General features: G+C 42.0%; 6 protein-coding genes and 3 long non-coding RNA genes across 26 annotated transcripts; 4 read left to right on the top strand and 5 right to left on the bottom strand.

Annotated features, from left to right (window-relative positions):
• Nucleotides 1-2,750: 2,750 nt before the first annotated feature.
• On the bottom strand, nucleotides 2,751-71,467 carry LOC110524948 (CUGBP Elav-like family member 2). 14 transcript variants are annotated; one of them, XR_005052076.1, is made up of 15 exons: nucleotides 71,317-71,467; nucleotides 41,340-41,539; nucleotides 32,254-32,336; nucleotides 25,451-25,499; nucleotides 24,534-24,668; nucleotides 19,979-20,058; nucleotides 14,431-14,592; nucleotides 13,959-14,022; nucleotides 13,341-13,466; nucleotides 12,827-12,985; nucleotides 12,136-12,312; nucleotides 11,770-11,787; nucleotides 11,144-11,287; nucleotides 9,327-9,507; nucleotides 2,751-8,262 (listed from the first exon to the last, which is right to left on the bottom strand). XR_005052076.1 is itself a non-coding variant. In XM_021604911.2 (14 exons), the coding sequence occupies exons 1-14, from the start codon at nucleotides 71,436-71,438 to the stop codon at nucleotides 9,380-9,382; spliced, it is 1,647 nt and encodes a 548-aa protein (XP_021460586.1). In that variant the 5' UTR covers nucleotides 71,439-71,467; the 3' UTR covers nucleotides 2,751-9,379. The 14 variants fall into 14 exon arrangements, 2 of the variants coding, with proteins under 2 accessions (XP_021460586.1, XP_021460596.1); XR_005052078.1 differs by having other exon boundaries at nucleotides 12,842-12,985; XR_005052077.1 differs by having other exon boundaries at nucleotides 12,827-12,982.
• On the top strand, nucleotides 67,717-74,782 carry LOC110524998. Its single transcript, XR_005052089.1, has 3 exons — nucleotides 67,717-67,849; nucleotides 70,839-71,474; nucleotides 72,364-74,782. It is a non-coding gene; the product is annotated as an uncharacterized LOC110524998 (long non-coding RNA).
• A 4,909-nt stretch (nucleotides 74,783-79,691) lies between these two features.
• Nucleotides 79,692-92,487, bottom strand: LOC110524927 (transcription initiation factor TFIID subunit 3). The gene is made up of 7 exons (XM_021604891.2): nucleotides 92,116-92,487; nucleotides 90,815-91,066; nucleotides 86,125-88,022; nucleotides 85,958-86,040; nucleotides 83,982-84,210; nucleotides 81,050-81,156; nucleotides 79,692-80,814 (listed from the first exon to the last, which is right to left on the bottom strand). Exons 1-7 carry the CDS (start codon nucleotides 92,279-92,281, stop codon nucleotides 80,700-80,702), a joined length of 2,850 nt encoding a protein of 949 aa, XP_021460566.2. The 5' UTR covers nucleotides 92,282-92,487; the 3' UTR covers nucleotides 79,692-80,699.
• A 6-nt stretch (nucleotides 92,488-92,493) lies between these two features.
• On the top strand, nucleotides 92,494-104,700 carry LOC110524937 (rab GDP dissociation inhibitor beta). Its single transcript, XM_021604901.2, has 11 exons — nucleotides 92,494-92,700; nucleotides 93,185-93,292; nucleotides 93,718-93,817; nucleotides 94,325-94,459; nucleotides 98,373-98,571; nucleotides 99,002-99,133; nucleotides 99,359-99,458; nucleotides 100,818-100,989; nucleotides 101,309-101,453; nucleotides 103,134-103,188; nucleotides 104,150-104,700. Exons 1-11 carry the CDS (start codon nucleotides 92,497-92,499, stop codon nucleotides 104,303-104,305), a joined length of 1,506 nt encoding a protein of 501 aa, XP_021460576.2. The 5' UTR covers nucleotides 92,494-92,496; the 3' UTR covers nucleotides 104,306-104,700.
• A 54-nt stretch (nucleotides 104,701-104,754) lies between these two features.
• Nucleotides 104,755-144,456, bottom strand: LOC110524916. Of its 4 annotated transcripts, XM_036979960.1 has the most exons (23): nucleotides 143,672-144,456; nucleotides 141,831-141,979; nucleotides 141,418-141,513; nucleotides 141,110-141,182; nucleotides 130,439-130,530; nucleotides 130,043-130,180; nucleotides 129,578-129,711; nucleotides 129,439-129,455; nucleotides 129,177-129,276; nucleotides 128,862-128,956; nucleotides 117,901-118,004; nucleotides 117,636-117,708; nucleotides 117,470-117,541; nucleotides 114,532-117,312; nucleotides 113,088-113,925; nucleotides 111,341-111,821; nucleotides 110,565-111,231; nucleotides 107,083-110,522; nucleotides 106,753-106,878; nucleotides 106,461-106,614; nucleotides 106,121-106,226; nucleotides 105,787-105,968; nucleotides 104,755-105,604 (listed from the first exon to the last, which is right to left on the bottom strand). In XM_036979960.1, the coding sequence occupies exons 1-23, from the start codon at nucleotides 143,697-143,699 to the stop codon at nucleotides 105,504-105,506; spliced, it is 10,047 nt and encodes a 3,348-aa protein (XP_036835855.1). In that variant the 5' UTR covers nucleotides 143,700-144,456; the 3' UTR covers nucleotides 104,755-105,503. The 4 variants fall into 4 exon arrangements, with proteins under 4 accessions (XP_036835855.1, XP_036835849.1, XP_036835860.1 ...); XM_036979954.1 differs by having other exon boundaries at nucleotides 107,083-111,231; XM_036979965.1 differs by having other exon boundaries at nucleotides 107,083-111,231; nucleotides 113,088-113,415.
• Nucleotides 132,321-142,472, top strand: LOC118964864. The gene is made up of 3 exons (XR_005052075.1): nucleotides 132,321-132,394; nucleotides 141,439-141,534; nucleotides 141,765-142,472. It is a non-coding gene; the product is annotated as an uncharacterized LOC118964864 (long non-coding RNA).
• Nucleotides 144,457-167,190: 22,734 nt separating the features above from the next.
• Nucleotides 167,191-172,785, bottom strand: LOC118964862. The gene is made up of 2 exons (XR_005052073.1): nucleotides 171,917-172,785; nucleotides 167,191-167,488 (listed from the first exon to the last, which is right to left on the bottom strand). It is a non-coding gene; the product is annotated as an uncharacterized LOC118964862 (long non-coding RNA).
• A 16,822-nt stretch (nucleotides 172,786-189,607) lies between these two features.
• LOC110524905 (UDP-xylose and UDP-N-acetylglucosamine transporter) lies at nucleotides 189,608-196,637 on the bottom strand. The gene is made up of 10 exons (XM_021604872.2): nucleotides 196,137-196,637; nucleotides 195,789-195,902; nucleotides 194,255-194,357; nucleotides 194,071-194,120; nucleotides 193,712-193,793; nucleotides 193,420-193,480; nucleotides 192,757-192,866; nucleotides 192,382-192,457; nucleotides 191,964-192,039; nucleotides 189,608-190,838 (listed from the first exon to the last, which is right to left on the bottom strand). The coding sequence occupies exons 1-10, from the start codon at nucleotides 196,262-196,264 to the stop codon at nucleotides 190,589-190,591; spliced, it is 1,050 nt and encodes a 349-aa protein (XP_021460547.2). The 5' UTR covers nucleotides 196,265-196,637; the 3' UTR covers nucleotides 189,608-190,588.
• Nucleotides 196,638-196,723: 86 nt separating this feature from the next.
• On the top strand, nucleotides 196,724-208,580 carry LOC110524896 (vesicle transport protein GOT1B). 2 transcript variants are annotated; one of them, XM_021604861.2, is made up of 5 exons: nucleotides 196,724-196,968; nucleotides 200,440-200,531; nucleotides 206,705-206,883; nucleotides 207,156-207,237; nucleotides 207,534-208,580. In XM_021604861.2, exons 1-5 carry the CDS (start codon nucleotides 196,944-196,946, stop codon nucleotides 207,570-207,572), a joined length of 417 nt encoding a protein of 138 aa, XP_021460536.2. In that variant the 5' UTR covers nucleotides 196,724-196,943; the 3' UTR covers nucleotides 207,573-208,580. The 2 variants fall into 2 exon arrangements, with proteins under 2 accessions (XP_021460536.2, XP_036835838.1); XM_036979943.1 differs by lacking the exons at nucleotides 196,724-196,968; nucleotides 200,440-200,531 and adding an exon at nucleotides 204,821-205,296.
• The last annotated feature ends 6,455 nt before the right edge of the window (nucleotides 208,581-215,035 follow it).

Raw genomic sequence — 215,035 nt, 5'->3', positions numbered from 1 at the left:
AGTATTTTACTTGGTGACTTTCACTTGAGTCATTTTCAGTTTAAAACTTCTTATTGCTGCAGGGGCAGTATTGAGTAGCTTGGATGAAAGGTACCCAGAGGTGCCCAGAGTCAACGGCCTGCTCCTCAGTCCCAGTTGCTAATATATGCATATTATTATTAGTATTGGATAGAAAACACTCTGAAGTTTCTAAAACTATTTGAATGATGTCTGAGTATAACAGAACTCATATGGCAGGCAAAAACCTGAGAAGAAATCCAAACAGGAAGTGAGAAATCTGAGGTTGGTCGATTTTCAACCCAGCCCCTATTGAATTCACAGTGGGATATGGATGAAGTTGCACTTCCTAGGGCTTCCACTAGATGTCAACCATCTTTAGAAACTTGAATGAGTGGGGTGTCTGGCAGAGAGCCAAGGGCTGGTCACACGCAATTCACATGATAGCGATCTGCGTTCCATGGCTTCTCTACACACAAAGGAATTCTCCGGTTGGAACTTTATTGAAGATTTATGATAACAACACCCTAAAGATTGATTCTATACTTAGTTTGACAAGTTTCTTCGACCTGTAATATAACTTTTTGAAGTTTTCGTCCGACGTTCGGATGGACCTGCACGAGCATTTGGAGCTGTGTACTAAACGCGCTAACAAAAGTAGCTACTTGGACATAAATAATGGACATTATCGAACAAATCAAGCATTTATTGTGGAACTAGTATTCCTGGGAGTGAATTCCAATGAAGATCATCAAAGGTATAATTTATAATGTGATTTCTGATTTGTGTTGACTCCAACATGGCGGATAATTGTATTTATTTTCTGAGCGCCCTCTCAGATTATTGCATGGTTTGCTTTTCCCGTAAAGTTTTTGGGAAATCTGACACAGCGGTTGCATTAAGGACAGGTATATCTATAATTCCATGTGTATAACTTGTATTTTCATCTACATTTATGATGAGAATTTCTGTTGAATTGATGTGGCTATGCAAAATCACTGGATGTTTTTGGAACTCGTGAACGTACGCACCAATATAAACTCAGATTTTTTTTATATAAATATGAACTTTATCAAACAAAACACATGTATTGTGTAACATGAAGTCCTATGAGTGTCATCTGATGAAGATCATCAAAGGTTAGTGATTAATTTGATCTCTATTTGTGCTTTTTGTGACTCTTCTCTTTGGCTGGAAAAATGGCTGGGTTTTTCTGTGAGTTGGTGGTCACCTATCATAATCGTTTGTGGTGCTTTCGCTGTAAAGCCTATTTGAAATTGGACACTGTGGTGGGATTAACAACAAGATTACCTTTAAAACGGTATAAAATACATGTATGTTTGAGGAATTTTAATTATGAGATTTCTGTTGTTTTGAATTTGGCGCCCTGCACTTTCACTGGCTGTTGTCATATCATCCCGTTAATGGGATCAAGTATGACAATTGAGGGCTTTTTACACTACTGCAGTTGTCCTGCATTTGGGTATTTTAAATGTGGTTACCCTACCCGGGGGCTGCCGTTTCAAAACGAATGCAATCAACTCTAACCAGGTTCACCCGGGGTATAGGCCCATGGCATTAATCGAATCCCACGTGGCTCGATAGCGTTATGTTGAATATATCATGGGGCATTTGTATTCTGTAGAGTGTAGTGTATAACTTTCACGTTCGTGCTGATCACTTATGATTTACCTCCCAGATTATGCGCAACACTTGTCTTCTCCGTCATGCACGTCTTCTAAACCCTCCCATTTTGCCCAAAGGCCACTTTCACAAGCAGTCACTGACATGCGCTTAGAAGCAAGCACATATTGCAGTAATAGGACCACAGTAGAAACACAGATATTTGGCCAGTAATTCCCTTTTTATGATTGAAATGTATGTTTTGCATGTGATGCTGTTCTAAAAGCCTGACGATAATTATAGGCCTAACCCCTCAAAAATGCACTAAAAACGCATTGATACGTCAAGTAATTAGAAACGCTACTTTTTATAATTATGAAAAACAATGAGTGTCTGGGTTTTCTACGTGATAACAGATCAACTGTCCCTCTTATTCAGTAGCATGTCGTTATGATTCTTGCATCAATGAATAACTGTATATGAAATGTAGTTACACTAGTGAGCACTAGATGGTGCCACTGCAGCTTATTTTGCCTCAGTCTTTCTAAGTGATGTATAAACACAATAACCTTTTTCAATAGTGTGGCAAAGGGGACTTCAGCTGTTCCTGGCCATCAGTAGTACTTACACTGATGTTCTTGCAGTTCAGTTGTTAGTAAACATCTTGACACCAAGAAATTTGGTAGCATCCTCAGAACCGGTCCCAAATCTGAACCTGCAATGTTCCTTTTCAGACAGAGTACTTACACTACCGGTGGTGCTTCTTTTGATCAAAATCAAAACACAAAAATAATCACACACTCATAACCTGCAAAAAACTAATGTGTATACAGGCTTCTGTATATTAGACAATTAATATACTAGTAAACCTTTCATCCATAAACTACAGCAGCTTCTTTCATTACAACCCGCAAATCCATGGTGTGCAATTAGGCTATTGTATATTAGAAAATCAATATACCAATAACCTCAAATTATATCAGCTATTGATTGCTTGAAAGAAAATAAATAAGCGAAGAGAACGACAATGGAGAGAAACAAGTTAGGGAGACAGACACTGGGGAGTTTGTAAATGTCTTCACAACACTGGACAGGTACTGGGACTACACAACAGACAAAGACACATTCAATATTAGGGGAAAATGGTTTAATTTTGGAGACAGAGGCAAAGAAACACCACACATGAACAAACATTTACCAAATAAAACATCGACTTGGCTTTCCAACTACACACCACTCATTCTATGGCAAAAACAGAAAAATCTAACGACACAGGTAAAAAGCAAAAAGCCCAGAACTAAAACAACAAATAATTAACTTTCTATTAAACTAATACATTTATTTATCCATCCACACAAGTTGCCTATAATCAATCCGGATGGTAATTTATAATAACCATGTGGACAGAGCACAATACTACTAACACAATACTACCCCCCCCCCCCCCCCCCCCCCAAAAAAAGTGAATAACAAAGTGAGGAACACGTAGAGAGCAAGTTGATGAAATCAAAATTAAGGTTATTTTAAGAAATAAAACATACTACCAAAACTGTTCTCATTGACGACCACCAAGAAGCCTAACTCAGGACCCACATTCAAGGCGAGGCCTTATAGAGAGGCCAGACATTTTTTTCCAATATAGATTTTTTTTCTTTAATTATTTCCAATATAAAAAAGCTTCACTGGTACAAAATACATATGAACAACCAGTATTGTAGAAATTGGAAAGAGCCTGTTTTTGTAATTTTGTTATTTTCAAATCCCACCCAAGTTTTAAAAAAGTTTGTTAATTAAAACAGAAAATCACTACTGTAATAATGCTTTACAGATCAGATAACATCAAGATGCACCGCGACTTTGGTTTTTCTCAAGACAACACAAACATCTATCAAATCATTTATGTGGAGAAGAACATGAACAAAGAATTCATATCAATTATTAATCAGACAATAAAAATGGTACATGACGAGGACAGATAGATTGTTGACCAAGACAATATCTAAGAGACGCAAAGCTACCACATACCTTTGTCAAATAGCACTTCAGAGTATGAGAGAGCAGTGAGCAGTGACAGAAATACTGAGACTACATCCAATATGGCACCCTATTCCCTATCTGCCCTGGTCAAAATTAGTGCACTATGCAGGGAGTAGGGTGCAATTTGGAACGCACTCCAAAAATGGTGGTTGTGACGGAAGCCCCCGAAGTGAGTCTCAAGTTCCTATACCCTGACCCATGTGTGATTTTATATTGTGCTTATATTTCAACATTTTCAGTAACACTTCTTTTAACAATAGTTTTAGAACTAACTACCTGTTATAATCAATTCAATATTAACTAACATTGGTTATCAGTTTGTTGTAGCCTACATACTAAATTATTTTTTAGAAAACTGTCATAAAGACAAATCAATGTTTATAATATGGCACACTTCCCAGGTTTTGGTTGATGCAAAAAATGATATTTCTATTATAATCAATAAATCAATATACAACCACTACCATTTTGCCAAATAACAAGCATTCATAATATACATCGTCTGTAACCGTACCGTAAAGTACTCAACTCTGTCACTCACCAACAAGGGGATTTGTCTTCAAAAGTTAAGGGTTGTTTCTTGTATAATCATTTTTAAAAATTACTTGCCAATGTGTTCAAATTCACACATCACATTAGAACCAATAACTCGACACAAAGTGGGGGAAAAAAACAGAGGGTGATTTAGCCTTAATGACACACTGGTATCAATATAATAACAAGCATGCCAAAATAAAAAATAAAAGAGCGTTACCTAACTTCAGCAATCTCTAATAATAACAACCAAGGCCTAATAGTATCTGTGTAGGCAGTTTCTAGACATATAATATGGCACTTTGATTATTGTATTGCATTTGGATATAAAAACACACTGCAAAAAGCACATGCTCCATCATATTGAACGCAAAATATTTTTTTATTAGTAGTACCTTGGTAGTTCTGGGAAGTGCCACCAACCCATGCTTCAAAGACAAAAAGATTAGCAAAAAAGTGAACATTTCCCCTAATATTTCTGCTAATAACTGACATAAACCACTCCCATTCAACAAACAAAACTCCAAACTCCTCTCAACAAGTGCTGCTAGAACTCCCAAGCTAAAACTGGTGCCATCTGTGGTGATATAAAAAAATAAATGAAAGTGTTTAAAATGGCAACAATTGTGCATTTTGTGTCTTGTTAATCCCAAATCTGTTGCGAAAGACACCTTACGCAGTGCTTGCATCTTCCACACAGAGCTGAATCTCAAACACAAAGGACCCTGAGTTGACAACCCTTGTTTAGAACCATTTGGGTCGTGGTCAATAGGGCACACCGTAGCAAACCGGAAAATGAAAACAAGCAGATTTTATTGGGCAAGTTCAGATAGTCTCCCATGCTTGATTCTGTTTTGTGCCTAGTGAATACAACCCCGGTACACTTTTTTTCTTTTTGGGGAACCTTTCTTTGGGGGGCTGGATGTAAATGATTTGAGCTGACCCATCAGCTTCGCAGTTCAACTGACAGAAAGTAGGCTAGTCCATTATCACCCCTATAAAAGACACACTTCTGTTTGGAGTAGTAAACTTTTATGCTGAAACATGGAATGCTTTTGTAAACCAACACTGTTTTGGTGGGGGTGAGTTGAGCAGTGTTAACACATAGATACTGTGCGTAAGTTTTGAATAGAAAAGTTTTTTTAATGTGTGATAAACTAATATCTTATCACCAACAAAGAAATTCAGTGTGTGTGTGTGTGACCAAATAAAAATTCTCGCTCACATTCAGGGGCTCCGAGTGTTTTTACTGTCACAAAACAAAGTGTGTGTGTGTGTGAGAAAATGGGCACCGTCACATATTGTAAGAGGTTAAAATACTGTGTGTGTGTGAGTTTGACACATGGGCACTTTAAAAACAAAAAAGCATCATCTGTCTTCTGTGTTAAGAGACATTATCTTTCAATACAAGGCATCTACACTAAACAAAAACTCAAACATCCATTTATCAAATAAATTCTCATCAAGAAGAAGAAGTACCTTAAGTAAGAATTTAATACTAAGTTTTAATCGTTCTCTTTTTTTAAAGTAGGAAAAAACAAATTCAGTCTATATACTCCCCAAGATGACACAATGACAATCTATTATCTGATGTATCCAAAAAAAGCTAATAATCCATAAAGGAATTCTGACAATACAGTGACTTCAGAAAGTATTCACACCCCTTGACTTTTCCCAAATGTTGTTTTGTTACAGCTTGAATTTCAAAATGGATTAAATATAGATTATCTTGGTCCATTGCCTACCCACAATACCCCATAATGTCAAAGTGGACGCGGACATTATTAGAAATTGACAAATTAATAAAAAAATATATAAATCTGAGTATTCAACCCTTTTGTTATGGCAAGCATAAATACGTTCATAAAATAAGTTGCATGGACTCACTCAGTGTGCAAAGTGTTTAACATGAATTTTGAATGACTCTCTCTGTACCCCACACATACAATTATCTGTAAGGTCCCTCAATTGAGCAGTGAAGTACAAACACAGATTCAGCACAAAGACCAGGGAGATTTTCCAATGCCTTGCAAAGAAGGGCACCTATTGGTAGATGGGGCAAAAACAATAGACATTGAATATCCCTTTGAGCATGGTGAAGTTATTAATTACACATTGTATGGTATATCAATACACCCAGACACCACAACTCAGTTGCCGGAGAGGAAGGAAACCGCTCAGGGATTTCCCCATGAGGCCAATGGTGACTTTAAAACAGTTACATTTTAATGGTTGTGATAGGAGAAAACTGTAGTTACGCAACAATACTAACCTACTAATTGAAAGAGTGAAAAGGAAGCCTGTACAGAAAAATAATATTCCAAAACATGCATAATGTTTGCAACAAGGCACTAAATGAATACTGAAAAAAATTGGCAAAGCAAATCGTTAAGGACTGAGGAGTTTTTCAGGATAAAAAAAACAGACAGAATGGTGCTAAACACAGGCTAAATCCTAGAGGATAACCTGGTTCAGTCTGCTTTCCACCAGACACTGGCCGATGAATTCACCTTTCAACCTCACACACAAGGCCAAAGGTGCTTCTACAAAGTATTGAATCGGGTGTGAATACTTACTTAAATTATATATTTTTGTATTTAATTTGTGCCAACATTTCTGAAACCATGTTTTTCACAGTCATCTTATGGGACATTGTGTGTAGATGAGTGAGGAAAAAAATCTAGTCATCCATTGTGAATTCAGACTGTGGAATAAGTCAAGGGGTATGAGAACTTTCTGAAGGCACTGTACATGTAAATAAGTAGGAATTACATCACCACTCGTAATGACATTTATTTTTTCGAATGGTTGTGTTGATCGAGCAAACAGTTGTTTTTTTAATCCTCTTTAAAAACTTGAAACACTTAGACCCTAGCAGATGACATTACAACATAATCTACAAAATAACCCCAAAGTTAACCTAAACATCTATAGATTCAATGGTATAAAATATAGGTAATCTAAGTGTGCATTTAAACCACAGATTGTCTATTTGTGAATCGGTTCTAAAAAGTTCATGTAGGTAGTCATAGCAAATCTACCTTTTAATTGTGCCGTAAATATTTTTTGGAATAAAGAATAAAGCTAAATAAACTGTTATATTTTCATTAATGAAAACCAAGTCACCAACAGCCTTAGCGAGAAAATTGAAAATCTTTACAATGCCTTCTTGAATATTAAATGTGAAAAGCCATAACAACGCACTGAGGGGAATTCTGGTTGATAATCAGACTTGTTTTGAAAATTGTTTTGCTAGTCGAGTGGTCTTAGTGTGCAGCCGAAATGGCACCCTATTCCCTACATAGTGCACTACACTTTTGACTAGAGCCCTGGCGGCAAATACAAATCTGTGCACTAAATAGGGAATAGGGTGTCATTTCAGACACAACCTTATAGTATGTTGTTTCAGAAGCCAGCATATTGCTAAATGGCACAAAGTAGCACTGTGCCGTGCTAGTCCCTGTATTAAAACTTTCAAGTGAACTTTAGACCGAGAGAAGAGGTTAAAAGAAACAACATAAAAACAAGCAAATTACAAAATTTAAAAAAGAAAGAATAAACTATCCCACAGGCTTTTAAAACAATGTTTTTTTCTGCATTTGCTAAATAGTCTCTTAAATGAAATAAGCGCAGGTAAGATTTCACATTGATTTTGCTTGTCCTCCCTCCCTTCCCTCCCATTACATTTATACAGAAAAACTAGAGAAAAATGAAGTTACATGCAAAAGAAATTGGACTTATCCAAAATGGCAGCATATTCCCTATATAGTGCAGCACCTAGCACTGATCAAAAAGGCTTTGGTCAAAAGTAGTGCACTATACAGGGTGCCATTTTGGATACAACCAATCAGGTTGAGCTATGGTCAAATTTCATATGTCAAAGGTCAGTGGGGGGGGGGTGTGTGGTCAGGTAGCCTATTGGTCAGGCGAGCTTTAGCGAGACATCAGAGACAACAATGGTGGGAGGATGATGAGGAGTAGCCGGGAGGAAGAGGAGGAGTTTTGGGTTGGCTTTCAACACCATGAGGACATGCTAGGCTAACGATGAGCAAACAGGCATGGAGATTTTTTCTAAAAAAGGGAAGAAAAAACACGAAAGGAGAGAGGTAGAGAGAGCGAGAGAGAGAGAGAGAGACAGAGAGGGAGAAAGAAGTTAGCCACAGCACAATAACCTTTCAAACATGAGGCACCAACAACAACGACAAACAATGCCAACCACCACATATAACATAATGACAATTGGGGATGTTTCCCCACACACACACACACACAAAACAATACAGTTTGATACAGGAAATGACATCATCAGATTAGAAAATGACATCACTAGACGTATGTTAGACAGTCAGACATGCACATACACTTGGCACTCAAAGTGATCCATCTCTAACCAGTCAGTCCCTTCAGGAGAGACATGGATGGATGGAATGATTGGAAGAAGTTAATTATGAAAAGAAGTGAGCAGAGGTAGCCCCAGCAGCTTGACATTGCTTGGTTTTAAGAAAGAAAAATAATGAGAGATGGAAGCAGAGAGAAAAAGTGAAAGAGCTTCACATATTAAGATGCAACAGACTGAAGCCCAAGAGCTCTGATAGTCTGACAGGATGAGGCGTGTGTCTGATCCTTAGTCAACCCGTCTATTTTAAACCTAGTAAGTTGATATAATGAAATGGTACAGAAATAATCAAACCTGGTGTTCCCTCTTATATATCACAACACAAAATACCCTTTTGAACACTGGCTCTAGTGATAGCTATAAATAATCATATAAATTAACACACTTTATACCACTCTTAAAAATTACATGATGAAACTGTAAAAGGAATGGATGCAGTAATAATAGACATGTAAAGAACATAACCGGTTTAAGATAACAAGACCCCAGTGGAGTGAGTCTGAATGACACCCACGATAGTAGTACGGCGCCCCTGGGGCCAATTAGGGTTAAGCGCCTTGCTCAAGGGCACATCGGCAGATTTGTGACATTGTCGGCTTGGGTATTCGAACCAGCGACCTTTCGGTTACTGGCCCAACGCTCTAACCTCTAGGCTACCTGCCACCCTTTTAATTAAGTCTCTGCTGTGGTGATCAGATGGCCTTGGCTTTAGTCGTGGGTTGGGTAGACTTAGACTTACCCGTGTAATGCTAACATTGAGCCTGGGGAAAATGGCCCCTGCCCTGGGTAAGATCAGTAGGGTTTGCTGTCGTTCTTAGAGCGCTTCAGCTGCACCTTGAGCCTCTTCATGCCGATCTGGAAGCCGTTCATGGCCTGGATGGCGGCCTGTGCCGACACCGGATTGTCGTAGCTGACAAACCCTGAGGAATGGAGGAAGGAAATTAGGGCTAGTGATATACCAAACTCAAACCAATGAGGCAAAAAAAACAAGTCTTCAGAGATTTCCATGACATACCAGGGGGCTGTGATCAATGAGTTCGACAGATAACAGTCCTAAATAACCCTAATCTTTTCCAGAAATACAGACTCCAAATCGGAATGGTATAATTGGTTTGACAACCAATAACGCATATTCAATAAAGAAAATCAAGCGATGACTGTTTATCAAAATGTACAGTGCATCCAGAAAGTATTCAGACCCCTTGCCTTTTCCACATTTTGTTAAGCTAAGCCTTATTCTAAAATCGATTAAATAGTATTTTTTTCCTCATCAATACCCCATAATAACAAAGCGAAAAACAGGTTTAGAAATGTTTGCAAATGTATAAAAAAAAAAACTTATTTACATAAGTATTCAGACCCTTTGCTATGAGACTCGAAATGGAGCTCCGATGCATCCTGTTTCCATTGATCTTCTTTGAGATGTTTCTACCAAGCCATGAGGTCGAAATAATTGTCCGTAGAGCTCCGAGACAGGATTGTATCGAGGCACAGATTTGGGGAAGGGTACCCCAAAAAAATCTGCAGCATTGAATGTCTCCAAGAACACAGTGGCCTCTATCATTCTTAAATGGAACAAGATTGGAACCACCAAGACTCTTCCTAGAGTTGGCCACCCGGCCAAACTGAGCAATCAGGGGAGAAGGGCCTTGGTCAGGGAGGTGACCAAGAACCCGATGGTTACTCTGACAGAGCTCCAGAGGTCCTCTGTGGGGATGGGAGAACCTTCCAGAAGGACAACCATCTCTGCAGCACTCCACCAATCAGGCTTATATGGTAGAGTGGCCAGACTGAAGCTACAACTCAGTAAAAGGCACATGACAGTCCGCTTGGAGTTTGCCAAACGGCACCTAAAGACTCTGAACATGAGAAACAAGATTATCTGGTCTGATGAAACCAAGATGGAACTCTCCTGCTCCAGAGTGCTCAGGACCTCAGACTGTGGCGAAGGTTCACCTTCCAACAGGACAAAGACCCTAAGCACACAGCCAAGTCAACACAGGAGTGGCTCCGGGACTCTGAATGTCCTTGAGTGGCCCAGACAGAGCCCGATCTAACATCTCTGGAGACCTGAAAATAACTGTGCAGGGACACTCCCGATCCAACCTGACAGAGCTTGAGAGGATCTGCAGAGAAGAATGGGAGAAACTCCCCAAATACAGGTGTGCCAAGCTTGTAGCGTCATACCCAAGAAGACTCGAGGATGTAAAAAAAAATGCCACTGCCAAACATCCTTCAAAAGAGTACTGAGTAAAAGTTCTGAATACTTACGTAAATGTAATTACATTTTTTATGTTTTTTTATTTTATTACAAATTAGCAAAAATGTCTAAAAACCTGTTTTGCTTTGTCATTATGAGATATTGTGTGTAGATTGATGAGGGGAAAAAACGATTTAATACATTTTAGAATAAGGCTGTAATGTAACAAAATGTGGAAAAAGTCAAGGGGTCTGAATACTTTCCGAATGCACTGTAGCTGGTTAATGATCCTGCTTTCTACCCCAGCGGCCATTGAGCCAGTTATTTCTCATGTTTGGAGGCAGCAGACTACATACCGAAGCACTTGCTCAGATTGGTCTGTTTGTCGATGAAGACTTTGGCAGAGACGACACTTCCAAAAGGCATGAACATCTGCAGGACATCCTGGTCTCCAAACTCCTGGGGCAGGTGGTAAATGAACAGGTTGGCTCCCTCAGGACCTGAGGGAGAGAAAGCAGAAAGAGCAGGAGGGGAGAGGATCGCAGGGGAGGAGAGAAGAAAAGGAGAGGTAGAGAGAAGACAGATAGACAGATCAACAGATCAAAAAACATAATCATGTGGCATAACGCACAGCTGTGGCCAGCAGACTGACCTGGGTTTAAAATTGTATTTGAAATCTTTCCAATACTCAATCTGTGCTTGATTGAGCTCGCCTGGAACCAATGGAATAGTCCCAAGAGCACCAAAGCCTGCCAATCTGGCACTTGAGGGCCCTGAAGTTCCCCTTAGGTGCAGATCTAGGATCAGCTTCTCCCCTCCCACAATCCTAACCACTACGAAACTGACCCAAGATCAGCTTCCAGGCCGGGGCAACTCATCTTATTCCCACTAGTGGCAAGCTCAAGCAAATGCTCAAAGTATTTGAAAGAAAACCAATACTACCTGACCACACATTGTGGTTAGTGTGTGGACTGAGACTCACCCTCCCTCTGGCTCCCAGCTGAAGGAGCAATGAAGGAGAGGAGAGGATGGAGTTTTAGATTTGTTTTTTGAGAAAGAGAGATACTGGTACTAAGTAAACATATGACACTGCGCCCTATGGTTAGTCGATTATTTTCTTTCAATGTCATACATCGTTTACTTGCAAAGCCCATTTGGGCTTACAAGAAACTAGTTGAGACACACATGGCCAAAACATTGATATTTGCATGACATTTTTGGTAATTTAGCAGACTTACAGTCAATGCATTCCACTTAAGGTAGCTAGGTAAGGCAACTATATATCACAATCAATGTAAGTTAACAAGACAACATTTGCAGCCTAACTGGTGTGTGGACTGAGACTCACCCTCCTTCTGGCTCCCGCCGGCTGCTCCCTGCAGTAGGGACTGGCTGTAGAGGGAAGGCAGGGCGGAGGCCGTGTACTGCTGCATCCCTGAGTAGGCCTGAGTCAGTGCGTCCATGGAACTCGCCCCCGAGCCATTCGCCATCGAGGCCCCCAGCCCTCCGTTCATAGCCGCCATTCCTAACACAGTAGACGTAAAGATATCATTTATTTTGACAATTCAAAAATACAGATTACATCCATGCAACTGGATACAACAGCCAGAAGAAAGGCCTCGACACCTAAAGTTCTCTCTACCATACAGACTCAAATCAAATCAAATTTTATTTTGTCAAATTTTATTTGTCACATACACATGGTTAGCAGATGTTAATGCGAGTGTAGCGAAATGCTTGTGCTTCTAGACTGGCATACACTTGGGATTAAAATGACACTAGTCTAATCCTAAACTAAATAGCTATTTCAATGGATATTCTCCCAAGCATTCTTTTCAGTCCAAACCAGGCAATGTGTCCGTAAAACCAGCCGTTACTCCAACATTTGACAATCATGGACTACCATACAGGTAAAGAAGCCTGAACATCACCAGAACACAGCGGCTTCATCAACACAATTAAGGTATGATTTGTGTGGCCGAAAACAAAAAAGGTTGAAGAAAAGGTAGTGAAGTCATTGTTTTTAGTGCAGTACTCACGGTTGGAGTACTCACCGCTGACACCCCCAGTGAGGGCGTTGAGGTTGTTGAGACCCATGGAGGTCCCCGTCAGGCCCCCGCCGAGGCCCTGGGTCAGGCCCAGAGAGGCCAGGGTGTTCATGGCTGCACCAGCGCTGGAGCCTGCCGTCTGGCCTGCTGCTGGGGAGGAGAGGGGTCAGAGGTTACTATTAGGTGTCGTTTAAGCCTAGCAAAGATGTGGTATAGTGGAGTAGATAGAGCAGGCCAAGCAATTGAATACGAAGCAGGTGCACTCGTAGGTGTCTTTTCTGGGGACACAGAATCTTAATCCTGGACTAAAAAGCAAGTTCAAGGGGGAATCTCCATTAAAAAGTTTTTAGTTCAGGACTATGTTAAATCTGTGTCGTAAGATTAAGCGCCGTAGATTTTTTTGTGAGCAGTACATTTTTTATAGAGCGAAAAATGAAGGGAGAAACTAACATTGGCCTCAGACTGCTAGATTACCTGGACTATAGAGAGACTGGGCTATAGTTACCTGAGTTATAGAGATTACCTAGAGCTCCGTTGGCTGACAGGGCGTTGGAGCCGCCGCCTGAGTTCTGGGCTGCAGAGGCAGCAGCAGCTAACGTGGCCAGGTTCTGCAGCTGCAGCTGGTTCACACCTGGAAGAGGTGAGTGAGAGAGAGGTTGTTTTATTTCAACTTTATTTATTCAAGTATGTCAATTAAGAGCAGATGCTTATTTGCAATGACAACCAAGAGGGGGAAATGGAGCTGCATTAGCTGTTCTTATGGGAGACCAGAAGAGCGGAATCACCCGCATACAGAAAGAAATGGGAAAAACAAGAAGACTTCATAGCATTGCCATATAACAGGAAAATAAGTGGCCCTGGCACCCTGCCTTGAGGCACTGCACCGGTTCTTGATTTTCACCCCTATAAATTTGTCCCCAGCAGACTTGTATCTCCTAGAATAGATACTCTGATTAATGTTCCAATCTTATTCAACGGTAATGCGATTTTAGTGGTTGTGAAACTATGTGGGAGTAAAGCATCGTGACAGAAGGTTATTTACATGAACAGTTGTATGTTTATCAGAGTGGGTTTGGGTTGTGGAGGACGGGAACAGGGACAGGAAAAAAAATGAGTGACTCACCTCCTAGCCTCTGCATGCCACCAAAATTACTCTGGTTACCAGTAGATGTCGCCTGTTGGAGCAACTGTAAAAGAAAGAGAGCGTTCTAGAACAGAGTAAAGTAGACTTGTGCTCTTTCCCAATAATTTTAGTCTTTCCTTGATTCCCCACGTCCTCTCTCCTCGTCTTTTTCAAAACTCATTGAAGGTCTGCGGGTAGGGCACTTCTCAAATGCGGTTTGAGAAAAAGGCGAGGAACTTCTCCTCCAATGTAGAGACAGAGAGGAGGTGACAAGGACCTGAGGAAAACTAATTGAGAAAGAGTACGACTTCTCAGAATGTCATGCTTTCCCAACAATGATAAACATGCATGTAGCCTATATTTATGAATATGTATGTCAATGGTTTCAATTTACTGCCAGGTACTGTACTGTGAGGCCTCCAAGCCCTGCCAGATTACTGTGGCGTACTATGGTGTATTAAGGTGTACTTACTGCCAAGTACTGTGGGGTGAGGCCTCCCAGCCCTGCCAGGTTTCCCCAGGTGGAGGCGCTGTTGAGCTGCTGCATCTGTTGGGCCATCTGCTGCTGCAGGCGCCGCTGCTCTTTGTCCCTCTGAGTGTCCGCAAACTTACACACCATGGGAGAGGAGCAGCCCTGTAGTGGGGGAGGAGCGAGAGTTAGATTTCACCCAGTCAAGTTCACACACACACACACACCATCAGAAACACAGACACTATCACAACAGTCAAATCTGCAGGGCCATTTTTCAGGAAGAACTATCGTGGAGGATATACTATGCCCTGTGGTAATCTGGGGAATGTATTTCTTTAAGTGTTGCATTCAAAATAGGAAATAAACAATTAGAACATTGTCATGCACGACTAAGCCAGGCTACATTCCACAGACAGAACCAGGAAGGGATCATGTTTAGACAGAAACAAGACAGCCAGTTACACTTTATAACACTGGAGGGTATGGCTCAAAAGGAGGATTGGGGCGGGGTCGGTTGGGAGGCACTGAGGCTGAGGAGAGTCAACGCAAAATACACACACACACACACACACACGGGAGGGACATAACAGAAACATATAAACAGAGACAGTCAAACAAGGAAGGACGTGTATGCCAAGTCAAGACATAACGAGAAAAGACATTTAGCTACAAAACACATACATAGGATAGCGCTGTAACAAACAGACAAGCCAGATATTGACATATCACTGGACAGACCAGACGTAGACATGTGGTATCAATGTTGTGAATTAGAGAGAGCCAGACAAAGGGACCAGGCTTGACAGGGAATTACTTTCTACACTAGTAGCACCTCCCATAGCATCAGGGGGATACAGTAAAGACTAATACACTAGTAGCACCTCCCATAGCATCAGGGGGATACAGTAAAGACTAATACACTAGTAGCACCTCCCATAGCATCAGGGGGATATAGTAAAGACGAATACACTAGTAGCACCTCCCATAGCATCAGGGGGATACAGTAAAGACTAATACACTAGTAGCACCTCCCATAGCATCAGGGGGATACAGTAAAGACTAATACACTAGTAGCACCTCCCATAGCATCAGGGGGATACAGTAAAGACTAATACACTAGTAGCACCTCCCATAGCATCAGGGGGATACAGTAAAGACTAATACAATAGTAGCACCTCCCATAGCATCAGGGGGATACAGTAAAGACTAATACACTAGTAGCACCTCCCATAGCATCAGGGGGATACAGTAAAGACTAATACACTAGTAGCACCTCCCATAGCATCAGGGGGATACAGCAAAGACTAATACAATAGTAGCACCTCCCATAGCATCAGGGGGATACAGTAAAGACTAATACACTAGTAGCACCTCCCATAGCATCAGGGGGATACAGTAAAGACTAATACACTAGTAGCACCTCCCATAGCATCAGGGGGATACAGTAAAGACTAATACACTAGTAGCACCTCCCATAGCATCAGGGGGATACAGTAAAGACTAATACAATAGTAGCACCTCCCATAGCATCAGGGGGATACATTACTGACTGTAAAGGGTGTAGTAGGGTTGCAAAATTCCCAGAAACTTTCCCCAAATCTCCAGAAATCGCCATCGGAGGATTCCCGGATTCAGGAGGAGCAGAAAAGGAATACTCCAACATGGATTTCTGGAAATGTCTCCAACCCTAAAATGGTGCCATCACTACTGGGACCTAGTTCTAAATTCTGAGGCCCAGAGCTGAGCTAGTTTTATTCTGTGGTTCCTAATTAGGGATCGGTTGGCTGCTTCCCTAGGGAGCCTCTGACCTGTTAGCAGTCATATCACTCTTGCTCCAGTTCCTGAACACTGAACTGATTCAACGGGAATACCAGCCCAGTTTTGAAGGGGCTTAGTGGGACAGTTACTCTTATACGGTACACGCATGCCTACAGTGCATCTCAGTTGATGCCTAAACGATAGTGGAGAACCTAGGTTCCCTGACCTACAACGTTTTGAAAGGACCCACTAAGACAGTTGCTCTAATACTGTAGCCTTTATCTCTGTTTAGTTAAAGTTCATTCAGTATAATGAGCGGCGTAATGATTTACTATGCAGGTTAAGCATGGGTAAATAAACACTTTGTAATGCAAGAGGTTATACAGTTGCTCTAATATAGGACTATATCTCAGTTAATGTTTATTGAATATAGTAGTCTCTATGCTTTACTATGTAGGCTAAACAATATGGGTAAATACTTTGTAATGCAAGGTTTAACACATTGCCGGGCGCGTTGCCGCTTTGCAACTGGCACGTCACAAATAAATAAAATGGTGTAAATAAATTAGTGGGATATTATTGATTCATTCGGCTTCTGCTAAAATATAGATTCAAAAATATGTTTCTCTCCATGTGTGCCCTCTTAAAGCTCCAATATGTAACTTCTTGGGCGACCCGACTAAATTCACATAGAAATGTGAGTTCTAGATCTGTCAATCATTGAAAGCAAGTCTTAGAAGCGGTATATCTGTTGTATGTGAGCTAATTCTATGCTTCCCATTACAAATATTTATATAACAACCACCATACAAAAGTAAACTTAGAGTCACGCGATGACAAGTTGTGTGGTCCTTCCTCTACGACTCGTCGGGAAAGCATGCAGTTTATTAGGCTACAGATTAAATAAGTTATGATGAACTTCACAGGCTGGCGAAAGTGCAATGTGATTAGCTTGATGCTCCTCTCCAATAAATATTGAGGGTCTTACACTGGCGACATGATGATCGATGCTTGGCTGCTGTTTAACAAATTTGTAAAAAATCTTGCTCTTTTGGCCATAATAATCTCATCATGTAGGCTATACCCGCGAGCTGGCTTGAGCACACTTGCCAATAACAGAATGGGCATACTGCTATATAACGATAATTATTTTGTGAGAAAACCATCGGTAGAGTTAAAAATGTGCTGGAAACCAATTTATTAAGTTAATTTTTTTATTCGGTTCATGGGAATTTAACTGCAAAATCTATTTTTATGTGCACTAAGTCATCATGCACTGCCTTTTATCTCAACAACAAAATGAGATGAAAACACATCTCAGGTGGGAAAATCGTTCTCGTTCTGTGCGTGACTTCCTGCAAGACAGGAATGTCAGTGTTCTGCCATGGCCAGTGAAGAGCCCGGATCTCAATCCCATTGAGCACGTCTGGGACCTGTTGGATCGGAGGGTGAGGGCTAGGGCCACCCCCCAGAAATGTCCGGGAACTTGCAGGTGCCTTGGTGGAAGAGTGGCTTAACATCTCACAGCAAGAACTGGTAAATCTGGTGCAGTCCATGAAGAGGAGATGCACTGCAGTACTTAATGCAGCTGGTGGCCACACCAGATACTGACTGTTACTATTTTTTTCAGGGACACATTATTCCAGGTCTGTTAGTCACATGTCTGTGGAACTTGTTCAGTTTATGTCTCAGTTGTTGAATCTTAGGTTTATACAAATATTTACACATGTTAAGTTTGCTGAAAATAAACACATTTGACAGTGAGAGACGTTTTGTTTTTTTGCTGAATATATATTTTTTAAAACACGGCTTTAAAAAAACAACATACGTTTATGCAACATTAACCTATTAAAAACAGGTTTGTGCAGTAGGCTATAGGCGCAATACCTTATCCATGCATATTGGCTATGCTTGAATTGCCCTGCCAATGTTGTTCTTCTCAGACCATTTAGAATTTACATTTCACAATGTTAGGTATATGACCATACTGGAAATAGATGATTTGTTATATGACTTGTGAGGCACAGCCAAGTGAGCGTAACAATTTGCTTATATTTTTTACTGGACTGATGGCCTGCATCTGGCGGTCAGTCTGCGGGGAGGGAGGTAACAGCAGTGAGGCTGCCTCTCAGACTCACAGTCCCTTCCTCTCTTCTTCCCTCCGCTGAGAAAAGGGGAGATACGTTTTTTAAGTCGCACTGTATTATTTCTGCCTTAAGCACCAATTAATGTTGTTACTCCTGTGACCAGAGAAAGTGTCATATTCCTCTATTTAAAAAAAGACAAGCTGCTAATAATAACATTGTAAGCTTATCGGAACACTTTGCTATACTCCTTCATTGCAGTTGCAGTACAGGTTGTAGCGTGAGTGAAAGTAGGGAGAACGCACATTTTATAGCTTATAAAACTGTTGAACAAAGTGTTGACAGTGCTGAATAACAACTTAAACATGAACTTACAGAAAATAACTGCTGTTTTTGAGTACTTGTTGAGTCTCTAGTCACTGCATCGCAGAGCTTGAGGCGTCACTACAGCCCGGGTTCAATTCCCAGGATGTGTCACAGCTGGCCGTGACCGGAAGACCCATGAGGCAGCGCACAATTGGCCCAGCGCTATCTGGGTTAGGGGAGGGTTTGGCCTGCCGGGATGTCCTTGTCCCATCGCGCTCTAGCGACTCCTTGTGGCGGGCTGGGCGCCTGCAAGCTGATAGCTTTTGCCACTTTTAAGGCGTTTCCTCCGACACATTGGTGCAGCTGGCTTCCGGGTTAAGCAAGCAATGTGTCAAGAAGAAGTGCGGCTTGGCAGGGTTGTGTTTCGGAGGACGCATGGCTCTCGACCTTCGCCTCTCCCGAGTCCGTACAGGAGTTGCATCAATGGGACAAGACTAACTACCAATTGGGGGGAAAAAGGGCTTGAGGCTTCATTTTACGGCAATGGCTCGAGGAAACTGGCGCAAACTGTGTAGACACGGTGAGCTGATCTATCTGATTGGCCAGCGGTAGGCCTATAAATGCACTTGATTTGCTCTGTTCTACTTTCAGACATATGAAATGGTTAAAAATGGAAACACTTTGCCTTCCCGGTGCTAGGGCAGCCGAATCAAGTGCACCTACCACCAACAGCGTGAAAATAGATTAATTAATTAACGCATGGCTTTATAGTTTTTTTTTTATACAGATATGTAAATGAATGGGCTTAACTTGCTGTATTATTTTCCCTTCCGTACAGACTAATTAGCATATGAAGTATATAATTTGCATAAAGTAGTATAACAAGTTTATTCTAATTTCATAAATTGTTACAAACTCCCAGTTAGGCATTAAGCATAAAAATGTGTTAATAATAGGACCAGCCTACTTTAAATTATTGGCCTGAAATTACTGTAATTATGTTTTCCGTAGTGCCTAATTTGCATCGCAGTCCTATCCTTATAAAATGAGATGCTTCTCTATAACATGGAATACAAAGTATAACACCAGAACTACAGTTTCATTTTGTCTTCCAACACCCTAGTAATATTGGCCAAGTATGCTTTGCGTTGGTGTATGACTAATGTTCTGTGATATGACGTCTGCTTCCCAAATGGCACCTTATTCTTTTTATAGTCCAAAGTCCAAAGTAGTGCACTATAAAGGGAATAAAGTGTGATTTGGGACAACCTATAAAAATCAACCAACATGTGTTTCCTTGTGAGATACAATTCTCAATCCGCACTTAAACCACAAGGAGGCAGCAGACTGCATAGAGGGAGAGGGGAGAGATGAGAAATAGGTGCTAAGGGGTACAGTACCTCCATAGTCTGAGAGTGATGCATGGTTTTGATTGCATTCGCGGCCTGAGCCCTGGTAGAAAATGTGATAAACGCACAGCCTGTAAGGGAGGGGAGAGGGAACAAGAGGAGGAGGAAGGGAGGGACAGACAAGAGGAGGGAGGGTAGGAGGGAGGGACAAAGAAGAAACAAAACAAGACAAAAGGTTTTGGGACACGTCGTTATGAAATCCCAAATAACACATTACAGTAACATAGAATGAACGGCACTCCAAGCACACAGAAGAACAACCGCTCTCACTGGTTAGCACATGGAAGTAACATAACAATACAGTCACAACAACAACCACATGAGCACAGTAACACAACATTGATTGACGTATTGTACCACATTCAAGAGAAGCTGTGGATGGATTGGGCTAGTTGGGGATGTGATTACTGGGTGGATGAGACAGTAATTGAGATAACTACAGAAAACACACACTCCTCTCACACAACACACACACTAAATGGCTATTATGGCAATTTTCTAGTAAAAAGAGAAATATTCATTTTAAAATGACATAGCAACACATGCTACAACTATGATGACAGAGACTACAGGGTGAACCGCTGCACTGTCAGTTGAGCTCTGCATATTCTTCTATTACTTAGGGATGGGCATTTTGACTGTTCGAGTACACGCATGATTTCTTTCTGTACTTGAGTACACTAATATATATATTTTTTAACACTGGAAAGAAATGAGCGCATTTATCTATAAGCTTATGTAAAAAGTGCGTGACAATGCCTAATTTATAACCATTACAGAGAACAAACCATAATTGTCCCTTATAAATACACTATATATGGAAAGTATGTGGACACCCCTTCAAATTAGTTGATTCGGCTATTTCAGCCACCCGTTGCTGAAAGTTGTATAAAATCGAGCACACAGCCATGCAATCTCCATAGACAAACATTGGCCGTAGAATGGCCTTACTGAATAGCTCAGTGACTTTCAACATGGCACGGTCATAGAATGCCACCTTTCCAACAAGTCAGTTTGTTAAACGTTTTACCCTGCTAGAGCTGGCCCGGTCAACTGTAAGTGCTGTTATTGTGAAGTGGAAATGTCTAGGAGCAACAGCGGTTCAGCCGCGAAGTGGTAGGCCACACAAGCTCACAGAACGGGAATTCCGAGTGCTGAAATGCGTAGCGTGTAAAAATCTGACCTCGGTTGCAACACCCACCACGAGTTCCAAACGGCTTCTGAAAGCAACTTCAGCTGTTCGTTGGGAGCTTCATGAAATGGGTTTCCATGGCCAACCAGCCGCACACAAGCCTAAAATCCCCATGTGCAATGCCAAGCGTCGGTTGGAGAGGTTTAAAGCTTGCCGCCATTGGACTCCGGAGCAGGGGAATGCGTTCACTGGAGTGATGAATCACGCTTCACCATCTGGCAGTCCGACAGACGAATCTGGGTTTGGCAGGTGCCAGGAGAACGCTACCTGCCCCAATGCATAGTGCCAACTGTAAAGTTTGGTGGAGGAGGAATAATGGTCTGGGGCTGATTTTCATGGTTTGAGCTATGCCCCTTTAGTACCAGTGAAGGGAAATCTTAACGCTACAGCATACAATGACATTCTAGACAATTCTGTGCTTCCAACTTTGAGGCAACAGTTTGGGGAAGGCCCTTTCCCAACAGAAATGGTTTGTCGAGATCAGTATGGAAGAACTTGACTGGCCTGCACAGAGCCCTGACCTCAACCCCATTCGACACCTTTGGGATGAATTGGAACGCAGATTGCAAACTAGGCCTATTCACCCAACATCATTGCCTGACCTCACATATGCTCTTGTGGCTGAATGGAAGCAAGTCCCCGCAGCAAATGTTCCAACATCTAGTGGAAAGCCTTCCCAGAAGAGTGGAGGATGTTATAGCAGCATAGGGGGTACCCACTCCATATTAATGCCCATAATTTAGAATGAGATGTTTGACGAGCAGGTGTCCACATACCTTTGATCATGTAGTGTATATTCAGTCAATAAAAAAGCAAGTGACATTTCAGGCGAATTTATTGAAATCATAATATCAACTGGTTATATATTACACAATCTCCAAAAAGGCAGTAACCTTAGCAGTGGTGCGAGCTTGTAGAAGCTTATGGCTGTGTAATGGCATAGCCTTGCTTTGTTCATTTAGCAGACAAGACACTCTTATTTCCAGAGCCCTTACCACAGTCAAGTCACCTATTTTATAGTAAAAAAATGTAATAACAGACTAAAAACATTTTTGAAAAAGTTGTAATAGTGACTATTTGAAATGGGGCTCAATTTGGTGAGTTGAAAGACCATTTTTTTCAGGGTTACAAAACAAAAATAGTCTTCTTTTCGATATACAGATGTTCAATTTAGTTTATTCTGCCTGTTCTTTGGAAATGTCTAAATGGATTAACAATTCCACGTTGAACACTGCATGGTGATGAATTACGGCCATGACATCGGTTTGGTGAGAAGGCCAAGCCTTAATGATTCTGATGAAAATATGGCTCTCTGTCTTTATCAAACTAATGCCTTTTGTGTATTCACAGTGTGGAACCTGTCTATGTTTAGAGGGGTTATAGCCTGGGCCAGGGTTATTCAACGCTTACCCTACGAGGTCTGGAGCCTGCTGGTTTTCTGTTCTACCTGAATTAAATTGCACCCACCTGGTGTTACAGGTCTAAAAATCCGTCCCTGATTAGAGGGGAACAATGGAAAAAAAACACAGTGGAACTGGCATTGAGATCCAGTGTGGAGTTTGAGAGGCTAACCTATTCTAAATGGCACAAGCAGTTCGCAAAGTAGCCTAAGCGGAAAATAGACAGGACACAATTTTTCCTAAACTGCAGCAACGGTTGTTGGAACACATTTTCCTACTTCAATCTACCAGTCCATTTGAATTTGTGATAAAACTGTCGTCATTTGGTAAGAAATGTAGCTTTTGTATCCCATCAGTTAGATCCGTTTTATAGGCATTTACTTCTGTAGGCCTAACAGGAGCTTAACAGGAGCTTGTGAGCGCGCTCAGCATGCGTATGTGTAGGGAGCGGTCGGAACGCAATTGAGTGAATGAGACACAGGGGGAAAGGACATTTAGGGAGAAGAACTGTGTGATCCTTAAGGCTTGGTTTCTTTTTTGTTGTGCCCCGCAAATGCACATGTTCAAAATGGAACACTTCGAGTCAAAGCAAATTAACGTCGTCTTTAAGACAACATAAAACATTTAAAATTTGGGACAAAATTTCACTTGTACGAGCTGCTACAAAGCACATCCACCAAATAGTTTTACAGTATTTTTTTCCCCCTCTGGTTAAAGATCGAGCTCCGTACTCGATAACTCATGCCCGCCCATACTATTATTGCATTTGTCGGTCTCACTTGCTTTTATGGCGTCTTATGCGGCACAGATAGAAGTTGAGGCAGGCAGAGGTGGAGCAGTGGAATAATTCCATCCTTTGTGGAGCACGGTGGGGGCGGTGCAGTACTGATTGTGCATGTCCTGTGTTGCCTGCCAGCTGAGGCCGGCCTAGAACACCAGCAGCCATGGGGTTGCCATGGCGATGGCTGGGACTATTGTTACAGGCGGCGTTGAGAGCTGCGAGTGTTGATGCACCCCCTCCCTCTGCTGCAGAGATGTAGGAGGTGGTGAGTGTGTCACGGGGAGAGTCATATCAGGGTGGATTGGGGGGGGGGGGGCAAGAAAGAGCGAAGAGGGGGCGAACTTTGGGTGAATAGGATATGACTATCGGGGAAGGGTGGAAATAAAAGGTTTGGGAGCAGTGTAGTAAGGCAGGCACTAGGCAAGTCTGTGTTCTTTTATCGGCGGGTGTAGTCGAGGACTACTCTAGTGGTGAATTTCAAATCAAACGTGAGCTCCTATTCCCTACCCACTACTGTGATCTGAGAAGATTGGATAGGTGGAAGCAATATAGCAACATTTAAAGAGGAAGCCACTACCATAAATACCATATATCTGGGCCTCCCGAGTGGCGCAGCCGTCTATGGCGCGGCGCACAATTGGCCCAGCGTCATCCGGGTTAGGGGAGGGTTTTGGCCATGGGGGCTTTACTTGGCTCATCGTGCTCTAGCGACTTCTTGTGACGGGCTGGGTGTCTGCAGGCTCAGTGTTTCCTCCGACACATTGGTGCGGCTGGCTTCCGGGTTAAGCGGGTGGGTGTTAAGGAGCGCGGTTTGCCCAGTCATGTTGTTTGCCCGGTCGTGACTCGACCGTCGCCTCCCGAGCCCATTGGGTAGTTGCAGCAATGACACAAGATCGAAATTGGGGAGGTGAAGAGGTTAAAATACTAAAAATATCTATCTAACAAATCTCATCATATATACAGGATGGCCTAGGGTGCGTTTTATCTAAAAATGACTTTCAGTACATTTGACATACATTTCTGGTATGTGCATTATGATCCCTGTAGGAATTGAACCCAAGACCTTTGCTTTGGTTCCTAGTGCCACGCCCTTACAAACCGATCCACTAACACAGGACCACTTAGTATAACGGGAGCGTGGAGCGGAGTGACACGGCGTTACCCACAACCCACCTCTGCTCAGACCGTCAGGTCCTCTGAGAATTCGGCATTCCTCTATCTGTCCAAAAGCAGAGAACATCATTCGGACCTCGTTCTCGCCGTATTTCTTTGTTACCATTCCAATGAAGAGCTTTCGGTCTTCCACCGCTGAAATGGAGAAAGAGAGGAAAGAATGAGTGACAGCAAAACAGCGAAAGCAAAATGGGCTATGCAACCTTCCACCTCTCTTTTTGCTAGTTCAGTCCCTCCTCTCCCCTCCTTGCAACCCTCTCACTCAATGTGTCAGCTCACCCCTTTTCGTTCTCTAAATCTCTATCTTACTGCTTCATCTCCCCCTCCTCCCCAATCTCTTTTTCTTCAGACGGATGACTGCTTTATCTTCCCCTTATCCTCCCACCAGATCCCTCTGTACCCGCCTTCCTCTCACCCCCCCCCCCCCCCTTCATAAAGCTCCTTTAAATCCCAGTAACCCCTGACACCCCTGAAATACTCCCAAGAAATACTGAATTTACAGCACAGAGCACCGTTTCGGCAGTCTCGTCCCAGGTCTGTTTGTTCCATAACAGCCAACTTCTATGGTCGTTGTCATGCCTTGGCAGCACATACAGACGAGTACCATTTGGGCCACCGTGTGGGAACTAAAATATAGAGACAGTCTCCTTTTTATTTCCTTTCCCAATCTTGATTCTTCGTGGTGCAATTTCCTCACGTCCTCAGGGACTTCATGGTAGCTGTGTTCTGTTCTCAGGTTGTGACCCAAATGGCACCCTATATAGCCCACTACTTTTGACTACAGCCCTGGTCAGAATTAGTGCACGATATAAGGTGCCATTTGGGACGCAACCCTTCCCTGTAACCGGCCAGCCGCTATGCTTTGTTTATATACATTTTAGCCTGTGTCACATCGTATCTGCAATGATGTCACTCACCGTTTGTTTTCTCACTGTCAGCGGGTTTCATCTGGATGGGATGATGCATCTGGAAGGAGGAGAACACGGAAGAAACATGTTAAACATCAACCTATCATCAGGCCTGTCATCACCTGGCCTGTTCATTGTCACGTTAGTTACCGCGACGATGAACAGGCCAGGTGCTTGGCTATGTTTTTTGGTTCTCTTGCTCCCTTGCCCTTTAGCAATGGTTTAAACAGTTCGTTCACTCCTAGCCTCCTCTCCTTGACTGATCTGAAAGAACTGACAAGGTGAAAGCCACCCTAATAATGAGCTCGACTCCATATTGTTTTCACCTGTCAAGTCTCACCTGTCAAGTTACCTTTTCCAATCAGTGCAGATGAAGGAAAGGAGGTGAGGATGGATTTTGAGACTAGAATTGCTCTCTTGCTCGTTATTAAACTTCTTCCTCCACCTCATCCCCCTCTGTCAGCATTTCTCATTCGCTCGCCCCCTCTCAGATTCGATTATCCCTCACACTATAGTGAGCTATAGAAAAGGATATGTCCACTAGTATTTGGGCTCAAATTCTCTCCCCTTTCTTTGGGTTGGGCCAGAGCAGTAGTCATATGATCGCAGTTATTGATTCTCCCCATCATCATCCTTTCAGGATCTATTTAAGTCCCCCCCCCAGTGGACTGATCCATTGTGGAGGCTGTGGGGATGGCACAGTCCATCAGTCTAAGACATGTGCTACTGAAATTGTATATGGTTATATTATGTAAGAACAATGTTGCAACAAATCAAAAATTATATATTTTTTATTAACAAATGAGCTTTCTCCCGCGCTGGATATTGGTCGCTGTCCACGGTTCTGAAACGCATCAGTGCGCTGTTGAATTGGTGCCTTTTCCTAGACCATGCTGCTATGTGCATAATAGAGCAAAGTTAACCCGCATATTGGTGTTGAGAACAATGAGGTGAAGGTAACAGCAGATTTAGGAGACGAGAAAACAGCCCTTGGCTTAATTGTCTAAGAAAAGTGAGGTTGGAAACCAACTTAATTACGTCTAATCAATAGCCTAACTGTTAAATGTGCCTGGCTTTATAAATCATCCATTTATATCTACAGAAATAAGACAGATCCTGCTTCTGTTGCCTGTTTGAGTGTTTAACAGCCTACTGATTCCGTGAGCGCCAAGCCTCACGCAACAATATCACAAATTCCGCAGCTTTTTCCTTGATCTCATTGTTAATATTGCCATTATTATAATCATTAATAGGGTTAGTATACCAGCCTTGTATAACCACCATCGAGCTGTAGGCCTAAGAGCACATCCTAAATACTGTAACTTACTTACAGTAGCTTGTATTGCATTGAAATAGGCTACGGTATCAATCATTTATTTGTTCATGTCAATACACAGAATACAAAATCATTCATGATGTGAAATGCAATCAAGCATTTTAGTTTTAAAATAAAATAAAGCGACCATTGAATAATTAGCATAAACCGTTCCATTTCGGAAATTGCATTCACGACTCCATGAGACCGTTTTTAGTCTTTGCTGTAATAAAAGCTTTACAAAAAAACAACGGTACACTCTGGTACGCCTGTAATTGATTTAGTGTTGTTTACAATGTATTTCTGACCGTCTGGAACAATGTAATGTTCTAGGCACCTGTTTGGCACCTAGAACATGCACGCATCGCTTACTCCATACTTTTATTTACAGTATTTTCTACAACTAGTCAAAATTATTCCACACATCCGACTTCCCCTTTACCAACCCGCGCACCCAGTAAACATTCCCCCGGTTTGAATTGATTTGTCACGTCCTCTCTGCATCCATTTTGTTGTCATGTGTTACGGTGTTCAGAGTTTGTTATAACCAATTTATTGATGTGCTGTAGGTCAGGCCCTATTGGTCACTTGCATGCGAAGCATACATGTGTCACGCATAGAGAGCAAGCGTTGATGGGATAGGGAATGATTTTCCTAAACAAATGAGGGATTTCACCAACATAACTTTTCAGTCAGAAATGGCTGTAATTATGTTGCAGCTTCAGCAACACTGACAGCGCTATACACATTGTTGATGTGTGATGGTCCCTGCAGCAGGGAGGAGAGACACACAATGGGTGCTAGTCAAACAGTCACTAAGTGACTTTTGTATAATATATATATATATATATATATATTTTTTTTACAATGCAGCAAGTCTGAGCCAGGGGCCACAATCAAATCAATTGCGGTCGGACTCCCTCTAGTCATTTGTATGTCTTAATTATTTAATCAAACAGTTAGCTTAAAGCATCAGACAAGCTCAGTGCATATAGTTGATTTGATTAAAAACACATAGGACTCGATTTTGGGGGGGTCAGGGAGAGCCCTAAAACACACAGTACTATACAGAGCCATGGTTGCATGGAACTCCCTTCCATCTCATATAGTGCAAATGAACAGCAAACCCGGTTGAAAAAAATAAAAATAAAGCAACACCTCTCGGCACAACACCTCTCCCTCCGTGTGACCTACTTTTTGTGTGCATGTATTGACATTTATGTCTAGCTGATAGATGCACACACACAGCCACCACCCACACCCCCTACATGTTATTGTATGTGAATTGTAAAGTATTTTGTATATAATGTCTTTTTCGTTATGTGTCGGACCCCAGTAAGACTAGCTGTCGCCATTGGCGTCGGCTAATGGGGATCCTAATCAAATCTAACAGTGCTGCTCTCTTCTGGCCTGCTTCTTAATGGCTGCATCCCAAGTGGCACCTATATTAGTCTTTTCACATTACCAACGTTTTACTAATGATACAATAACCAGGCCTAGTATCGAGATAACAAGAAAGGAAAAATTCAGTGGCATAGCGTACTGTTCACCCATCTCCAGGACACTTGTTCCCGTTTAGAATGTGCCTATGCGCCTATGCTACACACAAAAAACAGCCACTCATATTCACACTTATTGAACTGAATTGCACACACATTACATTTCACACTCACTCTCCCACACACACACTTGCTCTCTCTTTCTCACTACCTCACATACTCCCCCCCCCCCAATACTCCCACTCCCCCATACCTCCCCCCCCAACTTTAAAAACATTAGACACCGAACAGAATGTGTGGATCAGAAAGAGGTAGATGTTTGATCTAGTTAGGCCTAGTGGTTAGAGCAGCAGGAAGCCTAGTGGTTAGAGCGTTGGGCCAGTAACCTGAAGGTTGCTGGATCGAATTCCCGAGCATTCTTTCCCTGAACAAGGAAGTTAACCCACTGTTCCCCAGTAGGCTGTCATTGTAAATAAGAATTTGTACTTAACTGACTTGCTTAGTTTAAATAAAAAGGTAAAATAAAAATCCTACATTTGAAGCACATATCATGATATTTTCCTTTCTTCCAGTGCCACTCAAATTTACCTAAACCTACTGTCAAGTTACCAGGTTGTTAGCTAGCTAGGTAACATGACAAACAACGTTGTTCAGTTTAGAGGTCGACCGATTAATTAGGGACGATTTCAAGTTTTCATAACGATCGGAAATTGGTATTTTTTGGGCGCCGATTTGCCGATTTTTATTTTATTTATTATTTTAATACCGGTGGGTTAACTGAACGACAGATTTTCACCTTGTCAGCTTGGGGGATCCAATCTTGCAACCTTACAGTTAACTTGTCCAACGCAATAACGACCTGCCTCTCTCTCGTTGCACTCCACAAGGAGACTGCCTGTTACGCGAATGCAGTAAGCCAAGGTAAGTTGCTAGCTAGCATTAAACTTATCTTATAAAAAACAATCAATCATAATCACTAGTTAACTACACATGGTTGATGATATTACTAGATATATAATCTGACTGAGCATACAAGCATCTAAGTATCTGACTGAGCGGTGGAGGGCAGAAGCAGGCTCGTAAACATTCATTCAAACAGCACTATAGTGCATTTTGCCAGCAGCTCTTCGTTGTGCGTCAAGCATTGAGCTGTTTATGACCTCAAGCCTATCAACTCCCGAGATTAGGCTGGTGTAACCGAAGTGAAATGGCTGGCTAGTTAGCGCGCGCTAATAGCGTTTCAAATGTCACTCGCTCTGAGCCTTGGGGTGGTTGTTCCCCTTGCTCTGCATGGGTAACGCTGCTTCGATGTGGTGGCTGTTGTCGTTGTGTTGCTGGTTCGAACCCAGGGAGGAGCGAGGAGAGGGACGGAAGCTATACTGTTACACTGGCAATACTAAAAAGTGCCTATAAGAACATCCAATAGTCAAAGGTTAATGAAATACAAATGGTATAGAGGGAAATAGTCCTATAATAACTACAACCTAAAACTTCTTACCTGGGAATATTGAAGACTCATGTTAAAAGGAACCACCAGCTTTCATATGTTCTCATGTTCTGAGCAAGGAACTGAAACGTTAGCTTTCTTACATAGCACATATTGCACTTTTACTTTCTTCTCCAATACTTTGTTTTTGCATTATTTAAACCAAATTGAACATGTTTCATTATTTACTTGAGGCTACATTTATTTTATTGATGTATTATATTAAGTTAAAATAAGTGTTCATTCAGTATTGTTGTAATTGTCATTATTACAAATACATTAAAACAATTTTAATTAAAAAAAAAAATATTTAAATAAAAAAAAAAAAAAAATTGGGCGATTAATCGGCATCGGCTTTTTTTGGTCCTCCAATAATCGGTATCGTGCAGGAAGAGCGGACGGAGAGAAGCAGGTGAGTGAGGACACACGTGATATGCGCATGAAAGTGAAGTGGACATTGGACCGGCGCATAGCATGCAAGAGACTAATTGCAGTTGCATAAGCAACTGACTTTCTAAACATTTACTGTTTATGAAGTCACCTGCGGGTGCTTTAGATCGGTAGGGCCAAAAAAGTTGGTAGTATCATACGGAACGGTACTATGGTATTCTAAAAATGTTGGTGCCATGACGTTTTGGTAGCACGATATTAACGTGGTACTGGATTTCCATGCAACACTACCCTATACACTACCTTTGGTCAAAAGTAGTGCACTATATAGGGAATAGGGTGCCATTTGGGGTGCAAACAATGTCCACTGGTCTTTAAAAGTTGTCATTTTTCACTTAGGAATGGAATGCTAGCCATACCGTCCAGCATTGCTAACATGTTCCAGAAATGAGGGGCCATATCTGAGCAACAGCTTGAGCTTCAACAAGAAGTTGGCAGAGAATCCAGTCCATCTGCAAATGACATATTTCCACCTGCGATTTATTTCCCCTGGCTCTTCCACTAGATCCCTTAATACGCTGAGGAAGAAGTGGATCTGAAGAGCTAATCTTTTGGATTAGATATCTACACCTGCCATATTGACACAAAGAAGCCAGAAAGGGAATAAGAAAAATATGGAGTGAAGTGGCTAGATTTTAAGCAAGGGGAATTAGGATATGAGCAGAGGGCAAGGTTTCAAGTTAAATTTATTTGTCATGTGTAAAGACTAGATATTTTACTCACTTCTTGCCATTTCTATAAAAACAAAAACTGGGAGGCTGGCTGTATGTAATGGTGTTATTATTCAAGAGAAGGGGACCAAGAGAAATAGACAGGTGAAATAAAGAGATCATGGAAGTTGCTTGGCTTCAAGTTTATTTACCAGGTGTTATGATGACGTGATAACATGGGAAATCTTACTCCCTCATTTGAGTGCTCACGATAAAAACAAAAACAGGAGAGGCAGTTATGAAATGTGTTGTTTTTCAGAGAGAAGGGAACTAAAAGAAATAGACAGATGGCCCTCTCGGTATGGGGACTGGCATCACTTGCCAAGGAGAGGAAGGCACAGGAGGAGGGAGTCCGTGCGACAGACCTACTTGGGTTCAAATACTATTTAAAAAAATAATTCAAATACTTATTGTATAGGATTTAGCCTGCCTGGAGGGCCAGATAGGCGGGGATCCGGGATGTGCACTTGTGACTTTTCTATTGGTTCCATTGCAATAGGCAAACTCAACCATGCAGAGATCAAGTATTTGAAATGATTTCAAATAGTATTTGAACCCATGTTTGGCGACCGAAAGGGACGCAAGCTTTTCCACCAACGAGCCGTCGGACTTCAGTCAATGCCAGGAGCAGCATGACTGGCTGTAGTAGGGTTCGGGAGCAGCTGTCAAAATACATGCACTTGATTTGAAAATGCGTTAACTGATTAATGACACCAAATACAGTGCTATTTATACTCTAGGTTTGTACAGTATGTGTTCTCTAGTCGCACTTCGATCATCACGCTACTGACAATTTCAGGGTTGGGGTCAATTATTTTTCAATTCAGGACTCAAATGGAATTCACCCCAACCCTGAATGGTATAATTAGTACAGGTCTCCCTTTGCTTATCACACAGGTACAAATTCTTCAACACTTAGTCATTCTCCTCATTATTGGAAACTGAAAAAAGTCAGCAGAGTGGAGTTATTGATTTAATTGAAGACTGAGGTAGTTTAGTATTGATTTAATTGAAGACTGAGGTAGTTTAGTATTGATTTAATTGATTGGAAGCAGATAGAGTAACATAGGGGACAGGGGAGGCAGATTTACGAAGCTTTAACAAGCAATTGCACTTGTTCCAGTTGACTGAGCTTTAATCTCTATCAGATAAATCAGGTTAGAATTAAGACTCCCTCTGTTTCTCTATACAGCTGTCGCCCTGTTTTCTCTTTCCTTCTCACACTGGGCTGTAGCTATAGTGAGCTCATTAGGTTACATCCATCCAAGTGCAGTCCACAGCAGCAACACAGGGGAGCAATGAGGGGCTAAAGGCGGCACGCACACAAACACACACACTTCCTGCTTACTCACCCCTGTTAAGGTCTTTATGTTGTGCAATGCATTCTGGGCCTCCAGGGCGGCTTTTCTGGTATAAAACGTTACAAAACAGCATCCTGCAGAGAGAGAAGGGGGGGGGGGAATGTTGTATTTAATAACAGAACAATCAGAATAACGCAACATTAAACACAAGTGCTGTTTCAAGACAAGGAATGGAATCACTATTAACTGTTGTACATACAGTACACATACTGCACAGCATGCTAGGTGCCTATACAGCACATGCACAGCATTTGCAGTGAGAGTAGGCTATGGGCAAGATAAAGAGATGGGCCGATGGATCAGGGTCATAGTTGACACTCATGACTGTACAGTACTGCCACAGAGAACAGAGCAGGAGACCAAGAGGCTATCTGTCTGTCAGGGTCACTGAGGTGTGGCAGAGAAAGGCTACAGTGAGGCTACTCAGAGGCAGGCAGCCACTGTACTGACAAAACTATTGAATGGCTCTCCGTTACATAGGTGTGCATACACACATAGACAATACATCCACAGACACGATAAGAATGGGAGAGGGAAGGAGAGAGCAAGCAAGCAATAGAACAAGAGAGGGCGATGGGGAGGGGTAAGAGAGGAGAAAAAAAAACACAAAAAAATACTCTCATCCTTCAGTCCCAGCAGACCGCCAGTGGCGTTCCAGCCTGTCAGTTTCTCTGGGCTGGCAGAGAACACAAAACACACACAGAAGTGGAGAGTGCGCACACACACACACACACACACACACACACACACACACACACAGGGAAGTAGAGTACTGCAGCGTCTCTGACCTACATAGTGTTGTATTGCTGCTGCTTACTGTAGAACTCCCTCTCAGGCTGTGCCGTGCCGTGCGCGTGAGTTATAATGCTACTGTGGAGTGGAGTGGAGCTCCCCCTCTCTCTCAAGCCTCGACTGGGAGCTGCGATATGGTAATATGCATCGAGCTGCTCCGTTCTCATCTCTAAGAGGCTTCAGTGTTTCCCCTATATTTATTTAGCAGCGGTGGCATATGAAGATGTTTTATATACAGTACCAGTCAAAAGTCTGGACACCTACTCATTCCAGGATTTTTCTTGATTTTTACTATTTTCTACATTGTAGAATAATAGTGAGACATCGAATCTATGAAATACCACATATATGGAATCTTGTAGTAACCAACAAACTGCTACACAAATCAAAATATGTATTATATTTGAGATTCTTCAAAGTAACCACCCTTTGCCTTGATGACAGCTTTGCACACTCTTGTAATTCTCTCAACCGGCTTCATGAGGTAGTCACCTGGAATGCATTTCAATTAACAGGTGTTCCTTGTTAAAAGTTCATTTGTGGAATGTATTTCCTGCTTAATGGGTTTGTGTAAGTTGTGTTGTGACATGTTAGGGTTGGTATACAGAAGATGGTCTTTTACCAAGTCCATATTATGGCAAGAACAGCTCAAATAAGCAAAGAGAAAGGACAGTCCATCATTACTTTCAGATATGAAGGTCAGTCAACATGGAAAATTTCAAGAACTTTGAAAGTTTCTTCCAAGTGCAGTTGCAAAAACCATAAAGCGCTATGATGAAACTGGCTCTAATGAGGGCCGCCACAGGAAAGGAAGACCCGGAGTTACCTCTGCTGCACTGGAAGTTCATTAAAGTTACCAGCCACAGAAATTGCAGCCCAAATAAATGCTTCACAGAGTTCAAGTAACAGACACTTCAACATCAACTGTTCAGAGGAGACTGTGTGAATCAGGCCTTCATGGTCGAATTGCTGCAAAGAAACCACTACTAAAGGACACCAATAAGAAGGGCCAAGAAACATGCGCAATTGACATTAGACCGGTGGAGTGTGCAAAGCGGTCAAGGCAAAGGATGATTATTTGAAGAATCTCAAATATAAAATATTTTTGATTTGTTTAACACCTTTTGGTTACTGCATGATTCCATATGTGTTATTTCATAGTTGATGTCCACTATTATTCTACAATGTAGAAAATAGTAAAAATAAAGAAAAACCCTGAAACGAGTAGGTGCTCTAAAACTTTTGACCGGTGAGTGAGTGTGTGTCTGTATATACACTACCGTTCAAAAGTTTAGGGTCAGTTAGACATTTCCTTGTTTTTGAAAGAAAAAGGAACATTTTTGTTCATTAACATCAAATTGATCAGAAATACAGTGTAGACATTGTTAATGTTGTGAATGACTATTGTAGCTGGAAACGGCTGATTTTTAACAGAATATCTACATAGGCGTACAGAGGCCCATTATCAGCAAACATCACTCCTGTGTTCTAATGGCACGTTGTTAGCTACTTTGAGAACTAACAATTGCCCAAATTAAAAACTAGACAGGGAGAATCCAAAATTCCATAAATTAAATGGCATGGGGCTCCCATTGATTTCGTTATAATGGTTGAGTCACTGAGATGGCAAAATGTGTAGAAATGCAGGCCCTTATCTTTATAACAGCTAAATTGTGTCATGGGCCCCCCCCCCCCACGCTAACTTTGCCACCACTGCAGAGTTGCACCACCTTTCCTCTCTGTGTCGCTCTCTCTCCCTCTCCGCTGTTCAGTGCGACCCCCTAGCACTCTGCTGATGCTAAATAAACCATGAATCTTTCTCGCTCTTTCACTGTCTTCCCTCCGCTCTCTCACTGTGCTTCCCCTCCCTGCTGCATAGAGGCTAAATAATCCATAGGGCTAAGAGCTAAGCATGATGGTTATCGTGTATTTATACCCTGCAGTCAGATACCCTGGCATCATCATGACCTAAAAAAACAACGCTACAAATTTGACCATTCTCAAAATAGATAGGGGCGAGAACAAACAGACCCAAATTGAAGTGGGGATTTAAAATGGATTGATTCCAACAGAATCAGGAGGACTCATACAAAAGCAAGATGGATGACACAAAGAGAAGGGGGAAAACGGCATTGAGGGGTGTATTATCGACTCACACAATGTGCTTTATATTAGGCTTCGGCAGTGTATCGTATATACCGTATACCGGGATATTTGGAAATAGCCACAGGGTGGTTTTTCAATACATTTTCATATTGGTAGTTAGTTACTTTTTAAGTAAATACCTGCAGTCAACTTGTGCAATACGTAAGGGGATAAAGATTGCGTTCTTCATTTTCGCCTGTCACATTATTTTACATTATGAAGCTTACCGTAGTTCCCCAGAACAGTGTAGCCAGTAACGTGTTTGTTTGTAAATAGCACAACGGGAGAAAGTGGGAGCAGGTCCAGCAGTGTATTGTCAGGGTCACGTTTTAGATTCAAGTGTTTTTTTGCTTCAATAGAGTGATCAGGGACATGCAACTAGTTTTCCTTCACAGAAAATACATTAATGCAACACATTCGGCAGAAAATAGCTTCATTTTCATTAGATGACAACAGAAGAGCAAAGCTATTTGGCTGGCAGCAACACAAGTAAACGAGCGTACAATGAAAGAGCAAAGCTATTTGGCTGGCAGCAACACAAGTTAATGAGCGTACAATGAAAGAGCAAAGCCTTCTTGGCAAAAACGATGCATGGCCATCATATTTCTAATGTTTATCATAGAACAAAATGTAGCTGGCTACATTTCCTTACGTTTTGCTTAAAAGTTCACCTGGCATTTTACCAGAGAAGAGTTGCCTGGCTACAGCGAGAAAAGTAGTTACACATCAGTCAGAGAGCCGGAGAAGATGGCTGCCATTTTATGTGCTCTTAACCAACCTTTCTATTTAGTTTGTTTTTTCACTTTGTTTTGTTACTTATTTTGCACATAATGTTGCTGCTACCATCTCTTATGACCGAAATTAGCTTCTGGAAATCAGAACAGCGATTACTCACCTTGAACTGGACGAAGAATTTCTCTTTAATGAGTGGGACTAGAGGGATTTACTCCTGACAGCCGAACAGGCCCTCATCTTTTCATTCTCTTTCTCCTGCGAATGACAGGGATATCGCAGAAGGAAATCGGGGTGCCTTGTGAGGATCCGCCGACGAGTGGCTAATCTGCCGTTGCCATCGGTACTATTGGCCAACGTACATTCGGATAATAAATTGGACAAACTAAAAGCACGTATATCTTACCAACGGGACACTAAAAACTGAAATATCTTGTTTCACTGAGTCGTGGCTGAACGACGACATGAATAAACATACAGCTGGCGGGTTATACACTGTTTCGGCAGGATAGAACAGCAGCTTCTGGTAAGACAAGGGGATGTCTATGTGTATTTGTAAACAGCTGGTGCACGATATCTAAGGAAGTCTCGAAGGTTTTGCTTGCCTGAGGTAGAGAATCTCATGACAAGCTGTAGACCACACTATCTACCTAGAGAATTTCTGTATTTTTCGTAGCTGTCTACATACCATATCTACATACATATCGATGCTGGCACTAAGACTACACTCAAACGCTCATCCAGAGGCGGCGCTCCTAGTGGCCGGGGACTTTAATGAAGGGAAATTAAAATCAGTTTTACCAAATTTCTTCCAGCGTGTTAAATGTGCAACCAGAGGGGGGGAAAAACAACAACTGTAGACTACCTTTACTTCACACACATAGACACATACAAAACTCTCTACCTCGCCCTCCATTTGGCAAATATGGCCATAATTCTATCCTCCTGATTCCGGGTTACAAGCAAAAATGAAAGCATGAAGCACCAGTGACTAGATCAATAAAAAAAGTGGTCAGATGAAGCAGATGCTAAACTACAGGACTGTTTTGCTAGCACAGACTGGAATATGTTCTGGGATTCTTCCAATGCCATTGAGGAGTACACCACACCAGTCACTGGCTTCATCAATAAGTGCATCGATGACGTCATCCCCACAGTGACCGTACGTACATACTAGAGGTCGACCGATTAAATCGGAATGGCCGATTAATTCGGTCCGATTTTCAAGTTTTCATAACAATCGGAAATCGGTATTTTTGGGCACCGATTAATTTGTTGTTGTTGTATACCTTTATTTAACTAGGCAAGTCAGTTAAGAACACATTCTTATTTTCAATGACGGCCTAGGAACAGTGGGTTAACTGCCTCGTTCAGGGGCAGAATGACAGATTTTAACCTTGTCAGCTCGGGGGATCCAATCTTGCAACCTTACAGTTAACTAGTCCAACGCAATAACGACCTGCCTCTTTCTCGTTGCACTCCAGGAGACTGCCTGCTACGCGAAAGCAGTAAGCCAAGGTAAGTTGTTAGCTAGCATTAAACTTATCTTATAAAAAACAATCAATCATAATCACTAGTTAACTACACATGGTTGATGATATTACTAGATATTATCTAGCGTGTCCTGCGTTGCATATAATCTGAATGAGCATACAAGCATCTAAGTATCTGACTGAGCGGTGGTAGGCACTTTCGTGCGTTTTGCCAGCCGCTTTTCGTTGTGCGTCAAGCATTGCGATGTTTATGACTTCAAGCCTATCAACTCCCGAGATTAGGCTGGTGTAACCGGAGTGAAATGGCTAGCTAGTTAGCGAGCGCTAATAGCTTTTCAAACGGCACTTGCTCTGAGCCTTCTAGTAGTTGTTCCCCTTGCTCTGTATGGGTAACGCTGCTTCGATGGTGGCTGTTGTCGTTGTGTTGCTGGTTCGAGCCCAGGGAGGAGCAAGGAGAGGGACGGAAGCTATACTGTTACACTGGCAATACTAAAGTGCCTATAAGAACATCCAATAGTCAAAGGTTAATGAAATACAAATGGCATAGAGGGAAATAGTCCTATAATTCCTATAATAACTACAACCTAAAACTTTTTACCTGGGAATATTGAAGACTCAAGCTTTCATATGTTCTCATGTTCTGAGCAAGGAACTGAAACGTTACCTTTCTTACATAGCACATATTGCACTTTTACTTTCTTCTCCAATACTTTGTTTTTGCATTATTTAAACCAAATTGAACATGTTTCATTATTTACTTGAGGTTACATTTATTTTATTGATGTATTATATTAAGTTAAAATAAGTGTTCATTCAGTATTGTTGTAATTGTCATTATTACAAATAAATGTACAAAAAATAAAATAATAATAAATAAAAACTTTTTTTTTTTGTTAAATCGGCATCGGCTTTTTGGGTCCTCCAATAATCGGTATCGGTGTTGAAAAATCATAAATCGGTCGACCTCTAGTACATACCCCAATCAGAAGCCATGGTTTACAGGCAACATCCGCACTGGGATAAAGGGTAGAGCCGCCACTTTTAATTAAGGAGCAGGACACGAACCCGGAAGCTTATAAGAAATCCTGCTATGCCCTCCGACAAACCATCAAACAGGCAAACCGCCACTACAGGACTAAGATCGAAACGTACTACACCAGCTCCGACGTTCGTATGATGTGTCAAGACTTGCAAACTATTACAGACTACAAAGGGTAGCACAGCCGAGAGCTGCCCAGTGACACGACGAGCTAAATTATTATTTCTATGCTTGCTTTGAGGCAAGTAACACTGAAACGTGCATGAAAGAACCAGCTGTTCCAGACGACATTCCATAAGCAAAGAGCGTAACAGGAAAAGGCAGCCATACCCAACTCTCTGGAGAGCGCATGGGCCTCAGGTTTAATCCATGCTTGAGACCTGGTTTTAGGAATTATAATTCTAATGTTGATGAGTGATGATAAATAAGGTAGATTATTCAGACGTGCTTTGTAGACAAACACGAGAGCATGTTGTTCTTGTCTCATGGACAACAAAGTCCAACCCACATGTTGATATAAAAACAGTGGTGAGTTCTGTAGCGCACCCGTAATAAACCTAAGTGCGCAATGATAAGTAGCATCCAGCGATTTAAGTGTGGATGCCGTAGCATGCGGGTAGATAATATCCGCATAATCTATAACAGACATAAAAGTAGCTTGCATAATTTGTCTTCTATTTGTAGAGGACAAACATGTCCTGTTTCTATGGAGGAAGCATAGCTTGATTTTTTACCTTGACTAACCGGTGCCCCCGCACATTGACTCTGTACCGGTACCCCCTGTATATAGCCTCACTATTGTTATTTTACTGCTGCTCTTAGTTACTTTTATTTATTTTTTAAGGTATTTTACTTAAAACTGCATTGTTGTTTGAGTAAACATTTCACTGTAAGGGCTGTTGTATTCGGCGAATGTGACAAATGAAAATGGATTTATTTTGTCTGCTGATACGATTGCCCATTAGTCTGATGCGGAGCAGAAATTACAATAAGAAACATTTTACATCTGAATTAACTTAACCCCTAAGTTTAACTTGCTAGTTATCTAAGTAAGTGGCTAAATCAATAAGGAGACGGGGCATCATATAGTGTTAGTTTTCTGCTTTGTTTGAGAAGTCACAGCCCTTTGGATGAGTTATTTCTAGAGCTGCCACCACCTTGATTTCCTTGTGTTTTTCCTCCTCTCCATTGTCAGTCGGTCTTCTCCTCTACACTCTTCCTTGAGCAGAGCAGGCAGGTCCGTTGCTCTAGCGACTCCAGACTCCACACAGACACTCCACACAGTGTAGCCTACACATGCTGCTCCAGAGCCAGTACTGTTCTTCCTTCAGAGAAGCATGCGTCAAAACTTTGTTCATTTACACAATGTCTCTCATTCAAATTCGCTTGTAAATGTCCAAACTCACCAAAAATGACATTCGGTAGCACCTACACACACCTTTATGTGCTGGATTGCCTGTCTTTAAAATTAATTTATTTTCATTGGCGCTTGTTAGCATACTTAGCTAGCAGCCTACATTGAAATGAGCTATCACTTTAATTTTGCTAATTTTGTTATCATTCAGATAGACACTACACAATTGGCTTGTTTTTGAGGTTTTTGGCATCGCCTTGTGTACTAAGACGGTACAGTATATCCCGTATGAGAGAAGGACAGTACGGTGATATGAAAATGTGGATACCGCCTCAACCCTACTCTATATTAAACAGCACCCAGGAGACACTGGTCTAAGTACACAGACGACTCATTTGGTGTTTTTGACAGACGCCTGGGTATACATGTACTTACAAGTTTATACAGAGGTCTAATAAGCAGATGAATTCTCATTTCAATGGAGGGTAGGGGGTGGTTCAATTTCAATGCAGTCTCTTGCTTAGAACAGTGCAGTGTAATATCACCACAGCTCAGAGGTACAAAGTTGGGAACGTACCTGAGCAAATTCCAATGACAACTCTCCAGCCTGCAACTGTGAGATTAGGCCTAGCTCCCCCCTCCATTCATCCCTTCCTCCCAGCTCTGAGCACTGGCAGTAACAGATAGACCAGACACAAAGTACCAACATCAAAGAGAGGGTTCCACAATCCACATCAAAACCACCAGTTGGAGGATTAAGGCTTTCAATCCTTATTGAATCCCTCACATCAGGTTTGAGACAGTGAATTAAATAATGGGAATACGCCTGGCCGCCATAAAACATATTTTCACTTCACATCAAAGACCATATTTACATGTGGTTAATTCCAGAGGGCTGGGCACTTTCAGTGGCATGCACACGCACCCGACATAGTCGCAGAAGCTTTCAGAACTGCAGGCTTCTACTTGGCCGTCTCGGCTAATTGCGAGCCTAAACAGAACCGCTCGACTCGAGCACTCGAAGGTGAGTGTGTCGATGGACGTCTTAATGGAAAAATGCAGGCCGATAAAACTCCTTCCTCCCGTCTTTCCCTTGCTCACTCACTTCTTTACACATCTCTTAACCACCCGAGGAAATAAAATATGTTTTCCATAATGCACAGGAGTAAGAAGGGTTGCTATTTGGTATAACAGAAATGTCTATTATGTTCAAAGTAATAGACTCAGGAATATAGCGCGCACACACAAACAGCCTACTACGCCTGTTAACACCGACATTGAGTGACAGCACTCTCTGTGTGTGTGTGTGTGGTGAGCCACAGGCTGTGTGTTGTATTGAAGTGACCTCTTGGCTATTCTTTATTGCTGTCATAAAGCAAAGTGAGTTTGCATGAGCGTGTGAGTTGTGACAGCCCCTACACCTCTGTTTCCGTCTTCTCTTTGGCTTCTAGGGCCTAGGCTATTGTAAAGTTATTTCTGCTGCTATTGAAAGCTTTATTAAAGACATTTAAAATTGATTTACCTTTGCTTTGGGGGGGTGTGGCAGTGCGGTCTCGGAGGATGTTGATCTGGTGCACGGCCCCGTAGGGCTCGAACAGCTCCTTGAGCTCGGTTTCCGTCCAGGAGCGGGGGATCTGGCCAACGAACATCTTGATGGAGTCATGGTCAGGGGTATCCAGGTTCTCCATAGAACCATTCATCTTGCTGCTGTTGCTGCCGTTGCTGTGGGGGAGAGGTGGAGAGGGAAGAAGGATTTAGTACAATATTTTGTTTAGGATAATTTAGTACCAGGGCCTACCATCATATTGCTAGCTTTTTGGTGGCGCAGCTGGCTAAGGTGTTTCAAGAGGGCGGTCACGTGTGTTTGCAAGACAGAGGGCGCAAGAAACAGTTTCAGTGCGAGCAGGTGAGCAAGGAAGCTATACTGTTGAGCAGCAGCGTGTTGGCAGTTACACGTACAAAAAACAAATCTCTGGTTGCACTGTGGTATTGGTAGAAAATGTTCTGCAAAGCATTTGCAACATGGCACTAACATCTCCTAGCGATGGGCTAGTTTTTCACAAAAACCTGTACCGTAGAACTACCATAGAACACAACTGTAACCAATCTTGGCTGACGGATGACACACTGTTCTGCAATGAAGCCCCAACAGCTCTCTCTAGGGTAATACCATGGTGTAGCCCAAGGACAGCTATAATTTTCATTCTCCTCTGGGTACATTGACTTCAATACAAAACCTAGGAGGCTCATGGTTCTCAAACCCTTCCTTAGACTTACAGTAATTATGACAACTTCCAGAGGATGTCCTCGAACTTATCAGAGCTCTTGCAGCATGAACTAACGTGCTGTCCACCCAATCAAAACAAATCTGAGAATGAATTTAGAACAGCTGGGTGAATTGAATTTGAATACCTTATCCAATATGCTTTAAAATAAAGAAAGAAAGAAAAATGGTCCTCCCTAATCTTAAAATGGCACCAACTGCCACTGGTATATACCGTATACCGGGGTATTTGGAAATAGCCGCGGGATGGTTTTTCAATACCATTGAAATTATTTAACATTTTTAAATACCTTTTTTATATTTGTAGTTACTTTTTAAATAAATATCTGCAGTCAACATGTACAATTCGTTAGGAGATAAAGCAGATGGCGTTTTTCACATTATGAAGCTTACGATAGTACCCAGGAACAGTGTAGCCAGTCACGTGTTTGTTTGTAAATAGCACAAAGGGGAGAAAGTAGGAGCAGGTCCAGCAGTGTATTGCCAGGGTCACATTTTAGATTTAAAAGTCAAGTGTTTTTTTTTGCTTCAATAGAGTGATCAGGGACATGCAACTAGTTTTCCTTTGCAGAAAATACATTAATGCAACACATTCGGCAGAAAATAGTTTCATTTTCATCAGATGACAACAGATGAGCAAAGCTATTTGGCTGGCAGCAACACAAGTAAACGAGCGTACAACGAAAGAGCAAAGCCTTCTTGGCAAAAACGATGCATGGCCATCATATTTCTAATGTTTATCATAGAAAGAATATAGCCAGCTACATTCCTTATGTTTTGCTTAGAAGAACATCTTACATTTTACCCGAGAAATGTAGGCTGGCTACACTGAAAAGTACACCTGTCTTTGCAATTTGTATATTTTGTTTGCACTTGTTAGCATATTTAGCTAGCAGCCTCCATGGAAATTCACTATTACTTGTGCTAATTTTGTTAGCAGTCTGGTCTGGTAATAGATGACCAATGGGCTTCTTTTTTTTTTTTTTTTGAGCCCTCGTGTACTAAACTAGTATTACCATAAATCCCAGCATGCGAGAAGGATGGTAGACGATATGAAACTCTGGATACTGCCCAACCCCCATTTGTATCATTGAATCAAGGCTAAATGTGCTAGTGTTTGTAAAAGTGTCCCGTTTTCAGTCAGTGTGAATTGAGTTAGGTCATTGGCTCCTCCCAAAAATTGGAGTTGATTAGTACCAGGTGTATTAATGTGAGTGGGAGAGAGGCAGTGGCTAGTTAGACAAGGATGAGATGCGTTTGTATCGTTTCAACAGTAGTCAGGGATTCTTTGCAATTGTGATCCTTGGGCAGGCTGCCGAAATGGTTTTTTTCCCGGATCCCCTAAAGTACAAACAGCGTAAAAAACTAAAATTTTCAGGATGAAATATATATATATATATATTTTAAAGTCACCGCCAAGATGGGGTCCAATAAAATTCTCAAACAAGCCGACAGTGCTCATTGCCACGCCCACCACCCAAGCCCATTTTTGATCCAGAATAAGCCCTGGTTGTGTACGTTTAATCCATGTTTTAGCCTTTCAGGGGATTTTTTTGTGCCTGATGAGTCTTTTTTTTGTATTTCATTCACCAGCCAACAAACAATGCAATAGTACTTTGACTGCCGCTGTTTTAAAACAAACAATTTAGAGCGACAGTAACACAAGAGCCACACACACAGCTCTCTCTCTCCCCCTCAGTGGGTCAGCGCCATGCTGCATGGCCAGGCCCTGAAAGGGGATCAGCATTCTCAGGGTGATTAAGTTAGGGCCAGCCTTAAAGGCACTGATGGAGTGTCCGCAGGCCAGACCACTGAGGCCAGGCAACGTACCACAAAGTCTACCACACAGACCATCAGAAGCCTCTCTCAGATGCCCACTGAGCCAGAAAAGCAAATATTCAGCAGGCCAGACCAGGCAGGCAGCATAGCGTAAGTATCACACTGTGCCCACTGCCTAGACCACTACACACTAGAAGCCTCTGTCAGCACATGCCCACACTGAGGCTGAAGGGGCAGCCTCTTACAAGTGCTGACCATACACCCCCCCCCCCCCCCCCTCCCACCCGACTGAGACAGGCTGGGAGGGGCCAGTACGCCACAACTCTGGCCCCACATTTAGCTGGGAGACTGGTCCTAGTAATCAACTAGGTACAGGGAAGGTATTATTCACTCACATTGCACATGCACACAAAAGACTGTGCCAAAGGATCACTTTTATGTGTGTGCGCGTGCGCGCGCGCGCGTGTGTGTGTTAGGACTGGGCGATATAGCCAAAATATATCACCGTATTACATTTTTTTGAATAATAAAAATGTCTAAATTTGCTTTAGGAGTAGCATGTGACCCAAAAGGTGGAAAAAACATACATAAGTGATTTCAATGGGTCTTTCTCCATTCTGATTAATTGTTCTATACTGTTCAAACTTCAACCCCCCATAAAATGTCTACACTTTCATAAATCTCTGCATTTCCTGCACTCATTTGAGATCCTTTATACACTGTCAAGTACTGCTGCACGATATGGGAAAAAACAAATCTAGGCCATTTTTTTTAACCAAATGTTGCAATTGTGATTTAGAGCAAAACATTTGGATAAACTGTTGGAATCATGGAAATAGAATGATTATTCAAATTCTATATAAGAGTGGGCACTTTGAATACAGTGTTGTTTGACAATGAATGTAAATGCCACGGAGGAGTTATTTTGACAGGGTAGGAAAAAGGGGAATACCTAGTCAGTTGTACAAATGAATGCATTCAACTGAATCAGAGAGGTGCGTGCGGAGGGCTGCCTTAAATTCGACATCCACGTCATCGGTGCCCGGGGAACAGTGGGTTAACTGCCTTGCTCAGGGGCAGAACAACATATTTTTTACCTTGTCAGCTCAGGGATTCGATCCAGCAACTTTTGCTGGCCCAACACTCTACCCACTAAGCTACCTGCCACCCCAACGTGTTGGTCAGTGTTTCCAGGGTACCCTATAATCCTTGGCTACATTAAATGTTTTCTCTTTAGGTACTTCATGTAGCCAACATACTCATGCTTCATCTATTCCTCTTTGATTTAGAATATACTGTTGCACAAACAACATGCTGGTTTTAGGTCTACACCATAATTGGTATGAGGCTGTATAGCTAGCTACGTTTGCTCCGACTCGGTACATTTATTAGCTAACTAGCGATTAGCATTAGCAGCTAACACGATTTAGCCACAACTTGCTAAGAAAAGACAAACTAGCGGGTTGCAGATAAGAAAAACAAATAGTGTAATAATAGAACACTTGTGGATTTATATTAAGAAGCAAAGCGGAAAAAGCATTGTCGTCGTCAACATTGTTGCATGATCATGTAGACTGAAAGCAAGTGTATCGTGGTCGAGCAACAACAAACACGATCCTTGAGTGACAGGGGGCGTGGCTAGGTCTGTCTGGAAAGTGGCATGGAAAGAGATGACTGAAGTAGTGGAGAAAACTATGAAAATGTACGTTAGAGGTCGACCGATTAATTGGGGCCAATTTCAAGTTCTCATAACAATTGGTAATCAGCATTTTTGGATACCGATTATGGCCAACTACATTGCATTCCACGAGGAGACTGCGTGGCAGGCTTGACTACCTGTTACGTGAGTGCAGCAAGGAGTAAGTTGCTAGCTAGCATTAAACTTATCTTAGAAAAAACAATCTTAACATAATCACTAGTTAACTACATGTTGATGATATTACTAGTTTATCTAGCTTGTCCTGCGTTGCATATAATCGATGCGATGCCTGTTAATTTAGCATCGAATCACAGCCTACTTCGCCAAACGGGTGATTTAACAAGCGTATTCGCAAAAAAAAAAAAAAACTGTCATTGCACCAATGTGTACCTAACCATGAACATCAACGCCTTTCTTAAAATAAATACACAAGTATATATTTATAAACCTGCATATTTAGTTAATATTGCCTGCTAACATGAATTTATTTTAACTAGGGAAATTGTGTCACTTCTCTTGCGTTCTCTGCAAGCAGAGTCAGGGTATATGCAGCAGTTTGATCCGCCTGGCTCGTTGCGAACTGTGTGAAGACCATTTCTTCCTAACAAAGAGAGTAATTAATTTGCCAGAATTGTACATAAATATGACAAAACATTGAAGTGTTTTGCAATGTAAAAGCTGTTGTGCAATGTAAAAGCAATATTTAGACTTAGGGATGCCACCCATTAGGTAAAATACGGAACAGTTCCGTATTTCACTGAAAGAATAAACGTTTTGTTTTCAAAATGATAGTTTCCAGATTTGCCCCATCATCGTATTTCTGTGTGTTATTATATTATAATTAAGTCTATGATTTGATATTTGATAGAGCAGTCTGACTGGGCGGTGGTAGGCAGCAGCAGGCTCGTAAGCATTCATTCAAACATCACTTTCCTGCATTTGCCAGCAGCTCTTCGCTGTGCTTCAAGCATTGCGCTGTTTATGACTTCAAGCCTATCAACTCCCGAGATTAGGCTGGCAGTACTATAGTGCCTATAAGAACATCCAATAGGCAAAGGTATATGAAATACAAATGGTATAGAGAGAAATAGTCCTATAATTCCTACAACCTAAAACTCCTTACTTGGGAATATTGAAAACTCATGTTAAAAAGGAACCACCAGCTGTCATACGTTCTCATGTTCTGAGCAAGGAACTTAAACGTTACCTTTTTTACATGGCACATATAGCACTTTTACTTTCTTCTCCAACCCTTTGCTTTTGTATTATTTAAACCAAGTTGAACATGTTTCATTATTTATTTGAGACTTTATTGATGAGTTAGATTTTATTGATGAACTATATTAAGTTAAAATAAAAAAAGTGTTCATTCAGTAATGTTGTAATTGTCATTATTACAAATATATATATACAGTGCCTTGCGAAAGTATTCGGCCCCCTTGAACTTTGCGACCTTTTGCCACATTTCAGGCTTCAAACATAAAGATATAAAACTGTATTTTTTTGTGAAGAATCAACAACAAGTGGGACACAATCATGAAGTGGAACGACATTTATTGGATATTTCAAACTTTTTTAACAAAGCAAAAACTGAAAAATTGGGCGTGCAAAATTATTCAGCCCCTTTACTTTCAGTGCAGCAAACTCTCTCCAGAAGTTCAGTGAGTGTTTGAAGCCTGAAATGTGGCAAAAGGTCGCAAAGTTCAAGGGGGCCGAATACTTTCGCAAGGCACTGTATATGTATATGTATATGTATATGTATGTATGTATGTATGTATGTATGTATGTATATATATATATATATATATTTTTTTTTTATCGTCTGATTAATCGGCTTTTTTTGGTCCTCCAATAGTCGGTATCGGCGTTGAAAAATCATAAAAACGGTCGACCTCTAATACTTTACACACGGCATATCACATTTAACAAACCAAACATAAAAATAACATTATAGAAGGTAAAATAAAAACCCAAACCAGTCCGTGCATCAATACCGGTATATAGTAAAATAAGGTTTTACCGGCCAGCTCTAGTGTGTGTGTGTGTGTGTGTGTACATCCAATTGAGGACCCAAGGGACTCCTGGTGTGAGAAAGCTGGCAACTGGCACACAGACCTGGTGATTAGTTAATGGGATAGTAAGCAGAGGGACTAAGGTAGACAAAAACAGGGAAAGAGTGATTAGGTTAAATAAAGGGAGAGAGAGTTACAAGTATACAGACCTTTGGACACGAGCCATCCATCTCTTACACATAGAGCCCAAACGCTCGGCCGAGACACCAAGTGACGACCTAAACGACATTCTGACTCCTCACTGTCGGTCCTCTGGAAAGCCAACTCTTAAAAAGACCCAGATCCTACACACTTCACAAATAACTCTTCAGGGGAAAATGGAAGAAAAAAAAGAAATTTCCTACTGGAGCCAATACATCCAAAACGACAATTTAAAGCTCACAAAGCCAAGGGGCGACTTCACTGCCCCTCACCAACAACCCCGACAGATATCTATACAGGATCCCCTCAGCAGCAAGGCCTCGGCACAGCAGTGTAGTGGTCAGTCAGCACTAACCAGAAGATAGCAATCCTAAACACAGTGAAGCAGGGAGGTACTGTACTATCTGAAATTGTCCAATAAGAAAAGCTCCCTTTCTATTGTTGTTGCAAAATGTTTTACCCTCTTAACACCTCTCTAAAACGCTGGGAGTTGGCAGAGAGAGGATTGTAGCCCATCACCCTCCTCAAGCGCTGGTCTAGCTTGGCGATGGAACAGGGAGTAACCTACCAGCTTCCACCATCAGCACTTAGAAATACAATCACTAGAATAGGCTAACCCCTTTTTACAGTAATCCTACTGTGATGGTGCCCAATCTATGAATTCTCTCTATGCTATCCTGAGCGCAGCAACAGCGGAAACAATTGCATATTGTTCGGATGCTGGAGAGAACACTATTCACCGATAGATCCCCTATACAGTAACAATGGGCCTGTGGTGAGTCAGAGGGACGCTTTGTAATCCTCCCATCCAATGCTACGTCTCACTAAACCACTGTGGTGTGTGACACCATTTATCTAGTTGCCAGATGCAGGCAGCCTTTCTCTGACGCCATTTTGCTGAGTGCTTTGCCTGCCTTCTCATACATCTAAAATCTCAGACACAGCTGCCTGTCACATAATTAGGTCTGTCCCCGACTAAAACAAAACAAAACAAAACGTGGTTGACTGAAAGTAGTCTGTTCTTTTGACCAACCGATTGGTTGAAATTTTAAAACTAGTATTTTTCCATATTATTTATACATGTGTGTGAGTGAGTGAGAGAGCTCCTACTGGCTTTCGTAGTTTCTGCCGTTACGCTCCTGAAGTTGCCTTGTAATAGGCTACACAAGGAGTCAGCCAACTTTCATGTGGAATGCCAATTTATTTTTGTGGAACAGTTTCATTTCATTTAGAATAACTTCTCCATATCTCAAAATCATTGTCATGTAGTTAATCAAAATGCTATCCAAATCTAAAATGAAAAACCTAAAAAGTAACTTCTATTGCCATCTATGTAAAAATAGCAAACAAATAAAAACATTACAGCCTGCAGGTAAAAAATATCCAGATGAAAATAAATATCCTATAAATCACATTGGCTACGCATGGCCTGTCTGCAACCAACTTGAAACATTTTATCAACAATTAACTTGGGTCCTGCCTGAAGCTCCTTGCAACATTGCCCATTTGGGGATATAAAATATTCTGGGCCCTCCGTTTCCCGCTACAGCTGTAGGCTATTTGCACAGGGGATATGAAGTAATCAGGTAGGCCTATTTTATGATGATTTCCACTGGATCAGAGCATGATATTTTTCCCTTTCACGCTGAGTGGTTATGAAAGGGAGAGAGCTGGAAAGATTTCTCAAATAAATTGGAATTGTCGATCTCAATAGATGTAAAAACATGCTGCTTGCTGTTTATTTTGAAGAAAACTTTACTCTGAGAAGCTCCACAGCTCATTAGTGGTGGTACATTAAGCCAATCAGAAATACTATTAGATCCCCAAATGGGCAGGTTTATATACCTTAACTTGCAAGCAGGCCAGGTAGCCTATAGGCCTACTTCTATGCGTAATCAGGTGCACGTTCTTACTCAACATCGACAGGAGTGCTCCAAACAAATGACAATGAAAAAAATAGACAAATCTCGTACATGGAATTAAATAAATAAAAACAAAAATTCCCACAAGTGTAGCTTAGTTTGTGCGCTCAAACTAAGCTGCACAATGTGTCCACTCACTCCAACATTGAGAATGGTAAAAAGACTGGAATAATGATATATTGAATGCATTAACAGACATTACAGTAACCAAACAAACATTGAAGATTAGAAATGAATGGGACATGTACCGTGGCTTGTGAAAGTATTCATCCCCCTTGGCATTTTTCCTATTTTGTTGCCTTTCAACCTGGAATTGGTTGATTTACACAACATGCCTTGATGTGCCAGGCTCGCATGCCAGGCTCGTACGCATTAATTCAAACAGCACTTTCGTGCGTTTTGCCAGCAGCTCTTCGCAATGCTTCAAGCATTGAGCTGTTTATGACTTCAAGCCTATCAACTCCCGAGATTAGAATGGTGTAACCGATGTGAAATGGCTAGCTAGTTAGCGGGGTGACGTCATTCTCTCTTGAGACTTGGAGTAGTTGTTCCCCTTGTTCCCCGCGGCTTTTGTGGAGCAATGGGTAACGATGCTTCGAGGGTGGCTGTTGTCGAGGTGTTCCTGGTTCGAGCCCAGGTAGGGGCGAGGAGAGGGATGGAAGCTATGCTATTACACTGGCAATACTAAAGTGCCTATAAGAACATCCAATAGTTAAAAGGTATATGAAATACAAATGGTATAGAGAGAAATAGTCCTATAATTCCTATAATAACTACAACCTAAAACTTCTTACCTGGGAATATTGAAGACTCGGGTTAAAAGGGAACCACCATCTTTCATGTTCTCATGTTCTGAGAAAGGAACTTAAACGTTTTTTACGCTTTTTTACATGGCACATATTGCACTTTTACTTTCTTCTCCAACACTTTGCTTTTGCATTATTTAAACCAAATTGAACATGTTTCATTATTTATTTGTGGCTAAATTGATTTTATTGTTGTATTAAGTTAAAATAAGTGTACATTCAGTATTGTTGCAATTGTCATTATTACAAATAAATAAAAATATTTTAAAAATCTGCATAGGCTTTTTTTGGTCCTCCAATAATCAGTATCGGCGTTGAAAAAAATCATAAAATCGGTCGACCTCTAATCTCTAAGTCCAATATTGCTGTTACATTGCACAACCTTAAAATGTTATGCCATAATTATGCACAATTCTGGCAAATTAATTACGGTTTTTGCTAGGAAGAAATGGTCTTCACACAGTTCGCAATGAGCCAGGCGGACCAAACTGCTGCATATACCCCAACTCTGCTAGCACAGAACGCAAGAGAAGTGACACAATTTCCCTAGTTAAAAGAAATTCATGTTAGCAGGCCATATTAACTAAATATGCAGGTTTAAAAAAAATATACGTGTGTATTGATTTTAAGAAAGGCATTGATGTTCATGGTTAGGTACACATTGGTGCAACGACAGTGCTTTTTTCACGAATGTGCTTGTTAAATCATCACCCGTTTGGCGAAGTAAGCTGTGATTCGATGATAAATTAACAAGCCCCGCATTGATTATATGCAACGCAGGACAAGCTATATAAACTAGCAATATCAACCACCATGTGTAGTTAACTAGTGATTATGTTAAGATTGTTTTTTTAAAAGATAAGTTTAATGCTAGCTAGCAACTTACCTTGACTCCTTGCTGCAAGTGCAATGTAATCGGCCATAATCGGCGTCCAAAAATGGCAATTACCGATTGTTATAAAAACTTGAAATCAGCCCCAATTAATTGGCCATGCTGATTAAATCGGTCAACCTCTAATCAAAACACAAACAATTCACACAATGAAGTTATTTAACAATTAATGTGCACAGATTTGCGGGAGAGCACGCATTCTGGAGAGAGACGTGCATTGTGCAGCCGCACTCTCCTTCTTGGACTGTGCCATCCCCGTGGCCTCCGCAATGGATTAGTTCACTGGGATGGGCGCAAATAAGACAGGCGTCTCGTGTGCCATAACAAAATACAGATATCTGCTACTGCTCGACAAGAACAAAAAAGTCGCCCAGTCAAATAATTGGCGTCAGCCCAAAACATAATACAATTCTCTTGATAACTAGATGCATGTGGTGTGAATTGCTGAAACAGTGATCCCAATGCTGGATAAACACTTCAACACTACCCAAGCTAGACGTATGGGTGGTCCCAGGAATCAAACAGTCAGTGCCAGTGGTCATTTGCCCAGCCACCACACCAAATGCAAGTTCCAATCCAAATGACACAAACTTCTTCCTTTCTTTACTCCCCTTGGTTGGAAAGGGGTCCCACATGTAAAAGCCATAAACCGTCACTGGGGAGCTCACTCCAGTGGGGATTATTTCAAATTAAACTGGCTCCAGTTTGTCCAATAAGAAACACTCGTTTTCAAGTTGCAATTGTTTTTGCTAGTGTGCCCCAATAATTATGACCCAGACCAGAGAAAGTCAGTTAGGCCAGGAGGGCCTGTCGTTGTGATGTGGCAAGTGACCTGGCTCCAAGACACCTCGGAGCAGCTGACAGGTCCTGGAGCAGCTGACAGGTTCAAGTTGACATTAGCATAACTGCTGTTGCTCTTCCCACAAAATAACATGATTTACCGGGACCATATGCCTGGAGATTTGCTGTCGTCTGAGCGCAGAAGCATGTCAGCTGCACTGCTACACTTTTCCTAGTTGCTCCCATTATAGAGACTGTCACTGAGGCAGCACTGAGCCACCGATATCGTATACGAGTATACATGTCGTCAGCCACCCTTCTTAAAGCGTCACACGTTTGTTGGGTTCTGTATGCATCCTAAATTAACAGCCAGTGAACACCTTCGACTTGGAATATATGGCTTTTACTTAGCTTGGTTGGGATCATTTCAGGAATCACTTGACGCTCTACCTATAAAAAAATGTTTCAACATTCATAGGCCCACACCCTGTGATATAATCCAGTGCTGCTTTATGTGTTGGTTCAGTTCATAGGTTGTGGTAAAGAAAGATTACCAATGTTAGTCAGGAAAGGCTCTCCCACTTTGGGTAATAATTAGGCTTGGGAGGTATCCCGTACATCCCATATACCGGGGAGTATGAAATATACATTTTTGGTATTGAAAATAATAGTCTATGCCACTGCTTAGAACTAATTGAACTATGTAAGACGTGCCAAATAAATTATCTCCAGCTCAAGTTGCCAGCTATGCATTTTGTTTGCTAACCTGCTAGCTAAATGGCTAGGTTGCAAGAGAAAGCTTTGTTACAGCAGAGACAATCAATCCCCTATGGTATAGGAACGGTATTTTTTAAATTTTACCTTTATTTAAGGTAAAGGCTAGTGGAGAACAAGTTCTTACTTACAACTGCGACCTGGCCAAGATAAAGCAAATCAGTGCGACAAACAACAATGCAGAGTTACACATGGAATAAACAAACATACAGTCAATAAAACAATAGAAAAAGTATATATACAGTGTGTGCAAATGAAGTAGGATAAGGGAGGTAAGGCAATAAATAGGCCATAGTGGCAAAATAATTACAATATAGCAATTAAACACTGGAATGGTAGATGTGCAGAAGATGAATGTGCAAGTAGAGATACTGGGGTGCAAAGGAGCAAAATAAATAAAAGTATGGGGATGAGGTAGTTGGTTGGGCTATTTACAGATGGGCTATGTACAGGTCCAGTGATCTGTGAGCTGCTCTGACAGCTGGTGCTTAAATCTAGTAAGGGAGATATGAGTCTCCAGCTTCAGTGATTTTTGCAGTTTGTTCCAGTCATTGGCAGCGGAGAACTGGAAGGAAAGGCGGCCAAAGGAAGAATTGGGTTTGGGTGTGACCAGTGAGATATACCTGCGGTAGCGTGTGCTGCGATGGTGACCAGCGAGCTGAGATAAGGCGGGGCTTTACCTAGCAGGTATGACTATCTGGATACTGGCCAAACTTAGTTATAGTTCATGCTCCTTTCCCCAGGAGGGCTCTTGCACTCTCGTTTTATTTGGGGATGAAAAGTCGCAGTTTACATTGTGGAGTCGTGGACGAGCGCTTAACATTTCTGAGGAAGCGCAGACAAGCGAAACAGACATTTTCTGAGAATACCCAGACTATCCTGAATAGTGTTACTTGTTCTTCAAGAAAGCCATAGTAATTTAAAATTCCACTGAGTGCTGCTTCGACATGACCAAGAGAAAAAAACAAGTTGGAAGGGATCAGTTTGAGCAGGGCAAGGCACAGAAATCACTTATCTTGATCCATGAGTAGTTAGATTTGGGATGCAAGATGATTTGTAGATCAGTGATTCTGCCCAGTCCAACTGCAATGTAGCCTTGTCACTCTCAAACACAGAGAAAAACTCTTCTTTATCCCCCCTAACATCAGATCGCTGTCAAGTGTATAAAGGGTCTCCATCTCGCTTCTGATTCTCTTTCCAACCTGACAAGTCAGACGGGAAGGACCCAGCCAGGTATTGGTTGTCAGAGTGGATGAATAATTACTATCTCAGAATAGAAATACCACTCAACCAGAGATGCAGAAGCCACAGGGCTGTGTATTCTAGCCTCGGAGCAGAGGCAGTCAGATCACACAGGCATAGCAGTCTCTACATCACTCTCACTCCAGAAAAGGACCTGACAACAGGCACCAAGGAAATAGCCATGTCTGTTTCTGGTGTGATGTCTGCAAGTCTGTCTGCAAGTCTGTCTGGCCTATGTTCTGTGATATCTGACCAATTTCCATAGGCAGGGCAGGCTGCACCTCGAGTCACTCCGGCTATGAGCACACACACAGCTCTGTGATATCTCATCTAATTTCCATACAAGGTGCTGCTGCCTGCTGGAGGACCATCACAGTTGTCTATAATCAGTACATCAGTGCTCTGATGAAGGCCCCATTAAGATGTTTCCATCCCAGCATGAACTCCAATTCTGCCTCAATATGGCCTAATTTTCATTGTTGCATTTCCCCTGATGAAGACAGACGTGTCCAATCATGCTGTGAATAGGGCTCCATGTGGACAAGAGGCAGCCAGGGCCTGATGACAAGACCCGCCCCATTAGCTCCATAATCATATGGAGTGTCCCTGGTGACGGTGGTTATGGATGAGGAGGGATTCAAATTAGGCTGAGTCAGGGTGTGAACGTAGCGTGCCCACCGACTCGGCCCAGAGTAGATGAAAACACGTTTTTGGTAATGAAATTTCACTTCCTTATGTTATAAAACACATTTTACCAAGACAAATATAATTTCTTCATGTTTTGAATCGTTCAGTGGGGTCTTTCTCTAAACATATCATTAACATTCAGCATCTTAAAAAAAGTCTGATTTCGTAACCCAACACATCCGATAAGCACCGAGCTCTGTTGACAGAGCCGTGCCGCATCGAGTAAGCATCTTAAGGATTTTGCATGTTGTGGTGGTCTGCAAAGTCGTTTTCTTCAAATCGCAAAAAGAATGACAAACTAAATTAAATGTTAAAAGCTGTGAAAATCAAAAAAGCTTTCCATACGCTCAGTGCTCTGTTGACATTTCACAGAGTTATACTTGTTTTTGTGAGAAACATTTTTAAAAGAACAGGAATTCTTCATTAATATGAAAATATCACATAATATAGATAACAAATATAGATAGAGATAACAAGTTCAACGGTGAGCCTGTCAGTTAGCCTTAATTCTTGCACAGCTTTTCCATTTTCTTTCCTCTGGCCTCCATTGACTTAGTCAACTAAATTTTGGCCATCCTACAAAAAAGCAACAAAAAAAACTAAAGTAACTTAAGAACGGATTATGATAGGAGACGCAAGGTTTGAACCGATGGGTTTCTTAGAGGATAATAGACCATTTATCTTACGTATAGGTCACAAGATGAGTCTTTGATTGGACACTCTAGTGAATGGATTAATAAAGATCAGCAAATAGGAACCTGGTTTAGGCTGAAGCAAGTCAACTCTGGTCTGGCTGGAGGTAGAATGCAAATCTAGCATCGGGTGAAGAAGACTGTTGCAGGGGTATAGAAAGACTAGACTACAACCAGCTACTACAGACCAAGATACACTGAAGGCAGACCCAGATAAAACAAAAAGGTTCCTAGTCTGGTGTATTTATGGCTTAGAAAAGCCCCCCAAATAAAGAAAATAAGCTACTACGGTAGTTGTTAAAACCAGAGTAAACTGCTGTTTGAAAAGGGCCCTTAACAAATAAGTCTTCTAAAATTAAAAATAAGCAACGTCACAGAACCTCACTCGAGTCCAGTTATTTTTGTTTACAGTCTTCTGCTTAGATGGCGTCCCTCCAATGCTTCTTAAAACGGTCAGTCAACAACTGGCGAGCGAATTGCTGCTCGACTTAGGCCTCTGTCCAAGAGGGAAAGGTTACCCAGCCCACATGCCCTCCTGGCTCCTGATGCCCATCCAAAGCTGCTGCCCACATTCTCTGATTGGCCTGGATGTTTTTTCTGATGTTATTTTCTATATTGTATTTATTTTAGGGTTCAATCAGTTTTAATATTGCAGATAGAGTGTGGGTTGTATCAGTGTACAATTGAAGTCAGAAGTTTACATACACCTTAGCCAAATACATTTTAAATCAGTTTCACAATTCCAGACATTTAATCCTAGTAAAAATGCCCTGTTTTAGGCCAGTTAGGATCACCACTTTATTTTCAAGAATGTGAAATGTCAGAATAATAGAGAGAATGATTTATTTCAGCTTTTATTTCTTTCATCACATTCCTAGTGGGTCAGAAGTTTACATACACTCAATTAGTATTTGGTAGCATTGCCTTTAAATTGTTTAACTTGGGTCAAACATTTCAAGTGGTCTTCCACAAGCTTCCCACAATACGTTGGGTGAATTTTGGCCCATTCCTCCTGACAGAGCTGGTGTAACTGAGTCAGGTTTGTAGGCCTCCTTGCTCACACACACTTTCAGTTCTGCCCACAAATTTTCTATGGGATTGAGATCAGGGCTTTGTGATGGCCACTCCAATACCTTGACTTTGTTGTCCTTAAGCCATTTTGCCACAACTTCAGAAGTATGCTTGGGGTCATTGTCCATTTGGAAGACCCATTTGCGACCAAGCTTTAGCTTCCTGACGGATGTCTGTAGTTGCTTCAATATATCCACATAATTTCCCTCCTCGTGATGCCATCTATTTTGTGAAGTGCACCAGTCCCTCCTGCAGCAAAGCACCTCCACAACATGATGCTGCCACCCCCGTGCTTCACGGTTGGGATGGTGTTCTTCAGCTTGCAAGCCTCCCCCTTTTTCCTCCAAACATAACGATGATGGTCATTATGGCCAAACAGTTCTATTTTTGTTTCATCAGACCAGAGGACATTTCTCCAAAAAGTACGATCTTTGTCCCCATGTGCAGTTGCAAACCACTATCTGGATTTTTTTTAAATGGCAGTTTTGGAGCATTGGCTTCTTCCTTGCTGAGCGGCCTTTCAGGTTATGTCGATTATAGGACTTGTTTTACTGTGGATATATATACTTCTGTACCTGTTCTTCCAGCATCTTCACATGGTCCTTTGCTGTTGTTCTGGGATTGATTTGCACTTTTCGCACCAAAGTACATTCATCTCTAAGAGACAGAACGCGTCTCTTTCCTGAGCGGTATGATGGCTGCGTGGTCCCATTGTGTTTATACTTGCATACTATTGTTTGCACAGATGAACGTGGTACCTTTAGGCATTTAGAAATTGCTCCTAAGGATGAACCAGACTTGAAAGTCTACAGTGTTTTTTTCTGGGGTCTTGGCTGATTTAATTTCATTTCCCCATGATGACAAGCAAAGAGACAATGTGTTTTGAAGGTGGGCCTTGAAATACATCCACAGGTACACCCCAATTGACTCAAATTATGTCAATTAGCCTATCAGAAGCTTCTAACGCCATGACCCCATTTTCTGGAATTTTCCAAGCTGTTTAAAGGCACAGTCAACTTCGTGTATGTAAACTTCTGATCTACTGGAATTGTGATATAATTCACTGTAAGTTAAATAATCTGTCTGTAAACAATTGTTGGAAAAATCACTTGTGTCATGCACAAAGTAGACGTCCTAACCATCTTGCCAAAACTATAGTTTGTTAACAAGAAATTTGTGGAGTGGTTGAAAAAAATAGTTTTAAACTTCAACTGTAATTGTCTATCAATTTCCAATCTCCCCCCATATACACACACACAAAAATGTCTATATTTTTTTACCCTAATCCTACCATAAATGGATTAAAATAAAATGGACAACAATACATGTGCTTCTACTTACATCTAATACATACATGGCCACCTGAATGTTACTGCTTGAATACTGGTTCTGAGTCCCAATAATGTGTCATTTTCCCTGTAGTGTGCACGTGTAGTGTCCTGCTCATAAGGCACCAACGGAAAAAAACAAACTGAAACAGGGATGGACTGGGACTACCTCGACTTGTCTAATAATAAATGCTTATTGTAACTTTCCATTGCAAAATGTTTTACATTTTAGTCATTTAGTCACTCCAGAACGACGTAGTGCATTAATCTTAAAATAGCTAGGTAGGACAACCACATCTCAGTCATAGTAAGTACATTTTACCTCAATAAAGTAGCTATCGGGAAAGTCAGTGCTAGTAAAAGGGGGATAGTGTCAAGTGCGAGCACACAAATTACTTTTAAAAACATTTTCTTTTTTTACAGGGGGGGTACTCTTTGAAGAGGTAGAGTTTCAGATGTTTTCAGAAGATGGGCAGGGACTCACTCTGCTGTCCAACTTCAGCGGGAAGCTGATTCAGCCATTGGGGTGCCAGGACAGAGAAGGGCTTTAACTGGACTGAGCAGGAGCTGCCCTCCTGTAGGGGTGACCAGAGGTGGCAGAACTATGTTCTCACGTTGGGATGTACGGTTTGATCGCAGCCTGAACGTAGGGAGGGGCAGTTCCTCTTGCTTCTCCATAGGCGAGTCTTGTAGTGAATGCGAGCTTCAACTGGAAGCCAGTGGAGTCGCAGGGTGACATGGGAGAACTTGGGAAGGTTGAACACCAGGTGGGCTGCAGTGTTCTGGATAAGTTAAAGGGGTTTGATGGCACAAGCGGGGAGCCCAGCCAACAGCGTGTTGCAGTAGTCCAGGTGGGAGATGACAAGTGCCCGGATTAGGAACTACGCCGCTTCCTGAGTGAGGTAGGGTCGTACTCTACAGATGTTGTAGAGCATGAACCTACACAAGCGAGTCACTACTTTGATGTTTGCAGAGAATGACAGGCTGTTGTCCGGAGTTATGCCAAGTATCTTTGCTCTCTGGGAGGGGGACACCGTGGAGTTGTCAACTGTGATGGATGGAGAGGTCTTGGAGCAATCATGCCTTCCCAGAAAGGAAGATAAGCTCCGTCTTGTTGATGTGGAGCTTGAGGTGGTGGGTCAACATATCTGTCAGGCACGCAGAGATGCATGTCGCCATCTGGGTCTTAGAAGGTGAGAAGGAGAAAAGTAGTTGAGTGTCATCCGCATATCAATGATAGGAGAGACCATGTGAGGATATGATGAGTCGAGTGACGGTGTATAGAGAGAAGAGGGCCTAGAACCGAGCCCCGAGGGACAACAGTAGTGAGTACGTAGTGCAGACACAGATCCGCTCCACGTCACCTGCCAGGTAGGATGCAATCCAAGATTGTTCAGAGCCTGAGACACCCAGCCCTGAGAGGACGATCTGATGGATGAGAGCAAAGGACAGAGTCCGCTTTGGCAGTGCAGTGCCACAGAGGAAATCAGTCTCAGTTGAGTGACAAGTCTTGAAGCCTGACTAGGTACGGTCAAGAAGATCGTTCTGAGAGAGATAGCGAGAGAGTTGGTCAGACAGCAAACTCAAGTGCTTTTGAAAGAAAAGAAAGAAGGTTATGTAGTTTGACATCAGAGGGGTGGAGTGTTGGTTTCTTGAGGAGGGGAGCGACTCTGGAGTCAGAGGGGACGCAGCCAGTGATCAAGGATGAGTTGATGAGGGAAGTGAGAATGTTTCCAGAGATTGTATGGAGAAGAGAGGAGGGGATGGGATTGAGCATGCAGGTAGTTGGGCGGCCGGAACTCACTAGTAGCAGGATTTAATTTTCCGTTGCGTGCCCCAATCCTTAACACAACCCTGGACTGGCCGCTGATTTAGTGTTGCACGGTATACCAAAACGTTGGTACTTTTTGGATACTAGAACATGAAAAACAGTTCGGTACTAGAATGTATTACTTTCAGTACTTCTGTCAAATGTGTGTCACGTTGTCTACTGATTGAGGATCTGTATCAGCGCAGCCGATGTCCCCTTATAGTGCGAGAGCACCGTGCCTGCTGCACTTACTCCTTGCAAGCTCTAGCATGTCCTGAGGAACAACTGCACTCAGTCTGGGCCGCATCACCACTTATGCTGCACAGAAGTTAACACAATTGAATAATTCAACACGGCATGTGGAAATGTTGAAACTGATTGTTCACTCCTATTCTAGATAATCTTTGCTCGAGCCTCGAACTGAGTGTGTGAATGACATCATGGGTCTTAAAGAGAGACCACGCACACTTTTATAAAAGAGATTTTTTCTTCAATGCAAATATTGTTGATCAGTACAATAAATCCCAAATGAAAGGGGAACAGATTAGCATTTTCTGGCTGAATTCATGGGGCTATAGGTGAAAACCAAACTTAATGCATGCATACAATCCAATTGAATATTTATTCACCTGTATTGTAAATAGGCCCGGGCTACATCTGGATATAAACAGTTAATCAATAGACTAGAGATTTAACATACAAAATAAATGATGACATTGTATTAAGGTCGTTAGATATATTGTTTTTTACCAAAGTCAAATTGATTGGATAATTGATTTATCAAAAAAATCTAATGTAATGATATTGAACTCAAAAGATCTGTCTGGATCAAGTGCCATTCTGTGACTTTGGCTAATACGCCTTCTTTTTCACTTTGGTATCGAGTATCGTGACGAAGTAAAAAAAAAAAAAAAAAAAAAAAAAAAAAAAAAAAAAAAAGATTGTATTGCGACAATACCAAGCTGATTCCACTCAACTTGGACAGTATACCCTTCTTAACTTGTAGAGCATATGCATGCAATCTTCAACATTTTATTAGCAAGGCCTATAGCATGTGCCACTGCCACAGGGACGCTTCATACAACCTAACGTGATTTGGGGATTTACCTTGGTTGGCTGAAGTGGACTCGAAGTTTCAGTCGTGGTGGTTTACATTTTTCAAACTTTCAGCCCTCAAAATATAGCCTAGTCATGCACATTGATATTACACTGTATATCCTGTTCATGTGCTCTGTAGTATACCAGCCAACCAGGCGTGCTGTATATGGGTAAATAACTAGCTATCCCACTGTGTCAATTACAGAAACACCCCGGCGAATGCATCTGATCTTTGCTAAATAAACACGCCATGAGGCCAGCTGAGCGTGAAAGTCGACTACAATTACTGAATACTTTGTTGCGACCTCTAACCACACAAACAAAACTTGGAGGCGGCGTTGGAAGAGGAAAAAAACAGCGAGAAATAGGGTCGAAGAAGATGAATGCCCATGTAGTTTGCCTCAAACCACACCACACAACTTGGGGAGGACAAATGAGAGAGCGGTGGATATGTACATTAGGCCTATGTAGTTTGTTGCGACCTCTACTCAAACCAAACTTGGGGAACTAGGAAGAAAGGAGACAGTGTGAAGAAAGACATAGACATGGGCCTAGTATTTTGTAGCAACCTCAAACCACACTTGGACAAACTTGGTAGAGTAGGAGGAAAGGAGAGGAGTGAAGATGTAGACCTAGGCCCATGTATGTAGTTCAGACCCAAGCTTCTTATTTTAAATCCTTTGCATGTGTTGGAGAAATTGTCAGCTATCTTACAAGTCAAAAAGGCCAAAGATGAGAGAGCCACGGTGCTGTATGCCCTGTGAATGCCAGGCCACCATACTAGACAGTGTCTGAAGGGAGGGGAACAGATTCTTATTTAATTAAACATAGTTCCATGGCGCATTGACACACCAGCAGCAGGAAGTGGTAGAACAGGTGACAAACCCCTCCCAGTCTTCAACATCGGTCTACATGGCTCACGCAGGAGATGATTGTGGACTACAGAAAAAAGAGGACCGAACACATTCCCCTTCTCATCGACGGGGCTGTAGTGGAGCAAGTTTGAGAGCTTAAAGTTCCAAGCACAACAAGACTGTCGCGAAGAGAGCATTATAAAAACTATTCCCCCTCGGGAGACTGAAAGGATTTGGCATGGGCTCTAAGATCCTCAAAAGGTTGTACAGCAGCACCATCGAGAGCATCCTCCTGACTGGTTGCCTCACTGCCTGGTATGGCAACTGCTCAGCCTCCGACCGCAAGGCACTACAGAGGGTAGTACGTACGGCCCAGTATATCACTGGGGCAAAGCTTCCTGTCATCCAGGACCTCTATACCAGGTGGTGTCAGAGGAAGGTCCTAAAAATGGTTAAAGACTCCAGCCACCCTAGTCATAGACTGTTCTCTCTACTACCGCACGGCAAGGGGTACCAGAGAGCCAAGTCTAGGATCAATAGGCTTCTACACCGCTGCTACACTCTGTTGTTGTCATCTATGCATAGTCACTTTAATAACTCCACCTACATATTACCTCAATTACCTTGACTAAGCGGTGCCCCCGCACTTTGTACCGGTACCCCCCTGTATATAGTCTCGGGTCTCGCTATTGATATTTTACTGCTGCTCTTTAATTACTTGTTCATACATTTTTTTACTGCATTGTTGGTTAGGGTCTCGTAAGTAAGCACCACCTGTTGTATGCGGCACATGTGACGAAAAAAAAAATGGATTTGATCCCCACACACTATGCGAACAGCTGGCCCTCTCTCAGCCCCAAGAGTCAGTGCAAAGAGGCCACACTTTGCCCAGATCAGACAGCCACCCGACCCCTGTCAGTGTCCACAACAAAAGGATCACATCATCATCACAGTGTAGCCCAGATAACACCATGTGTGCGTTTCAAATAGCACCCTATTCCCTATATAGTGCACTACTTTTGGCCAGGGCCCATAGGGTAAAAGAAGAAGTGCTGAGCAAAAGTAGTACCCGGGCAAAAGTAGTGCACTAGGGTTACATTTGGGAGACTCCTCATCTCAGTGTTCGTTGCCAAAGGATCAAACTTAAGCCCAGATATTCACTATCTTCTATCAGAGGCTCAATCAATCACAGAACACACACACACACTAGTTAGGTAGAAATTGTCACCTTTGTGTGCATGCGCGTCCAAAGCCAAAAGATATGATGAATGCAAGGAATCCTTCCAGTCCCAAACCACCCCAAGCCTTTAGACCAGGAGTGTCAAATATGGTCCATGGAAAATAATGGACATGCATTGAAACAGTTTCTTGATTGTGCCCGTCTTGCCAAAAAATCACCTAAATTAAAGCTAGACAGTCAGGGAGTATCAAAGTTCCCCATCCATCATTTTTGCAATGATCTTTCGCAAATTTCGACGGCAAGAAAATATAACCAGTTTTCAGTGCGGCCCTACAGACCTCGTTGAAGACCAAATGCTGCCACTAGGTCAAGATGAGCTTGACACCCTTGCTTTAGACTAATCACAATTAAATTTCCAGACAGCCATGATCACATTTTCCCTCGGTCAATCATCCCTTGTTGATATTAGCCCTTGTTGATATTACCAATAAGTTCACTGTTGGCTTTTCAATATGTGTATGTGATGGTGGGAAATGCATATCAAATGGATGAAGCTGCTACAGGATACTTGCTGTTGAACTCAACTAAGATGAGTGGTGAGTGATATGTCAATAAAGTAAATTGAATTGAAATGCTGGAATCACATTAACAAAAATATTGTTTATTATATTTACAAGATATTCAAGTGACCGCTCTAACAATGGAAATATAAATGCCTGGAAGGCAGGATGGAGGAGGGACCATTGGTGGGGCCATTCTAGCCAATGAGAGGGCAGATACGCTTGTGAACAACAGGCCATAGAGATAGGTAGAGGACTCATCTTTGTATATGTGCCATTATAGCGTCTGTGACAGCATGAGCAGCAACATTTAGGCCATCTCCATTTTAAAGTACAGATGTGACAAATTGCCCATTTAAACTGCAATTTATTTATACTTATTTATACACACATATATATACACATATATATATACACACACATACATATATATATATATACATACATACATACATACATACATACATACATATATATACATATATATATGTTTTCCATTAAAATTAGAAAATGATATAAAATTCCATGCGAATTCACAATGCAGCTGCCTGCAGCATCACCATCCCTTTCAGATGGTACTGTACAACAATTCCACCTTAGAAAGTTTGCATTTCCTTCTTATTTAACTTCTCAAAGTATTGCCATAAAGGACTTTGCTGCTGTCGCTTGCCTTTCTATGCCATTTTTCCAACTGTTTAAGACGATGACATAGTGGTGGTGTCTACTCAAAATATAAATGCTCGACTCCAATCATTTATTCCTCGATTCCCCTGGTGTCAACTTCCATTTCTGATTTTCAAGATTTGATTCTGCTAGGAATCAACTCCTAACTCCGTACTTCCGAGAACACAAAACACTCGCATCTGGCAAAATGACACCAACAGAGAGGGCTGACTCTCTTTTAGTCCTTAAGAAACTATGCAGTATTTAGTTTATGTATTGTTCCATTATTCCTGTACCCAAGAAGGCAAAGGTAACTGACCTAAATTACCATCGCCCCACCCCGCAGCACTCACTTCTGTCATCATGAAGTGCTTTGAGAGACTAGTCAAGGATCATATGACCTTACACCCTAGACCCATTTCAATTTGCTTACCGCCCCAATAGATCCACAGACGATGTAATCACCATCGCATTGCACAGTGCCCTATCCCATCTGGACAAGAGGGGTATGGAAGAATGCTGTTCATTGACTACAGCTCAAAATTCACCACCATAGTACCCTCCAAGCTCATCATTAATCTTGAGGCCTTGGGTCTCAACCCCACCCTGTGAAATTAGGTCCTGGACTTCCTGGATGGGTCATCCCCAGGTGGTGACGGTAGGAAACAACATCTCCACTTCACAGACTGAAATGGTCTGAAATGGTCCACCCACACAGACAGTGTGGTGAAGAAAACGCAAAAGCGGCTCTTCAACCTCAAGAGACTGATTTTTTTTTGGCTTGTCACCTAAAACTTTCACAGATGCACAATTAATAGCACCCTGTCAGGCTGTATCACGGCCTGGTACAGCAACTGCACCGCCCACAACCGCAAGGCTCTCCAGAGGGTGGTGCAGTGCGGCATGCACAACGCGTCACCGGGGGCAAACTACCTGCCCTCCAGGACACGTACAGCACCCGATGTCACAGGAAGGCCAAAAAGATCATCAAGGACAACAACCACCCAAAACACTGCCTGTTCACCCCTCTACCATCCAGAAGGCGAAGTCAGAACAGGTGCATCAAATCTGGAACCGAGAGACTGGAAAAACAGCTTCTATCTCAAGGCCATCAGACTGTTAAACAGCCACCACTAACATAGAGAGGCTGCTGCCAACATACAGACACAAATCACTAGTCACTTTAATAAATGGATCACGAGTGACTTCAATAATGCCACTTGAAGAATGTTTACTTTAATAACTTACATATCATACTCATCTCATATGTATATACTGCATTTTATACCATCTATTGCATCTTGCCTATGCCACTCTGTCATTGCTCATCTATACATTTGTATGTAAACTCAGCAAAAAAAGAAACATCCCCTTTTCAGGACCCTGTCTTTCAAAGATAATTTGAAAAATCCAAATAACTTCACAGATCTTCATTGTAAAGGGTTTAAACACTTGCTTGTTCTTGCATGCCTCGCAAATTCACTAAAGTAGCCTAAAGTTTGCCTCTTCCTCTCTGGTTTTATTTACAATTACACAACTTTCCCCAGGCCTTTATAGCATAACGGCTAGTTAGCCTATAACAAGGAAAATAATATGTTTTGTGATAACTGCACTGTGATTTTAAATTTGTGGAGACACAAAAAAAACATTGTTTTCAGTTAAGGGTTTTTCTTAACTTCTTCATTCACTGATTGCGCCAACTCAGGAATCCCCACACAGTTGACAAGTTTAAAATGGTGGATCCCTCAATGGCAATGTTTATGCTAAAACAGGTATATCAATGATGAGTCCTCTAGCTATCTCTATGACAACAGACACAACTATGAAATAAAGCAATTTACCCTAAAACGACTTTAATGCCACGTGCGTCCACGTATATAAATCCATTCGTAACAACTTAACCATTAAGAAACTAATATTCGATCAAAGAAGCTTCATGTTGCAAGTTAGCAATTACATTTTTTGTTGGCCGTATTCGACAAGCTCGTTGACCTTCATACATACATTTTCGTGGACAGACCTGGGGCGGAGTAAAACCTCTCGCTTCACCTCTTCCTCTCACATGAACATGCATAAATCCATCATCCAACAACAGCTGCGAGTTGGACAGGTCAGGGGTCGAAAGATTTCCCATGAGCATTATGACAAACGTATTCGTTGCCACTACAAAAAAAATGTATTCCGTCTTGCATGGAAAAAGGAAACTGGTGAGAATGCTTCCCGTCTGTCCTTATCTAGTAGGAAAGCATATTATTTGTCAGTCACCGTGTTTTAATGCAAATCCATTGATCAGCCCATTTTATAATCACTATCTGGGCAAAGGATTTGTTGTAAAAGGTTTACGTTTGTAGCCTATGTATGTTTCGTGAACTTAACTACAGAGCCAAGCCCATATGTAGATATAGCTAGGGGGATTTCGGAGTTAATTAACTGACTAGCAACGTAGAGCCTTGAGCTTCATACCCTATCTATGGGTGTGAGTTGAAATCCACTCACGGTAAGCCGAATTAGCCTAGGGGGCATTTCTGAAAACAACGTCTGTGTTGACTGGCTTCCTTTGCTAACAAATCTATGTGGCGGTCACACGATTTTCATTAAAATTGCTCAACAACAAAAAAAAATGTACCACGTGTTCCTGCAAGCTACCCTACACGAACCTCCATTACGGGAAATCGATTTGTTAACGGGGAAACTAGCTACAAAGACGTAGCAAACTGCCTCGTCGTAAAACACGCAGAGTACAAACGCAAGAAATACTCCCCCCCCCCCCCCCCGCCCCCCGCAAAAAAAAAAACGTTTTACGTCAACTGTTACATTACATAGCGACTGATGTGCAACGCTTGCCATCAAAAGCGTGGCAACGGGTAGTAACATTGTTAGTTGGAAGTAATTTTCTGTCATGACCTACCCGAACCGACGACTCCGTTGCTGTTCTGCTCAAGCAAGCAGCATAAAAAAAAACAAAGGGCGGCTGCCTCGTGTGCACGTTTCTCCCGCTCGCACAGTAAACACACAAGCAACCCCAGCTTGTATAAACTTTACAATGACGAGCCCGATAATGTCTGCAACGTTTTAACTCCGGAAGCAAATGTCACTTGACTAGCATTTCCTTAGCTAAACCGTAAAAACATCTCAGTGAACTACCGTATAACGTTGTCGAGCTTATAGTACCTTTAGCCTTCTAACTCAAAACCGTGTCGATATGTGTGGCGCGTTGGACGCGACTTCATGTGCGGGGCGTTCTACATTTTATCTGCAAATTCATAAAAAAAATGTTGACAAATACATGACGGTTATGATTAGAGTCTTAAAAACCATGAATTTGCTACTTACTTTGTGTCTTCCGAGCTCATCATCAACCGGCTTTCGACTGTCCTATCCGGAAGAAAATCCAGACCACTGTATGCCGAAGTCATGTTAACGAGCTACGGTATAAGCCACCACGCCGTCGTCTTTCAACAATGAAAGTAACGGCTTCGAGATTCAACTGCTGCGCGACCACAAAACGGAGCCAGGGAGAGGGGGGGGCCTTCTACTCTAAGCAGCAGAATGCGAGTACTAAGTCTTCAGAAGCGATTGACATTCGTCTTCTGCATCCCCCAGCTCATTTCTCCTCCAATCGCCAAATTGAAAAAGAAACTACATGCGAGCTGTCAACTGCAAGAGAGAGAGGCGTGACTACCTCTGTTCCCTGTCAAGTATGTAAAAACATTTTTGACTAGGCTGGGGTTCCAGTTATTTTTGTTTGCACGTCCATATAATCCATACTTTATTTGACTATTTATTGTCAGTCTATTTGAAGTAGGCAGCAGTTTACACAAGTCTATTGGTACTTTAACCACCCATGGCTCAATCTGACCTAAACGATATGCTTGTGAAATATGGCAGGTGTTGATGGAAGGAAAAGGAGATCCCAACTACAGACTACAACAGAACCAAGACAGACAAAAACAGAACGAGATGGATGTTTATATGTAACAAAAAAGCTGTCAAAACAAAAACAGCTATTTTTGTACCCTGAAGAGGGTGAATGGGTTAACAAAAAAAGGGGGGGGAAAGAGATGGACATTTTGTGAGGGGTAAGAGATTATCAGAGAAAGGAAAATTATATAGCGAGCCTTACCCAACCCCATTTCTTGAACCTTGACTACAGACCCAATAGGCCAATACCATTTGCTAGAGAGGTAAGAGATTATCAGAGAAAGGAAAATGATAGGCTATGGCAACCCCATTCCACGAGTCCTTAGCTCAAGCACTTGGCTATTATTGAACCAGTCAAGTAGTAATAGGAAATCCCCTTTCTATAATACTCCTCTCCAATAATTCAAATGAAATACTCCAAATGTTTTGTTAATCCGAGTCCCACCCTATTAGTGTCTGGGCCAGTATTCAAAAAGCTTGTCAGAGTTGGAGTGCTGGTCTAGGATCAGGTCGCCCCTGTACAAATTATATTAATTTGTATCTAAAAGACAAAAGGATCCTATATCAGCGCTACTACACCGAGACTCTTTGTGAATATTGGCCAAGAAGAAAAGATCATTAAAATACTGTTTTTTTCCCCCCAGTCATCCTGAGTTTTGTATGTGTCCCAAATGGCACCCTATTCCCTATGTAGTGCACTTCTTTTGGCCAGAGTCCAGCTTGCCATTTGGGACATAACCCATGCTTCTATACGGGTCACAGGTCATGTTCCCCTTTTGTGGTATTGCTGTTGTTTTCTTGGGGAGGGGGCTGTCTTTCTTTGTTGAACTCGACTTGATGGGTGAGGTTTCCCTATACAAACCCCCATCGAGGGGGGGACAGATCACAATTGTCAAGTACTGTTTGTACCACAGCAGAGCAGAACAGGCACCAAATGGATGAAAACAGACTGAAACAGAGAGGGAAGGACTAGCTGAATTGTTTAATAAGAAATGCTTGTTTTTTGCTTTCCGTTGCAAAACATTTCGCTACGTTGTGCCCTAATGAATACAACCCGTAGCAGAGAGGGGCTGATGGCTGGACTGGAATGGTTCATTCTAGCACTCACAGCAGCTGCACATTCATAACCCCCTAAAATATTATTGGGAGTCTCTCACCAAGTTTCAAATTTCAAGTTTTATTAGTCATACGGGATACACATGGTATACGTCGTCCAACAAAATTCCTACTTGCAGGTTCCTTCTGCAGACTCACTGATAATAAATATCCTATTTGTGAAATCCCGGTTAATCCTTGTATCCAAAGCAATTTTCAAGGCAGACTACAGTGCAGATTGTGTTGATTTTAGCGTTTCAAAGTGTTACATACATACAATATGACTGTGACCTATTTTACCATATAGGCTACATTCAGACAGGCACATAGTCTATTATGAACGCCCATTAGGATTTAGGGGCTGGGCTGCTATAAAAAGCATCTTATCAAAGCATCTTTTGGTTCAGATATTATGTTGGAATGTTACGCATTTGGACTCTAATCTGATATTACTATCTCACACAACATCAAAGTATGTGTGAGCTTTAGACTAGGCTATAATTGTGTTTAATCATTTTAGATCTCCGAAAATCTCTCTAAGAAGATACATTGCAAGAGGGACATGACAGCCCCCTTGTCTGGCCATTTTAAATGACAGCCCCCTTCTCTTGTGGTGGTTATTCGTCTTATGGAACCAGACAAGTAAGTCTCTGAATATTACATCTAGTCTGGCATATGAGATTAGTTGGGTAGCCTACAGTACATCACAGTTCCCAATTGTACACTAAATGACCCATCTATTTATGGAAGAAAGTATAAAACATATTGTGCTGGAATATTAAAAAATAAATACTATTTTATTGTTGCAATGGAACCATGTTTCTTGGAATGGATTGTATAGTTAGTTATTGGTTGCCGCCTCTTGACGTTAGCCTCACATGTTTAACCTCTCAGATTATTACTATCGTAATCCTATGGTAATCTCTACACGTACCATGCCTTCTTTGTTTACATCTTCCTGTTCTGTGGTATTCTTTTGCAACGTGGGACTATCTGGACGATCCCTGCCCCCTACAAATCAATTCATCTAGCATTTGACTTGCACCCCTTCTTAACCAATGGTGAAGCGGGTCAAGTAAAAATAGGCCAACTGTACAGAGCAACCCAAATGGGTTACATCATCTATGTTTGTATATGTATCGTCATGAACTTGCTGCCTGCCTATCTGCCTGGCTGACATCATTTCTCCCAGCTCTGAAAGCACTTGCAGAATGGCGACCAACTGAATGGAGCTGGTGCTCTCAAAATGGAGAAGGAGTGGGAGAAGATCTGTGTATGACTCAATGTTCTAATCTGAAAATAAATGCAGATTTTTTGTTATAGCTCGGCTGGCTGCTATGTTGGTTAACACTAACCTTATCAGATTAGTTTGAGTTAGGTTTTCGGTGCTGGTAATACTGGTTTATGCAAATGTCTTATTGGATGATGTAAATGTTTCTGTGCCCTGCAGTAGATTTGCAGTTTATATTGGTTTTGTCTGAAGGTGTTAGGGCAAGGCCTGGATGGATGGACTTGTTCGCACCACTGTCCTCTTCAGTGGCCTCTCTTTCATACAGTGGTAGATCCCTGTCCCTGCATCACTGACTGACAGAGACCCATTTCTTCATATTTTAATTGTGAGGGAAGGTCACGCCTATTTTAATTTATTTCTTCAACTTCTTTTCATTTCAGGGAGACGCAACTTTCCCGATCCCTGTGGACCAATACATCAGTATTGTGTATTCACAATACATTGGTTTTGAGTCATGTAATATAAGAAGGTAAATGTATTTATTCACATTTGATTTGATGATAACTTCAATCAACAGGATCAATATGCGAGTTTGTGAAGATGACTGAAGGGGGTGGATTTTGGGAAGGGGGGAGATTTTCCCCCAGATCACAAGATAGCTTGTATCTCTTTTCCTTTCAGTGAAAAACATACACATCACAAATCTACTCTAACCCACCATGGCATGAGAATGAATAGTTCAACTGAAAACAATGAATTGGTCCTATAACAATATCCGTTATTCACCACCACAGGGACAAATAATCATTATAAACACTGGCTAAAGCCCCAACCCCAACCACAACAAAAGCCAGCCAGGCTAGATCTGACTCATTCATTCTGAATGAGGGGCCAACCCAACATCCAAGGACAACGTACCTCAGAGATCCTAGGTCCTCATTCCTGACGGGGACACCGGCGGCGGAGGCAGAGGGGGGACAGCGCATGCCGTTGACGTATATGCTCTGCACCAGGGCTAGCTCCGACGAGTGTTCCAACATCGCACGGGACTCTTCCAGAAAAATCCACCTTCTTATGTGTGTTAAATGGACACTTCTCTTCTTCTCACTATTTCTCCCTCTCGCCTCTATCTGGGTAGCTTTTCTCTCTCTCTCTATTTCTCTCTCGCTCTCTCTGTTTTTCACTCCCGCCCCTCTTTCTCTCCTCAGATTTAGTGCAGTCGAGCGGCACACACCCCTTTTGCTGACTGGCGTAGCTGAAATAATCCTTTTTGACAGCTCATCGTGGGCTAATGCATTGTGCAGCCCGCGGCAGACCGGTTCGCAGGCTGCAAAGCTGCGGCCACAGTAGTACTCTTCCTCTAATTGACACCCATATTAGGAAGAGTCCAGGAAATTGGACACGGGTGATTTATTCCTACTGTCAGACTGGGCAGACTGGGATACATGGGGAAAATAAGGGGAAACGTCTGCAAAGTTTGCCAATGGATCTCTGGATCTGTTTCTTTCTCAGGTCCTGGGATTGAGTGGGTTGTGGAATGATCCCTGTTTCAATGTTTTGCATGTATTTGAATGCTTGGATACAGGAGAAATACAGGCCAAATGTAGGTCGATACCAGGTGTTGTTGTTACAAAGGAAATACTGTACATACAGACTAAACCTCAGGTACTGCACTTGTGGCAGGAATCATGGTGTGGTCCAACCAAAGTCTGTGTCAAGCAGGGGAATCAATCCAACAAGCAAAGCACCACACCCTTTTTAGAATAGATGCATGAATTTGTATGTAAAAAACTGGATTCTGAAGTGTCAAACTTCAAATGTTGAAATTATTTAAATGTTCTAACAACTCCATCTACTAACTCTGCAGTTACATGCAGATCTTTTGGTCGAGATTTAATCCGTGAAAACGCCAAATTATCCAGTCCAGTCATACCATCACTTTCTGAATAATCTTCTTTTGGACAGGAGGATGCGCATATGTCACATTCTTCACATTCCCTGGACTGACTGATGATAAACCAGAGGATGAGAAGAGGGAGGGGAGAGAGGTACAGGGAGCGACACAGAGAGGGGGTGATGGAGACCTTTGTGAGAGGGGGAGACCGAGCCAACCCTGTCTACCTCTATACCCTCTCTCCAACTACAGTACAGTATGTTCTCATTATTACACTGGTGCAGAGATGGATAGCATAGCTTGCTGTATGTTTAGTCAGTAAGAAAAAATTCTGGTAAGCATGGCTATCTTTTAATAAAGGAAGGATTACGCTAGTCTCCTCTCTCAGATGGCATTTTGTTTGCATGTTAAGCCTAACATGAACAGAAATCTCTCTGCAATACTTTGCTATATGAAATATAGCCCCAGGTTACGTTCCAAATGGCACCCTATTCCCATATAGTGCACTACTTTTGATCAGAGCCCTATAGGCCCTGGTCAAAAGTAGTGCACTACAAATGGAATAGGGTGCCATTTGGGATACACTCATTATCATATCCCATGGCAGTGTAGCATATTAGTTGTTTGACCATGTCAAATACTAGTGTGGTCAGTTGTTATATCTGTTTGTAGTATAGCCAACGGTTCTTCTAACGTGCGTCTATTGTCTTGTTTGGCATGACAACACACGGTAGAGACGTTGGCTATAGCACAAACAGATCTGGTAACTAGGCCAGTCAAATGCATTCTCAACTACTTCACATAAGACACACACACACACACACACACACACACACTTGAAGGGCAGTTTTACATAAAGTGTTGTCACAGACCCTGGAGCCATTGGCCACCATCAACTGACAACAGGAACCAAAACATGAAGAGGCATACCCTTATGTCGTTTCAAATTACTGCCCTAATTTGCATAGCTTATACACCTACAATAGAGTTACCAAAATTAAAAGTATGGCATGCAGTCAGATAATTTCCTGTTTATAACTTTATGTAGTTTAAAACTACTGCTTTAGTACCATAATTTGCATGGCAACTCATCATAGTCCATCCGGACTACACCACAGTGCTATCAAAGTGAAGAGTATGGCAGGAGTACAGTAGGCAGAGGAAATAAACTAGAAAATATTTCACTATGGCTTGCAGCCAGATGACTTCCTGTTGATGCGTATAGTTCCTCCTTTTATTCCAGGTACATAAAGAAACAACCTAGTGTTTCAGTCTTACAACTTTAAGATGAGATTTGCTCTGTAATATCCTTCTCGGACTCTGAGAGCCCAGGAGAAAATAAATCTAGGCCTCCGACCCCCATAGGCGTTCTCTCTTGCTCTCTTTCTCATTCTCTCTCTCTGACTTTAAGTAGGAAAGTCATTTGAAACAGGGTCATGTATGCTGTGCAGTACATGTGGGTGTGTGTGCTGCATGTGTGCCGAGCGGGTATCATAGGGGATAAGACTGACATGGTGAAGGGGATCCTCTGATCTGAGCGTAAATCCCTCTGGTTTCAGCCTTGCTCTTTCTTGCACACTTAGTTTCCGCTGACATAAATATTTTAACGCTGATGTTGAAACCCTAGCTAGTCTTTGTGATGTGTAGCTGCACCATATAAAGCAGAGAGCAACTAAAGTTATTGTGTTCTTGCACTAAGTGAACTTACAGTATCTCCTGAAATACCTCTGATCCAAGTGATACATTCAACAGTAGGCTTGATTCTAATGGACGAAAATTGATTTTGAAAGTGAAGCTGTATCTATTACAGAAACATTGAAGTTAAATTATTCAGGAACTAACATCCATTTCAAGGTAACACTTTCCAGAAGGTGAATAGAATCTGAAAGGGAAGACTGCACATCTGTAAACCAACCACATGTGCTAGGCTACTGAAAGACACGTGAAAGGGTTTGAGACCTCTTGTCTGTCAGTCTCTCTCTCACTCTTTCGTTCTCACTCACGTGCTCCCCATGACCCAAAGTGACAGGGTCGGTTTGTCTGGTGACTCAATGTTCACTAGCACTGCAGAAATACTTTTTTATGAAACCGGAAAACAACTACCAGGAACTTTCTACGGTCAGATTGTGAAACTGCTGCCTGTCTGTCTTGTTTTGTTGAAACCTCCATCCATTCTTTTGTGAAAATGAAACCTCCATCCATAGGCTTTGGTTCTGGGTGTTGGAGGTGTCTGATAGCTTTCATTGGGTAATCTCAAATCAAATTGCATTGGTCACATATACATACTTAGCAGATGTTATTGCGGGTGTAGCGAAATGCTTGTGTTCCTAGCTCTAACAGTGCAGTAGTATCTAATAGTGCAGTAGAATCTAAAAATTATTCACAATACACACATCTAAAAGAATGGAAATGGGTTGGTGCCCCCCCCTTGGGTTGTGCCGTGGCAGAGATCTTTGTGGGCTATACTCTGCCTTGTCTCAGGATGGTAAATTGGTGGTTGAAGATATCCCTCTAGTGGTGTGGGGGCTGTGCTTTGGCAAAGTGGATGGGATTATATCCTGCCTGTTTGGCCCTGTCCGGGGCTATCATCGGATGGGGCCACTGTGTCTCCTGACCCTTCCTGTCTCAGCCTCCAGTATTTATGCTGCAGTAGTTTGTGTTGGGGGGCTAGGGTTAGTCTGTTATATCTGGAGTATTTCTCCTGTCTTATCCGGTATCCTGTGTGAATTTAAGTATGCTCTCTCTAATTATCTCTATCGCTTTCTTTCTCTTTCTCGGAGGCCCTGAGTCCTAGGACCATGCCTCAGGACTACCTGGCCTGATGGCTCCTTGCTGTCCCCAGTCCACCTGGCTGTGCTGCTGCTCCAGTTTCAACTGTTCTGCCTGCGGCTATGGAACCCTGACCTGTTCACCGGACGTGCTACCTGTCTCAGACCTGCTGTTTTCAACTCTCTAGAGACAGCAGGAGTGGTAGAGATACTCTCAATGATCGGCTATGAAAAGCCAACTGACATTTACTCCTGAGGTGCTGACTTGTTGCACCCTCGACAACTACTGTGATTATTATTATTTGACCATGCTGGTCATTTATGAACATTTGAACATCTTGGCCATGTTCTGTTATAATCTCCACCCGGCACAGCCAGAAGAGGACTGGCCACCCCTCAGAGCCTGGTTCCTCTCTAGGTTTCTTCCTAGGTTTTGGCCTTTCTAGGGAGTTTTTCCTAGCCACCGTGCTTCTACACCTGCATTGCTTGCTGTTTGGGGTTTTAGGCTGGGTTTCTGTACAGCACTTTGATATATCAGCTGATGTGAGAAGGGCTATATAAATTTGATTTGGAAATATGAAATATTTGCATATTGAATCAAGCAATGTCGGAGTGGCATTGACTAAAATACAGTAGAATAGAATACAGTATATACATATGAGTTGAGTAAAGTAGTTTGTAAACATCATTAAAGTGACTAGTGTTCCATTATTAAAGTGGCCAGTGATTCCAAGTCTATCTATAGAGGGCAGCAGACTAAGGTGCAGGGTTGGGTAACTGGGTGGAAGCCGGCTAGTGATGGCTATTTACCAGTCTGATGGCCTTAAGATAGAAGCTGTTTTTCAGTCTCTCGGTCCCAGCTTTGATACACCTGTACTGACCTCGCCATCTGGTTGATAGCATGGTGAACAGGCTGTGGCTCGGGTGGTTGATGTCCTTGATGATCCTTCCTGAGACATAGGTGTCCTGCTGTAGGTGTCCTGGAGGGCAGATAGTTTGCCCCCGGTGATGCATTAGGCAGACCGCACCACCCTCTGGAGAGCCCTGCGGTTGCGGGCGGTGCAGTTGCCGTACCAGGCGGTAGGATGCTGTCAATTGTGCATCTGTAGAAATTTGTGAGGGTTTTAAGAGCCAAGCCAAATTTCTTCAGCCTCCTGAGATTGAAGAGGAGAGAGAGAGAGAGAGAGAGGGGGTGGAAGAAGTCTTAACCACCCAGCACCATAAGAGAAATCTGGCTAAGATTATCAACAGGACTAGGCAGTCATGTTCATCACGAGAGGAGATCATGTACCTGTCTACTGTCTCGTATATCACACCAGAGAGGATACAGTTTGCTTGTAAAAAAGGATTTGCACGACATTTACATTATTACTACATTAGCAGGGAAGAGCTTGTATAAGTCCAGTTTAATTTCAAACGCCAAACTTGTGCACAAAATGTTTGCTTGCACTTAACTCTGTACATATAATGCTTCATGGCTTTTTATGAGTATGTATGAGCCTACCACACTTTCTTACAAAGGCTGTTGTATAAACTTTGTTACATATTGAAATATTTGTGTAATGTTGAATGAATGCATTGTGTTGCATAACCTGATAAAGCTAGCAGAGAGCCATGAAAGCACATTTTTATTTTTCTGTACAAACCACCTTAGGTCATTAATGAGCTTATTTTGCATGTGCAATAGGACACTTTTTACTTCTCTTTTTCCAAGGCCAGTCCCCTTTCACTTCCTCCTTGATTTCTTCACATCAGACAACCTCGTGTGTCTCTTCTCCATTGAGGGCCAGCTGTGTCACACACACACTTTCTCTATCTCATAATGTTCTCTAAAGGCCTATGTGCAGCATTACATTATTAGCTCTCACCTTCACTACCCACCCAGCCACCCACACAACACAACACAGCCCAAGCATGACAGTATAATGCATCAGTTCTGCTTCCGGGCCTGGCCAAAATAGTCAGTTTACTGTGAAAATTTCATCAAGATGAAGAGCCCACATCATCTGACTCAACTGGTCTAAAATAGACCAAGATGAAACGCCCAGCGTGCGATGTACCAAGCTGTGACAGGCAGCAGAAACATATACTGTAGCGAGTTTTCTCCTTAAAGGTGTAAATTAATCTGCAATAGTTGGTTATTTCATTGAACAGCTGTAACTATTGCAGATTACACCTTTAATAATGAATTAAATGTATGCCCATTTGGAATACAGATTGTGGCTTCAAATACCTTCAAGATGTAACAGACAGCAGAAACTAATATTGTAGCTTCTTGAAGGTGCAATCTGTGATAGTTCCCGCTGTTCAATGGTTATTTAAATTAATGATATATTATATACCCACTGGAGTACAGATTGTAGCTTTAAATACCATCACGATGCAAGTTACAAACTAAGTGCCTCCCAACTCATGGAGTGACAGAAAATTAAAATATTGCCTGTTACTATGGAGATTAGTTCCCATGCTGTTACTATTCTTATTATTTGCACAGATACTCTTATACACTGTACATAAGTGAGTGAGTGATAAGTGGTCTGGAGCTCAAAAACAAACAGCAACATGCTTTCTTCCTATACAGACTGCAAAACAGAAACCTCAATTCTATTTTTAATAACACCAATCCCTGGGTGTGAGCAAATTATTTTGTGATCTCTGGAAGTGTTTTTTTTTGTTAGTTTTTTTGCTGTTCAATCAAACTTTGCGCTCAGCATTTTACCTACAGGCAGAAAAGCAACAAAATATTCCTCTGCATGATGTAGGCCTCATTATAAACCAATCAGAAATCAATTTACTAGTCTATTATCAATCCCATAGCACCTGTGGTTTGTTGCGTCATGGGGGAACAAGACAGACACTTCAAAAGCAAGTGGACTGTCATGATTACAGTTCAAAGGCAGTAAATGGAGTTCCTTCCAGTTTCTACATTCAGTATTTGGGAGTATATGCTTTTTGATGAGCATGCTGTGAGCAAAATGAATTCCACTTCGTCATGCACCAGAATCCAAAACATTGTATAAGAGCTTTTCTCTCATGTCTTCTTGGCATGTGAAGATAGATACCTGCTAGTTCCTGCATTAAGAATGACACCATGTGGTCATATGGAGAAATGCAAAATCTGAAGAATTGCTGTGTAACGGTACATAACTGTGCTGCATATTGCCTGACAGGAAACCATGAAATGGGCAAAATGTTCACATACACCCACCATATACCCTGCTCTTATACTTTTTACTCTTATCTATCCTGATGCCTAGTCACTTCTCCCCTGCCTACATGTACATATCTACCTCAATTACCACGTATCCCTGCAACTTGATACTGTATGGTACTGCTGTATATAGCTTCCTTCTTATTTTTTTATTCTTATTTAACTCTGCATCATTGGGAAAGAGCTTCTAAGTAAGCATTAAGCATTTCCCTGTTGTATTCGGCACATGTGATGAATTCAATTCGATTTCATTTTGTGTATTACCACACCAGGAAGACATTACTACTTAAACATTCTGAACTAAGCTTTACTATAACATCCTACCTACCTTAGGCTTTTTAAGCATTATAATAAGAAATGATAAAGGTTCATACAGGTTTATAACAAGAGATAAAGCATTACACCAGTTGGCTTTAAGTAAAGTAAAATGTTACCGGAGAGTATACTCAAACATTCTACACTAGGCTTTAGGCCTACTCGAACATTCTACACTAGGCTTTAGGCCTACTCGAACATTCTACACTAGGCTTTAGGCCTACTCGAACATTCTGCACTAGGCTTTAGGCCTACTCGAACATTCTACACTAGGCTTTAGGCCTACTCGAACATTCTGCACTAGGCTTTAGGCCTACTCGAACATTCTGCACTAGGCTTTAGGCCTACTCGAACATTCTACACTAGGCTTTAGGCCTACTCGAACATTCTACACTAGGCTTTAGGCCTACTCGAACATTCTGCACTAGGCTTTAGGCCTACTCGAACATTCTACACTAGGCTTTAGGCCTACTCGAACATTCTGCACTAGGCTTTAGGCCTACTCGAACATTCTACACTAGGCTTTAGGCCTACTCAAACATTCTGCACTAGGTTTTAGTACTAGAACATTCTATTAGACTATACACTAGACTTTTGGCTGCCAGTCCATTTCTGCTCTCTTGCCAACTCCTTATGGTATTTGGACATGCATAAGGAGTTGGCAAGGGAGCAGAAACATTTACTCGAACACTCTGCACTAGGCTCTTCTTGGTTGCTACAGCTGAGACGGCTAGCGGTTCACCTCCAGCTGGTGACACGGATATGTTTTGAGCAGTATGACTCCCTGCTCCTCAGACAGAAATCCAAAGAAGGCAAAAATGACATACTACTACTTCGTCATCAAAACATCTTCTGATTAATTTAACAAATTCAAATTCACTGTTTTGTTCAAATATTTCCACTGTATTTTCATGAATTAATAAATGCATCAAAACAAAGGGAATAAAATGTATAGGGAAAGGTTCAAAATTGCACAGAACAATCAATGTAAATGCATGAAGGAAGATAGAAGTGCGTATGCCCTCAAATGATATCAAAGTAAAGTTGCGTACAAAAAAGTTAGGTACAAATGAGTGACTTATTTTGAGAAAAAAAATTATGGCAATGAGACTGTTAGGCTTTAATATTGTAAATATCAGCAAAATGAGATACGTGTACAACGAGCACAGCTACAGTATAACTGATTGGGGGATAATTCATAAGGGGGAGAAAAAAAATGTAATTAAAAAAAATATACAGAAAATCATTTTAAAAAAAAAAATAATTTGGAAATGGATTTAACAAGTCAGAAGACTCCTAAGAACAGAACGCACTTGGCTTGGTTGGAAGTTGGTATTTACGCATTTTATAATACACACAAATGCAGTTACCTTTATATACATTACATATTTAAATGATACTGCAGAAAACCGGGGGGGATCTGAATCTGTCATTCAGTTTGATGTTGTTGACCTTTTTGTGGAAATACTAGCCTTGTTCCCAGATATGTTTGTGTTGTCTTGCCATCTCCAACTCAAGCCAAAGGCCATAGGACTTGGCAAGACAGCACAAACAGATAACGGACCAGGTTATGGAAATACTAACAAAACAACAAGAATAATATGAAGATGGATGAATGTAGATTTCTCTCTATACCATGCCAATGCTATCTTTGACAACATTGAACTCAACAGTGATCGGTTTGGAACCACGATGATGGAAAGGCATGATCTCTGTGACAACATCACACCTACAGAACGCTGGGCCAAGGGCTCGCACAACAAAGACTGCGTCCTAATTCTCCCGATTTAAACAATGGTGGAAACTCTCTCCAGCCAATGCTTACATCAATCCAATGCTTTTAGTGTGCAAGCCACATGCACACGTTGGGAGAAGGGTACAGAACTAGGACATAGCCTTAAAAGCTGAGGTTGGATATGTGCTGGTTAAAGAGTCTGTTAGGCTCATGTCATTCACTAAAAATCATCAGGATGTGTGAATGTCTTATCTGTCATGTTTTTAATTTCTTTCTTTTCTTTTTTTTACAGCAGTGCCAAAAGTGTTCCAGTATGGCTTGAAGAAGCAGTCAGTCCAGCTAATGAAAAGTCCAAAGTGTGCTTTGTTTTGCGTAGTCTCAATGCACTTTGTGTTTCCGCTTCTTGTGTTTTTTGTCCTTCTTCTTGCCAGCACACTTCACACAGAACCACTGCTGGTCCTCGGGAGGGGCCGAGACCATCCCAACACATGGCCTGAGGAGAGAAGGACAAAATCGGTGAGTGAGTGAAGAAAGGAGGGAAGTTGGAGGGATATAAAAGGGATACATACATAGTAAAAGTCGATATCAGCTTTCCGCATAAGTATATTTTTTAGGTTCGACAACTAGTATCCTAGTTAATGTTCCTCACTTCTGCAGCAATAACTAGTCATATCAGCTGGACTGAACCACAGTAGATAAATGAATGAATGAAGCAAAGCCTTTCTTACCAATGGTACCAGTCATCGCAGTCATCACAGCCGATCATGGGACTGCCGTCATCAGGCTTGTTGCAACCAGGACAGATCCAGATCTGGTTCCCCAACTCATCACGAATCTACGGAAAGAAATTGTAAGCAACAAGGGACTCAGGACTAAAATAAGAATATACAGTTGAAGTCGGAAGTTTACATACACCTTAGCCAAATACATTTAAATTCGGTTTTTCACAATTCCAGATATTTAATCCTAGTAAATATTGCCTGTCTTAGGATCGCCACTTTATTTTAAGAATATGAAATGTCAAAATAATAGTGGAGAGAATTATTTATTTCAGATTTATTTCACATTCCCAGTAGGTCAGAAGTTTACATACGCTCAAATAGTATTTGGTAGCATTGCCTATAAATTGTTTAACTTGGGTCAAACGTTTCGGGTAGCCTTCCACAAGCTTCCCACAATAAGTTGGGTGAATCTTGGCCCATTCCTCCTGGTTTGTAGGCCTCCTTGCTCAAACACGCTTTCAGTTCTGCCCACAAATTTTCTATGGGATTGAGGTCAGGGCTTTGTGATGGCCACTCCAATACTTTGACTTTGTTGTCCTTAAGCCATTTGCCACAACTTTGGATGTATGCCTGGGGTCATTGTCCATATGGAAGACCCATTTGCGACCAAGCTTTAACTTCCTGACTGATATCTTGAGATGTTGCTTTAATATATCCACATCATTTCCCCTCCTCATGATGCCATCTATTTTGTGAAACGCACCAGTCCCTCCTGCAGCAAAGCACCCCCACAACATGATGCTGCCACCCCCGTGCTACACGGTTGAGATGGTGTTCTTCGGCTTGCAAGCCTTCTCCCTTTTCTTCCAAACATAATGATGGTCATTATGGCCAAAAAGTTATATTTTTGTTCCATCAGACCAGAGGACATTTCTCCAAAAAGTACGATCTTTGTCCCCATGTGCAGATGCAAACCGTAGTCTGGCTTTTTTATGGCGGTTTCGGAGCAGTGGCTTCTTCCTTGCTGAGCGGCCTTTCAGGTTATGTCGATATCGGACTCGTTTTACTGTGGATATATATACTTTTGTACCTGTTCCTCCAGCATCTTCACAAGGTCATTTGCTGTTGTTCTGGTATTGATTTGCACTTTTCGCACCAAAGTACGTTCATCACTAGGAGACAGAACCCGTCTCCTTCCTGAGCGGTATGACGGCTGCGTGGTCCCATGGTGTTTATACTGGCATACTATTGTTTGTACAGATGAACGTGGTACCTTCAGGCATTTGGAAATGTATCCCAAGGATGAACTAGACTTGCGAAGGTCTACAATTTTTTTTCCTGAAGTCTTGGCTGATTTCTTTTGATTTTCCCATGATGTCAAGCAACGAGGCACTGAGTTTGAAGGTAGGCCTTGAAATACATCCACAGGTACATCTCCAATTCACTCAAATTATGTAAATTAGCCTATCAGAAGCTTCTAAAGCCATGACATCCTTTTCTGGAATTTTCCAAGCTGTTTAAAGGCACAGTCAACTTGTATGTAAACCTCTGACCCACTGGAATTGTGATACAGTAAATTATAAGTGAAATAATCTGTCTGTAAACAATTGTTGGAAAAATCCCTTGTGTCATGCACAAAGTGGATGTCCTAACCGTCTTGCCAAAACTATAGTTTGTTATTAACAAGAAATTTGTGGAGTGGTTGAAAAACAAGTTTTAATGACTCCAACCTAAGTGTAATGTAAACTTCCGACTTCAACTGTACATCACACATCCAGCCTAGTGTTGCACGGTATACCGAAACTTCGGTACTTTTTCGATGTTAGAACATGAAAAACGGTTTGGTAAAAAAAAAAAAAGAAGAGATATTTTGGGAATTCTGTCAAATGTGTCTGTATCAGTGCAGCCAATGTCCCCTGAACACTTTACAATGCAAGAAAATACTGGTAGCTTCCAGATTTGTAGGCTAACTTTCCTTGCTAGCTTACAGCTGAAGCTAACATCAATTCACTACTCTAGTACTTTGTTTGTGATAATATGCAAACTATATTGCGAAAAATATACTGATTTTAAAGCTGATTGCAACTACTTTATTAATTCACTTAAAATCGTTCTCTCTCACGTGTCTCTCCCAAAGATGACCTATTGCCTCAGCGAACTGACTGTGTGTGAGTAGGGCTCCGACCACCGCCCCCCTCTTGCCTTGTGAATGAGTCATTACTGGTTAAAGTAAATGTCCAAATATGCAAATGTTGATGATCAGTACAATAATTTAAGTCCCGAATGGAAGTAAAACAGAGTGTTTGTAATCTTTAGCCCGATGATATCATCCAAAACATGCTCACTAACTCAATGCAACACACACTCCTATTGAATATGTATTCACCGGAATTGTGACTCAGCCGAAGCTACATCTTGATTTACCCAGTTCATCAATAGAGATTTACCATTCAAATAAATTGTCATTATTTTGTTATGTAGTTAGATTGTTTTTACCAAAGTCACATTGATTGTATAATTCATTCATTAAAGCATACATGTCCGTCTCTGAACAATTTGACTTAAAAAATGTTAAATGTAATGATGTTGAACTCAAAAGATGCCCAGCAACTGAACAGAGCAATAGCTGAGTTTCTCTGTCTGGATCAAGGGCCATTCTGTGACTTTGGCTAATATGCCTGCTTTTTTTTGCCTTGGTATCGAGTATTGTGATACTAAACCTGGTATCGAAGTCAAAATTCTGGTGTCGTAACAACACTAGTCCAGCCATGCACTGCAGACATCATAGTAAAACTCCTTGTAGGCTATTCCCTGATGAATTTGCTATCACAAAAGGGGTCCCCGGCCCCAAAAAGTTTGAGAACCTGAGATAGAGGATAGGCATGACAGATACATCATTTTGTATATGGTTGAGGTAGAGGGTCTGACCGGGACTCACCACGTATGTTCTGACAGTTTCAGTGATCACACTGCGTACAGGCAGTTTGCTGGAGGACAGAATGGAGGCGGGGGAGAGCAACGAGGGTACAACTGGGGACAATAGTGGTGGAGGAGGTGGGGGCTGAAGGCGACTGCCAGGTCCTGATTTAGTGGCGGTGATCTTGGGTGCTGGCATCTTGGGTGGCGGCAGCGGTGGCTCGGAATTGGGAACTACCTTACTGATAACTCTGGAGATGGATATAAAGAGAAACAGAGGGGGGGGGGGGGAATCAAACCAGAGCCTATGACACATTACTGCATTCAGATCAACAATACAGCTGCCTTGCAGCACAGAGCCAACAAAATTTGTCAGGTACAGTGTTTCTATGTATGGTTTCATATGTGTCTGTGTTTTGTATGTGCTTGATGTAACTGTATGATGTGGACAAATTAGAGTGCATTCGGAAAGTACATTCCAGCCTTATTCTAAAATTGATTAAATTGTTTTCCCCCCCTCATCAATCAGCACACAATACCCCATAAAGACAAAGCAAAAAAAGTTTTTTTTAAAGAAATGTTCGCAAATGTATTTTAAAAAAACAACAACAAATATCACATTTACATAAGTGTTCAGACCTTTTACTCAGTACTTTGTTGAAGCACCTTTGGCAGCAATTAGAGTCTCGAGTCTTCTTGGGTATTAAGCTACAAACTTGGCACACCTGTATTTGGGGAGTTTCTCCCAGTCTTCTCTGCAGATTATCGCAAGTTCTGTCAAGTTGGATGGAGAGCATCGCTGCACAGCTATTTTCAAATCTCTCCATAGTTTCCATTGGGTTCAAGTTCTGGCTCTGTCTGGACCACTCAAGGACATTCAGAGACTTTTCCTGAAGTCACTCGTGCATTGTCTTGGCTGTGTGCTTAGGGTCGGTGTCCTGTTGGAAGGTGAACCTTCGCCCCAGTCAGAGGTCCTGAGTGCTCTGGAGCAGGTTTTCATCAAGGATCTCTCTGTACTTTGCTCTGTTTATCTTTCCCTCGAACCTGACTAATCACCCTGTGTCCCTGCTGCTGAAAAACATCCCAACAGCATGATGCTGCCACCACCATGCTTCACCGTAGGGATGGTATTGGTTCCCTCTAGACGTGACACTTGGCATTCAGGCTAACAACTTCAATCTTGGTTTCCTCAGACCAGATAATATTGCTTCTCATGGTCAGAGTCCTTTAGATGCCTTTTGGCAAACTCCAGGCGGGTTGTCATGTGCCTTTTATCTTGGAGTGGCTTCAGTCTGGTCACTCTACCATAAAGGCCTGATTGGTAGAGTGCTGCAGAGATGGTTGTCCTTCTGCAAGATTCTCCCATCACCACAGAGGAACTCTGGAGCTCTGTCAAAGTGACCATCGGGTTTTTGGTCACCTCCCTGACCAAGGCCCTTCTCCCCCGATTGCTCAGTTTGGCTGGCTCTAGGAAGAGTCTTGGTGGTTCCAAACTTCTTCCAATTAAGGCTGATGGAGGCCACTGTGTTCTTGGGGAGCTTCAATGCTGCCGACATTTTTTGGTCCCCATCCCCAGATCTGTGCCTCGACACAATCGTGTCTCGGAGCTCTACAGACAATTTCATCGATCTCATGGCTTGGTTTTTGCTCCGACATGCACGGTCAACATTGGGACCTTATATAGACAGGTGTGAGTGAGCCTTTCCAAATCATGTCCAATCAATTGAATTTACCACAGCTCGACTCCAACTTGTAGAAACATCTCAAGGATGATCAATGGAAACAGGATACACCTGAACTCAATTTCAGGTCTCATAGCAAAAGGGTCTGAATACTTACGTAAATAAGGTATCTCTTATTTAATCCATTTTAGAATAAGGATGTAATGTAACAAAATGTGGAAAAAGTGAAGGGGTCTGAAAACTTTCCGAATGCTCTGTAAGTTAAATGAAGGGACATATATATGGACAGAAAGTTTAATTGAATTGAGAAACATACATTTTGTCCTGGCCAGCCCCAACCCTTAGGGTAAGCCTGGGGATGACTGGTGATGGGACAGCAACTGGAGTCTCCACCCTCACCTGTGACAGAAGAAAGGAGAGCAACCAGTTAGTCACTGTTACAAACGCTACACTATAAATCAATACTGGAAAAACACAGCTTACCTTTTCCAGCCTAATCCTCTCTTTTTCCTTTTCTTTCTCCTTCTCCCGTTTTTCCTTGTCTTTCTCCTTCTCTTTCCTCTTCTCCTCTTTCTCCCTCTCCTTCTCCTTGGACTTTTCCCTCTCCTTTTCCTTCTCCTTGTCTTTATCTTTCTTCTTCTTCTTCTCCTTCTTGTCTTTCTTCTTGTCCTTCTCCTTGCTCTTCACATCCTTTTCCTGGAGGATAGGCGGAAGAGGCGGCAGCATGGAGGGGATGCGGAGACACGTCGATGGGCTGAACAGGGCAGGCATGTCACCCAAACCGAACGGGGTGAGGGAGGATATCTTCTGCCGGTCCTTACCCTTGTCCCGCTTGTCTTTGCCCTTCTTGCTCTTCTCCTTGTCCTTTTTTTTGTCTTTGTGTTTGTCCTTCTCCTTCTTACCACTGCCATCCCCTCCATCTCGCGACTTGATCTTGATCATGGAGCCCTCTGGTCCGCCGAACCCTGGCCTCTGACCCAGGAAGTGTTCCCTGAGGTCATCGTCCTTGTTACCGAAGTCCTTCCACGGCATCTTGGCCTCCTTGGAGAAAGAATCTTTGCTCTTATCCCTGTTCTTATCCTTGTTCTTCTCTTTCATCTTCCCCTTGTCCTTATCCCTCTCTTTATCTTTTGGCTTCTCTCCTTTCTCCTTCTTCTTCATCTTTGTCTTCAGCTCCTTTTTGAGTTTCTTCTTGATGTCAGCCGAGGAGACAAGCTTGTTCTTCTCCTCGTACATCTTGAGGAGGGGCTCAGGGGTCGGGGGCGAGGCGGATGCTGAGGACAGGTATGATTCGCCTTGGGGGTGTCCCGCATTGGGACCTCCCTGGTTTACTTTACGTAGGACCTCATTGATGGAGTCGTCCATGGTCCAGTTCCCGGGGCCACCGTCTGCATTGAGTTGAAGCGGCGTAGAAGTGTCTTTACCCAGGCTGTTGGCACCTAGTGAGAGCTTAGGCGTTCCGCCTGGCTCCATGATAGTAAGCCTCCGTGGAGAGGAGAAGCCATCACTCTCCGACTCGGAGCCTGATGAGAAGGCAAACGGATCAGGCTCTCGCTCAGCGCATGCCCTGGCAATCACAGCGTCGATAGAATCATCAATATCAGCGTTGTCGCCGCCAGGTTCGCAGAGTTTATCAGAGACGAAACCCGCCAGCTCGCATTCCTCCAGGCTTTGCCGCACGTGGATGTTTTCCTTCCCCATCCTCTCGCTGAGGGCCGACAAGGGAAGTCTCTGTAGGGCCAGGGCCTGAGCCTCTGCTTTTCCCTGGGAGTGAGAACCAGACTTGACTCCAGAACCCATCTTGGGGCTTTTGGGACTTTTAGGGCTCTTGGTCCGACCCGGGGACTTTTTCCGCTCCTTGGAAGATTTGGGAGAGCGGATGGGGCTGCCTGACATAGCCCCACCAGCATTGACCCCTTTTGGGGACTTAGTCCGTGGCCTACCAGGGGATGAGCCTTTTGGCCCTTTGCGGCCTTGACCGCCATGAGACTTATGATCAGAGTGTCTCCCTGGGGTCACCGGCTGGGGTCTGAACAATGTCGGAGGCCCAGGTGTCTCTGGGGACAGAGACATTGAACCCATGCTGTCGTGGGAATGGGAGGCCATCATGCCTGGAGGGACACGCTGAGGGTTGAGGGAGGTGAGGGGCTCCCTGGGCTCCATGCTCCAGTCGGGGCTGAAGCCGGGGTGCATGCGAGGCCTCTTGGAGGTGGGCATCATACCCATGGCGGCGTCGGGGCTGTCCAAGTGTCTCTTCACAGGGTGGTTCTCATCGTTCACCACCTCGTCGTCATCCATGTCCTCGTCTGTATCGTCCAGCGGGACCTGCATGGCCTCAGCAGAGGTACCCATGTCAGCTAGGGCTTCTTCCTCCTCCTCTTCTATAGATGGGAGAAGAGAGAGAGGGAGAGAGGATGAGACACAGCAATGAGAAGCAGAGGGAGAGTGAGAGAGAAAGTCAAAGGTTCATCACTGTCATTCAATCAATCTCACCCTCTGATTAGTATTGTATTAAAGGACAAAGAAAAGAAAAAAAGCATGGATTATCTCTCCATCGTAACCCCATTAACACACAAATGCACGCACACGTGTCTCACGTAGGGCTGTTGCGGTGAACATATTACCGCTACTCCAGCAGTCATGAGTCATAACCGCAGTCAAACGGTCACGGTAATCTCCTCTTAGGCACTCTGGACATGCATTCAGTACCCAACTCGTTAACAACTGACAGGTGCTAATGGCCTGGTACTCAGCGCTCTATTGTCCCTCTAAACCACTCCGACATCAAAGCAAATGCAATTGAAAATCCCATCAAACACTCATCATAACAGTATCATGCTTTTAAAATTGACCTCACTGTGATGATCAATTTGAAGAAAGAAGTTAAACAACAGGTTGAAACTGAGTGGAAAACATGGTCGTCATGGATGTTGTTTTAAAGCCTAACACAACTAAATGGGCAATGCTTTCTAAGATTAAATCAAAACACTATAAGCATACAGTGCCTTCAGAAAGTATTCATACCCCTTGACATTCCAAATTGTGTTGTGTTACAGCCTGAATTTACACACTATACCCCATAATGACAAAGTGAAAACCTGTTTTTAGAAACTTTTGTAAATGTATTCAAAATGAATACTGAAATACCCCTGAGTCAATACGTTAAGGAATCACCTTTGGCAGTGATTACAGTTGCGAGTCTTTCTGGGCAAGTCTCTATGGGCTTTGCACAATTGGATTGAACAATATGTGCCCATTATTCTTTTCAAAATTCTTCAAGCTCTGTCAAATAGAATATTACTATTCTGTACTTCTTTTCACTCTGTCAATTATGTTAGTATTAAGGTGTTACGACAATGTTGTTGATCCATCCTCAGTTTTCTCCTATCACATTCAATAAACTCTGAAACTGTTTAAAGTCACCATTGGCCCCATGGTGAAATCCCTGAGTGGTAACTGAGTTAGGAAGGACGCCTGTATCTTTGTAGTGACTGGGTGTTTTGATAAACCATCCAAAGTGTAATTAATAACTCCACCATGTTCAAAGGGATATTCAGTTTTTTTTTTAATATATTTTTTTAAACCGATCTACCAATAGGTGCCCTTCTTTTCCCCTGGTCTTTGTGGTTGAATCTGTGTTTGAAATTCACTGCTAGACTGACGGACCTTACAGATGTATGTGTGGGGTACAGAGATGAGGTAGTCATTCAAAAATCATGTTAAACACTATTATTGCACACCGATTGAGTCCATGCAACTTATGTGACTTTTTAACTTTCTTGTTCAGGGGCAGATTGACATATTTTTACCTTGTCAGTTCGGGGATTCGATCTTGCAACCTTTCGGTTACTAGTCCAACGCTCTAACCACTAGGCTAACTGCTGCCCCAAAAGTAGATGTAGATTAATGTAGATGCATTTGTCAGGGTGGCTTTTAAACATTTATAAACATTCAGAAAAACATAATTCCACTTTGACATTATGGGGTATTGTGTGTAGGCCTGTGGGAAACAAAAGTCAATTTAATCAATTTATTATTATTTAAAAATTATTTTTACAAACAAAATGTGGAAAAAGTGTGTGAATACTTTCTGAAGGCACTGTATTAGAGCTTATGCATAGGCCTATATGAGCCCAAGCCAGAAAAAAACCTATAATTAAAATAATGATTATGCCTTTATAGCCTAATACGCATGGCAGAATAAAAAAAAATATATATATATATATTTTTAAACGATTTAAGAGGTCTTTGATACATAATTGGTCTAGCCTATACTATTAAACTAATTCTAGTACTGGACTGTATTATGCATACTGGATGGGCTGGTTACCTTATGCTACGCTCCAAACTTTCTATCCATGAGACTGGGAGAGAACATATAGGTCTAGGTGATGCTGTTGGCTCATTGATTGTGCAGGGCGGCTTCGAGTTAGCCTACAATTATAGTGCATTTGTATTTGATTTTGAATAGCCTAGTAATAAAGGCATTTTTTATATTTTCATAATTAATGGGCTGACATTACCTTTGGCAATAGAATACCTCACCACTGTATGTTTCCATCTCCGCCTCTCTCTCCTTCATTTCTTTCTCGAGTGTGCGCAGAGAGAGAGGCTGTCAACAGTTTAAAGCAATATGTTTCATTGTGAAAACACTGCTATCAACATTCCAGAACAGATTTCACTTGGTTTCCCAAATTAAGCACTGGGTAGCTGCAGGAACACTGTTGGCGAGTCTATGGCACACAGAGTTTTGGCGGAATATAACCTGTCGCACAGCAAGAGGCTGCATGCTCCTCAAACAGTGGTTGATACATGTAGTGAAATAGGCTAAGCATATAACATACATTCTGTTCTTCTGAAATACATTTTCTTCATATCATGATTCTTTAGACCTGCCTAAATGAAATAATGTATTTATTTATTTATTGTGATGATGCATATTAAACTAATGTATTAGACTTTAAATGTAGATGTTCCAAAGGCGAGCATCAGCAGCTTGTATGTGTGGAGGCCTGTAGATGTTAATGGCCTTATGTTAATTGACGGTCAATTACCGCGAGGCCGACAGTCATTTACATGACAATAACCGGCTGAGGAAGTTTCATGACCATCACAGCCCTAGTCTCACACACACAGTTCCTTCAGACACAATTAATATAGTTAAAGTCCTCACCTTCTTGCAAAGAGACCAAGGGTGGCATATAATCTGGAATGTATTCCCTCCTCTCCTCGGTATCCCCCCGTACCCCCACTCCAGGCTGAGGGAACTGCAGCATGTTATTTTTGCTGAGGGGGAAGAGAGGTGTCTGCTGGGAGAACCCCACAGGCTCCAGGTTATGGACATAGTCCTCCAGCTCAGACAGGCTCACACCCAGCAGTCTGAAGGCCTGGCCCACATCCTCCAGTACTGGGTCTGTTCGCCCATCTAGGACGAGAGGAAAAGTGCATGCATGAGACGTGATCAACTCTTTATGTTTCCTTCCCCTTCTATGAATGCAGTACTATAGATGGGTTAGCTGATAGCGTAAAAAAAGATATGCACGCTTCAATGGGGCAGAAGTCTGTGTTATTGTGGTTCTGGATGGCCAAATAGTTGGCAACAATGACTAGAAGCTTCTATGTGGGGGATCGTAGGTGGCTTGTTTCAGTTAGTTTTATCTTGTTCTTGATACCATGTTTTGTTTTGAGGTGTCAAATTAGCAAGCTAGAAAACCAACAGCTGTAAGTACATATTTGAGAGACAAGTGCTCATGACATTATGCAAATTTACATAAACATTGGAGACGAAATTAAGTTGACATGTTGTCAACAATCTAAGCCAACACGGTCTGTTTTGCCCCATAGTTGTGCATGGGTCGGTTGTTGCTAAACAACCAACCCGTCTTCAGTATACACACTACAACAAACTAACTGAGTGAAGTCTTTTACACCATTGCATGACGTAAGAGATTTTCAAAAATCAGACAGAAGTTGTTTTTTAGACCATCAATTATGCCTTCAGCAAATCATTGATTAAATTCAACCCGGGAAATACAGCGGCATTTACAGCTAACGTTACCTAGTCTTTTTTAAGCCCATTTCTAAACAAGATACCACACTGTTTTCATTGGAACTACAGTATGTTAGAACACTCCCCCATGTTGACATCTGAGCTAGCTAGTTAGCACACACCACAGTATGACCCGTTTCAAATTGAGAAACAAACATGGTCATAAGCGACTAAATGTATATCATGACTGTAGTTAGCTAAACATTAAATACATGTAATGCTTGGGAAATTACTTTTGCAAACCAACCTAGTCATTGTTTACATGACTAAGAGTTAGGCTAACTTTACTGTACATGTCTCTGACATTAGCACTAGGCCTTGATTGGAGGAGGCGCTAGTCACAGAGCGTGGAATAAACAACGCGACCCAACACCTAGACAGATGAATTTAATTTACAGTGGACATGTCTGAAACACAGTACTTACATAGCTCCGAGTATCGATGACAACCCCTGGCTAACTGCTGGATATATCTGTGAAGAACATCGGAGAGCAGGTCGCAGGCTGTGAGCTGCACTGCATCCCAGCCCAGCGCTTGGCAGATCTGCGCCACCGACACACGCAGCAGCGAGCGAGCATAGCTCTCGCACATCTTGCTGACTTTAATAACGGTCCTAGTTTATTCAATCCCGGCTATAAAACATGCTCCCGGTCTTCATGATGCATGAAAGACGTGCAGGTTGTGAACAAAACGCTCGATGAGGGATACTTCTGACATCTATTCGAGTATATATGTTGGCGCTCTTGCCAGAGCCGCCATCTTGTTTCCACCGATAAAAAACCCATCCCAGAAAACGTCGATTAGACATGCGCAAAAACATCCGCCAACCCACAGAGAAGGGTACGTTCACGGGTATCATTACCTGCGCTGTGCAGCCGAACAACTTCTTAAACTATCAAACAGCCGTTCCATTTCCACTAACAAAAATTATATATTTAGGGATAAAGTACAGAAGGACACTCAGTATGGATGAAGAATACGATGTTATTGTTCTCGGGACCGGCCTAACGGTGAGAACTGACAAAAGCAATATAGTACAACCGTCCAACAATGGTCACAGCTACTAACCTAGATGTGTAGGCTAATCTGTAGGCTAATGTCATGGCCAACAAGCTGCTAACTCACGTTAGTGCTAAATTAGCTTGCTTGCTCGTTTGTTAGATCTCAAATTTCAGATTTTGTTTCTCAGGAAATCGGTGTCTACTGTGATTCTCATTAGTGTTATCCGAGTGGTGATACTTTCCCCGCTCAGGAACAAGGGACAACTCCCATACAACAGTATTTCCAGTTATTTTCCCTTTAGTAAAATGGAGCTAATTAGCTATGCTAAGTAGTTACTGTATCAGTCAGCTAGTTGTGTTGTTAGCTCGCTGGGCTTAAATTTGTCTTTACTGTGTTGTTTAAATTGTTTACACATTTAAAACATAAATTACAATTTTTACATATCTTTTTGTGTAGCTACCGAGCTATCTGACTTATATTTTTCTTCCATAGGAATGCATTCTGTCTGGCATTATGTCAGTGAAGGGGAAGAAGGTGCTTCATATGGACAGGAACTCTTACTATGGAGCAGAGAGTGCGTCCATCACGCCACTGGAAGATGTAAGCAAAGACACACAAGATGAATATGACCCTTTTCATACTATAATGCCGAACCATACTTAGCTCACTGGGATATTTTCTTTACACATATTCCCTTCCAGCAACTATGGTGGATCCTTAACTAGGCCAGCCCAGTAATTGGTTTAACTTGGCTCAGTAGTGTCAAAAGGGTTTTAGATTATTAACCTTAGGTTCCACAGCCCCCACTGTGTGGTGCTATCACACAGATATATGTTATATTATGTATGCTATCACTCACATCTCGGTGTTATATCAATACTTTGTGGCACGTCCTGAGTTTCAGATACTCAAAATCTGACAGCTTTATGTTTTATTGTTAAATAAACTAAGTCATTAATGAAATTGATGAAGTAATAATACAAAGTTTAATCATTTCTGTTTGTCTTCTTCTTGTCCCCCTCCAGTTGTACAAGCGCTTCAGTCTTCCAGGCAAACCTCCAGAGTCCATGGGAAGAGGTCGGGACTGGAGCGTGGACCTCATCCCAAAGTTTCTGATGGCCAATGGTAGGAAAGCAATGTGGGGTCTATTCAATTCACTAGGATCCCAAACGGAATGAAACTGTGAGGAACCAACGTGCATTTGTCCAATAGAAACGTTTGTTTTCGTTGCAAAACATTTTACATTTGGAGTAAAGGGCTTCTGTTGCAAAATGTTTTGTAACTGTTTGCTACGGTCATCGTCTAATGAATACACCCATGGTATTCCAGATATAATCCTCATTGATGGTTTGTGTTTATTAGCCACGACACAGAAGAAAGGGGACTGTACAGAAAGGGACTACTTGGACTTGTCCAAGAAGACGTTTTCATTTTCTTTTGCAAAATGTTATAAAATGATTTCTGCCGCATGCCCTAATGAATACAACCCACGTAAACTACTTTTTATGAATGTTATCAAAGGCCTCTCCCTCAGCAGCTTCTTTCGTCTTGGTATACATCAGGATTGTTTTGACATGTTTTCCATTGCATCCCTTAACAAACGTTACCTATTTTTTTCCCTTCTATACCCAGGTCAGCTTGTGCGAATGTTGCTGATCACTCAGGTGACCCGTTACCTGGACTTCAAGGTAATCGAGGGCAGCTATGTCTACAAGAAGGGAGCGATCTACAAAGTGCCGGTTACTGAGACCGAGGCACTGGCCTCCAGTGAGTATATCAATGGGATTTTCATTTGCCTATTTCTATAATATAGGCTATGCCAGATGCTTTTATCCAAAGTGACTTACAGTACAGTGAGTGCATACATTTTTTTTGTCAAGTTAAGAAAAAAAGATTTGTGTCACTCCTAGGGCCGTTGAGGTGCAGTATTATCGCCAAACCAGCAGTCGAAGATCACGAAGTCAGTCAAATTGCATGTGACTGTTTAGTCATGGTAATTTGGCTTCTCCAATTAGGCTACTCAGCACTCTATTGTCCCTCTAATCACTCTGACATCAATGCAAATCTAATCAAACACTTAATGACAGCCCATGAGCTCATGTTGCACAATACTTTTGACAGGCTATGCGATACAGGATATGCAATAGCCTCTATTAAAAAGAGGATCAAATCAAATGTATTTATATAGCCCTTCGTACATCAGCTGATATCTCAAAGTGCTGTACAGAAACCCAGCCTAAAACCCCAAACAGCAAGCAATGCAGGTGTAGAAGCACGGTGGCTAGGAAAAACTCCCTAGAAAGGCCAAAACCTAGGAAGAAACCTAGAGAGGAATCAGGCTATGTGGGGTGGCCAGTCCTCTTCTGGCTGTGCCGGGTGGAGATTATAACAGAACATGGCCAAGATGTTCAAATGTTCATAAATGACCAGCAAGGTCGAATAATAATAAGGCAGAACAGTTGAAACTGGAGCAGCAGCACGGCCAGGTGGACTGGGGACAGCAAGGAGTCATCATGTCAGGTAGTCCTGGGGCATGGTCCTAGGGCTCAGGTCAGTTGAAACTGGAGCAGCAGCACGGCCAGGTGGACTGGGGACAGCAAGGAGTCATCATGTCAGGTAGTCCTGGGGCATGGTCATAGGGCTCAGGTCCTCCGAGAAAGAAAGAGAGAAGGAGAGAATTAGAGAATGCACACTTAGATTCACACAGGACACCGATTAGGACAGGAGAAGTACTCCAGATATAACAAACTGACCCTAGCCCCCCGACACATAAACTACTGCAGCATAAATACTGGAGGCTGAGACAGGAGGGGTCAGGAGACACTGTGGCCCCATCAGCTTTCTATATTTATTTATCAACTTTCCAAATAAACTCCGCACAAAAAGAAACGCCCCTTTTTCAGGACCATGTCTTTAAAAGATGATTTGTAAAAATCCAAATAACTTCACAGATCTTCATTTTAAAGGGCTTAAACACAAGGCTTGTTCAATGAACCATAAACAATTAATGAACATGCACCTGTGGAATGGTCGTTAAGACACTAACAGCTTACAGACAGTAGGCAATTAAGGTCACAGTTATGACAACTTAGGACACCAAAGAGGCCTTTCTACTGACTCTGAAAAACACCATAAGAAAGATGCCCAGGGTCCCTGCTCATCTGCGTGAACGTGCCTTAGGCATGCTGCAAGGAGGCATGAGGACTGCAGATGTGGCCAGGGCACACACAGTGAATAATTCTAATCATTGAAATGCTAATCCTTTGCACATGAACGGCCGCTCATTCGAGAATAATTGCAATGTATATATTTACTCCCATATGTCGTTGTTGTCTCTCCGTTGAAAACACTAAATCGTCCTGTAGAGTTCATCAGAGTCTCTGCTTAACTTTCCCAGAAATACCAATGTCTTTCATGGTTGTAGGTGTTTAGAATGGATACTTCAGAGTACCATTCGGTAATGTTCTCATAGAATAGATGCTTCGTCGGTTGTCGGTATTCTCAATCTGGATTAATGTCATTTCTAGCTGCAGAATAGTAATTATGTGTCTAAGATTTTGCTTTTATTCTGTAGTGATCAATAGTCTCAGTTTAACCATTTCCAGCCGTGTAGCAAAACTACAGCTGTATGGTCTCCGTGGCCTATAGAATTGTAGCCATTCCAACTTGGGGACGATGTCCTGGCGTTTTCTGACTTCTTAACCATCCGAGACATCCGGCTTGCCGTGGGTCTCTTTGGCATGAAAATGTAAATTTCGTCATGGGTGGTTTTATACTCTGGAGTAGAAAAGGGTGGTTGACACCAACGTAATTTCTATGCTCACATGGGCGTGGCCGCTGACTAGTTCATCTTTATATGAAAATCCTTACTCTCGTTTAGAAGGTTAACATCGCATTACATCTTTTCACAAATAGTTTCATGTTTAATCACATACTTTTCACAATATTTAGATGTAAACCTGACAGCTGGGAAATGTACACTTTAACACAGTGGTTCTCAACTGGTTTGGCCTGGGGACCCATTCTCCCCTGAGGGCACATCATGATAATAGTTTATCAACATTAAGCTAAACGGTATCTTTTGCTTCAAGCTCATTGCTTAAAACAATGTATTTATTTTTTTATGTTAGTGGTTGTATTCATTTTGGATCTATCGCATCCCACAACTATCCCAGACTATGTTTGGAATATTTATTTCTCGCACAATAGAATAGGTTAACTTTTTTGTACTATGGTGGATAGTATATTGACGTAGGCTAGTGCTTTTGCTGTTCGTTAGGCCAACTCATCTTGTTGGCTGATGAAAAATAAATCTGGACAATTCATCCAATCTCTTCAATATGTGCCACGGAATTGGATAAGTACGCACGCAGTTCAGTCCTCAATGTGTCTGTCTTCACTTGTAGCCTGTGAGAAAGACCCGATCACGTGACTGAGAGCCATGTGAGTGAGAGGTGCTTCGGCACGTTGATGGGAGAAGGGAATTATAATTATTATATTCAGCCCAAGGGCGTAATGGCCACTGGCTGCATAAAACAAAGCAGAGCTCATGCCTTTCATGCAACTTTTTCCAAATCATCATTAGAGTCGCAGTATGCAGCTTTAGAATGTATTAAAACTTATAGCCCAACATTTCTATCGCAACTTAAGTTACATAAATAACTCTAAATTAAGTATATGAAATGAACTGTTTCTTTGTTAACCGTTAAACACAGAATAGCCACATGGGCGCACTCCCTCATTGTTTGGAGAAAATATCCTTTCTATTTTATTCAGAAATGTTCAATTGTATTCTTCATACTATAAAGTAATTATACGGAATTCTAAGCAAATCTTGCTTGGTAAATGAACTAGTAGCCCACGGCCATATGGCATAGCCAGATCAGGGCCTAACATGAGGACAACTCAGTATGCTATTCTGTTCTTCTGAAATACACTACATTTTCTTTAGACCTGTCTAAAATTAAATAATGGATTTATTGTGATGGTGTAGGCTATATTACATGGATTTATCAGACTTTTTAAAATGTAAATGTTCCAAAGGTCTGCATCAGTGGTTTGTAGGCTTTGCGTGGAAGACAGGACATGCTAGATGTGTTTATGTTAATTAACGGTCAATTACTGTGAGACCGGCAGGTAAATCAAGTATTCTATTAACTTATGCTATACAGTGTACAAAACATACAAATATTTAAGTGCCTTTTGAACGGGGTATGATATTAAGTGCCAGGCACACCGGTTTGAGTATGTCGAACTGCAATGCTGCTGGGTTTTTCACGCTCAACATTTTCCTGTGTGTATCAAGAGTGCTCCACCACCCAAAGGACATCCAGCCAACTTGACACAACTGTGGGAAACATTGGAGTCAAAATGGGCCAGCATCCCTGTGGAACGCTTTCGACACCTTGTAGAGTCCATTCCCCGACAAATTGAGACTGTTCTGAGGGCAAAAGTGGGGGGTCCTAATTCAATATTAGGAAGGTGTCCTTATTGTTTTTTACACTGTGTATACCACTTAGCAGAAGCTTTTATCCAAAGTGACTTAAGGTGAGTGAGTGCAAGAATTTAAGCCACAAATGAACCCACAACCTTTCAACTGAGCCACACAGGACCACATTCTCAGTCTTATTTCAAAAGGTTATTCTTTTTCTGTCTCATTGACTTTTTTGCACCCGCTCAGGTTTGATGGGGATTTTCGAGAAGAGACGTTTCAGGAACTTCTTGATCTTCGTTGCCAACTATGATGTGAACGATCCCAAAACCATGGAGGGTGTCGACCCCAACAAGGCGACAATGCGTGACCTGTACAAGAAGTTCAGCCTGGGCCAGGATGTGATGGACTTCACTGGCCACGCCCTTGCGCTCTACAGGACAGACGAGTAAGTGGCTGTATCCGAAATGGCACCCTATTCACAATATATAGGGCACAAATGTTTTACCAGGGCCCATAGGGGTCTAGTAAAAAGTAGTGCACTGAATAGGGTGGCCTTTTCAGACACAGACTATCAACTTTAATATATATTTGTATGTTTCTTGCTGTTCTATTTATCATTTTATTTATTGTGAATGCCCATATGGTAGTAAGTCACATGAAAGATTTGTAGGCACCAATCAATAGCCAAGATAGTCAGCTTTCCGCAGACACCCAGCTTTTGCAGATAGGGATGAATTGAATAAAACAAATCTAATAGGGTCCCCAAATATGGGGACTTTACATTTTAAAGTGTAACATTTTAAATATTTAGAAGCATTTAGGATGGCTTATTCATGAACGTTATAACGAAGTGTTATCTCTTTGTTTGATCTCAGCTACCTGGACCAGCCCTGCATCGACACCATCAACAGGATTAAGCTCTACAGTGAGTCTCTGGCCAGATACGGCAAGAGTCCTTACCTCTACCCTCTCTACGGCCTGGGGGAGCTGCCACAAGGCTTTGCTAGGTAAGATTCACTTTACCTCCTCCCTGCCATTATCATTTGTCCATCTTAAGCCTTTTGGTTGATGAACCCAAGGTTTAATTCCTGCAGGGATCACATACTCGCACCGAAAATGTTCTACACTCACTGCACCATGACTCTAAAAGCGTCTGCTCAGCAGTAATCATATGAACACAGCCCATGCTCCGCTATTCACCAGTGTCTTTGAATTGATCTCTCTTCCTCTAGGTTGAGTGCTATCTATGGTGGGACCTACATGCTGAACAAGCCCATAGAGGAGATTGTTATGGAGAATGGAAAGGTAGTGGGGGTCAAGTCAGAGGGAGAGGTGAGATTTTGTCAAATGTGTATATATACACTGCTCAAAAAAATAAAGGGAACACTTAAACAACACAATGTAACTCCAAGTCAATCACACTTCTGTGAAATCAAACTGTCCACTTAGGATGCAACACTGATTGACAATAAATGTCACATGCTGTTGTGCAAATGGAATAGACAACAGGTGGAAATTATAGGCAATTAGCAAGACACCCCCAATAAAGGAGTGGTTCTGCAGGTGGGGACCACAGACCACTTCTCAGTTCCTATGCTTCCTGGCTGATGTTTTGGTCACTTTTGAATGCTGGCGGTGCTTTCACTCTAGTGGTAGCATGAGACGGAGTCTACAACCCACACAAGTGGCTCAGGTAGTGCAGCTCATGCAGGATGGCACATCAATGCGAGATGTGGCAAGAAGGTTTGCTGTGTCTGTCAGCGTAGTGTCCAGAGCATGGAGGTGCTACCAGGAGACAGGCCAGTACATCGGGCAACGTGGAGGAGGCCGTAGAAGGGCAACAACCCAACCGCAGGACCGCTACCTCCGCCTCTGTGCAAGGAGCAGCACTGCCAGAGCCCTGCAAAATGACCTCCAGCAGGCCACAAATGTGCATGTGTCTGCTCAAACGGTCAGAAACAGACTCCATGAGGGTGGTATGAGGGCCCGACGTCCACAGGTGGGGGTTGTGCTTACAGCCCAACACCGTGCAGGACGTTTGGCATTTGCCAGAGAACACCAAGATTGGCAAATTCGCCACTGGCGCAATGTGCTCTTCACAGATGAAAGCAGGTTCACACTGAGCACATGACAGAGTCTGGAGACGCCATGGAGAACGTTCTGCTGCCTGCAACATCCTCCAGCATGACCGGTTTGGCGGTGGGTCAGTCATGGTGTGGGGTGGCATTTCTTTGGGGGGGCCGCACAGCCCTCCATGTGCTCGCCAGAGGTAGCCTGACTGCCATTTTAGGTACCGAGATGAGATTCTCAGACCCCTTGTGAGACCATATGCTGGTGCGGTTGGCCCTGGGTTCCTCCTAATGCAAGACAATGCTAGACCTCATGTGGCTGGAGTGTGTCAGCAGTTCCTGCAAGAGGAATGTTTTCAATAAGAATATTTCATACATTCAGATCTAGGATGTGTTATTTTAGTGTTCCCTTTATTTTTTTGAGCAGTGTATATAAAATATTGTTTGATATTAGTTCTTAATGGCGATTTAATTAGGGTGGTGTCTACAACCAACGGATTTTGAATGTTTCCAGGTGGAAGTTGGCTAACCCTATGCCTTACCCAAAACGTAAACCCGTACTCTAACCCATCCTAACCTTAACTATAACCCTAACCACTACCATCTCTCCTTCCCTCTCTAGATAGCCCGCTGTAAGCAGCTGATCTGTGACCCCAGCTACATCATGGACAGAGTCAGCAAGGTCGGCCAAGTGGTCCGTATCATCTGTGTCATGAGCCACCCCATCAAGAACACCGGCGATGTCAACTCCTGTCAGATCATCATTCCTCAGATCCAGGTCAACAGGAAACATGGTGAGATTCCTGGATACCTAGCCTACATAAATACTTAATAATACATTCGTAACCATACATACCACATTCATAAGCAGTAGATAAGCGTTTCATAAATCCTTGTGTTGAAATAAAGTTGTCACTGAAATATGTTGTGACTTTTTGAATGGTATTGACTGTGTTCATTAGGCACCAAATATAATTTAAAAAATGGGGAGGGACCTGGAAAAATATGCAAATTTTCAGTTTCAAAACATTTGACTAGTTTTTATCCTACTGAACACCACCTAGTAGAGCTTAGTGAATGATATGTCACTGATATGTTGTGTTTTCATTTTAGACATCTACGTGTGTATGATCTCCTCGGCCCACAACGTGGCAGCGCAGGGCAAGTACATTGCCATCGCCAGCAGCGTAGTGGAGACCAATGACCCAGAGAAGGAGCTCAAACCGGCCCTGGATCTATTGGAGCCCATTGAACAGAAGTAGGCCTTTGATTCTGTGATACTATACAGAGCATTCAGAAAGTTTTCAGACCCCTTCCCCTTTTCCACATTTTGTTACGTTACAGCCTTATTCTAAAATTGAATAAATAACAACATTTCCTCGTTAATCTACACAATACCCCATAATGACAAAGCGAAAACAGGTTCAGACGTTTATTCAAAATAAAAAACAGAAGTACCTTATTTACTTAAGTATTCAGACCCTTTGCTATGAGACTTGAAATTGAGCTCATCCTTGAGATGTTTCTACAACTTGATTGGAGTCCGCCTGTGGTAAATTCATTTGATTGGACATGATTTGGAAAGGCACACACCTTTCTATTTAAGGTCCCACAGTTGACAATGCATGTCAGAGCAAAAATCAAACCATGAGGTTGAGGGAATTGTCGTAGAGCTCCGAGACAGATCTGGGGAAGGGTACCAAAAAAGGTACAGCATTGAAGGTCCCCAGGAACACCGTGGGCTCCATTCTTAAATGGAAGAAGTTTGGAACCATCAAGACTCTTCCTAAAGTGGCCGCACGGCCAAACTGAGCAATCGGGGGAGAAGGGCCTTGGTCAGGGAGGTGACCAAGAACCTGATGGTCACTTTGACAGAGCCCCAGAGTTCCTCTGGAGATGGGAGAACCTTCCAGACGAACAACCATCTCTGCAGCACTCCACCAATCAGGCCTTTATGGTAGAATGGCCAAAGGGAAGCCACTCCTCAGTAAAAGGTACATGACAGCCTGCTTGGAGCAGGCACCTAAAGGACTTCCAGACCATGAGAAACAAGATTCTCTGGTCTGATGAAACCAAGATAGAACTTTTTGGTCTGGAGGAAAGCTGGCATCATCCCTACGGTGAAGCATGGTGGTGGCAGTATCATGCTGTGGGGATGTTCTTCAGTAGCAGGGACTGGGAAACTAGTCGGGGTCGAGGGAAAGATGAATGGAGCAAAGTACAGAGAGATCCTTGATGAAAACCTGTTCCAGGGCACTCAGGACCTCAGATTGGGGCTAATGTTTCCAACAGGACAACAACCTTAAGGACAACAACCCCACTTTCCAACAGGACAACAACCCTAAGCACACAGCCAAGACAGCGCAGGAGTGGCTTCGGGACAAGTCTCTGAATGTCCTTGAGTGGCCCAGCCAGAGCCCGGACTTGAACCCGCGAACATCTCTTGAGAGACCCTAAAATGGCTGTGCAGCGATGCTCCCCATCCAACCTGACAGAGCTTGAGAGGATCTGCAAAGAAGAATGGTAGAAACTCCCCAAATACAAGTGTGCCATGCTTGTAGCGTCATACCCAAGAAGACTCGAGGCTGTAATCACTGCCAAAGTACTGCGTAAAGGGTCTGAATTGTTATGATTTAAAAAAAAATGTAAGTCCATTTTTTTTATACATTAGCAAAAATGCCCATGTCATTATGGGGTATTGTGTGTAGATTAAGGGGGGAAAAAACTGTTTTCATGAATTTTAGAATAAGGCTGTAACATAACAAAATGTGGAATAAGTCAAGGGGGTCCGAATACTTTACAAATGCACTGTGGTATGTTAGGGCTCACATCACTGGAATTCAATGCTGTAATATTATTTTCACATGACTGAGGTGTAATGCACTTGGTTGATTCCAAATTCATGTTTCCTTACCCTGTTGAAAACTTCTCTCCTCAGGTTTGTGAGCATCAGTGATCAGTATGCACCAACTGACATGGGAAAAGACAGCCAGGTAAGTGCATATTTCCTAATCCTCTTGTTGTGCTGCACTTTGAAATCAACAGGAGGCGCAAACATTTTCTGAACACTAACCATGTTTCCATCCAGTTTTTATACAAGTAAAGTCATATTTAAAAAAAAAAAATAAGAATAATGATAGCTGTAATGGAAACAGGAATTTTTGGTGTAATTTTATAAATGGCGACAGATAATTTGTTCGTTCGACATGGTGGGATCTTTTTGTGCCTGAAATGGCGGTGGTATTGACTTTATGTGAAAATATTGATATAAAAACCAGCATATCACTTGACCTTGATATGGTGTGTGGTCCTCCCACTACGACTTTGGAAACCATGCAGTTATAAATTATAATGAATTTCCCAGGGTGGTGAAAGTGCAGGGTGATAAGTTTGATGCTGCTTTCCAATAAAAATCGAGGGTCTTATTCTGGTGACGTTATGATTGATGCTTGACTGCCGTTTGACAAATAAAAATCTTCTCACTCTTATCCATAATAATCAAATAATGTAGACTAGCAAACCCACACAGCCTACCCGCACTACAGTATCTGCAAGGTATTGGCTCGAGCACAGGTGCCAAGACCAGGAGTAGGCACATTTTGCTTTATAACGCACATTTCCTTTAGGTAGAGTTGAAAATGTGATGGAAACGCATTGAACTTTAGATTTGTATTTGCTACATGAACATTTTAAGTGAAAAAATACATTGTGTGCACTGATTTTTATCGGCTACACGTCCATTTGGTGAAAACATAGCACTGGTGGGAAAATTCAGATATTTTCTTTGTATATTTTAGAATATTCGTATGAAAATCTGTCGCCAATTGGATGGAAACCTAGCTATAGCCTATTCAGTCATAGGCCTGTAGACATGATTTGTATACAACATTGGTTTAGACTTGTTTTTCTTTTTTTTCCCCCTCTTTCCCTTCTATGCCTCTGGGATATCTGCAGATATTTATCTCCCGTACGTATGATGCAACAACCCACTTCGAGACCACCTGTGACGACATCAAGGACATTTACAAGCGCGTGATGGGCACGGAGTTTGACTTTGCCGAGATGGAGCGCACGAAGAATGACATCTTTGGAGACGCAGGTGATCAGTGATAGTGTCAGCATCATGTTAGTGTCCAGACAGCTCCAAATCTTAACAAACTGGTTTATAATCCAAATGCATTGTTGGAATCTGTATCTATGACCCTTTAAAACAATGGAATTATGTTTGTAGAAAAAAAATAAAGAAAAGTGTTTACTGGCATGCGGACAATTTTGGGTGGCTGCGTTTTATAATGAATTTGACAGTTGGTTAAGAACATGCAATGATCACATTGTGTACCATCATGAAGGTTTCTTCAAATTCTGACATGTGAATGTCGCCAAAGAGTTTTATTCAGGGGTTTATACGTAGTCTATAATTGTGATATAAATTGTATTTTTACATAAGGTAATATTCTGTGTTAAAGTGAAATAAATAAATATTTGATCTGTAATAGAGAAACAAACCATGGTCACTCTTTTTCTGTGTGTGTATGTAAAAAAGGATGGGGAACATTTAGTCAATTTCTTTATCGCAAAGGTGCAATAAATGTATTTACAAACATACAAATAAATACACTAACACATAGCTCTGCATTGAAGCAGATGTCATCGTTAATCTATACAGAACCTACCTGTCATAGAAAATTATTAAGAATAAATAAATCTACACAATTTGATTTACACTAAGGAACCAAAAAAAAAAAGACTAAAACAGCAATACACAAAGCCTTGCTATAAACATAACTTACTGAGAATTATTTTTATTCTTACACCACAATGATTTAGATCAGTGTGTCTAACTCCCAATGACCCCCTAAAAAGCAGATTTTGGAGTGAGTCTGGTCCCCTTCTGAGTCTGGTTCTTCGCGAGGTTACAACGTTTCCCTCGCCACGGTTCTTCTGCTTGCTTGTTGGAGTCTGGGTCAGGTTAATTTAAATCACTTTGTGACAGCTGTTGATAATGTACACTGAATTTCTGTCTGTAATAAATCCTTTTTGTGGGGAAAAACAAATTCTCATTGGCTGGGCCTGGCTTCCAAGCGGGTGGGCCTATGCCCTCTCAGGCCCACCCATGGCTGCACCCCTGCCCAGTCATGTGAAATCCATAGATTAGGGCCTAATTTATTTCATTACATGAACTCTAACCGAGTAAAATCTTTGAAATTGTTGCATGTTACATTTTATATTTTTGTTCAGTATAAAAAGGGCTTTATAAATCAAATTTGATTGATTGTACTGAAGACTTCTGTCAGGCTTCCCTGTCAGTTTAAGAAATAGTGCAAGTGTCACTCTGAGAAATCAGCAAGAAGGAGTTAATATTCATTGTGAATATCCCATGTTTTGCAAACGCTTTGTCTGCCGTTGTGTCTGCAAAATAAAGAAATAATTGTCAAACTAGCATTCTTGCGACTAAGAATCCCTATATATTACAAAAATTGAAATGATTTCAATGTTAAAGGTCCTACTAATTACCCCCAATCAACCCCAAAATACTATACATTTAGCTGATCTTAACGAATGCAGTATAGGGGAAAAGTCTGATCTCTCACCAGTTATAAATACAGGTAGACGAGCTGATACGTTCTGGACCTGCAGGCGGACTAGACAGTGGAGGTAGTTGGGTCGTGTCCTTGAAATGACGTCACATTCATGGTAGGGTAAGACCTCCACCATTCCAGCCTCCTGGCAGTTGTCCATGAAGCTTTTTTTACCCTGTGCCTCAGCACTAGACCTGTAGAGGGAGGAATGATCAGTTCTGGCAGTTAAGTTTGAATCTTAGTTTCCTTGAATTACAAAAATGGCTCTAGCCTGGATTCAAACAAACACAGTGTGTTTGATTATCTGCATTGAGATGAACATTTACAAGCGCAAGAATAAGCTTACCGTGCGCTCTCTTTCAACTTCCGGCTGTCTTTGTAATGCAAGAGCCATTTCCACTTCCCCTTTTTACTTAGCCCCTCAAGGAAACCAGACATTTTCTTAATGTTGCCTGAGAGAAATAAAGAGACATTGAGTAACTCACATACAATGCAATGTGGGAGGGGACATCATAGCCTGGCCCCAGATTTGTTTCATGCCAAACATCGGCCATAGCAGTTGGCAAGATGACACAAACTGATCTGGGACCAGGCTAGGGACATCATAGTTGCTTATAGAGATAGGAAACATAATGAAACGTAACAAATGCACTTTGGTCTCTTGCAAATTAGTGAAGTGTCCATACTGAGACTGAGTGTGTCCAGTGCTGCTCCCTCAAACACCACAAAACCGCCTTTGCTGAAGAGTTCTTGGTGGGTCAGGTTCACAATGTCATCAGGACGGTCAATACCAGCAAACAACACATTCTGAGACTTCTTCAATTCAAGCAAGTGCGGGACCTGAGGGGGAAACAGAAATCTCAAAATGACGACAATGTAATACAACGGAAACCGATTCAAAAGGCTGGATTTCGAACCTGGATTGCTTATTCTTTTCCAGGAGTTTGAGATACTTTTATAAGTCTACAACAGTCTTACCTCACAAATGTGTTCAGCAATATCTTCGTTCCTCAAGATAATGTATAGAGGGGATGAGGGACTATCCTTTCCAAGGCAGAATTGAGACTGTTCTACTGTTATGTGTCCCTCTGCTTCTAACAGCTCCTACAAAAATAACAAGCTTGTTTTTGAACATGGTGCAAGAATGAACTTTGGCTTTCATTGTTGTACAGCTTATGGTACGGTTTCGTACCCTGGTCCCAGATCTGTTTGCGCTGCATAGGCTATGGTCATTTGACACTGACCATAGAAGTTGGCAAGACAGCACAAACTGATCTAGGACCTGTCTAACACTTATGTTCATCTTACCTTTGTCTCGTTGAAGAATGGGTCATCTGATGTCACCAGTATGTAGAACCTGAACTTGTTCTTACATGACTGTTTCACAACAGAGTTCAGATTATCATGCAGGCTGTCATACATGTCCTTCTTCATCTGACCACAGAAGTCTTTGTCTTTGCTTGGGGCTCGAGACTTTGGCAAACTGTTTCTCTTTGCTGCTTCTCTCTTGAGTCTCTCAGTTCTGTGTGGGTACTTTCTGCCTGCACAGACCTCAGTCATCATGGCATGGTACGCCTTGAAACTTTCCGCAACCAGATCTGAAACGTTGACATGCGTCATCTCACTGCCCTTTGTATAGGAGAGTTTTTGAAGATGCTGTGGCATATCTCTGTCTGTTTCTTCAGGCATACCCTTCCTTTCAGGCATATCTATTTTTAACTTCTGCCCTGCGAGTGAAGGTAGTCCCTCCCAGTGTTCTTCCGAGCTTTCCTGTTCCTGCAGGCTGGAAAAGTGCACTGTCACAGCCGGGCTACAGGAGGAAGCTCTTTCTTCTACAGTTGACCTGTGGTGTTTTGATCGGTTGTACCTGCTGCTGCTACTCTTCCTTTTACGTTTTAGCATCTGGTTCATTCTCTGTGAGAAGATGAGGGTCTCCAGATCCACAGAAGACTGAGTGAGGTCAGATTCATCAGTGTTATGTGTATCATCCCACCTCTTGGAGAACTCCAGAAAACTGCTCGAGCCCTGTCTGTTTGAGTTCGGAGCTGTCCATGTGTGCGTGCTTGTTGAAGGTTTCAGAACGGGATAGTTTTCATAGGTGATTCTGTTTCCTTTGTGATCCAAAACTGTAACTAGGCATGGCTTTGCAAATGAGGAAACTTCCTCGTGCTCATCGTCCAAATCGATTTGGCTTTTGGAGGTGTTCCCACTCCTCTCTGACCTACAATACTTTAACCAGTCCTGTTTGTTCTCTTCCATATGGGTAAATATTTTGTCTGATTCTTCAGACTGGAAGGTGACTGAAGAGGAAGTGCCTTGCTTGCTGAAGTCCAAAACATCATCAAATTCCCTTTTATCCCATTGCTGATACTCGCGTAAAGAGTTGATGAAGTCAAGTTTTGTTTTATTCAACTGGGATGTATTACTTGCGTGTTGGTCATCTGATATCCAATTTGTCTCTAGACTAGATTCAAGGTTGTCTTGCTCTACGGCAGGCTCCTCACTTTCATCCATAACATAATCTTGCAAACTTGCAATCTGTCTCCTCATTTCAGTGACATATGGTGTGTTATACAGGTGAGGATTAGTGTTTGAGTGGAGAGGGGCAGCGGTTTGTTTGCTTTTGACAACATCTGAAGACATAGGGTCAATATTAGTTTGTCCTTCTTTCCAGCTGTACTCTCCTCTGCTGCCTTCACTCTTGGAGAGATTCACAGCCATGGCAAGTTGTTGGCTGTATGGATGGGGCTCAGTAAAGTTGGGCCCTGAAAGGTTCTGAGAAGCTGCTGTAGGTCCACTTACTCCTGGGATATTCTGACGGATGGACTGTATGATAATCTCTGTTGACGCAGGACACAAGTTAGTGTCTCCCTCCAAAGCGATTTCACTCAAGTCCCGAGTTAATATTCTTTCTGTTGTGTCATTGGACAGGACTTCAAGGTGGGTTGATGGCACAGAGAATGCTGCTTTCTGTGTTAAGGTGCTATGGGTTTTGGGATAGGAGTCAGGGAACCTATGCAGTGAATCGTGACTTGAAAGAGCATACAGGTCTTGTTCAGCAGGGGTAAGTCGCATATTTGAATAAGGACTGTAATCGTTTTTGTCCTTTGAAGAAGTATAGGGGGTGTTGAGAGGTGTGCTAGTGGCGATTGGCTTCTTGCGGGGTTCAGTCCATAATTGAGAGAACTGATTACCAATGGCTTCCAGATTATTTGGTTTGCTATTGTTGTTGCTGGATTTACGCAATTTATGCAACATATTCTCTACAGAGCTAGGGCTGCTACCAAGACTTGGTTCATGTGGTTCACAATAAGCCTTTTCATTTTCAATAAGAGCAAAACCACTATTGAGGTTGGGACTGTTGGTGTCTTTCGAATCAGGCAAAAAAACAGTCTTCGGTGTGTGATGGTCATAAGACAATTCTGTAACGAAAGGTGGCTCATCTTGTGTAGGTGTTGGGCATCTGCTGAGGGGTTTGCCTACCCCACTGGCATTGCAGTTAACCAAGCAGCCACTGTCGATGTCAGGAATCGGGATGTAACCATCGTCCACGATAGGGGTTGGGCATCTACTGACAGATTCAGTTGCCTTTGCAACTATTCTAAACATTTCACCTGAAAACAAATTATCACTATGACACACTGAAGATATTGGTGTGTCGTGCACCTCTGTGTGCATGATATCCTTGCTATCCGTCTCTACTCCAATGAATGGTAATTCTACTCCAATAAATGGTATTTCTATCTGAGCACGCACTGTCTCTGATGTCTGACTGTGTGAATGTAGAACATCTGTGTGTGAGATATCTTCCCTGGGAATTCCTGCTCCAATCAGTGGTATTTCTACCAGGCCTGGCAGTACCTCTGATGTCTCGTCTTGAGAATGTCGGGGCCCTTGTGTGTCAATATCAGATTTACTCTGACCCGGCATTGATATCCGTTTCTGATCTTTAGAATCCCTAATCCCATTGAAATCGGTCTCAACTGCTGTTGTTTTAGCTTCTGCTGAAACATCCTTGGACTGAATGGGTGTGTCGAACTCACCTACAAAAGGCGTGTTCCCATCACACAGTGGAAATACTCTCGTGGTCAGTACCTCATCGTTAGATTTAATCTCAACCTGCATCTCTAGCAGTACTCTAGTGGTGCCAACAGAAACATTCCCAACCTGTTCCATTGGTTGTACCTCATCGGTGGGTTCTTCGTCTATATACAGCTTGCTATACAATTTCACAGGTAGTGTCGAATCATTTCCACCATGCACCACTGACGGTGTCTCTTTTTGGGAATCATTTTCATTATGTGATATCTCTGGTGGTGTTTCAGCCACAGAATTATTCCCACCACATACTGCAGGTGCTGCTTCATCTCCTGACTCTTTTTCATAATTCACCGCTGGTAGTGCCTCATCACCATTATCATTCCCTTCCTGCAATGCAGTTTGCGCCTCATCACTATTATCATTCCCTTCCTGCAATGCCGTTTGCGCCTCATCACCATTATCATTCCCTTCCTGCAATGCCGTTTGCGCCTCATCACCATTATCATTCCCTTCCTGCAATGCCGTTTGCGCCTCATCACCATTATCATTCCCTTCCTGCAATGCCGTTTGCGCCTCATCACCATTATCATTCCCTTCCTGCAATGCCGTTTGCGCCTCATCACCATTATCATTCCCTTCCTGCAATTCCGTTTGTGCCTCATCACCATTATCATTCCCTTCCTGCAATGCCGTTTGTGCCTCATCACCATTATCATTCCCTTCCTGCAATGCCGTTTGTGCCTCATCACCATTATCATTCCCTTCCTGCAATGCCGTTTGCACCTTATTTTTGGAGTTCCCATCAACCCGTGACACATCTTTGGGAATCTTTTCATCATGCATTGCTTTGAGTGCCTTACCAATGGAATCATTCCCAGCAGGTTGTGCATTGATTTCCTTGTTTGTGGTGTCTTTCCCAACATGCACTGCTTCTGGTTTTGCTGCTTCAACAGAATCCTCCACGCTAGGATATGCTTTGTGCATTTTTGACTCGGCAACGTAAGACCCATCTCTGGGTTCACTTGCATTACGCTCAACTCTGTCAGCCATATTGGTAAGGTCACCATCCCCCAGCACCTCTGTGCATGACATTGTTTTGACTGAATCGTTATCTTGACGTGCTATGTTTTGTTCTCCATCATGGCTCCTCTCTTCCTTTTGGATTTCCTTTTTGGCTTTGCCCTCCAAACCCCGGTCAATTATTTGAGTCTCCAGGACCTTTTCTTGATTAATGTACACACATGCTGCCTGTTCACACAAGAGAATGTACGATCCATCACTTTCCAAATTTCTTCTTTTAGGGGACACATCATTTTGGAGGGTACCATTGCTGTCATTGTCATGGGTGTTAGTTTCATCATCATCCAGTTCACTCGTTTTGTCTGACGTCATGCTGTCCTCACGGTCTCTGTAAACCTGTAGAGAAAAGAGACAAGCAAAATAAACAATTATGTGTATTATGTCAACAAAATATTTATTGGAAAACATTTGTGCTTTACATATATAAATACATTTATTTTCTAACCTTTAACTCAAGACCTGTACTTTGTTTGTGAAAAGAGATGATTTCCTTGTGGAGTCCACTTTCTGGTTGGTATACTGAAGGACTTTTTAAATCTATTCTTTGCTTGGACTCAGGGGAATCCTTTGTGTCTACAGTGAAATCTAACACAGTCGAGGTTGTTTTCACTGAAAGGTCCAATGCCTCAGGTTCCAAGCTTAATGGTTGTGATTCTTTTTTACCCACATTACTACGGTCCAAAACTTCAGGTTCTGTGATCTTGGAAAGGGCAATATAAGCAGGGGAACTTGTCTTGGTCTCAGATGTAACCTGGGCTTGTACCATTCCATGATCCACTTCTGTAGAATCTTTTTCCTCCATACATAGAAGACTTGGGTCTGCCTGGAAGAACCTAGCAGTGGACCTGCTGTAGAAAAGACCTATCCACATGTGGATGATGAGCTGAACCTGTTCGTTTGTGTCCTCAATGTTGAAATCCCATGGGCTGTACAGAGAGAGGGTGCATAGGGGTGAAGGAAAGGGACACAGAGAAATCAAAATTGAGTCAAACAATTAGTCTGTGGAGTAATATATAGAATAAGCTTTCTGTCTCTAGCAAGCTCTTCACTTATGCATCTATTAGTTAAAAGAAAATTATAACAAAAAAACTAAAGACATTTTTATTTACACTGAGCAAAATTATAAATGCAACATGTAGTGTTGGTCCCATGTTTCATGAGCTGAAATAAAAGATTGGCATGCTGACTGGAGGAATGTTCACCAGAACTGTTGCCAGATCATTTCATGTTCATTTCTCTACCATAAACCGCCTCCAATGTCATTTTAGAGAATTTGGTAGTATGTTCAACCAGCCTCACAACCGCGGACCACTGTCAGAAACCATCTCAGGGAAGCTCATCTGCGTGCTCATCGGCCTCACCAGGGTCTTCCTGACTGCAGTTCGGCATCATAAACAACTTCAGTGGGCAAATGCTCACCTCCGATAGCCACTGGCACGCTGAAGAAGTGTGAACTTCACGGAGGAATAGATGGCAGATCACATGTACGGTGTCGTGTGGGTGATCTGTATCCTGATGTGTGAACACAGTGCCCCATGGTGGTGGTGGGGTTATGGTATGGGCAGGCATAAGCTACGGACAATGAATACAATTGAATTTTATCGATGGCAATTTGAATGCATAGAGATACCGTGACGAGATCCTGAGCCCATTGTTGTGTCATTCACCTGCCTCCATCACCTCATGTTTCAGCATGATAATGCACAGTCCAATGACGCAAGGATCTGTACACAATTCTTGGAAGTTGAAAAGGACCCTGTTTTTCCATGGCCTGCATACTCACCAGACATGTTACCCATTGAGCATGTTTGGGATGCTCTGGATCGACGTGTATGACAGCATGTTTCAGTTCCCGCCAATATCCAGCAATTTCGCACAGCCATTGAAGAGGAGTGGGACAACATTCCACAGGCCTGATCAACTCTATGTGAAGGAGATGTCGCGCTGCACAAGGCAAATAGTGGTCATACCAGATACTGAATGGTGTTCTGATCCATGCCCCTACATTTTTTAAGGTATCTGTGACCAACAGATTCATATCTGTATTCCCAGTCATGTGAAATCCATAGATTAGGGCCCAATTAATTTATTTAAATTGATTGATTTCATTATATGAATTGTAACTCTTTGAAATTGTTGCATGTTGTGTTTATATTTTTGTTCAGTGTAAATTACAAATTCTAAGTACATACCCATGCAGGGCTCTAATAACTGTTTTATCCATAGGGTCGTTGGTAAACTTGCTGTCTGAATTAAAGTCATAGTTTTCCTTCCACAGCCTTGTCACTTGAACTGAGCGGTCTTTTTCGATGAACCGCCGTAACCGACGGAACTTCTGCCTGCGCCCAATTCCTTTTCTCATGGATTCTGGAGCCACCCCGGATTCCTTCCCGAGTTCCTTCCTGTTCTGGTCCTGCTCCTGACACAGGAAGGCCCGTAGTGCTTGAGTTCCGTCACCATAGACCATATCCTTGCGATGCGGCTGAAGTCCCTCCGAAATGGGGACTTGGAGGGTTGAACCTGACAAACCCAATAGTAGAGAGGAGGATGGCGGTAGTGAGTAAGAATGCTCTTGTGAGACTAACACAACCCGCTCCCCACTCCCCACCACCAGCCCCTTGGGTGACGGAGACTGAGGGGGAAGTTTAAGCCTAGCAACAGAAGGGTGCTTCAGCAGTGCATGAAGGACAGACTCTGGTTCACCATCTGACTCATGAGGAGAGCCGCCATCTTTGACACTGTTGTCACTTATAAGCAAACTTGGACAGCATTCTTGTTGCTGAAGTGCCAGGTGGTCTGGCTGCTGTTCCAGTACTTTGTCGTTACTGGTACTAAGGGCCAAATCGGCCAATAGGGTCAAAGCATCTGCTGGTGGGCATGATGCATCACTGGTATCTTTCTTCACTGTGCGAGGCCTACCCCTACTGACAACACGCCTGGCATCAGGGTTAAGTGTCAGTAGTTGGGAGGATATAGGTTGTGCTACTTTCTCTTTTTCAAAAGAAGTTGGTGTGTGATAGTGCAACCACCCTGTAGAAACAAAAGAGAACAGAGAAAAGAGACAGAAGAAACAGTATGAAAACAAAAAACACAAAGTAGCGTATAGTGATAATGAATACTTTGAAATTAAATTGTCGTAAGGCAGTCAGTCGCCTGCATGCAAATCTCCTCGCCAAAATTGAACCAAATTGTTTTATGATTTGTATTAGATTGAAATGGGGGACAGTAGCACGACACACAGCAAGACAAAGCAGAGGCAACGGAGGTGGCAAGAGGCTAGCCTGGTCCAAGATCAGTTTGTGCTGTCTTGTCAACTACAGCACAAACAGACCTGGAGCCAGAATAGCAAGAAGCTATTAACATTTAACTTCATAGTGTTGCTTTGCAGTTCAGGTAGAAAAAGAGATATGTAGAAACAGAATCATCAGGAATTCAAGACAAAGGGATTATTTTAACATTTCGGCATATTTCAACATTCAGCACATATTAACTGCAATCACAACTCAATTATCAAGATGACAAATATCAATATCTAATTAAGTGTGTGGTTTAGGAGAACCAAATCAAATCTGCATGTTTTGTTATTTGCAGTGTGTGAGGTTGACAACAACTACATGACTTCCCAAGAGAACTTACATTTTTTCCTTATGGAGTCTGCAGGCTTGCATTTCATTTGTAATGGGCTCCCCCGACCCGTTAAGGTTATTGTTGCTGAAGGGGAGCTAGGCAAAGCCTCAGACATTTGGTCAGATGTGGCTTGAGGTGTAACCAGGTCCAGTCTGCTCTGAATGTCTTGCTTCAGTGGAATATCACTTTTTTCTGGAGATTTGGGTGCATTATTATGCAACTCCCTAGGAGTCAAGCCTAATGCTAGTGCAAACTTTGGGTCTAGGCCAAATGTCTGTTCCTTTGCAACTTCAGCAGCACCTGTGGTTCTGTCCGGGGTATCTTTGCAGGAATGACTGAAATTAACACTTTCCATGCCAGCATCGGCCTTGCTTTTTTTGTCCAATGCTAACATTTGATCTTCTGAAACAGGTTTGAGAGGTGTTTTCTTCTTTCCCCTTCTTGAAAAAACTGTCTTTAGTTTACTGAGGGATATTGCAACAAATTGACTATTCTTTTTGTGTTTTTCTAAGGAAGGAAAATCCATGTCTTTGTTCTGGACCAGTTCTGAGGATTTCTGAGAGGCCATCTTGTCTACATCAGCCATTTTGACCTCTGGTGGATGGTCTTTACTGTCTGAACTCCATATGTGCGGATCTTTGTTTTCATCTGACTTTATCAACTCTAGGCCAGGTTCATCTCCTGTTTCTATGGGTTGGGGTACTTTGATACAAGCTTCAACCATCATCTCATCAGCACATTGTTTGTGATCTATCACTTTCCCCATAACTTTCAAAGATTCTATATCCTTGGCGATAACTTCAGAACCATGAGGGACAAAGATTCTACCGCATTCGGAGATGATTGCCTTCAAGTCCCACCGATCTGTCTTCTTTTTCAATGGGTGGCCATCGTGAATTAGATCCACACTTTCCTTTCTTTTGAATGGGTAAAAGTTCATTGAATCCTTGCTTTCCTTCTTCTTTTTCAAAGGCAGATCTTGGATCAAATTCATCAGTTCCCTCTGCATTTTCAATGGACGAACCTGGGTTACATCCATCCTTTCCTTCTTTTTCCATGGGTTAAGTTGAACTAAATCTGTCATTTCCTTCCTCTTTTTCAATGAATAGACTTTACTTGAATCCAAACATCCCTTCTCAGTTTCTTCCTCTTCAAAGTCAGCTGCCGAAGACCTCAAGACCCGTTTACCCAACCCGCTAAATCTACGCCGTTTCCTTGGCCGTTTCCTCCAATCTGATGTAGATAAATTATTGACCTCATTGGCCTTGCTACGTTGCCCATTGAGAGCACTTCCACCCCTCTCCTGTACTTTGGCTGGTGGCAAACTGGAGGAGTTCTTTGTGATCGACTCTGTATTGATCAAGCCAAAGTTCTCATTATGAGGTACAACGGTTGCAGTTCCTTCAGTGGCAGTGATGACTAGCACTGTTGGGAGGTCACCTGATGCAGGTGAGGTTGAAACCTCTGTCACCTCTGTGGCCTTGGTCATCACTGTCATACCGGCTATTGCAAAAACATTTGCCGACACTGCAAACTGGGAAAGATCACATGGAACCTCCTCTTGCACCTCCTTCTTAGGCAAATCCCCCCCTTTATCCTCTACTCCTGTCTCTACTGCTTTAATGTTGGGCTTGGTTGCCAGGGCCGGCCCAGGTTTCTTCAATTCCTCTTGAGAGACTGCAGGCTGTGAAAGACCAGAGGGCATATCCTTTTGCACCTCTTTCAGGTGCAAGTTTGTCCCTTCATTCGCTACTCCTACCTCTGGTGCTTTACAGTCTGCCTTACCCAACGCTGCTGGGCCAGCTTTCCTCAAGTTTTCTGCAGGCTGTGAAAGATCAGAAAGCATATCCTCTTTCACCTCCTTTTGCCTATCCACTTGGACTTCCTCTGCGTTCAAATGTGTCCCTTCATCCTCTACTCCTACCCCTGGTACGGCCTTGTTCTTCCCAGGCTTCCCAGAATTATCTGCCAACACAACAGGCTGGGAAATATCATAGGGAAGCTCCTTCTGCACCTCTTTTGGAATCAAAGTTGTCCCTGGTGCATTACTGTCAGCCTTCTTCAAGACAGGTTTCCCAAAGTCTCCTGCTGGGATGGCAGGCTTGGTAAGATCAGAGGGCACTTCCTCCTGCACCTCCTCGGGTTGCACATCTTGCACCTCCTTTGAAGACAAGGTCTTCTCTTCCTCTACTCTTTTATTTGGTGCATTACTGTCTGCCTTGGTCATACCAGGTTTCTCAAAGTCCTCTGTAAATACTGCCGGTGCATTACTTATGTATGTGGCTGTGTCAGCTGTGTCTCCTGGTGACTGTCCCCCTGACTGCTCCTCCTCTGGGCCACCCAGACTAGCAGGAGTCATGGGGGGGCCTTCTGGAGATGACAGACAGTAGTAGATGTCATCATCTGGCTCATCCCCTCGCTCCTCTCGTCCAGCCGCCAGGAGCTCCGTGGCCCTGGATACAGAGAGCTCGAAGGAGTCCGGCTGGTGGAAGTAAGACTTGAGACATTTCCATCCCATTTCAGTCCACTTTGGGGTGGAGTAGAGATATTTGAGGGCGTCAGGAACATCAAACTGATCTGGGAAGATGCTGGCTTCCCTGGATGGACTGATAGTAAGCCCAGGGTGGATGAGGGCAGCGTAACTCTGGATATGCTGCTCTAGTAAACCACGTAGCTCCCCACTCTGTTCAGGGAGGCACTTTTCCACCTCTGTCTCTGCGTAGTTCAGTGCAGGCACCACCTGGAGGCCCTCTGGTGAGAGGGAGGGATTCTTCGAGCAGATCTTGGTGTCTGTGGTAAAAAAAAAAAATGACATTACGTAAGGATAAATTATAAAAGAATAGACAAAAAACCTCACTGTATACAAGGGCGAAGGTGTTGGCCACACACACACACACACACACACACACACACACACACACACACACACACACACACACACACACACCTCGCTGTATAGCTCTGGAATCCGGAAACACAAACATCCCCTGCAATACCTCTGGCTTATTGGACCCAGCATCTGAAATGTACAATTATTATGTAAAGTTAGATATTTAGCTTCTATCTATAATATATTTAAATGCAATATGTTGCATATACAGGTTTTGTATTACCTTCATATGTGAGGAAGTGAGATGAATGTAACAGTATAAGGAAACCACTATCATTCAGTTGTATTACGAGGGCCTGTTGGTAAGAAAAATATTTATTAGAATCAAGGTCTGACAACACAACAATGCAACAACTGCATTCAGAGGGGTTGATGTATGCGGAAGACACTTTTCAGTTGAATGCATTGTACAACTGACTAAGTATCCCCCTTTCCATTCCGGTCTTCCAATAAAATGTCAGCCGACTTTAAGAACAATGAACGCTCACCAGGTCTTTCTCCTTGAGCTCCTGTGTGAGCTGAGAGAGAGAGGTGTCCTCAGCCTCACTGGGTGCCAGCTCATACAGACTCCAACCCATTCCTTCCAGAGAAACTGAAAAACCATACAATTCAATATCATTAAATGGTAAAAAAAATAATAATAAAGCTCTGTAAAGCTCTCACAGCTGGATAAATATTCAGATAAGCAACACATAAAAATATCCTTGGGTAGGGTTGCAAAGCTACTGGTAATTTATCAAAGTTACAGGAATCTTCTGTAATTTTCATAATTAACTGAAGATCTATGGTAATCTATCGTAACTTTGGTGATTTATAGTTGAATAACTTAAAAATATATATATTCATAGATGGTGTAATTTAAGCTTTGTGGGTACTATGGTGTTGAACGCTGAGCTGAAATCAATGAACAGCATTCTCACATAGGTGTTCTTTTTGTCCAGGTGGGAAAGGGCAGTGTGGAGTGCGATTGAGATTGCGTCATCTGTGGATCTCTTGGGGCGGTATGCGAATAGGAATGGGTCTAGGGTTTCCGGCATGATGGTGTTGATGTGAGTCATGACCCGCTTTTCAAAGCACTTCATGGCTACCGATGTGCTACCAGGCAATAATCATTTAGGCAGTATACCTTCGTTTGGTCTGTATGAAACATGTAGGTATTACAGACTTGGTCAGGGAAAGGTTGAAAATGTCAGTGAAGACACTTGCCAGTTGGTCCGAGCATGCTTTGAGTACACTTCCTGGTAATCCGTCTGGCCCCGCAGCTTTGTGAATCTTGACCTTTTTAATGGTCTTGCTCACATGGGCTACGGGAGAGCGTGATCACACAGTCGTCTGGAACAGCTGGTGCTCACATGCATGCTTCAGTGTTGCTTGCCTCGAAGCGAGCATAAAAGGCATTTAGCTCATCTGGTAGGCTCGCGTCACTGGGCAGCTCGCTGCTGGGTTTCGCTTTGTAGCGTCAGAGCCGGTGTTCAATCTTAGTCCTGTGTTGACGCTTTGCCTGTTTTTTGGTTTGTCTGAGGGCATAGCAGTATTTCTTCTAAGCGTCTGGATTAGTGTCCCGCTCCTTGAAAGCGGCAGCTCTAGCCTTTAGCTCGGTGCGGATGTTGCCTCTCATGCATGGCTTCTGGTTAGGATATGTACGTACAGTCACTGTGTCGATGCACTTATTGATGAAGACGATGACTGAGGTGGTATACTCCTCAATGTCATTGGATGAATCTCGAAACATATTCCAGTCTGTGCTAGCAAAACAGTCCTGTAGCGTAGCATCCGTGTCATCTGACCAATTCCGTATTGAGCGAGTCACTGGTACTTCCTGCTTTAGTTTTTGCTTGTAAGCAGGAATCATGAGTATATAATTATGGTCAGATTTACCAAATAGAGGGCGAGGGAGAGCTTTGTATGCGTCTGTCTGTAAAGGTGTTCTCTAGTTTTTTTCCTCTAGTTGCACATGTGACATGCTGGTAGAAATGAGGTAAAACAGATTTAAGTTTGCCTGCATTAAAGTTCCTGGCCACTAGGAGTGCTACTTCTGGATGAGCATTTTCTTGTTTGCTTATAGCCTTATACAGCTTGTTGAGTGTGGTCTTAGTACCAGCAATGGTTTGGGGTGGTAAATAGACAGCTACGAATAATATAGATGTGAACGTTCTTGGTGGATAGTGTGGTCTACAGTTTATCATGAGGTATTCTACCTCAGGCGAGCAATTACCTTGAGACTTCTTTAATATTACACATCGCGCACTGGAAGTTATTGACAAATAGACACACACCCCCACCCCTCGTCTTACCGGACATTGCTGCTCTGTGCTGCTGATGCACGGAGAAGCAAGCCAGCACCATATTATCTGTGTCGTCGTTTAGCCACGTTGCGGTGAAACAATATCATTATTTTCAATTATTTTTTCACAACTGCCACCAGTTAAACATTTTTATTTTACCCTTATTTTACCAGGTAAGTTGACTGAGAACACATTCTCATTTACAGCAACGACCTGTGGAACAGATACAGAGGAGGGGATGAATGAGCCAATTGGAAGCTGGGGATAATTAGGTGGCCATAAGAGTAAGCGGGACAGATTTGGAATTTAGCCAGCATATCGGGGTTAACACAACTACTCTTACAATAAGTGCCATGGGATCTTTAGTGACCATCGAGAGCCAGGTTACCCGTTTTAACGTTCCATCTAAAAGACGGCACCGTGCACAGGACAATGTCCACAAACAATGCCCTGAGGCATTGGGATCAGTGGAGGCTCCTAAGAGGAGAAAGGGATCCTCCTCAGTAAAAATGGTAAAACATTGAAAAAGTTATCCTTTTTAGATAAATCTATACTAAATATATTCATATGTCACCAAATAATTGATTAAAACATACTGTTTTGCAATGGTCTACAGTAGCCTCATGTTGTCCACCCAATCAAAAGGATCAGAGATTGAATCTAGTACTGAAAGCATAAACTACAGATAGCTAGCACTGCAGTGCATAAAATGTGGTGAGTAGTTGACTCCAAGAGAGAGAAAAACAATAGTTGAACAGTTTTCAACAAATTCATTTATTAAAAAATGAAGGAGAAGCAAGCATCGTAATTTTTTTTCCAGTTTAATTTAACTGTTACTTAGCTAGCAAATGCAGCTGGCTAGTTTAGTTAATTAAACACCCGGCTCAAATAGAGGGATGCTATGTTAGCTAGCTGGCTATGACTAACAAACACAACACTGGAACTCTTCCAAGTCAAGGTAAGCTTTTGGTTTTATTATTTAATTGCTACCGGGCCCGTCGGTCTAACTGCTTACTGACTATTTATTTTTATTTATTTATTTCACCTTTATTTAACCAGGTAGGCAAGTTGAGAACAAGTTCTCATTTACAATTGCAATCTGGCCAAGATAAAGCAAAGCAGTTCAACACATACAACAACACAGAGTTACACATGGAGTAAAACAAACAGTCAATAATACAGTAGAAAAATAAGTCTATATACGATGTGAGCAAATGAGGTGAGATAAGGGAGGTAAAGGCAAAAAAAGGCCATGGTGGCAAAGTAAATACAATATAGGAAGTAAAACACTGGAATAGTAGACTTGAATGTGCAAAGTAGAATTAAAAATAATGGGGTGCAAAGGAGCAAAATAAATAAATACAGTAGGGGAAGAGGTAGTTGCTTGGGATAAATTATAGATGGGCTATGTACAGGTGCAGTAATCTGTGAGCTGCTCTGACAGCTGGTGCTTAAAGCTAGTGAGGGAGATGTGTTTCCAGTTTCAGAGATTTTTGTAGTTCGTTCCAGTCATTGGCAGCAGAGAACTGGAAGGAGAGGCGGCCAAAGGAAGAATTGGTTTTGGGGGTGACCAGATATACCAGCTGGAGTGCGTGCTACAGGTGGGTGCTGCTATCGTGACCAGCAAGCTGAGATAAGGGGGGACTTTACCTAGCAGGGTCTTGTAGATGACCTGCAGCCAGTGGGTTTGGCGACGAGTATGAAGCGAGGGCCAGCCAACGAGAGCGTACAGGTCGCAGTGGTGGGTAGTATATGGGGCTTTGGTGACAAAACAGATGGCACTGTGATAGAATGCATCCAATTTGTTGAGTAAGGTATTGGAGGCTATTTTGTAAATGACATCGTCATCGTCAGGATCGGTAAGATGGGTCAGTTTTACGAGGGTATGTTTGGCAGCATGAGTGAAGGATGCTTTGTTGCGAAATAGGAAGCCAATTCTAGATTTAACTTTGGATTGGAGATGTTTGATGTGAGTCTGGAAGGAGAGTTTACAGTCTAACCAGATGCCTAGGTATTTGTAGTTGTACACATATTCTAAGTCAGAACCGTCCAGAGTAGTGATGCTGGATGGGCGGGCAGGTGCAGGCAGCGATCGGTTGAAGAGCATGCATTTGGTTTTACTTGTATTTACGAGCAGTTGAAGGCCACGGAAGGAGAGTTGTATGGCATTGAAGCTCGTCTGGAGGGTTGATAACACAGTGTCCAAAGAAGGGCCAGAAGTATACAGAATTGTATTTGTTTATTTTTTGTATTTATCCGTTATTTTACCAGGTAAGTTGACTGAGAACACGTTTACAGCAACGACCTGGGGAATAGTTACAGGGGAGAGGAGGGGGATGAATGAGCCAATTGTAAACTGGGGATTATTAGGTGACCGTGATGGTTTGAGGGCCAGATTGGGAATTTAGCCAGGACACCGGGGTTAACACCCCTACTCTTACGATAAGTGCCATGGGATCTTTAATGACCTCAGAGAGTCAGGACACCCGTTTAACGTCCCACCCGAAAGACGACACCTTACATAGGGCAGTGTCCCCAATCACTGCCCTGGGGCATTGGGATATTTTTAGACCAGAGGAAAGAGTGCCTCCTACTGGCCCTCCAACACCACTTCCAGCAGCATCTGGTCTCCCATCCAGGGACTGACCAGGACCAACCCTGCTTAGCTTCAGAAGCAAGCCAGCAGTGGTATGCAGGGTGGTATGGTAAAGAATGGTGTCGTCTGCGTAGAGGTGGATCAGAGACTCACCAGCAGCAAGAGCGACATCATGGATGTATACAGAGAAGAGAGTCGGCCCAAGAATTGAACCGGACAACAGGCCCTCTGATTTGACACACTGAACTCTATCAGAGAAGTAGTTGGTGAACCAGGTGAGGCAATCATTTGAGAAACCAAGGCTATCGAGTCTGCCGATGAGGATGTGGTGATTGACAGAGTCGAAAGCCTTGGCAAGGTCAATGAATACGGCTGCACAGTATTGTTTCTTATCGATGGCGGTTAAGATATTGTTTAGGACCTTGAGCGTAGCATGACCAGCTCTGAAACCAGATTGCATAGCGGAGAAGGTATGGTGGGATTTCGAAATGGTCTGTAATCTGTTTGTTGACTTGGCCTTTGAAGACCTTAGAAAGGCAGGGTAGGATAGATATAGGTCTGTAGCAGTTTGGGTAAAGAGTGTTCCCCCCTTTGAAGAGGGGGATGACCGCAGATGCTTTCCAATCTTTGGGAATCTCAGATGACACGAAAGAGAGGTTGAACAGGCTAGTAATAGGGCTTGCAACAATTTCGGCAGATAATTTCAGAAAGAAAGGGTCCAGATTGTCTAGCCTGGCTGATTTGTAGGGGTCCAAATTTTGCAGCTCTTTCAGAACATCAGCTGACTGGATTTGGGAGAAGGATACATTTATTTATTTTACCTTTATTTAACTAGGCAAGTCAGTTAAGAACAAATTCTTATTTTCAATGACAGCCTAGGAACAGTGGGTTAACTGCCTGTTCAGGGGCAGAACGACAGACCATGTCAGCTCGGGGATTTGAACTTGCAACCTTTCGGTTACTAGTCCAACACTCTAACCACTAGGCTACCCTGCCGCCCCAAATGGGGAAGGCTTGGGCGAGTTGCTGTGGGGGGTACAGTGCTGTTGACCGGGGTAGGGGTAGCCAGGTGGAAAGCATGGCCAGCCGTAGAAAAATGCTTATTGAAATTCTCAATTATAGTGGATTTATCGGTGGCGAATTTCTGCTTGAAAAAGCTAGCCTTGGCCATTCTAACTGCCTATGTATATTGGTTTCTAACTTCCCTGAAAAGTTGCATATGACGGGGGCTGTTCGAAGCTAATGCAGAACACAATGGGATGTTTTTGTGTTGGTTAAGAGCAGTCAGGTCTGGAGAGAACCAAGGGCTATATCTCCTCCTGGTTCTAAATTTCTTGAATGAGGCATGCTTATTTAAGATGGTGAGGAAGGATTTTTTTTAAATAACCAGGCATCCTCTACTGACGCGATGAGGTCAATATCCTTCCAGGATACCCGGGCCAGGTCAATTAGAAAGGCCTGCTCGCTGAAGTGTTTCAGGGAGCGTTTGACAGTGATGAGTGGAGGTCACCTGACCGCTGACGCATTACGGATGCAGGCAATGAGGCAGTGATTTCTGAGATCTTGGTTGAAAACAGCAGAGGTGTATTTAGAAGGCAAGTTGGTTAGGATGAGGGTGCCCGTATGAGGGTGCCCGTATTTACGGCTTTGGGGTGGTACCTGGTAGGTTCATTGATAATTTGTGTGAGATTGAGGGCATCAATCTTAGATTGTAGGATGGCTGGGGTGTTAAGCATGTTCCAGTTTAGGTCAACTAGCAGCACGAGCTCTGAAGATAGATGGGGGGCAATCAGTTCAAATATGGTGTCCAGAGTACAGCTGGGGGCAGAGGGTGGTCTATAGCAGGCGACAACGGTGAGAGACTTGTTTTTAGAGAGGTGGATTTTTAAAAGTAGAAATTCAAATTGTTTGGGTACAGACCTGGAAAGTAGGACAGAACTCTGCAGGCTATCTCTGCAGTAGATTGCAACACCGCCCCCTTTGGCCGTTCTATCTTGTCTGAAAATGTTGTAGTTAGGGATGGAGATTTCAGAGTTTTTGGTGGTCTTCCTAAGCCAGGATTCAGACACGGCTAGGACATCCGGGTTGACAGAGTGTGCTAAAGCAGTGAATAAAACAAACTTAGGGAGGAGGCTTATAATGTTAACATGCATGAAACCAAGGCTATTACGGTTACAGAAGTCATCAGCCAGCATCGGTAGTAAAACGGGTCTGGATAGGTGATTGTAGCCCAGGAGTGGCTAATGGAACTCTTCAGCTGGCTAGCTCCGGAATAATTGATGTTTGCTCCGGGACCGACGTAAGCCAATAGTCACTCGGATAGCAGCTAGCTAGCTGCAAGATCCAGGTGTAAATGTCCAGAGCTTGCGGTAGAAATCTGGGGATATGGAGAGAAAATAGTGGTATGCTCTGGTCTGAGTCACGTTGTACAAAACTGGCGATAGCTTTTCGAGCTAAAGGATAGCTGATGACCACCAACAGTGGTTAGCTGAATACTAACGTTAGCCAGTAAACTGGCTAGCTTCTGGCTAACTTCTATTGTGGATTTCAGAATTGAGGTGAATAATACTTTTTTTAAATTGGTGAGGCGGGTTGAAGGAGAGTGTTTTGAAGTTGAGATGTTTTTTTTTATTATAAAAAGATATGCGAAGAAAATATGTAAATATATATATACACGGGTCACGACAAGACGAGGACAAAGGACGTCTGACTGCTATGCCATCTTGGGGGAAAAAAGACTGTAACGTTACTGTATGATTGTAGCGGGTTTACTAACGCATTAATTCTATTAGCTATGTTGACTAGGACGTTACTTTATCTAATATGGAGACAACGATGTAGGCTGTGTGTAGCGGTTATGATATGGTTTGGTTTGGACAGGTTTTTTCGCCTGGTCACACAGCTGATGTGTTGTTCATTGAAGTCCACAAAAGAAGGTAAAAGGTGAGAGGAGGAGAGTGCATAGAGGCTAGAATGAATACAACGTGACTGCTAGGTATGAAAGTGAACTGTGTTTATGCGTGATCTGGGGTGTATTCATTCTGCCGACTCTGCTGAAAAACGTTTCTTAAACGAAAGCAAACAAAACAGGGATAGAAATAGCAGAATTTGTCCAATAGAAATGCTCGTTTGCAACTGTTTGACTAATGATTACACCCTAGATAAGCTAGATGCAGGCAAGAGTGTGCAAGGTGGTATTGAATGTGTCAATGTCTGTCCATGTGCAACTCACTGTCTGTCATCTCAAATTTTTCTCTAGAACCTGTGTACACCTACATTATAAACGTTTATTTATAGGCTGTAGCACCTCATGATGGTTATAGGGGAAATTAGAGTATCTTGTAGTAGCCTAAACCTATCAGAAAAATTATCATCATGAACGGCACTGACTGAGATATTATATATTTTTTTGACCAGAGGAAAGAGTGCCTCCTTTTCGCCCTCCGACACCACTTCCAGCAGCATCTGGTTCCATCCAGGGACCAACCAGGAGCAATCCTGCTTAGCTTCAGAGGTAAGCAAGCAGTGGGATGCAGGGTAATATGTTGCTGGTTTAAAGTTGAAGATTAATGACAAAACATTTATAACATACATATTGACATAGTTAAATAAATAAAAGTGTATGAAAATTTAGAAAGGATATTTCATGCTGAAACCTTCAAATTCAACATCAATGGTATTCACTAAGTTGATGGTTTATACACTGAACAAAAATATCAACGCAACAAGTAAAGTGTTTGTTTCCTGAACTGAAATAAAAGATCCCAGAAATGTTCCCCATGCACACAAAAAGCTTATTTATTTCAAATGTGGTGCAAAAATTTGTTTACATCCCTGTAGCAAGCATTTCTCAAGATAATCCATCCACCTGACAGGTGTGGCATATCAAGAAGCTGATTAAACAGCATGATCATTACACAGGTGCACCTTGTGCTAGGGACAATAAAAGGACACTTTAAAATGTGCAGTTTTGTCACACAACACAATGCCACAGATGTCTCAAGTTGAGGGAGAGTACAATTGACATGCTGACTGCAGGAATGTCCACCAGAGCTGTTGCGAGAGAATTGAATGTTCATTTCTCTAGTATGTCGTTTTTGAGAATTTGGCAGTACGTCCAACCGGCCTCACAACCGCAGCCCCACCACGTGTATGGCCTCATGTCGGCGAGTGGTTTGCTGATGTTAACGTTGTGAAAAGAATGCCCCATGGTGGCGGTGGGGTTATGGTATGGGCAGGCATAAGCTACGGAAAACAAACACAATTACATTTTATTGATGGTAATTCGAATGCACAGAGATACCGTGACGATATCACCTCGTTTCAGCATGATAATGCACAGCCCCATGTCGCAAGGATTTGGACTCAATTCCTGGAAGCTGAATATGTCCCAGTTCTTCCATGGCCTGTATACTCAGACATATCACCCATTGAACATGTTTGGAATGCTTTCGATCTAAACTCAGCAAAAAAAGAAACTGACCTTTTTCAGGACCCTGTCTTTAAAAGATAATTTGTAAAAATCCAAATAACTTCACAGATCTTCATTGTAAAAGGTTTAAACACTGTTTCCCATGCTTGTTCAATGAACCATAAACAATTAATGAACATACACCTGTGGAACGGACATTAAGACACTAACAGCTTACAGACGGTAGGCAATTAAGGTCACAGTTATGAAAACTTAGGACACTAAAGAGGCCTTTCTACTGACTCTGAAAAACACCAAAAGAAAGATGCCCAGGGTCCCTGCACATCTGTGTGAACGTGCCTTAAGCATGCTGCAAGGAGGCATGCAGATGTGGCAGCGCAATAAATTGCAATGTCCGTACTTGAGACACCTAAGACAATGCTACATGGAGACAGGACGGACTGCTGATCGTCCTCACAGTGGGAGACCACGTGTAACAACACCTGCACAGCATCGGTACATCTGAACATCACATCTGCGGGACAGGTAACAGGATGGCAACAACAACAACTGCCCGAGTTACACCAGGACCGCAGAATCCCTCCATCAGTGCTCAGACTGTCCGCAATAGTCTGAGAGAGGCTGGACTGAGGGCTTGTAGGCCTGTTGTAAGGCAGGTCCTAACCAGACATCACCGGCAACAATGTTGCGGTTTTGTCTCACCAGGGGTGATGGTCGGATTTGCGTTTATCATCGAAGGAATGAGCGTTACACCGAGGCCTGTGCTCTGGAGCGGGATCGATTTGGAGGTTGAGGTCTGGGGCGGTGTGTCACAGCATCATCGGACTGAGCATGTCTGTCATTGCAGGTAATCTCAACGCTGTGTGTTACAGGGAAGACATCCTTCTCCCTCATGTGGTACCCTTCCTGCAGGCTCATACTGACATGACCCTCCAGCATGACAATGCCACCAGCCATACTGCTCATTCTGTGTGTGATTTCTTGCAAGACAGGAATGTCAGTGTTTGCCATGGTCAGCGAAGAGCCTGGATCTCAATCCCATTAAGCACGTCTGGGACCTGTTGGATCGGAGAGTGAGGGCTAGTGCCATTCCCCCCAGAAATGTCCGGGAACTTGCAGGTGTCTTGGTGGAAGAATGGGGTAACATCTCATAGCAAGAACTGGCAAATCTGGTGCAGTCCATGAGGCAGAGATGCACTGCAGTACTTAATGCTGCTGGTGGCCACACCAGATACTGACTGTTACTTTTGATTTTGACCCCCCCTTTGTTCAGGGACACATTATTCCATTTATGTTAGTCACATGTCTGTGGAACTTGTTCAGTTTATGTCTCAGTTGTTGAATCTTGTTATGTTCATACAAATATTTACACTTGTTAAGTTTGTTGAAAATAAACGCAGTTGACAGTGAGAGGACGTTTCTTTTTCTGCGTGTTTCAGTTCCCGCCAATATCCAGCAATTTCGCACAGACATAAAAGAGATGTGGGACAACATTCCACAGGCCACAATCAACAGCCTGATCAACTCTATGTGAAGGAGATGTGTCACGCTGCATGAGGCAAATGGTGGTCACACACCAGATACTGACTGGTGTTCTGAACCACGCCCCTACCTTTTTTAAAGATATCTGTGACCAACAGATGCATATCTGTATTCCCAGTCATGTGAAATCCATAGATTAGGGCCTAATGAATTTATTTAAATTGACTGATTTCCTTATATGAACTGCAATTCAGTAACATCTTTGAAATCATTGCATGTTGCGTTTATATTTTTGTTCAGTATATTTAGGATAATGATTTACAGCATTGTCATTCTACTTATTTTTTATCATCTTATTTAATTATTTCATATATTTTACATGTGATAAGGCCACACAGAGGGCTAGATTACAAACACCTGTGATAATCTGAAGTGTCCAAAAGAGCCACTTGATGTCTTGTGATAAATAAGATAAAACCTTTGAAAGAATTGAACATTTTGGTCGTTTTCAGTAATATACCCTCCCTTTGCAACCCTAGTCCTGGGAAAGTTTGTTTGTGGTGACACTGCTGAAGCAAAATGCCATCAGAATGAAACCACTTTTGAGTAGCCTACATTTACATTTGTGAACATATGTAACATATGTAAACGTACCTTCACCGATGAAGCAGGTTTCAAACATAGCCTTTGGTAATTTCTGCCTTAGATCTGACATTTTAATGGCTCCGTCAACTGCCATTACTGTTGGACTGAAATCAAACAAAATGACTTTCTCAAGTTATGTTACCACAATAAAACAGGAAGTTAAACTTATTTTTTGTTTTGTTGCCTACTGTCTTGCTATGGTGTGCCCTACTAGACACGACCCACATCAAGTAAATTGGAGAGATATTTATAGGATACTGTATTTATAAGTCATAGCATAGGGAGAGAGAGTGCACCTTCACACTAGGGTTGCATTGAACTTACAGTTTAGCTGGAATCAGGGGTCCAGTGCTGGACTTCAGACCCACATGGTAGACCTGGGAGCTGATTTGGAGCTGACCCCTCCAGGGGTAGTAGTGAAACACTGTAATAATATTTACATTTTAGCAGACAATGTTATCCAGAGCAACTTAATGCATTCAGTCAAAGCAGGAATGCACTGTACTGTAGTAGTAATGATATGCCATTGAACGGTACCATAACATTATCCAAAAGGACCTTTGTAACAGTTTGATTCATTACTCACCTGTTTTTTCTTCCTCGCTGCAAAAGAGAAGAAAAAAACAAATCAATAATTTTGTACGTTTTAGAAGATGTTCCTTTTCATCAAATATTTTCTATGAATCTGGAAAAATGAAAAACCCATGAGAGAGAGGGAAATGTACCTCTTCTCTTGGTCCTCTGATGCAGGGGTCTTGGTATCCCAATAGGAAAAAGCCACTATAGCGAATGGGCAGGCATGGCTTGGAGGCTGGACTGTTGAGTCAGCCCCTCCACCAGGCAGCTCGTACATGTAGTACTGCAAAGACCAACACAAATCTCTTCAGCTTTGCTATTGTATTGTATTTATCACTACTGTATCTACAGGTCTATTTCATCAACTTTTCTAGATGCCTGGAGCAAAAACAGGAATAAATTATAACTTTTTTCATTAGGTGGCTTACTAAATTCATTTCTGTTTTATTGCTTTGACACAGAGTGCACATTTGACAATTGAAGGCAACAGAATCCGAAACCCAGCAGGCAAAGCTGGTTGAAATGACGTCATTACAACTGTTTTTTCCTACTGGAAAAGTACACAGTGTGACATGGATGGATGGATGAACGTTAGATGGATGGAGGAATCTCACCTGTGTTCTCTCAAAGGCCAGGAAGGAGCTGGTGTTGGCTGACACAGCACTGAGCTGCTCTGATACATGACAGTCAAACCCATTAGAGGGAGGGGTGTAGTTTACTGTGTAGTTCTCTGTCACATCTCTCACTCTGCCCTGTAGAACAACACAAAAAGAGAGAGAAATTGAATGACAAGCCCTTTCAACAAACAAATCAATCAAATGTATTTATAAAGCCCCTTTTACATCTGAAGTTGTCACAAAGAGCTTTGCAGTAACTCGACCTAAAGCCCAAAGAGCAAGCAGAAGCACGGGGGCAAGGAAAAAACTCCTTAGAAGGAAAAAACCTAGAGGAACATTCAACAGTGAAGTTACACATAGCAACGCCTCTGTGGCTCGTAACTATGTAAATACCTTGGTGAGTCTGATGATGGCGATGTATCCAGACTTCCCGTGGTACCAGCGGTTTAGGTCCAGGCAGTCGGAGTACTTGGACACGTACACACCTGAGTTAACAAGACAATTCACATCATTGACAAGTCTGTTCCCACAGCAAGAACATGGGGCGGTGAGTGCGCCAGCATCCTCCTCTCTGATAAAACCAAAACAACTATATTCAGTACAGAATAAGGCGTGAGGATCTTGAAAGATGTTAGGTGAACTAAATATTTGTAATACAAGGAATACAAATATATGTAGGTTTAATTACATTGAAATATTTAATTTGAGAAGTGGAAATATAGATATTATTTTAAAAAATAATTGAATAAACACATCACACAGTCAATGGGTTTTGGTTTATTTCTAAGTGTGAATATGTTATTTGTGCTCATTTTCCCAATGGCCAATCATGACAGCCCAGGGAACCAAAGCCACACCCTAAAATATGTTTTTTTATACACCTGATCTGACATTAAAGTCAAGGACATGGGAGCCATGTTGTAAAACGCCCCTAGTATCACAGTACCAAGGCACACCCAGTCAAGCCTTACCCAAAACAATTAGCAATATCCTCCAGTGAGTGAGTTCCAAAGCCTTTCAGCGAGTTGCCTGAAGACATGTCAATGCGTGGGAAAACTTTCCATACTTTGGTGCCAACTGCCAAGCCCAACACAGCCTGTGTTCCCTTTCTAAAACAATGAAGTGAGGACTTTGGAAGAGGCTGTGAAACTTCACACTGGTTTTCTGGTTAACTGGGATGGCAGGTAGCCTAGTGGTTAGAGCAAGTAACCATAAAGGTTGCTAGATCAAATCCCTGAGCTGATAAGGTAAAAATTGGTTGTTCTGCCCCTGAACAAGGCAGTGAACCCACTGTTCCTAGGCTGTCATTGTAAATAAGAATTTGTTTTTAACTGACTTGCCTCATCAACACTGCATAATGTAACTGAGGTGGTTTGGCAGAATTGGCACCACACTCACACGATCAACTTGTGTTGGCCCCCTAAGCTAATGCTCAGGCTTTTTCTCAGTAGGCTAACACAGTCCTGCAGCACACAAGGTACATGCTATGGATATGTGGTTAGATATTTTCCTTAGTGTGAGCAGAGAGGGCTGTGCCATGTCAATTTCTCTATAGTGAAGGGAGGAGGTTCACAGGGGAGAAAAAGGAAAAAATAGATTAAGCACATTCAAGCAGTGACAAGTGACGAAACCATACAGGAATGAAAAGGGCTGACAAAAGACCTCTTGTACTAGTACTGAAAAAAATAGGCTTCAACTCTTTTTGTAAAAAGCTGCCTCTAAACAGTTGTCTCTAGTGTTTTTTTTGTTTTTTGTTTTTTAACATGGCGATGTCGTACACATTTAGAATTGTTAACTTTTGAAAGTGCAAAACAACACACTACACAAGGACTCTGACCACTGTTTCCTTCCTCCGTAACTACTGCAGTTATCTCAATCTGGTCCTGGTAGATATACAACGAGCAGACTTTGTCCTACCGTAGATAATCTTACATCACCCTCCCCCTTTTCGAACTGCTAGGGACTGCCTCCGCACCTTGAATTCTATTCAGGAATGCATTTATGAAACTCCAAACAAAGTTAGATATGTACTGTATGTTTGAAGCTAAACTCTCATAACATTACTAACATTCTGCTGGTAAAAGTAGAATCCTTCCAATGAGTTAAAATCATATCTAATTCCTACATCATTCAAAAAAAAAATGATGTATGCCTAAGTATAGACCAACGCTACTCCCTGCCTCAGCAGACATTACTAGAGTTAAGTTTCACTGGTCTCTCCCCTCTTTTCCACTCTACTTCCACTTTCTCTTTCCAATCAAAGCATTCATATCATATGTCTGTAAAGCACAGTTTCACTTTCCAAAGCAGAGGGAGCAAACATGCACTGAAAAGTCCACCAGCAGCTTGGTAAGAGAACTTCTTTCAATCTCATTACTTATGTTATGAAGTGTATTTAGCCATATACTGCACACTCACGGATAGCATAGTATAGATTATGGTCACAACTTAGACAATTGCATGTCAGTGTGCGAGCAAGTTGCCTCTCTTTAGGCCTAGCTAGCCAAACAGAGCATGTCCATTATACAAGCTTAGAACGGTTCCTTTGTTTAGTTGAGGCCTTGTGGATGACAGCATGAACAGTTTTCATTTAATAGTCAAACGACACATTTTTCTCTTATCCCCTTAAAACAGGTTGTTGTTGACCTAGTGTATTTAACTTCCGTGCTGTGAACCATTTAGTCATTTCCACTTGGTACTTTGCCAACACAAAAAGCCAGGAAATGGGTTTGGGTTTAGCGTCTTGTCTGACCATTGGGCACAAACTGGTTGAATCAACGTTCTTTCAACATAATTTGTCAACGTATTGTGACGTGGAAACTACATGGAAAATACATCGGATGAAAAAAATCACAAAGTAAATTGTTGTTTTGAGGGTGACATTTCAAACACAGGATTACGTGATCATGGTTTTAAAAAACGTCAGATATCCAACGTTATATCCACTATCATAAAAAAAACAATAGGATGAGCAGCACCTCCAACTGGAGAATCAATCAATCTACAGTTATCCATTTAGTCTCCCATCCAAGGTTTTAATGATGCCCAGCACTGCTTAGCTTTGATATTTGTTACTGACTACTACCAATATGCTATCATGAGAATTGTTATTGAGATCTCTTAATAACTACAGTGCCTTGCGAAAGTATTCGGCCCCCTTGAACTTTGCAACCTTTTGCCACATTTCAGGCTTCAAACATAAAGATATAAAACTGTATTTTTTTGTGAAGAATCAACAACAAGTGGGACACAATCATGAAGTGGAACGACATTTATTGGATATTTCAAACTTTTTTAACAAATCAAAAACTGAAAAATTGGGCGTGCAAAATTATTCAGCCCCTTAAGTTAATACTTTGTAGCGCCACCTTTTGCTGCGATTACAGCTGTAAGTCGCTTGGGGTATGTCTCTATCAGTTTTGCACATCGAGAGACTGAATTTTTTTCCCATTCCTCCTTGCAAAACAGCTCAAGCTCAGTGAGGTTGGATGGAGAGCATTTGTGAACAGCAGTTTTCAGTTCTTTCCACAGATTCTCGATTGGATTCAGGTCTGGACTTTGACTTGGCCATTCTAACACCTGGATATGTTTATTTTTGAACCATTCCATTGTAGATTTTGCTTTATGTTTTGGATCATTGTCTTGTTGGAAGACAAATCTCCGTCCCAGTCTCAGGTCTTTTGCAAACTCCATCAGGTTCTTCCAGAATGGTCCTGTATTTGGCTCCATCCACCTTCCCATCAATTTTAACCATCTTCCCTGTCCCTGCTGAAGAAAAGCAGGCCCAAACCATAATGCTGCCACCACCATGTTTGACAGTGGAGATGGTGTGTTCAGGGTGATGAGCTGTGTTGCTTTTACGCCAAACATAACGTTTTGCATTGTTGCCAAAAAGTTCAATTTTGGTTTCATCTGACCAGAGCACCTTCTTCCACATGTTTGGTGTGTCTCCCAGGTGGCTTGTGGCAAACTTTAAACAACACTTTTTATGGATATCTTTAAGAAATGGCTTTCTTCTTGCCACTCTTCCATAAAGGCCAGATTTGTGCAATATACAACTGATTGTTGTCCTATGGACAGAGTCTCCCACCTCAGCTGTAGATCTCTGCAGTTCATCCAGAGTGATCATGGGCCTCTTGGCTGCATCTCTGATCAGTCTTCTCCTTGTATGAGCTGAAAGTTTAGAGGGACGGCCAGGTCTTGGTAGATTTGCAGTGGTCTGATACTCCTTCCATTTCAATATTATCGCTTGCACAGTGCTCCTTGGGATGTTTAAAGCTTGGGAAATCTTTTTGTATCCAAATCCGGCTTTAAACTTCTTCACAACAGTATCTCGGACCTGCCTGGTGTGTTTCTTGTTCTTCATGATGCTCTCTGCGCTTTTAACGGACCTCTGACACTATCACAGTGCAGGTGCATTTATACGGAGACTTGATTACACACAGGTGGATTGTATTTATCATCATTAGTCATTTAGGTCAACATTGGATCATTCAGAGATCCTCACTGAACTTCTGGAGAGAGTTTGCTACACTGAAAGTAAAGGGGCTGAATAATTTTGCACGCCCAATTTTTCAGTTTTTGATTTGTTAAAAAAGTTTGAAATATCCAATAAATGTCGTTCCACTTCATGATTGTGTCCCACTTGTTGTTGATTCTTTACAAAAAAATACAGTTTTATATCTTTATGTTTGAAGCCTGAAATGTGGCAAAGGGTCGCAAAGTTCAAGGGGGCCGAATACTTTCGCAAGGCACTGTATATAGATTCACTGTTGTTATCAAAGTCATTCCAAAACATAGGTTTAACAGAGCAAATTAAATGTACCCATACTTTATAAGTCATATAGCCTAGTGGATAGAGTGTTGGATTAGTAACTGAAAGGATGCAAGATTGAATCCCCGAGCTGACAAGGTAAAAACAAGGCAGTTCAGGGGCAGAACTGTTCCTAGGCCGTCATTGAAAATAAGAATTTGTTCTTAACTGACTAGCCTAGTAAAATAAAAAATATCATCAACAATACTATTTAGGCCTATATAGCATTTGCAAAATCATCAACATCTATTGTTTTAAAGGCCCCCGCCAGAGGGCAATGCCTCCCCTGTAATCAATGTAATTCCTGTCCCAGAACGTAAATTCTTGTTTAGGTTCCACCTCTGAAGAACGACAAAGGCAGCTAATACATATTCGCGAATTAGGGGTGGGAACGTTGTGGTGATTTCCACGTGGAGTGGAAAAATAACAACAAGTAGAGGCACAGACAGCGGTCAGCGTAGCTAGCTAGAATGCTATCCTTATCTAGCTAGCTAATATTATCTGGTTGTTGCTGTTGTTGTTTTTTACTATACCGTATTCAAAAGATTAGCCAGCTGGCTAGGCCATGGCTGGTTCTGGATTTGTCATAACAAGCATTTAGGGAAAGCTTTGCCACAGATGGATAGGGGAAGCCAGCATCTCTGACTTTGCCATGTATGGTTATTTCCAAAGTTTTGTCATCTTCTATAAATTGCATCCCACGAATCCGCCATAGAAATACAAAGAATAAGATTAATCTCCGGTATCATCGATTGCCAAACAATTTAACGGTTTCGACCAGTTTCGTTTTTTCTACATTGAAATGGACACGGTGCAACATTTGGTATGCTACTGGCAGGCTTTTCATCTGCTGTACAGCAAAGTCAAGTCAGGCCATGCTCATGCCATGGTTCACAAAGCTAGAAGAAGTGAAATGATAGACTACAATGACCTTGCTCATGATGCACACCACAAATGATACACTACATCCCCAAAAGTATGTGGACGCCTGCTCGTCGAACATATCATTCCAAAATCATGGGCATTAATGTGGAGTTGGTCCCCCTTTTGCTGCCACAACAGCCCCCACTCTTCTGGGAAGGCTTTGCTGAGGAGACTTGCTTCCATTCAGCCACAAGAGCATCATTCAGGTCAGGCATTGATGTTGTGCGATTATGCCTGGCTTGCAGTCGGCGTTCCAATTCATCCCAAAGGTGTTCGATGCAGTTGAGGTCAGGGCTGTGCAGGCCAGTCAAGTTCTTCCACACTGATCTCGACAAACCATTTCTGTATGGACCTCACTTGTGCACGGGGGTATTGTAATGATGAAACAGGAAAGGGCCTTCTCCAAACTGTTGCCATAAAATTGAAAGAACAGAAGAGTCTAGAATGTTATTGTATGCTGTAGCGTTAAGATTTCCCTTCACTGGAACTAAGGGGCCTAGCCCGAACAATAAAAAACATCCCCAGACCATTATTCCTCCTCCACTAAACTTTACAGTTGGCATTATGCATTAGGGCAGGTAGTGTTCTATTGGCATTCGCCAAACCCAGATTCGTCTGTCGGACTGCCAAATGGTGAAGCGTGATTCAATACTCCAGACAATGCATTTCCAATGCTCGAGAGTCCAATGGCAGCAAGCTCTACAACACTGCAGCCGACGCTTGTGTGAGGCTGAAGATTCATTTCATGAAGCTCCTGATGAACAGTTCTTGTGCTGATGTTGCTTCCAGAGGCAGTTTGGAACTCGGTAGTGAGTGTTGCAACCGAGGACAGAAGATTTTAACGTGCTATGGGCTTCAGCACTCGGCGGTCCCGTTCTGTGAGCTTGTGTGGCCTACCACTTCGCGGCTGAGTCATTGTTGCTCCTAGACATTGCCACTTCACAATAACAGCACTTACAGTTGACCGGGGCAGCTCTACCAGGGCTTGTTGGAAAGGTGGCATCCTATGACAGTGCCACGTTGAAAGTCACTGAGCTCTTCAGTAAGGCCATTCTACTGCAAATGTTTGTCTATGGAGATTGCATGGCGGTGTGCTTGATTTGACACGCCTGTTAGAAACGGGTATGGCTGAAATAGCCGAATCCACTAACTTTTGTATATATAGTGTGTATGTAACAACATCCTGAGCGCATTGAACACATCAATACAAATGTGAAAACAACAACAAAATAGACCAACAAGTTTGTGTAATTTTCTTTTGCGGGTACCTTTTCAACATAGGATAGACACCAATCAAAGCAGCATGGTCAAAACCATTCCAAAATACAGTCATATCACACAATATTTAATCATTTATAAAATTGTCTTTTTTTTAATACAGACTAGCTAAATAATAAGTGAAACTTGACAAATTATCTAAAGGATTATGATAATTTGCTGGTAAAAAAGTGGAGCTCAGGCAGCCAAGTGTAGGCTATGGCGAAAAGTTGTTTGGCTCAGTCACGAGGAAGAACTTTGCAGGTGTTTCTGATTAATAAACAATGCCATGCTGATGGGTGGTAACATTCACATAAAACCCAGACCCCAAAAGAAACTTAGACTGAAAAGAATTAGAAAGTCACATGGCATTGACACGGAAAATATCTGAAGTTACAACTTTGGTTTTCCCACTTTAAGCCCAAATATATCATACCTTGACTAAAACGATGACTTATTGACTTAAAGTGTTGTGCAACATCATGTGTAAGCTATGGGCATCATCTTTCAGCTAAAAATAAAATGAATTTCCGCTCTTGTGAGCATTTAAATTCAACCCAGGGTTCGACTAAAAATAGACAATACATACAGTTGAAGTCGGAAGTTTACATTACATTTAGGTTGGAGTAATTAAAACTAGTTTTTCAACCACTCCACAAATTTCTTGTTAACAAACTATAGTTTTGGCAATTCGGTTAGGATATCTACTTTGTGCATAACACAAGTAATTTTTCCAACAATTGTTTACAGACAGATTATTTCACTTATAATTCACTGTATCACAATTACAGTGGGTCAGAAGTTTACATACACCAAGTTGACTGTGCCTTTAAACAGCTTGGAAAAATCCTGAAAATGATGTCATGGCTTTAGAAGCTTCTGATCGGCTAATTCACATCATTTGAGTCAATTGGAGGTGTACCTGTGGATGTATTTCAAGGCCTACCTTCAAATTCAGTGCCTCTTTGCTTGACATCATGGGAAAATCAAAAGAAATCATCCAAGACCTCATAAAAAAAATTGTAGACCTCCACAAGTCTGGTTCATTCTTGGGAGCAATTTCCAAATGCCTGAAGGTACCACGTTCATCGGTACAAACAATAGTACGCAAGTATAAACACCATGGAACCACGCAGCCATCATACTGCTCAGGAAGGAGACGCGTTCTGTCTTCTAGAGATTAACATACTTTTGTGCAAAAAGTGCAAATCAATCCCAGAACAACAGCAAAGGAACCTTGTGAAGATGCTGGAGGAAACAGGTACAAAGTATCTATATCCACAGTAAAACAAGTCCTATATCGACATAACCTGAAAGGCTGCTCAGCAAGGAAGAAGCCACTGCTCCAAAACCGCCATAAAAAAAGCCAGACTACGGTTTGCAACTGCACATGGGGACAAAGATCGTACTTTTTGGAGAAATGTCCTCTGGTCTGATGAAACAAAAATAGAACTGTATGGCCATAATGACCATTGTTCTGTTTGGAGGAAAAAGGGTGATGCTTGCAAGCCGAAGAACACCATCCCAAACGTGAAGCACGGGGGTGGCAGCATCATGTTGTGGGGGTGCTTTGCTGCAGGAGGGACTGCTGCACTTCACAAAATAGATGGCATCATGAGGTAAAAATTACGTGGATATATTGAGGCAACATCTCAAGACATCAATCAGGAAGTTGAAGCTTGGTCGCAAATGGGTCTTCCAAATGGACAATGACCCCAAGTATACTTCCAAAGTATTGGAGTGGCCATCACAAAGCCCTGACCTCAATCCCATAGAAAATGTGTGGGCAGAACTGAAAAAGTGTGTGTGAGCAAGGAGACCTACAAACCTGACTCAGTTACACCAGCTCTGTCAAGAGGAATTGGCCGAAATTCACCCAACTTATGGTGGGAAGCTTGTGGAAGGCTACCCGAAACATTTGACCCAAGTTAAACAATTTATAGGCAATGCTACCAAATACTATTTGAGCGTATGTAAAATTCCGACCCACTGGGAAAGTGATGAAAGAAGTAAAAGATGAAATAAATAATAATAATAATAATTTACTAGGATTAAATGTCAGGAATTGTGAAAAACTGAGTTTAAATGTTGGCTAAGGTGTATGTAGACTTCCAAATTCAACTGTATATAGGCCTAGGGTTGTAAACGTTGGTTAAAATATAATCTTCAAGTTAATAATTAATATGTTGGATTCACGTCTCCATCTCAACCAAAAATGTAAGTTAAATAATAGGAATAAATCAAATCAAACTTTAAGAGCATTTTAAATCAAATTTGATTTGACTTAGTCCTATTCCTTACCTTTGATTTTTGGTGGAGATGAAGAGGTGATTCCGACCTCCCGGGTGGCGCAGTGGTTAAGGGCGCTGTACTGCAGCGCCAGCTGTGCCATCAGAGTCCCCGGGTTCGTGCCCAGGCTCTGTCGTAACCGTCCGCGACCGGGAGGTCCGTGGGGCGACGCACAATTGGCCTAGCGTCGTCCGGGTTAGGGAGGGCTTGGTCGGTCCTTGTCTCATCGCGCACCAGCGACTCCTGTGGCGTGCCGGGCGCAGTGCGCGCTAGCCAAGGTTGCCGGGTGCACGGTGTAGCCTCCAACACATTGGTGCGGCTGGCTTCCGGGTTGGATGCGCGCTGTGTTAAGAAGCAGTGCGGCTGGTTGTGTTGTGTATCGGAAGACGCATGACATTCAACCTTCGTCTCTCCCGAGCCCGTAAGGGAGTTGTAGCGATGAGACAAGATAGTACAACAATTGGATACCACGAAATTGGGGAGAAAAAGGGGTAAAAATTCAAAACAAAAAGAAGATGTGATTCCGACATATCAATTATTAATTTATAGACAAACTGGATATTGAATTGTGGTTGGTTGTCAATGCAACCAAATATAATTTAAAGGAGATGTATCTTCTGCTTGGATAGTTCTATTTGTGCCACTGACTTCGTCTGGCTTTAATTCCAGTTTAAATAAGTGACATGTTGAATTCACGTCTCCATCTCAACCAAAACTCAAAGTTAAAGAATATGCCTAAATCAAATCAAACTTTAAATGCACTTTTTAAATAGGATTTAGTTCTATTCTTTAACTTAGATTTTTGGTTGTGATGGAGATATGAATCCAACGTATACATTTTTTATTTGTAGACAAACTGGAAATAAAGCCAGAAGTCAGTGACACAAAAGATAAATCTCTTTCAAATGTTGATATTTGGTTGCGTTGACAACTAAACACAATTCAATATCACATTTGCAATACAGTAAATAGCCTAATAACTTTCAAGTTATCAAATTATATGTTGGATTCACTTCTACAAATAAACCCCAAATAAAAGTTAAAGAATAGGATTTAGCCAGTGGCTCAGATGAAACTATCCAAGCATTAGATAAATATCATTTAAATGTTGATATTTGGTTGTGTTGTTAACCAAACACAATTCAATATTACTTTTGTAATACAGTAAATAGCCAAAAGTTAAGACCGTCTTACAAGTATTTATTCAACCTTAATGTAACACATCCATGGCCACATATTGAGGTTACATTTACTATAATGTCTTCTTATGTATTCCTAGAAATCGTGCATGTTCAACATAGCATGCAAAGGATGCAGGTCTGTGAAAATCTTCACAACTGCTATAATAATCTGCGCAGACTCTCAAAAAGCATTAATCACTTGCACTTTTAATGTAGTCTCAACTGCAATCCAGGTCATTTGGTTGTGCTACTAGATGAAGCACAGTAATAATACATTAAGTTGTTGTATAAATACAAAATGTCTGACATTGTATTCCTATTTAAACGTTGTTGCTTTTAAATGGTTGAAAGCACAGTGATAACACATTTTGATGACATTGTTTTTCCATTGGAATTTGGTTGTACTTTTAAAATGGTTGAAAGCATCGTGGTAAAATATTGCGAATTCAGCGGGTGAATAAAGGTTTAAATGACATTGATCAACGTCTCAACCAAATATTACCCAAATTTCCACGTTGAAATTATGTGGTGTGCCCAGTGGATGATATCTCGTTTTCTATGGCGGAGGAGTTATAAAACAACATAGAGGAGCTCATTTACCCTTTGAAGGATCTCCAAGCGTTGAGCATGTACTGTGACCAGGGATTACACCAGTTTCTCCCAGTTTATTTGCCTTTAAAATAGAAAAATAGTGATTAGTAGTGATTAGTAACTTCGCTTGGGATGTTTCGAGGTAGTTTTCTATGACAAGAAATTACAGATATGGGTTTCTCCATACAAAAAGGGAGTCCGTGTGTGACTTTCTTTCCTTTTTTATCAGAAATATTAATGCAGATATGGTTATAATTGTGTTTAGAGTGATATTACTCTGGTGTTCATTGATATTCTTCCTTATTTATTATTTTCACCTTATTTTTGTCGTCAAACAGTAAGAACCCATAGGACTCCTCCAGTTCTTCCTCTGAGTATCCCATGCCTCTCCTTCCAGTTCGGAAGGCCTCATACTGTCCAACAACAAGAAAGAGGTCATTCTTTATGTCGTATGCGACCAACATCTTGCTAGAAAAAGTCAAGAGATTTTATGTAAACATGTACTTAACAACTGACTGAACAGCACAATAAATACTAAGTATTACACATAGTATGTACTATCAAATATAACACATTTACTATCATGTAAAAGTACAAGTACGATCATGTATTATCAAGTATTACAAAGATATTATCATGTAATAACTGAACTCTCTGGTCATAGGGGGGGCGGTGCACTGAGGGGTAAGCAGGTGGATTAAAAAGTTACCAAGTCGTCAAATATACTGACCCGTTCTTGCAGGGTGGTATTCTTTATCAAGAAAGCAGAGTTGTATCTGAAAGACTGCTTGGACTCCTCATACATGTACATGTTCTGCAGTGGAGGCAGAATACTGTTGTCGAAGGGCTCAGAACCTGGTAGTACAGGTAACAAAACACCTGGTGGTTGGAACAGGATGAATATTAAATAGTGACTTTACCGCAGGGTTGTAAATTGTTATGTTTTGTACCAACAGTTGCCATGCATTTGTAACTACCCATATTGATATATTATATAATTGTTTCGATTATATTCTAGGCTATTCTATACTAGGTGCCTTGCATTGGTAACTACCACATGTATGATTGAAAATACTATTACATTCTATTCTAGGTGTCACACATTTGTAACAACCATACTGATTCTATTCTGTTTTCAATTCTATTCTAGGTGTTATGCATCTGTAATAACCATATTGATTCTATTCCATTTTCAATTCTATTCTAGGTGTCATGCATCTGTAATAACCATATTGATTCTATTCCATTTTCAATTATATTCTAGGTGTCATGCATCTGTAATAACCATACTGATTCTATTCCATTTTCAATTATATTCTAGGTGTGTTATGCATTTGTAACAACCATATTGATTATATTTCGTCTTCAATTCTATTCTAGGTGTCTTGCATTTGTCACAACCATTTTCATTATATTTTACATATTCTATTTTGAGTTAGTCGTAAATACTGGTGAGCCTGTTGTTAAAAGAACAATATAAAAGTATGTGGACATCCCTTCAAAGGAGTGGATTTGGCTGAAATTTCAGCCAAACCCGTTGCTGACAGGTGTATAAAATCGAGCACACTGCCATGCAACCTCTATATACAAACATTGGCAGTAGAATGGCCTTACTGAAGAGCTCAGTGACTTTCAACGTGGCACCTTCATTGGATGCCACCTTTCCAACAAGTCAGTTTGTAAAATTTCTGCCCAGCTAGAGCTGCACCAGTCAAATGTAAGTGCTGTTATTGTGAAGTGGAAACGTCTAGGAGTAACAACGGCTCAGCCGCTAAGTGGTAGACCACACAAGCTCACAGAATGGGTCTGGCAATTGCTGAAGCGCGTAGCATATACAGAGTTCCAAACTGCCTCTGGATGCAACGTCAGCACATTAACTGTTCGTCGGGAGCTTCATGAAATGGGTTTCCATGGCCTAGCAGCCGCACACAAGCCTAAGATCACCATGCCCCAGTGCACAAAGCGAGGTCTATACAGAAATGGTTTGTTGAGATCAGTGTGGAAGAATTTGACTGGCCTGCACAGAGCCCTGACCTCAACCCCATCGAACTTTGGGATGAATTGGAATGCCGAGTGTGAGCGAGGCCTAATCGCCTAACATCAGTGCCCGACCTCACTAATGCTCTTGTGGCTGAATGGATGTGAGTCCCCACAGCAATGTTGCAACATCTAGTGGAAAGCCTTCCCAGAAGAGTGGAGGTTGTTATAGCAGCTAAGGGGGTACTAACCCCATATTAATGCCCATGATTTTGGAATGAGATGTTCGGCGTGCAGGGTGTCCACATACCTTTGCTCATGTAGTGTATTTATGCCAAAATTAGTGTTTTACCTATGGAACTGCATTATCTGGAGTGCTTACGAATTCTAACGACAGTGAAGTTGGACCAGTAACCTATGCACACGTGACAAAATACTGTAAACACTGTAACACTCATAAATAGACCTAAAACCAATGATGTATGACTACAACCAATTCTCGAAATAGTGAAATGTAAATTATGAATAGCTATCATATAAAAGTGTTATAAGAGTGATAACGAATTATGGTTGACCAAAAACTCTATTCGTCACCTCTTGCGGCACCATTCTCGATTTCCATGGTTGAAAAAAACGTATGAAATCAGTTTGTGCCTTTTTCTCCTCTTGACATTCGCAGACCACCTCCGTCTTCCATTGACATTCCGATACTTTTAATTCGTCTATTCCGAGAAAAATGTAGCCAATCCATATGAATTATTTGGCGAAGTCTTTGTGCCAAAGGCAAGTTTCCACATACGTTGCAACCAGGAAGAAGTACGAAAAAGAAAAAACGTCGCGATTAGAACACACTTCGATATTTTGTGAATTTTTCTGACACTATACTCAGATATGTCACAAATAGCATATATATATATATATATTCACCGAGTAATGTAATATTAACTCAACGTAAAGTAGTGCTTCCAAAAAAGAAACAGAAACTTATGTCACCCCGCATCCATTTTGAGACTGATTTGCTTTCTTGTCTCCACTCCGCTAGTAGACGCAGTTGAGTAGATGCTTGAGCTTTTCAACATCAAGCACAAACTGAAAACTGTCCATGAATGGAATACATTATGTCCATTAAAATATTTTAGGTGTGGCAAACATATGCATTTAGAGCAGACTGTCATTTACAGTAGGCCTACATTTTATACCGACATTTTACAAATAGGAAAATTAGTTAGAAAAGTTCCACTTCTTCACTGAATATATCTCATCTATGTGGCGTTATACGTGTCTACACCTCGATTGTAAAACGTAACATTAAATTAACAACTGAAAATGCAATGCCGCAATAGAGTGATTATTAGAAGACTCGAACTGCTAATGCAACGAGAACCGGACGTGACGAATGCTAAGGGGGGGAGAGTGGACGATTGAAAGTGGAAACTTCCGTTCAATCTTTGGAAGGCTGGTTGCATTCCAAACCCTTAAAAGACACACCCTATCCCCACAAATTAAGTGAACACTTCTGACGACGTATCCTGACGTCTGACGAGTATACATTTGCAGGGCAAGGGGCGAGGAACATTGACGGTAGTGCCCCTGTATGCGATGCATGTGCCACGGTCAGCCTGGAGTGTGTGAAACTGCTCATACAGCATGGGGCTATGGTCAACCCTCCACTGTTTACCTTCTCACCCATCCCCGAGGCCTGCGTTGGGCACCACACACAGTATAAAGACACACACACTGGGATGATTTGTAGTTTACTCCCCTTAAGTGTTTTAAACTATGACTGGCGTTTTTGTGTGTGTTACAGGTAACTCTGAGTGTGTTCAGCTCATGATAAATGTAGGAGCTCTGATGGAGGCCCATGACTGCCACTTTGTCCCAAATATATTGACATAGTAAAATAAATGTGTGTAAAAAAAAAAAAAAAAGGATATTTCATGCTGAATTCCATTAATACTGTATATGTATGTGGCAAAATGCAAGACTATTAAGTTTATAAGTGTGAAATTGTCTTCTTTTGCATGGTCTCTGCATGATTGGACTGTTGAAAATGTGGGTGTTACAGGTGTCAAGTACACCCCTTCAATGAATATCTGCAGGTTATCATATTCAATCATGTTAATACTTTTTACCCTTTTTTGCTTTACTGAAGTTACATTTTAAATAATATGTTGCAAAAGAAAAAGTGCCATATTCAGTACTTTTTGAGGACAAGAAATTCAAAACTATGACAAACTGTCACATGAAACGCTCTGTTTGAGAAGAATGAGGAAGGAACGTCTTGTCTGATGGTATGGATGTGGCCATGGAAGTAGGGTCTTACCATGGTTAGAACAGTTGCACAAGTAAGCATGGTTTAAAAGGTCACTGTCAGCGTCCGAGCATACTTACACACACAGACCAGAGTACTTCCTCTTTCTTCACATTAGATGACTTCTGTTCCCTCTCCACCAGCGACAGCTGTGACGCATGCACAAACACAGAAAATGTGCGATTGTTTATACTGATCTAAAACGATGCATGGGTATATCTTTTGTTTGTGTCTATTATATTCAGAAGCTGAGCTAAGGTGTCAAAGAAATTGGACTTTGCTTGGGAAGTAAACTCATACAATGTGTGACTGTTGCTACCAATTGATCTATTCATTTTCTGTAAAAGAGAATATGTATAATAAAATTGAGTGTTCATATACATTTTCATAATAAAACATTTGGTAGTGGAATTGGGGAAATCGGGTCTAGACTTTAATATCCATTATTATTTTTATCATTATCATTAAATAGCCTACCTAAAATATGTAATGAGTCTTATTAAACTATGTAGAATTGCAGGATATTAGCTGAAAAACAACAATTTTCTTAGGTACAGTAGCAGTCAAAAGTTTGGACACACCTACTCATTCAATAGTTTTTCTTTATTTTTACTATTTTCAACATTGTAGAATAGTACTAAAGACATCCAAACTATGAAATAACACACATGTAATCAGGTAATAACCAAAAAAACACATCAAAATACATTTTAGATTCTTCAAAGTAGGCACCCTTTGCTTTGATGACAGCTTTGCACACTCTTCGCATTCTCTCAACCAGATTCACCTGGAATGCTTTTCCAACAGTCTTAGAGGAGTTCCCACATATGTTGAGCACTTGTTGGCTGCTTTTCCTTCACTCTGCGGTCCAACTCATCCCAAACCATCTCAATTGGGTTGAGGTCGGGTGATTGTGCAGGCCAGGTCATCTGATGCAGCACTCCATCACTCTCCTTATTGGTCAACTAGCCCTTACACAACCTGGAGATGTGTTGGGTCATTGTCCCGTTGAAAAACAAATAATAGTCCCAATAATAACGCAAACCAGATGGGATGGCATATCACTGCAGAATTATGTGGTAGCCATGCTGGTTAAGTGTGCCTTGAATTTGAAATAAATCACTGACAGTGTCACCAGCAAAGCACCATCACACCTCCTCCATGCTTCACGGTGGGAACCACACATGTGGAGATCATCCGTTCACCTACTCTGCATCTAACAAAGACACAGCGGTTGGAACCAAACATCACACATTTGGACTCATCAGACCAAAGGACAGATTTCAACCAGTCTAATGTCCATTGCTCGTGTTTCTTGGCCCAAACAAGTTCTTCTTATTGGTGTCCTTAGTAGTGGTTTCTTTGCAGCAATTTGACCATGAATCCGTGATTCACGCAGTCTCCTCTGAACAGTTGATGTTGAGATGTGTCTGTTACTTGACCGCTGTGAAGCATTTATTTGGGCTGCAATTTCTGAGGCTGATTGGTTGGAATTGAGAGAGGCGATTGACAGGTCTGAAGGCTAGTCAGGTTCTGTGTATTCAAATTATTTATTTTAAACTTACATAATTCCATAGTTCATTTTTGTCAGGGACCATGTATACGGAACAAAAATATAAACGGAACATGCAAAGTGTTGGTCCCACGTTTCATGAGCTGTAATAAAAGATTCCAGACATTTTTAATACGCACAAAAAGCTTATTTCTCTCAAAGTTTGTGCACAAATTAGTTTACATCCCTGTTAGTGAGCATGTCTCCAATATGTTATGCCACACCTGTCAGGTGGATGGATTAAGAAGCTGATTAAACACTTTGATCATTACACAGGTGCACCTTGTGCTGGAGACAATAAAATGCCACTCTAAAATGTGCAGTTTTGTCACAACTCAATGCCACAGATGTCTCAAGTTTTGAAGGAGTGTGCATTTGGTATGCTGACTGAAGGAATGTCCACCAGAGATGTTGCCAGATAATTTTGTGTTAATTTCTCTACCATAAGCCACCTGCAATGTCGTTTTAGAGAATTTGGCAGTACATCCAACCGGCCTCAAAACCACAGACCACATTTAACCACGTCAGCCCAGGACCTCCACATCCAGCTTCTTCACCTGTGGGTTTGCACAACCGAAGAATTTCTGCACAAACTCTCAGAAACCGTCTCAAGGAAGATCTGCGTGCTCGTCGTCCTTACCAGGGTCTTGGCCTGACTTCCATGTGTTATTTCATAGTTTTGATGTTTTCATTATTATTCTACAATGTAGAAAATAGTAAAAATAATGAAAAAACCTGGAATAAGTAGGTATGTCCAAACTTTGGACTGGTACTGTACGTCGAGTTAAACAAAATAATACAATTAATAAAAGCATGACATTTTTCAAATGTGAAAAAGGTGGTCAAGATGTGTTGGTATCTGTACTGATGGCGCAAAAACCATGACAGGGAGACATAGTGGAGTGGTAACACACGTGCAAGAAGTTGCTCCCGATGCCACTTGAGTACACTGCAGCATCCACCGAGAGGCTCTTGCTGCAAAAGAATGCCTGACAGCTTGAAAGACGTTTTGGACACAACAGTGAAAATGGTTAACTTTGTTAAAGCAAGACCCCTGAACTCCCGTGTATTTTCTGCATGATGACGAGTTTCTCACATGATTGGCCTATCTGGGTGATGTTTTTTCTCACCTGAATGATCAGAATCTAGGATTACAGGGACTCTCCGCAACTATATTCAATGTGCGGGACAAAATTGAGGCTATGATTAAGAAGTTGGAGCTCTTTTCTGTCTGCATTAACAAGGACAACACACATGTCTTTCTATCATTGTATGATTTTTTGTGTGCAAATGAACTCAAGCTTACAGACAATGTCAAATGTGATATAGCGAAGCACCTGAGTGAGCTGGGTGCACAATTACGCAGGTACTTTCCCAAAACGGATGACAAACAACTGGATTCGTTATCCCTTTCATGCCCTGCGTAATTCATGTCCACTTACCAATATCTGAACATGAGAGCGTTATCGAAATTTCAAAAAGTGGTTCTGTGAAAATGTAATTTAATCAGCAGTCACTGACAGATTTCTGGATTGGGCTGCGCTCAGAGTTTCTTGCCTTGGCAAATCGCGCAGTTAAGACACTGATGTCCTTTGCAACCACGTACCTATGTGAGAGTTGATTCTCGGCCCTGACTAGCATGAAAATTAAATACAGGCACAGACTGTGTGGAAAATTATTTAAGAATGAGACGCTCTCAAAAAACAACATTTGAGAGTGCGCTGACCCTGGTGCTAGAGGGGGTATGATTGGGCCTATAACGTACACTTCTAGCAACCGATGGTTTTCGAGTTCGAATCTCATCATGGACAATTTTAGCATTTTAGCAACTTTTCATCTACTTACTACTTTTTTAGCTACTTTGCAACTACTTAGCATGTTAGCTAACCCTTCCCCCAATTCCTTTTAGCTAATCCTTCCCCTAATCTTAACTCTTTTAGCTAACTCTGCCCTTAATCCTTTAACCTAACTCCTAAACTTAACCCTAACGTTAATCCCTAGCCTAGCAAACATTAGCCAGCTAGCTAACGTTAGCCACCAAACTAGAATTTTGCAAATTCGTAACATAATGTACATCTTGCAAATTCATATCATATAATACGAATTGTAATTTGTTACGTATCATCCACAAATGAATACATACCATACAAAACGTCTCACATACAGATACAGTTGAAGTCAGAAGTTTACATACACTTATGTTGGAGTCATTAAAACTCGCTTTTCAACAACTCCACAAATTTCTTGTTAACAAACTATAGTTTTGTCAAGTCGGTTAGGACATCTACTTTGTGCATGACACAAGTCATTTTTCCAACAATTGTTTACAGACAGATTATTTCACTTATAATTCACTGTATCACAATTCCAGTGGGTCAGAAGTTTACATACACTAAGCTGACTGTGCCTTTAAACAGCTTGGAAAATTCCAGAAAATGAGGTTATGTCGAAAAGTTGTTTGGTTCAGTCACGAGGAAGAACTTTGCAGGTGTTTCTGATTAATAAACAATGCCATGCTGATGGGTGGTAACATTCACATAAAACCCAGACCCGAAAAGAAACTTAGACTGAAAAGTATTAGCAAGTCATCCCATAAGGGAAACACATGGCATTGACACGGAAAATATCTGAAGTTACAACTTTGGTTTTCCCACTTTAAGCCCAAACATTGACTAAAACGATGACTTATTGACTTAAAGCGTTGTGCAACATCATGTGTAAGCTATGGGCATCATCTTTCAGCTAAAAATAAAATGAATTTCCGCTCTTGTGAGCATTTAAATTCAACCCAGGGTTCGACTAAAAATAGACAATACATACAGTTGAAGTCGGAAGTTTACATTACATTTAGGTTGGAGTAATTAAAACTAGTTTTTCAACCACTCCACAAATTTCTTGTTAACAAACTATAGTTTTGGCAAGTCGGTTAGGATATCTACTTTGTGCATGACACAAGTAATTTTTCCAACAATTGTTTACAGACAGATTATTTCACTTATAATTTACTGTATCACAATTCCAGTGGGTCAGAAGTTTACATACACCAAGTTGACTGTGCCTTTAAACAGCTTGGAAAAATCCAGAAAATTATGTCATGGCTTTAGAAGCTTCTGATAGGCTAATTCACATCATTTGAGTCAATTGGAGGTGTACCTGTGGATGTATTTAAAGGCTTACATTCAAAACACAGTGCCTCTTTGCTTGACATCATGGGAAAATCAAAAGAAATCATCCAAGACCCCAGAAAAACAATTGTAGACCTCCACAAGTCTGGTTCATCATTGGGAGCAATTTCCAAATGCCTGAAGGTACCACGTTCATCTGTACAAACAATAGTGCGCAAGTATAAATGCCATGGGACCACGCAGCCGTCATACCGCTCAGGAAGGAGACGCGTTCTGTCTCCTAGTGATGAACGTACAACAGCAAAGGAACCTTGTGAAGATGCTGGAGGAAGCAGGTAAAAAAAAGTATCTATATCCACAGTAAAACGAGTCCCATATCGACAGAACCTGAAAGGCCGCTCAGCAAGGAAGAAGCCACTGCTCCAAAACCGTCATAAAAAAAGCCAGACTACAGTTTGCAACTGCACATGGGGACAAAGATCATTATTTTTGGAGAAATGTCCACTGGTCTGATGAAACAAAAATGCAACTGTTTGGCCATAATGACCATCGTTATGTTGCAAGACGAAGAACACCATCCCAACCGTGAAGCACGGGGGTGGCAGCATTATGTTGTGGGGGTACTTTGTTACAGGAGGGACTGCTGCACTTCACAAACTAGATGGCATCACGAGGAAGGAAAATTATGTGGAAATATTGAAGCAACATCTCAAGACATCAGTCAAGAAGTTAAAGCTTGTTCGCAAATGGGTCTTCCAAATGGACAATGACCCCAAGCATACTTCCAAAGTTGTGGCAAAAAGGACAACAAAGTCAAAGTATTGGAGTGGCCATCACAAAGCCCTGACCTCAATCCTATAGAACATTTGTAGGTAGAACTGAAAAAGCGTGTGTGAGCAAGGAGGCCTACAAACCCAACTCAGTTACACCAGCTCTGTCAGGAGGAATGGGCCCAAATTCAACCAACTTATTGTGAGAAGCTTGTGGAAGGCTACATGAAATGTTTGTTAAGTTAAACAATTAAAGGCAATGCTACCAAATACTAATTAAGTGTATGTAACTTCTGACCCACTGGGAATGTGATGAAGAAATAAAACTGAAATAAATAATCCTCTCTACTATTACTCTGACATTTCACATTCTTCCAATAAAGTGGTGACCTAACTGACCTAAGACAGTGAATTTTTAACTAGGATTAAATGTCAGGAATTGTGAAAAACTGAGCTTAAATGTATTTGGCTAAGGTGTATGTAAACTTCCGACTTCAATTATATCTAGTTTGATCTGTGAAGATGGTCACTCAGTCGAGCAGTGTAAGAAAGAAAGGAAATGCACAAGGAGACGATCACCTTTCTATAGAAAGAGGGAACTATTATGGATGCTCATAGGAACCTTGTTGCCTGCCTCTTAACCAAACCAAAAGCCAATAGCCCTTGCTAACCATGAAACATCTGGTCATGTTGGGGCCAGGAAGAAAGTGTAAGAACTGGACACGCACTGAGGAAGGCACAAGCTGAAATATATCCGTGCAGTGTATTAAGACACTTGTTACTATGAATTTAAGGAAATAAACACAAACTGCAAATCATATCAAGTGAGTGCTGGTCCTTTCCTTCATGCTCGGGTCTATTTTTCTCTTCTTCCTGTCTGACTGACTTGCCCAAAGTAAACTGCCTGTTACTCAGGCCCAGAAGCCAGGATAAGCATATAATTGGTACCATTGGATAGAAAACACTTTGAAGTTTGTAGAAATGTTAAAATTTATTTATGAGACTATCACACAATAGATATGGTAGGAGAAAACCCAAAGAAAAACCAAACTGACATTTTTTTTTTGAGAGCCCATGCTCTTACAATGGAAAGTATAGGCATATTCAAATCCAGCTCCCATATTGCAATTCCTATGGCTTCCACTATATGTCAACAGTTCTTGTTCAAGGTTTCAGGCTTGTTTCTTCCAAAACGAGGAAGAATTATGAGTTTTAGTACTGGGACTTGGAAATCAGTCTGTGCGTGCGCAACGAAGAGGACATTCACCTGCTAATATCATTTTCCTATTGAACATACTTCTTTCCGTATGAAATATTATAGTTTAATTACATTTTAGGGTACCCGAAGATTACATAGAAATGTATTTGGACTTGTTTTAACAAAGTTTAGCCGTAGCTTTTTGGATTCCTTTCTCTGCATGTTGAACGAGTGGATTGCTCAAATCGATGGCGTCAATTAAACAGACTTTTTGGGATGTGAGGAAGGATTTTATCTAACAAAACGACACATGTTGTAGCTGGGACCCTTTCGATTGCAAATCAGAGGAAGATTTTCAAAAAGTAAGCTATTTGTGATTTTATGCAGCCTGTGCCGGTGGAAAAATATGTTGATGTGCGGTGCCTTCCTCAAACAATCGCATGGCATGCTTTCGCTGTAAAGCCTACTGTAAATTGGACAGTGCACATAGATGAACAAGAATTTAAGCTTTTAACCGATATAAGACACTTCTATGAACCGAAATGTTTAATATCCATAAGTTTTATGATTATTTATTTGAATTGCGCACCCTTCAATGTCACCGGAAGTTGTCGACAGGTGTCCCGCTGGCGGGACGCCTAGCTTAATTTATATCTAAACAAGTTAAACCATTTGCTAGACCAGCAGGATAAGTCGATTGAGTCGATTGATGCACCAGTTACATAACAAAAAAATCCCCATCAAAAATCGGTCAATATAATTAAGCTAGAGATGTCTGTTTTTTGCACTATCACGAACACGATAGTGTTCTGTTTTGCTCTACAACCCCCACAAGTGTCACGGGACTCGTCTGAAGGTAACCGGTACCTGTTACAAAAAATAAATTATGTTTTTTGCCTACTTAAATATATGTTAAAAATATATATTTCCTGAGTTTTTTTTTTATGTAGCCTAGATTTAGGACAAACATGTCAAAACCTTGTTTTCTATTAGTTATTTTGACTGTCCATCTTGCCATTTAGGAATGTGTTATTCAATGTGTTTCTATGGACATCAATATTTGATCAAAAACAAATGTGTATATATTTTTTTTGATACCTAAAGGGGGACTAAAACTCCAAACGTGGGTTATGTGGATTTCAGCATAGCTGTGATGTGGTCAAAGTTACAATAAAAGGGTACTAAAGAGACACAGGTTTGCAAAAAAAACGTTCAATAAATTCCCTGGTTTTCCCTTCTGATTCTGGGAATCCTCCAACCGGGATTTTAGGAAAACCGGAATTTTGCAACCCTGGACAGACATATACACTGAATGGACAAAACATTAAGAACACCTGCTCTTTCCATGACATATGCTGACCAGGTGCATCCAGGTGAAATCTATGATCCCGTATTGATGTCACTTGTTAAATCCACTTCAATCAGTGTAGATGAAGGTGAGGAGACAGGTTATAGAAGGATTTTTAAACCTTGAGACAATTAAGTACAACTCAACAGTAGGAAGGCGTTCTTAATGTTTTTTACACCCAGTGAAGATTTGTATTGAACCTACTGGTTATTAACCAGCATTTCACCAGGTCTTGGAAGGACCGCTTCTCCCTCCTCCCTCTCACGCTGTAGTGTTTGAGGACATCATTGGTAGCAATTTTGAGCTCAGGTGCATCCTGTTTCCATTGATCATCCTTGAGATGTTTCTACAACTTGATTGTTGTAAATTCAATTGATTGGACATGATTTGGAAAGAAACACACCTGTCTATATAAGGTCCTACAGTTGACAATGCATGTATTCATTCTATGTATTCATTCTATGGAGTCTCACTGGGGTATAATAACATTCGTACAAACATTTGTAATTAAAATCTTAAATGTTTACATTAGTAGAGGAGCAGTATACCCTGACGCAAACATTCGGCCATAACTCATCACTGATAGTCAGACAAAGATCCTTTTCCCAAATTATTTTCAAAGGAATACATGATTTTGTAGATATAGGAGATTTTGCCTGTGATGGATTGTGCTGTAGCAAGAAGGGTCTCTTGTTTCGTTCAGCTGTGCTCTAAACCTCCCCTTGGAAGTGAATGAGGAAATTACGTGTCTAATTTCAAGATAAATAAAAAAATAAATGTATCTTGGCACATTGAATTCACTGCAGGGGTCTTGAAAGGATTTCAGTGTAGTTGTGTTCTGATGAAACAGGTCTGAAAAGGTCCTGATCCCTAGAGTATGCCAAAGAATAAAGCAGGTATTACTCAGGGCTTTTGGCAAGTCTCAATTGCATACCATAGGCGAGTGAGAGCATATCTGGGAAGAAATGCCAAGGTATTTATTACAGTCCTTCCATGCTAGTAGGGTGCTGTAAATCACAAAGATTTTGGGTATGTTGCCCACTTCAAAAAAGTTATTAATGAATATAATTGAGCTTAGGGGCAATTAACCACAGGATTGGGCCTCTATCTAAATCCATATTGAGTCTTGTCTGTTTGTGATCCATGTTAGCATGTTGTGGATTTGGACAGACCAGTAGTACAATTGAAGGCAGGGAAGGGCAAGACCACCCTTAGATTTAGGTTTCAATAGAGTGGAGAACTTGATCGTAGGTTTTTTATTGCCATTATAAATTTGGTGATGCTTTGGTTGGTTGTTTAGAAGAAAATAACTGGGAGATTGCATGGGAGCATCTGGAATAAATAGTTCAATCTAGGGAGGATGTTCATACAGATAACATTGATTCTTCTGACTAAGCTAATTGGGAGAGACATCCAGGTTCAGAGATCTTTCTTGATTCGATCAAGGAGTGGGAGAGATTTTTCCTTGAAAAGGACCATTCAGATCTGGTGTTACAAAGATCCCAAGGTATTGAAACCCTTGTGTCTTCCATTGGAACGGGCAGTGTCTTCATAGAGCTGGTGAGTGTAAGATTGAGAGGGCTCACAATGGATTTGTTCAAATGTATCTTATATCCTGGAAACTTGCCGTATTGAGCAATTGTGTCTAAAATGGGAGGAATTTCTCAGGGTTGGATATGTAGAGCAAGACATCATCCGTGTAAATGGAAATCCTGTGGTGAAGGTCGCCTGCAGAAACACCCATAAAACTTGGATTGCTCCTTATCAACTCTGCCAAAGACTCCGCCCTCAACAAGTAGAGCAGGGGGGGAAAGCGAGCATCCTTGTCTTACTCCTTATCAACTCTGCCAAAAACTCCGCCCTCAACAAGTAGAGCAGGGGGGGAAGCGAGCATCCTTGTCTTGCTCCTTATCAACTCTGCCAAAGACTCCGCCCTCAACAAGTAGAGCAGGGGGGGGAAAGCGAGCATCCTTGTCTTGCTCCTTATCAACTCTGCCAAAGACTCCGCCCTCAACAAGTAGAGCAGGGGGGGAAAGCGAGCATCCTTGTCTTGGGCCACGTCCCAAAGGGAATTTGTCAGAATTCAGACTGTTAGTAGTCACCATGGAATTTGGATGAGAATATAGGGACTTCATCCATTTAATAAAGTTATTGACTGAGACTGAGAACGGAAAGCACCTCTCCGTCCTGTTGAACGCCTTCTCGACATCCAGTGAAGCCAGCGGGACAGGGGTCTTTTGTGTGTTTACTTGATCTATAATATAAAAAAGTTGGAAAATGTTATCAGAAGAGTACCTATCTCTAATACATCCGGTTTTGTCCACTTTTATTATTTTGGGAAGAAGAGTGTTTCGTCTTTTGGCGAGTGATTCTGTAATTATTTTATAGTCGAAATACAACAAGCTTCAGGAGGAGAAGCAGGATAGAGGGTCCTTTTTTTGTTGAGAAACACTGTAATGTGGGCTGTGTACATAGTCTGGGAGAGCTCAGTTTTTGCAAAAATAGGGCTAAACTGGGTCCAAAAAGCTTTGTAGAACTCTCTAGGAAATCCATTTGGGCCATGGCACTTAAGTGGCATACAGATAATTGCCTCTAGGACCCCCTCAGGAGTGAAGGGGGAGTTGAGATCTTCTTGGTCAGTCTCTGATAATTTTGGTAGCAAGATTCCCTCTAGTAAGGAATGGAGTTCTGCATCTGTATGTTTTCTCTCATAAGTATATAATTTGGAGTAAAAATCATGAAATGTTAAATTTATCTTATTTGGTTCATATCGTCATGTGCTGTTCGGATGGCCATGATTGTACGCTCTTGACTGCTCTTTTTTTAATTGGTATACAAGCAATCTGCTAGGCCTATTGTTATACTCAAGATAACTATACTATAGTCCAGGTTTAGTTTGGCTTTGGCTGCTTTAAGTTGACTCCAGGAGGCGCTGTCTGGGGATTGTTTATGTACTTTTTCGCAGCATACCAGCTCCCTCTCAAGATCTAACCTGTGTGCTTCCATTGCTTTTTTCTTAGAGAAAGCATATGCAATTAGATGACCTCTTAGAGTCTCACATTGTGGCCGGAGAAACAGGAGAGTCTTTGTTGTCTTGTATGTAGTTGTCTATCCATGTATAGTCGTGGCCCCAAAAAGTTTTGAGAATGACACAAATATTAATTTTCACAAAGTCTGCTGCCTCAGTTTGTATGATGGCAATTTGCATATTCTCCAGAATGTTATGAAGAGTGATCAGATTAATTGCAATTAATTGCATTCCCTCTTTGCCATGCAAATGAACTGAATCCCCAAAAACTTTCCACTGCATTTCAGCCCTTCCACAAAAGGACCAGCTGACATCATGTCAGTGATTCTCTCATTAACACAGGTGTGAGTGTTGATGAGGACAAGGCTGGAAATCACTCTGTCATGCTGATTGAGTTCGAATAACAGACTGGAAGCTTCAAAAGGAGGGTGGTGCTTGGAATCATTGTTCTTTCTCTGTCAAGCATGGTTACCTGCAAGGAAACACGTGCCGTCATCATTACTTTGCACAAAAAGGGCTTCACAGGCAAGGATATTGCTGCCAGTAAGATTGCACCTAAATCAACCATTTATCGGATCATGAAGAACTTCAGGGCGCCCAAGAAAGTCCAGCAAGCGCTAGGACCGTCTCCTAAAGTTGATTCAGCTGCGGGATCCGGGCACCACCAGTACAGAGCTTGCTCAGGAATGGACGCAGGCAGGTGTGAGTGCATCTGCATGCACAGTGAGGCGAAGACTTTTGGAGGATGGCCTGGTGTCAAGAAGGGCAGCAAAGAAGCCACTTCTCTCCAGGAAAAACATCAGGGACAGACTGATATTCTGCAAAATGTACAGGGATTGGACTGCTGAGGACTGGGGTAAAATCATTTTATCTGATGAATCCCCTTTCTGATTGTTTGGGGCATCTGGAAAAAAGCTTGTCCGGAGAAGACAAGGTGAGCGCTACCATCAGTCCTGTGTCATGCCAACAGTAAAGCATCCTGAGACCATTCATGTAGGGGAGGGGGTTGCTTCTCAGCCAAGGGAGAGGGCTCACTCACAATTTTGCCTAAGAACACAGCCATGAATAAAGAATGGTACCAACACATCCTCCGAGAGCAACTTCTCCCAACCACCCAGGAACAGTTTGGTGATGAACAATGCCTTTTCCAGTATGATGGAGCACCTTGCCATAAGGCAAAAGTGATAACTAAGTGGCTGGGGGAACAAAACATCGATATTTGGGGTCCATGGCCAGGAAACCCCCCAGACCTTAATCCCATTGAGAACTTGTGGTCTATCCTCAAGAGGCTGGTGGACAAACAAAGCCCACAAATTCTGACAAACTTCAAGCATTGATTATGCAAGAATGGGCTGCCATCAGTCAAGATGTGGCCCAGAAATTAACTGACAGCATGCCAGAGCGGAAAAAGAAGGGTCAACACTGCAAATATTGACTCTTTGCATCAACTTCATGTAATTGTCAATAAAAGCCTTTGACACTTATGAAATTCTTGTAACTATACTTCAGTATTCCATAGTAATATCTGACAAAAATATCTAAAGACACTGAAGCAGCAAACTTTGTGGAAATTAATATTTGTGTCATTTTGGCCACTACTGTAGTGACCAATGTATTGAATGCTTCATTGACTGACGCCCAGTGACGCAAGCCTACCAGACGAGCTAAATGCCTTTTTATGCTCGCTTCGAGGCAAGCAACACTGAAGCACGCATGAGAGCACCAGCTGTTCCAGACGACTGTGTGATCACGTTCTCCGTTGCCGATGTGAGCAAGACCTTAAATAAACAGGTCAACATTCACAAAGCTGCGGGGCTGGACGGATTACCAGAACATGTGCTCTGACTGGCAAGTGTCTTCACTGACGTTTTCAACCTCTCCCTGACTGAGTCTGTAATACCTACATGTTTCAAACAGACCACCAAAGTCCATGTTTACAAGAAAGCAAAAGTAACCTGCCTAAATGATTACCGACCCATAGCACTCACGTCTGAAGCCATTACATGGTTTGAAAGGCTGGTCATGGCTCACATCAACACCATCATGCCGGAAACCCTAGACCCACCCCAAATCGCATACTGCCCCAACAGATCCACAGATGCTTTGTGACTACTATAATTTCCCATTTTATCCAGTATAATTGCAGTCATTCTGTTTTGGATTTCTGTTATTCCAAACACCCCGCAGGGCAGACATCCCAATTATTCGCATAAGGAAGCGACGCAGAGGAAGTAGAGTCGGATGCCTCATCCGGATCCGCAGAAGTCGAGTAGGAAAGCTGCCGTTACCGTCAATATTACTCGCCAATGTACAATCATTGGACAATGAACTAGACGAGGTCGATCACGAATATCCTACCAACGGGACATCAAAAACTGTAATATCCTATGTTTCACGGAATCGTGGCTGAATGACGACATGGATATTCAGCTAGCGGGATATATGCTGCACCGGCAAGATAGAACAGCACACTCTGGTAAGACAAGGGGGGAGGTCTGTGAATATTTGTAAACAACAGCTGGTGCACAAAATCTAAGGAAGTCTCTAGATTTTGCTCGCCTGAAGTAGAGTATATTGTGATAAATTGCAGGCCACACTACTTGCCTAGAGAGTTCTCAGCTATACTTTTGTGGCTGTTTACTTACCACCACAATCAGATGTGGGCACTAAGACCACACTCAGTCAGCTGAATAAGGAAATAAGCAAACAGGAAACCACTCACCCAGAGGCGGTGCTCCTAGTGGCCGGAGACTTTAATGCAGGGAAACTTGAATCAGTTCTACCAAATCTCTATCAACATGTTAAATGTGCAACCAGTGGGGGGAAAAAAAATTCTAGATCACCTGTACTCCACACACAGAGACGTGTACAAAGCTCTCCCTCACCCTCCATTTGGTAAATCCGACCACAATTCTATCCTCCTGATTCCTGCTTACAAGCAAAAATTAAAGCAGGAAGCACCAGTGTCTATAAAAAAATGGTCAGATGAAGCAGATGTTAAACTACAGGACTGTTTTGCTATCACAGACTGGAACATGTTCAGGGATTCTTCTGATGACATTGAGGAATACACCACATCAGCCACTGGCTTTATCAATAAGTGCATTGAGGACGTCGTCCCCACAGTGACTGTACGTACCAACCAGAAGCCATGGATTACAGGCAACATTCGTACTGAGCTAAAGGGTAGAGGTGCCGCTTTCAAGGTGCGGGAGCTTCAAGCTCCGGAAGCTTACAAGAAATCCCGCTATACCCTGCGACGAACCATCAAACAGGCAAAGCGTCAATACAGGGCTAAGATTGAATCATACTACACCGGCTCCGACACTCGTCGTATGTGGCAGGGCTTGCAAACTATTATAGACTACAAAGGGAAGCACAGCCGTGAGCTGCCCAGTGACACGAGCCTACCAGATGAGCTAAATAATTTATATGCTCGCTTCGAGGCAAGCTTCACTGAGGCATGCATGATGAGAGCATCCGCTTTTTCCGAACGACTGTGTGATCACGCTCTCCGTAGCCAACGTGAGTAAGACGTTTAAACAGGTCAACATACACAAGGCTGCGGGGCCAGACGGATTACCAGGACGTGTGCTCCGGGCATGTGCTGACCAACTGGCAGGTGTCTTCACTGACATTTTCAACATGTCCCTGATTGAGTCTGTAATACCAACATGCTTCAAGCATACCACCATAGTCCCTGTGCCCAAGAACACAAAGGCAACCTGCCTAAATGACTACAGACCCGAGGCACTCACGTCTGTAGCCATAAAGTGCTTTGAAATGCTGGTAATGGCTCACATCAACACCATTATCCCAGAAACCTTAGACCCACTCCAAGATTTGTAAAACAGAGTCAATATAGTACAGTCTACATTAAAAGGTGTCTGTCAGTATGGGAACTAGTACAACTATTAGTGTACAAGATGTACAGAAGTGGGGACAAAACACCTCCTTGAGGAGAGCCTGTGTTGGTATTGCGTATATCCGACACGTGGGGACCTATTTTGACTCGCTGTGAGCGTTGGCTCAGGAAGTCCAACAGCCACAAAACCAGCCCCCATCTAAGGAGAAGTCCCAAATGAGTCTCTGTGCCAGAATGTAAGGCTGGATTGTGTTGAAGGCAGAAGAAAAGTAAACAAACAGAACCCTGACATGGGATTTAGCACCCTCTAGATGTCTATAGACCATGTTAAGGAGGGTAAGAATGGCATCTTCAACTCCTCTGCTAGGCTGATAGGCAAACTGAAATGGGTCGAGGAGCTTCTGGGTGACACTGAGAATATGACTTTTCACAATTTTCTCAAGGCATTTCATTACTAAGAATGTCAAGGAGACAGGGCGGTAGTCATTCAGCACAGAGAGATTGGATGCTTTAGGAATTGGTATAATTATAGATTTTTTTCCACAATACTGGAACATGCTGCTGGTTGAGTGAGGATTGGAAAATGTCTGTAAAAACACCAGCCAGTTTTTCAGCACAGTGCTTTAACACATGCCCACTTATTTTGCCTGGGCTTTTGTATGTGTTATATCCCCTGAACAACTTTAAAACATCAGATTGTTTAACAACAACTCTCTCAAACATTTGTAATGATGCGTCCATTTGTTTTACCTCCAACACAAAGTTGTCTGATTCAAATCTTGAGAAGAAAACATTCAGTTAATTAGCCATGTGCTGGCCCTCATATCCCCCAAGGTCAGCACTGGTTTTTCCCCTGCCTATGTGGGGGCACTATAGCCATGGATTTAATCCCTTGCCAGGCCACCCTTGCGTTTCCTGAGGAGAGGGTCCTCTCCACCCTTTGCTTGTATGCCTCCTTGTCCACCAGTATCTGTATTTTTATCTCACGTTGTACATCTCTTAAAGCCTGTCGATCACCCCGAGCATAAACTGGTCTTCTTCCTATCAAGTAGTGATTTTAGATGTTTTTATACCCAAGGCTTGTTGTTAGGGAAGATTTTACAGGTCTTAGTAGACACAACTGACTCAACACAGAAGTTTATATAGCCCGAAATCACATCTGTGAGTTCATCAAGATCAGAGCTGCTGTCCTCAAATACCTCCCACATAGTACAGTCAAAACACCCCTGGAGACCAAATACCTCCCACATAGTACAGTCAAAACACCCCTGGAGACCAGATACCTCCCATATAGTACAGTCAAAACACCCCTGGAGACCAAATACCTCCCACATAGTACAGTCAAAACACCCCTGGAGACCAAATACCTCCCACATAGTACAGTCAAATCACCCCTGGAGACAAGTGATACTGTTGTCATTCCAGATCCAGATTCTCCCTCTCCAGGAGCCGACAGTAGGTTGGCCTGAGGTAGTTTTAACTGTGGGTTTCTCCCTCTCCAGGAGGCGACAGTAGGTTGGCCTGAGGTAGTTTTAACTGTGGGTGTCTCCCTCTCCAGGAGCCGACAGTAGGTTGGCCTGAGGTAGTTTTAACTGTGGGTTTCTCCCTCTCCAGGAGCTGACAGTAGGTTGGCCTGAGGTAGACCACATCGTGGTCTGATGTCTCCAGGGGAGGTCTGGTGGTGGCAGAGAAAGCCTTTGGTATCGTCCCATAGCACAAATCAAGAGTCTTATTTTTCCCGGTGTGACATTTCACATACTGATGGTATGTGCGCAAGACTTTGTGCAAGGTACAGTTGTTAAAATCCCCTAAAATAAATTTGGGTGCGTCGGGGGAAATGGATTCCAGTTTCTGTGACAGATTATAAATCATCTCTGATGCCTTTACGTGTATTATATTAGCTTTAGGTAGAATCTACACATCGGTAACAAACAATTGGGGAACTCACGGGGCAGATAGTGAGGCTCGCAGTGACACAGAAAGCAGTTCAATGTCGGGGGTACAGCGTCTCTCTCTTACCAGGATCCATTTACACCACTGGTCCCTGACAAGCAGGCAGACGACCCCTCCGTGAAGTTTCCCTGTGACTGTCAGATCACGGTCCGCTCTGACCAGAGTGAAGCCGGCCGGCTCCACTTCTCTGTCCGGGACTCTGCCATCCAGCCAAGTCTCAGTAAATGCCAGCAAACAGGCCTCCCGATATTCGTGTTGGAAGCGCAGATAAGCTGACAACTCATCTGCTTTCCCCCTCAGTGACTGGCCATTAATCAGCAAGGGAAGTTTGTTCTTAATTTTTTAAGTCTTTGTCTGATTCCCCCGCGTTTTCCACGTTTGCATTTGGGTTTGTAATCCACTCGCAGACAATCAGGTATTAGATAGGCCATTGGGATATCCATCGCGTTTGTGTTTGAGTTGCATTGTAGTAAGAACTCCCTGCTCTATTGGATTCCGCTGCCAGCAGCGTTTTCATAACTTAGTCCGTTCGTAGCGGGTATGTACACCATCAACAAGATCAGTCCAACACCCCACCACTGTAAATCCATGGTTGGCAAATTGTTTGTAAGCTAAGTGTACAAATTAAAAACAGAAAATAACACCTGACGGGTCACCCCCAGGTGTTGAGGGTAGGTAGCAACACATCTGCCACACTGATTCTCAACACTGGAGCTCCCCAGGGGTGCGTGCTCAGTCCCCTCCTGTACTCCCTGTTCACCCACAAATGCATGGCCAGGCACGTGTCCAACACCATCATTAAGTTTGCAGATGACACAGTGTCAACACAACAGTGCCTGAACACCGACAACGTCGAGACGTCGAGACAGCCTATAGGGAGGAGGTCAGAGACCTCCTCCCTATAGGTGGGGTAACATCTCACAGCAAGAACTGGCGTATCTGGTGCAGTCCATGAGGAGGAGATGCACTGCAGTACTTAATGCAGCTGGTGGCCACACCAGATACTGACTGTTACTTTTGATTTTGACCGCCCCTTTGTTCAGGGAAACATTAATATATGTCTGTTAGTCACACGGTTGTCTCAGTTGTTGAATCTAATGTTTATAAAAATATTTACACGTTATGTTTGCTGATAATAAACGCAGTTGACAGTGAGAGGACATTCTTTTTTTGCTGAGGTTACATTAGCATACAGTGCCTTCAGAAAGTATTCTGACCTATGGCTTTTCCCCACATTTTGTTGTGTTACAGCCTGAATTTAAAATGGATTATATTCATATTTTGTGTCACTGGCTTACACACCATAACCCATAGTGTCAAATTGGAATTATGTTTATCAAAATATTTACAAAATAATAAAACATGAAAAGCTGAGATGTCTTGAGTGAATAAGTAGTAAACCCATTTTGTTATGGCAAGCCTAAATAAGTTCAGGAGTAAACATTTACTAAACAAATCACATAATAAGTTGCATGGTCTCACTCTGTGTGCAAAATAGTGTTTAATGATGTTTTTTGAATGGCTACCTCATCTCTGTACCCCACACATACAATTATCTGTAAGGTCCCTCAGTTTAGCAGTGAATTTCAAACACAGATTCAACCACAAAGACCAGGGAGATTTTCCAGTGCCTCATAAAGAAGGGCAGCTATTTATAGATGGGGGAAAAATCTGACAATGAATAGCCCTTTGAGCATGGTGAAGTAATTAATTACACTTTGGGCACTGTATCAATACATCCAGTCACTACAAATATACAGGCGTCCTTCCTAACTCAGTTGCCGGAGAAGAAGGAAACTGCTCACGGATTTCACCATGAAGCCAATGGTGACTTTAAAGCAATTACAGAGTTTAATGGCTGTGATGGGAGAAAACTGATTGTTTTAACAACATTGTAGTTACTCTACAATACTAACCTAATTGACAGAGTAAAAAGAAGGAAGCCTGTACAGAATAAAAATATTCAAAACATGCATCCTGTTTGCAATAAGGCACTAAAGTAATGCTGCAAAAAATGTTGCAAAGAAATTAACTTTTTGTCCTGAATACAACATTTTATGTTTGCGGCAAATCCAATACAATATATTACGGAGTACCATTCTCCATATCAAGCATAGTGGTGGCTGCATCATGTTATGGGTATGCTTATAGTGTAATCTTTAAGGACTGTTTTTCAGTATAAAAAATCATTGGAATGAAGCTAAGCTCAGGCCAAATCCTAGAGGAAAATCTGGTTCAGTCAGGTTTCCACCAGACACTGGGAGATGAATTCACCGTTCAGCAGGACAATAACCTAAAACACAAGACCAAGTCTACACTGGAGTTGCTTACCAAGAAGACAGTGAATGTTCCTGAGTGGCCGAGTTACAGTTTTGACTTAAACCTGCTTGAAAATCTATGGCAAGACTTGAAAATGATTGTCTTGCAATGATCAACCAATTAAAAAATAGCTTGAAGAATTTTGAAAAGAATCTAGGTGTGCAAAGCTCTTAGAGACGTATCCAGAAAGACTCACAGCTGTTCACCTGCCTCACCTAAAGCCTATTATTGTGGGAAATTGCTATAGACCAACAAGAGCTAACAGTCAGTATCTGTATAATATGTGTGAAATGTTTGATAATGTATGTGATATCAACAGAGAGGTATTTGTTCAGGGTGACCCAAATATTGACCGGCTTTCAAGCTTCAAACTGTAACCAGTCCCTGAAACCAGGTTCGGGATATCATATACCACGATACAAACAGCACAGGAATGAAATCATCCAAATATATTGATCACATCTTTACTAATGCTGCAGAAATCTGCTCTAAAGCAGTATCCACATTTATCTGATGTAGTGATCCTAATATGGTAGCCATCTAGGAAAACCAAAGTTCCAAAGGTTGGGCCTAATATAGTGTATAAGAGATCATACAAGAGGTTTTGTACTGATTCATATGTTGAAGATAAATTAATATTGGCTGGTATGTTGTGTGTAATGAGGAGCAACGAGACACTGCACTTGACATATTTATGAAATTGCTTATTCCAGTTACTACTAAGAATTCATCCATTAAGAAAATGTCTGTAAAAACTGTTAAATCCCTGTGGATTGATGAGGAATTTAAAAATGGTGTATGGTTGAGAGGGACAAGGCAGAATGAATGGCAAATAAGTCTGGCTAAACAGCTGATTGTCAAATGTACTTTAAACTGAGAAATCATGGGACTAAACTAAACAAAAAGAAGATGAAACTGTGATATGAAACAAAGATAAATTATATAAAGAAGCTTAGCAAAAAGCTTTGGAGCACCTTAAATTACATTATGGGCAAAAAGTCAAACTCCTTCATTGAATCAGATGGCTCATTCATCACAAAACCCACTGATTTTGCCAACAAACGCTGAACCTATCCATCCATAACAGACCAAATTATGGAATACATTGTAATTTTGAATTCCGTAAAGTGAGAGTGTGGAAGAGGTAATTTTTTTTACTGTTGTCTGTCAACAATTACAAGTATATCGTGTCCCTAGGGTGGCAACACATGCAGTAAGTCAAACATTTGGATACACCTACTCAATCAAGGGTTTTTCTTAATTTTTACTTGGTATTTTTACTATGAACTTATCCTCTGCAGAAGAAGTAACTCTGGGTCTTCCTTTCCTGTGGCGGTCCACATGAGAGCCAGTTTCATCATAGCGCTTGATGTTTTTTGCGACTGCACTTGAAGAAACTTTCAAAGTTCTTGACATTTCCGGATTGACTGACCTTCATGTCTTAAAGTAATAGACTGACGTTTCTCTTTGCTTAGTTGAGCTGTTCTTGCCATAATATGGACTAGGTATTTTACTAAATAGGGCTATTTTCTGTATACCACCCCTACCTTGTCACAGCACATCTGATTGGCTCAAACACATTAAAAAGGAAAGAAATTCCACAAATTAACTTTTAACAAGGCATGGCTGTTAATTGATATCCATTCCTCATGAAGCTGGTTGAGAGAATGCCAAGATTGTGCAAAGCTGTCATCAAGGCGAAGGGTGGTTACTTTGAAGAATCTCAAATATAATACATATTTTGATTTGTGTAGCAGTTTTTTGGTTACTACTTGATTCCATATGTGGTATTTCATAGATTCGATGTCTCACTATTATTCTACAATGTAGAAAATAGTAAAAATAAAGAAAAACCCTGAAATGAGTAGGTGTGTCCAAACTTTTGACTGGTACTGTATATATTTATTATTTCATTATTAGATTTTTTTTCCTGCCTCTTAGGCCCAAGGGCTTCAGCCCCGGTGATCCCCTGAATTAATCCGTCCCTGTAAATAATGGAGTCATACATACTGATGGAAGCATAATTATATTTGGTGTACTAACAAATTAGAAGTCAATACAGAATGTAGCTTCAAACAGTAAGAACATTATTAGAAAACCACTCAAAGAACACTTGTCATTGTACCTACCGTATACACAGACAAACACATGCAACAACACACTATGTCAATTTCTCACTTTCTTAACTATGGCTTGGTCCGTTTCCATGAGCTGCTATTCTACCTTCCAGAACACTGATTTCATATGGTGCTAGAACAGCGAGCACACATCTAAACCACCATAGGAAACCAGCTTCTGGGGGGAGCAATTTAGTGTTTTGTTCAGTGTGTAGGAGGTCATTCAACTTGTCTTCATTCTACCAGAAGAGGTCACTGTCTGCACATAGGTGTTGTAGGCTATTTGTGGTTTGAAGAGCAATGCGATGGCCTGGCGTGAGATCAGCTTGTTACGAAAGTAGGATGTAGGGAAGTCACAGGTTACCTAGGTCACGGGTTGGAGAGAGAAAGAAACTGTCCTTTATCTCATTTCACTTGTGCATGCATGTCTGTCACATTCAAAAAAATTAACAGCAGAGGTTGTGGTCTGGTCTAATGTAGAATTCAGAAACCAAATCATTAGTGATAAAAAAACAACAACATGAACAGGGAAACAAGGAGGATGGGGTCTTGGAGAAATTCCGCAAGCTTGCACTCTAGCAATACAGTTACAGTGGGTAGTATTTCCTATATACACACAAGAACAGGCTACAGTTGACTTCCAACAAGAGGGAGAAGCAGTATGTGGATATTTTGAAAGTTTGCACTTTAGCAATACAGTTGGCAGTATTTTATACATCCATACAAGAGTACAGCTTCCCTGAAGAGGAGCGAGGTCCAACACAGTACCGTTGCAGCATCAGCAAAGCAGGGCAGGAAGCTCTGGGGTATTTGGGAGGTCTTCGCCTGCGAGGAGTAAGAGGGAATAGAAAAGAGAGTGAGTTTGTAAGAAAGAGAGGAGTTGTGTGTTATAGTGAGAGTCTATTAGCCTTAATGCAAGCATGCAGATGAGGGTTGTGTTGAGAGCGTGGGCACGGTCTTCTCTTTCTGAAAGTGATATTTCTATGACTTTGAGTCATGTTGCGCTCACATCCCAACTAACAACATGTTCCCACATCTTTAGAGTCTCATTGGGTCATTAACTAACGTTTTCATAGGAATGTTCCCGTGATGTGCAAGAGACCATTCCCTTAATGTCAAATAAAACCTACCCAGAACGTGGTTACCATGTTCTCAGAACTTAAAGATATTCATGTTCTAGATATGTTTCATGGGAACATTGACACGAAGTTCACCAAGGGGTGCAGGAGGTAGTGTAGTTTTTTTTGAGTCAGGATATTTGGTGGTGTCAGAATGAGGGGATAGTCAGGGTCTGTGGAAAGGGAACTATAGGTCTCGAGTTGACTTTGACAGTAATCTCTGCCATGAAGGTGGTTAGTAATTTGCCTTGTGACTCCTATAATGTGTTCCCAACTACCTCCCGTGTGAGATGAGTATGGGGTTGTTGAAGATCTACGTACAACCTTGTCCACTCAGGTACCTGTCTATCTTATCATTGCCATTGTTTGAGTCAATCGTGAGCTCTTTACAAGTACCAACAAAGTTGCCACTGGGTACACACTGGTTGAATCAATGTTGTTTAAACGTAATTTGTCAACGTATTATGACATGGAATCAACATGGAAAATACATCGGATTTGAAAAAAGTCATAAACCAGTACTTTCATCTAATTTCAACCAGCATTGTAAACATTGAAATTAGGGTAAAACTTCAACTTAAATACATTGACTTAACCTGACTAACAGGTTGTTACATTAATCGAATTTCAACATAATCATCAGAACTACTGTATGTATATATTGAAATTGTGGTGAAAATTCCACATAGAAACATTACAAATCTTTTTTTTAGTATTCATTATATATATTAGGTAGTTGAAATGTCAAATTTTATATCTGATTAATCTTTGTTTCAATGTTGATAGTAAAATGGTATGTTTGGATCGATGTAATTGTTCCAACATCATGCCATCAACTTAAAGAAAGAGATATATTGAAATGCCAGTCCAACTATTCCTGCCTGAACAGTGACTCCTACTGGTATATGAGGGGTAATGTACTTCAGTTAGAACAAGTCTACTGTCCAGATGCCTACTGCTATGTACCCTGCTTAGCAAACAAGCTAAGTGTACATTTCAGCTGAGCTATCACGTCAACACATGTAGACATTGATCAGCATCCATACTCATTTTGTGTAGACTACTTAAATAACATTGAATAGTTGAAAGTAAATCCTCTAACTTTTCTTAAACAAGTTGTATGTGAAAGTACATTCTGAGTGAGGTCGGGTTTATGTAGGCTACATTGACATCTAATTTGCCCAACAAAGGACACCAACATGTCAACGTGTACCTAGGTACAGGACCGTAACTAGGGTTTGAGTTTTAGTGAGGTCCGGAAGGGAGCTAATTTACTGCCTTGCAGCTAGGTACAGGGCCGTAAACCAGGGTTTTAGTGAGGTCCGGAAGGGAGCTCATTTACTGCCTTGCGGCTAGGTACAGGGCCGTAACCAGGGTTTGAGTTTTAGTGAGGTCCGGGAAGGGAGCTCATTTACTGCATTCATATAAAATTTAAAACCCTTAAAATGGGTCTGAATAACTTCTTAAAACTTTTACTGAATGTTTCAATAAGACTTTCTTAATAACACTGCTAAAGCCTTAGATTGCTGCACCACTCGGGAGCCCATCATCATGGTAACCACATGCCCCATAGTGAGTAGTATCTATCTGCGGACCGCATATCTGGGGCGTGGGGCATGGTGTATAGTGATGATCGACTACACACCACGTCCAACAAGTAGTGCCATGCGAGAATTGAATTGATTACACTTGCTAGCTAGCGACTCGGGAAAGCAGTGCTCGCGGGAGCGGCATGTAGTAACCGTAGTCCGCAGACAGACATTATTGGCCGAGGCTGCCTGCTAGCAGTGAGTCTCTTTATTTTAGATGGCAGTGAAGTTCTATTTACAAATAAAGTCATTGGGTCGGTGTCCATCTCAAACCACTCTCTTTCCCAAAATGGACACAAAAAGCTTTACTTAATATAAATTGTCAAACAACTCTCCCCCTCCTCTCCTCTCATTTAATATGCAGACACAGCATCATTTCCCAGCCTTGCTTCCCTCAGGAATACACACTCACGGAGAGAGAGACTTCAGGGAGTGCGTTTTCTGTCAAATGGGCCTGTCTCGGTGGATCCAGGCCCATTCTGTGATATCTACAGACATTTTAGAGCAAACCTACCAGCTCCGCGTTGCTTTCTCCTATCAAATGTCAACACTTGAACTGAGACGTCAAAGCGGCGGCCGCACCATGTAATGGAAATGATTCACTCCATTCTACTGACAGAGAAAGCAATCACGGGGCCATCATTGGGCTGGATCAGTCAATATAACAACATGGATTTCTCACTCTGTGTTTTTAACTTCAACGGACAACTTCAGAGCAAACCCGGTCTGTGACCATGTAAAGCAGATTGTAAAGCCCATATGTAATGATATTAACCATCTACATAGAGAATTCATGACATTACAAGACGCAGAAAACATGCAAAATACCTATCAAATAAATGGGGAAAATGCCCAAGGGCATTTCCAAGTATTTGATGTATGGGCCAGCCAAGTGTCCTCAGCTGTACAGTAGGTACGGACACTAAATGTGAGGACAGTAATGTATGGATGGGAGTCGTTTATAACTATACTGTCTCGGAGTTAAGCTACACACTGAGAGAAAAGCCAATTTGTAGTTACCCGCACTACAGATCAGTGACGATACAGACAGAGGGACCCACTCCACATATGGGATAGAACTGACAGAATGAGGCTCGCCACTCTGAGTAAGAAAAATAGCTATAAATATGCACAGCCAATGTAGTACAAGATCCAGATGTGTGGTCACCTAGCACTTCCATTAGCTACATGGATACAAGAGAAAGAGAAACAGAGAGTCAAAGTGAAACTTACACACGTCACACACACACACACACACACACACACACAATGCACAGTGAAACCAGAGTCTGAAAGTGACGCACAGAGAGCGAGAGAGCGAAATACTGAAAGTGAAACAGACACACACAAACACTGCTTACACACACACACACACACACTCCGGTGTCTACAGTACAGTGCATGACAGATGCCCAGTTAGTCAGAGCATGCACAGAGAACATGAGATTGATTTACAGTCTTGTGGCTTGACTTCTGCATGCACTACGTGTTTCAAAGATCTACTTAACTACACAAACACACTTTATTCTACCACTATTATATGAGCAGGAGGCTGAAGAAATTTGGTTTGTCACCAAAAGCACTCAAACTTTTACAGATGCACAATCGAGAGCATCCTGTCGGGCTATATCACCGCCTGGTACAGCAACTGCTCCGCCCACAACCAAAAGGCTCTCCAGAGCGTAGTGAGGTCTGCACAACACATCACCGGGGGAAAACTACCTGCCCTCCAGGACACCTACACCACCCGATGTCACAGGAAGGCCATAAAGATCATCAAGGACAACAACCACCCGAGCCACTGCCTGTTCACCCCGCTATCATCCAGAAGGCGAGGTCAGTACAGGTGCATCAAAGCAGGGACCAAGAGACTGAAAAACAGCTTCTATCTCAAGGCCATCAGACTGTTAAACAACCACCACTAACATTGAGTGGCTGCTGCCAACATACTGACTCAACTACAGCCACTTTTATAATGGAAAAATGTATGTAAACATGTATCACTAGCCACTTTAAACAATGCCAGTTTTATGTTTACATACCCTACATTACTCATCTCATATGTATATACTGTACACTATACCATCTACTGCATCTCGCCTATGCCGTTCTGTACCATCACGCATTCATATATCTTCATGTACATATTCTTCATCCCTTTACACTTGTGTGTACAAGGTAGTTGTTGTGGAATTGTTAGGTTAGATTACTCGTTGGTTATTACTGCATTGTCGGAACTAGAACCACAAGCATTTCGCTACACTCGCATTAACATCTGCTAACCATGTGTATGTGACAAATAAAATTGTATTCGATTTTGATTTGAGTTACTACGTCTATAAAAAATAAAAACAACAGACAAACAGTTATTATAAATTGATCAACTATAAATGCTGAATCTTACTGAAAACACAAGCTACTTTTAGATGACACAATATAACAACCTTATTGAACTTAACATACTTGTTATGACAGTGCATTTCAGTTGCATTTATAGTCTTGAATAAAAAAAAGTTACATTTACACAAGCACCACTCTATCTATACCTGTTTAAAAATCGCCCACGGTGAGACATATGGTGTCCCTCAGGCATCATCTCCATGCTGCCTGTGTTGCTGTGCTGTCCGGTTGTAAGGAGAGGAGCCCAGCCACCCAGCCTATCCATGAAGATATACTATACTGTAGCTCTCAGAGTCCTCATGTCTGTCTCTATACAAGCCCACAGAAAGAGTAGGGAATAGATGCCTTGAGCCGTTGCTACCAGAGAGACTGTACTGCTAGCCTGTCTCTTCCTCTCTCTGCCTTCCCCTCTAGCTTTCTTCTTTGCCTTCCTGTCTCCTTTCTCCCCGACTTCTTTCTCCTTGTTCAGTCTGCCTTCCTCTCCGCCTTTTCCTCGTCAGTGTGAGGGTGTGATCTGTTCATCCAGTACTCACGCAGTCATTCTTACACCGAGTCAACAGGCTTTGCCGCACACTCTCTTGCTCTCTTTTATCAGTCTCTCTCTCTCTCTTACGCACTCTCTCTCTCTTTCTTACTTACTCATACACAAATACGCATACACACACACACACACACAAATAAGCGTACACACACACAACCGCACTCTCTTACATAGTGACACCGTATCTTATCCTCTATCTCATAAACAAACAAAGGAAATACATACTCACTTTGTCACACACATACTTTTAGAATCACTGCCGGTACACTTGAAACGGAGTCTGAAACTCTCACAACGCAGTGCAATTCATCACATGGTGGAATAGTTGTCAATCAAAATATGAGCATTGTTTAGGTGAAAGAGATTTATATTCACTACGTGGCCAAAAGTCTGTGGACACACCTTAAATTTGTGGATTCTGCTATTTCAGCCACACCCGTTGTTGACAGGTGCAGAAAATCGAGTACACAGCCATGCAATCTTGAAAGACAAACATTAGCAGTAAAATGGCCTTACTGAAGAGCTCAGTGACTTTCAACACGGCAATGTCATAGGATGCCACATTTCCAACAAGTCAGTTCGTCAAATTTCCGCCCTGCTAGAGCTTCCCCAGTCAACTGTAATTGCTGTTATTGTGAAGTGGAAACGTCTAGGAGCAACAACAGCTCAGCCACGAAGTGGTAGACCACACAAGCTCACAGAACGGGACCGCCGAGTGCTGAAGCGCATAGCATGTAACGCGTAAAAATCATCTGTCCTCCATTACCGAGTTCCAAACTGTCTCTGGAAGTAACGTCAGCACATGTACTGTTCGTCGGGGGCTTCATGAAATGGGTTTCCATGGCCGAACAGCTGCACACAAGCCTAAGATTACCATGCGCAATGCCAAGCGTCTGCTGGAGTGGTGTAAAGCTTGCCGCCATTGGACTCTGGAGCAGTGGAAACGTGTTCTCTGGAGTAATGAATCCAGCTTCACCATCTGGCAGTCCGACGGACAAATCTGGGTTTGGCGGATGCCAGGAGAACTCTACCTTCCCCAATACATAGTGGCGAAGGTAAAGTTTGGTAGTAGAGGAATAATGTTCTGGGGCTGTATTTCATGGTTCGGGCTAGGTCCCTTAGTTCCAGTAAAGGGAAATCTTAACGCTACAGCATACAATGACATTCTAGATGATTCTGTGCTTCCAACATTGTGGTAACAGTTTGGGGAAGGCCCTTCCTGTTTCAGCATGACAATGCCCCCTTGCACAAAGCGAGGTTCATACAGAAATGGTTAGTCGAGATCAGTGTGGAAGAACTTCACTGGCCTGCACAGAGCCCTGACCTCAACCCCATCGAACAACTTTGGGATGAATTAGAACACCGACTGTGAGCCAGGCCTAATCGTCCAACATCAGTGCCCGACCTAAGTAATGCTCTTGTGGCTGAATGGAAGCAAGTCCCCACAGCAATGTTGCATCATCTAGTGGAAAGCCTTCCCAGAAGAGTGGAGGCTGTTATAGCAGCAATGGGGGACCAAATCCATATTAATGCCCATGATTTTCGACGAGTAGGTGTTCAGATATTTATAGGAATTATCAATGAGGGACACTTGTTGAATTATATACACCCACCACTACTTACACTACAGCCCCAGTGACTTTCATCATGTTGAAACCACACAGAAGGGGAAATTCCTGGGAAGACGTAAGAGGAAGCAATGGGATCCATGTGGTGAAAGTTAGCAGGTGAGTGGGAGAGACTAACAGGACCGGAATCCTGCTCCAACATTCCAATCATGTGACAGGAAATATAACTAATGGCAGCCCTGGCTGTCAGACCAAAGGCATGGTAACACACACCCACACTGCACGCACACACACACACTTCCAAATGTACATGCTTCCCACCGTTCCTGTGGTCTGAGTCAGCTGACCACACGATGAGTCGCTTCCCTCTCCCTTCCTCTCCTCGTTTCATCTCTCCATCTCTGCCGTGCTGGAGCCAAGGATGTGTGGGCTGAGTCAGAGCTACCCGTAATAACCCCTCACCCAGATTGGCCTCACCATCATTCATTCATCCACACACTACTACCATCCATGGCACCACACCTCATCCCCTTCACACCACTACCAAGTGTCAGAATCAGGATTTAAGACCTGGTTTCCTGGACACAGATCAAGCCTTATCCTGGAAGCATGTTCACTGGAGGTGGGAAATTGTTTCATTAAGTTTAGCAGCCCACGATCTATCTGTCAATCATCAGTGACAACCCATCAGCCTCCAGTGGGAGAGTTCCATTGTCTGTGTACCTACACCCCCTCCTCCTCTCCCTCTGTGTGTGCGCTTTGGGTGGCTGGTGTACCAAAAACAGTCAAAACATGCCCCACCCAAACCCGTTACCCGACATCCTGACCATCCCTCCCTCTGTCCAAAATACAAACCAGCTGCACTATCTGGCACCTAGGAAGGGGAACGTTCAATTCTCTCTCTATTACACACACACACAGTGTTACTTGGATTGCATTGACATTTCCCTGTCCGTCTTGACACCTACTTGTGATCTGTTCAAAATGCATGTTCATTAAATCGGTCCAAATCACTCAAATATCATTGAACATACAATAGCACATTCCAGCCGGTGTCTATTCCACAAGTCTATGACGTTAAAATGCCAATTTACTCTGTTCCATTTGACTGCGCAATCCACTGTCTCATCAAGTTTAAAACTTTTTTTATGGATATATACAAAAAAACGTCTATTGGAAAAAGGTAAAACGAAACGAAGTGCACCTAGTTTGCGGTCTTTCCAGCTTCAGTTTGAAGTTATTGTGTTATTTCACCTGGCATATTTTCTATGCCAGGTGAAATCGTGGCTCATTAGCTCATTGTTATGGATGTATCCAAATAAATGTCTCTAGAAAACAGCTTAAACAAATACAGCTACTTTTGTCATTCTGTCTGCACTGTTTGACTAAATTAGCTGTAGTTGGCAAACTAGCAAGTGTAACAGTATAACTTTAGACCGTCCCCTCGCCCATACCCGGGCGCGAACCAGGGACCCTCTGCACACATCAACAACAGTCACCCGCGAAGCAACGTTACCCATCGCTCCACAAAAGCTGCGGCCCTTGCAGAGCAAGGGGAACTACTACTTCAAGGTCTCAGAGTGACGTCACCGATTGAAACGCTATTTAGCGCGCACCACCGCTAACTAAGCTAGCCGTTTCACATCCGTTACACTAGCAAGGGACAAGAACGTTGCCAGTCAGTATGGCAATAGAACATACGACTGGGTCACGTCCATAGATACAGAACAAAAATACTTAATGACCAATAGAATGAACGGCCAGTCGGCTTGGGTAGAAACCATAGATTTGTTTCGGGACTATATCTTGTGGAAGGATAAAATAGTATGAAGAAATTCACACAAAAAAAACGTTTTTAATTAAAATATGTCAATCATTATTTGAATAAGTTGGTAACCCGTTGGATAAAAGTGATAATGCCCTCGAAGCCGGTGTTTGGAGGATATATTGGCACGGTTTGCCTACCCTTTACTTCATCTCGGGCCTAAAAACACCCATGCAAATATATCCTCCTAACACTGCCTTCTCAAGCATTATCACTTAAATAAGGCCAGAGGTGTGGTATATGGCCAATATACCACCGCTTAAGGGCTGTTCTTATGCAGGATGCAATGCCGAGTGCCTGGAGACAGCCCTTAGTTGCCTGAACACATGACATTTTTGACAATGCTTTTTTCTGATAAAAACTAGTTCATTGCAGCCCAGTTTCATAATATTACCATATGTCCCAGCTACTTGCCATAGTTTTGAAGTAATCACAAAAAAAACAGGCCTTCATTTAGGGCATTTTTCACCCTGCCAGCTCCTATTAGTTCACCGTGGCACCAACTCGCCTTCCAAACGTTCTTTTCCCAGCCCATTGTTCTATGTCACAATGCCTGCTTCGCTATTGTTGGCAATGAGACCTGCCCATGTTGAACCAATTGCTGGTAGTTAAAACATCAACAATAACTTTCTCATGGAACTCTGAGCCCGTCCCATTGTTTCCTATAGGGGGAAATATAGGTATATCTTGTAATGTGTATATTTTTTCCTACTTCCTCGTTATGCAGACATAAGCACACTTGGCATCATTGAGGTGCGGAAGTTTACTTTTAAAGTTTTGTCCTAAGAACAGTGTGTAGTGGTAAAATAAAAAGGGATACATTTGTTTTGTGCCATTTAGGCTAAATGGAATTCTTAGCATCACTCCAGTCAGAAGTACGAATGTTTGATTCAATTCATTTGCTATGGCCTCGTGCTAGTGTTCCAGCTCATCCAACATTATTTTGCCATTTTTCAGCCTTGGGTGAATTTTGACTCATTCTATTATCCAGCCTACCCTTAGCTGTGGTATATTGGCCATATATCACAAACCTCCAAAGTGCCTTATTGCTATTCAGATGATGATTTTTTGACAGGGGGTGCAGGAGTTTTTTTGTTGCCTGATTTAGATATGTTTCTGCTTAAAATGTCTGACATTTTGGTAGGCTATTTGTCAGCCAACTTGTCTATAATTAGATACATGCACATTCTCTTGTCATTATATGTTGCCCTAGAAGATTAAGTAAACCCTTGCTCACCAGAATAATGTCAACAATTCTTAGAATGAATGCTTCGATCTAGGTGTTAACAGTAAAGTTATTATTTCGCGGAGCAAAGATGTTTAGGGACCGGGGAGAAAATGCAATAACAAATAAAACTGGAAAGAATTTCTATGCAAAATATCTAAATTACAACAGTCTGAAAGGTTTTAAAGAAATAGAAAGCTGTGAAAACGACCCAACATGTTTCTTATAAGATTTCAGTTCGGCATGGATGCATATTTTATGTGGTTGAAATACTATCAGCTTTTATGATGCTGATACAGACAGCACCTGTACAGAAGTCCACAGACCCACTCCAAAAGGCTTTCGGAGCCATCATCGACTCAGTGGGTTTTGTCCAACATGTCTCTGGACCCACTCACTGTCACAGTCATACGCTGGACCTAGTTTTGTCCCATGGAATAAATGTTGTGGATCTTAATGTTTTTCCTCATAATCCTGGACTATCGGACCACCATTTTATTACGTTTGCAATTGCAACAAATAATCTGCTCAGACCCCAACCAAGGATCATCAAAAGTCGTGCTATAAATTCACAGACAACACAAAGATTCCTTGATGTCCTTCCAGACTCCTTCTGCCTACCCAAGGACGCCAGAGGACAAAAATCAGTTAACCACCTAACTGAGGAACTCAACTTAACCTTGCGCAATACCCTAGATGCAGTTGCACCCCTAAAAACTAAAAACATTTCTCATAAGAAACTAGCTCCCTGGTACACAGAAAATACCCGAGCTCTGAAGCAAGCTTCCAGAAAATTGGAACGGAAATGGCGCCACACCAAACTGGAAGTCTTCCGACTAGCTTGGAAAGACAGTACTGTGCAGTACCGAAGAGCCCTTACTGCTGCTCGATCATCCTATTTTTCTAACTTAATTGAGGAAAATAAGAACAATCCGAAATTCCTTTTTGATACTGTCGCAAAGCTAACTAAAAAGCAGCATTCCCCAAGAGAGGATGACTTTCACTTTAGCAGTGATAAATTCATGAACTTCTTTGAGGAAAAGATTATGATTATTAGAAAGCAAATTACGGACTCTTCCTTAAATCTGCGTATTCCTTCAAAGCTCAGTTGTCCTGAGTCTGCACAACTCTGCCAGGACCTAGGATCAAGAGAGACACTCAAGTGTTTTAGTACTATATCTCTTGACACAATGATGAAAATAATCATGGCCTCTAAACCTTCAAGCTGCATACTGGACCCTATTCCAACTAAACTACTGAAAGAGCTGCTTCCTGTGCTTGGCCCTACTATGTTGAACATAATAAACGGCTCTCTATCCACCGGATGTGTACCAAACTCATTAAAAGTGGCAGTAATAAAGCCTCTCTTGAAAAAGCCAAACCTTGACCCAGAAAATATAAAAAACTATCGGCCTATATCGAATCTTCCATTCCTCTCAAAAATTTTAGAAAAGGCTGTTGCGCAACAACTCACTGCCTTCCTGAAGACAAACAATGTATACGAAATGCTTCAGTCTGGTTTTAGACCCCATCATAGCACTGAGACGGCACTTGTGAAGGTGGTAAATGACATTTTAATGGCATCGGACCGAGGCTCTGCATCTGTCCTCGTGCTCCTAGACCTTAGTGCTGCTTTTGATACCATCGATCACCACATTCTTTTGGAGAGATTGGAAACCCAAATTGGTCTACACGGACAAGTTCTGGCCTGGTTTAGATCTTATCTGTCGGAAAGATATCAGTTTGTCTCTGTGAATGGTCTGTCCTCTGACAAATCAACTGTAAATTTCGGTGTTCCTCAAGGTTCCGTTTTAGGACCACTTTTGTTTTCACTATATATTTTACCTCTTGGGGATGTTATTCGAAAACATAATGTTAACTTTCACTGCTATGCAGATGACACACAGCTGTACATTTCAATTAAACATGGTGAAGCCCCAAAATTGCCCTTGCTAGAAGAATGTGTTTCAGACATAAGGAAGTGGATGGCTGCAAACTTTCTACTTTTAAACTCGGACAAAACAGAGATGCTTGTTCTAGGTCCCAAGAAACAAAGAGATCTTCTGTTGAATCTGACAATTAATCTTAATGGTTGTACAGTCGTCTCAAATAAAACTGTGAAGGACCTCGGCGTTACTCTGGACCCTGATCTCTCTTTTGAAGAACATATCAAGACCATTTCAAGGACAGCTTTTTTCCATCTACGAAACATTGCAAAAATCAGGAACTTTCTGTCCAAAAATGATGCAGAAAAATTAATCCATGCTTTTGTCACTTCCAGGTTAGACTACTGCAATGCTCTACTTTCCGGCTACCCGGATAAAGCACTAAATAAACTTCAGTTAGTGCTAAATACGGCTGCTAGAATCCTGACTAGAACCAAAAAATGTGATCATATTACTCCAGTGCTAGCCTCTCTACACTGGCTTCCTGTCAAAGCAAGGGCTGATTTCAAGGTTTTACTGCTAACCTACAAAGCATTACATGGGCTTGCTCCTATCTATCTCTCTGATTTGGTCCTGCCGTACATACCTACACGTACGCTACGGTCACAAGACGCAGGCCTCCTAATTGTCCCTAGAATTTTTAAGCAAACAGCTGGAGGCAGGGCTTTCTCCTATAGAGCTCCATTTTTATGGAACGGTCTGCCTACCCATGTCAGAGACGCAAACTCGGTCTCAACCTTTAAGTCTCTACTGAAGACTCATCTCTTCAGTGGGTCATATGATTGAGTGTAGTCTGGCCCAGGAGTGGGAGGGTGAACGGAAAGGCTCTGGAGCAACGAACCACCCTTGCTGTCTCTGCCTGGCCGGTTCCCCTCTTTCCACTGGGATTCTCTGCCTCTAACCCTATTACAGGGGCTGAGTCACTGGCTTTACTGGGGCTCTCTCATGCCGTCCCTGGAGGAGGTGCGTCACCTGAGTGGGTTGAGTCACTGATGTGGTCATCCTGTCTGGGTTGGCGCCCCCCCCCCCCCCCTTAAGTTGTGCCGTGGCGGAGGTCTTTGTGGGCTATACTCAGCCTTGTCTCAGGATGGTAAGTTGGTGGTTGAAGATATCCCTCTAGTGGTGTGGGGGCTGTGCTTTGGCAAAGTGGGTGGGGTTATATCCTTCCTGTTTGGCCCTGTCCGGGGGTGTCCTCGGAGTGGGCCACAGTGTCTCCTGACCCCTCCTGTCTCAGCCTCCAGTATTTATGCTGCAGTAGTTTATGTGTCGGGGGGCTAGGGTCAGTTTGTTATATCTGGAGTACTTCTCCTGTCCTATTCGGTGTCCTGTGTGAATCTAAGTGTGCGTTCTCTAATTCTCTCCTTCTCTCTTTCTCTCTCTCGGAGGACCTGAGCCCTAGGACCATGCCCCAGGACTACCTGACATGATGACTCCTTGCTGTCCCCAGTCCACCTGGCTGTGCTGCTGCTCCAGTTTCAACTGTTCTGCCTTATTATTATTCGACCATGCTGATCATTTATGAACATTTGAACATCTTGGCCATGTTCTGTTATAATCTCCACCCGGCACAGCCAGAAGAGGACTGGCCATCCCACATATGCTCTCTCTAATTCTCTCTTTCTTTCTCTCTCTCGGAGGACCTGAGCCCTAGGACCATGCCCCAGGAATACCTGACATGATGACTCCTTGCTGTCCCCAGTCCACCTGACTGTGCTGCTGCTCCAGTTTCAACTATTCTGCCTTATTATTATTCGACCATGCTGGTCATTTATGAACATTTGAACATCTTGACCATGTTTTGTTATAATCTCCACCCGGCACAGCCAGAAGAGGACTGGCCACCCCACATAGCCTGGTTCCTCTCTAGGTTTCTTCCTAGGTTTTGGCCTTTCTAGGGAGTTTTTCCTAGCCACCGTGCTTCTTCACCTGCATTGCTTGCTGTTTGGGGTTTTAGGCTGGGTTTCTGTACAGCACTTTGAGATATCAGCTGATGTACGAAGGGCTATATAAAATAAATTTGATTTGATTTGATTTGAGAAGGAATCTAACTGAGCATTCGCATTCACTCGAGGCTGAATTAAATAAATATTTTTTTCTCCACTCGAGTCAATTTTTGCATTTGGTGTATCATTTCACTAAAATAAATGCTTAATTCTGAAGGAGTTAATAATTAGGCTATGTGAGAAGTTATAACCCTCACGTCAGTGTCCAGATTTCAGTTTCCATTTAACTCATCTGAACAGTAGGCTACAGTTCCCTTGACATGACAGAGTCCTAAGTCCCATCTTGTGATTGTCAAATTTGTATAGCAGTATATATGTTTTTTTTTCCTGCAACGGCCAACTACAACTACCGCAACGCTGCTGGATTTTTCACACTCAACAGTTTCCTGTATGTATCAAGAATGGTCCACCACCTAAAGAACATTCAGCCAACTTGACAACTGTGGGAAGCCTTGGAGTCAACATGGGCCAGCATCCCTGTGGAACGCTTACGACACCTTGTAGGAGTCCATGCCATGACAAATTGAGGCTGTTTCGGGGGCAAAAGGGAATGGAACTCAATATTCCTAATGTTTTGTACTCTGTATTTAGTTATCAAGAGATCTCTCAATAATAATTCTCACAATAGCACAATGGTAGTAGTAGTCAGTGACATATCAAAGCTAAGCAGGGCTTGGATAAAACCCTGTGGATAGATCAACTCTCCAGTAGGAGGTGCTGTCTAATCTATTGTTTTTTTTTCTTCTGATAGTGGATATAATGTTGAAGATATGACGTTGTTTCAAAGGTACAAATTCAACATATTTTATAAGGTTTGTCTATGTTGAAAATTGGTTACAATGATGACATATTCCTGTGCTTGAAATTCCACCCTCAAAAACAAGTTGATTACTTTTTTTTTTTTGATTACTTATTTTCTGTACAGATTCCACGTCACAATACATTGATAGATGACATCGAAACAATGTTGACACAACCAGTTTGTGCCCAGTGGGAAGGGCCAAGACACTACTCATGTATACATTCAAAATGAGCTCTGATGTGTGAACACATTCGACAGAAGAAGATAATGACAATAATGAATTGTATGTTTTTACCAAAAATGTTATATGAAGATTTAACATTACCCAGTTTCTGTTGTTACAAATACTGATGTAATTCTAGGAGTAGGTTTGAAATCTAGCTACTGCATACATCTTACATTCCTGAAACCTTACATCTGAGTGAGCAATCAGGTCAGCATGTATGAGGGGATTTCCAATCTCCCATACAACTTGAGTAACAGCAGGTTCTCCACTGGCCTTTATAAACAATTCACACAAAGATAATGTACTGTTCACTCTCTCGCACACAAACACTATACACACACACAATACACGGGTGTGCACTAATACAGTTACTTCAAACATACCAGTCAGAATCCCTTTGTACAAACACAACAAAGCCACAGAGAAACACTGGTAATTGTGACCACAGCTTCCTCTCAGAGGAGGAGTAGACTGACGTCAAGTCTGGTTTGGTTTTAGATTTACAGACCACACTCTGGTTTAGTGTTTTGCTCTAAATCTGCAGTGTACTTTCCCCTTCCTCCTGTGCTGCTCTCACTACCTCTACTAGGCTGCTGTACATCTCACTTGTCCCACCTTCTATGTCTATTTCCTTCCATCTCACACATGTACACACACTCTCTCTTCCTCTTTGATGAGGCATTGAATACCACCACTCACAAACACACAGACCTTTAAAAACATAGACCTATGACACAGACTTGATGGCATACATATACACAGATAGACACTCTCCCATAAGCATACTGACAAGACAGAGACATGCCCTGATATCTCACTCTCTGTAGGAGGCATGGCAAAGCGTCATTCAATGATTGCCAATATAAGTGAGTTTAATGCAATTGGAGAAGTGAACTAGTGATGGTTGAGAGATGAGTCGACCTGACTCAGTATTTTAGTGGTGGATATGTGACCAGGCTACTGAGGCCAGCACAGTGCAGCTTGGCATGGTTTGGCTCACTATTGTGAAAAGGGTCTAAGAGTGCCCTCTACTGGTGAAAGAGCATAGAGCATAGTGCAGTCAGGTACCAGAAGACGTTTTGAGAAACTCTGTAGATACAGGTCGACATCGAACACATCTACCATCCCTTCAAAGTCACTATGCTCAGTTGTACAGTGCCTCAGAAAGCATTCAAACCCTTTGAGTTTTTCCACATTTTGTTGTGTTACACCCTGCATTTAAAATTGATTAAATTTAGATTTTTTTGGTCACTGGCCTACACTCAATACCACATAACGTCAAACATGGATTTATGGTTTTCAAACATTTTACAAATTAATAAAAAATGAAGAGCTGAAATGTCTTAAGTCCATAAGTATTGACCTCCCTTGTTGTGGCAAGATTAAATAAATTCAGGAATAAAAATAGTCTTGGTCTTAACAAATCACATAAGTTGCATGGACTCACTCTGTGTGTAATAATAGTGTTTGTTATTTTTCAATGACTTCCTCATATCTCTGTGCACCACACATACAGATAATTGTAAGGTCCCTCAGAAAGAGGAGTGGGAGGCCCCCTGTGCACAACTGAGCAAGAGGACAAGTACATTACAGTGTCTAGTTTGAGAAACAGACGCCTCACAAGTCCTCAACTATCAGCTTCATTAAATAGTACACACAAAACACCAGTCTCAACGTCAACAGTGAAGAGGCGACTCCGGGATGCTGGCCTTCTAGGCAGAGTTCCTCTGTTCAGTGTCTGTGTTCTTTTGCTAATCTTAATCTTTTATTTTTATTGGCCAGTCTGAGATATGGCTTTTTCTTTGCAACACTGCCTAGAGGGCCAGCATCCCGGAGTCACCTCTTCACTGTTGACGTTGAGACCGGTGTTTTGTGGGTACAATATAATGAAGCTGCCAGTTGAGAGCTTGTGAGGCATCTGTTTCTCAAACTAGACACTAATGTACTTGTCCTCTTGCTCAGTTGTGCACCGGGGCCTCCCACTCCTCTTTCTATTCTGGTTAGAGCCAGCTTGCGCTGTTCTGTGAAGGGCGCTGTACAAGACAGCGTTGTACGAGACCTTCAGTTTCTTGGCAATTTGTCACATGGAATAGCCTTCATTTCTCAGAACAAGAATAGAATGACGAGTTTCAGAACAAAGTTCTTTGTTTCTGGCCATTTTGAGCCTGTTATCGAACCCACAAATGCTGAGCGCTCCAGATACTGATGCTCCAGATACTCAACTGGTCTAAAGAAGGACCGTTTTATTGCTTCTTTAATCAGAACAACAGTTTTCAGCTGTGCTAACATAATTGCTAAAGTTTTTTTTAAAGTTATCAATTAGCCTTTTGAAATTATCAACTTGGATTAGTTAACACAACGTGCCATTGGAACACAGGAGTGATGGTTGCTGATAATGGGCCTCTGTACGCCTATGTAGATATTTCATTAAAAATCAGCCGTTTCCAGCTACAATAGTCATTTACAACATTAACAATGTCTACACTGTATTTCTGGTCAATATTATGTTATTTTAATGGACAAAAAAATGAGCTTTTCTTTCAAAAACAAGGAAAAGTCTAACTGACCCCAAACTTTTGAACGGTATTGTACATAAAGGAGAGTCAAGCGGGGTGTTCCTATTCATATTTGAAAACCATTCATACAATCTATGAAGGAATTAATCTATGAATCTATGAAGGAATTAACTTTCTGTATACATGCACACTGATAGGGTACATTCTATTCTCTTTATCTCTTTGTGTCTATGTCTATATGTGTGTCAGTCCTTGCCCTTCTCTAGTGATAAACACAGAAGCCTAGTGAGTCATAAAACCAATGAAGGCACAAGATAAACAAACTCTCTCCCACCCTCTCTCACACACACAGTAATAATAACATGACAACCAATTTGAAACCTCTGTACGTGTCTACAACAAATGCTATATTACCATATTGCCAAATCAAATTAGTTAACAGCCAGCACACAAGTTTCCAAAGTGCGCAGCTAACAAAGACATCCCAAAAAGCTGATATGACAACAATATGTGGCACAACACAACAATGAGCAATTGTAACGGTTCAGCATCATTATTATATCATAAAACAGGTAGGCCTATGAATAATGCGACGCAACTGACTGGATGGCGTGAAATAAATACCGCTCCACGATTGAGTTATTTACACTTTAAATCACACCGCTTTCTTTTATTTATACACAACATGACCAAAAGTATGTGGACACCTGCTCGTCATACATCGCATTCCAAAATCATGAGCTTTAATATGGAGTCGCCCCTTTGCTGCTATAACAGCATCCACTCTTCTGGGAAGGCTTTCCACTGGATGTTGGAACATTGCTGCGGGGACGTGCTTCCATTCAGCCACAAGAGCATTAGTGAGGTCGGGCACTGATGTTGGGTGATTAGGTCTGGCTCGCAGTCGGCGTTCTAATTCTTCCCAAATATGTTCGATGGGGTTGAGGTCAGGGCACTGACCTCAAACCCATCGGGGCAAGTAGTGTTCTCCTGGCATCTGCCAAACCCAGATTTGTTTGTTGGACTGCCAGATGGTGAAGTGCGATTCATCAATCCAGAGAATGCATTTTGAGTGCTCCACAGTCCAATGGAGGTGTGCCTTACACCACTCCAGCCGACGCTTGGCATTGCGCATGGTGATCTTAGGATTGTGTGCGGCTGCTTGGCCATGGAAACCCATTTCATGAAGCACCGGACGAACAGTTCTTGTGCCGATGTTGCTTCCGGAGGCCGTCTGGAACATGGTAGTAAGTGTTGCAACCGAAGACAGACAGTTTTACGCGCTTCAGCACTTGGCAGTCCCTTTCTGTGAGCTTGTGTGGCCTACTACTTCGCGGCTGAGCGTGGTTGCTCCCAGATGTTTCCACTTCACAATAACAGCACTTACAGTTGACCTGGGCAGCTCTAGCTGGGCAGAAATTTGACAAACTTACTTGTTGGAGAGGTTGCATCTTTTGACGTTACCACATTGAAAGTCACTGAGCTCTTCAGTAAGGCCATTCTACTGTCATTGTTTGTCTGTGGAGATTGCATGGTGCTCGATTTTATACACCTGTCTACAACCGAATCCATTAATTTGAAGTGGTGTCCACATACTTTTGCATATAGTGTAGATAAAAACGTTCACCGCGGGTATTCGGAGTACTTCAGCCCTGGAATTGTATCTGCGCAACATGATGGGGAATGCGGACGTTGGGCAATGCCCAAGTGTCAGAGCCGTGTGGCAAGAGATGAAAACACCCTCCCTTGGCAAGAAAAACATGGCGCAGCGTCAATTCCACGAGTCACACTATAGTCTAGAACAATTTTCTTATAGATAATTTAATAAAACAAACAAACATATCGTTGGAACACCGATGTTGAAGCTACAATAAAATACAACATATTAGCCTACTTTCAACGTGCTTATAATAAAACATGCACCGCACTTCAGCATCAAATAATAAACCAACTGGATAACTGTAATAATTTGACTTACATCACCAAGATTCAGCCATCGGATTCAAATAAGAAAAGTCAAACTTGCATAATGTTCCTTTTAAACGAGAACGAAAGCAAAGTGCGACGCTTGGGTGCAGGTGTCTGGTCTCCCCGCAGGCGGATGAGGCGCGAGCATAGACAGACACTTCGCTTTATCGTATTTTTTCTGTCATTGTGCCCATCGTGAAAACTTGCGTCTTCTTTTTTGAAAACTTAAAGCGACCTTCCAAGTGGCAGAGTAGAAATGCAACAGATAGGTAGTCTACAGCAGGGCCGTCGGAAAACGTTATTGCGAGGCGGCACTTATGACTTAATTTAACGGGCAAAGTGCTGTTTTTTTATACCATTCTTTTTATGATTTGTCAACTCGCCCACAATTTCTCTGTCCTTCACATCAGAGTGCTGCTGCAGGCTCTTTGCGTGTCTTGACCAATCAGATCCTCTAAAATCGCAGGTCGCGCGGTCCGCGTGCGCCATCGTGCGCAAATAGATTTTGTCTCCACACCGCAAACATGATCATGATAGGCAGGTTGAAATATCAAAACAAACTCTGAACCAATTATATTATTTGGGGGACAGGTTGAAAAGCATTAAACATTTATGGCATTTTAGCTAGCTAGCTTGCAGCTGCTAGCTAATTTGTCCTATTTAGCAAGCTTGCTGTTTGTCCTGGGATATAAATGTTGAGTTGTTATTTTACCTGAAATGCACAAGGTCCCCTACTCCGACAATTAATCCACACATAAAACGGTCAACCGAATCGTTTCTAATCATCTCTCCTCCTTTCAAGCTTTTTCTTCTTTGGAATTTATATGGCGATTCATAATAAGGTGTATTACCGCAACCGACCGACCAACCTCAGTTCATCTTTCAATCACCCACGTGGGTATAACCAATGAGGAGATGGCAAGTGGGTATATGCTTCTTAAAGTCAATGAGGAGATGGGAGGCAGGACTTGCATCACGTTCGGCGTCATAAATAGAAGCAACTTCTAACTAAAATGTTTAAATCAATTTGCGCACGATGGCACACGCGCGTCCGGTTTGGGCATGGTGTAACACACAACCCACAAAGCGAGCACTCCACCTTCCTCCGGTATTTACCATCTGGCAGTCCGGTGGACGAACCTGGGTTTGGCGGATGCCAGGAGAACGTTACCTGCCCTAGTGCTAACTGTAAAGTTTGGTGGAGGAGGAATACTGGTCTGTGGCTGTTTTTCATGATTCGGGCTAAGCCCCTTAGTTCCAGTGAAGGGAAATATTAATGCTACAGCATAATATGACATTATAGATGATTCTGTGCTTCCAACTTTGTGGCAACAGTTTGGGGAATGCCCTTCCTGTTTCAGTATGACAATGCCCCCTTGCACAAAGCAAGTTCCATACAGAAATGGTTTGTCGAGATCGGTATCTAAGAACTTGACTGGCCTGCACAGAGCCCTGAACTCAACCCCATCGAACACCATTGGGATGAATTGGAACACTGACTGTGAGCCAGGCCTAATTGCCAAACATCAGTGCCCAACCTCACTAATGCTCATCTAGTGGAAAGCCTTCCTAGAAGAGTGGAGGCTGATATAGCAGAAAAGGAGGGACCAACTCCATATTAATGCCTATGATTTTGGATTGAGATGTTCGACTAGCAGGTGTCCACATACTTCTGGTCATGTAGTGTGTGTTACGTTTCATATGGTAGACTATGCATTAATTTGTGGATGTCCATCACCCATTTAATTTGTTATGTTATGAATTACAATTCGTATTATATGTTACGAATTTAAAAAACGTACAATATGTTACGAGTTTGCAAAACAAAGTATATGTTACAAATTTGCAAAACCTATGATATGTTACGAATCTAGCTAGGTGGCTAACGTTAGCTAACCTAGGGGTTGGGGTTAAGTTTAGGATTTTGGTTAAAGGGTTAAGTATAGGTTTAGTGTTAGGGGAAGGTTTAGCTAAAATGGTTAAGGTTAGAGGAAGGATTAGCTAAAAGGGTTAAGGTTAGGGGAAGGGTTAGCTAATATGGTAATTTGTTACAAAGCAACAAAAAAGTTGTAAGTAGTTGAAAGTTGCTAATTCCATAAAATGCTAAAGTTGTTTGTGATGAGATTCGAACTCACAACCTTTGGGTTTCTGACACTGAGTAGTAACTACTTAGCAAACGTGCAATATGTTGCAAAAATGCTAAATGTACCATATCTCACAAATTTACAAAATGTATGTTACTAAATCTAGCTAGGTGGCTAATGTTAGCTAGCTGGCTAACGTTAGCTAGACTAGGGGTTAGAGGTTAGGGTTATATTTAGGAGTTAGGTTAAAGGTCAGGGTTAGCTAACATGCTAAGTAGTTACAAAGCAGCAAAGAAGTAGTAAGTAGTTAAAAAGTTGCTCATGAGCTAAAATGCTAAGGTCTGTGTTGAGATTCAAACTCGCAAAGGTTGCTAGACGTTTGCGTTATAAAAAGGGTTATGGTTAGGGTTATGCCTTGATCACACCGACAGCGTTATTGAGCAAAATGGGACGCAGCACCATCTGGATATGTGTGCAACAAAAGTTCAACATTCACCTTCTGCTACCATTTCTGTCAAGCCGTCACGCATACAATTTGATGTGTACAATAAATCTAATGTATGCACCACAGAGAACGCACTGCAACTGCCTTTGCAATGCAATGCTGCAAGGCAAACGCAGCGCTCCATTGGGGAATTAACATAGTTTGGTGTACCAAAATGCAAGAACGCTGTCGGTGTGATCGAGGAATTAGGGGAAAGGGTTAGCTAACATGCTAAGTAGTTAGAAAGCAGCAAATAAATAGTTGAAAAGCTGCTAACTAGCTAAAATGCTAAAGTCCCTAATGAGATTCAAACTCGCAACCTTTGGGTTGCTAGACGTACACCTTATACGCCCACACATCCACCCCAACCAACTGCACTACTTGCCTTAAATAACCATCTGTCTTATGTAACCACACCAAACGTAACATATCATGCTAATTTGAGTGTCCCCGGATTTACATTTGCTATACTATGTCTAGTTTATGAGACCAGGCTGAGTCTACTATGCACATTTTCCTTTCGACCAGGGTACGTTAAGTGCATTTCACTGAAACTATTACGTAAGTACAATATTTTCCTTTTAATTGTAAGTGGGTCATTGTATGGAAATATACATACAGAAATATTATGCAATACAATGCAAAGGTATAGGGTAGAACTTTTTATTTCAGTAGGTTGAGAATTAATGGTGCAGTGATTCTGGAGTGTAGGAAAATGCATTTGCATGGTTTTGGGGGTTTTTCAAGACAACGTTGCTTGACCTGCCAAGTACTATTTTGAAAGGACAAATATCCTCCTGAGGAAATATTCCTACAATAAAATCTGAGCAAGTATCATATTCAGAATACATGAAAATAATACTTGTAACTTTTGTATTTCACTAACATCAGTTTTTATAACATTGAGGTGGTGAACTCACTTTTTGTCATTTAGTATTTCAAAATTATGCTAATCAGAGTATAGTAATATGTTTTGTCCATATACCGGTATAATCATTTTTCTGGTGTTCAATTACATGTTGACAGACACATACTTTTGAGTCACAGCTCAGCAAAACTCATATTTAGCAAAACACCTAAATAAATACAGCTCACCAAACTAACAAAACTAACAAAACAGTAGGGCATCTCCATACAATCAGTCTTGCAAAAATCTTGCCTTGACTTATTCAGTCAACAAGGTTGTTTTTGTCAAGGTTAAGTGAGAAACCTAGTGGGAAGGCTTTTTTTCTAAGGTAATTGTTCAAGCAAAGAAAACAATAGGAAAACAATGCATTTTTTATGATGATTCTATTAAAAACCAACCTGCTCCTACTGCAACTGCAGTAGAGAGCGAGGGGGGAAACAGGCTCCAGAGTGTGCAATCACACCCACAACAAATGTAGTCCCGTATACACACACAACAGTGCAGTCAAAGGCACTCTCTTGTGACGTTGGCTCTATCTCAATTTGTCTTCCTGTGATTTTCTGCATCCTCTCACTTATACTCCTTCTCAACCATATTGGAGGAGAAGGTCTCAGGTCCCCCCTCCGTGGATCCTCTTCTCCAATTATTTTTGAGGCAAAGAGAAAGGATGCAAGGAATTGACGAAAGTGCTGCGTATCACTCCGCCTTCTTTACTGCATATTACTACGCCTTTTTCTTCTTCAGCTTTTCACTTCCTCTTAACGCCGTGCAGATGCTAGTCCAGACCTCCGTGTAGATCAGGGTGCCCAGGAAGACGACTCCAGTGCCCACCCAGTGCCAGGCGGTGAAGGGATTCTTGAAGAAGAGGATGGAGATGATGAGGCTGATGAACTTCCTCAGAGTCACCACCAGGGTTACGGTGAGAGAGGCACACTCTGTGGTCAGGATGAAGACACCGCGGATGCACACGTATCTGAGGAGGGTGAAGGACTGGTAGAGGATGATGGTATATGTTTCATAAAAACTGGTCTAAAATGTGTGTGTGTATGTGAGTGAGAGAGAGAGTGTGTTTGCATTGCAATTTGTAAGGTGAATGTGCATTGTCTTGTAGCATACAGAGACGTCAGTAACAGTGTGTTTGTTAGCAGCGTTGTAAAAAAGATCTGGATTAGTCTAATTTGTTTCCAATGGGATGAATTCCCCTCCAAGCATGCCAATTTGTGTTCAGTGACTACTCATACAGTGTTTACTGTGAAAGTGAGATTTTACAGGAGCTGAAAGAAAAACAACTTCCAATCCTTACCGTCGCGGCAGGCAGGTAGTCGCTGGTTCGAATACCCGAGCCGACAAGGTGAAAAATCGGTCAATGTGCCCTTAAGCAAGGCAATTAACCCTACTTTGCTCCAGGGGTGCCGTACTACTATGGCTGACCCTGTAAAACAACACATTTCTCTGCATCTATCCTGTGTATGTGACTGTAACGGATGTGAAACGGCTAGCTTAGTTAGCGTGGGCGCTAAATAGCGTTTCAATCAGTGACGTCACTTGCTCTGAGACCTTGAAGTAGTAGTTCCCCTTGCTCTGCAAGGGCCGCGGCTTTTGTGGAGCGATGGGTAACGATGCTTCGAGGGTGACTGTTGATGTGTGCAGAAGGTCCCTAGTTCGCGCCCGGGTATGGGCGAGGGGACGGTCTAAAATTATACTGTTACATTGATGCTGTTGACCCGGATTACTGGTTGCTGCGGAAAAAGGAGGAAGGTCAAAGGGGGGGTGAGTGTAACGGATGTGAAACGGCTAGCTTAGTTAGCGTGGGCGCTAAATAGCGTTTCAATCAGTGACGTCACTTGCTCTGAGACCTTGAAGTAGTAGTTCCCCTTGCTCTGCAAGGGCCGCAGCTTTTGTGGAGCGATGGGTAATGATGCTTCGAGGGTGACTGTTGATGTGTGCAGAAGGTCCCTAGTTCGCGCCCGGGTATGGGCGAGGGGACGGTCTAAAATTATACTGTTACATGACAATAAAACATGATTAAAATGTTTTATTTGTGTGTAGTGACTACACACAAATACAGTATTCACTGTGAAAGTATTGTAAAGGATACTGTGTAATGACGTTCAGCAGTAGGTACAGCCACAACACCGGCACAGCCTGGCCAATCACAGGAACCTCTACAGGAGCTGGAAGACAAATGTAAATTAGGCTACAGCCCAACTCTGGACAATGTGAATTCAACATAACATTCATAACATCAGTGAGCAAAGACTAGCCTGGTCCCAGATCTGTTTGGGCTGTCTTGCTAACTCCTATGGTTATTGTCAAGACAGCCCAAACAGATCTGGAACCAGGTTAAGCAAAGACACCAACAGACATAACTATATTGAGGTTAGTGAAGCAATTTCCCATTAATCCTTCAACTGGGATTTCTGAAAAACCTGGAAACTTTGCAACTCTACTCAATGAGGAGGATACTTTGACATGTTTTCATACAAAACTTTCCTACAAGACTGTATTTAACTCACTGCTTTGACTGAAGAGGACACAGTGGTTGTAGATGTCTGAGGACAGAAGCAGGAACCCAGGCAGAGGCAAGCAGTGCTGAGAGAGCAATGACACATATTACAACTGCAGAGAAGATACATATATAGAGTAAAGTATACATATAAAACACCCTATTATCAATGCACACAACACTGAAAATGCAGACACTTGGTTTGCACCAAATATAGATCAACAATTGTAGGGTGGCGCATTACGTTTGGTGAGAAAAGCAAAGCTTAAATATCCCCATTGTCAGGGGATAAATTACAATTACTTTTGTGAGTTACTTTGCCTTTCAAGTATACAACACCTGACAGGTTTGGAATGCATACAGGAGTTTTGGGGTTGACACGTACATTATAGAAGAGAGCCTCCTTGGAGTGTTTGCCATACTGCTTGTATAGGGTCTCCTGGAAAATGCCCATTCTCGCAGACATGAGCAGTGCAAAGGTCAACATGGCGATACCTATGAGAACAACGACAAACCCAGAAAATCAGTTATATCATGATTGAGAAACTGATACTTTAACCATACAGGGAGAGAGAGACAGTTGTCGGTTGTTGGTCTGTACAGTAGGGGGCGTTTGTTTTTTCTACATGTAGAATCGGTTTGCAAAATGACTGCCAGCTCTCTGTTCAGAGGTGCTAAGTACTCTCGGCTGGCAGACACTACAATCCTACCGGTGTGTCCGTGCCTTAAGCTTGTATTAATGATTGCATTAATCATTGCCAGGTTAAAATGGGAATGGGGTAGATTATGCACTAAGGACTTGCAAGTCCTGTAATTTCCTATAAATATGTATGCAGGGTTTGTGTGATAGTCAGAGTTGTGTGCTCTTATTTCAATCCATTGTCCACCCTTTGTCAACAACAGTAACAATCTGTGTCCAGTTCTCAGATAAAGGTAGTCCCAACTAGTCGAGGCAAGGTAAAGATCTTGTTATCAAAAAATGCAAGTCATTCTGGAACAAAGAAATCTGGCTGAGAAGACTCCATGTAAAAGTTAATGTAAGACCTACCTATCAGCCAGTGCAGGAAGGCATATACACCTTGATCATCTGAGCCCTTAGTACCTACATTCTGAAAAGTGGAAAACAGAGGTCACTAAATAGCAGGAAATGTAACCGCACAAAAACGTACTGAATATTTCCCTGTACAATATGAACAAATATGTACTGACTACTGTATATGTATAACATATTGTAGTAGCTGTAACAAATGTGTAACAACTGAGCTACTAGACATTGCAGCTGCAAATGGAAACAAAGTGTGTGGTTGAACAGAAACATGTTAATATTATGAAGAGCTCACCACTTGTTTGGCGGACATGATGGTGCATATGAAGATGCCCAGAGACACCATCGCTACGGAGAGATATTTACTCATTGAATACCTGCAGGGAAAAGATGCTGTACATAGTTTCAGAACCTCCTTATAACTAGACCAGGCCAGACATTTTAGGCATTTCAACAGCAGCCATCATGATCATGCAAAATAGTGACAAAAGGCAGCAATACATTCCTCTGATGCTATAGCTCATGCTGCAGAAAGGCAAAGGTAGCCTATTCATTTGGCTAACAAATTAGTAACATCTCTAGAGTAACAGTAACATGTTAACATGGTAAGGGTTTGTAAGACAGCCTAGTAAAGAGAAGTTATGCGGGGGATACCTTTTCTTCAGAATTATTATACCCAGGATCATATTAGCTATTAACGATCCCTGTGAAGATATAAGCACAACACAAGGCATTTGTCAATCAAGAAGGGATATTATTAGATGTTGGTAATAAGTGGTACTAAAAGCATCAGATGTTGAGTTAAGAGCCATCAGAACATTTATAACGATATACTTACAGATCTGAAGATCATGTGCAGAGGCATAGCGATGTTGAAGTTGAGAGCATAGTTGTTGATCACACTGACTGTGAAGAACATGGTCACCATGATTACATAGTTGCTATTAAGAAGAAATAAACACAAAGGTTGAAATGAAAACTGTGCTTCTCATCCCTGACAGGACAGGGAGAAAGACGGACAGACAGACAGACAAGCAGACAGACAGCTCAATAATTCCATCATTGAAGCTACATTCTCATACATTAGGCCAGGTGTTCCCAAAAATGGTCAGCATTGGGGAATATCCTGTGCCCCCCCCCACCCCTATGCTCACGCCTCGTCTATTTCTATAGGCACAAGCACTGTTCATGACACAAACTGTTCACACCCCTCTTTTGCAGGTTTAAGCTTATTTCCTGCAATTCTACACATTTTGTCAAGGTGGTGCAAAGAAAATTGTGCAGTTTTAAAGCAAATGTTCTTGCAATTCTACACATTTTTCCATGTCTAATGTGTATTCATGTGATATTTGAGTGACTAAAAAATTACAACAATATCTATGGGCTAAAAAAACTCTATAAAAAAACATTAGCTGATATGGGCTAGTTGATCTGAACATGTCTGACAAGTTATAAATAGCTCTCCAACAGTGGCGGTCAGTGCCATTTATTAGGAGGTAGGCCGATTTTATTTTCATGAGCATTCCATTATTTCTATTACAGCATGTTGGATGACTGTCATTCATGTTCCATTTACCCAGTTCAACGTAACATCAATAGGTTTAGGCTACTACATGTTACTAAAATTTTCCCATCATGAGTTTGCTACAACGAGTATAACCGATGTGAAATGGCTAACTAGTTAGCGGGGTGCGCACTAATGGCGTTTCAATCGATGACGTCATTCGCTCTGAGACCTTGAAGTAGTTGTTCCCCTTGCTCTGCAAGGGCCATGGCTTTTGTGGAGCGATGGGTAACGATGTTTCGAGCGTGGCTGTTGTCTATGTGTGCAGAGGGTCCCTGGCTCGAGCCCAGGTAGGGGCAAGGAGAGGGACGGAAGCTATACTGTTACACTAGTCTATGAATGAAAGTTTACGAAGTAGGTGCACACAGGTCGAGAGAAAAGTTCTCCAAGGTATGCAAAGACTAACATGACAAGAGGAACTGATGATGCATTTCGAAATTGCACCTTGTCCATTTTACTATTACAACTTTCAAGAATAAATGTAATGCCGGACTGAGTTCCTTTAAAAAGGAGGGGGACCGCCGACCCCAGGTAGCCTGGCGGGTAGGAGTGTGGGGCCAGTAACCGAAAGGTTGCTGGATCGAATCCCAGAGCTGACAAGGTAGAAATCTGTCATTCTGCCCCTGAGCAAGGCAGTCAAGCCACTGTTCACTGGGCGCCGGAGACATAGATCAAGGCAGCCCCCCACACTTCTCTGATTCAGAGGGGTTGGATTAATGCGGAAGACACATTTCAGTTGAAAGCATTTAGTTGTAGAACTAACTAGGTGTCCCCCACAGTTTGGGAACCACTGCATTAGGTTACCTACCTCATAGGGATGGCTGGTTTCTTTCTTCCAAAGTTCGTCTCGAAGATGAACCCCTCCAATGCAATGAAGGCAAATTGAGCAAAGGTCACAATGTTGCCACATCCTGGGAACTCTCTGGGAGTAGGAAAAATATATAAAAGTGTACATGAATATCGTTAATTATTAGGAAATATGCTAGCCTAAATATTAGATTATTGGATATTAAGCATTGCAGCATCTTAGCTAGGCCTATATAAACTTGTTCTTTACAGAATGCATAACATTTCTAAAGATGTAGCTAACCTCATTCAACCAAGCTAGTAGCCTAGTTGTCAATAGTTGTTGAGGAGTTCAGAGTTGATCACTGACCTTACAAGCGTTTCCAGAAACACAACATTGCTGCAGCACCCAACAAAAACAAGAAGTACTGCAAAAATGGTACTCATGTTTGCAGTTATTGGGAGAAAATAGCCTACGAGTATTCCTAACGAGGACATTGTGTAAACACGGAGGTTTTCTGTTCTAATTATGTATATTTTTTAAACTAATCGAGTATTTTCTTGAACACGTCACCGGCTGCACTCTTCCGGATTGCCTACGCATGGATGTTGTAGTAGCTATATTTTTCAAGCAGAGAACCACATTTCCCATAAAGATGGCGATGTAACGTTAAAAGAAATCACAGTTGTATTGAGTCCAGGCAGAATTGTGTTGGGGTTAAGGATACATAGTAGCAAAATACATATCCACAACAGAGAGGAAGAGGCAAAGCGAGAGGGTTCACTCTCGACAAAATTTGTCCAAAATAAACCAAATGTGTTTATATGGGCTTATCTGGGACCTTGTCGCCTGCCTTCCCATCTATGGGACAACGACTTAACGAATTGTTAGGGCGGAGACATGGGCATCTCGTCATTATATACAGATCTCTGTTCACAAATAGCAACACACACACACACACACACATCCCCCCATATCTTGACTTTTTAATCACAACTAAATCTCTACGCAGCACCGCGCAGAACTGTTTCCCGTGAACGTGTCATTTGAGCGTGAATGCATGAATCACGAAGAAGACGTGGCGCCAGCTTTTCCTCTGCTTCAACAAGCTACCGCTATCTAACGATTATTGAATGAGCACAAGTGATTTTCCAATCGCTACCCTTCCCGACAAAAATGATTTCTCTAACAGATTCACAGAGTAAGACCTTTGAATTTATAAATGACATGTTTAAAGCGTTGTTGTATCTTCTCTTTGTGAGCAGTCCTTCAAGCTAGCCAGGTTGAATGAATGGGATCAGTTGGGCCCATCGCCCTGTTTTATGAACGACCTATTATGAACTTATTTCACTGCTAGTTAAATCATGGGCGATAGCTAGTTACCTACCTACTCCTGCTCATAAAGTAACGGATGGGCAGACAAGAAAGAGTATATGGATGGATGCTTTAGGTGACAATCAATGTCAATGGAAACAATGTATGTAGTTAGACTTTAATGTATAACATGTAAATAACATGATTAAGTCTACCTCTGATAAGCTTCACAGTTAAGCATAAAAAACAATCAAGCAACCTAGAAAAGTGCTAAAAATAGCCCGTATTAACATATGTAGCCTAAGAAACAAGGTCCATGAAGGCAATAACTTGCAGATGACATTCATATTCTGACTATCTCTGAAACTCACTTAGGTTATACCTTTGATACAGTGGTAGCAATACATGGTTATAACATCTACCGAAAAGACAGAAATGCCAACGGAGGCAGTGTTGCAGTCTATATTCAGAACCACATTCCTGTAAAGCTTAGAGATGATCTAATGTTAAATAATGTTGAAGTAATATGGCTACAGGTTCATCTGCACCACCTAAAACCCATTCTGGCGGGAAGCTGCTATAGACCACCAAGTGCTAACAGTCAGTATCTGGATAATATGTGTGAATTGCTTGATAATGTAGGTGATATCAACAGAGAGGTATATTTTCTGGCCGATTAAAATATTGACTGGCTTTCATCAAGCTGCCCACACAGGAAAAAACTTTGAACTGTAACCAGTACCTGCAACCAGGATCAGGTTGTCAGTCAAACTACCAGGGTAGTTACAAACAGCACAGGAATTAAATCATCAACATGTATTGATCACATTTTTACTAACACTGCAAATATTTGCTTTAAAGCAGTATCCAAATCCATAGGATGTGGTAATCGCAATAGGAAAACCAAAGTTTCAAAGGCTGGCCCTAATATAGTGTATAAGAGGGCATACAAGAAGTTTTGTAGTGATTCATATGTTGATGATGTAAATAATATTTGCTGGTGTGTGGTGTGTAATGAGGAGCAACCAGACGCTGCACTTGACACATTTATGAAACGACTTATTCCAAATACTAATAAGCACGCACCCATTAAGAAAATGACTGTAAAATCTGTTAAATCACCTTGGATTGATGAGTAATTGAAAAATTGTATGGATGAGGCAAAGGAATGGCAATTAAGTCTGGCAGCCCAACTGATTGGCAAACGTACTGCAAATGAAGAAATCATGTGACTAAACTAAATAAAAATAAACTACACTATGAAACAAAGATAAATTATATAAAGAATGATAGCAAAAGCTTTGGGGCACCTTAAATTAAATTGAGGGAAAAAAAGCCAACTCGGCTCCTTCATTTATTGAATCAGATAGTTCATTCATCACAAAGCCCACTGATATTGCAAACTACTTTAGTGACTTTATCATTGGCAAGATAATAACATTTAGGGATGACATGCCAGCAACAAACGCTGACACTACACATCCAAGTATATCGGACCAAATTATGAAAGACAAGAATTGTACTTTTGAATTCCGTGAAGTCAGTGTGGAAGAGGTGAAAAAATGATTGTTGTTTATCAACAATGACAAGCCACCAGGGTCTGACAATCTAGATTGAAAATTACTGAGGATAATAGCAGATGATATTGTCGCTCCTATTTGCCACATATTAAATGTATTCCTACTAGAGAGCGTGTTCCCTCAGGCCTGGAGGGAAGCTAAAGTCATTCCGCTACCCAAGAATAGTAAAGCCCCCTTTACTGGCTCAAATAGCCGACAAATCAGCCTGTTGCCAGCATTTAGTAAACTTCTGGGAAAAATAGTTTGACCAGATACAATGCTATTTTACAGTAAACAAATTGACAACAGAATTTCAGCATGCTTATAGGGAAGGACACTCAACAAGCACAGCACTTACACAAATTACTGATGATTGGCTGAGAGAAATCTATGATAAATCGATTGTGGGGGCCGTCTTGTTAGACTTCAGTGCAGCTTTTGACACTATTGATCATAGTCTGCTGCTGGAATAACGTATGTGTTATGGCTTTACACCCCCTGCTATAATGTGGATAAAACGTTACTTGTCCAACAGAACACAGAGGGTGTTCTTTAATGGAAGCCTATCAAATATAATCCAGTTAGAATCAGGAATTCCCAAGGGTAGCTGTTTAGGGCCCTTGCTTTTTTCAATTTCTACTAATGACATGCCACTGACTTTGAGTAAAGCCCGAGTGTCTATGAATGCAGATGACTCAACACTATACACGTCAGCTACTACAGCGACTGAATTGACTGCAACACTCAACAAAGAGCTGCAGTTAGTTTCAGAGTGGGTGGCAAGGAATAAGTTAGCCCTAAATATTTCTACAACTAAAAGCATTGTATTTGGAACAAAACACTCACTAAACCCTAAACCTCAACTAAATCTTGTAATAAATCACGTGGAAATTGAGCAAGTTGAGATGACTAAACTGCTTGGAGTAACACTAGATTGTAATCTGTCATGGTCAAAACATATTGATACAGTAGTAGCTAAGATGGGGAGAAGTCTGTCTATAATAAAGCGATGCTCTGCCTTCTTAATAACACTATCAACAAGGCAGGTCCTACAGGGCCTAGTTTTGTCGCACCTTGACTACTGTTCAGTCGTGTGGTCAGGTGCCACAAAAAAGGACTTAGGAATATTGCAATTGGCTCAGAACAGGGCAGCACGGCTGGCCCTTGGATGTACACAGAGAGCTAATATTAATAATACACATGTCAATCTCTCCTGGCTGAAAGTGGAGGAGAGATTGACATCATCACTACTTTTATTTATGAGAGGTATTGCCTTGTTGAATGCACCAAGCTGTCTGTCTAAACTACTGGCACACAGCACAAACACCCATGCATACCCCACAAGACATGCCACAAGAGGTCTCTTCACAGTCCCCAAGTCCAGAACAGACTATGGGAGGCACACAGTACTGCATAGAGCCATGACTACATGGAACACTATTCCACATCAAGTAACTGACGCAAGCAGTAAAATTAGATTTAAAAAACACCTTGTCGAAAAGCGGGGACTGTGAAGCAACACAAACATTGGCACAGACACATGCATAAACACACATACGATAGATAACATGCGCACTATACATACACATAGATTTAGTACTGTAGATTTGTGGTAGTGGTGTAGGGGCCTGAGGGCACACAGTGTGTTGTGAAATCTGTGAATGTATTGTAATGTTTTAAAATTGTATAAACTGCCTCAATTTAGCTGGACCGCAGGAAGAGTAGCTGCTGCTTTGGCAGCAGCTAATGGGGATCCATAATAAATAAAAATGTATTGACTTCTAATTTTGGCTCCACAGAAATCGGGATGGGGTTGACAGGCTTTGGCGTGTTCTTCCTCTTCTTTGGGATGATCCTGTTTTTTGACAAAGCTCTTCTTGCCATTGGAAATGTGAGTTATAGCCTACTACATGATCATAATGTTTGCGATAGATGCCCTGCTACATGTATGTGCACCTCGTTTTTTCACGAGAATGATCCCAAATGTACCCCTTATCGGCTGTTTACGTTTTACTCATTTAGCAGACGCCCTTCTCCAGAGCGATTTATGTGGCTGCATACTTTTTCATATTTTTTTTCCCCCTCAAACTGGTCCTCCGTGGGAATTGAACCCACAACCCTGCCGTTGCAAGCGCCATGCCCTACGGGACGGGCGTTTACACTATAAAAGCAGCCAAACCCTAACGACGCTGGGAGAATTGTGCGCCGCCCTATGGGACCAATCACGTCTGGTTGTGATAGACTGGAATCGAACCAGGGTCTGTAGTGACGCCTCTAGCACTGAGATGCAGTGCCTTAGAGTGCTGCGCCACTCAAATCAAATGTTATTTGTCACATGTGCCAAATAGAGTGAAATGCTTACTTTACATGCCCTTAACCAACAATGCAGTTTTAAGAAAATACTTTTTTTTGTAAGACATAAGAATAACAAATCATTAAAGAGCAGCAGTAAATAACAAAAGCGGGGCTATATACAGGGGGTACCGGTACAGAGTCAATGTGCGGGGGCACCGGTGTCGAGGTAATATGTACATGTAGGTAGAGTTTTTAAAGTGACTTATGCATAGTTAATAACAGAAAGTTGCAGCAGCTTAGAAGAGAGGGGGGTGTAATGCAAATAGTCTTGGTAGCCATTTGATTAGATGTTCGGGAGTCATGGCTTAGGGGTAGAAGCTCTTTAGAAGCCTCTTGGACCTAGACTTGGTGCTCCGGTACCTCTTGCCATGCGGTAGCAGAGAGAACAGTCTATGATTAGTGTGGCTGGAGTCTTTGACAATTCCAATCCCTACTCGGGATCCCCAGTATGGGTTGGAAGCTATGGTGAGCTTCGATTGGTCACTTGAGTTGTGATATCGTGGAGGATTTTTATTTTATTTCACCTTTATTTAACCAGGTAGGCCAGTTGAGAACACGTTCTCATTTACAACTGCGACCTGGTCAAGATAAAGCAAAGCAGTGCAACAAAATCAAACAACACAGAGTTACACATAAACAAACGTACAGTCAATAACACAATAGAAAATAAATATAAAAATCTATGTACAGCGTGTGTAAATGTAGAAGAGTAGGGAGGTAGGCAATAAATAGGCCATAGAGATGAAATAATTACAATTTAGCATTAACATTGGAGTGATATATGTGCAGATGATGATGTGCAAGTAGAGATACTGGGGTGCAAAAGAGTAAGAGGGTAAGTAATAATATGGGGATGAGGTAGTTGGGTGTGCTATTTACAGATTGACTGTGTACAGGTACAGTGATCAGTAAGCTGCTGTAAATGACATCGCCGAAGTCAAGGATCGGTAGGATAGTCAGTTTTACGAGGGTATGTTTGGCAGCATGAGTGAAGGATGCTTTGTTGCGAAATAGGAAGAAGCCTATTCTAGATTTCATTTTGGATTGGAGACGCTTAATGTAAGTCTGGAAGGAGAGTTTACAGTCTAACCAGACACCTAGGTATTTGTAATTGTCCACATGTTCTCGGTCAGAACCGTCCAGAGTAGTGATGCTAGTCGGGCTGGAGGGTGCAGGCAGCAATCGGTTGAAGAGCATGCACTTAGTTTTACTAGCAATTCAAATCAGTTGGAGGCCATGGAAGGAGAGTTGTATGGCGTTGAATCTTGTTTGGAGGTTTGTTAGCAGTGTCCAAAGAAGGGCCAGATGTATGCAGAAGGGTGTCGTCTGCGTAGAGGTGGATCAGAGAATCACCTGCAGCAAGAGCGCCATCATTGATATATACAGAGAAAATAGTCGGCCTGAGAATTGAACCCTGTAGCAGCCCCATAGAGACTGCCAGAGGTCCGGAAAACAGGCCCTCCGATTTGACACACTGAACTCTATCTGAGAAGTAGTTGGTGAACCAGGCGAGGCAGTAATTTGAGAAGCCAATGCTATTGAATGCAATGATTGACAGAGTCGAAAGCCTTGGCCAGGTCGATGAAAATGGCTGCACAGTACTGTCTTTTATCGATGATATCATTAGGGACCTTGAGCGTGGCTGAGGTGCACCCATGACCAGCTCGGAAACCAGATTGCATAGCGGAGAAGGTATGGTGGGATTCGAAATGGTCGGTGATCTGTTTGTTAACTTGGCTTTCGAAGATTTTAGAAAGGCAGGGCAGGATGGATATAGGTTTATAACAGTTTGGATCTAGAGTGTCTCCCCCTTTGAAGAGGGGTATCTCAGACAATATGAAAGAGAGGTTGAATAGGCTAGTAAAAGGGATAGCAACAATTTTGGCTGATAATTTTAGAAAGAGAGGGTCCAGATTGTCTAGCCCAGCTGATTTGTAGGGATCCAGATTTTGCAGCTCTCTCAGAACATCAGCTGTCTGGATTTGGGTGAAGGAGAAGTGGGGGTGGGGGGTGCTGCAAGTTGCTACAGGGGGTGCTGAGATGTTGGCTGGAGTAGGGGTAACCAGGTGGAAAGTATGGCCAGCCGTAGAAAAATGCTTATTGAAATTATCGATTATCGTAGATTTATCGGTGGTGACAGTGTTTCCTATCCTCAGTGCAGTGGACAGCTGGGAGGAGGTGCTCTTATTCTCCATGGACTTTACAGTGTCCCAAAACATTTTGGAATGAGTGCTACAGGAAGCAATTTTCTGTTTGAAAAAGCTAGCCTTAGCTTAGCTTTCCTAACTGACTAATTATATTGGTTCCTGACTTTGTTGCATATCGAGGGGGCTTTTCGATGCTAATGCAGAATGCCACAGAATGTTTTTGTGCTGGTCAAGGGCAGTCAAGTCTGGGGTGAACCAAGGGCTATATCTGTTCTTAGTTCTACATTTTTTGAAAGGGGCATGCTTATTTAATATGGTGAGGAAATTACTTTTAAAGAACGACCAGGCATCCTCAACTGATGCGATGAGGTCAATATCCTTCCAGGATACCCGGGTCAGGTCGATTAGAAAGGCCTGCTCGCTGAAGTGTTTAAGGGAGCGTTTGACAGTGATGAGGGGTGGTCGTTTGACCGTGGAACCATTACGCATGCAGGCAATGAGTCAGTGATAACTGAGATCCTGGTTGAAGACAGCAGAGGTGTATTTAGAGGGAAAGTTGGTCAGGATGATATCTAAGAGGGTGCCCATGGTTACGGATGTATGGTAGTACCTGGTAGGTTCCTTTATAATTTGTGTGAGATTGAGGGCAACTAGCTTAGATTGTAGGATGGCCGGGGTGTTAAGCATGTTCCAGTTTAGGTCACCTAACACTACGAACTCTGAAGATAGATAGGGGGCGGTCAATTCACATTTGGTGTCCCAGGCACAACTGGGGACAACTGCCGCTATAACAAGCGGCAACGGTGAGAGACTTGTTAATGGAAAGGTGGATTTTTAAAAGTAGAAGCTCAAATTGTTTGTGCACAGACCTGGATAGTATGACAGAACTCTGCATGCTACCTCTGCAGTAAATTGCAACTACGCCCTTTCTGGCTGTTCTATCTTGACGGAAAATGTTATAGTTAGGGATGGAAATTTCTTCCTAAACTAGGATTCAGACATGGCTAGGACATCCGGGTTGCCGGAGTGTGCTAAAGCAGTGAATAAAGCAAACTTAGGGAGGAGGCTTCTAATGTTAACATGCATGAAACCAAGGCTTTTACGGTAACAGAAGTCAACAAATGAGAGCGCCTGGGGAATGGGAGTGATGCTGGGGGCTGCAGGGCCTGGGCTAACCTCTACATCACCAGAGGAACAAAGGAGGAGTATGATAAGAGTACAGCTAAAGGCTAAAAGAACTGGTCGTCTAGTGCGTTTGGAACAGAGAGTAAAAGGAGCAGATTTCTTGGCGCGGAATAATAGATTCAAAGCATAATGTACAGACAAGGGTATGGTAGGATGTGAGTACAGTGGAGGTAAACCTAGGCATTGAGTGGCGATGAGAGAGGTTTTGTCTCTCGAGGCACCATTTAAACCAGGTGAGGTAACCGCATGTGTGGGGGGTGGAACAAAATGGCATATTGAGCAGGGCTGGAGGCTCTACAGTGAAATAAGACAAAAATCACTAACCAAAACAGCAATAGACAAGGCATATTGACATTAGGGATAGCAGTCCGATATGCTCTGGGTTGATATCGCGCTGTGCAGACTGGTAGGAATTGGCCAGGCTGAGGCTGGCTGATGTCCGAGTTAACGGTGATGACCGCTAGCAGTGGTTAACTGACTACTAGCTAGTAGCTAGTTAGCTGGCTAGCTTCTGAAGTGGGTTCTGGTTCAAAAGTAGGAAAAATAGCAGATCCATACCACATTGGGTGAGGTGGGTTGCAGGAGAGTATGTTCAGTCCGTAGTTGGAAATGAAAAATATGTACAAATTATATACAAAGAATACGATATAGATGAGACATTTTCAGCTGCCCCTTTAAGGTTACTGTGGTAACGGGGCCATTCCAGTCATCACGTGCAGTGCCTGTGAGAATCTGAGGGACGGGACAAGTTAAAGCGGATCACTTTTGGTCAAGTAATTGACACCACCTTTCAGAGTGTGTTGCATTATGGTTATAAAAATTGTCCGGCTTGCGACTACATGTCGACTCCATGAACTTTACAAAAATCATGAAGTTGCTTCTCACCAACGGCACCATGCAGCAGCCATCACCTGCATTGTGTGGGGCACAATTTGCCTAAATGCATTATGGTGCGTTTGTTTGACTCACGTGAGTGTGGCAAAATACATGACTAAAACAGGAACCAACTTTGTCATATCTTAAAGCTACAGGTGATACAAATGAAAAGTGATATTTGAGACCTTTCTAGTCTAACCAATGAATTATACACACGCTATGATTCCAGTATATTTCTAGGGTATAGAAAAGTTTATTTTGACATTTATACAGACAGACATTGATAAACAATAGCAGCTATGTTGACACTGCCATGTTGATCTGAGCTTAGCCTAACTACATTGTCCGACTTTCGGCTGTGGCAGATGCACCTCCCCTGATTTCACTTCTTGACTTTCGTCTACAGTGGGTTGCTTTCGCTTTACCACTCAAATGAGCCCACACTCTTTTCACGCCACTTTGATTACAAAGGGATTTTCATAGCCGGTTAGGAGAGCATTTTCCCTAACCTTAACCTCAGTCTCCTAACCTGCTATGTCAATTATCCTAATCTGCTACATAAATTCTCCTAACCTGCTATGTTAATTATCCTAATCTGCTACATACATTCTCCTAATCTGCTATGAAAAAGGGGCGTGAAATTAGCGTTTCCCGAGAATCTGACTAGTAGCCGAGGACGTTTCTTCTTCGCTAGCACTAGAAGCAAACTCAAACATTTAAAAAACTAGTATGTAAAGAAAATGTAAATAGCCAAGAAACAAGACGACAAAGTATCACTTTAGTAAGCTTTTGAGTAAATTAGACCCATTTTATGCCTGTGCGCATTTCTTCTAAAAACAAATCTTTCAGCACTTTACTCACAGCGCGCACAGCTCAGCCAGGCAGTGTTGCTGTGCGAGGTGAGATATAACGTTACGATTCATAGTTCTTTGTGCAAATACCATATAATAAAACAAAATGGCAAAAATACTTTGAAAACAGCTACTGCAGCATTTATTTTTCTACAGTATAAATCACAACTCGCATGTGCTCATATTTGACTTTTGAATATTCTTATGAAATGCTCACACTATAGATCCCTTAGTGTGACCACCTGCCAATGTGGCTGGTGAATTAGATATTCTACCTGCCAATGACAAAATCTGTTCATTTTAGGCCCTGGTTGTGGAGGACTTTGATGATTATCTGTTGTATTGCACTGCCTACTAAGCTACAGTACTAGTACTATCAGTGTCTCTGAACAGACCACTGTTTTAGGACTTGTCTAGGTGGTACGTGTCCTCCAGTTGTTTACATAGCTAAATTAAGTGAAATGACATACTGTACTGCACTAGCCTTGCATCCAAAATGCTTTCACTACTAAGTTTCACCGTTGAAGTGAAACGGCAGTGAGATGAAGCTAGTTCAATTTGGATGCCGCCAGGCTAGTAGTGCAACATACTGTCATGGGATTCTAAAAATCCTCTAACCTTTATTTCTCACCCCTGTGTTTGTGTGTCAGATATTGTTTGTAGCAGGCCTGTCCTTTGTCATCGGCTTGGAGCGTACCTTCAAATTCTTCTTCCAGAGACACAAATTTAAAGCCACAAGTTTCTTCCTGGGAGGGGTGCTGGTGGTTCTGATTGGCTGGCCTATCATTGGAGTGGTGCTGGAGATCTATGGATTCTTCCTCTTATTCAGGTCAGTTGGGTCTGAGATGGACAGTTGGCCAAACATTTGAACCAACTTATTTTTTGGCCATGTTTTTTTCTTGATTCCCTGTTTCCTCTCTCTCTCATCTCTCAAAACCTCAGAGAAGCAAGAAGAACATTGGAGGAGAAGGAACCTCAGATCTTCTCCAATGCTCTCCTCGCTTCCCTCTAACATTTTGTGATGTAGGTGAGGGAACAGGATTTGAAAAATCAAGAAATACTTTTGAGATTCACCCCAAATGTCACTCTTCTCTTTTCCAGGGGCTTCTTCCCAGTGGCAGTAGGCTTCATCAGGAGGTTGCCTGTCCTCGGGTCCATACTGAACCTCCCAGTGATTAGTGGAGTAAGTATCAAGTTTCATGTGTAATACCATGTGTAATGTGATAAAGTTCATAGAATTACCAAAGTCAGCTGTTTCCGGCTCTTTGCGCCTTGCACCATTGCCCTTTGTCTCTAGGGGCAAGTTTTCTACACACAAATTAAGCCTAGTCCTAAACAACAACAAAAAACACTTTCAATTAAGATTATTAATTGAGCTTGCTTTTTAGTCCAGGACTAAGCTTAATCTGTGTCTGACGAACCACCCTTAAATGACAAAGATTGTGGTTTTCTGATAATACATTTGTATCTTTTTTTCAGTTTGTGGACAAAGTCGGCGAGAGCAACAATATGGTATAACAGTGAACATCTTTGGATTGGAGGATATGAAATGGCTTTACTCTATTTATAATAGTTTATATTGGTGACTTTTCTCTACTGGTCAACTACTGGCCAAGACTACCCCCATGTTAAAGGTCAAAGCTGTGAATCAGAAACCTCTTTCTGTTCAAAGGAAAACAATGTTTCTTTGGGCAGGCATATGAATACAACTGGTATCGTAAAGTTTCCTTTGACGGAAATGGTCTCATAACCTGGTTGCCATCGATGGACAATTGTTACCAAGGGACTACTTTATTTCAAGGCCCAATGGGTGAATTGGGCCCTTTTTGTGTCACTACCCGTTCCTGATCGACTGATTATGATGATTGACGTGACTGAACCAACCACTGGATTGGACATCGCTAAGGAGGAGAAGTCTTGAATCTGTTACAGCAGTCTTTCTTCTAGAATGTTGTTCTGGAATGTTGTCTGTACAGTCAGAGAAGTGTTTTGGTTACCTTGATGAAGAGTTTCTGGAATTTTTGTATGGCTGTTTAGAGTTGTGTTACACCTGGGTACTGTTCAGGAGGATGTAGCTTTACAGAACATTCCGATATTGTGTAGAACAGATATGATTGTCAGATAGTGAATTATGTCAGCTGTATTTACTCCATTTCTATCTGCAATGTTCAGAATGTTTTGCATCATTAAATACTAAGCTGTTGAAGATGAATTGCCCTGTGCGCACAACGGGTCACAAATGGGTACATTCATTTAAGCTAGTCCAGGACACTAGGTGAGTTGAATTTACACAATTTAAACTATTCCTTCCTAAAGTGAAAATGTCCACCCACCTGGGGCACTGGGCGAGCTAAAACGAATGCATCCAATGCTACAGATGTCTCCACAACCCAGATATTGATGGTCTCACAGCAGCTGGGGTTTGTCACTTTCTACTTAATGTATTAAGAGGTCTGTCAGAGAGAAGTTTTACTCAAATGTATCTTTTGTAAATACATACTTGAAATAGTGTGTTTTAAAAACAAATGTGCCTGACTATTTTGTTTTTAACACAAAATTCAGATTAAAATTCAGTTGCCCATTATTTTGGTTACCATGACTACAACAAAATATTTGTGACTTAGGAAGAGGGGTCTCAAAGGAACATAGGGGGTTTAAAGTGTGTCAGTCCCCAGATCTCAACCCAATTCAACACTTATGGGAGATTCCGGGGCGGCACCTGAGACAGTTTTCCCCATCATCAATAAAACACACAATTATGGAATTTCTCGTGGAAGAATAGTGTCGCATCCCCCCCAATAGAGTTCCAGACACTTGTAGAATCTATGCTAGCCTCTGGTTTTCAGGGGATTTAGTTTCAGGCTAGCCCCCCCCCCCCCCCCCCCCCCCCCCACCTGGCTACGTTAAGCATTGAAGTGGTTCTGGCGACCCGTGCTGGCTCAAACGCACTATTAAGACACTTGATGGTTCCTTTATTTTGGGAGTTACCTGTAATTTGAAATCGGACATTCAAGGAATTGTCAAGATTTGCAAATTGAACACAGACAACCTGTGAAAACAATCATCCACCTACCTCAATGCCTATGTATTCATTCTGAGAAAATACGAATAGGAAATAATTATGGGGGGGGAAATCTAACAAAACATAGGCCACATTGATCAACCGCCCTTAGGTCCACACATTCTCAAACAGAAACGTGTCTTCCTCGTCAAACTAACGATGCCATTCGGGGTCAACTAACAGGCATTCACACCGAGCGAGTAGGAAACATTTTTGGTCTGGTGCACCAGTGTACAGAGCGGTTAGAATACACCCCCGTGATCATTAGGAAGAACACACTGTAATCCATGTATAACACGCATGCTGTGAAAGAGAGCGACCCGGCTCTACGTATTTGCTGACCTAGAGTTGACACACAGGGAACTTAATTACTACACATTGACAAAGTATATGGGGATGAAAAATGGGAAAGGTAGGTTCTGTAGAAGGAAATTAAAGGCAATGAATATACTGTACCTATCCCAAGAGCAGTAATAAAGGATTGTATGAATATCTTCTCTGAACGTTTACAGGTTACAAACTATACAGAGGCAACATGCATAATGCAACAAACTATTAAGAACAATATATACATGCCACACAACTCACTTTGGGCATGCAAACCATCCCACAAGTTCAGAGATATGAGTGAGTCCAGTTGTTGATGGGCAGAGACAGAGATGTTGCTCTGCCACTGCTTGAGGTGGACTGCATGTATTGGGTAACCTGTATAGTCAAGAGGATGGGCAGATGTCCGTCCCCCTAGTAACATCCTTAATAACCTACCAGGACACTGTCACACAGGTCAGTAGCCCCATTTATACCTGGTTCTAACTTGCATAATTTGTCCTGACCTTGTCGACATTCTGATTGTCTACTCCTGTATAGAAATGTGGACACAATAAAGGACACATTGTGATGAGAACATCGTGCCCACCTTTCTGAGGTAGTCAAGACGCATGTCTGGATATCTTGCAAGTGTAGACATATCTACACAGAGAAAGAATTTAAATCCTCATTATTCCACCCCAAAATTGACAAGTGGCACCATTGACTGATTACATCAATATGTCTTACAATAAATACATTGTTTCAAAGGAATAGCTGTGAAATAATTTGCATAAAGGAAAGGACCAGAATCTGGTCACAATGCAGACACAGTGGATGGTTGAGACACATTTTAATACCATGTGTAGACACATTTATGGAAATGTGGGCACAATCCGAATGTAGACAAGATCAGGACAAAGGACCCATGTTAGCACCAGGTACAAACAGGGCTAGAGCGTTTGCAAGGCAGGTTTATTGTACCCCCTAAACTCTAAGGCTCTGGTTGTGGGGGATAGGGAGTAGAGTGGGCAGCTCAGGATTGTGAGGTGCTGAAAACAGTCACCAACCTTCAGGGAATTCGTAACATGCTCTGTTTTCTATGTAATGAAACCCCTGTGTTCAGAGAGGTCGAAACATCACATCTTAGTGCCTTTCCATGACGCAGGGCAGAGTTGGTCCGGAAGAAAAAATACTTATTTGTAAACGTTTAACTCTGAATCAGATATTTTGACCCGGTGGATGAACTTTGTGTCTTGAGTGATGACAGTTTGAACAGCACCTCGCTGTTAGCGCACGGTGGCTTACATATTTACGCACGAGGTGTGAAGTAATGTCCCCATATAATACCCAGTTCATGACTAATGGGGACCAGGGACAGTCAAGACAGTTAATAAGAAGCCATCGACTTGTACAGTCATGGCCAAAAGTTTTGAGAATGACACAAATATTAATTTCCACAAAGTTTGCTGCTTCAGTGTCTTTAGATATTTTTGTCAGATGTTACTATGGAATAATGAAGTATAATTACAAGCATTTCATAAGTGTCAAAGGCTTTTATTGACAATTACATGAAGTTGATGCAAAGAGTCAATATTTGCAGTGTTGACCCATCTTTTTCAAGACTTTGCAATCCGACCTGGCATGCTGTCAATTAACTTCTGGGCCACATCCTGACTGATGGCAGCCCATTCTTGGATAATCAATGCTTGGAGTTTGTCAGAATTTGTGGGGTTTTGTTTGTCCACCCGCCTCTTGAGGATTGACCACAAGTTCTCAATGGGATTAAGGTCTGGTGAGTTTCCTGGCCACGGACCCAAAATATCAATGTTTTGTTCCCCGAGCCACTTATCACTTTTGCCTTATGACAAGGTGCTCCATCATGCTGGAAAAGGCATTGTTCGTCACCAAACTGTTCCTGGATGGTTGGGAGAAGTTGCTCTCGGAGGATGTGTTGCTACCAGCCTTTATTAGGCAAAATTGTGAGTGAGTCCACTCCCTTGGCTGAGAAGCAACCCCACACATGAATGGTCTCCGGATGCTTTACTGTTGGCATGACACAGGACTGATGGTAGAGCTCACCTGGTCTTCTCCGGACAAGCTTTTTTCCAGATGCCCCAAACAATCGGAAAGGGGATTCATCAGAGAAAATGACTGTTCCCCAGTCCTCAGCAGTCCAATCACTGTACCTTTTGCAGAATATCAGTCTGTCCCTGATGTTTTTTCCTGGAGAGAAGTGGCTTCATCGCTGCCCTTCTTGACACCAGGCCATCCCCCAAAAGTCTTCGCCTCACTGTGCATGCAGATGCACTCACACCTGCCTGCTGCCATTCCTGAGCATGGGAGATACATTCCTGAGCAAGCTCTGTACTGGTGGTGCCCCGATCCCGCAGCTGAATCAACTTTAGGAGACGGTTCTGGTGCTTGCTGGACTTTCTTGGGTGCCCTGAAGCCTTCTTCACAACAATTGAACCGCTCTCCTTGAAGTTCCTGATGATCTGATAAATGGTCGATTTAGGTGCAATATCCTTGCCTATGAAGCCCTTTTTGTGCAACGCAATGATGACGGCACGTTTCCTTGCAGGTAACCATGGTTGACAGTGGAAGAACAATGATTCCAAGCACCACCCTCCTTTTGAAGCTTCCAGTCTGTTATTCTAACTCAATCAGCATGACAGAGTGATCTTCAGCCTTGTCCTCGTCAACACTCACACTTGTGTTAACGAGATAATCACTGACATGATGTCAGCTTGTCCTTTTGTGGCAGGGCTGAAATGCAGTGGAAATGTTTTGTTGGGATTCAGTTCATTTGCATGGCAAAGAGGGACTTTGCAATTAATTGCAATTCATCTGATCACTCTTCATAACATTCTGGTGTATACAGTGCCTTGCGAAAGTATTCGGCCCCCTTGAACTTTGTGACCTTTTGCCACATTTCAGGCTTCAAACATAAAGATATAAAACTGTATTTTTTTGTGAAGAATCAACAACAAGTGGGACACAATCATGAAGTGGAACGACATTTATTGGATATTTCAAACTTTTTTAACAAATCAAAAACTGAAAAATTGGGCGTGCAAAATTATTCAGCCCCTTTACTTTCAGTGCAGCAAACTCTCTCCAGAAGTTCAGTGAGGATCTCTGAATGATCCAATGTTGACCTAAATGACTAATGATGATAAATACAATCCACCTGTGTGTAATCAAGTCTCCGTATACACCTGCACTGTGATAGTCTCAGAGGTCCGTTAAAAGCGCAGAGAGCATCATGAAGAACAAGGAACACACCAGGCATGTCCGAGATACTGTCGTGAAGAAGTTTAAAGCCGGATTTGGATACAAAAAGATTTCCCAAGCTTTAAACATCCCAAGGAGCACTGTGCAAGCGATAATATTGAAATGGAAGGAGTATCAGACCACTGCAAATCTACCAAGACCTGGCCGTCCCTCTAAACTTTCAGCTCATACAAGGAGAAGCCTGATCAGAGATGCAGCCAAGAGGCCCATGATCACTCTGGATGAACTGCAGAGATCTACAGCTGAGGTGGGAGGCTCTGTCCATAGGACAACAATCAGTCGTATATTGCACAAATCTGGCCTTTATGGAAGAGTGGCAAGAAGAAAGCCATTTCTTAAAGATATCCATAAAAAGTGTTGTTTAAAGTTTGCCACAAGCCACCTGGGAGACACACCAAACATGTGGAAGAAGGTGCTCTGGTCAGATGAAACCAAAATTGAACTTTTTGGCAACAATGCAAAACGTTATGTTTGGCGTAAAAGCAACACAGCTCATCACCCTGAACACACCATCCCCACTGTCAAACATGGTGGTGGCAGCATCATGGTTTGGGCCTGCTTTTCTTCAGCAGGGACAGGGAAGATGGTTAAAATTGATGGGAAGATGGATGGAGCCAAATACAGGACCATTCTGGAAGAAAACCTGATGGAGTCTGCAAAAGACCTGAGACTGGGACGGAGATTTGTCTTCCAACAAGACAATGATCCAAAACATAAAGCAAAATCTACAATGGAATGGTTCAAAAATAAACATATCCAGGTGTTAGAATGGCCAAGTCAAAGTCCAGACCTGAATCCAATCGAGAATCTGTGGAAAGAACTGAAAACTGCTGTTCACAAATGCTCTCCATCCAACCTCACTGAGCTCGAGCTGTTTTGCAAGGAGGAATGGGAAAAAAATTCAGTCTCTCGATGTGCAAAACTGATAGACATACCCCAAGCGACTTACAGCTGTAATCGCAGCAAAAGGTGGCGCTACAAAGTATTAACTTAAGGGGGCTGAATAATTTTGCACGCCCAATTTTTCAGTTTTTGATTTGTTAAAAAAGTTTGAAATATCCAATAAATGTCGTTCCACTTCATGATTGTGTCCCACTTGTTGTTGATTCTTCACAAAAAAATACAGTTTTATATATTTATGTTTGAAGCCTGAAATGTGGCAAAAGGTCAAAGTTCAAGGGGGCCGAATACTTTCGCAAGGCACTGTATGCAAATTGCATTATACAAACTGAGGCAGCATACATTTGTGAAAATGTATATTTGTGTCATTCTCAAAACTTTTGGCCATGACTGTAGATGCAAATACCATATTTAGTAGAGAGCAATTGAAGAAAGACATCATATAGAAATTAGCTCTCTCTTTTTAAGCATAAAGTGATTGTGTAACGTCTACGGTTGTCCTTATCGTTAGGAAATACAATTGTGTGCATGTGTTCCAATAATTAGTATGTAGTGGCCTTGTGGTTAGTGTCCGCCCTGAGATTGGTATGATTTAGCAAAGGGATCAAACTCCCAAAGACTGTAAAAGTGGGACCCAATGCCTCTCTGCTTGGCATTAAGGAGAAAGATTGCTGGTTAGGTCCTGCGATAGATTAGCGTCCTCTTCAGGGTCAAGATGCCTCGCGCTACAGAAACAGGAGATGAGCCGTTCCGTCTCGTTTGTGCAAGGCTAATTACATTATTGTTGCCAAATTTATAGAAATTAAAGGGATTTTGATAACTATGTGTAAAGAGTGGTCCACCAGTTGTATGAAAGGTTTAGCAAAAATATTTAAAAAGGACAGTCCATGTATGGGTCCCAATTTGTTAGAGCGAGGACACCATCGTTTCATATCAGAGGGCAGAAAAGGCGACGCTTTACAATTAGGTGAGCAATGAGCATGATTCTCTCCCCGTTGTGGCGTCCTCCATAGCACATTTGTCCCATAATTTCAAATCAGCTGAATATGTGTGTAATGTATGTGTCTCCATACCTTATATCGCTCGATATGAGTCGTGTGTGTGTGTTGTCTCTTTAGGGACCCGCAGTGAAAACACAGATTGGTCTCCGGTTGCATCAGCTCTCCTAAAACTTCTGTCATACATTTGTTTTCTTTCCGGTCAGGGAAAACTCAGATCTATATTTTCAAGACCAACCAATGTGGAAAACCAACTATGTTGAACGATGATTTGTTAATGTGAGCATCTTTATAAGTTCTGTTGATGCGTCTAATACCAATTTGTTATTTTTGAGCTCATTGAATAAAATTGTATTCCATAACTTGCAGCAAATGTCATTTATTAAGAGAAATCATGTAATATAGACATATTTGATAGT

Source organism: Oncorhynchus mykiss, chromosome 1, assembly GCF_013265735.2.
Source record: "Oncorhynchus mykiss isolate Arlee chromosome 1, USDA_OmykA_1.1, whole genome shotgun sequence".
In the NCBI taxonomy this organism is placed as follows: domain Eukaryota; kingdom Metazoa; phylum Chordata; class Actinopteri; order Salmoniformes; family Salmonidae; genus Oncorhynchus; species Oncorhynchus mykiss.
This window is presented reverse-complemented; position numbering and strand designations above follow the sequence as displayed.

Bases quoted from the DNA above. Each gene is read 5' to 3' on its own strand.
- LOC110524948 (XM_021604911.2), bottom strand. From the start codon at position 71,438: ATGTTGGAACACTCGTCGGAGCTAGCCCTGGTGCAGAGCATATACGTC. The intron at 13,467-13,958 runs GTGAGTCACTCA...CACCTCTTCCAG, and splicing joins TGGCATGCAGAGGCTAGGAG to GTGTGAACCAGCTGCAGCTG. The intron at 12,986-13,340 runs GTAACTATAGCC...TCTCCTCCCCAG, and splicing joins AGGTAATCTCTATAACTCAG to CAGCAGGCCAGACGGCAGGC.
- LOC110524927 (XM_021604891.2), bottom strand. From the start codon at position 92,281: ATGTGCGAGAGCTATGCTCGCTCGCTGCTGCGTGTGTCGGTGGCGCAG. The intron at 81,157-83,981 runs GTGAGTCCCGGT...TTCTTTCCGTAG, and splicing joins AAACTGTCAGAACATACGTG to ATTCGTGATGAGTTGGGGAA. The intron at 80,815-81,049 runs GTAAGAAAGGCT...TTCTCTCCTCAG, and splicing joins TGCGATGACTGGTACCATTG to GCCATGTGTTGGGATGGTCT.
- LOC110524937 (XM_021604901.2), top strand. From the start codon at position 92,497: ATGCGCAAAAACATCCGCCAACCCACAGAGAAGGGTACGTTCACGGGT. The intron at 93,293-93,717 runs GTAAGCAAAGAC...GTCCCCCTCCAG, and splicing joins CCATCACGCCACTGGAAGAT to TTGTACAAGCGCTTCAGTCT. The intron at 99,459-100,817 runs GTGAGATTTTGT...TTCCCTCTCTAG, and splicing joins GGGTCAAGTCAGAGGGAGAG to ATAGCCCGCTGTAAGCAGCT.
- LOC110524916 (XM_036979954.1), bottom strand. From the start codon at position 143,699: ATGGAAATCGAGAATGGTGCCGCAAGAG. The intron at 117,542-117,635 runs GTAATACAAAAC...TGTACATTTCAG, and splicing joins TCACTTCCTCACATATGAAG to ATGCTGGGTCCAATAAGCCA. The intron at 111,822-113,087 runs GTATGTACTTAG...CTCTCTGTACAG, and splicing joins GTTATTAGAGCCCTGCATGG to CCCATGGGATTTCAACATTG.
- LOC110524905 (XM_021604872.2), bottom strand. From the start codon at position 196,264: ATGTCCTCGTTAGGAATACTCGTAGGCTATTTTCTCCCAATAACTGCA. The intron at 193,481-193,711 runs GTGAGCTCTTCA...TCCACTTTTCAG, and splicing joins TCATGTCCGCCAAACAAGTG to AATGTAGGTACTAAGGGCTC. The intron at 192,867-193,419 runs GTAGGTCTTACA...TTGTTCTCATAG, and splicing joins CTTCCTGCACTGGCTGATAG to GTATCGCCATGTTGACCTTT.
- LOC110524896 (XM_036979943.1), top strand. From the start codon at position 205,135: ATGGTTATAAAAATTGTCCGGCTTGCGACTACATGTCGACTCCATGAA. The intron at 206,884-207,155 runs GTCAGTTGGGTC...TCTCTTTTCCAG, and splicing joins GGATTCTTCCTCTTATTCAG to GGGCTTCTTCCCAGTGGCAG. The intron at 207,238-207,533 runs GTAAGTATCAAG...TCTTTTTTTCAG, and splicing joins ACCTCCCAGTGATTAGTGGA to TTTGTGGACAAAGTCGGCGA.